The following is a 288358-nucleotide window of genomic DNA, read 5'->3' as shown; positions in this document are numbered from 1 at the left end:
AGCCACGCTCTGGAAATAACCTACCAATGGATAAATGGATAAAGAAAATGTGGCGGGGACACACACACACACACACACACACACACACGTGAAATATTGCTCAGCCTTGAAAACAAGAAAACCCTGTCATTTGTGACAACATGGATGAAGCCGGAAGGAATTATGCTAAACAAAACAAGCAAGACACAAAAAGACAAGTACTGCACAGATGATTTATACAGGAAATCTAAGTAATAGTCAAACTCATAGAAACAGAGAATACAATGCAGTTGCCAGGGCTGAAGAGTGGGAGAAATAGGGAGAGGCTGGTAAAAGGGTATAACCTTTCAGTTATGAGATGAATTAGAACTGAGGAGTTAATATACAATGTGGTGACTATAGTTGATAATACTGTATTTTATAACTGAAATTTACTAAGAGAGTTAGAACTTCGTGTTCTCACACACACACACACAAAGATAAATATGTGAGGTGATGGATGTGTTAATCAACTCAGTGGTGGCAATCCTTTTACAATGTGCACACAGATCAAATCATCACATTGTACACTTTGTATATATGACAATTTTATCTGCCAATTACACCTCAACGAAGCTGAAAAAAATTTTTAAATGAGATAATGCACATAAGCGTACTGAATAAAAAAGTACTATTTGGGATGCCTGGCTGGCTCAGTTGGTAAAACATGTGACTCTTGATCTCAGGGTTGTAAGTTCAAGTCCCATGTTGGGTGGGTGTAGAGATTACTTAAAAATAAAAATCTTAAACTTAAAAAAAAAGTGTTGTAAAAATCTAAAGGAGAAAATTTTTTTAAAGTTTCTCTTACGTATTCATTCTACTTCCCAAGACTTAAATGTCAGTGGCAAAAATATATATAAAGCTAATTCAATTTTTTCTTTTTCTTTTGATAAAATAATCAAAATAGAAAAAAATAAATTGCTTTTCACTTGGAGGAATAAAGGTACTTTGTATTGAATTTATTAATATGACCTTAAAAACATTTTTTATTTTTATAAATTTGTCTTCAGGTAAAGAAAAAAAAAGGTGTTCACCACTATTTTAGAACATTAAATTACCTAATCGTATCTACTTTTTACTCATATTTGGTGATTTAGTAAAATAGATACAATTGAGTCCCAAATATATATGCATTAATGTGTGAAAGTTTATAATATTCTAAAGTAGAATTTTCCCATGAGAAATAGCATTCTATCTTTATAATAAGATCCAAAGTGTCAGTCAGACCTAAAACCCAATAATTTCATTGCTGGCATATCAGAATATAGAAAAAGTTTGACATGAAAAGCAAAGGAATATTTTCCTTATTTTATTCAGATTACATGAGACCCAGCCATATTTACAACTGTGTAGTTAGGTAGCTTTTCAGGGTTATAGATATATAGAATAATGGTAGTGCTATCCCTCATTGAATACTCAAGCAATCCAAATATCTTAGCCAGTTCAATTTTCTATAGTATGTGATTAAAAAAATAAATAAATAAACAAAACTCTTGTTGCCATTGAAATGATACAGATATTTCTAGATTCTCCAACAGATAAAACTTGGTAAATTATTCAGAATAAGTCAAAATTTATCAAATACAAGCAGTTTTTCTCCGCCTATATGCTCAAATATACTGATAATTTTTTGTTCTGTTTTTTAAAGATTTTATTTTTAAGTAATCGCTACCCCCAGCATGGGGCTCAAACTCACAACCCCAAGATCAAGGGTCACATTCACCACCGACTGAGCCAGCCAGGTTTCCCTGTACTGATAGTTTTTTAGAACAAAATACAAACTACTAAAATTAACTTTAATAAACCCTGTTAAATATTGATTCAATTTTTTTAAGTTTCCCAGTTCAAAAGATACTAGTCATAGCTTCTTGTGAACTATCAAGAGATAAACTATGTCTTATAAAAACTACTCCACATTATTTAAAAAAAAAACAAAAAACTGGAACCTAATCAAATAATGTTGAGTCTAACATAACCTTGATACCTAGTAGAGTAAGAATAGTATTTTTAAAAAGACAGTTATTGAAAGTTATTAAGAAATCTCACTTAAGAGATAGGTATAAATTTTCTAAAACTTATTATTAGTATATCAAAATTATGATGGTGAAATACATCATACCAGAAATACATGATAATTCTGCATCAAGCAGGCTATTAATGTAATACAACACATTTTCAAATTAAAGATGAAAAACCATATAATCACCTCCATAAAAGCAAAAATCAAAAACTAAGTTAAGGTGAAGTCAAGAATGCCCTCTCTGACTCCTATTTTACAAGGTACTGCAGGTCTTAGCCAAAGCAAGAAGCCAAGAAAAAGAACTAAGCCATAAGAACAAAGGGATGAAAACTTTATTTATATACATAGAAAACCCAAGAGATGGGCCCCTGGGTGGCTCAGTCGGTTAAGCATCCAACTTCAGCCCAGGTCATGATCTCATGGTTTGTGGGTTCAAGTCCCGCATCAGGCTCTGTGCTGACAGCTCAGAGCCTGGAGCCTGCTTCTGATTCTGTGTGTGTGTGTGTGTGTGTGTGTGTGTGTGTGTGTGTGTGTGTCTGCCCTTCCCCTGCTCATGCTCTCTCTCTCTCTGTCTCTCAAAAAAAAATAATAATAATTAATTAAATAAATAAAAAAAAAAAAGAAAGAAAACCCAAGAGAATCTATAGGCAACAGGGTGAAGGGGTGTTAAAATAAGGAAATCAATAAGATTGCTTAATAAAACATCAATACACAAAAATCAGTAGCCTGCCTACACATCAGTACTAACTAAAATATGTAATAGAAAAATTAAATGTGCTATTTATGATATCAATAAAAACTCTAGAGTACCAAAAAATAAATTTGACAAAATTATATAAAACTTTTATGGAAAGAGTTGTAATGCAATACCAAAAAAGAAACCTAAATAAATGAGAAGAAAGGCCACATTAATGGATAGGAAGACTCTATTTTAAAGAAGTCTATTCTCCCCTGAATGAAGTTTCAATGCAGTTTCACTCCAAGTTGCAAGGAACATAAGTTTATCTAAAGCTCATATGATAATACCAAAATGCTAAGAATAGCAAGATGACTTTGGAACAGAACAAAGTCTGAGGAAGTTCTCAACTATGTATCAGAACTGTTACAAAGCTATACTAATAAAATAGGATGGGATTAAAATGGACATGGAAAAATAAACCAATGGGGTAAGATAAAGCATCCATAATGAGCAGACCTACTCATATATCAATGGTGACTTGATATATGACAGAAGTGCGGTTCATGACCTGAGCCGAAGTTGGTCGCCTAACCGACTGAGCCACTCAGGCACCCCTGAACCAAGAATTCTACTTCTAAGTAGACACCGTAGAAAAATAATCACAGAGGTACACAAAGATTCGTATTTTAAATTAATGATACACTATAATCAACATAAGTGTTTGTAACATAAGAATAGATCAATAAATTGTGATTTTTTTCATAAAATGAAATAATATTCATCAGGTAGAATAAATGAGCAACATGGATAAATCTCAGAAACAAAATGTTGAGTCAATCTCTCATAGATTGCTGGTTGAAATGAAAATAACACTTTCAGAAAATAATTTGGTAGCATAACAAGACTCTTAAACATATTCATGTTCTCTGACTTGGAAATTCTGCTTGGAATCTATCATAAATACATTACTAGAAATATGGAAAAACCATATTCACAAATATATTCATCATTTTGTTACATATAACTGCAAAAATAGTAGAAGGAACATAAATAAAACATGGAAAATTAGTGAGGTAAATTATGCATATCCAAATGGAAGAATACTATGTATCCATTTGAAACAACATGAAAAAGCTTATGATATAATATCATAGGAAAAAAACAGAATACAAAATTATATATACAAGGCAATTGCACTTTATGTTAAGGATGACTTCCTGAATACCACACATAATTTAAGACAACCATTCACACAGGAATAAATGTCAATGGAGTGATGGATTTACAGAATACATACATCTACAGTCATGATAGCATATTTTTAACATATGTTTGGGGTTTGTTTTTTTTTTTTTTATGTTTTCAGCCTTATCTCTCGTTTTTCTACGTGTTTTTTTTTTCCCAATATGACAGAACTGGGTATCATCATGATTGTTTGGCCTCCTTTACGGTGTTTTAGCCAGGTCAAATTCCATTCCGGTATTCCTGATTTTCAGGCCCATTTTTCAGCACCACCCACCATTTGAGAAACACTTGAAAGACAGTGTGATAAGATCCTAAAAATATTTTAAATTATAAAAATTGGATACAAAAAAAACCAGCTCAAGAGGTGACGAAACCATTTATAGAATTTCTGATGTATGAAAACCACAGCATGTCTCACGTGATGCTGGAAAAGATGGTGGGCATTTCTCTTTAGCAGCTGAAATGACACTCTATAAGAACACAGTAGAAACCCAGTATGTGCATGCCAGCTTTAAAATTGAAATAATAGATTTTTATATTTATTTCAACAGGTTATTTAAGTATATTACAACCAATCCTAAATGATACAAAAGCCAAAACGTAAGTTTTATGCAGTAATCAAAATTGACTTGAAAAAATACTTAATCAAGCCCCAAAACAATATTGTAATAAATCAGTAGGGGGTTGAATTACGACCCCAAAAAGACATGCTGATACCTGTGCCCCCAGCACATGTAAATGTGAACTTATTTGGAAAAATGGCTTCTGCAGACATAATAAAGTATCTCGAATGGAGATCATTCTGGATTATCCAGATAGGTTGGATAGATATCTATCCAATGATAGATATCCTTATAAAAGACACCAAAGAAGAGACACAGAGAAGAGGAAAAGATAACATGAAAACAGGGGCAGAGATTGGAATGTTGTGACTACCAAAAACACCTAGGAACACCTGGAGCTGAAGAGGCAAGGAAAAGAATATTCTCTAGAGCAACCAGAAGGAGCATGGGCTTGCTGACAACTGGATTTTGGACTTCTGGCCTCCAGAACTGTGAAAGAATAAGTTTTTGTTCTTTTAAGCTACCACAGTTGTATTAATTTGTTAAGGAAGCAACAAGAAACTAATACACCATCCTTTCGTTTCTCTTTTTTTTAATGAAATATTTTGATTTCTAGTAGCAAAAATATGCCTTCATAAATATGCACTAACCTTTGAGGGTCAGAAGGGAAAACACTGGAAAACAAACAAACACACACACAAACAAAATATATAGCAAAGGACTACGAAATCGATACGTATTTACACTTTCAATTATTTTGACAAGAGTAATTTGTCCTTCATCATAATGCTTTAAAATAAGCTGATTCCTGGTTCTCAAAAGAATTTTGGCTTTAAAACCATGAACACCCCTCAATACATCTCATTATTAAATCATCTCTAAAAATTACTTGATTATATTGAATTCCTACAAGAATTATAGTGTTTATTTTGACAAAATTTATCATTGTACATCTAATAAAACCCAGCAACTTCAAGAAGAGAGATCATAGAATTCTATATAAATGTGTACTAGAAAAACATAATAAATTCTGCCTTTTAACTTTATTCATTTACTAAAAAGAGATGAGTAACAGAGATACACTTGCTGGTTGGTGGCAGGACAAATCTCTAAAATATGGACATTCCATTTGCAACTCATCACATACCTCTATTTAGACTCCCCCTGACATCTGACGTCCTTGGCATCTCTAAATAATAATTAAACTCCCCAAATCCCATCAAGGATCAAAATTATGAAAATTATTTCATGGACCAGACCACCCAATGAGGGAGTATGCCTGATAATAAAATAAACAAAGTTTTTTCTATTTTGCATATGTATTACTTTTTTTTAAAGAATAAAAATCATAGACAAAATAGACACACGAGTTGAGACTGTTTCCTCAAAGATGTCTGCACCAACGTTGTTCCCTCCAAACCGGGGCGGGGCTGGGGGGGGGGAGATTTCTTCAGAGGTGCCCCAACAACTTTCTACCAACATCCTATTTGTAGAGTGGGTAAGGGGATACATGGCCAAAGCAGTCTGCAGTTCTAGAGGCTCAATCATTCAACACTACGCAAACCCACTTAAAGTCTCAGCCTACATCTATATTGGAATGATTTACAACCAAACTCCATTTACAACCCTGAGTCCAGCAAATTCTGCATAGTTCTCATTAAGTAACTCTTTCCTCTCTTCACCTTTCCCAGGCTGAAATATAAAGAAGGTCAAGAAGGGTGGGGGATAAGAATGAATGTGTGTAGAAATAGCAGGACACAAATGCAGCTAATTCAGGCAAAAGATGACGCTAGTGTAGACCATGTGGATGGCAGTAAAGGTAGAGAGCTATACCTAAGAAAAAATGTAAACAGAATAACATTATTTCACATACAAGCAACAAACTAATAAAAAGGAACGGAAAATGAAGGGAAAGGAAGGAAAAGAGGAAGTGAGAAGGGAAGTGAAGAAGAGACCTTTCTAAAATTAGCATCCTCATGTAACTCTTTCCAAGCATAAGTAAAGTTCTCAAAAATTTACACCATCACACTAGGCTCATCAGTAACCTCCTAGTTGCTAAATCCAACACACTCTTTGTAAATGTTTCCTTTCGTGGCCTCACTCCAATGTTTGGTTACTTCATCTTAAAACATCTATCCTTTGTTCTCTACAACCACTGGCTGACTTTATTGCACTATTTCAAACAATCCTTTTAAAGGACATAAGAACATTCTAATAAAATATTGTTAAGTAGAAGGAAACTGAGTATATATAATTTTAGCTATGTAAATATACAATGCCTAACACCTAGTAAAAGATTTTAAGAAAACATTAAATGTGACTGTTGTCCCTAAGTGATAGATAATACTTTTCTTATTTTTTCTTGATTTTCCAAAACAACTTAATAAAGGTCATGTTATACGCACATGAAGCAACAATTAAAATACATGTACAGATGGAGAGAGATCTCTTTACACAGACCTCCCTTCCTTTCATTCATACCAAATTAGGGTGACTTTTCCAAATATGCTGGACAATTTCACTCTTAGGTATTTACTCAACAGAACTGTATACATATATCTATCAAAATATATGCATAAGAGTGTTAATGGCACTATCGTATGTGATAACCCTAAATTGGAAACTACCAAAATTCCATCAAGAATAGAAAACACAATCCACAACCATGTGGTCAACTATCTTTGACAAAGCAGGAAAGATTATCCAATGGAAAAAAAAGACAGTCTTTTCAATAAATGGTGTTGGGAAAACTGGACAATGACATGCAGAAGAATGAAACTGGACCACTTTCTTACACCAGACACAAAAATAAATTCAAAATGGATGAAAGACCTAAATATGAGACAGGAAACCATCAAAATCCTAGAGGAGAACACAGGCAGCAACCTCTTTGACCTCAGCCATAGCAACTTCTTACTAGACATGTCTCCAGAGGCAAGGGAAACAAAAGCAAAAATGAACTATTAGGACTTCATCAAGATAAAAAGCCTCTGCACATCGAAGAAAACAATCAACAAAACTAAAAGGCAGCCTACAGAATGAGAGAAGATATTTGCAAATGACATATCTGATAAAGGGTTAGTATCTAAAGCCTATAAAGAACTTATCAAACTCAACACCCAAGAAGCAAATAATCCGTTAAGAAATGGGCAAAAGACATAAAATAGATATTTTCCAAAGAAGACATCCAGATGGCTAACAGACACATGAAAAGATGCTCAACATCACTCATCATCAGGAAATACAGATCAAAACCACAATGAGATACCACCTCACACCTGTCAGAATGGCTAAAATTAACAACACAAGAAACAACAGGTGTTGGCAAGGATGCACAGACACTCTTGCACTTTTGGTCAGAATGCAAACTGGTGCAGCCACTCTGGAAAACAGTATGGAATTACTCAAAAAGTTAAAAAAAAAAAGAACTACTCTACCATCCAGCAATTGCACTACTAGGTATTCAGAGGATATAAAAGTATATATTCAAAGGGGTAAATGCACCCTGATGTTTATAGCGGCACTATCAACAATAGCCAAACTATGGCAAGGGCCCAAATGCCTATTGACTGATGAATAGCTAAAGGAAATGTGGTATATATACAATGGAGTATTACTCAGCCATCAAAAAGAATGAAACCTTGCAATTTGCAACAACATGGATGGAGCTAGAGTGTATTACAAAATAAGACAGAGAAAGACAAATATACCATATGATTTCACTCATATGTGGAATTTAAGAAACAAAACAGGTAAACATATGGAACGGGGAAAAAAGAGAAGAGAGGGAAACAAACCACAAGAGACTCTTTGCGATAGAGAACAAACAGGGTTGATGGAAGGAAGTGGGTGGGGGATGAACCAGATGGGTGACGGGCACTCAGGAGGGCACTTGTTGGGATGCTCACTGGGTGTTTCACGTAAGTGACAAACTACTGAATTCTACTCCTGAAGCCAATACTGCACTGTATGCTAACTAACGAAAATTTGAATAAAAAATTTGAAGAAAAAAAAGATCAGAATATATAAATAAATTGTGATATAGTCATTCAATACGATACTGCAGAGCAATGAAAATGCACAGACTCCAACCACATAACAAAAATGAAAACAATCTCACAACGATAATGCTAAATGTAAACACCATACACATGCATGCTGTAGATTCCACTTATGTGAAATTAGGAACCAGGCAACTCTGATCTCTGGTGTCAAGACGGTGATTATCCTTGGGAGACACGAGACTGGAAGAGGCCACAACAGAGGATTCTTGGGTGCTGCTTTTCTCATTTGAGAGCTGCTTACAAGAGGTGTGTTCAGTTTGTAAAAAGGCAGGTTGCACACTTGTAATTTGTGCATTTTCTCTGTATGTGTGTTATCTTTCAAGAACTGAGAAGTATTGCCATCTTTGATGTGAGGAAGTGTCACTACCACATTTCCACGTGGGTCATGTTGTTCCCCTTCAAAAACGTCTGGATCCTATTAAAGATAGTTGCACCACCTCCAGAAAATTGTGAAAAGAGTAAGATCAATTCAAAGGCAAGCTTTTGCAGGCAGCTTTTTTGTTTGTTTGTTTGTTTGTTTGTTTTAAGACCTAACTCTTTTGAATACGTTTCCTCTGCAGAACCTGTCAGTGTCTATGTGTGCGTGCACATTGGTAGAGTTCCACTCCTGAACCACGGATCTTTGTCCTATTACCTAACTTAATGCTGATGCACAAAAAAACTGAAAAGCACTTTTGAAACCCAAACGAGGTCAGGACAACAGGGAAGGCAGAAATCAGAGGATAATGGAAGAATAAATGAAACTCATGGGTAGTCTAGTCGGAAAATCACACACTGAAAGGCCGACCCATCCCCTCATTAGTGGTGTGGCTTTAGAGAAGTGACTTTACCTTTCTCAGCCTCAGCTCTGTCACCTGAGCAGACTATTTAGTGAATTTGTTTATGGGACAGAAGCAGAAAATAACTTTGGGCAGAGGAAATGTTCCTCAAAATCAGTATAGAATATTGCAAACATGCTTCACTTAATAATACTGCAATATAATAAAACACCTGTGTTTTATGGAAAGTTAGTTCAAGACCATATTTGCATCGCTTGCTTTTGTTTTGTTATTTACGTACATGCGGATGGTTGCTTGTAAGTCTGTACCCATTCATATATTAAATGAGGAAATTTTGAGAGTACTGTTTATTCATTTCTGACATTGTATTTAAGAAAAAGGAGATTATTAGTGGAATAAGCAACGTTTTAGCTCATACTGATAAAAATGATACCTTACTGAATCTGGCCATCTTAGAAGGAACTCCCAATGTTCAATGAAATGTTCAAGAATGGAATTCTCATTAACCTTGAACATCCTCCAGATGCTCCTTTGATAATATTAACTACCTCAAACACCATGTGGTTTCAGCCCACTGACCCATACAATACGTGGTGTGAATGCACATGTGAAAGTTGAAATCAAAGTTTGAGAAAGGTGGCTTGCCCAATGTCAGATGAACCTCTACAGACTCAATATTTTTGTTAGCCCTTATTGAGTAAAGTTCACAACGTGTTTTTTTTTTTTCCTTTAGTTACTTATCCAGATGATGGAATCATGTGTTCTCGGTTGTCTTTAATTTTAAAGGCAGCTAAAATGTCTGTAGAGCGGGACTCTAAAGCCCCACATAAGGAGTTTCCGCAACATTTTTATAGCCAGTGATGGTCATAACTAAAATATTACTAGGATTTTTAGTTCTAAAATTAAAATGAAGGGTAGCAAACTACTCTTAACATTTAAATTTTAAGAAGTGAAAAACCAATTGAGGGCTCTATGAAGATAGGAATTTTTGTATGTTTTTTTTTTCACTTCTACCCCTACAGCACTCAGGACAATGCTTGGCATATAGTGGTGCTCAATAAGTGTTCAGTGAATGAATGAATGAATGAATGAATGCATGAACACAGGTTCCTCACTAGTAGAAAGAAAATTATATTGCTCAAACTTGATTTGCCTACCAGATAACTCTAGGAAAGTTTAGATTTATGTCTTTTCCTTTAAAAATTTAAATTTTCTTGAGTTTATTTATCTTTTCCTTTTCATACCTTGCTCTCTTTTCTCCCATAACTTCTCGTATTTATCATTAGAAATAATTTTCAGACATTTATTATACTGATTGCCTTTTTCTTATAAAATGCAATGCTCAGGGGCACCTGGGTGGCTCAGTCGGTTACGCATCCAACTCTTGATTTCAGCTCAGGTCACGATCTCACAGTTCCTGGGTTCGAGCCCCCATCGGGCTCCACACTGGCAACATGCAGCCTGCTTGGAATTCTTGGTCTCCCTCTCTCTGCCCCTTCCCAACTCATGCGTACATTCTCTCTCTCTCTTTCTCACAAAAATAAATAAACACTAAAAGTAAGTTAAAATAAATGAATAAAAATAAAAATACACTGATGGTTTTATGAGGACCCAAATAACAGGCTTTATACTGATTCCCATGATTTTTAAACCTCAGGCTTGTCATTCCTAACTATTAAAGTTTTTATAAATTATCTGGTAAAGATATTATCCCTCACTGTGGAGCAGTACTTCTGAGCCTTCAGGTAAGTCCCTTCTTTATAGCTGCGTTGTACTTGCTCAAAGCAATCTGTCCTCTTAGAAACAATGGAAAGTTTGGCAGGCCCTGCATCACCCAAGACGCTACAATCAGTCCCTAAATACCTTTCGCTGAGGTTAGCCAGGACCTTGGGTGCCAGGCACAGTGTCTGCACAGTGATCGTCCAGTTCAGGAGGTGCACGATCACAAAGAGGAGCAAAAGAGACATTGCTGAAATAGGAAAAGGGCAACATTCAAAAGGTCCTCCCTGCTGTCACTAAAGCTAGAAAGAGAAGCCTTGTTCACCAATGCTTAACCTTCTCATAGGAATTCCTTGCAGCCGTGGTCTCTTTCATTCGTGTGTTCCTAGAGCCTCGGAAATAATGGCGCACAGGGCATATACTCCTGTTGATGACCACGGGGGTCTTCTTTATTCAAATAAGTTCTTCCTTATTCCACGAACTAGTGAAATCATAGGAAATCTCATACTAACCAAAAGATTGTTCCCAAACTCCTTTCTAAACGTAAATTCTCCCAACACACCGCTTATCACTTTACATATACATTTAACCTTTGGTTTCTAACCTCTGTATTATAGATACAGACGTATTATAGATTATAGGTTATAGATTATAGATTATAGGTATTATAGATCGAGGTATTGTAGATGTATCTGTATGATAGATTGACCTGCACGTTTAGGGGGATTCTTAACGTCTTTATGTTTTTCCGCTTTCTTTGAAACAATGAGAATTTTGAGGTTAAGAACTGCATCCAATACCATCAGGCAGCTACTTAATGCATTGTGATGATGATGACAGTAGTGGTGGCAACTATGAAATATGAATTAATTGACAATATGCTCACAAAAATTCCTCATAAAGTAATACTTTAAGGGGGCGCCTGGGTGGCTCAGTCGGTTGGGCGGCCGACTTCGGCTCAGATCACGATCTTGCGGTCTGTGAGTTCGAGTCCCACATCGGGCTCTGTGCTGACAGCTCGGAGCCTGGAGCCTGCTTCGGATTCTGTGTCTCCCTCTCTCTCTGCCCCTTTCCCATTCTCACTCTGTCTCTCTCTGTCTTTCAAAAATGAATACATGTTAAAAAAAAAGTTTTTTTTAAAGTAATACTTTACTTAAAGTAAAGGAAAAGTGCCATGCATTGAGTATTGTTTGGAATATTAATCACAATTGTCACAAATGGGAAATAGCTAAATAATTTTTTAAATCATTTAACAAATATTTACTGAGCACAGTCTAGGTGCTAGAGATATGGGAGTAAACACGACTTCATAGAACTTCCATTTCTTTCTTTCTTCTAGCTCTTTTCTCCCCAACCCCCTCATAAATGTTTTCCACTTCCAACAGGACGAGTGTTTCTTATTATCGCTTAAAAAAATCACTACAGGGGCGCCCGGGTGGCTCAGTCGGTTAAGCGTCCGACTTCAGCTCAGGTCACGATCTCACGGTCCATGAGTTCGAGCCCCGCGTCGGGCTCTGGGCTGACAGCTCAGAGCCTGGAGCCTGTTTCAGATTCTGTGTCTCCCTCTCTCTGCCCCTCCCCTGTTCATGCTCTGTCTCTCTCTGTCTCAAAAATAAATAAACGTTAAAAAAAAATTTAAAAAACCACTACAGAAAAACAGTGCAAGTTCAGTAGTCCACAAAATACAAGAATAATCATAAGTGAATATGTGCTATGTTCTTAACTATGACACCTTGGACAACCCATTTGACCACATTGAGCTGGTTTTCTCACCTAGTAAGTTGAGGATAACAATATCTATCTTTAATGTTAAATACACAGAACAAACTGGTGGCTGCTAGAGAGGTGAGGGTGGGGGGATTGGCAAAACAGATAAAGAGGATTAAGACATACAGACTTGCAGTTATAAAATAAATAAGTCACGGAGACGAAAAGTACGGCATAGAGAATATAGTCAATAATATTGCAGTAACGTTGTACGGTGACAGGTGTTGACGACACTCATCCTGGTGAACGTCGAGTAACGTAGAGAATCGTGGAATCACTAGGCTGTACATCTGAAACTAATATAATGTGGTATGCTGATTATACTTCAATATAAAAAGAGTATTTTTTAGTCATCTGTGGAGATAATGTATATAAAGCTCTTAATACGTCACATTGTACATAACATGCAGTAAGTGATCAGTGTACTTATCACCTTTTAGCAGAATACACTTTCAAAACATAGCCACAGCTATATCTCCAACCACAGGCATTCTGCAGTAAGGCCTTGTGACCTGCCCCCATCAAGAGAAATCGAGTTTTTTCACACACACACCCTCTCCATGAATCTAGGCAGCCCATGACAGCAAAAGTTACCCTGTATCAGATATAGGTGTAGTCCTTCCCTAGGCCTGGCAGTTTCTTCTTTCTTTGTCTTAGAGCCCTGAACTGCCATACAGGCTGCTCTGCTGGAGAGAGTTCCCATGGAGGAGCATCGAGGCCCCAGACATGTGAGCGAAGAAGCTGCCTTGGGCATCCTAACCGACTGAGCCTTCAGCAGCTGTGAGCAGCTCAGTCCAATCCACCCCAAAACCATGAAAGATAATGCTAAATTACTGCTTTAAGCCACTAAGTTCCACAGTGGTTGGTTACAATGGATGACTGGAAGAGAACTATCTGTATATTAAGTAACATGAAATCTTTTCAATCCTCATTTATGTGACTTTTCTGAGTATTCGCTATAGCTGAGCATTCTCTTCTCCTCCAAAACATCTTTCTCTTTCTGTTCCTCTGTTCTTTTCTTGCTCTCTGCTGGCTCTCCCTTCTTCAATGTTGTCTTTCCTTGGGGCTCCATACTATATAGTGATGACTCCAAGCATATAGGTCCAGCCCAAATCACTCTGTGATATCAAGATCCAATTAACCACCTACTTGGTATTACTACTTGGAAGTCTCACATCTCAGGTAAGGAATGTGTCACTCTTTTTTTTTTCCATTACCCCCATCTTTTTCCAAACTTGATCCTCTCTCTAGCTTCCTTCTCTTGTCAATGCATAACGGTCACCATCTAGCCAAAGGACTAGGTCTCATGCTTTTCTCCTTCCTCTCACTTCCCCCCCCTCCAAAGTATGTGAGTAGTTGACAAGCCTTGTCATTTATGGCTCTTAATTTCCCTCAGATCCATCCACTTCTCTCCACCTCCGTTTGCCTAAAAGTTTCCTACTTTGGCTTTTTACTTAAAAAAACTCTTTTTAAAAATTTAAAAAAATTACTTAGAAAAGCATTTCTTTTCTCTAACACCTTCCATCTAGATTAGGTCTTGGCATATACTATTTACATCTCTTCTTGTATTAATTGCACTTGAAATTACCTGTCCCACATCTGTCCTCTCTACCAGACAGCAAGTTTCAGGAAAGAGAAACCATGCATGTCTTCTTCAGTTCTATTTCCATTCCCATTGTAAGCATTCAAAGAGTATTTGTTGAGTGAATAAATAAATGATTGCAAACACCAATTATAGAGATGCCAGAGTTCTTCACTTTGCTATAAATGACTGGCCAGGGCCAATAGGCAATCAAAACCTAGAAGTGGTCGTGGGCCCAATCTCTGAATTCCAATCTAAAATCTAGTATTTTGTTTTATTAACACATAGAATAAGCATGCATTGTCCCAGTTAGTAATCAGAGTGCAAAGGAGACCACTAAATACAAACCACGAAGAGTGTTCATTGGTTTCCAAACTTAGCATGTGCTACCTAGCAATTTCTGTGGTATCTTTTGTTTACTGCATAATGTTTATATTGTTTTAAATCTCTTCTTATATTTTGGCTTTATCTTCCCAACTAGATGTCAAATGGAGCAAAGGCTATGACATGCATATTTTTAAATTTTTTTTTCAACGTTTTTTATTTATTTTTTTGGGGACAGAGAGAGACAGACAGAGCATGAACGGGGGAGGGGCAGAGAGAGGGAGACACAGAATCGGAGACATGCATATTTTTATATCCCTCTGCAATTACCTCAGATCTTTACCCATTATAGGTATTAAAAAAGGATATGGGTTTGAAGTTTCAAATAACACAAAGTTGATGAAATAAGAAGCAAAAGAAAATGAAATTGTCAGTTGACCTCAGATAATGGGGTTTTTTTGTTTGTTTTTGTTTTTTGGGTTTTGTTTTTGTTTTTTGGGTTTTTTTTCCCCCATGTTCCTGAGAATCTCTCAAAGGATACAGACTGGGGTTATATCAGCTTCATTCCAAATTACGTGGCCTTTTAGTACTTGGGACACAATTCCCCTTTTTTCCAACTCAGGAGCACTCCAAACCTATTCCACTATACCAAGTTAAACTCATCTGCTTCCCCAGATCTTTCAAACAAAAGAAACAGACAGTCCTCTTGGGCCTTTTGTATCACCATCCAACCCCTAAAAGCCCAACACCCATCACGGTTCCCAGAGTGATATTAGATTACAAGGTCCATACACCTTTAAGGACAAATGTCAAATTCAGTCTAATTTAGAGCTAAGTCCATGGTTTTATTCCTGCATCCAAATGTACAGTCCTGTTCCTTTCCCTTTTCTTACTTACTAAGACATAAGTAATAAATTTCCATATTCATGCAACCCCGGAATTGTACCTTCTCCAAATTTAAGCACTGGTCTCATATGGTAGAGTAGACTCCCCTGGGAACCTAAGAGCTGGTGTCTCCTGGATGCCACATGCAGGGCCAGTCTAACTGCAAAGTGAGCAATGTGTCTCATGTGCTCTGAAGTGGGTTTCAGGAGCATCCTCTCCCTGGATGCCTCCTTTCTGTTCGCACCTCGCACTGGTATGGCTGTCCCATCCCCTCACCTTTGTTACACCAAGCCATTGACCTCCCAAGTTCATTTTTGGATCGTTATATCAGAATTCCATGTTGTCAAATGACTGGCTTAAGAAGCAGAAGATTTTGGCTTTTGCATGTGAGTGAGAGTTTTTCGCAAACACAAGTCAGCTGGGGTTTCCCAGTAACCGTATAAAGGCTTCATATCAAATACTAGTTCGTGGGTGTGACATGTTCATGTGTGACATGATCATGTGTGTGACATGGGTCAGACAGAGTCTTCTGTTCCATAAATGTCTTATTAAAGCATAAAATTTAGGAAAGCATGCCTTTCTTATATTTGAGATATTTACAGGATTATGGGAAGAAGGTACATGACATTCCAAATTATTCCATAAAACAAATTCCCTAGGAAACTAAGTGAAAAATTAGAGGAGGAAGGTTTTGTTACAAAGTGTAACAAGTCCAGAGAGGAAAAGTTTTTTACTCCCTCATCCAGATCACCTGCAATGATTTTTCTACACCAGCCCCTGCATAAAGTGTGTTATAAATGACATGTGAAAGACTTCATTTGCTCAGCCCAACAAATTCTTTTCTGTCGCATATTTAAAACAATTTTTGTGTGCAAATATGGCCAAGAACATATGTGATGGGAAAACTCTTTTACTGTTTCAAAGCTTACAAAACTAAGGTCCGATGTGCTTTCAGCACATATATTAACTACACATAGTAACTGAATTTGAAATGAAACATCACAGATCAACTAGAAATATTTTATCACTGGGAATTTTCATTGTTCACTACGTGAATGTGTTTAAGAGTCAAACTCTGAGAGCAACTTAAAAACACATTCAAATCACTTGCAAACCCAAGAGCAAATTGATCAAGTGAGGGTTGAGAACAATGTGTGTCAGCCAAGCGTATTTTAGCGGAAGTAGATTGTTTGGACGGGAGAGTAGCCTCATGTGGACACTCCTTAGCGCCTGTTTTGTTGAACTACATCTGGCAGTTCACCGTTTCTTTTTCTGCGTGGCATCTCGTTCGTTTCCTGCATTTTTCCATTTCCTGATTTCAGTATCAATTTTCCTTGGATTACATTCCTTTGTGAGAAAGAGAATAGTATCTCTTTGTTTTGTAAGACGTAAAGAGCTCTGGCAGTTTTTCTAGAGTCTATGGAAATTAATTATATTCTGAGACAGTTATAATGAAAGCCAGAAATAAACGTTCTTGAAATGTACATTTTAAAATCCAAGAGTAACCAAAACGGAATTTCAGTGTGGAAAGAAAAATCTAATATACACTTTCAAGAATTTTCTCCCTTCAGATTCTAGTGTCTACACAGTATTGAATAAAAAATACATTTCTAACGCATGATTGTCAGAAAAGCTGTTTACATTTATTTATTTGTATTTTAAGAGACAAAATTTCTAATGTAAATATATTCAGTAAAACATCATTTTGATTATATTAACTTCAATGGTAGAAGTATCAACATTATATTTTTTTATAATCTGAATTATAGATTTAGCTTATAAACCATTTTTATTACAGTGCTAATATTCCCCACCAATAGACTTAAGTAAGCTCTATAAAGATAAACCAGGTAGGATATATGATTGTGGAGTTAAGTAATCTAGTATTTCTTACTTCATTTAATCAAGTGAAATTCAAGGTAAAAAATACCATAAAATGAATTAATAACCACACTGATGTTAATAGTTTTATAAACATTTATTTTTTTATGTCCCAATTTCTGCTGGACACTGCAGCAATAATAAGCTAATAGAACATTTATTCAGATGTCTTGAATTCTCTGTTTTCAATGCTTATTTATTTTTGAGAGAGAGAGGGAGAGAGAGACAGAGGGAGAGGGAGACAGAGAATCCCAAGCAGGCTCTACACGATCGGTGCAGAGCCCAATGCAGGGCTCAAACTCACAAGTCAAGAGATCATGACCTGAGCACAAAATCTAGAGTTGGACGCTTAACCCACTGAGCCACTCAGGCACCCCTTGGATTCACTTTAAAGACATTTTGTAAACTTCTAGTAGCTGTCACATACATCCATGAAGGAACTTACCTTCCTTGGACATATATGCAGGCTGTCACATTTTTATTATTGATTGGATGTTTAACAATTAAATCTGAGTGAACTAGTAAAGCATGTTCAAAAAACACCCCATTTTTGTTGCAACCATAATGTAGATCATGACAAAGTAAAAAAAAAAAAAAAAAAAACACAATAAAATAGGGAATATGGGGATTTATTGATTTTAAGTTCTGTTGCCTAAAGATTCCATAACCAGGCCCTTATTATTGACAAACATTATATCAAGGAGATATGAGTAAATAAGACATCTGCCTAATCCCCTGAAGCAGCATACAAATATTCATAACATCTGCCCATACCAAAGAGAATGGAAAGATGGTTAGCAGTTAGTGAAGACTCATTGGTGTTGGTCATTGAGGAAAGCTTGTGACTTAGTTTGGGAGAGAGAAAATGAGAGACATTCTCAAACACACTGAGCACAATGAAAAGAGTTAAGAATGAGAAGGACATATAAAGAGTAGCCCAGACAAGGATCAGAGTACCATAGTTATTGTAAAATTTGAACAAACTTGATGGATGCAGAATTTGAGGTTTCTTAGCATAAAGAACCAAGAAGTATATGCGTGAGTGCAGCAAATCACTGAATTAAAATGTGCCGTTTTTAAATTTAAGTGAGACAAATATTTAAATTAAAAATAAAAAGGTACTTATGTGTTAAATTTATCTTTCTATGTATCGAAAATATACACATTCCTTATTAATAAAAACCAAGGGATTACATCACATATTTCATGGATTTCCTCTGTTGTTAGAATCAATGAGATAGCGAGTGAATTAAGGAATCTAAATTCATTTGGCATTGCAAATTGATTTCCTGCTTCAAAGCATAACTACAGTGCAAGAAGCCAAAGTAGTGGAACCTTGGTCACCATCTTTCTTAGAAGAATATATCACCACAATAACTTACTCCTCCAAAATCTCTAACCTACACTTAAAAATTTTCTGTTGTTATAAGTCACCAGCCAAGAAGCTAAATAAGCCTATAGAACATTCTTACTACTATTCCTAATAAGATGGGCTTGCTTTCAGATTTCTATACTTTGATCAGATACATAAAGGTTAAAATCATTTTTGAAGATAATGTTTTCTTCAATAGTTATATAAACAAAGCAATGAAATTAGGAAGCATAGAAGAATATGTTATTAAACTACTATTATACTTTTAAATCCATGAACTTTGTAATGGGAAATAAATCATATTTTGATGGCAAAAAAACAAAACATTAAAAGCTTAGACGCAAAAATGTGGTAATTTAATTCCTCAAATTGTTGGCTCATATTTGCCTCAAAACTTAATCCTAATACCTAATTAAAATAATAATTTTATTTAAACACAAGCCTGTATACTATGTCTTAGTTTATCTCTGCAATATATATGTTCTATGATTTTTCTACTCAAGACGAATAAAACATACACACACACACACACACACACACACACATATATATATATATATATATATATATATATATTACATATAGGAGGAAGCGTTTCCTGGTTCCCATTGAAATATTTCATTGAATTTTTGAAATATGATTTTATGTATCATAAAATCCATTTTAGTTTTTACTTCAGTATAATATCATATTTGTAAATACATTCAAAAGGTAATAGCAACATGATGTTAAAGTCAGATGAGAGGTTATATCACCATCGTTTCTACTTTGCGCTTTGACCTATTTAGACAACATACAGTGTCAACCCTTGGAAAGTTTCAGAAGTTTGAAGACAGCTTTATTAAAAATAAATCCACAGTTTGTTAAATAGTCTCTATTACCTGTATCATTTTTAAATAATAAAGCACTTTGCTTTTTTCTTAGTGTTTTACCCTCATACATCTATACGTTCAAAATGCTAAATATATATACATTTATATATCCATATATTTTACATATGCATCTACATATAATAGAGATAGATACAGGTGCTGATATAGATAGTGAATCTCTGGTTAAGACTTTTCTCCATTAGTAAGTACAAATCGTCATTGATTTGTTTTAAAGAACATCTACCAAAAAATTACTTTTTTATCTCGGTAACAATATTTTTATTGCTTCATTTCTAGGACAGCAAAACTATTTCAAAAACTAAAACTTTCCTGAAAGTTTACAAAATTCTCAAATTGTGTAAGCCCTTGAGCCTCTTTTCAACAATCTGCAGTGTTCACCCGGTGTCCTGACTAAAAATACAATGCCAATTTCTAAAAGGGGAAGCTTTCTGAAACTCATTCGACATTCTTTATTCTTAATTAGTCTAACTTCCAACAGAGATCTAATGGCAAATTGAATCATTATTTCGCTCTCTTCTATCCTCTTTTTACTGTCATATTTAATCTCTTTTCTAAGTTGGTTTTAATATTTCTAAGTGAAATTTAGGAATTTTTGATATATTAGCATTCAAATAGGATCAATGTAAACACCGTAAGCAAATTTGAAAGCCTGATGAAATGTTATAAAAAGAAAAAATCAAAGCAGCAACATCTGGAATTTTAAAGAGGGATAAATACATGTCCTTTCAAGGTATCATTGTAGGCTTGAGTCACTAAATGGATGATTCCCATTCAGGATAGATTCTTTTTATATTATTTGTTCAATATACACGAATGACTTGCTCTTCTAAACTTGTTGGAACTCTTATTTATAATATAAAGTTTCATTCAAAGTTCACATTTCATGGTATTACATTAACTAGTTTGGAATACTGTGCCATACTTGTACTGAACATTAATAACATATTCCCAGAAACTCGGGTTCCAGGAATATAACTAATATTGACTATTATAGTACTTAACATGCTTAATTAAATAAATCTCTATTTGTAATATAAAGGAAAATATGCGTGACTCATACTGCAAATTTCAGTTTTAAGGGAAAATGGATGTATTTTCTAGTAACTCAGAGATACAAGGGAAAAATTTATCTTGTGTATTATCTAATAGGCCTTCCAGAACTAAAGACCACAGGAGGTAAGGCTAACAAAATTAATATGCAAAGAAGCTCAACACTAGGGACCTATAATTTTCTTGCAAATGGTTTCGCTTTAAGGATGAAACAACACAAGACAATACCAATTTCTTTCTTTTTTTGCAAATAGATGAAGCTTTAAAAAAAATTAACGCATGACAGCAGGTGGGAAGAATCTAGACAAGTGGATATTCAAAGTAGAGGGAATCCAAATTTGATTTGTCTAACATTTCACAAACTAATTTGAATTCATTGGTATGTCTTTAAAAAACCAACTTGGGTAGATATATTTAATTAATGAAGGACTGGTTATCTGTCAGACATGAAGTAAACAGCAGACTTGGTGAGCCATTACAGATTTACGAACATGAAAGGGTCTACAAAAATGAAGTTCATGGAATTTGACTCAATAAAAATATTTGTGAGCATTTTATCTGTAATTTCTTTACTTAACGATTCTTTTACTTGACATAATATTAATAAGCTATTGATCACAAATAACCTAGGTAAATTAGAAGATAAGCAATCTTCAAATCCATTTTAAATATTCACTCTCCTCAGATTCTTAGAAGGTCAAGCAGAAAATGACACATTAACATTTTAAATAAACAATGTAATTTTCCTCAATCTTCAAATGCAGTAAGTTAAAATTAAGTAATTTGCTTCTAGTTATGGAACTAGTGCATCTTTAAACGCTATTTCCATATTTGTTCTTAATCAGCTGACAATATATAGGTATTATCTGTCTTGTGGTAAAGAGCCCACTGTATTAAAATTTTTTAATGTATTCTTGCACCCCAGGAATAGTTTGGTGCTGTACTATTCCTATCAATTTAAAATATGTTAGTGTCAGACAAGCTTTGAAACTAACAAATCAGTTCAGTTTAATTTGAAATTTTAAAATCTGGGTTTTCAAGAGAAAAGAACCTTGTGTCAGACTGAATAACTCATTTCAACTTTTTCTTATAATTTGATTTCCTGATGTGTCCAAAAATGATCTGTTATAACACTAAGACAGAATAGTTTACATCCTAACAACACTAAGAATAGGGAACAAAGTCGTATGCATTTTGATAGTGAATTCTTGTGTGCATAGTAGATTAAATTTAATTGGCTAATGATCTATATATTAAAGCCAATTTAATGGAGCAAATTTGGTAGTTGTATTACTTTAATAATTGGCTTTAAAAGAATTGATACAGTTAATGTTGAAATAATGATATTTTTCTAGGTATAACAGAAAAAAAATAGTAATTTTGCTACCTAGTGTAGTAGTTTTTAACTTCTTTATTAAACATGTCAGACACACTTTTACCTCTTAATGGTGAATTTATAATCAAAGATATTAATATACTAGATTAATGTAGTATAATGTAATGTTGTCCTTTACAACAGTATACTAGAAAAGTCTAAATGATTCATACCCCAGGGAAGGGTTGGTGCTATCAATTTAAAGTGTTTAATATACATTTATTTAAATGTGAAGTTGCACTTTGCCTGAGGAATGAGTATTTAAATTGACAGCCTAATAAAATTCCTAAGTAATGTAGTCTTTCCCCCCATTTACTTATTAGTCATATTTTAAAATCATTCATTTAGAGACACGAGAAAAGCATGTGAGCTAATTGTTTAGGGATACAATAATTGTTTAGGGAATTAAATGTTAAGTCTATAGGTATCTTCTTTTTTATCATAAATATAGAGTTTTGATTTTCAGTCTGCTGGAGAGCAAGCAAGTTCCTGAATTAATGACTTTAAGTGAATGGCTCAATGGATCGTCAGAACATTTTCAATAAATAACATATGTTATTAACATTATGTAGAATTGTCCAAAGGTAATCTCCAAATATCAATTTTTAAACTAAGAACCAATACGGTTTATTATGAAATTATAAAATGTTTCAATGAGTTAATATATAAAAATGAATCCTTTTTATAGAAACATTTTAGATAGTTTGAAATTTCACATTATTATGCTTTATTCTATTCTCATAATTTATGTGCGTTGATAAATTTAATTGTTGTAGACATCATAAAATTGAATTACTTTTCGTGCAATCAGATTAGTTCCATTAATTATTTGCTGGAGTTATAAATATGGAAATCCACAAAGAAACAGTTTTTAGCTCTTCAAAGTAAATAGTTAAAATCCATTTTCCTTCTATTTTGTACCAAATAGAAATTGTCCTAATAAGTAGGTGGAAATTTTAAATAATTCAGTAATTTATCATTCATATGCTTCATTTTGCCCCCACCAAGAGTTACCTATTACTGAGCCAAAATTACTCAAAGTATCCACAACCTACATGTGGTAGATGTCTATGCTATTTGTAACACGTCAGTCTCCCTGAATATCTAATGTGATTGCCAGTGTGAAAGGTTGCAGTATGGAATGGTGCCCCTTCCTCCTTTTCACAACACACACACACACACACACACACACACACACACACACACACAGACATTTACACGCACCAAGTAATGCTAAACTATCAGGGTTTACTAAATGGTAACCCCATTGGGTAAGTTCATCCTTCAGAAGGGTTGGCTTTGGTCTCACAGTGGCTTTAAAATCTCTCAATTTGCTTGTACCTAAGCAGGCATGCCCTTGCTGATTGGTTCATCACAAGTCTACCATTTCCTGTGGGCTTATATTTGCCAGGATTTACACAGTGACAGGGAAATGTAGATACTTGGTTTTGTTACCCCCGCTCTGGCCTGGCAACAGTCATGTTCTCACAGAAAGATTGGATTCTACTGACTTAGAGATAGGCACATTGTCCTCACTCTACCCTTTCTAGCTACTTCTTTTTGGATCCTAAAATTATCGCCTGCTTCTTCCTAACCCTGAGAGTTGACACAGTATGAAGTTAACTTTACTCTTATTATTCTGTGATGTAGTTACCATAGCCTGTTCAAAAGTATCAGCCATAGTGAAGAGAAGAAACCAAAGAAGATACTTCCATGTGGAAATGTCACTTATTGCTGCCTAAGAGTTCAAAAATTAAACTTAAAAAGATGTTTTATATGTCCATTGTTTGTCAAGTACAACAATAAATTGTTTTTCCTTCAACAGACAAACATTAATGGCCATTTTGTCTTTGTGCTGGAAGCAGTCAAATATTTCTCTTAATAGAGAAGCTTTTTCATTATGAAATGCTGTACCATCATGTGCCACCCCAAATTTCATGATGCACTTAATAAAATAAGCTCGGGAATGTCTCAAAGTGTCTTTTTTAAAAATACTTTTTCCTAAGGACTTATTAGAGTCACACAGAATAAATCACTGTAACACACAAATGAAAAATGATAGCATCATATCTTTGCATATGCATGCATATCTTATAGTGATTCAGATATTACTAATCTTTTCAAGTCTTTAAAAAGAATAACCTATATCTGTATATTATCGAGCTTAAATTTACTTATCTATTTAATAATTCTTCCTAAATTATGAAATATCTTTTAATTTTGTCTGAGGTCCATCAGACGTCCATGATATAAACATATATCCACATTACAGGATACTTTTGTGAAGAAACTATGAGAGTCTTAAAAAGTCAGAAGTATATTTTATTAAAAGTATACTTTCATAAATTTCATCATTTTCTCTCACTTTGAAAGAGGAAATTGCCAGGTTAAAACCACATTCATTTGTAGTCGAGGAAGGCAGCACCCAAATGTATTCCTGGAATCATTTAGTATAAATGTGTTAATTCATTAAAAAACGGCAGTAATAAATAAATAATAAATGTGTTAATTCATAACAATATTCGGTTAAATAAATATTGCTGTTGGTATAGTACAATTTTCTTTTGTGATAAATGTCATTGATTTGCTATTTACTTTTCAATTGATTTTATTTGCCAAATTATATACCAAACAGTCCCATGGGCTTACTGAATATATGAGGGCTAACAATGAAAAATGTACATAGTTTTAACACTAACTTTGTAAATTGCCTTAATAATCGCTGGTATAATGTAATAGTATTTTCAACCAGTACTTTTAATTTCTAGCTCATAAAGCCTTTTCATTGAACCCCAAGGGTGTAGCCATAAAAGTAAGATTTAATTTTGTATATAATGTGGCCTAAATTAGCATTAAAGCAATAGGAGAAACATGCAGTTACAAAGGATAAGCTGAAATTATTATAACTTGATATGAATTTCTGCAACAACATTATTATTTGTATTCTAACATAATTTGTAGTGAAAATTTAAGGCTGTTCAAAATACACATTTTAAATCCTATTATTTTTTAAACTATGACAAGTGTATGGAAAACTTTTACGGGTATATAAGAAGACACCATTAGCCAAACGTATTTTTCTCATACTTTCAAGCACCTAGGTAGTCATAAAGGCCAGGGACACTTGCATGATGTTTATGTTCTGAGAATATCTCTTTGCTATGCTAATTCCCTGCTAATTATTTGCCCACTGAGACAAAACAAGGAAAATTCAACTTTGTCCTTTGGTTCCTGATGTTTGTATATAAGAAATATCATACTCCCTTACGTTTATATGGTGATTTACAATGGACAATAAGTTCCAATTTGTGATTTCATTTTGCCCCTCTGTGAATGTTTATGGCGAGTATTACTATCTGTATCTCATGGGTGAATAAGCTTAGGACTTTGTCCAAGATTAATGCAGTAATATGACTAATTCATATGCCAGGTACACAGTATAATCTTTGAGGTATGTAATAAAGGGATAATATTTTAGGAAAAATTCACATGCATTTATAGAATTAGATGATCAGTTTTAATCCACTATGGTTCTTAGGTCACCAACAAATTCACACCAATCACTGACAGTATTTCAAGTCCTTTTTAAGTGACCTATAACTTCCTTCCTTTTTTACATTTTTAAAAGAAAAAAAAGGAAAAAAAATTCTTGATAAGGTATGGCCATTCCTGTTAGAGTGAATAATAGCTATACAAATAGCTACACAATACAAGTGCTTGACATTTGTTGACCTATATTTTTATATTCAAGACACACGTTTAGGTAGAGTTCTCTTCTAAATAAATTTTGACTTAAAAATAAATGAAGAAAAATGGTATGAGATATAGATTCCTATTTTAAAATGGCATTACAGTTCTATTTCTTTCAAAAGAATAAATTGTGGAGATACGTGCTTCACTTGCATTTTGAAGTCTTACCATATTTCATCACAAGAAATAGGCAGAAATATTATATGAGAAAGTACTGCAGAATCTGGGTCCAGTTTCTGAGTCAGCTAACAAACTAGACTGATGAACTTACACAAGTCATTTCATTCTGCAGGGTTTTGACTTCTGCAACAATGACACAAAATAATTGGGATGTATAAATTCTACGGGCCATAGCCAGCTCCAAAATTTGTACAAATGTATAAAAAAAGGCTTACTTTTTTTCTCCACCTTGGCTGCTTTTCAGTCTTTGTTGGTCCAAATTCATTCTCCCCCACAAAGGAAATTGTCACATTATTTAACCTAATCAAATGTTGACATTTAGTACACACACACACACACACACACACACATAAATAGATACTGGGTAAAAAGATAGGAAAGGATGTTTTTAAATGTTAGCATTTAACATGTGGGAGAGGGAATTTCCACAATTAAAATGTTTAATCTAATTCACTAAATATGCAAAATATTGAAAGCTTATATAAGGTAACAAAATATTGTGTCATGCTGTTTATCCTGCTATCACAAAAAATGAGACGTACTTTAAGTATGAAATGAGAATAATCCAAAATTATTCTTTTAAAGATAGCCATTATTGCTGCATATAGTAAATAAAGCAAAATTCGTGACCAGAACCTGCATGTGCCATGCAGTCCTATCCTGTAGGAGACAAAATTCTCCCTACGTCATCGCATGGCATGATAAGAGCACTTTAAAGGCCTGGCTGTGAGCTCACTGACTAAAAAGCCTGACGTGGCATTAATTTATTACCAATCTGGGGGCTTTCTTTCCCTTCCTCATTTTTTGGGGGAGCTTGTCTTTAACCGAACATTTAATTTGTTTAGTCGCTGTGATTATGCTTTGGTCACATTTGGCAACGGGAACGATCTGGAAAGCTTAAAGGGAATACATTATGGTGCCATAAATTTGAGATGGAAGTATGTTTTTGTATTTCTGCCAGGAATATCAGACAGCAAGTTACTGTTCAAAAATCTGCTTTTTCAGTCTGCTCTGCTAATACAAGGGTGGGTGGTCCTGAGGTCATCTCATTTCATCCTCAAAAAGACAATCACTATTCCTGATGTGTCCGGTGTGCTTCCTGACAGACAAGGATGGGGGGATTTTCCTTCTATCATAAACTGATTTCATAAATAAACTTGAGGGGTGTTTTGTTTTGTTTCATTTGAGTTTCTCCTGCACCAGCGTGGATTTCTCATAGCTGTCGCCGTTCATGTTTATAAACCCCTCTGCAGAACTTGCACGTTCGCACCTAAGGTGGGATGCCTGCACTCTCCCAGCCCTAGACCGTGAAGAATGTGTTCCTGATCTGCATGTTCATCCTGGCTGCCTGCGAGATAAAGAGGAATTCAGACATAAAGACTGGGAATTCCCATGAAGAGACGAAAACAAATGGTGTGGTTCAAAGAAGAAGTTGTTACAAGAAGAGATGCATTCCTGATGTTGTGCAAAGAATTGTGAGCATTCTCTGCCCTGCAGAAGTTGCCTGAGAGCAGTTACATTTGCCAATTCAGTGTCTCCATGAGTTATCTGACTCACAAGAGTTTATTGTGAAAAGATATGTTGCCTGGCAACAGCTTTAACATGGTGCAACTGACTTTTCTGCACTTCTGAAAAGATGTTTTATTCATTACTTGCCTTCCTTTGCTTATTTGTGCGGGTACACCCCCCGTTCCGTATCGAACGCCACTTCTGGTTGTGAACATCTCCTTTTGCTTCTAGGCTAAATGTGCCATTGTTCACCATTCATATATATCCACATTCGTACATCGAAAAAGAAACAATGGTCGAGAGGGCCACTTCCTGTTACGTGGAGAACAAGCAGCCAGCGTTGAGAACTATATTAGGTTGTACCAAAAGTGTCCTTGGTATTTAAAAGTGTTTTCTAAAAATCAGGCGATTTATGGGTTGAGAGAGAGGGAAACAGACACTGTTGGTGTGACCAGTTCATTACTGGATCGTATTCCAAATTTCTATCCATACAATGAGCTTCGCCTATATGAACAAAATATATCTAGCAAAGTGCGTTTTAGACTTCAGGTTGCCACAAGCCTTATTTAACCCAGATTTGACTGGGTAAAATATTGGTAGTGTTATAGCTAACCCCTTTGTGTCTTCTCCCTGCCCCGAACTGACAAAAGCAAGCCTGTCACTACACCCATAGGACGTAGAGTCTGAAAGAGAGACTGAGCCTCCAGGTAATTAATGACTCAGGCATTTGAGCTGCAATCATAAAATTTCCATCCTGACATTATTCTGTTCAAGCATTTTTTAAAGCCAACTAGAAACCTGGAAGGATTATATTACTCTGCTAATGGCACACGACTGCTTAGAAACTCAGGTCATAAAAGCACAGTCCCATGTTTCATTTTCAACTTCATGAGGCTTTCCTACTTAGGCCTTACAATGAGATACAAAAATACCATTTCTGAAGAAGAAGATTTGGCCACAATGACTACCTGATGTTGCAGTCACTCTGACAGGTAATAGAGATCCTAAGGCCAGTAGTATTTATTACACAAAACCAAAAGAGGCTAACATATGTCTAGTATTTATCACATGTAAACCTTATATACCTTATTCCACTTTTGCTTCACCACATTAGAAGTACAACACTATTACCCCCATCTTACCAGAGAAAACTTCCAAAGTTTAAGTTACTTGCTCAAATTCACGCAGCTAGCAAATGACAAATGTAGCATTTGCACCTGACCATTTAACGGTGTCCCCTAAGAGCTCAGAGTGAGCATGTAAATATAAACACATATAATTACATTTGTACACGAGAGTACGCATTACACAAAATAGTTTGAATTTTAGAGCTGGAAAAAACTTGGAAACAATATATTCACATAATAACAATCTATTCGGTATATGATTTTTCCAAGCATCCATTGTGCTAAATGCTAGGGGATTCATTCATTCGTTCGTTCGACAAGTATTTACCGTCTTGGGCTACATGCAGGATACTGCACCCAGCGGTGGGACATAGCCATTCTCCACTACACTCACATTCCTACAAGGGAAGGAGACCGTTATGATGAGAGCCATGCGGGAGTGGAAATGAATCTTATACTGGGATCTGATTAGGATGAGTAAGAGTTAGCTACAGCTCTGAGACAGAAAGAAGTAGATTTGTGTTTCAGGAGCTGAAGAAGATCATCGTGGCCGGACTGCTGTCAGTGCGAGGGAGGACAGGAGAGGAGGCTGCTGAGGGAGAGAAGATCCCAGGCATGCAGGGCTGGGTGGGCCATAGTAAGGACGTCCCTACATTCACGGAGACTGCAGTCCAGCAAAAGCAAAAATGTACTGACAATCATATATCTTACAGGTGACACTAAATAAATTAGTTTAAAGATCAACTTTGCAAAATATCCCATCACAAACATGGCTTCGTTCCCTTTTTAGCATAGACCAGCCTTCTAAAACATTGACAAACATTTCCAAGGGACTCAGTTTCCAAGCCAATCTTGTTTGTCAAATACACATTAGTTTATCCCTAAATTTATTTCTGTAAAATAAATGTGGCCCATTTAAATTCATACAGTCCTTTCTCTAATTTTACTGTTTTAAACTATAAATTATTTTAGTGGAAATATATAATTGATGGAAAAATTATAAAATGTGAAATGCAATTTAAATTATGCCCAACTAATAATTGCCTTACACCTAACGGCTATTTCAAAAATAAATTTGTTCCCATATACTTAGATAATAACACAGTGGAATGAGTACCCACCAAATTTACAGAAAGATAGTCACGAAGATGAGCAATCAGTTGTGGCAAACCCTCTAAGTATTACACTAAAATAAGAAGACTTAGAATGGCACGTGCGTGCAGTATTATATCTGCTTCTCGGTCGGTACTCTGTAATGGTTCTAACTTGGCTGAAGAATTGCTTATTTGAGAACAAAAAATAAACCAACTAACAAAAAACCTGGGTTATTGTTTAGTTTTTGTGCTGTACAAAGGATACCGATGTAGTCTTTATAAGGAAAATTGATTACCAAATGGACTGTCTTCTAAAGTCTTGAGGTAAGACTCATTCAGAAGTAAACAAGTCCACGTTTGCAAAGACCACTAAAAGTTGTTTACAAACTACTCTATGGTGTTTGCATTTGTAGTGGGCTATTTGGACTATTCAAAAGTCAAAACTGGAGTCAATAGATTTTATAGCATCTGACTTGAATATACCAGATTAAATACTTAAATGTGATTGTACACTTCTGAATTTTGAAATTAACAATGGCCGCACATCTTCTATGAAAAGGATAGTCCTCATTTGCTCTTCTAAAACATCTAGCATGTTTTGGACATATGTTTTATCATGTTTTTTATCTTTTCATAATTCAATGCAGAGCAACTACTTCATTGGCTATATTTTTCACTACACAATTGCAGTGAAGGGTAAATTAAAAAATAATAATAAATAATTAAATCATCTTGTATAGGCCCTACCTTGTGTGTGTGTGTATGTGTGTGTGTGTGTGTGTGTATATATATGTATATATATATATATATATATATGCAATGACGTACATGTCACAGCAAAAGTCAATGGACCAGATAATTGCCCCAGATTCATAGATTGTGCCTCTGCTGACATTTAAGTTTTGAACCTAATGGTTTCACTATTTAACTGACCTTTGCTCTACCAATTATGGATGTTTCTAACATTAATACATTAATATTAAGATAGTAATATAATTTAATCTGCACTATTTGATAAGTAAATATAGAATACTGACAACAATCCTCAGTTTAAGCCTACAAAGCACTAGGCAGGAAAGAACAATGTCAATACCAGTCCAACTTACTAATTTGTTAATCATTTATAGATATTAATCAGTATGTAGTCATAATGTGTATATATGTCTATGCTTTCAAGGACATTTTTGAAGAATCTGCACAAACGATGCTGTCTCTCTCTCTTTTTTTAGTTTATTTATGTATTTATTTTGAGAGAGAACAAGTAGATGGGGGTGCAGAGGGAGAGGGAGACAGAGAATCCCAAGCAGGCTCCCGCACTGTCTGTGCAGAACCCTACGTGGCGCTTGAATATACCAACCGAGAGATCATGATCTGAGCGGAAATCAAGAGTCTGACGGTTAAGTGACAGAACCACCCCGGGGCACTGCAATGCTACCACAGGCTGCACAAGTAGAGCGAAGTCTGAGACGGGGTGAGAGCAGGTACAAAGAACAGCTGACGTTAATTTCACGCTCCTGCGGCAGACGCTCTTCTCAGCACTTTTCTCGAACTTCCTCATTTATCACAGCCTCACAGTTCTAGAAAGGTAGGTTTTAATATCACTATTGTAATGTCCATTTTACAGATGAAGAGACTTAGGCTGAGAGAAGTCAAAATTCCAAAGCAGAACTTTCCAGGACACCACTGGTACTGCCTCTTTGCCTGTAAGACAGAAATTTTCAGCCCCATCTATCTTTTATTTTCTGAAGGCCCACCCTGAAATAGCATTAGATTGATTTTTCAAAATCCTTTTCCCAGCTAATTGACAGGGGTATCATTCTTCGATGCCCAGTCCTCTTTGCAATGCCATTCCTGCAAATGTAAGCTTTGGACACCACGCATCGGGCCCCTGTCTTTGCTGTTGTGTCACTTGTTGGATATGTTGCTAAGTCAGAAAGAGTTGCACAGAATTTCAGTAGGAAAAAAATGGTCCTGGAAATTTCTTGTCTGGTAGCCAACTAATCAAAATCTAATGGAAACGTGATTCCGTATTCAAAGCTCCCACAAACTTGATGACAAAATCAATAAATGTCCTCAGCAGCCCTTTCCATAGCCACAGAGCCATCTACACTGAGCATGTATCTTGTGAGCACTAAAGGGATTCCTACTGCAGCTGAAGGCAGTTGTGGGGACTCCCTGGACCCCCTGTTAGAGGTAACTGACCACCTACACAGCAAATCCCCCTGGCAGATGTGTGTTGTGGGTTTTTTTCAAATATTTATGAGCACTTAGAAATCAGAGGATTTCACAGCAAATCTGGTTTTATAATCTTCTTTTAAAAAATATAAAGGTCAGGGATGCCAGGCTGCCTCAGTCAGTAGAGAATGCAACTCTTGATCTCAGGGTCATGAGTTCAAGCCCCACATTGGGCATGTAGCCTACATAAATATATTATACACACACACACACACACACACACACATAAAGGTCAGTCAAATTTGGGCAAATTCTCACTGACAACAATTAGCTATGAGCCACTACTTATCCTAGACTGGGTATTGTATCTCCAGTGGATCGCAGCCCTCATCACATTCTATAGCGTGACATCAGGCCCATTTCACAGGTCACCTATGGCTGCTCAGTCGAGACACTTGAGTCTAAGGCTTTTGTTCTCATCCAAGATTTCTTCCATCTCTGAAATTCTATGTGTTATAACAGAAGGAAAACTAAAATATCACTGAACTGAGTTCAATGACTCACTCAAGGTCACCAGGCTAGGACTAGTTAAGAGCATGGACAAAATTAGAATTTAAATCTCAAGTCCAGGCTTTTGTTTTTTCCAGCTCACCTACTGCCTCTTATTGGGACAGGAAGTAATATGATTCAGGAATGGTGAAACTGGGAATATTGTCTTGGCAGCTATAAGGAGAGTTAACTTAGCCTCTTTAAGGGGTAGAGAAACCTGGGAGGTGAATTAGGATTCTGCCAGTACACAAGTGTTCCCGTAAATCCTATTTAACAAAAAGAAAAAAAGAAAAAAAGATTTCAAGATCTGACAGTGTGTGACATGAATAGGAAAAGGTAAAGAGAAGGCACATGAATATAATTTGGGCTACTTCTGTGATACCTTCGGATCCCTGGAAATTTCCTGGGAAATTCCAGTGTGGCCTGAAGTCACTTACATGCAGATGCGGCATCGAGACTCTCTCTACCCCAGGGTGGGACTATGGCTTCCCACAGTCCTCTAAGAAGTTCACATATGCACATCTTAACTTAAGGCAAAAGCCAAGATAGGCCTAGAGGTCATCTCAAAGCTTAAGAGTAAAACCTTGTCCAAATTCTTATAATAAATTGCTGAGCAAAATATGTCATTCCTCTGGGGGAATCGCACACAACAATTTACAAATGACTAGGGTATGTAAAATAATCTGGTAATTCTTTTCCCAGAAATCCTATCATTCAAAGAGGATTTCACACTAATTAGTCATTATTTTTATTCAGAAGCACCAGTCAAGCCAGAAAATATGGGGAAGAAATTCAAACAGTTCTTGAAACAAAACTCTTTTTGTCTAAAAGCTAACAGATTTATTCCAGGAATAAAAATTTCTACACTCAAATGCATGGATGTATTATTACATCCGCATTAATTCAAAGTAAGCTCGTATATACATGTGGCTCTATAGCTTTCTAACCAATAGAATGTTAAGTTTTAATTTCTATAGAGGCCAGATAAATGAAAATTTTAAAAAAACCCTTATTGTTATTTATTCAATTAGTATTTTTCTCAATGCAGAACAAGAACTTAGACTTTTAATCCCTAAGTGATTGATTATTAAATCAGTTTTGACACAGGAGACACAAAGCTCTCAAATATTCCAAAGATGCATAGAGAGCACGACTCCAGCAAGCTCACACTGTTGCCTAGTCTGTTTGCTCTGGCTGGGGTGGGAGTGAAATTATGTTTACCTCCAACTTTTATAAATCATCTGAGTCTGCTCAGAGGAATGGCACCGTATCATTATTATTATTATTAAGTTGTAACCTAAAGTTTCTGAAAACCAGTTGCTTTCTCCACCATAGTCCTTTGTCACAAACATATTCTGTGTTATAAATCTTTAAAACATTCTCAAGGAAAACAAAGAGAAAAAGTTGTGCCTTTTTTTTTCCCTCCAAATGATATCTCACTGAAGAAAAATGTGGAGGGAAATGAGTCTTCCAGTCGACATTTGGTCATGTACTTCAAACATCTGTTTCTCATAAGCTAAAGTTCCATATTTCACCTATCCTGATACCATTTAGTTAATAAGTAGGAAAAAACGTAGACTTTCAAATAAAACAAAACTGAGGCAATAAGCCTACTGGTTATAGATGTGGACTTTGGAGTTAGACATGGGTTCAAATTTGAATGCCCCTTCCAAGACCACCACTAAGTTTTCAACTTCTGTAAAACCTAGATTTCTCATTTGTAAAGAGGAGAGAACTATATCTACCATATGGACTTATGTGCATAAAATGAGATAATGGTATAAAGTGTTTGGCATGTTACCAGGCATAGAGTCATGCACTCGATGAGGTTCTATTGTTGTTTCTACACAACAATCATACTATGCAGAGTGCTGGCAAGACTTTTACTAACTAATTTCTCATCCCATACAGTTCTGGAAGGGAATGAACAGAGGCAAATCAAGAAGGGTCACACCCTCCTTTGTTATGTAGTGCACTAACCTCCTAACAATTTACTCTCTAATAAAACAAGTGACAATGATTGGAAGCAGGAAACATGCAAAGTTGAACCCCCCCTCACCAAAGAAAGGAGTGACTAAAATGAAAGAATAGGAGGAAAGTGAAAAAGAGACAACGGAAAGGGGAAAAGGAGGAAAAACAGCACAAAGGGGAGGAAGCATGAAGCACCTCTGAGTTCATTCTGCCTGGCCACTCACCCCAGTTGAATGAAGGCAGAGCTCACAAAAAGCCATGCATTGCTCATTAGGCAGAAGAGTTACTATCAGCAACACTGGCATGGGGGTGGGGGGAAAAGTTGAAATAAAATTGCTCACACACACACACAGTACCTGATTCTGTAAAAAACATGGATATATATCAATAAGGATTTTAAAGCATATATATAGATATCTATAATTATATGATCTAGATCTGTATTAATAGACACAAAGGTATAGATGCCTACATGTATAGACACATATCTCAGTCATATATGGAGAATAGTCCAGATATCTATAGACCTGGATTTTTTTTAATGTATTTATTTTTGAGAGAGAGAGAGAGAGAGAGGCAGAGAGAGAGGGAGACACAGAATCTGAAGCAGGCTCCAGGCTCTGAGCTGTCAGCACAGAGCCTGGTGCAGGGCCTGAACCCACGAAGCATAAGATCATGACCTGAACAGAAGTCAGACATTTAACCGACTGAGCCACCCAGGTGCCCCTATAGACTTGATTTTAAAGAATATATATAAATATATGATATATATATATGTATATACATATACATATATACGATATATATATCGTATATATATATACGCACACACACTTTTATGATATATATAAACCCAGATAAATATATATATATATATATATATATATATATCAAGATCATATAATAGATATATGACATAAATAGATAATATGTCCAGATATTCCATATATATGATCAACATATTCTTTAAAATCTAAATATATAGCTGTAAAGATATAGAGATGGATTATTCTTTAAAACTGGCATGTACCTGTTTTTAAAATTTCTGTACTCACCGGAGCCAGTGCTGTTATATACACATCTAAAGACTGAAATGCTTCCTCTACGGTAATGAAGAGCCCACTATGCTGATTATTGATAGGCCAATTCCAATTTCACAAGAACTCTAATAGGAAGCAAAGAATTCTTACAGAGAAGGCAATCTTACTCAAGTATATAAGTTAGTGTTAAAAAAAACTTCCATTTTTGTTGTACTATAAATGTCTCTCCTTTTTAAATGGTTTGCCTTTTTTGAATGCTGAATTGTTTACTCATAACTAAAAATATATATAATCATATATTTATACATATACATATATCACTAAAAATATATAGTGCTGGTGTAAAAAGTTTTTGGAAAAAAATGTTTAATTTCAGAGCCTTATTGTGGAATTATTTTCAACTTGGATTTCTTTTCCCTATATTCTGATAAATTATGTTTAACTCATAAATGTTTATTAAATAATACAAGTTTTCAGGGATTATATCTACAATAAAAATGTGACTCAGTCTATTTAACATGACCTTTATACTACTTTGAAACTAGCTTTATTTTTCATATTACTTTATTAACATTTTTTTACCATTAATTTTATTAAATTTTTTAATGTTTACTTTTTTGAGAGAGAGAGTGAGCAAGCACAAGTGGGAGAGGGACAGAGAGAGAGGTTGAGAGAGAGAACCCCAATCTGACAGTGCAGAGCCCAGTGCAGGGCTCAATCCCACGAACCGTGAGATCATGGACCTGAGCAGAAATCAAGAGTCAGATGCTTAACCGACTGAGTCACCCGGGCACCCTGCTACCTGGAGCCTGCTTCAAATTCTGTGTCTCCCTCTCTCTCTGCCCCTCCCCTGCTCCTGCTCTGTCTCTCTCTCTTTCAAAAATAAAGATTAAATATTCTTTTTAATAAATAAATAAAACCAGCCAAAAAGTATTATAATTATTAATGCTATATATTTGTATATGAAGCATGTTTCTTCCCTCCCGCCATTTTGTTCCAGCTTCTGGGGAAACAAAATAAATGGTTGCATAGCTCACTATTGTGCTATAACGAGTTATGGTTATTAAATCGTTAAATTACTGCCACATCTGCTTTTCACGGTATCTAAAAGTTAAATGGAGAAACATTTACTTTTATATATTATGACCAGAAAAACTTTCTAAATTTATATTTCAAAATACCTTGTCTATATTCATCAGCATCATATAGAAAGTAAAAAGGTTGTTCAACCTGAAGGGACCAGCATATAATATAGTATGCCTTCATTATTTGTCAACTCTAAGAGTTTTCTGTAAAAGCATTTACTGTTTGAAAGCTATATATCCAATGAAGCATGTTAAACAACTTTCATATCTGGAAGAGACATTTTTGCTAGAAGTTTTCCTGGAGTATTTCTAAAAAATATTAATAGTTTCCAAAATAATGTATATATCACTCTTGTTATGTCACATCTATACATTTAATTTTTAAAATATACTCAAGTTACAACATGCTTAATTTTATATATTAGGTATTACCTAATATATAATATATATAATAGATATATTTTTGCAATAAATTTTATTTATTCTCTAGAGGTTTTTAAATATCATACAAATTTAAATTTTTCTGTATTTAAGAAATTAAATAACTGTGAAAGTCCAAATCACTAATGAATTTGTAGGAGATATTGATTTCATTTTTTTAACATTAGTCAATTTAACATTTAATATTTCCAGCATGTAACAAAATAGCTTTGTTATGGCCAAGAAAATAATTGCTCTGTTTCTTTCTCATATATGTGCATGCTAATGTATGAAGAAAATAAATAACTGATGGTTTTTATGACCAATATAATCTTTATCAGTAAAATTTTTACAGATAACACTGAACAGCAAACAAGGAAAGTTATAAAGACTCAGGAACACTACCTAATTAATATCATTTTTGACAACATAAAAGGTTTGACTGCATGATCATTATGCATACCCATACAGAATAAAATGAGAAAGTTTGGGGGGGAAGGAAAATGCATTTAGTGTTGGCCAAATGCCTCAAAATATGTATGTATATGTATGAATACATATGTATGTATACATGCATGTATACCTGTATGTACATTTACATAGTCTTATATATACTTACTCATATATGTGTGTATATATATTCTTATGGCTATGTTTTATGTATATATTCTCATGGTTTAATAATAATTAATTTCAAACTTTATTATCTGTAATCTATAAAATTTATCATGTATTTTTATGTCTCTTTATTGTAGTTCCTGCCACCTTGATTTTCCTCCTGATGAAGTTCTGTGCCCCCATCTAGCCCTACCTTAGTTGCCATCACTGGCTGCAGTGAGTCCCCCTGTGCACTTCCTGAGTATTTTACTCCACCTGTCTCGCAGCTTCTCTTGATGTAGCTTGATATCTCATTGTACACATGTCAGTTTCTCCCCTCTCTTTAAGGAGAGGGTATCACTGTTGATAGCACTGCACCTGACACATTCACTACTTTAACTAACGGACATGAGGTATAATTATCTTCAAAAAGATGGCCTTCATTTAGATCAAGGAATTTCTCTTATACACATAAATTGTTACCTGTGGTTGAGGGTGAGGGGTTGGAGGATAAATCAATATTATTAAAAACCAACTTTCTAATTTTAAAGATTTAGATGGACATTTCCATCATTCATTTACTGACCAAAATTAAGAACTCTCTGACCAAAATTAAACAGATAAGGAATATGTTGAATTCATTCCAGATATCAAGATTACAAACAAGCCTTTCCTGAAGTTCTCTGAATAGAGCCTAGCAGATTTTTCTAGGCTGATTCTGACCAGATTTGGCACAAGAAATACAAACTGAGTCTCCTTTGTTACCTAATCCATTCATTGTCTTTTTTTTTTTTTTTTCCATTCATTGTCTTAAAGTAAAATATTCAAGAAGAGAGTCTGGACAGAGGACGCTTTTAAAGATGACAGGGGAACAGATCAGCTGGTAAGAACCTGAGTACCTGGAAAGAAGTTTGTTAACCAAGTTGTAAGAGGGAATGTGGTTAGTGTTGCCAGGTCAGACCAGCAGCAAAACTCTGAGTTACTCTCTAAACTGACCATGTGAGGAAAATCTGTGGGTCACATTGAACGGTTGCAAGGATTAACAATTGCCCAAATTATTAGTCAACTCCAGGAATTGTGAATTAAGTCTAGACTGAGCTCAAATGACCTTTGCTTCAATACAGAGCCTCCAAAATCAGTTATTTGAAGTGGAATCCACTTTTGACCAATAAAATACTAAAAATATTTCTCTTTACTTATGAACAAAAGAAGAAAGGCTGTAATCAGTTTAGTGATATCACAAATATAACATTCAATATTGTTTAAAATAAGTGTAACTCTTTTTGCAATGTTTGTTAATATGGAATTTTTATAAAAGACATTTGTTTTCTGAATTATTATTAAGTGGGATTTTTCTCAAAGCTTTCATAAAACTAACATCTAAAATTTTCATTCTGTTGTGCTGTTGCTATATAATTGTGATCACACATTAGAGGTATACATATAAGTATGCATATACTATTGTCACATTTCTTAATATTACTATTGGTTAATTATTTCTTTAAATGAGGTCCTGTATGAGTAAGGAAAATTTATCATCAAATATAAGTGAAAATAAATTATTCAGCCAATATTTCTGTAGGCTAGTCACCTTAAGCAAAGTGCAGAACCTTATCTAAATGAGCAAATTACTGATCTTACCAATATTAGGAAAAATAAATCATCTACCATATATTTACCAGTTATTGAAACAATGTAAGGGACATATAACAAAGGAAAAATTAGAGTAAAATTCAAGAATGTTTTTGACTAGGACTTGGGGCTTTCAATCAAATTCATAGTCCATCTGTGTTTGTTTCTCACATTTATTGTCTAAGACGTAATAAAGTGACAATCGCTGCCTTCACTGTGTCAAGGCAGATATGAGTAATATCTGTAGACTTCGCCCACTGTAAATATTGTAGGGTTTGCACTGTACCCAAGTGGATATCTTCATACTTGAATGGACCAGAGAATACTCACTTTTTTCCCAAATGTATTTTTTGTATTAGAGATAATGATACTATGCAAATTAGCAAGGCTTAATGTTCCTACCAATATTTGATGATTTGAAATCAGCCCCTGGTTAACAGATGGCCTCATCATTCTGGAACATAATTGATATCCTCTTTGCAAACAGACAGGCCAATGGACATGTATTCCACCTGGTCCCATGGGAACTGTCATTTTCAGATAGGAAACTTTCCTAGAGTTTATTAGCAAATTCCTAAATTTTGTACCCACCAAAAGCCAACGGACCTTTCCAAATTTCTCGCAGCGTTCTGATTTTTCATCTTGTACAATTATATTTTTTAAGATCTTATAATAGTGCTGTTTGTTGAATTTTTGTTAAGATTCCTTAAACACACATTTATCATAATTGCTCATCCAAAGGTGAATTTCCTGACAAAAGACCATGAACTTACTGATATGCACAGGAAAAAAAAATGTTTAGTCAAACCCGGTATGTCCCCAGACAAAATTGAGACAAAAGAAGTTGAGCTTGAGCGTGGCGTGCACGAAACAAGTCATATCACAAGAATTGATATGGCTGCAAGAGCATGTGTGGGGTGATTGTAGATACACATACCTGTCCACTAGCAACACAATTTCACATTCAATGGTTGGCTACCATACAGAAATAGCTTGTGTTTGCCATTGACGCCACTTGTCGAGACGAACTTTGTACCAGCACAGATAACATCCCAAAGGTTTGCTCTAACCATCAAGCATCACCCAGACTTCGTGAAAAAAGAAAGGTCATCTTTGGGATCTCAGCAAAGTTTAAGCCTTCCAGAGGAAGCATGGCTCAGACCAGGTGTGATTGATGAGCCCTCTCATTTATACAATGAGATTCAAATCCAGGCTGAAATAACTAATGTAATGAAAGGAAAAAGATTGGTAAAGATTAATGAGTTTTCAGAGTTGTACCCTCTGTTCTGAAACAAATGTGTTAGCAAAATAGTTACTACTTCAAAAAGAAAGTCTTTTTTTCTGCTTTTAATCTCTGAAATTTCTAATCCCTTTGAAGATTCAACTGCGATGTTTTAAATTCAGTAGTCAAGATTTTGTTAAAGAAAAATGGGCATATTGGAAAAGAAACACAATAATGATAGGAAAAGGTATACCTCTTTTACCAGGAGAAAGTCACACCTTAATATCTTAGGCCACAACCACCACTATGCACATAACTTTTAGTTAGGATGCTGAGGTGCAGATAATAAATTCTCAAACATTTGGCAGTTTATTGAAGAGAAATACTCACAACATGAGCTACATAAACTCATTCTCTAAATGAGAATATTTTAAAAGATATTGACTACAGATGTTTCAAAGTAGAATTTAAGGTCTCACTGGGTGTCCCCAACTGGTGATCACTCTATTATAAACTTAACTCTTTAGCAAGGTCGTTCAAATTCTTGTTTTCCCTTCTCAACTTTTCACCCAGCAAGCAGTCATTGTTACATTTCAACACTTCTTTACATCAAGCACCTAATATAAAATGGGAACAGCTGCAATTTCACTGCCCAGCCCTTTCTTCCACCCTTACAACATTTGTTCTGTTAATGTAGGTTAATTCTGCAAATAACACTTCTGTAAATTGTTCTTGCAAACTGCTACATCATTTATGTAAGGACTTCTGTGAACTTTGAAAAATTAATGCCTTTAATTTTGGTTGATGGCAACATCAGCAGAGCTCTGTAAATTGCACTTTAATGAGATTTTGCTACAGGGGATAATCTGCTACTGACAGAGGAACATCTTGAAAACATCTGTAGACCTATAATTTCTCTATGACGATTAGAGCCCACCACAAGACTCCAAATACAAACCCAAAATAAAGGGGGAAAATGTAAAGTTCTAAATGAGAATACAACCTGTTCTTTAAAAGCAAAAGGCCCAGTATGAAAAGTTTCGTGCACTAAAAATAAATCAATTTTTTGGACTAATTAACATTTAGCTTTATTTAATTAAGAAAGACTATTACTGTCTCCACTGCTGTGCATCTGTATATAATGAAGCAAACAGCAGTAGGTATAAGATACCACTGAGGGATATGCCCAAGTAACCCAGCACTATAGGTGCAAAGGAACGTCTATTATTGTTAAGTAACTGACATCAGAGTCTTACTTTAATGTTGTCATAAATAAAAGGAAGATTTCCACAGATGCCTTCACATATGGTTTCTTATTTGTCTCTGATGGAGACTAGGAGTTGGATTAGATGCCAAAATTAAATGATTTAAATAGACAGCTGCATACTGGAAACTACTAAATAACACCTTTTAAACAGTTTCTATTTATAGCATGTCTAAATCACAGAAGGATGACAAATTTTATTTTGCGAAAGCTAACATTGCTTGTTGATCTAATGCCATTACTTCTAAAGTCCCAGCGTTATCTGAACTTCACTCTAGCTATTTGTGAACATGCCATCTTTAGAAGGGTAACTTTTGAAATCACATCTCATTTTCCAGTCAAACCCTATTCTTGAAGTCCAATCTGCTTGGAAAATATACCATATTCATTACATTGGACAGGTTGAAATAAGCAGAACGCCCATAAGGCGTTATATATAAGGCGTTACATATATATATATATATATATATATATATATATATATATATATATATGAAATACTATATTCTTCACCTTCTGGGCCATGAAATTAATAACTACGTGTTAGATTGCCAACATCCAGATAGTAATATCCTGTCCATAATGCTTACGTCTTTGTCATTTTTCATAGAAAGGAAATTAAGTAAAACTTACAGAATTAAATGAGTACTTAATGAGACACAAACTGTTATTTCTGGAAAACTTAAATACATCAACAGGTCTAGTGGCTTGATCCTTCGAGGGCTAAATGGCATGTGTATCCTAAACAAGTGAGAAATAAGAACGATAGATGATCAAAACTGAATCTGTACAGCTTCATTGTGTAATAAAAGAAGGAAGCTTATTATTACCTCATTAGTAGAGCCTTTTAAAAAAAATTCTTAAGTGTGTCTGCCTGAGCTGGATACTATCAACTACCCCATATAGTCCGTGATTGTTCCACTTCCAGCAATGGTCAGTGACTACAGAGCTTCTAGTCTTGTGCAGTATATAAAATTGCAACTGGAAGGGAGAAGAGATAAGACACACTGAGGTGGAGGTCTCCAAAGGGGAAAAAGAATACATAAGGGGATGACCAGCAGTGATGTTTCCCTATAACATCTGAGTAACCCACAAGGAGTGACGCTACATGTACTGGGCATTAGGCATAAGCATCTATCTCCTGCTTCAGCACCTCTCATGACCAGAATTTGTGGGCGTGACTGTAGGGTCTCCCTATTTCCATGGGTTAGTTCCTGAGCCACTGTCTGAACTTGAATTGGGGACCATCATGTTCTTTTCTCTCTCTTCTTCCCCTCTGAGCTTTTCTTAGTGGTCTTGCACCTGAATACGTTCATCAAAGGCCACATCCCTACCTCCACTCATAAGTATACCAAACAAGTCACTTGTACACAACTAAACAGTTCACTCCTTTCAAACGCTGCAAGTACAAATAAATGTTTGGTATTGTGAGTATCGTTTACAAGTAATCAACAGTTCCAGAAAAACATATTTGGAGAAATAATTCAGAAAATTAGGGACTATACCCCTTAGATATTTCTAGGGGCTCTTCAACCTAAGAAAAAAATCTACAATCATGAAATTGATCATTATCTTTTCTTCTCAGGATTAAACTTTGTCAAAATGTGACTTCTGAAGATTATGAACAATATCTTTTGTATTCAGTAAATATTGTCACTGAAATATGTTCATTATTTACTGCAAAGAAGCTATAATCTTTTAAACTAATCCTGGAAAAGCAAGTATTGTCAATTGTTTGCCCAATACTGTGTATCATGGTTGATTCACAAACTTTGCTGCCCTTTTCTCCCTGCCATTGCAATGATTGGCCAGCTTGTCACACACAGAGGTTTAGCCCTTGCACGAGTTTAGAAAAACAATCCTCCCTCTAGACAAGAAGCATTTAAGTTCTATCAACCCTCGGCCACTGTGCATTGTGTGTTAATGAAGTGAATTCTGGAATCAACAAACTATTGTTGGAATGTCATCTCAGTCACTTCTGAGAATTGGGACTTCTGAAGACTGATCTCGGGCTCACTTCCCCAGCACATATACTGAAAACTATTTAATCTCTCTACGTCTTGGTTCCTTCATCCACAAAATGAGGGTAAAAATATCTGCTCCTGGGTTGTTTGTGAGGATTAAATATGATTATGTATGTAAAGCAGAGACCCATACATGTAGAAGAGTCTCGGTGTATATTAGTTATTTTTATTAGTTCTTTCTTCTGTCATCTTTTCCATTTTCCTGGACAGTTGTTATTAGTAGCTGCTGGTGTCATACATTCTGCTATCTCAAATGTTTCAAACAAGTGGCCAGGTCTGGTCACAAATAATTTTCAGGACCACGGAGAGATCTCATGTGCCCTTTACCACAAAATGTATTCGTTCTACTGTGCCAAGAGGGCAGTTCATTGATTCAGTCAGTAAATATACTCTGAGTATATTACTCAGTAAATATACTATGTAAGTTACTGGAGAAACAGCATTCAACAAAACAGACAAGTCCCCAAACTTGAGATGCTCGTATTTCAATGGGGAAGTAGACTTGAAACAAATCACTGGTCTCTATCACTGCACACCTCCCACCCAAGTCACAAATACTAGCTACATAACTATCATAAACAAAAAGTTCAAAAACTTAAGAGACGAATCCTTACCAAATCTTAGGGCATTGAGGGGTTGTTAGGAATAATTTTCCTGAGAGGTGATATTTTTGCTGAGATCTCAGGTATATAAGAGATAACCACACAGAAAGGATGATTGAAGAGCACTACTGAAGCAGAATCATTTGAAGAACTTCAGAAAGGCAAGTGCTAGTGTGGAATGATGAAGGAGTAGCATAGTGAGAGATGAGGAGAAGCAGAGGCCTTATGGGTCATGTTAAGAACATAGAGCATAAGTATGGAAGACTTGGAGATCTGGCCTATTAATTTTTTGACCTACTTTCTGGTTTTCTCGTGTACATTAATTACAACACGTAAAATTCAGGATAATGAAATTTTGATGTCTCTTTCAAAATTATAAGATCTGGCCATGCTGGGCCTGCCTTTCCACATGAAGACAGTTGGTAACCACTTCACCAGCTACACAAGGCTTAAGCTCTCGAGTCGCCTCAGTCTCCACTGGCAGAGTTCATTCATATGCCTTTTTCTGTTCAACCTCTGCAGTTTGGGAAGTCTGCACGTCCAGATGTTGGTTTCCACCTTATCCCTCACCTTATCCTTGATTCTTGTGGTTACATCTTGATATCCAGCCAGTCTGGAATATTTTCCAAGATACGTGTCAACCTCCCACATTTGTAGCAAAAGGAAGGATCTCGGAACATGGCCTACTTCCCAAGGTGCTATTTTCCACTCAACTATTGGGAGTTCCTGGCTATGTTTATTTGTTCTACCAGATGTTTTCTCTGGTCATATTGTTCAGATACTTGTTTACACCCAGTATATTTACAGTTCAGTAGTAGTTCAGTAGTATCGCAATCCCAGTCAACAGATAGAATCACAAATTTCAGTCTCTTCCCATTGGTCTTTCTCATCTTTCATTCATTAGGCATTGAAAAGTCACTTCACAAATTACATCAGGTAGATTCATTTCAAAAAGCGCTCTTTTTCAAAAAAGAACCAAGGGGTGCCTGGGTGGCTCAGTCGGTTAGGTGTTCGACTTCAGCTCAGGTCATGATCTCACAGTTGGTGAGTTTGAGCCCCACATCAGACTCTGTGCTGACAGATTGGAACCGGGAGTCTGCTTCAGATTCTGTGTCTCCCTCTCTCTCTGTCCCTCCCTCACTCATGCTCTCTCTCTCTCTCAAAAACAAATAAACGTTAAAAAAAAATTTAATAATAACCAAAAACATATAGAAAGGATGAGTTTGTGATAAGCACTCAATTATTTGGAACTCAACTTCCCTCAATTAATCAAAATATCCAGCTTTCTCAATTAATCAAATTTTTCTTAGCACTTTACTTCTAAGAAAACGTAGCAATTAAAAGGGAATAGTTTCAAACACAAAGGTATATATTTCTAGAGTAGTCATGGAGCTCAGTGCAGTCTCCTTCACCTTTGACATCCATTTCTGAACTGATTTTCAATGAGAAAAAATTTTCAGAATGGAGATTACAGGAGGCACTACAAGATCCCCGGTCATCAAAGAAATGCACAATTATATTCAATACATTTCTCACATAGTAAGAGAGAAAAGCTCCTGGCCTAGTGTCTCGTGCATAGTAATGGCCTAATTTTTGATGAAGAGAATCAAGCGCAGACTAGTGTATTTTACAGAGTTGTAACATTAAAGTGAACCATAAAATTCATTTACCTACGATATCCTAACATTTCTAGAGAAATAGAGATTTTATTAACATCGAACAGTTCCTATTAGATATATTAATAAGCAAGTAGATATCGCATAAATAGTATAATTTCTAGGCATTTGTTAAGGAAAGATGGTCCGAAGCATTTCCCTTAGAGATTGGTTGATATCACTTCCTGCTCTGGCAGAGTCCCCTCCCTTGCTATACTTGTTAGTATCCTACTCACAGCCCTTTTTCCTGTTTGCCAATGTTAATGGCCCTTTTCCTAACAGTGTCCTAAGAGAGGCCCAAACCCTGTCAGCTTTGTGTCCCCTGGCCATTGTGATGCCAATTTGTATCACTGTAGTCTTTATCAATTCACCCAGCAATCCTGAGGTAACTATGCATTTTGAGATTCTGCTAACATTTGTCTCTTGCTACAAAGAGCTTTAGGGGGAAAAAAAAATTATTCCAAATGGCATAACGGATGTTTTAGTCACGAAATTTCTTGGAAGCTTAAATTAAAATAAAAATGATATGCTTTGTACATGGATTTTCTTGTACTTAAGCCTTTAATACCGGCTAAATAACAAAGGGGGCCATTAATGTAAAATTCAGCCTAAAGTCAATTGTATTACAAGCACTCTTAATGCTTGTACATTCTTAATGTAACAAGAAGTCTGAAAGGCACTTAACTGGATACAGCTGTATGCAAATTTGCTTTAAACTACTGAAGGTTAGAAACAGACATTATTTTAATCTTGAAAAATAAACCACTGAGTGTCTACCATTTGGGTCTGTTAAACTCATCTACTAATGATTCCCCCATTAAACCATAATAAAGTGTTTGAAAGTTGATCCGGTCTTTTGCACATGGTAAACAAAGAGACTGGAACTACAGCAGGCTGTGCCAAAAACCAGCAAGAGGATTCTGGAATATATACATCCTCATGCAGCCGTCACTCACCCCCGCTGCATTATATATTCTGAGATCATTAAACAAAACTACGTGACATTTATCTAAAACTCACAAATTGGCCTTTTGGGGATGTAGCCCAATCCATAATCTGATTCGGAAATCTATTACCCAGTAGAAAGGAAATCAAGTTTTTAAAGATGAAAGAATAAAATGGTCATAAATTAAAATGTGGGCGGAGATACAAAAACATTTGCCTTCTCCATTGTAAGTGTGGTCCCTTAAGAAAGCACACAAAATAACACAATCATTATCATTTTCAAGCATACTACATTCTGCTCTCTATAGTTCTGAAGTAGAATGCTGAGGTACACCTACATGCATCTATAAACAAATTCTTTATTAAGTCATGAGTTAAAAGATGGTTTTCTAAATTAAACTGAGGAAAAATCTCATTAGGAAATAGGGAGTATGAATTAAAGGATCATTCCTTGCTGAAGTTACTCTCTTTAAGCAAAATAACTGGAATACCTTGAAATTTTTAAATGCTGCCAAGTTAAAGTTCATAATACCTTTAATTTCTTTTCCTTTTTTAAAATTTTTTTTGTTTATTTTTGAGAGAGAGAGAGAGAGAGAGAGAATGGAGGAGGGGCAGAAAGACAGGAAAACATAGAATCTGAAGCAGGCTCCAGGCTCTGAGCTGTCAGCACAGAGGCCGGCAAGGGGCTCGAACTCACAGACTGTGAGATCATGATCTGAGTTAAAGTCAGACACTTAGCCGACTGAACCATCCAGGAGCCCCCCACCCTTAATTTCTTGTTTTAATGAACTTAATATATTTTGGAATGTTAACCTCTAAATAAGTATACTTCAAAATTAAACATTGTTATTACAATGTCTATTGCAATTATAACCATTTTTATTAGCTGCAAATTCAAAGAGATTTTTAAATATTTTATTTAAAATATATTGTATTTATAATAAATATATGTGTAAATAATTACTTTATTGATCTTGCCTGGCTTGTTTTCTTGATTAATCCAAATAAAATCAGGTTATTTATCATTCATGGCCACCTCCCCAAAAAAGAGCAAGAATTAAAGAAAAAGGAAGGAAGGAAGGAAGGAAGGAAGGAAGGAAGGAGGAAGGAAGGACCTAGAGACATAGGTCACACAAGGTCTGGGAGGCTTTGCTCAAGGTCTTTGTCTTTATCCATTGGGATAAATTTCACTAATGGGAATGCAATGAAGACTAATTTTAAGTAGGAATTTGACATTACCAGATATACATTTCCAAAGGACCTATCCAGGTACAATGAAGAGAACAGAATGAAAGAGCACAAGAGTGTTTATAAAAAGATCAGTTCGGAAATTTGGGTCAGGGAGTGAAATGGAATGGGGTCCTGGAATAATTTGCCAGAGATAAGAGGAAGAGGGATGGAGATATTAAAGAAATACATCAGAAGACACACTGAGGAGAATTAATGACAAATTACATATGAGGGTTATGTTTCCAACAAGTATAATTAGATAAATGGTAGTAGCATTCATTGAGAATGAGAAAACAAGGAGTGGAGCAGGAAGAAAAGGAGTTCTATTTTGGGCATACTGAATTTGAGGTGCTTTTCACTACATTACCTAACAAATAAATTTAAAAGGAGGGGTGCCCAGGTGGCTCAGTCGGTTGAACATCCGACTTCGGCTCAGGTCATGATCTCACGGCTCTCGTGGATTCAAGCTCTGCTGACAGCTCAGAGCCTAGAACCTGCTTTGGATTCTGTGTCTTGCTCTCTCTCTCTACCCCTCCCCTGCTGGTGCTCTATCTCTCTCTGTCTCTCAAAAATAAATAAAAATGTTTTTAAAATATTTTAAAAATAAAGTAATAAGTTGCACATTGTGAAATTTTATATTAGTAATAATATTAAGATTTCAATAAGGTTTGTTTTTTGTTTGTTGTTTGTTTTTTGTTTTTGAGAGAGAGAGAGAGAGAGAGAGACACCAGGAAAGGGACAGTGGGAGAGGGAGAGAGATCATCTTAAGCAGGCTCCACGCTAGTGTGGAGCCTGACACAGAGCTCAATCTCATGACTGTGAGATCGTGACCTGAGCAAAAATCAAGAGTCAGACACTTACCCGACTAAGCCACCCAGGCGGCCTTCCAAATAAGTTTTTAAAAAAAAATAAAAGTCACAATCAATTTAGAGTATGGACAGTATCAAAAGATTTCCAAATAGAGTCCCGCACCCAGTCTAACTAATGATAAGTTATGAGAATAGAATAAAAGTATTTGCACACATGCAAATTTCCAAATATAATTATTCCTTTGGACCTTTTTACTCAAGAAACTAATGGAGACTGTATTCTAACAAAATGGGGGTGTGAATCAAGACTGAGGTAATTATGAAAATCAAAAACAGACAACCCAAACAGAAAAGAGAAGTTACCTAATGGGAAGTATTTTTACAGAGCATGGGAAGACTTGGCTGGAGGTGCTAAGAAATTAAGCAAGTAAAAAAGTAAGCCCATTATTAACTCCGGGGGAAAAGTTACATAATAAAAGAAATGCAATCATAGGACACTACTTGGTTTAAGAGTGAACAATATTTACATAGTAAAAATAATAACGAAAACATGAAATTATGATAAATTGAAAGATGAGTACTAAGACACTATTGTGTCAGGGTATCTGGGTGGCTCTGTCCATTAAGCATCTGACTCTTGATTCCAGCTCAGGTCATGATCTCAAGGTTTGGGAGTTCCAGCCCCACATCGGGGTCTGTCCCACAGTGGAGAGCCTGCTTGGGAGTTTCTCTCTCTCTTTGCCCCTCCCCCACTCATGCTGCCTCTTTCTCTCAAAATAAATAAATAAACTTAAAAAAAAAAAAAAAAAGACACCATTGTGTCTCCTCTGGCCAGGTGAGCAAGGACCTATTTTGGGGGAAACTGTGTGGCCACCAGAGCAATGCCTCACACACACAGACACCCCTTCCTCTGGGTTATAAACCCTGCATGGAGTGCTGAGAAACCATGACCCTTCACCTTTCTTCCTAGAAATCAGGAGTCTCCCCTCTCCTCTCTTGGGTGATGAGTCCATTCATTAAGGCTTGCCTTATCTACATTCAGCGAGAATATCTCTACTTTTGGGTGAAAGTGCACTCACATAGGGAGCGTGGCTTCACCACTGAACTTGACTACAGTACACGGTTAAAGAAAAATTTGTTGTTAAACAGACCAATAAGAAATAAATTAACCTTTTGCTGACCCTATTGGGGCAGAAGTGGACCAACCTTCACAGGGGGAAGAGGGGCAATGTGAGGGAAAATCAAAGATGCTCAAGGATCAAGAAGTGGAAGAGCTTGAGGAAAAAGATCAGAGGGAGGATGTGGACCACGCACCCCTGCAGACTAGAATTAACGATCCTGTTAATAAACAATAGCAAAATCCTAACACCCTCAAACTATGTGTGGAGTGGATTATACCACTGAAACCTAAAGGAAAGAACTGGTAAAAAAAAAAAAATTCTGGATTGTGTTTGTTCAACTCCTTTTTGTTGCTTGCCATGCTCTTCCTTGCTCTACAGTATGAGACCACTGTCTGGGTTTGACTACCCATTTCTCAGGTCCCTAATTAAGTTCCACCTCTTCCAAGATACGTTCCCTACTATTTACAGACATCACAGAGCTATTGATCTGCCCTCATACTTTAACAAGTCATTTTGTAGTCATCACTACATTAACATTTTCATATATATGTATTATGAAGACCTAAAGTTTAAAAAAAGCATACTTTTTATTTCTGCATTTCCTACAACCATCAGCACAAAGCTAAGTGCCTTGAAGGCACTTTATACTTTATAGTTTGATGCTAATATACATACACCACAACCTACCACATCTTCATGTATGTAAGTTGCGTTCAATCCTTTATAAAAATACTGTCTATAAGCCTATCTATTGTCTTGAGAAAATTCTAATTTTTAATTTCTGATTATAATTTTTACATTAATTGTTTAAATTTTAAATTTTCAGAAGCACCTGGGTGGCTCCATCCGTTAAGCATCTGATGCTTGATTTTGGCTCAGGTCATGATCTCATGGCCATGGGATGGAGCCCCGAGTCAGGCTCTGCACTGACAGCACAGAGCCTGCTTAGGATTCTCTCTCTCCCTCTCTCTGCCCTTCCCCAGCTCACACACTCTCTCTCAATAAATAAATAAAAATTTAAACAAATATAAATCAAACATAAATGTTACATTTTCAGGAATTTTATGAGTCAGTCGTTAAACATAACCATTATTAAAAATTAAGTTATGGTTTAGGGGCACCTGGTGGGCTCAGTCAGTGGAGTGCACAACTCTTGATCTCAGGGTTGTGAGTTCGAGTCCCATATTGGGTATAGAGATTCCTTAAAATAATAAAATCTTTAAAAATCTTTTAAATTATATTTTAAAATATAAGTTATCTTAAATATATTTAAAGTATATAAATAAAATATCTGAAAAATAAAGGTAACACTAAAATTTATCACTTCATAATTATTTACCATATTTTACTATTGAACTGCTTTTCAGGTCACTTACATCTATCATATTGATGATAGAAATATATTATATAGTATTGGGCATCCCTTTCCAACCTTGCTTCAAGAACATCACATTGGTAGCTTGAAATTGGCAAGGCGGGAGTGAAATGTGAAAAATGCCACAAAACAGGCCTTATATTTCGTTGGTTGTGTTGTCTATTCTGTGTAATGCAGATTAAACTTAGAAGTGCATCATGTCCAAGGTTGCCTGGGTGGCTCCGTCAGTCAAGTGTCTGACTCTTGATCTCAGTTCAGGTCTGAATCTCAGGGTTGTGAGTTCAAGCCTCACAATGGGCTCTGTGGCAGGTGTGAAGCCTGCTTAGAATTCAAAAATAAAAAGTATGTCACATCTATAACTATTACATTGTGAATAATGAAAAAAATTGAAGAAACATTCTTTCAACGTTTGAAAACTCTTACCTTGTTCAGCAAAGAAGTTACTGACACCATTGACTAATATTAAAGTGAGTTCCAATATAATCTTCATTGGTTTATTTTTGTCTTACCATAAACAAAATTATCCACCAACATTTGTGTTGGAACCATATTCATTCATCAGTTACAACCTTAATTTGGCTACAGATAAAACAGTTCAGCAAAAATCAAAAACATCATTATGTGGGAATCGATTGACTACATGGAATTTACAAAAAAGAGTATTGTATATTTTATAATTTTTATGTGGTACAGTGTATATTCTCTGCATCAGCAAAGTTTATAATACACTATTTTTCATGAGCAAGTTGTTACATATTTGCCAATGCAGCACTGCTCAGGATAATTGTTTACAGTGCAAATTCCCAGGTCTCAATGCCTCAGATTCTAAATCTGTGGATCTGGGCTAAGGCCCAGCAATCTCTCTTTTAAACAATCTTTTTCTACAGTGGAAGAAAGAAAAGTACACAAAATGAAATACGTTGTTTGAGCTGAGAAAAGCACCAGCAGATGTTTCCTTTAAGAAGAAACCTACAGATATTCCTTTTGAGTATCACATTCTCTCTTTCAGGAGGGAAAACTATCTATGGTCATGATTCTGCATGGGGTATTATACAAAGAAAATCTATTTTGTAAATTAAAACTATAACCTTCTCTTCAAAAACTACTTACTATTCCTAAATTCCTAAATTATTCATTTAACATTATCACGTAGTCAAAACCAGTATGGAAATAAGAAGCCATTTCAGAATTATCCATGAAATATGGAGGTCAGTTATAGTTTTTCTTTATTCTAGAAAACTAATACTATTGAAAATTGTCTTCAACCATAAGGTGAATATTTGGCTCATGAAATGTTGCACTTAAGCGTTTCCTACTCAGAATACCAAACTATAACTTGCACCACTAAAATGTATAAAGTCTATCTTTCTGACACCCCCTTTAATATTTTATAAAAATTTCCAGCCCATACTAAACAAACACTTTGAAACTCTTTCTCCTGGGTTGATGACATAACATTTATCATATGACCATCTAAATGTCTTTATCCATAGACATGGGTTTTGAAAACAGTTTTAAGCCAAACAACTAGGTATTGCTGGTGAGAAGCCATTAGACCTTCAGTTACTGATTCTATTCAACTCTATTAATCACTTTTAGTGTATTCACACCCAGCCCATTGTGATACTCTGTTTTTATTGTTCAATAGTTACCTTCATATAAACCTTAAGAGAAGAATAGCAAGCCTGCCCAGAAAGGCCAGCTGAAACATGAAAATGAATCAAGAAAAGTATTCAATTATCGGAATTCTTAGTACAAAGAAATGTACTGTAACTCATTATTTGAGTGAATACAAACTTATCTCCTCACCTCCCCCCAAAGTAAACAATACTATCGATGACACTTCCATAACCAATTTTGTATATTCAGTGTCCCCAAGCGTTGTGTATTGGGACATACCCAAGTTATTTCGTTGGGCTATGACATAGTGGCCTCGATATGATTCGCTGTAGCTACCTTTAAAAGGCCATATTTTCACATTTTGTAGCATATTTAAAAGTGAAAAGAAAATTTCTGTATCAATTGCAAGAGAGAAATGACTGATTTCAGACAACATTAAGCAGATCCTATTTCCTAGACATCTTCACTTCTGGGAGCCTGTGGAAATCAAAATATGATGAATCTTCATATAGTGGAAGCCAAGCAGGTTCATCACTTTATCTGTCCTTAATATCTAATTCAAAAGTAACCAGCTACATTCACAGCAGGACTTACAAGATAAATTAATTCAAAGCCCTTAGCAACCTTACAATAACTAGAATTAAACTTTCCTTGTCAGGAGCTTAACTATGGTAAAAATTTAAATTAAAAATGTCTTTCTGAAAGTTTTGAAATTAATAAACCCAATTCATTTGTGACACTAGAGACAATTTAAGTTTCGCAATTAAATAAGCAAAGGAAAAATCATTTGAAATATTTTTTGAACGTCTTAAAAGTTAAAACATCATGTTTAAAATGAAAACTCTTGGGCTTTCCACTTTTGATGAGTTGTGAGCATCTCGGTCATAATATTACTATACTTCCCATCTTTAAATTTTTACTATAATGAAAATAATGCTTCCTATATTTGTTTAGCCACAAATTATTTAAGACACAATTAAGCATGAAGTATAGCTAAACATTTTCAAGCGGATGATTATTTGGAGCTTTAAATTACACATATTTAGAAAGCAAGATTGTTTTCTTTACTCCTAGAAATTGATGGGTCACTTCTCCTAATTACTTACAGTATAAGTACAAAGAAAAATCATCAAAATAATTTGCTAATGTGAACTTTCCTTTGGTTTTATTCTCTGATTTACAAAAGAAAGGACCCTTTACTGGAAATCCAGGCATACAGAAAGCTCATCATGTATTACAACTGATTAAAACACAATTTTTGAATGTACATTATCCAGTGTTATATTTTTCACCTGATAAGAGATGTAAGTTTTTTTCAAGTCATTGTTTGCCTAATGTTCAGGACATATTTTCAGAATTTTGTTTAAAATATTTTTTGGATCAAATGAAGGTGTCTTTCCTATTCTTACTACTGCCAAGCCTATGATTTACACACAGTTTAATTATTCAGATGTTTATTATGTTCTACATAATGAAATTTGGACCCTCATATTTTCTTCCTACATGCTCGATGCAGGCTGCAATTATAGCCACAGATATCTGTTTATTTGATGAATTTTGCTTCTTCTGCATAGTTTGATAAATATGGAAATAAGTCAAAACCTACTTTATATACAGTAATTAAAGTGAAAAATCTAGTCATGATGCAAATCCTTAATTGGACTCCAGGAGAGATATGCAGAATTTCTCTTTAATAATATGGGATGACTAGGGACAGAAAAACAAAGCACACTAAAATATGGTTTAGAAGCACAATTAATCACAAAACAGAAAACAACCAATTTAGCATAGCTCATTCAGTGACTCTCATGGCTCAGGTAATGTTCTTTTAATCATCTGGCTCTAATATTAAGGTTGTGTCATGTGCATCTGAAGTAAAATACAATATATAGGCTGATCTTCAGTGTGAAACGTGTTCTCTGGTCTAATTTGTAAACAGAGCCCTTTCATAATAAAATGCTTACACTACTTAATGACATGTAAGTGAATGATCAAAGCAGTACAAAATGGTTTCAACTGTATTCTTTAAATATATTAATTCTTAGGCAAAAATAAATAAATAAATAAGCCTCCAGAGCTCATGATAATTTGTTAGTTCTTGTGGAGATTTTGTTTGGTCCTAATAAAGTAGAAACAACTAGCCAAGAGATGTTTTAGGCTTATGACAACATAAAGGATATACTTGTTAAACAAAATTAAATTAATGTACCCTGAGATAGTGCAGATGAGGCTGGAAAACAAATCGTAAAAACATCTAAGTAATCTAAGACCATAAGTGTTTTCATGTGCAATACATGCATTTTTATAATCAGCTAAAAATTAGCCATCGCTGTCCCCTAATTTGATTGGAAAGATATTATTCTCTATATAGGATTTTGTAATATCTCATTAAGGAAATAATTATATGAGTAGGCTTAACCAGAAAAAAAAAAACTGGATTTATTGTGCTACTTTGTTTAAACAGAAATCCCATTATTCTGTTCTTCTGTAGAAATTATCTTAGTACCATACTAAGCAAATGAGAGTAGTGCTTTCAAATTTGGAAATGGTCCCTTTCCAAAGTTCTACTGAATTGCCTATGTATACCACAAATGCCCTGATGTTTGTGTCCTGAGAAGCGCCAAAAAAGAGGCTTCATAGGCACTCAATGATATTATCACAAGGATCATTTTTCTGTTCCCCAGATGTGTCCATCAGGAGAGACCATGACTGCAGCCTTCATGCTGAGAGCAGCTGAAATCAGAGAGGCTTGATGTCCAATATTCAAATTACTGCAAAACTCTTTCTAACCCAGAATGGCTACCTTCCCAAACAGATGAAAGAGACCAAAGACAATTGAGTTTAGATGGAGTCTTCTTCTGGTTTCTTGAGATGACCTGACATTCTCTATGAGGCACCTGCCGTAAAACTTAAAGACTTCAGGGAGGCTGCCCTTTGATGTCTTTTAATGACAGCTGGCCAGCCTTTTATGTTGTACTGGGGCACACGTTTTAGTTTGCAAACTGAAGCACAGTTTAATAGCAAACAATTTCTACACCCAATCAAGGAAAAATTGATGATGCATCAGAACACATATGTACAATCAAAAAGTGGAAAGTGTATTTTGCTTTTACAAAATTAAACTTACAATTAAATGTGGAATTTAATTGTAATTGACCTGATATTATAAATGGATTTATTGTGTAAATTTCACATTGGCCAGTATTTTTTTCTTATACTATAATAATATCTTAATCCTGTCATATAAATACATCAGATTTAGAAGTAAATGTACTATATTTAACTACTATGTACTCAATACATTTTCAGAAATATTGAAAAGGTGGAAATGCGTTTCCTTATGTACTGAATCTTTGGTCCTCCACTTTCCATTATAATTAAACCTTTACCTCTGACTAAAAGATTGTTTACACTCTTTAATTTCTCTTTAATTTCCCATTTCTAATGTTCCTAAGCTCAAGTTCTGGGAATACTAGTTGTAGAACAAATGCAATCAATCCTTCCCCACACCCTCAGACAAAATAATGACTTATTCTTTTCTGAGTTCAAATTAAATGTCATTGTGTACCTGGACTTTTCCTATGGTTCTCATAAGAAGAAAAAGACCAGGAAATAATACCTTTTCAGTAGCCCCAGAAGGCAAATTTCTAGCTACGTTAGATAGATGATTTTAGATTACCTCAATCTATTTTCTATTTTCATTTTATCAGGTAAAAATAAAACTCCCATCCATTTGAAACTTGTATCTACATTATTTAGGTAGTAATCAAATAATACAGGGTAATTACTTGGTCATTAGTCCTTTAATTCATTTTCTATTTCAAACCAAAATTATTTTATTGGTCTCATGTTATAGAAATTGCTTCATTACTAAGAAAATCTAACATAGGTTTAATTTTAAACTGTGTCATGTGGAATTGATTTTTTATTCCATAATATTTGCAATATGATAGCTTTTTTTTATCACGACAAAATCATGTCCCCTAAAGCTAAAAAAAAAAAAAAAATCCTGAAAATTTTAGCTTACAGTGGTGTACTCTTATAGAGAGATATTTATTTGGGAGACTATTACAAATATTTATAGATTTACATTTCACTAGCAGCTTTTTTTTCATCTATCATAAAAATCCTGAATGTTCCACTCTATCTACCAGAGTGGTTTGTGTTATTGGTTGTTATGCAACAGCTATTTCCTAAGTGCCTATGTGATGCACAGACCCATGCTAGTTGTAGGATTTTAAATTTTTTAAAAGCTAAAATCATACCCCCCTTTTAAACGTTTAACAGATTATTGCCATCATTGTAAAACAAGAAGGAGGAGGAGGAGAAAAAGAAGGAGGAGGAAAAGAAGGAGAAGAAGAAGGGAGGGAGGGAAGGAAGGAAGGAAGGAAGGAAGGAAGGAAGGAAGGAAAGAAGGAAGGAAAGGGAAGGAAATGAAGGGAGAAAAGGAGGCAGAGAGGAAGAAAAGGAAAGAAATTAATAAAACAAGGTTTCCTGTTGTTTGAAAACAATACTGACACTACAATGTAGAAACAACCTCAGCTTTCCCATTGGAAATACATAGACTTAATTGCATGTTATAAAGCCATTTTTGATCCTGTGAGGCCTCAAAAAAAAATGCCTGTAACTTTTTTTTCTCTCTAAATAATTTATGGAAAGATGAACACACCAAGTATCTTCAATTCTACATGTGTCATTTTTAAGAAAAAAATGTAGATGGTTTATCTCATATTCCTTTATCGTTTAAAATATCTTAGAGCTTTTAAATTTCTAAAAGGGAATAAGAAAACAATATAACATATAGTTAACATATAAAACTTATAGCTCAACTTATTACCTGTCAATCATAACCAACAAAATAGCTTTCACTTCTCTAACAAGTTAGAAATGCATATGAGAACACCAACTTTTAAAAAACACAAATACACACACTCCACAAAATGTGATATCATAGGATTCTCATAGTTTCATGATCTGACAATAAAAATTACTCTTTTTCTCTGAAAGCATGTGTTTGCAAAAAGCAAATCATGTGTGTGGTTCTACATTCTTCCCTACCATCCCCCCACCACCCACAATTTGTGTACTTAGGAAGAAACCTGTTAATCATTTCATCAATTTCAAAAGCTGTGCTGTGGGCAAAACTGAATTCCACTGTCACTTCTCTTCAAAATGTTTCATGTTTTGAAAGTGAAGTCCAATTCATATAGTACCAAAAACCTGGGTTAATACTTTTCAACATTTCTATTTTTCATATTTTATCATATGAGCATATGAGTTAGAGGGGGAAAAAAAGTCAATTCATTTGTTCATCACAGGATTGCAGTTCTACTGTGAGGGATGATTCCCTTTTGAAGAGATGCACTGTTGAAACTGGCAATATCTGTTAAGAATCCTAAATCTTGTGCAGGCTGTTTTCTGAAATGTTCACCACCCAAGTATGATAATCGAGGCAGTGTGTCCCCTCCTCAAAAAAAAAAAAAAAAAAAAAAAAAAAGTTAAGTCTATCGTTCTGAGAGAAGAATAAATTCAAGCCACATTATTTCAATTGTTATTTCAGGGAGGAAAAAAAAAGCATATTTCACAGGCTAAAGATGTCCTTATAAAATATGTTGCTATGCAACTAATTTAAGTTTATTATTTGAAGATATAATGTACATGTTATATGAAATGATTAAGATGTCTTCCTCTGGACCTACAACCCAACAAGGATATGTGTCCTCCTGTACTCATAAATCTGCTCTTGAGGGAATAATGATAAAACTAGCAAACCTCCCGCAGCACTTGCTGTGTGCCAAACACTGTGCTAAGAGAGTAAAACATTTCATCCTTGCTGATTCTCACACAGCTCATTTTAACTTTGCACAATAAGTGGAAATAATTACCCATGTATTACAGAAGCATCGGCCATATATTCCAAATATGCCCATATATTAGGTACCTTACCCTAGGTCACACAATCAGTATGCAAAAGCACCTCCATGGTAGCTCTTACTTGGCTTCCTGGGTGACAGAAACAGACATAACCTTCTAAGTAGCCCTGCAGGCAACTAGACTTTTCTAGCTTCAACATCCTAAGGAAGGGATACAGGATACAGACCTTGCCATGAAAGAGAGGGGGAGAGTTAGAAAGAGGTGGCCAGTGAAATCAGAATGAGGAACAACTAGTTCCCCAGTCAGTCAGATGGCCTGGGAATGAGAGCCACCTTTTTTTAAACATTTTTTTCAGCTATACTCTACCCCCCAAGGTGGAGCTTGAACTCACGACCTGGAGATCAAGAGCGGCATGCTCTACAGGCTGCGCCAGCCAGGCACCCCAGAGAACCGCCCTTCCTAAAGGGAAATGATCATAGAGTTTGCAACTCTTCCTGCATGATTTAAGAACCTCACTTCTCCAACCATGAGGAAATGCCGAGTAAAGAGAGTACACGACATGGGTCACCAAACAGAGATGAACACTGAAAGTTTGGCCCAAGTTGGTGTGAAATCCAAAGGCGGGGGGGGGGGGGGGGGGGAAGGGGGGCCATAGGAGAAGCTGGAGCAGCATGGACAAGCAGCAGGAGAGTAGTGGACGCCCAGAGTGACAACTGCACGGCAGGCATTCTGTAAGGGGAACAAACCCATTCAACAAAGGAAAGGAGAGGCCACCAAACTTGTCGTGATTTTCACTGAGAGCAACAAAGCCTGGCTCACTGAACATTAGTCTAAAGGGGTGCAAGTCTATAATACCTGTCCTCAAAAACCATAGGTGAGCAGATGAGGACCAAAGGAACCAGAGGGATATGACTACAGCTGATTTGAGAGAGCAGAAGGCCACAGCTTAGTCACCATCAGAAACGTTTAGCCACTCTCCATGCAAGAACCGGTCATGTGGTCAAAGAAAGGGTTGCCCTGGCCCAGTCTACAGTGAATTGCAACATTTGATTTCATATTTAGTAAATGGAGTCAAGAGTTTTTCCACAGAGCACTTAGAGTGTTCTCCAGACAATCTGGTTTTAATTACAAGTTTAAGACTCTTAATAGGAGTGTGTCATGTTCTAAGAGCTAAACACAACTGGATCCTAACAAGACACTGGACAGATGTGCAGAGATAATATGACCCAGTTTGCCTATTTCTCTCAGACTGATGGGGAAGGGTGAAAGAGGCCAAACAGTGCTAAGACCCTTATAGATGTCTTGTAGATTAATTGCCAAGTTGATTCTTTCAGTTTATCCTCCGCTAAGGATCAGAGTACTTGCGTATGTGCTGTAAGATACAGCTGTAACAGGGAGAGGGGTGCTTATACCAACTAAGGCAACGATTTGCGCAGTATTGACTGAGCTTGATATTTTTTGAGCACTTTCCTTTTCCCATCTCCGTCCTGTCTTTTTTCTTCTTCTTCACTTTTCCCTTTGTCAGGCCCTTTTGTTTTTCTTACTTACCCCTAAGGATCTCTCTCCTCTTGACATAGCTCATGTTAGCCTGACACCCTCCCTCCCTGCTCACCTGTGTCGATCAAAATCTAAGATTTTAAAATTGAGTGATGCCACGTAGCCCGTTAAAGTAAAATATATGTTTTTCTCTTTCTTCTCCTCTGAAATGCTTTTAAGCTACTTTTTTGTTGTATAATTTATATATTTTTAAAAACTCTACGTGTATGTGGGAAAGGATTTCATCTTTTCTTTCCAGTTCAAATGTACATATAGAGGTATTTAGTATATGCCCTGAACAGAAGTTAGCTCATTTGAAAATCTATTTGAACCCTATCTAATTATAGCATAAGATATTACAATATAAAGTATCTTTCCCTCTATACACAGCCTTCTGTTTTAGAAAAAGCTAAATGATCGAAGTTAATACAAATAAAAAGCATCATCACTTTAAAATCCATTGTATTTTCATTCGCCTCCCATGTAGTCCTCATTATCTCCTTTTAGTTGGTGCCTGTAGCCCTGTACTCAATTTTCCAATTTTCATGAAGGAATTTTTATTTCTTTCAATTACATATGTTCCTAATATTTCAGTTGCCCCCAACTTTTTTCCAACAAAGGGCCAAAAGTCATAGTTTTGCTTTGTTATTTTTGCCACAATCAACATTATACCTAATGTCCTTTGTCTAAATGGTTCTTCATTATCCCCCATGTCTTTGTGGTTGTGGTTTTTTGCATTATATTTTTCCTAGTATTGCAACTCTAGTTTCTTGAATATCTAATGTGTTGATATTATTTTCTGAGACGCTTATTATTTCTGGCACTCTACCCAGAGTAAACAATGTATATTCCATTATTTTCTTAATTGCCTTTACACTATTTTTAGGAAGGTTTGAATAATCAGATGACTATAATGCATGACTCTGAACTTCTTTTTTGACTGACCAGGGCAGATCAGTATAAATATAGAAACTGTATATGGGAAACTGTATTTCCCATTAGTGGGAAAAAAATATTTCAGATTGTTTTTAAGTTCAAGAAAAATGAGTCAAAATATATGTTTAGATACAACCCCAAAAAGTCATGATTTATCCTAGTCAATGAAATAGCATATTTTAAATATAAAACTTGGAGAATTTGGAATTCTTATGAAATGAATCTTAAATTCTGGTCCTCGTCATTATTTTATTTTGTTGTACTGCCTTCAGAGTAGAAATAGCCAACCAGGAAATGAAATTTATAAAAGGTTATCATTTGTGGTTCTTATTTTGATTTTTCCCTAGGTGGGCCAGAAAAAAGAAATGGAAAATATTTTAGGAACTAAATGAAGCCTATATATACCATTTGAAAAACAAAAACATGTATCAAGCACATATAATACTCCTTCTGTATGTTTAAAATTTTTTACATGTAACATCTGGTATTTTAACATGGCCTTGAAATTCAGAAAGTAAAAACTTTAAGTGATTTCCGCCCATTTCTAGAAGGGAAGGTGGGTTGAAAGGAGAAATCATAATCACGAATAAAGGAGAAAGTTTATGCAAGATGGTTTGTAATTATCTAACCTGGAATCAGGACAAAATCGTAAAGTGTAACACCTTATTCTTGTCAAAAAGTTCATGGAAATGTACTCATTAATAAAAAAGTATTGGTTTATATACAATTTGAATGTCAGACTGGAAATTAAATTCCAGATTTCATCCAAGAGGAAAACCTATGCAAAAAAAGAAAAAAAAAAAATATATATATATATATATAATTACAGCCACAAGGATTTAAGAAAAGACGGTGCTCCATCTGATTGTATTAAACATGTATTTTTCTGCTCCAGCTCCTGAAACAGCACAGCCAGTGTCCTCCAGCAGCCTCAGGTGTGCTCTTTGAATTATGGCAAAAGTCACATTTCCAACACACCCAGACGGCAGTTCCAAAACCCAAACCTGAAGGCAATCACAGCTGACTACAGTAAATTCAAAGGTGACGAGGACAGAGGGTGAGAGATCCATGTTACAAAATAAGAGCAACTTCCCTCAACCAGAACCAGCGTCTCGACAACAGCCTGGCTTTCAAAACTGTAGATATTATTAGATTGAAGGTATTGATTCCCAGGGCAAACATGTCCACCATCAGGAGGCTAATGTTTCACTGAGAAACAGTAGTTTATTTTCTCCATGAAGTTGTTTTTGACAAATGCCATGATATAATGGATTATCTTAACACATTGATGCTTACTTATTTGGGCGGAGGAGGCCCTGAAACACAGCTAGTTAGATACCGTAATATGTAATATTTTAAATACTCGGCTAATGTTAGAAGTAATTAAGATAGCTCCATGTCTCTAGAGGAGATTTTAGAGAAACAATCTTTCCAGGCAAGCTTAAGGAGTCAGGAATCTGTTTTGAACAGGCATTGTTAGGTGTTCTGAATACAGAGACGTCACCCTCCTGCTGTTTGAAACTGCATCAACTGGAAAACCTGCGAAAGAAGTTGCCAATGCTACCCAAAGTGGCCAGCATACTGGTGAAAGGCTGGCCTTGAGCCAAAAACTTTTAAAGTCACACACACCCAATTTCTGATGGTACGGTTTTGTTTGAATTATTATGGGAAGCTTAACGTATAAATAATTATGAGAACCATTTCCATAAACTCCATGCACAGCATTTTCATTCCTGGGATTGGAAATAGATATGACTAGAAGCTCTTCCCTCTGTCTTTAAAATTCAGATTCTTAGGGTGGTTGCCAAATCCCATGGTTAGGTTTACATAATGAGAAATAAAATATACACACTGAAAATAATCAATGAGAGAAAGGTGCCTTTTAGACTTTGGTTTAACATGACTATGGGTGAATTCTCATTTTTCATATTATTTTAAATGAAGACCTCACAAGAACACTGTCTCCACCTGCTTCTTTTTACTTCGTAGGAAATGATAACAAAACCAAGATATGTAAGTGACATCTCTCTATCTCTTAAATGTATCTCTATATAAAATGGTATCTCAGGATGCCTGAGTGGCTCAGTTGGTTGAGTGTCTGACTTCGGCTCAGGTCATGATCTCAGGGTTCCCGAGTTCGAGCCTCACGTTGGGCTTGCTGCTGTCAGCATGAGGGGTCTGCTTCGGGTCCTCTGACCCCCTCTCTCTGCCCCTCCCCTGCTTGTGCGCTCTTTCAAAAAAAAATAATAAATATTTAAATGAATAAATAAATAAATATTTTTTTATTTAAAAAATAGTATCTCTATGATTTAATGATTTTTGTTTAAAACATTCGTGAGCTGTTTACAAAGATTGGAATCTAAATGAAGACTTGCTGTTGAGACTATAAAAACCAAACCTAAATGTTTGTAAGATTTTAAGTTGATAAAGGTATAAATTCATACATTAGCCTTCTGTAGCAGGGATGCTCAAAAGAGGAATGAATTTGAAAATGTTAAAAAAGGATGAAAAAGGGGTAAGATTCATGATGCCATGAAGGAAACCCAAAAGGGCAATTCGTAGTTCACTCCCAGTACAGGGAGATGAAATAGACAAGGAGATTTTCTTTTTTTCAAATTTTTAAATTCTAGTTAGTTAACATGGAGAGTTCTTGATAGAAGTGAGAAATAAAATTTAAAAAAAAGAGGGCAGTAAAGGCTTTATTTACTTTACCGCAATTACCCATTACCATAAAATATTGCCCATGCCACCAATACAAAGATACATTTACCAAAGTCCACAAAACATTTCATATTCTGCAGGTATTAGAATTATCTACAAACTCCAATATTCTCAAAAGCATTATTTTTTAAAAAGAAAAGTTTCAACCATAATTGATAAGCCTTTATATTCACCTTCCCCCCCCCCCCCAATTTACATCTTTTTGCCAGACATACTAAATCTCTTTTCCAGGCTTATTAAATCTCTTTCGTGCTAATGTACTCACTTCCTACAATTTGCACTACATTACCCCAAATTTGTCCTCACTCTGCAGAAGTGCTTTATGAAGACTCTCATTGTTTGCCAAGAAATTAACTCTCAAGAACAGGCAGAGGTTCCTATACAAGTGCTAATGAGCACTTGGCTCCCCCACAGCAGCCACGGCAGCCCCCCACAATAGTGTTAAGTATTTAACACCTTTAGGGAAGCCTCCAGGGTTGAGGACAAAGCCTCAGAGGAGGATGTTCTAACCCCCAGCTCCAACGGTTCTCAAACTCTGCCATGTTTGGCAGATTTCAGAATTGTGCCAGGCACCTCCTACAATATAGATGTGGGAGCCTCTCTACCAAAGATACTGATGCTCCGGAGGCCCAGGAATCTGCATTTTTGTGAGACCATCCTCCATCTGCAGTTCTAATGCCGCTAGTTCATGGATAAGGTTTACTGTGCAAGTTTCTGCTTGCAGTGCTGACACGAGTATTAACGGGATCCCCCTTTTATTCTCTATTCTTGTTTGAACAGAGAACAGACCATCACCGACACTGGACCCAGCACGATAGTCACTCACGTGGACCCACATTTTGAAGCAGCCCTATGCTACACTATCTTTAAGGACAGAAAGTGGTCTTTACCGATCTTCAGATCACTCTGTCACAATTGTGCCCATTCATTTGACAACTATTTTTGAATGCCTACTACCTGCCAGGTGTTGACCTAGGTGCTGGGACACAGTAGCAAACAAGACATGCAGATTATATGCTGTAAGAGTGGGGAGAGTCGGATAACAAACAGGGGAGCAGTACATGCACAAAGAGAACGTCAGAAAATGCTAGGACAAAACTGAGACAGGAACTGATCCGGAGAGTACCTGTGGGTGGAGAGAAAACAGACGGGGTGGTCAGGGAAGGCCTGGCTGAAGAGATGACCTCGAGGGCAAAGAACCAGAAGCATAGGCTCTTGATGCACATGAAAAACAGAATGTAAGTCAGGGTGGCTGATGGTAGGATGGGATAAGATGAGGTCAGAAAAATAATCTTTGTCATAATGACATAATGAACTGGGTACAGCTGTAAACCCTTTACATACATTCGTTCATTTCATGTTTATATCATTTCATGAAGAAAGTACTATTCTACCCATTTTGCAGATGAGGAAACAGAAATCTGGAGATTTCAGTAACTCGGCCAAAGACCCACAGGTAGCAAGCGACGGAGCGAGGGTACCAAGCCAGGCAATCTGGTTCCAAAGTCCGTGCTCTCGAAACATCTCTCAATGATGGCTATAATGACTGTAGTAGTGATCATCATAATAATCAATATCAGCTCATATGAGTGTTCATTATGACACTCTTTTCAAATTATGTTTCAGGTGTACTCTCATCTCATCCTCACGAAGACCTTTGGAGATAGACCCTAGTATTTTCCCTATTTTACTTATGAGAAAACCTGAGTCACAAAGAGGGGCTTATCACTTGCACATGGTTACAAGTCAGCAAGAGTTAGAGCAGGAATAGATTTCACTGACTCTTGCAGATCATGAAAGGCCCTACTGAATTACAAAATTTTGGCCTTTTCTACAAACATTTTTTTGCTCTTAAAGAGTCCAAAGGATTTTCCAACAGTTTTCTGGGCTTTAATATATCTTTAAAATGGACTTTTAATATTAACTTTGGAACTTCTTGTTTTTAATGTTTACTTATATATTTTGAGAGCGAGATAGAGAGAAGGGGAGGGGAGGGGCAGAGAGAGGGAGAGAGAGACTCCCAAGCAGGCTGCACATCTAGCACAGAGCCTGACAAGAGGCTCTATCTCATGACCATGAGATCATGACCTGAGCTGAAGCCAAGAGTACCACACTTAACCAACTGAACCACCCAGGCACCCCAACTTTGGAATCTCTTCAATACCACTCGAGTCTTTTTTCAACATCTAAATTCCTTTCTCCTAAATTATCACACGTTATGGGCTTCTTATATTTCCCTGACACATTTCTACATTTCTGTGCCTTCTAATTTTGCTTTTGCTTTCACTTTGTCACTTAACTATGCATGGTTTGTGTCACTTCCTTTTCATTTACAAAGACCAGATATTTAGGATTCTATGTCTTATTATTTTTTAACATCTACTTATTTATTTTTATTTTTTTAAGTTGTATTTATTTATTTTTAGAGAGAGAGAGAGCATGAACAGGGGAGGAGCAGAGAGACGGAGAGAGAATCCCAGGCAGGCTCCGCACTGTCAGTGCAGAGCCCAACGCAGGGCTTGAACTCACAAACCGTGAGATCATGACATGAGCCAAAATCAAGAGTTGGAGCCTTAACCGACTGAGCCACCCAGGCACACCAAATGTTTATTTTTGAGAGAACGAGAGAGAGAGAGAGAGAGAGAGAGAGAGAGAGAACACATGTGCGTGTGAGCAGGGGAGGGGCAGAGAGAGAGAAAAAAAAATGATCCGAAGTGGGCTCTGGGCTGACAGCAGAGAGCCTGATGCGGGGCTCCAGCTCACCAACCATGAGATTATGACCTGAGCTGAACTCGTATGCCCAACCAACTGAGACACCCAGGCACCCCAGGATTCTACGTTTTAAATTAAATATTTATTGAAACCCTGCCTTCTAAAGTCTCCAAGTACACAGCCGCAGAGGGACACATAGCTGTGTTTCTCTAAATACAAGGCATGATGCAAAAAGTGTCCCTAGACTTACGTGCATTATTTTATCAGCCTACAAAGCTCATCCCCACACTCCCACACCATCATCACAAAGAACACCACTTTCACCACACAAAAACCACGGTACTTATTTCTCCCTTTTGAAGTTATTCTTAAAATCGTTCTAAAATGAACATCATCTACGTAAAATGCTGGGGCTGAGAGCCACAGTAGTGAGCCCCCCACTCTTGAAGGAAGAGCTTCAAAAATGGTTGGAAAGCACAGTAAATAGAATTGGTCTGTGTGTGCTAATTCCAGAATTCTTGCAGAGCTGATGATTTTCCAAAGCTATTTGCTCAGAAAACACATCTCATTGTCTCTTTAGCTTTCTCATTACTGTTGCACAAATAATAATCAATTTGAAGCTCAGAGAGGTTAAGTGCCTTGCTCTAAGTCACACAAATCAAATGGTAAATACTAGAAATAATCAAAGAAATGGAAGAGAAGAACAGGACATCATCTTCATAAGGCAGAGATGGCCATCTGGAAATCTATCAGATCACACCAACGTCGGAGGAAATACAACCAGAGAACAATTCCAAAAAACAAAGTGGAAGCAGACCACACTTAATCTAATCAAAATCTAGCAAGGGTGCTGGAGAAATCATTCAGCTTAGGCTTCCAAAGATCGTTAGTTGTCAAATTAGATAGAAAATGAAAGAAGAAATTGCCTTTTGCTGAGACCAACTGCTAAATTTGGTCAATTTTGTTGTTTATCAGTGCATAAAGTCCTTGCGCTTCCCATGTGACAAATCTGAAGAAGAAGGAAAAAAAAAAACACTTGCTGCAATCAGGTGAAGTAGGTTATTAATGGTTCTGAACAGATACACAGGATTGCCTCATCCTGAGGCAATTAAGGCTGGGAAGAAAGCGTGTTTAAAATCTCTGAGGATAGACTATCATGGAACAGGTGGTCTTCCTACAATTGTCATTGTATAATTCTGAATTGTTTGGTATATTTCTTCTTTTTAACAAATCACTCATGAATTCAGAGGTCTTCCTTTCTTTTTAATCCCAGCTGAATGACAAAAAAATCACCCGAAGAAAGCTGGAAATTTTAGAAAGGCAAAATCGAAGCAAAAAATAAAGCATCATAACACTTAATACTATCATGCATAAGGGGCGCCTGGGTGGCGCAGTCGGTTAAGCGTCCGACTTCAGCCAGGTCGCGATCTCGCGGTCCGTGAGTTCGAGCCCCGCGTCGGGCTCTGGGCTGATGGCTCAGAGCCTGGAGCCTGCTTCTGATTCTGTGTCTCCCTCTCTCTCTGACCCTCCCCCGTTCATGCTCTGTCTCTCTCTGTCCCAAAAATAAATAAAAAACGTTGAAAAAAAATTTTTAAATAAAAAATACTATCAGGCATAGTATGAATTGCATGAATATTGATACAAACCAATTAAAGGGAAAACATAAATCAGATAAAACCAAAACTTGCAGGTGACTTTTGCCAGTTGGATCCCTGAATCACCTTGACCCTAGCAACTCAGTCTAATATTACTTGCCTGTCAAAACTGCAAAGTACAGAACGTGCAAATTACTGAGGTCATAGTTCTTGGGAGGGAAAACCTACTTTTCCAAATACAAAGATATAGGTAAACAAAATTCGATTCAATGCCCAAGTTACTATTCAAATGACTTTTCTTCCAGGAATCTAGCATTAACTATCTCCCTTCCATACACACATACACACTAGCACAAGATTAGATCAGATAGCCCTAAGTGCTCTCATAAAGTGTCCTACACTCCCCTTAGCCTAGTAGAAGTCACACATTGTCATTGCTTGTACAACTTACTGTCTTTCCTTGTATCAACGTGGATTCAGCCTCAAGTAATTGAAAACCACATAAAATGACTTAAACAATAAAGATACTTATTCTCTCCTTAACATGAAGATAGGAGATGGAGTGGATCAACATGGCCATCAAAGGACCAACTTCTTTTTCTCCTTACTCCCTGTCACCCCCAGCTCATCAGCTACTCCCCTCATGGTCACCAGATGGCTACAGCATTTCTCCAGATATACCTAGGGTGGACTCTGGTTGAGTCAGCTACGTACTGAGTGGATAACTTACGTCCTGGTTTGTCTGTGGAAATTCCTTCCTACACCTGCTGTCTGGGCATAACCACTTCTAGTATCCCCTTTCATGTTCAAAAGTGTCTCTGTGTGGATGAGAAATTAGATCACTCTCTCGGATGTTCTGGGGCAAGTTTCTTCAATTCATTGAGCCTCCTTTTCTTTATAAATGAAGATGAGTGGTGTCAGGGTGGCTCAGTGGATTGAGTGTCCGACTGGCTCAGGTCATGATTTCACAGATGGTGAGTTCGAGCCCTGCATCAGGCTCTCTGCTGTCAGCACAGAGCCCGCTTAGGATCCTCTGTCCCTCTGTCTCTCTGCTCCTCCCCCGCTTGAGCTCTAGCTTACTCAAAAGTAAATCAATAAGCTTTAAATAAAAGATAAATAAATAGAAATAAATGAAGATGACACCTCTTGAATGAGGTACATGTGAGTGAGCATTAAATGAGATAGTTTATGTAAAGTGCCCAACATCTGGTTGATCCTGAGTGGATAACAGCTCTTTAGATAAGCTGCCTTGATGTTGAAGATGAACTGGGAGGTGGGAAGTTAGGTAGTTAGAGAATACTAAAATGATTCAAGTGACAAGAAACAAAGGAGTAAAAAGGAAGAAAGAAACTAGGAGCAAGCTTCAATGGGAGGACTTAAAGACAAATTGGACATGGGCCTAAAAGGGGAAGAAATATGAAAAGAAAACTCCTTGACTGGGAACCTGAAAACTGGTGGTCCTATTAAACAAAATATGAAATAGACTTGAAGGAGGGGGAAGAGGACAGATAGAGGAGATCTGAAGCTCCACTTTGGACCTGTCCAATATGACAAGCCATGTTTTAAGAAATACACATCTTGAGAGGTGGGTGGGAGTTACGGGAAATGCCTATGAGGATTAAGGGGGGCACTTGTGATGATCACTGGGTGACATATGGAAGTGTTGAATCACTATATTGCACACATGAAACTAATATTATACTGTATGCTAACTGGAATTTGAGTAAAAACACTAGATACTGCTCTTACTTCCATCAAAAGATATAATATTAATAAGTTAATAATATTAAGCAGAATAATACTAAGTTCAACTTTATTATTTAATCTTTAATTTTCCTTATTATTTGTACACTTGTGCAGTAATGTAAGTGTTTAATGTTTTAATGATGCTTCCATTAATTTGAAATAGAGTCAGGTGTTTACTAGTTCGTTTTTTTCACATACATAACAATCTTTGTTTTTTCACTGGTTTTAATAACCTATAATTCAATTCACCAAACAATCTTTCCTCATTTTCTGAATATTATCCAAACATAACATTCTCTGGAAGAGCTCACTGCTTATCATAGAATGAAATAATCCCTTCCTGTCTTTTGATGCTTTTTCCCCACATCCAAATAAAATAAAGTCAATCTTCTGCCACATGGAAAACTCCAAAATACTGCCTCTGTGTGGCAGTATCTTGTGGTACTGATATCTTCCACTGATTTTATGACCCCTACTTAATTCCGTAGTTCTCAGGAAAAAGAAAAAAAAATCCCAATTAAAGTGTGCCAACAATAATAAAGACATCTTCTCCCAGTAATGAAAAAAATACCTTGGAAAAGAATTTTAACAGCATCTAGATTGTGGCACTATCATACCATCAATTAGAAAGATTTTTTTTGCAGTGGAGTAGAATCAAAGAGGGGAAAAAGGGGGTGAAGCAAGCTGGGGACCCAGGAGCACCCAAGCAGGATAAGTGATATGCTCAATCCCCAAAAGATCATGTGAGCCCCAAAACAGGTGTTAACGTAAATATCCCCATTCTTGGATGCCTATTAAGAAAGCTCTGCTAGGGGCACCTAGATGACTCTCATGGTTAAGTGTAGGACTTTTGATTTTCGTTTGGGTCACGATCGTGGGGTTTGGGGATCAAGCCCCACATTGGGCTCTGAGCTAGCATTGTGGAGTCTGCTTGGGATTCTCTGTCCTCTCTCCACCCTTCCCCATATTTGTACTCTCTCTCTCAGAAATAACTAAACATGTAAAAAGAATGTTTGGGGGAAAAAAAAGGGAGGAAGAAAGAAAGCCACACTAAATCTCAAGCTAATAAAGAGGACAGTCTCGAGCAGCAAAGCAATTATCTTCCCAAATTTCCAGCCTCCAGAATGCAGCAACAGGGGCATCTGGGTGGCTCAGTTGGTTAAGCGTGGGACTTCCTCTCAGGTCATGATCTTGTAGTTCAGGGGCTTGAGCCCCACGTGGGGCTCTATACTGACAGCTCAGAGCCTGGAGACTATTTTTGCGCTCTCCCCTGCCCCTCTCCTGCTTGCACTCCGTCTCAAAAATCAATAAATATTAAAAAAAAATTTTAAAGGGATGCAGCAACAACTTTATTTTTTCTTAAGTTTATTTATTTTGGGAGAGAAACAATGGGAAGGGTGGGGAGAAGCAGAGAGAGAGGGAGAGAGTCCCAAGCAGGCCCCATGCTGGCAGCAATCCCACAAACCATGACGTCATGCCTGAGCTGAAACCAAAAGTCAGACGTTTAGCTGACTGAGCAGTCCAGGCACCCCAAACGCAGCAACAAATTTAGATCATGTAAGGCAGATGTTGGCAAATGCCTGACTGCCTGATAGGCAAGAAGAACATCATTTTCCCAACTCAAACTATATACTCCAGACATACTTGATGGTTCATGAAAGCATGACTCGACTTTCAAAACATCAATATTATCAGCATTTACTTATTTCAGATAATAAATCATTTGCCCAGAGCTATTATAAATCTTGCAATATTTAAAGCCTTTTGTGTAATCATTAATTGATCAAACACTGTTTTCTTCCCATATTTTCCTGGGGAGATGACTTGATTTGGAACCATTCACCTTTTTCAGTTTAAAAAGTTGTAATATAACTCATATATCATTTTTAAGCTTATTTATTTTTTTTTCAACGGTTTTTGGGTTTTTTTTTTGGTTTTTTTTTTTTTTTTTTTTTTGGGACAGAGAGAGACAGAGCATGAACGGGGGAGGGGCAGAGAGAGAGGGAGACACAGAATCGGAAACAGGCTCCAGGCTCCGAGCCATCAGCCCAGAGCCTGATGCGGGGCTCGAACTCACGGACCGCGAGATCGTGACCTGGCTGAAGTCGGACGCTCAACCGACTGCGCCACCCAGGCGCCCCTACTTATTTATTTATTTTAAGAGAAACAGAGAGAGTGTGCTCAGGGATGGGGCAGAGAGAGAGGGAGAATCCCAAGCAGGCTGTGCACAGACAGCACAGAGCCCGACACGGAGCCTGAAATGAAACTTTGAGATCATGCCCTGAGCTAAAATCAAGAATCGGACACTTGACCAACTGAGCCACCCAGGTGCCCTCCAATATATCATTTTTTCATGTTTATTTATTTTGAGAGAGACAGCGAGAGAGTGCAAGCAGGGGAGGGGCAGAGGGAGGGAGGGAGGGAGAATCCCAAACAGGCTCTGCATTGTCAGCTCAGAGCCCAACACTGGGCTGGAACCCACAAACTGCAAGATCATGACCTAAGCCAAAATCAAGAGTCAGACACTTAACTGACTGAGCCACCCAGGCGTCCCCCAATGTATCATTTTTAAAGGCAAAATTTTACTAATTTGTCCCATTATTACAAAATGAGTTAAAATAAAATGCAAGGCAATCAACATAGCTTTTCTAGACGACTAAAGAGCACTGTGCTCCCTAAATGATACACAGAAAAATAAAGTAATAATAAAGCACATATTTTAAGTTATATACTACTAAGCAGATATTATTTGGATGATTTGTTCTATTCTAAATTGCTTTTTTTTTTTTTTAAGATTTCTACCTCCTGTTTATGCTGTTCTTGTGCAAGTCCTATCCACACACATATTCTGGCACTAATCTTGGTTCTTATAGCTTCTAAAAGTGTTTCATGTATACGTCTTTTTACAGCACTTATTTCAGCCTTGAAACACAACTTTCAATGGACCAAGGACTGAGGGCCCCCTTTTCTCTCAAATAAAAGTCCACTAAAATAAGATATTCCCATGCCATACCTACTGCACTGTTTTTCCAAGTTTTTCAGAATAGGTTTCTAGCGAGTGATTTGGTCTTGCCATCCTTAAGAAATGCAATCCACCCTCAGAACTTTAATTTCTTTGTTTTCGGTGAAAGCTTCGAGAGCTTTTTGTTCCAAAGCATGCACAGGTACCACAACGTCGTGAGAAGCACAGATTTGCCTTTCAAAACAATTATAATCTCTGTAATGTGCCCATTCCCATTAATAGAAGCTGGATGAAGACCAGAAGACCTAAGTCTGGTCCCAGACTATGTTCTTTGGAATCAGTTCTTTTCCATAAGCCTCATTTTTTTTTCATCTGTAAAATGAAGGATTCAGTGATACTTGAATCTCCACCAAAGATAAGCCTCTCTAATAGTATATTCTACACCCAAAGTTGTCTAAATGATAAAAATGATAAAAAATCCTCTAGACTTTCATATTTTGTTTTAGACAGGTTTCATGCTTACCTTTCTCCCACTATATCCCTAAAGGTAGAGGTATCCCTTCAAATTCTTTCAGGCAATGTTAGTTTTATAAAAGGTCTCTAAATGCTTATTTCAATATAAAAAGGATAAAACCATGAAAATGACTAATTCTCCAACTGTGATTCTCTCTGGGAATGTAAAAACATTCTTTTGAGGGTGTGTATGTATGTGTGTATAACAGATTTGTTCATATATGTTTATACACACACACACACACACACACACACACTCATACGAACAAAGCTTGTCAGAATAATTCCATGTTTGGTGTGGAATTTAACAAACAAAACAAATGAAGAAAAAAAGAGACAACCCAAAAAATAGACTCTTAAATATAAAGAACAAACTTGTGATTGACAAAGGGGAGGTGGAGGGGACGGGTGAAACAGGTGACGGGGATTAAGACTACACTTGTGATGAGCACAGAGTAATGTAGACAATTGTTGAATCATATTTTTCACCTGAATCTTTAAAAATAAAGGAAAAAAAAGAATTCCATATATGAAATCACCATGTTTTGTTTTTGTTTTGTTCTGTTTTTTACCTCTCAACATTATAGAAAATTAGGAAAGTATTTGCTCTTTTAGAACTAAAAGGGCCCGAGTGTTCCTTCAAAGACTATATACAAAGAATGTATAGCCCATCAAGTTCATATGACCAAGTCAAATCTCCACTTTAAAAACAAACGGGCAAACAGAATAAACTGAGGCTTGATGGCGGGCAGGGGGGGGGAGAGAGGGGAGGATGGGTGATGGGCATTGAGGAGGGCACTTGTTGGGATGAGCACTGGATGTCGTACGGAAACCAATTTGACAATAAATTTCATATTAAAAAAATAAAAAATAAAAAATAAAACGGGCAGCTAATGAAAGTCTCCCTGCTACCAGGAATGCAGTCAGGCGGGCTACACCCTTGGTTTCTCAGCAGAGCATTTCCATGCAGGTTGGCACAACCTTCTGGGATATCAGCTCCAACTCCAAAATATAATGTGTCCAATGTGAAGTAAATACCACTGCAGCCAATGTGAATAAACTACTTTTCTATTTTTTATTTTATAGTTGTGTTATACCAAAAATCATGCTGTTTTAAAGATATAATGAGTTGATTTAAGAACTTGCTATAAAGATGTAATTGTGAATGTTTTCCACACTTACAAACGCATATGCATATAAAAACTATTCTTAGGCAGCTGCTATGTAATATTATGTTTTTTAATAAATGCCAACATATTAAACGTGTGACTCAACCAATATCTAAACTAAAGCTCTCTTGCAGAAGCCTATTTAATAAGATGGCAGAATATCTAAAATTTGAAGTAGAACATGATCATTAGAGAAGATGGCATATTATATCAATCTTACTCTTTAGAAAACAGTTGATTTTATCATTTGTTACTTCGGCTAAAAACAAGTTTCTAAAGAATATCTAATTATAGGTATCTTTATTCTTGTATAAATGAACAATATTTTTAAAGCATCTTAAACTTTTACAAATTTGTATCAATCTGTATACGTGGGTGTATACATATGTGTATGTATAAATATACAGATACATATATAAAGCTAATATTTTAAAATATATATTGACTAGTTGAATAATTATCTTAATTTAATTCACATTTATACTTCATGATATAATCTATATTCTTGCACCTTAGTCGATTAAGGTCACATAACCATGTTTTCAATATAAGGTTTGTTGATATTGAAAAACACAAATATTACAGAGAAAATTTTCTGTTGGGAAAGAAATTACAATTAATTCCCATCCTTACTCCCAAGCATACCAGATACTAAAACTTAACTGAAATATTTTCTTGGTCCACCAATAAGCTTAAATGATTATGTGCACGTTCTTACAATCTGACCAATCACAGATCAAACTCCATGCATATTTAGGAAACTTTATTTTCCCTATCATCTTCCACTCCAATGGCTATGCTATGATTTTGCCTTGAAATCTTCATAGGAGAGAGAAGATATCTAAGCTAAAAGAAAAGGTATATTGGGTCATTTCAAGCAAAATATTTTTCAAGAGATAGGAAAAAATAGATCTAATGGATATTTTAATTATTGGATATCATCTCTATTAACAACCAAATAATGGTTTTACTCACTTGCCTGAATATATGACAAGAACAATATGACCCTGAGTCTCTGACTGTAATTGTGGGCCAGAACTTTGTGAAATTTTAGGGGCTACAGATATTTATAGTGTTCGGAAAACAGCTTCACAACTAACATTGAGAATAATAACTTCTAGTCAAAGAACTATTCTACAAATATATTTATAAGTAACTAAAAATTAGCCTTATATTAAACCAGAGTTGTGGAGAGGGAAATTCAGAGGTATTCAACTAACGGCAATAGAAAAAAATATTTAAATCATTGTATAATTCTAGGAATTAGATCATTTATTTGAGATGAACGTATCTTAGTTCTTAAGTGATGATCAAGAAGTGGGGTATAAAAGCTTCAGGGTTTATGTAGATTATCAGAGATTTCTCATAAAAATTTAAAGGAGTTTGAGGCAAACAGGAAACTGTATACAGAGAAGTTGAGGAAGAGTAATGGCCACTCAATGCAAATATTTAATTCTATACACTCAAAATAAACAGCTCCTGCCAAGTCTTCTAAAATCCTAAGTGTTCATGAAATGTGAGATGAGAACCATATTCTTACTCTAGAGAGAAAGCTCGTATTAATTATAAAGTCTTGTGCTCACTTCCTGGGTACCTTGTGGGGGCCGGGGGAGGGGCCCACCCAAGGATGTCTGTGCCTTCGGCCAGGTGGAATTTCACAAATTAGCACTTTCTAAAATCACAGACTCAGTTGATAATCTATACAGCCCTTATCTCCTCTAATTCTATTTTGCCCACTCTGACTCTGCCCCCACCACCTTCTGTTCTGATATCTGTATTTATGACTCATCTTTCTGGGTATTTTTTTTTTGTTTGTCTTTATGTCTGTACATACACAGACGTGTATCTGTGTTTGTGTATAGTAACATGGTTACTGAAAAAGGCAGAGTACAGTTAATTGTGGGATTCATAACCCATCAACTAAAGGCATCTTCTCAATTTTCGCTGAAACATTTATGTGCTGATAAATAACTTTCCTAAAGAAAGAACACCATTCAGGAACTTGCTTCTCAGGAACTCACTTCAGAAGCATTTTACCTCCTCCAGCCCCTCATCCTATCGCTTCCCTGCTTATAAAACTCCGGTTGCCTTGGGCTCCATGAATAAATAAATATACATAAGCCCTTTGGGAAAATGTTTGCGTACACCTTTCGCTAGAGTCCTGCGGAGTTTCTAAAGCTGGAGGGGATGGACTAATTGAATAGCAAAGCATCTATATTTATTAAAAGAGAATCTTTCCAACAATCTACAATGACTCTTAGTTTTCTGTTCTAATGCTTATTCAGCCCTCAGCTTCTGTAAATTTCAAAGTCTGTATACCTTCTTCCAAAATTACCTTCACAGAAATCTAGTATATTGTGAATGTCACTAAGTATTTAAGAAGACTTGATAAGCTAAATAGTGTGTTATTCAATCAACTTAGTAGAGTTTCCATATGAACTCATGAGGTCTGGAGGTCAACACAGACAGATTTCTTTTTTCGAAAACATGATCCACATAGGAGACTCCTCATCCTGAAAATACAATTGCAGTTCTAGCCAAATTAGAGTTAATGGGAAATTGATAAGTAGAATATCATAACTGAAGCTTCCTGCTCAGCCGAGTAATCCTCACCGAGCTTTTAGGAGAGTATACTCTTTCTGAGTTAAAATCCCTAATTTTTTGCTACTTGGGAAATTATATCACAGATTAATTGAATTCTCATTTAGAAAATTAAGTATTCATCTAGCGAGTATGGGGATGTTCACATTTTCCCCATTTATTCTCCAATTGTGAGAGCCTTTTCTGAGGGCAGTGATTTACTGAATCACTACTGAAACACAGAAGGCGTTCATTTTCCAAAACCTTCCATCTCTTCACGGCTCCCCCAATAGTCCCAAAAGCTTTTTTCAATTAATTCCCTGTACATCTCAAGTCTTTTGCCTTAAGAGCAAAGGCTTTCAAGGAATCAACAAAACTTGGCCAAGTAACTTTGCTTCGTCTCCAGGGAGGTGGGGGGAGGGGGAAACCCTGGTTGCCCCTCTTTTTCCCTACCCCAACCTTTTTTCTAAAATCTTGACATCCACCGGGTGGAGAAGTAGGTTAATTAGGCAAGAGTCTCTGGCTTGGCCCCCGGCTGCGGATTTCAGGGGGCTGCGAGCCCCGCTGCCTTTCGAGCGCGGAGTGATGAAAACCCGAGAGAGACCGCGCGGGGCGGCCGCCGCGCACAATGGCGCAATTATTTGTCTAAAGTTCCATCCTCTGCGGAGCTCCTTGCATAATTCAAGCGTAATTAAGCCGACGGTGGTAGCTTTAAAGACATGACTTTGAGAAGGGAGGGGGGTGTTTATTTACTTTGGGGCTTCGCTTAGAGAGCAGCTTCCGGATGGGCTGAAAAATGATTACAGGAGGATTTGCACCATCTGCATGGAGAGTTCAAAAAGTTTGTCCTCTTGCAAATCGAAGCTTTTCAAACTTTCCTCTCCCCTGCTCCCCTCCTCACCCGCAACCTGGTGTCACAGTCTCGCATTCAACAACAGCTGGCTCTAAAAAACTCCACCTAGGAACTGTGCTCACATGCCTAACACTCCAAAGGCTGGCTCTCACCCTGAAATTTGTTCTTCCCATTCAACTAGGGCTGAGTCGTGCCTTTTTCTCGATCTCCTTGCCCTGGGTCTCAGAACCTCCGCTGACTCAGTTTGACCCTGGAAGGTCGCCACGCGTGGGCAAAGTTCCCTACGATGAACCATACTCAACCCCCTCGCCCAAAGAAACTAGCTTTGAGGCGAATGGGGCACACTTGGCCAGGCAGGGATAAGGCTGGAGTGTTTTGTTTACATATTATTTCCTTATTTACATCAAGATAAAGGATAGGACACAGAAGTACTGATCAAGAGCAGAGGTTAGAAATGGCGCTAGTAAAAAGAAGGCGCTTATTTTTTTTTCTCGGCCAGCCAGCGTTGGTTCCTGCTAGAGCTCAAAAGATTCCACTCTGCATTGCCCAAAATTGTAAATACGCAATCTAAAATAAATAACATATATATCTCCAGCCTCGTATATACAACCTAATATATAATAATATGCTTCCGTTTAGATAATATTGGCCCTTAAACGCTATTTTACTGCCGTCCCTTAATATGCAATTCCAAAATGGCAATGCACACCTAACATATTTATCACCATATCTACATATATATCCTAATATAAAACATATACCACCTAATACAACTACGCATATCAATTAGTCCTGTGATATATGAAAATAAAATGAAAGCATATGTCCATATTCGTCAAATACAGTGGTACATACTAGGTGGGAGAAATACAGATATATCTATGTATAATGCGAGTGTGTGTGTGTGTTTGCGCGTGTGTAGTTACGTTACACCTATGGACATGTGTTGAACGAAGCACACTGGATACTAGAATCTGCTTTGAGCCGCATTCCATTCCCTTTTACCTGTGGTTGAAAAGCCTGTGGCTGCCGTAAGCAGGAACCTAGCACCCAAAATCGTTTCTCTTTCTTCCCCAAGGGCTCAAGCACTACCTATCAACTCCCAAGGTAATGGAAAGAAGTCCTTGTTCAAACAGCAGACGTGCAGGGTCCCAGCCAACAGACGGAACTCCTATTCCGAGGAGGCCAGAGCAGCTCAGGCTACGGAAAACTCCGTAGAAGTTGAACTTCAACAGCTCTCCGGAGAGAGTCCCGAGCTCCCAGGAAATCAAGGAAATTTAAGTCTTACATGTGCTCAGGACGATCATGTGGCACCAAGGCGGGCAGAACTGTTGGAGTTAGGTTATTGGGGGAGTCCTCCACACTTCCCTCTCTCTGCGCCTCTCTCCCCTCCCCCGCCCACCCCGTGCAGATCTGGGCCCCTTGGAAACACGTCTCTCCTGGCCTCCGCAGGAGATTCTGGGGAAAGTGCAAAAGGAGAACTAATATTATTTTTCTATTATTCGATTTCCATTCTCAGGGTTCTTACTTCTGGCCTTTTTTAGGTGCTATCTCATGCCAGGAAGAGTTATATTTTGCCAAACGCGCCCACACCCAGAGATCTTGGCCACTGGGAGGGACTTAACGGAAAATGCGTTAATTTTGAGCGACTGTTTGGGAAAGAAGTTGGGCGGGAAAGGGACTGGTGCCACACTAGAAAACTCCAACGTGAACTCTCAGGTCCCCACGCAATCAGCCTTCCGCGATGCGATGGAGGGAGTGCTTTTCCTTAACTCGGGTCCGGGCGCCTCCCACATGTGACCTGCGCTGGGCGACGGTGAGTATGCGACTTTCTGCGCTGTGCTGAGAACATAACATAAATGTCTATAAAAACTTCGTGGAAAGAATTTGATGAATGTGTCTAATTGGTTTAACCCGCCATCTATTCACGAGAAGAAAAGCTCCATCATTAGTCTTAATTAAGTTTTTTTTTTTTTAAGTCGCTGCCTTTAATGATCATAGAAACCGAGAAATCCAACACCAGCATCTGCGTCATTTTAATTACCCTGTTTATTCGTTGGGGATGTGGCAAATTTACCCAATATTTTCCCACGTGCTCTCCGACTCCTAGGGGAGCCCCCAGGAGCAGGGCAGGCTCGCGTCCAACGCGGAGGAAAAGCGCAGCGTTTGCAAAGTTGAGGCTGAGCCGCTTGGCGCGGCTTCCAGTTTCTTCTGCCACGCGCGCCCCCGAGCGCCAGCTATTTGAGGCATTTGGACAACCGCCTGAGGAACGATTTGCCATCGGATTTGTCCTCGGCAAATGTCTCACCAAATAAAAACAAAACAAAAACAAGCCCCCGCAATCTGCAGATAAATGTTCTAGAAAAATAGCGGCTGAAAAGACTTCTACACTCCTGACCGTATTGGCAGGCTCGTGGTCCCCATGTAATCTGCCCGCGGGAATCTGCACTAACAAAAACAAAAAACAAAACAAACAAACATAAAAGAAAAAAAAAAAAAAAAAGCTCGCTTGTCACATCCCATTCCCAGGGGGCCAGAACCAGAAGCTCATTCAAAAGTTTCCTTTGAATTCCTTCAGTGTTTCTGGTGAGGGAAACCAGGAGACAGACTTCCTGGAATCTGGTGGTTGGTTTGAGGTCCCCACCACCGCACCCCACAGCAAATGACACACACAAGCACAGGACCAGAGCCTACGTCAGAATGCTTCAAACTCCTCCATTCTTCCTGTTAATTCAGTTTTGACAATTAACCTTAGATGAGCTAGGACCTCAACGATTTCTCTCCCATTTGTACATCAGGAATTTCGTAGCTTCTGCTACTCAGGACTTTGGCGGTCACTTAATTAACCTTCAGCTATTCTCTCGGCCATTAAAAAAAAAATTAACAATAATCCAACTTCTTAACCATTGATGGAGAGGTGGCAGAAACCAGAGTCCTCTGAAACCCTGGAGTCTGAGTCAAAGGCTTTTCATTCAGTCAGGCTCTAGGATTTTTTTCAGCAGCAACATCCTAACTGCATTTTAAAATTTTGTTAGGAGTTTTACCTCCAACTTTCTAAATTTAGGATTTCAAGAAGTCAAGGGAATAAGAGACAAGCCAGTTAAACCAGATAAAAGGTCTTTTCTCCAATGTCTGGCAGGCAGTTGTTAATCAAAATGGAATTTAAGATTTTTTTTTTTCTCTACTAGAGAATGAGGATAATGAGGGAATTAGCACCAAGAGCAGAACAACTTTTTTTTTTTTTTTCTTTCCCAGTACTAGGAGGCAAGTGGCTATTTGGCAAGTACCATTAGCCACAGCTCTGAACTTGGGCAGGGCTCTGCTTTGAGGCTGCTCAGGCTTGGCTCTCTGAGGATCTGAACCACTCTGTTGACATTGGACTCAGTGAGGGCCTGAAAGGCAGACTGGAGGCAGCTGGACAAGTCTTGGACTTGGCTGCTCAGGCCATAATTCAGGGAAATGTGTCCCTCACATTGCTCTGCAGAGTTTGTTTGGGTGGAGATGGGTCTGGAAGCCTCAGGAGGCCTCATCTCAGGGGTCACTCCTGTTACTTCTTCATCTGCTAGTTGCTTTGCGAATTTCCCCTTGGCCTGTACACGTCATGCAGCTTTGGGGCTGCAGGGGTGAAGTCATTTCACCCCGGTGAGCTCTCACTCGGCAGAACAGCTTGAAGTCACAGGGTACTTCTCGGAGAGTCTGAGTCCAACAAAACTAGTCTAAAAAACTCAGTGACCCCTCGTCCCCCATTACATCTCCCTAGTGCTGGGGTGAGGGGTGGCGCTGAGGGAGAGGGAGGGTGTTGGAATTTAGAGTTTCATCCTTAGGAGAAACTCAGTCACAAGGAGCCACCCAGGTGGCTGAACCCTTGGGGCATTTCTGTCAGGGCCCCTGAGTGAGCCATCACGACTCAAGACCACCCCCTACAGACCCCCCCACCCCAGCTCAGGAATTTTTACTGCCCTGTCCCCGGTTACCCATCTTCTCTATCAGACACACCAATTTCTCCAAGATAGATGACTTGGGATAGACAAAGAATTCCTGTTTAACAAGATCACTCTTGATTTCAATTTTGTGATTTCCAACCTCCTATTCTTTTGTTCTGTGATGATGTTCTTCCCATCCCCATCCTTCCCACCCTTCCCCAGATTCTGGGCTTTTTTGCATCTCTGCTGTTAAGGAGGAAAAAAAACCAAAATGCCTGCAGAGGCCAGGCTGCTGAAGGGAAGATAGAGGAAAAAGCCTGGTGGCCTGGGGCCCTGGTCGGGATGCGTGCAGCCTGCCCTGGTCTATGTGCACGGGGTTGGCGCACGGGCAGCAATGGAGTCTCCAGCCCTGGCCAGACAATGGGCAGCTGGACATTTGCGGCTGTCACAAAGGAGACCCTCAGCCGAGGCGCTGTTTACTTAGTGTTGGGCCTGACCCCAGGTCCGCTGGAGGCCCGTACAGATGCCGATCCCACCCTGGGAACCGGCTTTCACCCCTCCGTGGTCCACGCTGGCCCGCTTGTGTTTGCAAACAACTTAATTGACTTCTCTAATGTTCATGTGCTGGCTTTAGCTTTGGAGAAACTGAAGGAGAGACTCCTGGGGCAAAGGGCTGAGGCCTCTGGAGGGTTGGCTCCCCACACATGTCCAGACCTCCTAACTCTCTTGGCTTCTTTCCGGGGAAAGCAGAGAGTCTCTGGCTTTTAAAAATTTACTGGTTTAGTTTTCCAGCCTCGATGTCCAGAAGTAGCCACCCTGCAGATGGGAACAGCCCTTCCCAAAGCCTGCCCACACCAACATGGACACATACAACACGTTGCCTGCCAAGGCAGAGAATTCTCTTTGTGCACATGGAGAAGACATTCATCTAGGACTGCTGCTGGCCCACTCCTTTCCATGATCTTCTACTGATACATACACCCAGCAATCACCATCCCTGACTTCTCAACTTGCCTTAGGTTTAAAAAGAAAAGTGGCAGTCAGCTGGTCTTTCTTGCCAGAAGAACCTAAAAAGCATTTAGAATTTGCTTCTTAGGTGTGAAAATTGAGAGGCCAGCAAGCAAGAGAATGCCTCACTTAACTGGCCTCCCCTCCCAATGTCTTCCCCTTTGGGGGCCACTCTCTTGGAAGAACTTCCAGGAACCCACATCTGCAAAGACAGCTGTGGGGGCTGCCCCAAGATCTGCCAGTCCAGGGTGCCCTATATCCCACCCCAGTCTATATCTAGCCCTAAAGACATTGCTGTCTCCTCCCTATACCAAAACTGCCACGCTTTTCCTTTGATAATGTCCTGAGCTTAATTTCTTGAGCCAGCCTAATACCACTGATTTCAGCAGACTTCCCCTGATTTCAGCAGACTTCTTTTTTCCTAAGTGCCCCTGTAGGATTGAGGGTGGGGTGGGTTTTTCCAGGAGCTCCTTCTCTGAGGAGGGCTGAGCTAACGCCTACTCGGACACTTGCTGGAGAAGATACCTGGAAACCCGGCTGGGGCAGGGTTCCTAGTGCCCCCAGCTCATCTTTTTATTTCCCTTTATAACATTGTTCAAAATGATGGTCTAGTTCAGATATGACGAAGCCAGCGCCTCCCCTTGAAATGGAAACAGAGGACTGAATAAAGAAGAAAAAGTACTTTGTAGTCTGCATCGTCCATCTTTAATTCAGAGACGCATCTATACTCCGGGGAGCTCTGCCTTTGATCTCTTTGATTTTTTTTATACCAGATCTGTTATGGACTAAAATTCCTAGGTTTTCCATAGAAACATCTCCATTCCTTCGGGATATTGATGTTTTCTTCTTCCTGGGGGTTATGATATGGTAAATCAGATTCAGAAAAGAGGGGACAATGCCAGCATTCATGGGCCTGGGGTGGGGTTTTTCTAGGCCTTCCCCCTCACGCCCTCCCTCCCTCTATATTCTCTCTTCTCTTTCCCTCCCTCTCTCATTCATTCATATTCATTCATATTCATTCTCATTCTCCTCCTTTCCCTCTCCGTGTCTCTCTCTCTCTCTCCTCCCTCCCCCTCTCCCTCCCATCGCCTCCCTCTCCCTCCCTTCTCCTCCTCTCCTTCCTTTCTTCCTCTTTTCTTTCTCTGCTTCATTTTCTCCCCGTTGTTCTCGGGGAACCGAAATAGGGTTGTGATTCTGGTCTCTTCAAGCCCTTTCAAGCGCCTTCAACTTTGGCGGTGGCAGCAGCAGGTTGCGTTGCCATGGAGACTGTACTGTATGGCGGAGGCTGGGGCGGCCGCAGCTCGAATCCCCCAAACAATGCCGCGCCAAGTGCAGGTTTCTCGCCCTTTTCCGTGCACTTTTCCCTTCTAATGGGGCTAGTGGCCTCAAATGGGCGCTGTATCTTGACACGACAACAATCCCTACCCCCTTTCCCCCCTCCCCTGCTTTTCCTTCCTCCCTCCATGTCTTTGATCTATTAAAAATCAAAAGAACAAAGTCACAGAGGAAAGTTGGGTTTTGTTGTGGCTGCCACTGCACAAAATGGGACTCTTCAAACAGAATGTGGTGGAACCCAGGTCTGACAATGCTGATCCAAGACTGGTTGCAACTACAGGTCAAACTGGACAGCTCTATACAAGAGGACGCAAATTATAACCAGGCCTGCCAAGGAGTAGCCAGCTTCTCCATCCAAAATTGGCTGTAGGAGCTTCTGGTGGCCAGAGATGCCTCCAGTCAGGCTCCAAGTGCAACATGAGTGAGGTCAGGGTTCTGAAGGGGCCCCCAGGTAAGGAGCCCACAAGGACTTGAGGCTACAGTATCTGTTCAGTCTTAAATCATCTTACAAAGCCCTTTGTAGCATTGGACTGTGCCCAAATCTGGACACGCTTCGGCTTCCTCCACAGTGCTTGGCACGCAGCAGGTGATCAATAAATAATTGCTGGTTGTCCTAGCTGCTGGTGCACTGCCAAACCCTCCACTAGGGGGCAGGAGTGGGGGTTTACCCGAAGGGAAGGAGTGGTGAGACCATACCAACCAAGAAACAACCAACAATATTGCATTCCATATTTGTGATTCGCTAAGAGTAAATCTTAAAAATTCTCATTACAAGAAAAAAACATTTGTGTATCTTTGTATAGTGACAGATGGTAACTAGACTTATCGCAGTGATCATCTCACAGCATATACAAATATCAAATCATTGTGTTGTACCTCTGAAACTAACATGTGTCAATTATGCCTCAAAAAAAAAAAAAAAAAAAAAAAGACCCAATACCATATTTTTCCATAAAGTATGATTAGATGGTTGGGGGAAATGCCAAACCACCTGTAAACAGATGAAATTCGGGGTGGTTGTTTTTTTTCCAGAGTGAGAGTAACATTAAGATTATCATTATGGTTAGATGTCATTTGCCACAATTATTTCTGGTAAGACCATCTCTGAGACTAAAAGTATGTGGACCATTTTCCCAAAACCAAGACCATTGTAAAATCATCAACCTTGAGATACTTGGAGCATTTATTTAGATAATATATTCATCACTCACAACAAATATAGTAGCAATATTAATTGAACTGGTTACATCAGGGTCTAACATGCAGACAACAGGTTTATAGATTGGTTTTGTCCCACTGAAGCTTCTATTTTGATAGCAGAAAACATAAAGAGACTCACACTACATTATCTCAATTTCAAGTTAATATGTGGATTTTATATACTTCAAAAATATACTCAGTTTAGACTCAACATCCAATTCCTTTGGCAACCTCTGGCTTTCCCATATTATAAAGCTCCAATTTGAAATAAAATTGGGTAGGGGCGCCTGGGTGGCTCAGTCGGTTAAGCGGCTGACTTCGGCTCAGGTCATGATCTCGCGGTCGGTGAGTTCGAGCCCCGCGTCGGGCTCTGTGCTGACAGCTCAGAGCCTGGAGCCTGTTTCAGATTCTGTGTCTCCCTCTCCCTGACCCTCCCCCGTTCATGCTTTGTCTCTCTCTGTCTGAAAAATAAATAAACGTTAAAAAAAATTAAAAAAAAAAAATGAAATAAAATTGGGTAAAACTCCAACTTGAAGAAGAGAATAATCCAGAGATCATAAAGTGGGAGAAAGGAAATTGGGACCAACTTGAAACCATTAAAATCTGACAACTGGATTGTTTGGTCAGTGTGATGTCTGTCCTAACACTTCTCAAGCAGCTCGTATGCTGATGATCTCTTGGAACATTTTAGCAATGTCTGTAATTTTTTGGCTAGGAAAAAAAACAGAAAACGTACTATCAAATGGACACTTGACAAAATTAAAAAAATTTTAAACCAGGAAAAAAGCTACGAATTAACAAAATTTTGGCTTTTTAAGTCTATTTTTAATAGCAAGATAATAAGAGAAACATGCTAATGCAGTTATGTTTTTTCTAATGCATATTAGAACAGCATAATTATTTGTAATGTGAGGAGAAAAGAGAGGGAAAGTTGGGGTATTGGACTGTTGCTAAGAATTCGTAAACGTGAAAGTATTGTGCACACTCTGGCTAAGATCTCAAAGCTCTAATCCCTAGATCCAATTCTTAGAAATCAGACTAGAAATTTCTGCCTTGGTCATTAAACCTAGAGAAAATGGGATTGAAAACTGTTGGCAAAACCAGCTGGGAGACAAATGTATAGACATTCTTGGCCCAAGTGACTAGGATTTAGGATTTATACTGTTATGTAAACTCAAATACAAAATAAACTGCTGTTCAGGATCATGACTGATTACGGTATGTGTTCTCTAACTGGTTAAGCATATCACATAGAAACACACAAGATACATTTAAAGGATTTAGTTTTTCTTTTTTATGTTTTTCCTCCTTGATACACATATCTTTGCAGTTCCAAATTAATTAAGAAAACCATTTCCTAGATAATAGAAAAGGCAGAATATGAATTGGCCAAAAGTTTCTGGACCACTTTCCAGCCCTCAAGAAGGACTGAAGGGAGAAATCTGTGAAGGCTTTACAAGCAGATGGGAGAGGGAAAAAGGAAGTAACCAGGGGAACCCCTACCCAGGTCGAAAAGGTGTTTTTGAGCCCTCTTCTTGTCCTGAAGAGGACAAGAGCCTCAGAGTCCTGAGCCCTCTTCTTGTCCATTTAGAAGGAAGCCTGACCACAAAGGTAGTCAGCAAACCCTCTAACACAGACACACACATACTCACACACACAATTCATAAACAATAAATCTACCCCAGAGAGACTAGCACTTTCAGTGACCCAAGACTCAATTACTCCCAATTCTAATCACTAGTAGCTTCATTGAAAATGGCCAGTGAGGTCTTCGGAAAAGACATGTCCTGGACACAACTTCTTTTTTTTCCCTTCTGCTCATGGAAGGAACCCTAACCATGAAGATAATTTGGTCATTTTCTGAGAAACTAAACATTCATCAGAATAAGTCCACACTTCCACAGTGTCTTCTGGCTTGGAAAATTTGGGCTGCACCATTCCCAGCCAGCCAGCATCACTCCCCTCTTGAACTTGTATGTTCTTTGGACCTCCCTCTGTCTTATAACTATACAATAAGATCACTTCATTCTGCTGAGATGTCATTTACATTCCCTCAAAATACGGTCCCAGAGCAGCAGCCTCAGCATCACCTAGAAACTTGTTAGAAATGCAAATGATCTGGTCTTACCTCAAGCCTACTGAATCAGAAACTCTGGGGGTGGGCCCCCACAATCTACGGTTGTTTTGTTTTGTTTTACTAACAGACTCTAGGTGATTCTGAGGCTTGATCAAGTTGAAAAACTGCCAGGTTAAAGAACCTACCACCCACCCCGCTGATGGAAATTTTACGCTTATGAGTTTGTGTTCCTGAAGTCTGGAGACAAACTGGAAGGAGAGTCAAGGAAAAGCTGTCTGAAGCCGAGAACAGAGACGTCAGATCAGAGGTTCTGGTTCTGATCTCCTGCAGACCCAGCTCAGGGCCCTGGGGAGTAACTTCTCCAGTTCCCAGCCCAAGGTGGCTGAGCCCTTAGGGGTGAAAAAGGTGAAGGGGGGGGGGCAGCCATCCATGATCCCTCCCTCAGAGAGAAGTCCAGATGGGGGGATATAGAAATGCTGACCCTCAGGTATAGAAGGAAGCAGTGAAGGGAGGAGGGGTCTGAAGGGAAGAGGCTGGAGGTTAGGTTCTCCAAAACAGAGAGAGGGGCTCAAATACCACTGGACAAAAAAAAAAAAAAAAAAAGGCAGTTTGAGGGGGTGACTTGTGTGCATGGGTGAAAGTAGGAGTCTGAGTGTGAGGGCTGTGGGAGATGTGAATATGGTGGGCATAAAAAGTGGGGGGATGCCATGGGCAAGTGCAGAGTGTGGAGGATGAGGAGAGAGTGGCTGATGTGAAAGGATGTGGGTGGGGACAGAGATGTCACAGGGCTGTGAGAGGGTGCACGGGATACAAGGGAGTGTGGGCTGAAGAGGACTGAGGTGGTAAGGGGTCTGAGCAAAGTGAGAGAACTAAGGAGGGTTGAGGAGATCTGAGGGCTTGTGGATTTGTGTGGGAGTGGAAGGAGAGGAGAGGGGGGAAGGGCTAGGAGGGACTGTGAAGAAGTGTGAGGAGAAGGTTTGGAAAGTGCTGAAGGCGTGTGAGAGGGTGTCAGGCACCAGGGGAGGTGGGAGAAGGTGAATGGGGAGAGTGGAGTGGGTAAGGTGCACCATAGCGGCTCAGACCGTCTCCCAAGCCGCTATGGGAAGGCAGGGAATACAAATGAGTAGTGACCAGATCAGTGTAAGAGACAGAGTTAGGAGCGGAAGAAACCTTACTCCTGACCCCTTGCTACCACACCAGCCTGCTTTCAAATAAGTCAGAGGATGAGACCCCAGCCCTCCCAACGTTCTGAGTACCTGCCACGCTGGCGCTCCCTATGGGAATCGGCTTCTCTGAGTGACTGATTAACAACTGGCGCTTGGCTCCCCATGTTATCACATTAAGGGACTCCTGGAAGTCTGGTGAGAACGTGGTTGCCACACGTCTCAGGTGTGGGCACTTGCCAGGGGCCCTGCACTCCCCTCTAATGTCTTCACAGCTCCCTTCTCCTTTAATTCTGAATTCACAATTTTACAAAAAAGAGGACGGGGACCCCTTCTCGAAGTCCATAATGTTTACCTGACTATCTATAGGAACGATTTCTCTGCCCATAGGAACAGGTCTTAAATCTCACTTCCTGAGTAAAGCTTGGCTTGGCCCCTTCCAAAAGCCCTCTGGAACCCAAGCCCTGCTCAGTATCCCCTACAATCTCCATTGTCTGTGCCAGGAGTAGGTAATTAGGGCCTAATGTCAGAGGCAATAGGCATTGGAAATCAGAGCACAATTTATCTGATCAGAGATTGTGAATCAAAATGGAGGTAAGAAGGACCCTTTCTTTCTCTATGCCAAGAAAGCCTCGACTTCTCATCAACTAGGGAATGTCTGCTCTTTGAACCTCAACTCTAGCAAGGCCTAGCCATTCATATGAACAAATTTGATCTATTCCAACTCAAGTTTGGTAATTAATAGTTAAATTCACATGCATACAAGCCATCTGTAACTTTTCATAGGCAGAGTAGAATGGAATTTAATAGCAAACAACTGTTGAGGATTTTTTAAACAATATAAGCTGTGTCTACATAAATTAGGGGGAAAGAATTAACTTCCAGGAGAGAGAATGGGTGGGGGAGGTCTGGGGTGCTCTCTCCAGCACCTGAAACCTGAATTTACTTCTTCACCTTAATTTCAAGGCAGAGTAAAATATAAAGTTTCACCGATCCTGGCAGATGGCATTTCATAATCAAGCCAGTAAGAAAATTATTAACATATAGGTTAACCTATACTACAGAGTCATCTAAAAGAATTTACAGTTTCAGTGTCAGGTAACACATTTTACCTTTAATGAATGTTAATGTCATATGCAAATGATTTTCAGCCGAGATTTTTCGCAAATACTCATAAGAATAAATCAGTTACCTTAATTTTTCAAATACACTTATAAACTAAGGTTTTTTTACACCTTTACTACTATTAAATTTCTTTTTGCTCTAAGAGAAATAACATTGCTGTAAAAGCTTATTTCCAACAATAATAAAAGAAATTTCCTCCTTTCTTCTCCATTAAAAGTTGTGATACTCACTTGAATAAGAATAGTTTTGGCAATATGCTACGTCTTTATTGGCATCAATTAATTACTATATGTCCTCTTGAGCACAGCTAGATAAAACCACCTACAGATTTCACAATATAAATATTTAATGGTATATCAGCTCTGGCCCGAAATATGCACAATTTCTAGATGTCTATCATAAATTAATCAAACTGATCATCCCTTATCTTCAATTTGATTCATTATAATTGAATAACTAAATGAGTATGTGAACTAAATACCTGAATAGTTGACATCTAGGATACATGTGAAATATATTTTATCTAAGATATTGATTTTTTTCTAGCTTAATGTGTTTTATTAAATATACATCCATTTCAAACCACACAAATTTGGAAATTTCTTGAGCTCCCAAACTGATTTTTACAACTAGTTTGAACCTGTGATGCTTATATCTATCATCATGGATTAAAAATTCGAGGTCCCAACTCACCCATAAGCCTGAATAAACGTCATCTACCACAAGCACACCTACAAGATAGCTAGGAACATATTGCTAAAGGCTAGAAATCTATTATTGCCTTGCTTTCTCCATGTCACTGTAGAGGATCTCAGAGAAGAGAACTCTAAAGTGTGCATTTCTACATCTTTAACTTCTAAATACTTTAAAAGATTGGATGAGAAGGGCAGAGAGAGAGAGAAGCGACCACCCAGAGTCATTTCATCTTTAAATGAAACAATTCTTTAAAAATAGTTAAGGTGATAACAAGTCTGAGAAAATGAGCAAATATCCTCTGAGAACTGAAATATGATTTCTGTGCACATCCAGTTGCCTGCATTTCTAAACTTAAAGCCAAACTACATAGGTTACCATCCACATTGTCTGCCAAGCTTGCAGAACTGTTTTTGAAATGGTTCCTATCTGACACATTATTAATTAAATAATGAGGGTAAACTAACAAATCTGATCTGTTAATTAAGAAATTCTTAGGAGGGAATTATTGAAAAACAGAGGAAGTCTCCTTAATTATTTTCTAGATCACTTATGTTTACTCTTGTTGCAAGTCTCTCCAAATGACAGTTCTCTGCAAGGTGCTTGTTCTTAAGTTTTATCTTTTCGCTCTTGCCTTCTGGTGCTGTTGTTTATGCCTTTCTGCTACTTTTGTGCAACGTCAAAATTCAGAGTTTTTGTTTTGTTTTTTTGTTAACAAACTTCTCCCTGCTCTGACCCGTAGCCCACCAGAAGGGAGGCAAATTCTGCCCAGAGAACAAGAGAAAGGGCTTCCAAGGGAGAGCTGGTGACCCACCACCTGCAGATGGTTAGAGGAAGCCTGAAAGAACCTGGCCAATGTTTGGAGAAACCACTATGGCTTTCAGACGTTCAAATCTGTGGCTTGAGTTGGTGCTGTCCTGGTCCACTGCTTCCTCTTGGAACGAAGGAAGTAAATACTCCTCTCTCCCAAAGGAATGACACTCCCTAAAAGGAATACTGCAAATGTCCCTGTTTTTCTTAATTTGTCCTCCCTGTCTCTGCAATCTTATCTGCCCCAGAAATTAAGCCCTGGAAACCAGTGAGGTTTTGCCATCTTGCTGGTAATGAAAGGAATGTGGAAAATTCTGAACCCAGCTAGAAACCACAGCTAAGGGAAATTCATTTTTTTTTTCCGATGTCAAAGTTCAGGGAAAGGCAGCTAAGCTCTCTAAATCATTTCAAACTTACAATGTGCAGGTTAAAAATAAGGTTTAAACCAATTTTAGTTTTTTAACAAGATGTTTTCTCCTCCTGCTAAAGTGTTTAGTTTTATTATTGGGGGAAATATTCAGAACCATAAAGCTGAGGAATGGGGAAAACTTGCCCCGTCCCACGGGGTTCCCGGAGCCCTGAGAGCCTCTTGACTCTCATGGCCCCTCCAGGAACAATACATCCTCCAGGATCTTCAGGTTCATTTTCCAAAACTCCCCATTACTAATTGTCCTGAGCACCAGCGCCTCAGTTTTCCCCACTGCTCCTCTCTCTTGTTTCATTCACTCCCCATCTTTGTGGAAAAGTCATTCGTAAGGGAACTGCATTCTTGTGCCCATTTTATCGGCAAGAATCTGTTGCCTCCCCCCAAACATAAACTTTCCTCCAGTACCAGCTGTGTTTCCTGGTCATCTTACCGACTTTTTGGAAAGAAAGGAAAAAAGAAAAAAGAAAAAGACTAAAGAGGGATGTGTATCCCACGTCTAAATTGTCTTCTATTTAACTAGCAACTAGCAATCATCCGACATTAATTTATACGGTTTGTACAAATACCTAAGCTATTTAAAAGGCTGCTCTGGGTCGTGTGTGGCAGGGAACATCTATCTGGTGAATAGGCGGTGTCACACGGTAGCATGCTCCCTTGTCAAGGCCGATTGTGTTTTAGGCAAACATTTGCGCAAACATAAAGGCAAAGGTCAAGGACTGTTCAGTCCCAGTATGCGCTAATTCACCTAGCGAACCAATGGGGCAAAAGTTGCATTTTATATGCTCGCCCCGCCAGACCCAGGCGCAGAAGTCGCGCCTGCTAATGAACAAAATCGCCTCCGATCCACCATCAACTCCCTTGTCAATTTCTCTCTCTCGGCTCTCTCAGAAATAACTGGCAAGGTCGCATTTGCCAACATCTGGATCGGCTCTGCCCAATCTTTGGCGCAGCACGTATTTATTCCACGTTCCTGAGTAGGGAAGAACTAATAATAAATAAAATCTGGCTCACGGCGGACGTTTGCAGGTCGCTGTTTGCCGCTTAAATGAACGACCACTCGGCGCAGGCGCCCATATATCCATGCCATGAAATACACAGCGCACCATCAACAGTATTCATACCACTGAACCGAATCCCAGAGCCTCAGGTTAGTGACAGGGAAGTGTATATAACTACGCATTCGTAACACACGTCTGTGGAAACGTATGCGCGCGCACGGAACCGCCTTTCGAGTTTCTTTGGGGCCACTTTCCTGCAGTTCAGCGAACACAGGGCATTGCTTTCCGGGGAAATAGGCTTCCCACACTAATATGTCTACATCATCTCCCACAGATCACTCCTAGTTCTTTTCCTAGCCCCTGGAAAGAAAAAATACAAAACGATTTCAAGTGGATGTCAACTTGAGCAACTCCGAAGTGGAATACTTTTAGGGTTAAACAAACGCGCGCGCGCTCCAGCCCTAGGGTTTACTTTGCATCAATAATCATCTGGCGAGAACCAATGGCTGGGTTTTTCCAAACCGTCCATTTAAGGGAAGAGTTTTTTCCCCTGATAAACCCGAGGGTCGCAGCTGTGCGCGTCCACAAGCCAGTAGTTTACACGTGCGATATTCATTCCTGAGATTCTGGCGAGCCACTGGCCCAGCTGCGGAGCGGCGCGGCGCTTGCCCGGAGCCAGAGTCCGTGACTTGTTGCCTCTGTGGCTGGAGCGTGGCTCTCCAAAACCCCAGCACTCAGGGCTCGCGGGCCTCTGGGACTGTGATGACAGGGCTCGGGAAGAAAGCACCTCCCTGTAAAACACTCGCAAAACCAGAGCAAAGTCGCTGGAGGCGGCCACACTTTCTCTCCCCTACAAACAACAGGAAAACTCTACTCGAAGTGCATTTTTACTGTGTTCCAAAACCAAAGAGAAAACAGGGGGGGATAAAAAAAAGGGACTTACCCCGACCTGCCACAATACTACATTTTGAGCGTCCTTTAACACTTTGATTCTTCCTTTAGTGCTTCAGCCTTTTCTTGCCTCTTGCCAGAAACCAACTTTCAAACTAGCTGCGGCTAAAAAAAAAAAAAACAAAAAACAAAAAACAAAAAAACAAAACAAAACAAAAACAAAACAAAAAACAAACAAAAAATACCAAAACAAAAAAAAATCTAAAACTAAATAAATCCGGGTTTTACCCTTCTCACCTCTTGCCAGCTAGAAATCTGCCTCAAATACATCTTCCTTCCTTCTTTCTTTACCAAAATTTCCAAAACACGCTTCACAAGGCTTAAAGTTTGTGTAGTTTGTGTGAGCAAGTGTGCTGGTGTGTGTGTGTGTGTGTGCGCGCGCGCGCGCGCGCGTGTGTGAGTGTGGGAGTTAGTTGCTTTTAAAAAGACGTCGTTGTCATTCAGAGTAATAAAAGTGTGGCCCCATCTTTGGGTGTGGGTTTTTACATGCACCTCTCATTTCAGTTAACTTTTTTAGAGCTGAGAAAAGCTGCTAGCTTACTTTCGGGAGACTTTGCTCGTTATTCATCTGTTTAGTCGCCTCAGAGGCACAAAAGCGGATCCGCGGCGTTATGAAAAATGGCCTGGGCGCGGAGAATGTCACAGTGGTCGGCGTATTATTTTAGCCGTCTTAAAAAAAAAAAAAAAAAAAAAAACTCAGGGAAAGTTTGCTTTTGATGAATTCAATAAAAGAGAAGCTGCAACGGAAGAGATTTTCAGCTAAAATCATACAGCATGGGGCAGAGCTTAAAACAGCCAGATGGCCAAAGGTAGAGGGACCCTCTTGGTTTCAAAACCCAGATCTAGAATTCGCCGGCTGAGCTTCTTAGTTTATTTAATCCCGCGTGTATCTTTTTTTTTTTTTTTCTTTCCCCAATTGATTTCCCCGCTCTTTTTTTCACCTCCCTTTTGGTCCCCCACATTTCTCCCCACCCCAGAAGTTGTTGGTGAGACCCCATCTTGGGATTTCCAGAAGTCACTTTTCAATTTCCCCTTTGATAAAAGAGTTAAACTTTTGAGCGCAGAGCAAAGCAAACTGTGAAGGCGGTAGGCCCCGCTCATTGCGGGCCTTCGTCAGGTTCTTGGTTCAAATGCCACCGGCCTTTGACGTCTCGGGACAACTAAAGCTTTGGAATAGAAGTGCAGATATGTTCATCCCACCCCACCTCATTCTCCACCCCTACCTCGCTGCCACCGCGGAAAATCAGAAGAGTTTGGCTCACTACTCCGCCTTGTACCCTTGTAGATAGATCCCTCCTTTGCATTCCCAACCCACAGAGCAATGTATTCTCGGTAAATTTCTTAGGGGTTCCCGGTAACATTCTTCGGGGTCAGAGAGCCACAGATTGGTGTGGCCACAGAGATTCCGTGGGAACTGTGAAATTAATGTGCATCCTTCTTGAGCTGCATTCTTGGAGTCAGATGTTTGTTAAACAAACAAATAGGGCGTGGGGGGTGGGGAGGTGGAGGAGTAATAAACGATTACAGCACCTGGAGCTCTTCCTTTCCAGATAGAAGGAAGGGCCTGAAGCTACTGAGGATACTACTCCTTAACATCGGCCCTGAAAAGATTTAGTCGGGTCAACGAGTTTGGCCACCACCTCCGGGAAGTCCTCCGGATGGTCTCCACCCTAGCCTGACTGACGCACTACTGGCCGGAGAACTGGGTGTGGTGAAGGGGCGGGTTTTCAGACGGATTGAAGATTTGGATCCTGCCAACGCACGTCCAAACCTGGAAGATACCACCCCTACCCCCGATTGCAGGGGATTTGGGGACCTGTGTGGGGAAAAGGGCCGGATCCTGGGGAGCAAAGATTAACACTAGAGTTGTATCGACTTCGGGGAGCCTGCCGCGCCAAGGGCAGACAGTACCTTGGCTACCCCAGCTTTCTCAAAGGGGCAGAGGCAAACCAGGGAAGAACAGTGGGCCCTTTGACCGCAATCTGCTCCAAATACCGGCTCTGTCATTTCCCGGCTGAGGGACCCTGAACACTGTCTTTCAAACTACAACTCTGTTTCCTCATCTCTAAAATGGGCACAGAAATAGAACCTGTTTCAAATGGTGGCGGTTTTTGTTTGTTTGTTTTTTGTTCGTTTGCTTGAAATAGGACTGTGAGTACAAAACGGGCATAAAAAGTGCTCGATAAATACTTAAGCTGATGTGTTGTTGTTACTACTGCTCTTGTCTTTTGCTGTAAATGCTGACATAGGCTTTGCCCTTGAGGGTACCTCATAGCATAAGCTCACAATAAGTGATTCTCCAGACCCACGTCCTCACTGTCTTGGCTCTGAAGATCCAGATGCATCCAGTCTGGGATCCTTGGAGCTGGCAGAGATCTGGACTATTCAGGAATGGGACCAGCTCTCCCCGTTCGCGCCAGCCCAGTTCCACTGAGTGCCTGGCTGCTCCTTTCCTTTTCCTGGGCAGGTTGCAGAACCCCAGGTATCTCGGGGAAGACGTGAAGTATCCTCAACTCTGGTCCCTTAAAGGCGCATTGACCCTGAAAACAAGCCTCCAAAGCTGAGTTGGAGAAGCCCTTCTGGAAAAGACGAGACGCTGCTTTTCTACCTTTTGGAAGTGAAGGAAAAACACCCCAGAGAAAGAACGGGAGAAAGATGCCAGGGAGACTGAGAGGGTCAGCCCAGGACACCCCAAGTTCACACCTCGGGTTTTCCCGCTCACTTATTTTTATTTTTCGCAGAGGATGCCGGGAGAAGACATCTTCCTCCTTAAAAGCTGACCTGCAAAGGTTTGGGGGCCGGGGGAATGGGGCGCGGTCCCTGAATGCAAGTCGCAGCCCCCGTTGCTCCCGGACCCTGGAGGAAGGAGGCATAGCAGTAGCTGGGAATTCAAGATAACACCTCTGAAATCTGCTATCAAAGTCAATGGCCCCATCTTTGGGGGCAACCGTGCTAAAACCTCACAAGATGTGGGGCTAGCCTGCTTCAACCAGCGTTTAGTGGCACATCTATGAGAAGCCCTTTGACGGCCGCTTTGGAGTCCTCCATTTATTTGTGACGTTTTAAGTGTGGAAAGGTCGATTTCTGGTCTCCACCGGGTCTGAGGGGCCCATGAGGACTAGACTTCCTGTCAATGTTTGTCTCCTTTGGGTATCTCACTCCTCAGATTCAAATTAGGGCACTGCCTGGTATCCTGGTATAAGGAGTTCAGGTTCCCCACGACCTCAGTGGGTGGGTACCAAAGTCTACCTCCGACTGCTCTCAGAGTTTCGCACCTTTGGAGGCAGCTGGACCCTCTGTCAAGTTGCCTCCCCCTCTCTGTCCACTCCTTGCTGTCGCCAAGGCTCCTTCCAGAGCCCGTGACAGCATTTCCAGCGGCTCTTCACCTTGAATATTTTTACACCTCCCAAAAAGGAAATGGGAAAGAGGAATTTCCTGTCGGAAGTTTGGGTCTTGGTCATTTGTACATAGTGGTATGGTGCTTTGGTTTAACCCGAAGGTTTCTGTAGTCGGAACTCAAACAAACTGCTTGTAGCCAATTGATGTTTGTGGGGTCAGGTGGATTTAAGTAACTGTTCTAACAGATCCCTTCCCCTCTGGGCTGAAGATTTCTTAAGACTAATAGGCTTTGCTTTGTACTTTACAATTATAATAAAACTATTGGGGACTCCCCTTGCTTATAGTGACCAGCTCAGACATGATGAATCATGGTGTGTCCAAAGCACTCGTTTTTGCCTCCGCTTTTATGACCCCCCCCCCATTCCAACAGCTCCGGTGAGCCAAAGTTTGCTCACAAATCCCACCCCACCCCCCATCCGACATCTTTCTCTTTCTCTCTTAATTCTCTCTTGTCCTTGGCTTTCTGGATGGGTTCTGGCTTTCTGCACAAGTATCAATCGAAAGGAACTTGGGCACAGGGTGGATGGCGTACCCGCCCGAGGTGGAGCTTCGCATTAATTGTCCCAATAAATTGAGATATAGTGTGCATAAAGCAACGGAGCAATATGGTTATAGTCCACGTGTATGACTTAATTAAGCTATTTGCAGCTTGATGCTGCAAGTCAACGGGTGTGCAAGTGGATTAACAATTGCCCGCTCCCTTATCCTCAGGATGGCGCATAATTACTTTACTAGCGGTACATATCAATTTTTGATGATTGCGGAAGTCAGGCTCGCTTCACCAAGAAGCCGCTTAATAACTCTCCGTTGTGTATTAAAATAGTAGTGTTTGGAAATATTTCGAAGTCGCTCCCAACATTTTTATAGGTTCTGATCGTGGCCTTTAATAGGCCGCCGTTTTATTCCTGATATATATTTTATAAAGGGGCAAAGGCTAAACTACAAGTCCGTGCTCTGAGAGGGAACTGGAGTCCGCCTCCTGCTTTCCACAGCGAATGCCTCGCGTGTATGCTCAAAGCCGAGGTGGCAGAAGAGGACGTAATGGACTTGTACAAAGGCTTGCAGGGGGGCAGCCACCTCTAAAATTGCTAAAATTGTCTCTTTGGCACCTCGCGCGCGCGCGCGTGCGTGCGCGCGCTCGCTCTCGCGTCCCTCTCTCTCTCCTCTTACACACACACACACACACACACACACACACACACCTCTTTCTACTTAAAGATAACTCTGGGAGATTGTGAGTCCTACCTCATTCTAGCACCCCCTTCTCACTTCCACAAATGACACTGTGTCCCAAAGGATGCATGCCCCTCATGGGCAAGGCTAAGGGAAGTAGGGCGTCTGGTGGCGCCGCGGGGTAGTGTGTACTAACACGGGTTGATAAAATTTGCAAGAGAGCTAATAAAATTACCCAACCTGATGACAGAGACATTGACATTCTGACTTCCTGGGCTCCTTGCCCTTTGTTTAGAGTAAGATGGCGCCAAAGCCCCAGCTCACTTCCACCGAGGCTGGGATGGGTGGTGATGATGTGCATTTGTTCTCTGTGCTTTACTATTTGAATCTTAAGTCAAGGCTGATCCTTTGACCTCTCTGAATTGAATTAAATTCATCACCTATAATTTTATTAAAAAGCCCTGTGGCCATCAATCATAATGAGAGCATAGGGAGTCAACATTTTCCAGGAAAATGTGTCAACTTCACGGACACATGGCGCTTACACCATCCCTTTCCTGTCCTAGGCTGAGCAGGCACACACCTGCTGTTCCCTCTGAGCATAAAGGGTCAGTGAAGCCCTCAATGGGCATGGCATTTGGGAGAAACCAAAGCTGGGTGAGATGGTGCCCACCGGCTGCTTTAGGCCAGGTTGTAAATGTAGTTCCTCCCTGTGAATTCAAGGGAAGGTTTACAAACGGTGCACCCTCCCTCAATATGAAGGAAATTTCATAAAATTCCAAAAGATGAAAACCAAGATCAGAGCTGTTTTTCCTCATTCCTGATACTGCTACTGTAAATCACTTTGAAATCATAGTATATATATCTCAGCCACTCTTGCATCTGAGTTTCCATGTTATTGCTTGCTAGTGAAATAAATGTAACAGCAGTCTCCAAAAAAATTTCACTGTAAAAATGTCTAGTGGTCTTTGAGACTGACGTCAATATTTATTCTTAAGCTAAGGTTGCAGAGTCCCTGTTTTGAAGGTTTCCTGGTCGAAGTTGATTTGTTCTTATACCTGAAGCAGGTGATGTTTCTGCAGAGACATCTGAATGACAGCGGGAGTGAAGGACAAATCTAATAAAGCCTAATAAAGCGTGAGCGTCAAAATGTCATTAAACTTACAAAGATGAGACTCAAAATCACCAAAAAGGTAAATGTCTTCATTAGTCTGATCTCTGAAGACTGTCGAACATTTCATTAATTTATAATTTATGATTGTTTGACAAATATTGAAAAGTATGTAAATATGAGCGGGATAATGTCTTTTCTGCGGGAGATGAGGAAATGACCCAAACTGTACGTGCCTGCAAGATTACACACAGGACCCAGCTCTCTGTTATCAAACTGTGCCGCCCCTTTAGCCAACATATTGTGCAAGTGACAAGTGAAATAGTGCAGATAAACCAATGGTTTAAAACGTAATAAAGACAACAGCCATTTGCATTTTTTACATTTTATTACAAAGGTAATTTACTATGACACATTTCTGAATGTAATTTATGAAAACATGTTAAAGCAATTACATCGTGTATACAGCCCTCAGAGCTACAAAATTCAGATAAATAATAATATTATAGATCTTTAGAGACTCTCTATTGAAAACATATCATAAAGGGAATCTTTTATTTCAAAAATGCGTTGTACAGAAGAAAATAATGGCATTAAAATTTAAAATTAAGAATAAAATCTTGAAGAACAATAGAAAGTAAATGAATAATATGCTTTGCTGGAGCTGCAGAATTAAATCTTCATGATGACAATTTGCTTACTTCACAGAGCTTATTATCAATATATTTTTTTCCTTCCTGGAGTCAATATTAGGTGCAAAGTGTTAAAGGTTTCTGGGGAGGGAGGTACAAGACAAATGCACGCTCCCTCTTTCAAACTTCTGAGCTCTTTCCTTCTCTCCATTTCTCTTTCCCAAAGCACAGAATTGTACCAGCTTTGAAAAGTAAAAGAGAAATCCATTCCCTGAAGGTCAATATGTCTGAACTGATCCTTCAAGCAGACATTCTACACCAGCCTGTCATAAGCTATCAAAATGGGAGAAGAATCCATGGGGGGAAAGGGAAGAAAAGTTTATGTAATAGAGCATGAAATAAAAATGAGGGATGTTTCATTTCTCTCCCAACTCCCTAGACATTAATTTATTTTGTAATAACTCCATAATATATTTTAAAATTGGGAATGCATGGTTAGATACTTTAGATTCAGCCTCTTAACTATTCTTACCAACTTTTCTTTGTTGGTGGAGGGGTTGGGGCAGGAATCATCCTTCCTCCTGTATGTGCACGTACAACACTTTGTAAATGCATTAGCTTTAAAAGCGAACCATAAACTAAATCTGAAATGGGCCCTTCTCCTGCCTATGGAGGGCATGCCCTGGGTTTATTCCACAATCTTAAGACTATCTGCAAGGCCTGCTGTATGTTTGCTTGAAAGATCCCTTGGGGAATGTTACCTGCTATGACAGGCTTACAGACATCACTTCCCTCCCAGCCTTATTAAAATCTCTCCAACCTAAAGAAAAAGGACTTTGACACCACTCAAAGCCGAATTTGTGGGTCACTGGGTGCATGTAACAATTGTGCCCTGGTCTTCTCTTTCAGTTAGGGAGTCCCAGCAGCCCACAGTAACTGGCCCCCAAAGCTTCCCCCTCCTTCCCAGCTCAAACGCCCAACACCCCACAAATGGATGCAGAGGGGCTGCGGCCCTTCAAGAGTGCCTATAGAGACCCTTCCAGCTATTAGAGGTGGGCATGGCCTAACGTGTCCTCATCGCCTCGACAGCAGCAGGCAGGTGAGTCCCCGCCTACGAACTTTTGCTCTACCCAGCTTCCTGCTAGACATTTGGCTTCAGAACTGACAATTAACGTTTCCACCACCTTCAGGTGAAGCTAGTGCTGCCGCCGTCCCACCAAAGATCCCTCAGGTCCGTATTGCTGAGGGGACAGTTCCGCAGCCCAGGGGTCCTAAGTTTTCGGGACTGATCCCCGACCGCCACACCACCATTTTGGTAGCGTGGGTCGCCCTTGAACCCTGCTTTAGAACAGATTCTGACTCTAATACTGGGATTCGCGCCCCTCACCGCAAACACCGATCCCTACCCCAGCCAAGGCCGGTGCCTAAATCTGATAGCCCCTGACCCTAGCAGAGTCCCAGCCCCTCTCCCTTGCCTCCAGATCTGCACTGGACCAAGGAGGTGGGCTGTGGGTTAGTTTTAGCCAGGGTGAAGTCAGTCCTCAGCTCCAGCCTTTGTCTCTCTTGGAATGTTTAGGGGCTGCATATGCTTTTGTGTTGCAAACAGCAAGCGGGGTCCCCAGGAGTCCCTGACCCCATGCCTTGGCAGGAGCACGGTTTCCCCGGACAACTGTGGCTGGGCGGGCTCCGGGCGGTAGTCTAGCGCAGGCACACTGCCACGCACACCAGCGCCAGCGCAGACTTGCAGAGCCCCGCGCGCGCGCACACACACACACACACACACACACACACACAAAGAAAAGTTCCTAAACAAACAAACAAACAAACAACAAACAAACATGCTGATGGTGAGCTACCTGAATGAGTGGACTAGATGAGGGGAGAAATATAATGAACAAGGGGATCAATAAAGAGAGGGGAGGAGAGAAAAAAAAACCTGCTGTTGTGTCAACTTCAGTGGGCAAATAATTTCCTAATAACAAATGAAACAATGAAAGGGCTACACTGTTTTCTATTACTCTCTCTCTATATGACCTTGTTTATATCTGCATGGCCATGTTTTAATGACTTAGAGTGTATGCAAAAACAAACTTTCCCCGCAGTGTTCCCCCCCCCCTTCTCCTCTGCTTGTCAAGCTTTTCTTTCCAAACAGTCAGATGATTTTAAAAAGAAGGCAAAGGAGAAGAAGAAAAAACCTCCACCACCATCACCACCCAAGAAATGATAAATAGCATCGCATAGCTAATCGCTGGAGGGCGCATTTACCAATTCATAATCATTTATTCTTGGTGATGTATGGCTCTTACACTTAAATCTGAAAAGCTTCTATTTGAAGGTGTAAATAGCTTTTTTTTTTCTTTCCTGCAGTAAACCTTCCTGCATTAGCAGTGATTGATCTCGTGTACAATTCGTCCCAGAGTGCTATTTTACAGGGGGAACACTAGCTTTTGGAGATTAACTGGGGAGTCTGTTACATATTAATGAAGCCGGGAGATATACTAACGTTTTGGTAATTTAGTTATTTGTGTCTATAGCTATCGTCGTTATTTTCTTTTAGACCCCTGCGGTTGTTATCCATCGAATTAAAAAGTGGTCCTTAGAATTATTTTTTCTTCCAATGGCAACTAAACGCCATTTAATGTGAAAAACAAATGTTGACTTCTCTCTTGAAGAAACTGTGTCTCTTGGCAAGACATCAAAGTGTTTTAAACTGTATTAGTGGGTTATGTTAGTTTTCTTACCCTGAGTCTGCGCTAAAATAATGACTAACAGGGAGAGAAAAGGGGGGGGGGGGAGTCTGCCTGCCTCTAAGAAAAATTATTTAATCTGGGAGAAAGGGATACAGTTAAAACTCTAGGATAAAAGTATTCCTGGCAAAAAGCTTCCGTAAAACACTTGGAAATCCAAACTTAATGTTGGGAGTAGGGTTGGGGGAGGAGAAGCAGAGGTTTCCCATTGATTTGCAACTTGATAATTAATATCCCGCCAAATGAGACATCAGCTTCATTAATGCCTGTGGGTTCACAGATAGAGACTTCTGAGTCAATTGCAAATAAAATCCACATTCCGCAAAGAACTTGCTTCATGGCCCTGGATAAAATGGCACCGATTCTGTTTTCTTGTAGGATTTTTATGGGGAGAGAGTGTATCTAAAATGCTTTGGCTTCCCACACTAGACCTAGGGGAGTGTCTGCAGGCAGGTAGCCTCCCCAGTTCCCAGGTTCTGTGGAGGATTCAGAACCACTGCCAATTGCAGGAGTAACAGGATGAGAGGGGAGAAGCTGTTGAGAAATGCTGTGCTTAGAGTGCTGTGAGCACCTACGTGTGCCTCGCGTAATAAAAGGTGGATAACTCATTTCCACTTCCACGGAGTCGGGGAACTGCCTGCTGAGTTCAGGAGAGGCCAGGAAGTGGCATAACCTCCCCTAGGGACACATCTGCTTCTGGGTCTTGATCACATGAATCTTAGCTCCAAGGCCCTTCTGACGCCTACCCTAGGCCTCATCCTTCTCCCCTCCCCCCCAAATAAAGCCTTCTCTACATTCCCCTCCCTCAGCCAGTTATCACTCTCCTCCCAGAAACCGGGATCTGGAGCTCTAGACTGTGGGGGCCTTCCAGCCAGGGTTTGCCATGAGGGCAGCTTCAAGAAGCAACAAACTTTCCAGGGCCACAAAACACTGAAGCGTGATGGCGCCAGTTGGCCGGGGCGCGCCCCTTTTGTTTTGGGGGGCGATTTATGTTCTTTATAAAAATGTGGATCGGAAAAAATAGAAAGGGCCTGGAAAACGTTGTTACAATGAAAAAGGGACAAATTAGAAGACATTTTCCGTGATCAAAGGCGGGAGGGAGAGCGCGCATGGGCATTCACAAAGCTTGACTTATTCACTCCCCTCCTTTGCAAGCCGGGGCAACAAGCGTGTCCCCCATTGACAAGGCGCCCTATTCAGACTGCAGGTGCGAAGTGGGCCGGCGCGCCCGGCCACATTATGTCAAGGTTGTTGGAGATTAGTGTTCGGCCTTAATAACTAAAGCGCTTGATTTACATTGGAAAAAAGCCCCCTCAGCCGTGAAAACAAAATCGTTGAACGCGTGATCATTGCGAGGGCGGCTGATATCCTAATACTCGCATTGTCCTAGGCTGGGCCCTGGCGAGACAGGCCTCCTCAGAAAGGGCAAGGCCTGGGTTGCTGGTCGTGGACCAGGTCCCCAGTCACATACCCTGTTCGAATTCAGAAAGAAAAGAAAAGAAAAGAAAAAGTGATGGGTGGAGTTTTACAGGAGCCTAAGGAGAATAGAGTGAGGGCTTCCCTGAGAGTTCAGATCTGGGATAGGAGAGTCATGGGAGTTCCCCCGCCCAAGAATAGGCCCATGGTCCATGGTCTTGTGGCAAGTTTGCTGGGCCTCCAACATTACTTTGGGGGCGAGCTGGGGACATGTGTTGAAGTGTCACGGGCAAGAACAACTTTACTCAAAGATGATGACCATCTAGGGGTGACTGGAGAGCTGGAGGAACTTACAAAGGACTAAGACACATGCACTGACAGGCTGCCTTCAAGAAGAGCTTTGCTTTCAAGCTAAATCCTCCAAGAAGAGCCCATTTCAGAGAAGTGCAGAACAGCGGGCAGCCCCTGCCAATCTTTCTAGTTTTGTCTTCCCAATAACTGAGAGGGGCATCTACCTTGGCCTTGGTCCTGCTTCTCCCTATACCCTATATGGGTATTTCAGGGAAGATTCCATTCCCCCATACACTATCTGTGTCTCCCATACACCCCTCTTCCTCCACTCATGAGAAAAGATCCAGAGAATAAGACATCTGTAGTTAGAACCTAGGAACAGGCATTTCAATATGGATATGTATCTATTCTAACTGCAATATTTGTGTGTGTGTGTGGAAGTCAAGCAACTTAAAGCGATTTCCATAAGGTCTGTCCTAAAAGAAAAGGTTTGGTGGGGACAAGGTGAGAAAGCTATTAACTATTGTCTGGCCCTGAAAAGGTCGTAAGTCAGTGCCTTGGTAGCTGACCTGTCAGGGGAAGGTATAAAGGCTTTATTCATGCAGTCGTTTCAATGTTCTCAGCTCTCACAAAAGTGTTTTTATGATTCAATTTTCTTACCTCTTTTCTTAATTAAAAAAGCTGAACCATTAGAATAGCACCTGCATCGTGTCCTGACGGTGCCTGCATACTAATTCCAGAGTCTTTACAACCAGTAATTATAACATAAAATCAGAGATTGAATAAAACAGAAGGATTTTGCTCCCAAAGCCCCGCTAATCCCCTTTTAAAAGGGTCTGGTGAAATAATTCAGAACAGTATCCGGAAGTTGGATTACCGCTCCTTTTTTTAACTTTTTACAATGAAATGATATTTCACACTTAAAGAAAGCTCTGTTTTTCTACAACAGTTTTTTTTTTTAATTGGCAGGGTTTTTTTGAATGATAGAAAGCATTTGACTATGGATTCCTTGCTTACTAAATGCACCAGCAGAAAATGTAGGGGAAATTTTTATAGCGCATTTGAAACACTTAAACGTTCTCAGGTGAAAGTGGCTGCAGTGTGATTGAGAATTGTTTCTGTGCATCATGCATTAGGCAACTTTCCTTGTTTCCCTCAGAGGAAATAAATAAGCAAATCTTTCAGGGGCAGATACCTATTATTCATGACTTAGAAATATGCACATTTCAGGCAGAACATTTTTGAGAATATGCTGGGTACATTTTTAAACACTTACTGAATACATTGATGAGTGCAAAAGCTAGAGACCTCCATTAACCCTGCCCTCCCCCAGAGCAAGACCTTGCAGTGGCTTAAGCCAAGGAGTTTGAGCTGTCTGCATTTTCTCCCCTGTTCTGGCAAGAAACACTATCTTCATCTGGCTAATCTGATCTTGCTTGGGCCAGCCGTCAGCCACAAACAAGGAAAAACTGGGTCATCCTTCTGATATTCTATATAAATCATCCAACAATATTACTAGTGTTTTTTTAACCCTTCTTTTTGCCATTATCCTACAACTGCATGGTACAGCCAAACCCATAGAAGTTTACCCAATTTTGCTTTCTTCCCTCTGCAAACATTTCCCAAGTCTGCCCATTCATTATGAGATTCAGAACTATGCACAGCCCTGCCTGACTTGTTTTGAATTGATCAATATTCTTGCCCTGCATGTTGGCTCATACAGAGTCTCACTGGATCTAAAGAAGCCAAAAATGCAAGACAAGTTTCAAATCCATCTCCCTCCTCATATTTACATTTGATTAACTTGCATCCTAAGATGATTTTTTTTCTTTCTCTTTTTTTCTATGCAGCTGTTGTATATGTTTGCAAGACTACTGGAAGATTCAGAAGCAACCCCCAAGACCACTCCTAATTGTCTAATGAGTTTCCTTTTCCTGAATGATTTGGGGATCTGAACTTGATAAGATTCCTAGAAAACTGTCAAGCATTTTCCTCACTGAAGATATTTGAGCAAAAAAGTGGTGCTGTCCTGGTGCCCAAACAGGAAGTTGGTGACAAAGTGAACATGCTATCATGGGATCTTTGGTCACTTAATGATCAAGACATAATTAATTTCCCCACAATAAACATCAGTATGAGAAAACTATAATTATAGAAAAAGGCTTTGGCGCGCTAGGGGAGACTCAGTAGAACATGCGACTCTTGATCTTGGGGTTGAGTCTGAGCCCCAGGTTGAGTGTTGAGATTACTTAAAAATAAAAAATCTTAAAAACAAAAGTTCTGATGCCTTCCTGGGAAAAATATGCTTTTCTGTGACTTTTGCTCAAACGCTCTGTCCTCCGTTGCCCACCCTGGCACTCCCCCCTCCCCCCCAATCGCATATTCCCTCTCTTCTCACCCAGATCTTGAAAAACCCAACCGACCTAAGACAAAAATAAATCAACCTCTGGGCCGGGCAGGCCGTAGAGTTCACTGCAGTGCCAGTGTCTTAACAAGTCATGGGGGTGACATTAAGACGATTGGGTTTCTCCAGCTTCATCTCGCACCGAAATAAACTCGATTCCCTTTAATTTTTCTTGGACCTTTTAAAAAATAAATGTCTCTGCCTTAGCGCCCTGCTGCACCAGGCTCTGGAACTCTCAGAGAACGTTACCTCACCTGGTTTCAGAACCCTCCTCTAGCCTCGGGGCTGTCTGGAGAGGTACACCCAGCTATGGAGCTTGAGGCCCCTGGCGGTACATTTTCCGGTCAGGTCTGGACATCTGATTCTGGGAGGAACTAGGGGACATGTCTGAAAGTCGCAGTCGGAGTCATATAAAGTAACGAGAGTAACATTAACAAGCACTTAACATGTCAACGTTAAATGTTTCAAGGATTATCTTATTTAACGCTCAAAAAAAAAAAAAAAAAACCAACAAAGTGAAGGAGAGTCTTTCAAACTATTTTACCAGATGAGGAAACTGAAGCACAGGATAGTGGAGGAAAAGCTCAGTTGAAACCTCTAGCAGGCTAAGATACCCCCAAACTGCCCTTGGTGCTGCCATTGCGCGATGGGAGGTGGGTAATCCCCAGAGGACACGTGAGTTCGTCTCCTAGGGTGAGGCTAGCCAAGGGCACTAGGGCACCGGTGACTGCAACCTCCCCCAGAGGCTACCCCATTCAACTTTCTGCCAAAAATTAGTGGTTTCCGGAAGGAAGTCTGAGCTCTCCTGGCGTCAGGGGCTGCTGAGGTGTTTCGCAGCACGACCAGCACGAGTTGCCAAGGGCAGCCATCCCTCCTCACACTCTCTTCTCCCTCCATTCCCAGGAATGGCTCGAGCCCTAACCTCCCGACCCTCCGACCCTCCCCCCCCCCCCCCCCCCCGGGGCCCTCGCGGCAGGCACATTGCTGTCCCGAGACGGATGCAGAGGGCAGGGGAAAGGCCTGGCTCTGGGCTCTCTCCAGGCGCGCACCGAGCGAAGCGCTGAGCCCGAGATTCCTTCCCAACCCCCATGCCCCCCAGCGCAGCGATTCTGTCGGTGAAACGGCTTTAACGAGCGCTCTCTCCAGGAGGCCGGGTCGGGGAGACGGAAGCGGCAGTGGAGGCAGGCCCCTCTAACCTGTCCCTGAGCCGGAGGAGGGGGACCTTTCCTCCAGAGGGACGGGAGGGGGCGCTAATCCCAGTACTAACATCCTATGGCCCTCCTCCCTCGCGGTTCCCAGCGACTCGGACGGGTCTTGGCGGCCCCAGGGGCCTTCCCCTTGTGGCCGCTCTTTTCCCACGCGCGCGTCCCCCTATCGCCTTTGCGAGCCGGGGCCCTTCCCCCAACCTTCTCTTCGGTACTGCAGCCTTTGCCCCAAGAGCTGCTTCTCTAAGGTGTTCTCGATGGAGCCCTAGCACCCCAACCCCAACAGCTGTGACCCTTCCACGGAGCGCAGCCCCCGGTCCCCGCCAGACCCACAGGAACCAGTTGAAAGAGGCCAGGCGGAGCGTGTGCGGACGCGGCGCCTGCGCAGTAGGGGGGGCAGGGCGAGGGGTTCGCAGGAGCCCTCCAGGCTCTGCGAGCGCGGTGAAGGTGGGAGCAAGGCTCTGACGATTCAGGGGGTTCTGACACATCTGAAATCTCTAGTGGCAGGACCAAATAGGGCTTCCGCACTCGAAGCTACAGCCCACTGAAGATCCCGGTCAGGACCCAGGAAAGAGTCGCTGTGGGCTCTAGCCAGTCTAACGGCTTGGCCTTTCGCAGCTCTCTGAAGGGAGTCGTGAGGTCTGAGCTCCCGCCACTCCGGGAGGGAGTGGGATCCAGCTAGGAAGACTCCTGCGGGCAACTGTGCCCGAGGTACCCCATCAGGACGTAGGCAGGGCTTGAAGCCAGCTCACTCTCGCTTGTTCTTTGCCTGTTTTTATTCCCGATGACTACTGGGCTCTTGTCTGGGAAGTGAAAAGTGGTTTGTGAAAGGGTGCGACTTGTCCCAGCGGTGGGAAGGCTACCTTTCCAGGAAGCCATTGAGAGCATCGTTTTACCTTTCCGTCTTCTGTGACGGAAATTGGTTGGGGAGTGCCAGTGTCAGTGGGATGAAATTGGGGACGGAGAAGGCCTCCTTCACAAAGGCCGCTTTGGTGGGGCCCTTCCGTTTTGCTGTCCTGAACCACTAGGCTTCCGAGGTGTTTCTGTAAAGCCCTGAGGGAGAGGCAGGGAAAAGGAGTGGAGGCTTCAGGAGGGCCCCAATTCTCTCCCTGGATGATGAAGTAATAACAGGACACTCGAATTCAAAAGAGGAAGGGAAACGTCACAACATTTATTACCAAAGAAAGTAGCAAAATGGAGCTGCATGTACACAACGCTCTTTGGAGGGAAAGAGAATCACAGATTTTAATCCATTTTTACATATTTACAGCAAGATGAAGCCACAGCTTTCGACTATGTTTTTTCATTCAACAATCACTTTCAATCAAATACATAACAACTTTTATTTTTCTTTCAGGTTAGTTCATAATTTAAGGATCTAAGGGGGAGAGATGATAAATCACAAACAGTGTGGGTAGAGATGTACCAAATAGTATAAGGTCTCAGTCAGGCTTCTTGTGTGTGTGTGCGTGTGTGTGTGTGTGTGTGTGTGTGTGTGTGTGAATTTATGATTACAAAACATTTGCCTGTCTGTATAATTCACATTCATTGCAATCATTACATTTCCCATAAATTAGTGATATAAACAAACATATGGGGACTTCCAGTAAACAAATAAAAATCAATATAAGAGACAACATTTTGCAGCAACTATAATAACAGCATGGGTTACAGCTTGGGGAAACTTCTTTACAAATCATTTATTCAGCACACACAGAGTAGGGAGGCCAGTACATCCTTATGTATGTAAACCACCTTTAAAACCACATCGGGAGGTTTGGGGAAAGCTGGACAGGGTGAAATTTTCTTTCCTGGGCACAATATTAAATGAAGAACTGCATATGTGGATGGGAGGAGGGTATTTGCATGCACTTTGGGGACACTATCTTGTAAACTGAACTTTCTGAACTCCAATTGCCAAGACTCTGAAGAAAACAGGAAATGATAAAAATGTCTCTCCTTCAAGCCACTCTACTTTCTATTAATGGCAAAAAGGGCTTGCTGATTGCTGCTAGTGGGAAGAAACACACAATGGGTCTATTTTTAGAAGAGATTGTCTTTGAAGGAGCAGAAAATATTAACAATTGCTTGGCTGCAGTCAAAGGTTCCAAGCATCCTTGGCAAGAATATTGGGAGTTTGAGGGGTCCCCAAAGGAGGTTCATCCAAGTGACCTGACTGGGACTGATGAGTGCAGGCCAGTACAGAGAGAAGTGGACACACAGTTGGTGCTTGGGGTATGTACCCTCTGCCTACACCTCCTCTGCATTCTTTCCCCCATGTCCCAGAGCCTCTGCAAAAGGCCCCTCAACATCTGTGTGCCTCCACAGACCTTGGGCCTGATGTCTCTGTGTTGCTTTTGTTTTTTCCTTAGCAGGACTGAGTCCTAAAGTTATCAGTTAGTGTACTGTGCATGTATTTTTTTTTTAAGAAGTTTGATTTTATCTCTTTAGAAACGGTTTGAAACTAACGGGGCAGAGGGAGTTTGACAGAGAGGAGAACAAATCGCTGACAAAGAACCTTTTACGTTTCATCAGCGTTGTTAGGACGACAAGCAGGAATGTCTCAGATAATAACTCCCACTTCAAAGATTTCTCAGCTCAATGGAAAGCGGACCATCCTTTTTATTCAACCACAAGGACTGGCACTAAAGAAGACTCTACTGTTTGATTTTTTTTTTCACCGTGTTTATTTTTCCCCTATTCACTGGGGTACTTGGATAAAATAAACAACAAGACAATTAAGGGAACATGGACTTCTAACTTTCCTGCCATCTTCCCTATCCCCTTGGCCTTGGGCTCTTGAGTTCATGCCCAGGGCCAGCCTAGGCCTGATGGGTATCCTATGCCCCACACTAGGGAGAAACAATATGGGGGCCTGCAAGAGACCTCTGGGATAGAGGGGGCAGAATGGGTTGATCTGGGGACCAGAGTGGTAATGTCCCAAAGGCACAGTTTGAACTCCTTAGATTCATCCAGTGTGTCCCCTCTACAAGTCCCTTTCAAATTCAGGCCTGTACCCTGCTCAAGTGGCAGAGAGGCGTTTTGCACAAAATCGAGCTGGGGATGCTCATTTGTTAAGCTTCTGAGGTTGCCCTAAAGTTATTTACTCTTGACCCTGGAGCTTCTTTGGGGGCGCAGTCAAGGTGCACGGAGTCCGGCTCCTCCTTTCCTGAATGCGTCCCTGGCATCAAAATGCTCCCTCCCCACAGGAGTGTAGGGTGAACCCCTAAACGCGGGCGACGCTGGTTCCAAAGAGGAAGTATATACTGGAGAACGTAGTGACAGTATTAAATGGCGTGAAAGCAAAGGTCAGCGCAAATGTATCTTAATAGAGTGTCTGCAGTGAAGTGTGCCGCCTTTGAAGCGGCCGCTCCCCGCGCGCATTTCCATGGCGAGCCTAACGCGGCATGCTGATGCACCGTCAAACTCACACTTTCAACCCCAAAACCCGACTCTTTGAACAACCCGAGCTTGATTAGACCTTTCTCCTTTTCTTTCCCCTCTTACAAACCATTTCCTCGCCTTTAGAAACTCGCCATCAAACCCAAATGCGCCCTCTGATCACCGCAGAAAGCAGAAACAAAGGGGGCTGAGCGGCGATTCAAGCGGCCCTTTTCTTCCCTCACATTATTATCCATTTTTATTATGATCGGGAACAAGTGCCCATTCGCGTGGGTTTTGTTTACCGGAAATTAAATGAAAATGATTTAGTCCGCGTCAAACAAAAATATATACTTGTATACACAAGAAAAAAGGCCTGTTAGACGTAAATATTATGTCCTTAATGAAAAGCCTGGACGGGCTCCAGGCTCGGCCTTTCAGGATTTCAGTGCAACTTGCCCATTGCCATAGAAATCCTAACTTACCATGAAGATGCACCGTGGCGAAGAAACATTGCTTTGTGCGCGGACCCTTTGATGTCGCAGGCGCTAGATGCGGGCGCTCAGCTGCGTTGGGCGAGATTACCTTGCGAGCAACGCGGTGGACATCTGTAACAAGCAAATGAAAAATTAAAGGCTATTAGGGGCCGACCAAGCATTTTTATTTTATTTCACTATTTTGGATGGGAGTGGAAGGCAAACAGGGGCCTAGAAACAGAAGAGAAAGGAATGAGTCCGATTTGTAGAGGGAAGAATTTTTAAACGTCAGAAGAAGCAAGTTCTGCAGATGCCCTCTCCACCTTGGCGGTGGGGCGGGTGTTTCCCCGATGGGAACGAGTCGTTTGCTGCAGGCCGCCGGCCCTTGGCCAGGCGGCCTCTGGACTCCATTGTACGGGTGAGAGGAGTGGGGGGAGGGGATTGCGGGGCCACTTCCACAAGAATAGATTCACTAAGTGTGTGTTTGGAAGATTCTGGTTTTTTTTGAGAGGTACTGAAAACACTCCCATTCCAGTTAGGACATTGTTTATCTGATGAAATTGTGAGGCTGCAGGGCAGGAGTGAGAATTGTCTAATAGTGTCTGAAGGGGAGACTGTAGAAGAAAACCCAGCAGAGTTGCAGGGCCAGGACTTGTTGGGCAGTCTAGCGGGCTCCCCCTAGGTGGGACTACCAGAGCGTCCATCTTCCAATTCTTAGGGGATTGGGATAGGTCTACCAAAGCTTTTTCACCCTTCTTTTTTCTTTCTAACCCCCTCCCTCATGTTAGCAAGGATTTGGGGGCAGCCCCATCCTTCCTGCAGAGGGTGGGAGACTGGGCAACAGGCCTTGATTCCTCCCCTCCTTGGCAACAATTGCAGACTTTCCTCTCCTCTGCCCCCAACATCTGGTTCTTTATCTGGGGACCAAGTCCCCAGAATATCGAATACTCATTCGATCTAGGCCCATTGGGTATTTGCCTTTAAAACATTTATTATTGAAGTTAATCTCTCTTGTCCTCCCCCCCCCCCCCACACCTTTTAAAAAATAAGACGAACAATTGTATGATTTTTTACAAAGATTATCCCAGAATTGATGAGATTCATCCAGGCACTGTTCCCTAGGCCAGATCCCTTCACTGTGGAGGCCTTGGCCTAGTGACGTCATTGGCCCACCCTGCACCCCCAATGCCAAAGCACCCACAAGACTTCAAAGGTAGCTCTTCTACAAGGGTAGTGAGGTGGGGAGAGGGTGATTGTTCCCAGGAGGCTTCAGAGCATTGAATCCTAAAGCCCCTCTAGCACTCCTATGTCTGCATTTTCGGTTGTTAGGACTCACACCTTATCCCAGAGGTAGAAGTATAGGGAGCAGATATTTCTGGGTGCTTGGGCCTTGGGAGCTCTTGGGAGAATGGCATGTGATCCACAGGGGTAGGTGCTTAAACTTCTCTCCCTTTTAACTCCTTTGTATAAGTAGTTGGAAATTTTGGGACCTGGGACTTGTGCATTTTTGTTTGAGAGGATAGCTGAAGGAGGAGAGAATGTAGGGAGGCAGAAGTAGAAGGAAATAGGCACGATAATGGCTCAGGGATTCCCTCTGCCACCTTCTGCTATTGGAACTTTCGAGGAGGCTCCCAATGGAAGCTGGGAAGGGAGTCCCGGTGGCAGTCCCAGCAGCCCAGGCCTCGAGGAAAACATTTCACATTCTGTGAACCACGAGAGGACTTTGTGGTCTTAATTTCACCGCCTGCAGCTGCCAAGTTCGCACATAAACTCTCCTAATGTGTATTTTTTTTTCTTTCGTCTGTCTCTTTCTGTACTTTCTCCACCCAAACACTGGTGTCACGCTACTCAGTCGTGAAGGCGTCGATGGGGGTGGGTGGAGGGTGCTGGGTGTGATTGCGGAATAAATATGGGAACCATATTTATATTTTAAAATAATGGATATTATATTAGCATATTCAATGAGCTCTAACAACTTTTAGCGGTTACCTTCCTCCCTCTCTCCCTCCTTCCCTTCCATCCTTTCTTCCTTCCTCGCCCTCTCTTCAAGACTCAGTAACCCCGCCTAGACAAGCAGTCAGTGTACCGGAAGCGGCAACCAGAGCAGCAGCGCTAAAACCGGAGGCGGTGGCGGCAGCGGCAGCGGCGGGACCAGGTGGTGGCTGGGGCTTTGGGGGTGCGGCGGGGGCGGTTGCGGAGGGGCCCGCGCCTTGACACACGTACCATTCACTCAGGTCGGCGCCACGCGCCGCCACCGCCGCCGAGGAGGCCACCGGCGGGTCGCGGCCGAAGTCCGATGAGGGCGACACCAGGGCAGACGGCGTGGCTGAGTCGTAGCCAGAGCTAGGCGGCGGCGGCGAGCGCCCATGCACCTTCATGTGCTTACGCAGAGAACTGGGGTGCGTGTAGCACTTGTCGCAGCCGCGCACTTTGCACGTGTATGGCTTGTCGCTCGTGTGCACGTGCGAGTGCTTCTTGCGGTCGCTGCTGTTGGCGAAGCGCCGCTCGCAGCCCTCGAACTCGCACCTGAAGGGCTTCTCCCCTGGTGGAGGCAACGCAGAGACATTAGTGCGCGTGGGTCGTGGCCCCAGTTTGGCCTCACCACCCTTCTCAATTTCTCTGTCATTTTTAGAAAAAGACCCACAGAAGATTTTCATAAACCTTCTTTCCTTTTGGCCTCTCAGGACTAGCACCCCCTTCGCCCGCTCAGAGCGCGCCCCGAGCTTCCTCCAGCACGCCGTCACCCCTCCCCCTCTCCCGCCCAGGCCGGAGCGGGGGGCGGGGGAGGGTACGGAGGAGGAGCGATGAAGACTCCATCTTTGTCGAGTTTCCATCCTGATCCACTCTGGTTGTTTTCCTCCAAATTTTCTCCACTCGGAACCAGAAGTATCTTTGCCCGAGAATAGAGTTGACCGAGGAGCTAGCGTCCGTTTGCTTTAAAATTGCGGTTCTAGCCAAACGTTTGTATTCCTCCCACCACCCCCACACACACCCCCACACCACCCCCCCACACACAGTAGTCAACCCCGCACGCACCCTACCATGGCCCAAATTATTTACTAGAGTAGATTTTGTGCAAACGCCAAGGTGATGGAATAATTTAAAGATGCGCAGCCGTTGCACACGATATGTGCATAATGTGGATTCGTGCTGCAGGAAAAGGTATTCTGAGCAATGATTCACTTCAGACGCGATTTTTACGGGAAATGGAGCCCCCTCCCCCTTCCCTTCTACCCCCTGAGGGCAAACATTTAGCAGCATTCTTCAAATCTTGCCTAAACCGTCCGGGATCCCTCCAGATACGCGCGCCGGCAATAATATTTTATTACGCTGCTCCAGCAGCCTCCCGGAGACGCTGCCGCTGGCAGCCTGCTCTCCCAGTCCGAACTGACTTGAGAGGTCGAAAAGCCTCCCCAGACCACCCACGCCCGGCTCTCGGGCCTTGCAGGCCTGAGCTGAGAGGCGGGCGCTGCAGGGTTTGCCCGCGCCAGGCGGGATCCGAGGCCTCTCGCGTAATCGCACCCTTGAGCTCGGCGGCTTCGGGATGAGCGCAGCTGCTGAGATCAGACCAGGCCAGGACAAGCGGGCAGCCGGGGTAGACCCGCGAGGGGTTCGGATTCGTGGTGCGATGCCCTATAGAGCCGCGGGAAGGCGCGAGCGCGCGTTAGGGTGGAAGTATTCGCCGAAGACCGAGCCCCAATCCTGGAGCTCACTGGCGGCTGGATTCGCTGGAATGTGGGGGTGGAAAGGACCCCAAGAACCCGGAAGCCCAGGTTCCTACTGGAGCTGCAGATGCTGTGGCAAGGTGGAGAGGAAGTGTCTAGGCGCTTTAAACAATGGATGCCACCGGGCGCCCAGGGTTGAGAGAAAGGCTACCAAGCGTCTGGCTAAGAAAGAGATGCATGGCTGGAGGACTGTTGCCTTTGTGGTCGCTTCTCCGCCGCTTCCAGGAAGGCTGGGTGCTTTGGGGCAGGTTTGAACACACAAAGCCCCTATTCCTGAGCCGGGCTGAAGCTCAGGCGGAGTCAGAGGTTTGCGCACAACCCTTGCCTCCGTGCGGCTGCGGATAGTGAGCCCAGGGTTCTGGCAGGGCCGGGTCGTTGCGTTCTGACCCTGCAGGAGTACTGCTAATACAGTGGAACACTGGGCGGTGCTGGCATCTGCCATTTCTCGGCACACTGGCACCATTTTATTAAAACAAAAACAAAAACGAGAAAGATGCAGAATACATCAGTGTCCCTATTTGCCCCTTGTTTTCTCCTCTCTGATCCCTGTTGGCATCTGCAAAACTAAAACTTTTCTTCCTCCCTTCCTTCTTTTCTTTCTAAGATTACTTACAAGAACCATGCAATTCAGGGCCTGCAAAAGAAAACAAGATTTGCTGAAAACACAGAGGAGGAAAAGAATTTGAGGTTGACCGCCCCCCTTCCCCAATATTCCCCTGCACACCTATCCCATCTTGCCAGCACCTCGTTGGACATTCACGTAAAACAGAAACAATGATTTCATCCCAGACGAGGAGCAGAGGGGAAAAAGCATGGCACTTCGAGCAGTCTGGAAGTTCTGAGGCCCCAGGGATGCCAGGTGAGGCCGCGCCCACTCGCGCCCTCCCGGCCTTTCCCCAGCTGCAGGAGGCCCCCTGGACTTCACGCTTAACACTGCGCCCCCACCCCCACCCCCATACACTGCTTCCCGCCCTCTCCCTTCCCACAGTGTCCGGGCGCTGCGCCCTGGGTCGGTGGGTGGGTGGATGTGCCGAGGCAGGGTAGGGCCAGGACCCTGCAGCCGGTCCGGAGCGGCCGGGGCCTGAGGCTTAAGTCAAGAGGGGCCGGGAGTCTCCTCCCAGAGGCTCAGCACCCGGGAGCGGCCTCCTCCGCGGCCCTGCGCCAGGCCCGCCGGACAAAGTTCGGAAGCCGCGGGGCAGTTCGGCTAGCGCCATTTTCTCGCACTTGTGGCTGGACCAGGTTACCGAGCATCTCTGTAGCGGCGCGGTCACTTCTCTACCTGGGACCCCCCGCCTTGTCTCTCTCTAACGACTGGCGGGGAAGGTGGGGCGAGCCCGCAGCTGAGGGGTCCCGAGAAGGGGGGGTTGGGGGACAGGCGGCCGGGTCAGGCCGGAGCTCGGCGGCTGCCCCGCATCTCCCTCGCGGCGGCACCATTGTTCCGGGATTGCTGTGACCGCCACAAAGTGAAACCTTTCGGCATGGGGCTTGGGGCAGCTGCCTCCCAAGCCGGGCCCGGGCTTCAGATCCGGGAGAATCTCAACTCCTGAGAAATCAGCTCCTGTTCGCCGCTTCCGCGACTCGAGGAAATGAAACGCCATTAATATTTGAAAAGGCAATTATTTTCCTGTTGAATCGAGAACTGTCTTCATGAATAATTTGTAGTGAGGTCTATTGCCATTTGAGAAACATTTTGTTGTTTTTTTTCCCCCCCTCTCTCTGTCTTTTCATTACTTAGGAGGGGGGGTTTGAGAGAAACGCTGGAGCAGGAGATCTCAGTAGGGTTTTTTTTTTTTTCTTTTTTCTTTCTCTCTCCCTTCCTTCCTTCCTTCCTTCCTTCCTTCCTTCCTTCCTTCCTTCCTTTCTTTTCTTTCTTTTTTAACTCCAGAGATAATGAGTCAGGACTGCCAGTGGAAAGGACGCACTTAAAATTCTGTCCTGAATGGACGCAAACCTGAGCCAGCCCAGGCGCACTGAACTTGCTTCTCTGCTGTAGGTCGATTGCACTAAGAATTTAACCATTTTCTGCTTCATGGACTTCAAACAGTAGGCCGGCAAAGAGCAGTAAAAGTTTGTTTGTTAAAAAAAACAAAAAAAAAAACCCCGTCATTAAAAATGAGTTCCTTCTCTGGCTCAGGACTGCGCATCTACCTTCTCAGTACGGGCCATCAACTCCTGGAGTCAGCGGGCCTGTGGGAGGTGATGGGGCCTCACTTCTCCTCCCCTCCTCTGGGATGAAACTCGGAGAGCGCTAAAGGGGAACAACTGCTTGCAGAAGGGGTGGGAAAGATACTGGAAACAGTGGGGGGGAAATTGTACATTTCTAGATATACTATGGAAATAAAGGAAACTAAGAGTGGACTTTGGTCTGGACTCCACCTGTGCCAGCGTCCTGGCCAAGGACCTTCCCCAAGATTGCAGGGCTTGGGGGAGAAATCAGGATTTGCAAGTTTCTTTCCCCAGCAGTAACAGCCTGGGGGAGTCCTTTGACTTCAATCCTTGCTGATATTTCCACCAAGAAGAGAGGTGAGTAAGGTACAGCCCCAAGAGAGTAAGAGAAGCGGGGGGCACCAAGCTGGAACTTATTTTATCTTCTCCTCTCCCCACCAGTCCCCCTCTCCAGCCCCCAAAATAGAGGAGAGGAGATGTTTCCTTCTTAAACTTCTAGGGTGTTTGGGTGAGAAAACCCTAGCTAGAGAGAATACAAACATCGGCTGCTAAACTAATTAATGTAACTTCACAGGCTGTTCTGGGAAGTGTGAAAACTTTCTCCTTGCAATTGCATTAATTAGAGATGCTTCTGGCCAGAGGAGTTCAACTTTGCATGCTCTTCAGCAGGCTCCTGTTCTTTCTGTTAACTAGAACTAACAGATGTGGTTGACACATGTCCCCATTTCACTTAACAGCTCAGTAAACGACATATAAGGCAGATGAGTCTCCTTGGTCTCTGCTAAAGCAAAGGAGTTTGTCAAACATCCCAAGTGTCAGGTCACCAAGGCTCCAAAACCTGGGCAAAGTCAGCCCATGAGACCCCCAAATCCTCAAGAAGACACCAAGGGCCCGATGATCCCTCAGTGCAGGTGCTAGTCAGGTTGTCAAGTCCACCAGGGGAAGAGCACTTGCCTCAGGATTCCAAAAGGACCAAGAAAATGAAATTGGTACTATGTCTTATGACTTTGGGGAATAGTGCTGTTTTAAAACCTGCAAATCAAGCTCGATCAGTGAACACACATTTGCACACACAGAGACCCAAGTATGTTCACACTCGCCCCCTCTCACAGAGCAGAAATCACTTGCTTTCCTCCACACACAGGCTCAGGAAACTTCTGTGATTCTAATAGAAGGGCATAATTAGTATTTTATGGACTTGGGTCATGGAAATACCAAGATAGCCTCCCTCCACCCAGATGGAACTTGAGGAAATCCAGCCCCGAGGTCCCAGAAGAGGCCGCCTGCTCCCCCAGAGGGTCCGCACGAGACAGACAGTGCCGAATACTGACCTGTGTGAGTTCTTTTGTGTATTTTGAGATTTTCTGATCTAGCAAACACCTTCCCACACCCCGGGAAAGGACAGGGGAAGGGCTTCTCGCCCGTGTGCACGCGGATGTGATTTACAAGTTTGTATTTGGCTTTAAAGGGCTTGCCCTGGCGCGGACACTCCTCCCAAAAGCAGATGTGGTTGGCCTGCTCCGGGCCGCCGACGTGTTCCACGGTGACGTGCGTGACCAGCTCGTGCATGGTGCTGAAAGTTTTGGAGCAGAGGCGCGGGGGCGCGGGGCTATCGGCTGCCAGCCACTTGCAGATGAGCTCCTGTTTGATCGGCTGGCGCATGTAGCGGAAGAAGGCACCGGGACCGTGGGGCGCCGTGAGGTTCACGGTCAGGTTCATGCCCCCGTAGCCGTGCAGGGCCGCGGCAGCTGCCAGGGCGTCGCTGCGGGCCACCGGTCCCGGCGTAAAGGGTTCGGGCCGCGCGTACATGTCTCCAGGGAGCCCCAGACGCAGGAGTCCGTTCAAAGTGCCGCTGGGGGAGGCCTGCGGTGGCTGCTCTTGAAGGCCCGGGAACACCGAGGGGCTGGAGGCGGCAGCAAGCTGGGGGCCATGGTGTCCGGAGCTGCTACCTGTTGTGGAGACAAATAGCGCGCGTGAGAACGGGCGGCGTGGGCCGAGCATTCCACCGGGCCCCGGGGGGCAGGCCCAGCCCAGCCACACCACGGCCTCTGCCGTCAGCGCCGGGACCGCGAGCCAGACAGAGGCAGCAGCGAAAGGAGTGGACAGCGAGAGGCCAAGCACCTCCACTGCGGACCGGCTGGGCAGCAGTTCGGTAGAGCCCCCTGCCGCTCCATGAGCGGGAGAAGGAGAGAGACTGCAGGGCAGGTGGAAAGGGCAGTGGGGTGCGCAGTGCTGAGTCTGTGGGTTGCTCGGGGACCCCGGGATGTGCTCCAGAGGGGCCCGACCTGCGCCCCCAGAGCGCTCTGGCAGCCAATCCCCTGGAGCACTCAGGGGTCTCGGAGCCCTGCGGGGAAATGGCAGTGAGGGAAGCGGTGATGTTTTAGGTGGTGGTGGTGCGGAAGCGCCCCAGCCATTTTTTTTTAATTTCAGTGCCCAGCTCTGCTGAAAGAGGGCGGCCTGCTGGATCCTGGCCGGGGCTCCCCAGAGCTCCCTAGGTCAGGTCGCTCAGGCCAGTCACCTGACAGCAGGGAGGGCAAAGAACAACCACAAAAAACTTATGCAAAGTTTTTTTTTTCCCCTTCAAGTTTCGGGGTGTGTTCCCCCCTCCCTCAGTCTTTAATGCCTACTTGAAATCCCGTACACTACAGAGGTAGCAGCGGGGCGCGTGAGGAAGTGAATAGAGATTCGGGGCCATGGCCGGGGCCCGCGGAGAGGAACAATCGCCTAGGTCGCCTATTGGCCCGCAGCCGGGCCCGACGTCAGCAATGACAGGTCCCGCCACACGCAGATACACACACACACACACACACACACACACACACACACACACTCCTGCTCCAGCGCCTCTCCACCCCACCCCACCCTACCCCCAACATATCTTGCTTCTACTGCTCATGCGCTCTGACCCGGGCACGGATTCTTTTCTCTCCTCTTGAGCCCCCTCCCCCTCCTCTCTGGACAGCTGAGTAGATCTGCTCTGCCTCACTGCTCCAGGAAGTGAGAGGGGTTGGGTTATGCCTTCTTTCACCACGACTTTGGGGAGGGGGTGTTGCGCCTTACGTAAAGTACTCGGGTTATTAGACGGGCAGATCCAGCCCTGCGGACGGGGCAGCACCGGGCGCGAGGGGATGGCGGCCTGCTTGGTGGGTTTGTCCCCGGAGCCAGAGGCGGGGGGAGGGGGGGGGAGGGGGCTGCTGTACCAGGGACTGCAAACTACGCGTCTGGGAGCGGAGGAAACTCTCAGGCTAGCAGCCCTTGAGCTTTATTATTATTTTTCTCGCTTTTGCCGAAATTTCTCGTGTCCCTCATGTCTCTCTCATTTCCTTGGACTCCCCGACCCTTTCCCTTCTCCCCACTCTATCCTTCCCACCTAGCCTTGCCAGACCCTCCTTTCAAGTGGCGCTCGGAGACCCCTAAACCCAAGATTCCGGCCCTGACCAGACCCAGAACGACCTGGGAGAGACTGGCCTCGAACCCACGCCACTCTCCCGAGAGGGGCTAAGAATCCTCTCCGCCACAAACCCCTTCGCCCCGCGGGCCGGCTGGCCAAAGAAACAGAGGCGAGGGGCACGCTGCAAGGAGAAACAGGTCCTCATCCCCGGGTCTCCCCGTGTCAATTTGCAGTCTTGAGCTCTGTACCCTGACGCCAAACAGAGCCTCTGGGAAAGGGGACCGCGATCACTTCCACTTTCAGCTCCCTCCACTTGTTGCCAGTGGCCGGAGTCTCTGCGTCTATGCTCGCTAGCCCTTAGGGCTCTGAGAAGAGTGGACACCAAGTTTCCCAGCCCAGGCTGTGAAAGGGACTGCGGGCCCACGGCCTCCTTTCGCCGGACGCCCTCCCAGGCTGAGGCTCCACCGTCTTGGGGTGGGGGTCGGCGGGCGGAAATAAACCTTTCAGTTTCGGCCTAGCCTAGTACCGCCTGAACAGGGGGGGAGTGTCCTTTGTCTGCGCCGCCGACCGGCTAGGGCTGGCTGCACAGCTTGGCGATTTAAAGGGCTGCTCGCCCTAACGCCTGCCCTGCTCTCTGAAGCCAAAAATGCCAACTTAGGTACTTGGGCCTCCCTAGCGGCCATAGAAAGGGCCTCCAAAGCAGAGGAAAGCTTGGATTTTTAAGAGAAGTTGTAAGGATTGAGTAAAAGATCCCGTATCCCTAGCCGAGGTGAGAAGTTTGGACAGATTGCAAGGAACTCTGACTTGGAGTTGATTGAGCTGCCCCACCCACCCCCAGCACGGAGAACTATTCTTATACATTTCCTGGTCAGTAAAAAGGGTTTCTTTTAAATTTTTTTAAAAAAATAATTAACTTACTTATAATGGTTGGCAGATTCTTTGAGACGTTCTTCATTTAATACATTGTTCCCCGCTCGGGCCGCATTTTAGCGAGGGATTAATTTACACAATTTCCCTCGGCTTTGACAAGTCCAGGTCTTTTGCTCCTCTGACCGGCCGGAAGAGCTTAAGCAATGCGACCAATAGATGCTGCGTTAGAGAAAGAAAGAAAGAAAAAGAAAGAAAGAAAGAAAGAAAGAAAGAAAGAAAGAAAGAAAGAAAGAAAGAAAGAAAAAGAAAGAAAGAAAGAAAGAAAGACAGGAAGAGAGAGAGAGAGAGAGAGAGAGAGAGAGAAAGAAAGAAAGAAAATGAAAGAAAGAAAGGAAAAGAAAAAAAGAAGAGGAGAGACAAAAGAGAAGAGAGGGAAAGGAAGGGAAAGGGAAAGGAAAAGGAAAAGGAAAAGGAAAAAGAAAAAGAAAAGGAAAAGAAAGGTTGAAGGAGAGCTTTTGACAGTCGAATCCCTTCTGCTCTGGAAACCAAGGATGTGTACATAGTGTTGAGACTAGACTTTGAGGATTTGTCTCCTTCCTGGCTTTTACCTCCTCCCATACTCTCTCTTTCTGGGATTTACCCTTCTGCCACAGAAGCCTCCTCTCCTGTCTCTCACTCTGTTTTCCCTTCCCCCTTGTGATGGCCAGGCCTAGTCTTAGTGGTTTCAAGGCTCCTCACTGCTCAGGTGTCTGTTGAATGCGCAGTTGTCTAGGCAAGTGTGGGCCAAACCCATGAAGGGCTTCTAAAGACAAACAAACAAACAAACAAACAAACAAAAAGCCCCCACACACAAAAAAACCCAAACCCAAAATGAATGTGTTCCTCCCTGGGACCCCTTGCCTAGCTGTTTCTCCTAACCAACTCTGAACATAGAGCTTAGTCAACTCCTCCTGTAGCTTTCAGGCCTAAGTGCAGGGATACTTCTGCAGTGGTCCAGCAATAAAAATATCTTCTTTTCCACCTGAACCTACATGATCGACAACCTACCGTTCAGGATGTTTGTCAAACTCATCATCCACTTTTGCTCCCATTAAATCTCTGATTTGCACAAAAATGGGTCCCTCAATATATAACTGTGACCTCACCTACATCAAAAGCTTTGAATAACAGCAGAGAACAGGGGTATTAAAATTGTTTTAGTCTATGGACCCTTTTGGAAGCTTTGTGAAGCCAGTGGACTCTAATAGTCTTGTTTTTGTTAACACATATAGTAGAAGAAACATGTAACTTTCCATTAGAAAGTGGTGAAAATAAAGATGCAATTTTTCCCTTTCAAGTTTGTGGACCCCCTAAGTTCGAAGCCCTGACTCTGTAGACTCTAGGGATAAGAAGCAGAGGTTTTATACTTGTAGACTGTTAGTACGCTATATACTCTTACTAACTTTACCCTTGAAAAACTTTGAACATGTGCGTGGCTTTTTGTGCCAACAGCGAAAGGGCAGATATGTCTGATTCAGCCAAATTCACCGATAGTAACCTGGCCCCATGGAGCTCCTTCCCAGATGCAGCATTCTCTTGAAGTACTGAAAACATATGGACCCATCCCGGGTAGATGCTTCTTGAGTAGCCAGGGATTACTTGACCTGCAGGTCAGTAAGGCTGTCTGATCCTTGCAAGTTCGTTGGAGCCACATGGTTCACACGTTGGCTAAACACAGAAATGGGACAAGGAATTCTCCTAGAGGGACATTTTCCCAGGGACAGAGACAGGGAGGGAAAAAAATCCATTTAGCCACTAATATAGACAGGGAACTCTAGGTGATTACATGAGGGTCTTTAAGGCATATCTCCGAAATAAGACCCAAAGCAGTATCCAGGTAACCACAGATGACAGGTGGAACGCCGATGGCAGGGAGGTATATTTTAGTTTTCGGGGTGGTTTCTTTGAGTCTTCCAGTGCCAAGTATCAAAGAGTCCTGACTTCATTGACTTGACAGGGCAGGCTGAGGAGTGGTGTTCCTCAGTGGTGCTCACAATTTTTCTTTCAGAAAGTTATCTCACCACACTGACTCCCAATACCAAATGCTTGGCTGGAGCATTCTCTTTCTAACCATGCTGGGAGTTACAGCCCTGTTGAGTTCACTTTCCTACTTGATTTGCAGGAGAAAAACCACCACATTCTGCAGCCCAGAGATCTTCAGCAGAATTCAAAGAAGCACTGTAGGCTTTTGTAGGGGCCTGTGTGGAGCAAGCTCCACTACCAGATGCCAAACATCCATCCAGTGCCCAGAATCCTGCCCTAAGAACCTTTGTTCACCTCAGCCTGGCCAAAGCAACAGCATACACTAAAGTGATTTTTTAGCCCTGTTGTATAGAAATATGACATTTGGTGGCCCTGCCATCTGCCAGAGCTCCTCACATCACTGGTTCAAATAGGGGAATGTCTGACCTCTCTCCTTTGGAAAAGAAAGAAATGGGGGAGGTTTCAGATCAATAGCTAGGCTATTTTTCCACTTTGATCTTTTAAGCAATGCTAACTGATGATTATCTGTTGCAGGTTATGCCCAGAGCAGGGTCTCAGGAGCTGAGGGCCACCACACAGAGCCTAGATGAGAATAAGCCTTCTTGTCTGAATATTTGCATCTAGATCTGCAGTCACTTGTTCAATCCTTTCTTCCCTGTTTCTAGCCAGGTTACCACCCCAAACAAGAAACATACCTCTTTATAGGCTATTCACAGACAGACTTTAGATTCCTGCAGTGAGAGGTTGTCTCTAGTCTTATGAAAAAAAATAATAACTTCAGCCCCAGGAGCCCACTGTATGTCCCAGCCCAAATTGTACAAAGGAGATGAGATCTAGGATTTTGGAGATAAAGGAAGAGATTTCCCTCCTCTGCTATGGAAGTTTGGGCTTTAGTCATCATTAATGGAACTGAGTATGAAAGAAAATATACTTGGGTAAAATTTAATTTCCAAGCAAGGGTTCTGCTAAACATCTTTTGACAAAAGATTAAGAAACATGGTCAAAGACCTTCCAGAACAGCACTGAGGGATTAAAACAAGTGAATTTACATAATAAGCACATCTCTCTTGAGAATTCTACCATCGAATTATCCCAAAATAATAGAAGAAAGCCATTTCCTGAGTTGTCCATTTAACTTTTGTTAAGAAGGTTGATTTTCCTTCCACCAAGGGAATACCTTGGAGGCAAGCATCGTCAGTTGGTGGTATAGTTGAAATGAGGAAAACTAGAAGCGCCTGGAAGGGAAAACACCCAACCCTAAATCATATGCTTATTCTAAATGGAATATTAAATTAAATTCTTCACAATGAAGGTATTCCTGACAGAGTGGCTGTCAGTCACTCCCTGTTCAGGCACCACATTGTGGGAACGTAGTTGCCGCCACATTGCAGAAGGCTGGTGTCCCTGGTAAAGATGATGCATATCATGTAAACCCCATCACCAAGATCAAAGTCTGCTCCTTTCATGGAAGCCAATACATGTCAAACCTCATTCCAATCAAATCGTCTGGAAATGAATTCAAGATGAATATGTCATAGAATAATGTGACAGTGGAACTGCAGAAGGTCAGGGGTGGTTGTTTCAATGAGAGAGTCGTCAAATATTAATTCTGGAATGTCCAGATGAGTAGGCATTGAGGGGGATTAGCTGGCTGCTGGTGGGATGTTGTGTCACTGATCTGTGTGCAAATGCATCAAACGCCAAGGTGTTCTCAGTTTCATTGGAACTCAAGAAATATCTCCAAGCTCACAACTCAACATAACCAGAAGACCAAACAAAACTTCCCACTATAAAAGAATAACTTCAGCAAACCAATATTCAAGAGAGGATTTTAACTTACTAGACTCTTTTAGGGAGTTTCGGTAAAGCCGTAATCTTTTCCTCATCACCAAGGAAGTCTTGTATCTCATTTTCTGACTTTGAGCCTGTTTGAGAAGAAAAGAGAGATGGTCACTGGTTAAACAATTTCATACATGTTTGTATGGCAAGATTGTGTGGCCTTAATATATGAGTGAAAAACAGTGTGGTCTGAAGAGTCTTTCAGTCTTTCTTAAACCATTTTCAAATTTTAAAGTGAGATAAAGCACTCTGCTGGGAACTACCGTTGCAAAACAATATATCCTTCGTGATACAAAATATTAAAAATCATTTTCCTCCTAGACATTTTTTTGTGAAATTCATTTGTTGATTTCCCTTGTAAATAGGATTTAAGCACCAGCCAGTGTTCAAATACCTCTAACTTCTTGAATTTGAATTTAATGCATGAGAAGTTCCCATTTTTTTCTTTAAGTTTACTGAGTTTAGTAAAATGTGATGAGGAGGGCGAGGTGTCCTCTGGGAGGTGGACAGGTTAAAAATTGAGGTACAAATATTGAAATTGAGAAGAGAGAAATTTCTTTGTGGATTTGTAGATCTTGCCCATAGTGGTGTGGGATCCCTTATCCTTACATGGCTTCCACCCTCAAACCCATTTGGAAATCATCATCGGTTGATTTTTAAAAGTTAGTATAAAATTCACCAGAATGGGGGGGGAAAAAGTATCATTTCTGTCATCTGGTCCTGGTTGGCTGCAGTTCTTAGTTAAGAATGTCAGAACTGCAACCCCTCCCCCCTCCCGTAATACTTGCATCCCTTATCAAATTCACTTTGTGGATAATGCTACCAAACCTTTGGCCATCTTAAAGTCTGAAACCCATCCTGGGGACCTTTGCATCTGTCAGGCAACACTAAAGACAGTGGAACAACCAAAGAGAGACGATCCACCCAGCCCCAACCCTCAATTTGGCCTAGAAAGACAAACAGTCATTGAAAAGGTCTCAGGCTGGACAAACACAGCACGCCCTCTGTCAATGAGGACGTCTGCCTGTCTTGACACTCCAGCCCACAGAACAAGCGATTGTTTAACTTGTTGAACCACAGGCCAAATCCAAATGGGGCTCTGCTATCTCAAAGGCTTTCCAATTCTCTATGCTCAAAGATCTCTTTCTCTCTCCCTCAACCCTCAACCTGGGCTTGAACTAGCTTGTGTGTTTTTGCCCTTTCCTCTATCTTTTCTAGGTCCAAGCCTGAGGGGTGTGTGTGTGTGTGGGGGGGTAGACTCACCTTTTCCCAGAGGGTTTTATTTATTTTCAATTTTTTTTCTAAACAAAAGGCTTCTATCTCCAAAAGTAATAAGCTCTTCCCTGCACAAATCAGGAAAGAACGGCGGGGGGGGGGGGGCAACGTTACATTCCTACTGAAGTTTGGCACGGGAGGCATCATCGCTCTAAATTTCCTCATGGCAGGATATCTGGCACTGGAAACATCCTGGTTGGTTGGGATTAGTAGAATTTACCTTTTTGCTTCAGAGGAAAATGGGTGTGTTTCCCTAGAGAGCCCCATCCACCCACAATGCTGCCCAAGTCCCTCCCTGCTTAAGAGGCCTGGGTCGCTTCTACCCCTAGATCCTGGCAGTCTTTTGTGCATTACAAACCCACAGGCATGCAAACAAATGCTGCAGAGGCTGGGCTTTGGGCTGGCAGCCTGGCAGCTGAGAGCTTATGCTGCTCTGTAGCAGCTCCATCACCAGGCTGGTGTAGAGAACCAGGGTAAATATCTCCTCCTTTGGTTCAAACTCTGGTCCCACTTAGCAAGCCAGTTATCTCACTGAAGGAGGGGTGAAAGAATATGGGAACAATCCCTGGGCCCCTAGACATGAGTTCCCCACTAAGGCAGGGATATAAAAGCTCTGAAAATGCTTGGCTAAGTTCTCAAATTACTGCTCCTGGTTTGTCTCCGCACACTCCCATGGCAACTTAATCAGGAGTCAGGAGCACAACCTGGAGACATCAGAACTTACCTTCCTCCTCACACTTTGAGAAGAGGAAAAGGTGCCAGCCAGCCGCCCTAATTAATTGGTTTGGGGGAGAGCCAAGCAGGTGGGCCGGTGGGTACACGCAAAAGACACTTTTTCTTTGGGGGAACACCGAGGCTGAACGTTGTAGGATCACCCTGGACTGCTCAAGCCTGCTCAAGGTCAGAGGTCACCTACAGCCTGCTTTCCAAGCCAGAGATTTTAGTCCGGGAGCCATGAACGCTGCTCTGCACTGATTAACCGGCAGGCACTCAGGCAAAGGCATGCCGGCCTCTCGGCCACGGCTCAGCTGGGACGGTGCAGAACAGGGGCCCTTCAGCCTGCCAGGGAGCTCTGAAGCCAAAACCAAAAAAAGCTCCTGGCTTCTACCCGCAGTCTGCTATTGCCAGCTGTACCGACATCTCCCCGACTCCCCTCCATCAGGCCCTTTAGCACAGAGACAAGGCTGGACTGTGTGACGGCCTTCTCGCCTTTTTCTCCTCCCTTGAGGAAAGAGTTCCGGGGTTTCCCGGCTGCGGGCTGAAGGCTGGGTGACCTCCGTGGGCTCAAAGAAGAGTATGCATTAGTGGGTTGCCAGCAGGACAAGCCGGGACATTTAACCGTCTCTTTGAACACCCCCGACCCCCACCTGCCGGCAGCTAGATAGAGGAAAGGAAGTTGGTGCCTCGCCTTGGGTCGCTCTGAGGCCAATGCTGTTCGAAAGTGGGTAGAAATATGGCCTTGGAATCCATAGGGAGCCTCCTGCAGACAGTGCCGGCCAAAGTACAGCCCTTCAATACCCCTTCTCCATTCCTAAGACCTCGCTGGCTTCCAGCTGTCCCCATGGACCGCCAACCTCATTCATCAACCCAAAACTTTCCGGTCGAGCCTTTGAGGCAGTCCTAGCTTTCTCTCACATCTCGACTCAGTTCCCGCCTTACTTGCCCCAAATTTTCTGTGTCCCTAAATGTCTAAGATACTGATCAGAATTCTAGGCGGCTGCGGCCTGCTCCCCAGAGAACTAGTCGTAGCCCTCGTTCGAATCTGGGAGAAGGAAAGCCAAGTCCCGAACCCGTGGCCCGCTACGCGCAGAGAGCGGATCCCAGCGGTCAACTTCCTGAAGCAGGACCAGGATACGCGAGGGCGAGGATCCGGGCCCCGCGGCTGACCCAGCCAGCATCTCCCCTCCGGTTGGGGCGGAGAAGTTCCATCATCTTGCTGCCAGCAAGGCTGACTTAGCTCCTTTGACCCTGGAAAGGGGAAGCCGGGTCCCTCCCTGCCATCCTCGCAGGCACGGGGCGAGAAGCTGCCTGGAGGGGGGGGGGGGGGGTCCTCCTCCTGGAGAGGGTCCCGCTCACTTGGAGAAAAGAAAGCTCTCCGCCACGACTCCCCTCCTTGTGCCTATGGTGGGGCACCCAGGCAGTTTACAAGGAGGGGAGGAAAGGCGGGTGGGTAAGAAGCTGGTCTTGGTCCCGGTGCCAGTGGGAACCCATTCGTCCTCCTTGCCCCCCCCCCCCCATCCCTGGGAAGAAAAGATGGACTCATCCCCAGCGCTGCCCTTGGCGGAAGGGCCCCCTCCTCCCCTCAATGTCAATGGGGTGGGGCCTATGCCCACGGTTGGGGGGCTAATGAGGGAGGGGATGGGGAGAAAGTCTAGCTGGGCCTCTTTCCCCAGTGGGGTTTGGGTGCCAGTGGCCCCGCGAAGGGCGCTTGCTACCCGGCAGCTGGCTGTACAGGTCCCATCTATCTGCCCCCTGGACTCACACACTTACCCCGCTCCACCTGTTGCCGGGATCGCCTCATTTCTGCACATCACTTTGGGGTGGCCGAGGGGGAACCACAAACCCCTCCAAGCCTCTCTTTTGTGGTTCCAGCGAGGCGGTCATCCTTCATTTCTCCTTTTCCAGCTTTCGGGAAGCAGTTAGGGAATGTATGATGAAGCAGAAATGAGCCGTCAGGATGATATTTTAATGGCTTATATGTCACGTTGGTGCATGTGGCTTTGAACTGGAGCCGCTTGCGTTTCCTGCAGAGAGCGCCGCAAATCCCACTTGATAACTTCTACAACCCACAACTTTTTTTTTTTTCCTCACATTCACTCTTACCCTGTATATTTGGAAGCGTTTCCTAAAAATACCCTCTTGTCAACGTCCCCCTTGGATTTTCCACGGACTGGAGAGAGAGGACTGACTTTTCTTTTTTGAAGAATTATTTTCCCTCTCCCCCTCCCAACGGCTACCATTCCCCCTCAGGTCCCCTCCCTTGTGTTTTTTTTTTTTTTTTTTTTTTGAACGGCAGGCGAGGTGGGTTCAATATTTGTTCTCCCTAGTGAGAACACTATTACAGCCTCTAGAGAAAACTTCTCCTTGCAAATAAGGTTTTTACAACTGAAATGAAGGCAAGATCCAACTTCCCCTTGAGCAGTTCTGATACATCTTTTGAACGAACTAATTGTTTTGTTTTGTTTTTGAAAAACCACCCCTCTAGCCATAGCCCTTTTCCCTCCATTCCCCAACCTGGTTCCACTCAAAGTTGGTGGGGAATACTGGGCTGCTATACTGACTTGTTGCTGGGGACAGGACATATGATTTTTTTTTTTTTTTCCTTTCTCAAATTTCTGTTTCCCAGCACAATAAGCGCAAATGCTGGCCAGGTCCCTTCAGACACCGGGAAACCATCCCAGATACACAAGCGGAGTTTTGAGCCGGGAGAGCCCAGGGAAAGGGCAACTCATCTTGCCAACACCAAGCGATAATCTAGTCGATGAAAAGACCAGAAAATTAGAAAGGCGAGGAGAGGCTGCCGCTGACCCTGCCTTCCTCCCACCGGTGCGGCCCGCGAGGGCGACTGGACAAAAAAATATTCATTTTCATTTTTTCCTCTCGCCGGGGCACTGGTGAGTTTCCTAACGGGGCCGCCAGTGAAAGGATGAGTTGAGGTTTCTTTGTCTGAGAAGAGTTTAGGGCTCTGATTCAGCTGCAAAGAAGCCAAATGAAGTTAGAAACAAAGGGCAAATTGAAGGATTCCGACTCTTGGCTTTTTGTGTTTTCCTTACTAGAAAATAATTAGACCTAATGAATATGCAGACGCTACAGCTAAACCCTCGGCCGGCCGGCCGGAGCTGTTGGGTTTTAAACAGAGCTTCCAGAAATGCAACCTTCATCCCCCAACCCCCCGCATCTGCGTGCATTTTTTGAAATGCATAAATGTTGCTCGCCTTAATTGATTGAGTCACAGGGATTTTTTTTTTCCTGCTTTTAAGTGCCATACTCCTCTACCTTTCAACAATCATTTTAATATATAGTCAATGGCTCTTTGTGGACGGGACAAAAAGCAACTACGCGCAGTTGTTGAATAGACTTTGCGCTGGGCAAAGACAGGTTAATCGAGGGCCGCATCGCGAAAACAAGCGAGTGTTGTATGTTTGCACTGAATCCAAATGTCTGCATTTTCCTAACTAAATCAAAGGGAGTGTTATTTCTTTTTCTGCTCACTCATCTGAAGGTAAGTAAATTTTCTCTGGCGATCAAAAGCCTGGTCGGCAACAAAGACCGCGCCCGCTTTTTCCACCGTCCTGGTGTGGCGAGTTGCGGAATTTCAATAACTGTGACAAGGGTGACTGATTTGTGAACCAGAAAAGGTTTGAATGTCACAAAATTTACATTGGTCCTATCTATCGGGGATTTAAATACCAAAAAAGTATTCGGGGATTTCTAGGGAGCTTTGGGCAGTATTGAAGAACAATGGCGCGTTGGGAAATTTACAGTTTTACCTGAATGAAAGGGGCCTCGGTTGGGAACAGGAGTGCAGAGGGAGGGGGTTAGCGGGGGCAAACCAGGGAGACTAAGGAAAAGGAAGAAAAAAGAAGAATAACCCAGGAGAAGGAAAAAAAAAAAAACCCAACTCGGCAACAATGTTTCCAATTTGCCACACACAAAAATATGTCACCTTAACAATCTGGAAGGTTAAGAGAGCTCATCCACCTGTGCTTATTGGGGGGGGGGGGGGAGGGAAGCGCAGGAAGCCTGGTTTATTTGATAAAAGTGAGAAAATCGAGGCAGCCGATTACCCTCAGAAATCACATTTCTTGTAAATTCATAGTGGAGTGCCCGTGTGCTACCGAGATCTTAAATTATGAACAGGAGGGGGACGAGGCAAGAGGGAAGCAAACTTCAAAAGGAGCAAATAACAAAAGCCTCCTTTGCTGCCCTTGAAGGGGTGGGGGTAGAGGGGAGAAGAAAGAAAAGAAAGTTGCTGAATCGGGACATTCTGGAAGTGCCTTAGCTGTGTTTACCAGCCCCATCCCCACCTCCTACTCTCGGAGACGCCCGGAGTAGCTAATCGCTCAGCTAAGAGCAGGTCTGAAGAAGGACTAGATAGAGAAAAAGAGAGAGAGAGATGATAGAGATAGAAATAAGAGTGAGAGGGAGTGGAAGAGGGAGAGGGAATGGGAGACAGAGAGGCATCAGAAGAGAGAAGGAGTGTATATCACTGCGAGAAGGAAAAGGAATCGTGGCAAAACAATTTTTCCATGAGAAGAGGGAAAAATTTGGCTAAAAAAAAAAAAAAAGTTGCTACTCCTGGCAGCCCTGTTTGTCAAAAGGGGATGTCAAGCGCTTTACAATACCTGGGATTGATGAGGCGGGCGGGCCAATGAACGGCGCGCGGCGCCTCGGCGCGCCCTCCGTTGGCGCGGCGGCTACAGGAGGGGGGAGTGTGGGCACACCAATGGGCGCCCGCGTCAGCAGCACGTGACACCTCCCCCTGCTCCCATTCATCAAGGGGGGGACGGTGTCGTCCTTTCAATTCATTTATCTGCAGGAATGATTGCTGCTATCAGTCTCGCGCTCACCGCCCGGCTGAGGAGGTGAAAGTTTCTCCCCAGGAAGATAAACCGCAAAAGACAATATTGTGCATGATTTGCGCCTTTTCTTTGGTTTTTTCTTTCTTTCTTTTTTCTCCCCCCCCCCTTTTTTTTCGCAAAAAGCAGAGGGGGAAAAAGGAGAGTGAAGGAGCGAGAAGGCGAGCCTGAGAGAAAGGAGAGAGAGAGAGAGAGAGAGAGAAAAGAAAGGGCGAGGGGCTAGTGGAGAAGTAAGGAGGGGCATACGGCGCGAGGCGGAGAAAGGGCGAGCAGTCGCGGCTCCGGCGCTCACATTCCTCTATGCTACAAATCCGGGAGGAAGTTTTTTTTGGGGGGCTGAGATGCTCCATGCCTTTCCCTGGGCAGCCTTGACGCAAGGTCCTCTCGGCAGAGACTGAGCGGCGAGAAAGTGCGAGCCGGGCCGGCAAGGTCTGTTTGGCGGGAGCCGGAGCCCGCCTTGCTTGCGGCCCGGAGCCGTCCGGCTTCCCCGAGCTTGGTCAGGCGGGCGTCCCGGCGCGTCGCGCCGCTGCCTGCGGGCTAGGACTTCGCGAGGTGGGTCGACTCCTCCTCCCTCCTCTTCTTCTTCTTCCTCTTCCTCCGCCTCCCGTTCCTCCTCCTCCTCCTCCTCCTCCTCCTCCTCCTCCTCCTGATTTTCCCTCCTCGGCGGGCGAGGGTGGGGGGGGCGGGGGAGGCCGGGGCTCGCCCCGAGCAGCCACGATGCTCCTGGACGCCGGCCCCCAGTACCCCGCGATCGGCGTGACCACCTTTGGCGCGTCCCGCCACCACTCGGCAGGCGACGTGGCCGAGCGCGACGTGGGCCTGGGCATCAACCCGTTCGCCGACGGCATGGGCGCCTTCAAGCTCAACCCCAGCTCGCACGAGCTGGCCTCCGCCGGCCAGACGGCCTTCACGTCTCAAGCGCCCGGCTACGCGGCTGCCGCGGCCCTGGGCCATCACCACCACCCGGGCCACGTCGGCTCCTATTCGAGCGCAGCCTTCAACTCCACGCGGGACTTTCTGTTCCGCAACCGGGGCTTTGGCGACGCGGCAGCGGCAGCCAGCGCTCAGCACAGTCTGTTCGCTGCTTCAGCTGGAGGCTTCGGGGGCCCACACGGTCACACGGACGCCGCGGGCCACCTCCTCTTCCCTGGCCTTCACGAGCAGGCGGCGGGCCACGCGTCGCCCAACGTGGTCAACGGGCAGATGAGGCTTGGCTTCTCCGGGGACATGTACCCGCGGCCCGAGCAGTACGGCCAGGTGACCAGCCCGCGTTCGGAGCATTATGCAGCACCGCAGCTGCACGGCTATGGGCCCATGAACGTGAACATGGCCGCGCATCACGGCGCCGGCGCCTTCTTCCGTTACATGCGCCAACCCATCAAGCAGGAGCTCATCTGCAAGTGGATCGAGCCAGAGCAGCTGGCCAACCCGAAAAAGTCGTGCAACAAAACTTTCAGCACCATGCACGAGCTGGTCACGCACGTCACTGTGGAGCACGTCGGCGGACCTGAGCAGAGTAACCACATCTGCTTTTGGGAGGAGTGTCCGCGCGAGGGCAAGCCCTTCAAAGCCAAATACAAACTGGTCAACCACATCCGCGTGCACACGGGCGAGAAGCCCTTCCCCTGCCCCTTTCCTGGCTGTGGCAAGGTCTTCGCGCGTTCTGAGAACTTAAAGATCCACAAAAGGACGCACACAGGTACGAAAACGCTGTTCTTGAATCCTCACCCCTCATCCCGGGTCTGGGACCCGAAATCCAAAAGTCAGCGGCCGGGGCGCACAAACCCGGCCGCGATTGGGTCTGGGCGTCATTTTCCAGTAGGCAGGCAGTGAAAAGTGTGTGCTGGTTTTTTTGTTGTTGTTGTTGTTGTTGTTGTTTTCAGTTTGAGGCTTGAAATTATGCAGAGGCATAGAAAGGATCGGACAAGATGTATCTAGGAATATAGATTTTAAAATGAGGACTAAAAAGCCTGGGAGAGCAGAGAGACAAGCCCAGCTTTGCGGAGACCTTGGTGCGCGCGAAGCCGAGAGAGGTGGCAGGCTCTCGGCGGCGGAGGCGCCAGCCGCTCCAGCTGCAGACAAATCTAAACGTTTGCTTCCAGCCAACATCTCTCTCCACGCACCTTAGTAAGGACTTTGTCAAAGGAAGGAACTGAGAAAATTGGAAGAGATAGGATGAAGGCGCAGAGAAAGAAACAAAAACCGAAAGGGGGGGCGGAGGATTGAAAGCAAGTTGGGCCTGAGGAGGCTTTTGGAGACTTCTGCATAAAGAGCCCAATTTTAGCAGTGACTTGATTTTGAGTAGGCTTGAAGAGTTGGGATAGTCGGCGGAAGGCGAAGTCTTTTTTTGTCAATTAGATTCTATGAGGTAGTTTTCAAAACACCGAATATTCTGCATTGGCCTTTAAAAATAAAGAGACCGGTCGGGAACAGTTAAAAGAAAAGTTCGCGGCGAGCTCAAGGCTGTGGTCTGAGTCCCAGGCCATTCCAGGCCTCTAGCGCCAACAAGGCCGGGAATCCTGTCTGCTTTCCCATTCTGGTTTGCCGGGGTGATTTCTGTGAACCGCGTTTGGAACTTGGGGTTTAATGCCGGAGTGAGGGAAGAATTTGCGGCGCCGAGCTCTCGGCCCCGATTACCTTATAAAATGTGAGTGTGTGTAGGGGGTGGGGTGGGGTGGAGGAGGCGACCAGGGGGGTGCGGAGCATCGGGGAGGGGTTAGGGGGTGGAGAGAAGAGCAAAACAGCAGGAGAAGCAGCTCGCGATGCGAAAATTAGAAACCAAGAGCTAGGTAGAAGCCGCCGGAAATCGTCTGTATAGCCTCAGGCAGAAAAACCAGCAGTCAGACCTGCTGCTGCTCTGGGATCTAGAAAAACTACCACTACTTATAATAATACTAAAAAATTAAATCCGGATCTGATTGGATTAGGAGTTAAAATGGTTCAGATACCAATAATTCCGCTGAAGATATAAGACTTTATTGAAGACCCAGGTTTTTGAACTTGCAAAGTATTAACACTGGGCTGCTTTGTTTTGTTTTTTCTTTCTTCCATGGTTTATATTTTTAAAAACAGTTGCAGGATTTGTTCTAATCAGACTTCTTCCTTGCCTTTCGCACCAGGGGAGAAGCCCTTCAAATGCGAGTTCGAAGGCTGCGACCGACGCTTTGCCAATAGCAGCGACCGCAAGAAGCACATGCACGTGCACACGAGCGACAAGCCCTATCTTTGCAAGATGTGCGACAAGTCCTACACGCACCCCAGCTCGCTGCGCAAACACATGAAGGTAATCGCCGCGTTCTCGCTGCCCGCCTTCGAGCCGGGGCCTGCCCTGCTCTTCGGCCACGGTCGGGCGGCGAGTGGCAGCCGGGCGGGAGGAGCAGGGGCGCAGGCAGACAGGAACCGGTCCCACTTTGCTGAGTGGGGCCGCGCGGAGAGGGCAGGGGCTCGAAAGGGGGGGGGGGTGGGGGCACCCCAGGGCGTTCTAAGTTTACCGCCGAAGAGAAAAGTAAAAAGAAGTGTGCACTGGAGCAGAAACCGCGGCAGTTTGGCCCAGGTAGGGAGCTAGGGCTGTACCGGCGGGCTGGCTCTGCCGAAGCTGCCGCCATTGGAGCCGCCGGCGTCGGCAGAAGAGTTGGGCTCTTGCGCGCAGGCCTGAGCGTTTGCTTACCTAACTCTGAGCAAGCAAAGTCCAGCGGCTGCGGGAGGGACCATCGCGGGCTCTGGCCTCCAGTCCAGCCTCTGTCTTCCCAGTTCTATTTTTCTTTTGTGAGTCCCGGGGGCGCTGTGCCTCTCTGGAGCGCTGCCTTCGCAGGGCGGAGGCGGGCAAGCCTCCCTCCGGCCCGCCAGGCCTCCCGCGAGCTGCACGGGATTCAGCGCGGCGTGGGGAGGCGGCCCGCGGCCTTCACCCCTGCTGGGCGGCCGCCGCGCGCGCTCGGTATCTCCGTAAAAACGCGACTTTATTCCCGCAGGTCCACGAATCCTCCTCGCAGGGCTCGCAGCCTTCGCCCGCCGCCAGCTCCGGCTACGAGTCCTCCACGCCGCCCACCATCGTGTCTCCCTCCACAGACAACCCGACCACCAGCTCCCTGTCGCCCTCCTCCTCCGCAGTCCACCACACAGCCGGCCACAGCGCGCTCTCTTCCAATTTTAATGAATGGTACGTTTAAACTCAGAAACAAAACACCGAGCAAAACCCTATTTAAGAGACTGAACACACACGTACACAAAATATTACTGAATGAACCCTGCGAATCAACACAGCCCCCCCACCCCCTCGCCCCAGACCCCGCAGTCCTATTTTTTTTTAACCTGCCAAAAGACCCAGGACCGAGTAAGAGAAAGAATACCCCAAACCTTTATTTTTTTTCCCTTTTCTTTCTTTCTTTTTCTTTGATTTATCTTTCTTTTTCTTTTCCTTTCTTTCTTTCTTTTTTTTTTTTTTTTTTTTGGCAAAGGTTTGGTAGCCGAGGGGCGGGAGGGTGGTCGAGGAGAAGGCGGCCGCCTGACCAAGTGCCGCCAACCCCGACCGAGGGCCAGTTTCTCGTCGGAATCGAACAGGCTCTCTGGGCTTCCGTTTTTGTTTTTTGTTTGTTTGTTTGTTTGTTTTTGTTTTTCTTTGCATTCTTGTAAATACAGAATTACTAGCTTAAAAAATGTACTGTTGGATTCTGTAAATAGTTATATCTCGGTTGGAGCGGGCGGGTGGGTTCGTGGCGTTGTGGTCTTTGCATTGGGGGAGGGGGGAGGGGCTGGGTGGGTGGGGGAGGGGAGGGAGGGTGGGCGGCCGAAAGCCAACTGTTTGTACTGAATGGCAAGAATGTTCTAGTAAATGTGTACCAAAATGTGAATTACTTTGTACGATTTCAGTCTCCACGTCGACCTAACAGAATATTATTGGTATTAATGTGCTTTTTTTTTTTTTTTTTTTTTTTTGTATAAAGTGCAAACATTTCGTCCCAAAGTCTAAGTACTTTAGTGCAGTAAAATGTTGTTTCACGTCCTGTCAAGAATTCGTATAGTACGAGCCTGGATCTGCGTGTCAAACTGTTCCATTTGTTTATGTAAAGTGATATTAAAAAAGATATAAACTATAACTGTCCGTTGCTTTTGGCAAAAGATACAACCACATAATGTATATAATTCCTAGTTTCCATATTTATCCGCATGTAAAGGGCCGGTTTATTCATGTTACAGCTATTCAATATTTATGGCTAGAAAAACTCGTATGTACACTTTAGTTTCCAGAACTGTTTGGTAACCTTTCGTACCTTATTAAAGATTCTTAAATCTCAGTGATTGTGGTAGGAATTTCTTCTTCACCCCCAGCAACCTGCTGCCTCTTCGGCCAGCTTTAGTGGGTCTTGAGAAAAGCTTTCCAGTCTCCCTCGCCTTTCTTTTCTGTCATCGCAGGTCGTATAAACGTGATAAATGAACGCTACCCTGCTGGCTCTCCGAGAGGGTGTAATTAGTATTTATATCAAAATTTATGAAACAAATTTTCGGCCGCTGTATAATTTAAATGACCTTTGCAGACGTAGAATAACAACCATAAAAATAACAGAAATAGATTGCACAGGCGACATCAATATTAATGTAGGTGAATTGTCAGAAGCTCAGGGGCTCACTCTGCAGTGTTGCAAATGAACTTGAAGCAGAGGGTTCCGCTGCCCCCCAAATTAAATTCCCCGGGCTGAAACCGACTTGCAGATTTACAATATCATATTTTAAATTGCTGTCTTCAATTAAACCATTTACGGCTATAACTAATTTTCAGGATGTTGACGCATGCTTTTACAGACCTTCCTTCTTTGTACAAAAGTAAACGTCCATAAAGCGTCTTACTTATATTTCTTCAAACGTGATGCTAATTTAAATTAATTACTTCCTATGATATGTTATTATTCCTATAATTTTGCCACTGTTATTAGTTCTTTCAAAAATACATCTAGGGAAGAGAATTATTTTATGTAATTTGATTATCTTTCTATCTCTTTTATTTATTTCTCATTTACTTAAGAAATTCGTTCCATTGGCTGGCGTTGATACAGTAAATTTGTAAATGAGGAGACAATATAAAAAATCTAAATTACTTGTGCTTAATGACTGTAGCAGAACGCCTTTTCTCTAAATCAGATTGTCTTTCTTGCAGTTTAGTTTGATAGATTTGCAAGCTATGCTGCTCCTTCGAAGTTAGCTGCGCTGGTAGGAACGCGAGCTTCTTTGTCTCTGGTTGTAGCTTGCATGATCGCCCCATTAAGCAGACAACGTAGGAGAGATCACAAATCAGGGCCTTGGCTGTAGCTGCAAGGGTGTGGATGTGTCAGAGCAGGAGGCAGAAACTGACCTCACTGTGGGCAAGGACGAACCTGGACCTGCTTTTTTTAATATACTCTGTGTTTCAGGGAATCACAGGCCATATTGACTCAGTGAAGCAAAGTAAGAGGGGGAAACCCTACAAAAGTGTAAGAACCCCTTAAGATACTCACATCTATTTTAAAGTGACATTAATTTTTCAGAGTATGCCATTGACCAATTACAAAATCAAAATGTTAAATTCTCTTTAAAATTTCTTTGTTGACGTGGCTTTTCATTTACTGCCATTTGTATTTGTCACTTTTAGCCGACAAAGTTTTATTGGTGGAAGGGATTGCTGCACTTTATTTAGCACGTGGAAAACTGGAGATGGTGGCGTTTAACTTTTTAAAAAATACTATTGTGATTCTAAGAGTAAATACCAACCTTCCATGAAAAGAGCGCCACCTTGCAAGGTTTGGTGATATTTAAGGAAGTTGAACACCCACATAAGAATTGCTTCTAACTCCTAAGATTTGTGAGACCAAAAGCTGGCCCCAATTGGCTTTGGAGGCTCCAGATTGATTAACAGTGTAGTACTTGAAGTGACACCAGACATTAGGCCCAATAATTTTTTTAAACATGGAAAGAAGAATAAAGATAGCTCCATCTCTCTAGGAAAGTCAGATAAACACCTCAATTAATAATCCTTTCTCTTCCCATTAGGAATCAGAATGTCTGGGAGCCTGACATGAGTATTTATGACAGTGATCATAATCACAATAATAACAATACTTTTTAACTTTTTTAGTATATTTGAGAAGATAGTAAATGAGTGCATTTTTTCTTTTGACCATTCATAAAAGCAGTTGACTTCAAATTTGGAAATATAAATGTGTCATTATTTGTTATGTTCCTGGTTATTACTTTAATATTATTGTATAATAATTATACTACGATACATGATTTAAGTAGGATATTTTAAATATCAATTTTAGGGGTCAATATTTACTCTAAAAAACATTTGAGGAATACTGTGTGTGTCTGTGAATAACACTCACAGGAAAGGAACTTTTACAGCAGAAGCCAATATTTATGCCAAAGCCCCTTATGCTTTCTTCTCTACAACACCCACCACAAAGAAAAAGTCATTAATGATGTAGGATGCTTAACAAAAATGCTTCAAACTTAAATGTAGCCTATTATTTTGCTGGTACCTTTAATGTCTGCTTCTTGAGATGTATTCTTCATACTTTTCTTCATGGGCTATTAGGTTTTGAAATACATGAATGTGAACAGCGAGATATATTGTTAGACCCTATTTAGCAGGAGCACAGGATGCTGCAAATGGCTGGTTTCTGTGTGTAGCTGTAGATTTTGGTTTAGGTAGAAAGCCATCCTGATTCATATTTCAACTGCATTGTAATCTGGATACCACCAAATGATTGGAACAGCTGACAAGGTATTAAAAAGTTATATTGTGTCAACAAAAAAATGCCTAAGTACAAGCAATCATATTTGAGAAATGAAGAGAAATGAGTTGTGGTTTGTGTGTGTGTACATTTACAGAATAAGCATATAAATATACAAGCACCATTTATATGGGGGCTAAGTAATTTTCAACCATTTCAGATCCTTTGTTTTCTTCTTCAAAAGCTACCCCCAACTGCTTTAAGCATTTGCAGCTGATGATTTTGATTTTTTAAAGTCAAGCATTCAAGTTAACCTTTAAGAAGCAAACCACCTCCAAAAGAAAGATGTAACCTTTCAATTGGCCCATATGCTTATCATTTTTTTTCTTTTTCTTTCTTTTTTTTTTTTTCTTTTGCTTTAGCTGACAATGAAAATAGCACTAACCTTCTTTGGTGATGGGCCTGGCATTTAGATGTTTCTATTTGTTGATTGTGAAGTTTTCTCAGAACTTTTAAGGGCTGGCAACAGAACTGTACTCCCCAGCTCTGAAGCCTTCCAGACAGCCCATTTTTGAGGCCAAGATGTAACCAGTGTGCTGGATCCCTTGTGAATCAGTGCTGGTGTAGTTAGTACCTAAACATACTGCTTTCCAGGAAGAAGCTTGGAGAAGGCCCTGGTCCCTAAAGAACAGCATCAGTTTAACATGGGTTGGGGAGAACTATATATAGTCTGGCAAACTCAAAAGGAAAGCCCTGAGCTTGGGCTTTTGATTATTTGTGAACTAGATATGAAACCATCAGATTTCAGAGATTCCCAATTCACATTTCTTTCTTTTTTTTTAATGTGAAATACTAATTAGAAATTTATCTCCTCTCTAGGTATAGAGTTCTCACTTCCTCCTAGCACCAAGTGTAGTTCTTAGAACCTTGTGTTATTATTGGCTAAAAAAAAAAAAAAAAAAAAAAAAAAGTCTTGCTTTCATAAAGATGGTTACAGTTGACAGCACTCTCTGGTTTTAGAATTTTTGAAAATAGAGTGTCAATGAAAAGATATATCCCATCTATGCCAGTTAAGCCACTAAAGGTTCACATTATCTATGGTACTCTCTCTTTCAGCTTTTACCACCTCATTCACCATCAGTAATATGTATCCATTCAAACTGGTTGGGTATAGAAAGTAATACTTTATAAGGATACCTATTTATATTTTTTCAAGTGACAATTACTAGTTTGGGGCTAGAAATAAGAAAAAATGTTAACAACTTCCTATGACATGTCACATTTGAGCCTTTTCTTCAAAGTTTATTGCAAATATAATGGTGTAATATACACAGAGAATGGGCAATATTCTCCATTAATCTATGCAAGACTGGTTGCTCCAGAGTCTCTGCCTGAGCAAGAGGCAACAAGACCAGGCCAAACCAGGGACTATTTATACCATGCAAGCTGAATTCTGGCATTAGTTCCTAACGTTTATTTCCACTTTAGAGGAGGAGCTAGAACAATATAAAGTTTCCAATTGATGTGAAATTGGAGGTGGGTTTCTCAAGAATGAGAAATAAGAGTTAGCTATCCAGTATGGAAATAACATTGTTTGGCAGCGAAGATGCTACAGACTTAAAACTGTCAACTGTCCACAATATTTTGGCTGCCTCTAATGGTTGCAGGGCATCTCTAGTAAATGCAGGGAAATTCACTGGTTGTGAAACTTACACAGTGATATTTTCACCTACAGCACCTACAGCCTACTCTTAAGCGTGGATATAAACATATGGGAATCGTATCTTTAAAAAAAAAAAAAAAAAAAAGCCTCCAGACGTTTGAAGGCGAGATACCTTAGCAAATCTATCCTTTGTGTAACAATTTTCATTAAGCTACAGAAAATATAAGGACGTAAAGACAGTGAGAGAAGCTCACATCTTGATTCCTTTTTAAAAATCATCTGTCCACTCGGAAAAACCCTAGCTTCTCGCAAAGCAAACTGAGTTGTGGAGGAAGGTAAAACCAAGAGAATGGCGTGGGTGAGTCTATGTGTCAAGGGAGATTTTTGTCCTAGAGAATTTCCTGAAAATATATAAACACAAGGGGTTGGGGGTGGACGTGTGCGTCGCGGGTGGAGGGTGCGGAACAGCAAGACTTCCCCACAGCACCACCACCAAAGGCCAGGCGGTCAGCTTTTGAGGGGCCCTTTGCGCCACCCTGCAGGCCAGCGGGGCGCTTTCCAAGTCGCTGCCGCGGGCTGGGGCTGCGTCTGGGAACGCAGTGCGCATGCGCGGCCCGCGGCCCGCGGTTCCACGTGCTGATGAATATGCAGCAGGCGCCTTTGCCCACGCGGGCTGCGGAGGGAACCTCTCAGAGGCTCAGGCCTGTGAAAGCCGCCGGCCGGGCTGCCAAAATAGTGCGGCGAGGAAGCTGAACGTGTTTGTTTTCAAGCCGCGCTGGTTTAAGTGAGTTCACAAAGCCAGGCAGACAGAGTAGATTCGAGCCTAAGCTCGCAGAACTTAGAAAGAACCGAAAGCTGAGCCGGCCAGGCAGTCTCCCTTACCCCGAGGGCCTGCGAGGTGCGAGAGCCCCAGCCGAGAGCCAAGTCCGCTGAGGATTCCTCCACCTCCCGTCCCCGCCCAAACCGGAAGCTGGCATCCTGGCTCTTCTCATCCCTTAACTCCTAGACGAGGCACTCTCCCCTCTGCTCATAGACAGAACCCAAGCCTGAGATGGCGGGAGGGGGGAGCAGGCAGTAGGGGTTTCCTAGTGCCCACTTCTTTGCCCAGATATAGGCCTGAATGTCCCCCTGTCTGTCTCTCTCCCCCTTTCCTTTCTCTCTCCTGGTCCCTCTTCCTCCTTCTGTGCCCTAGCCCTAGTTACCCATTTAGGGGCTTAGCAGCAGCTCGCTCTAAGGTTTTCACTTGACCCTTCCCAAATAATGCTCGTCAGCTCGCTTGCCTACGAGCTGATGTAGTTCTGTTAAGCTCAAACGTGCTTATGTGATGACTAGTGGAGGAACTGCCCTGGCTGAGAGACCTGGAAAGTGTAGGGTTTGCTGAGAGGCATCCGGAGTTCAGGCGCTGGTGACATTCTTGGGGTTCTGCACGGTGCATGACATTTTGTGGCCAATGTGCTGACAGTTCCAGAGCGAGTGAATAACCTGTCTGGTGGAGTGACCAACGCTTTTAAACAAAGGGGAGGGGTGGTGGAAGGCCCTTGGATCATTCTATTCTCAGACGCCTATAGAGTCCTGTCTTTGAGTGTGTTGGTCAAAATCCTAGGTCCCATGGCATCAGATAATGGCTGCCACAGGTTCTAATCCTCTTCTGGATTTTACTTTTAACTGAACGGGTGGACCCATTCCATGACACCCATCCCTCTTGCTTGCTCCACTGCCAACAGGAGAGGCCTTGTGCCACTGCAGTCTTACTGAGGGCCAGCTTCACCCTACCAGTTCTGATGGGGGGCCGTAGCATCATTCCATCTGATAGTCACCAGTCGCCAAGTCTTCCGCTGAAGGGTGCAGCCGAGAGGGGTTTTGGAAACGTTCCTGCCAGGACGAGGCCTTTTCTCTTTGCCAGTCTTTAGGTCACAGAGTTCGATAATACAAAGATGGTTTGAGAAGAGCCGCACGGACCTGGATCCACAGAAGCCTGGCAGAAGCCCCTCACTCCCACACCCAGGGACTTGGAACGGGCTGGAGCAAGGGGTTCTCTTGTCTGAGGTCCCCGGAGGCCAGAGCGTCCGTCCAACGTTTAGTCCCGGGTGCAAAATCCCTTGATCCACTGAACCCCTGCCACAAGAGCCACCTCACAGGAAACCCTTCGCGATTTGGGTCCTTTTGTGTTTAAACGTGTTATGGGGAGGGCGATTCCACGGACTCCATGCTAATGATGAAGACCTGTGTCGGGCACACTCTGAGCAGAAAGCTCAAACCCAGCGTGGGTTCCTGCGTTCCTCCCCAAAAGGCCAAAGCCCAAAGAACCCTTTTCATTTGGCGAGGGGCTTGACGAAAGGGAGGGGCGTAGGCGGGAGCGGGCCGGGGTCTGCAAGCCAGCGGCCGGACGCGACGGACTTGCCCGGCTGCTCAGCTTGGCCGCCAGCATCCGTGCCTGGGACTTGGTTGCTTCCTCCCCGGCCAGAGAGTGGGGACGCTTCTCTCCCCCCCCCCCCCCCCCCACGGCGCCTCGGGGTCGGCGCCAGAGGCCCAGAGGCTCTGGCCTGATGGAGGCGAGGCAGGCTCTGTGGCCTCCCCGGGTCAGTCCGAGTTTAGTCTGCGGAGGCGACGGCGGGGGAGCTGGCCGGGGCCAAGATGGACCCCAAACCAGACAGGCGCTTTCCTCCCCCCCCCACCCCCCCACTCGCGCCTTAGTCCCTGCCCATATTGCCCGTCTCCGGTAGGACTATCTGCCCGGCTTCTGTCTGCTGCCAACCTTGCCCGAAACCTAGACCCCAGACTTGGTAAGTCGCGTTCTTCCCCCACCCCGCCCTGCCACCTTCCTAGCGGACTGGGCCCGCGACTTCGTGCACGCGCGTGGCCCGAGGCGCGCGCTGAGAAGTTGGGCTGGTTTGGAGCAGCCGCGCGAATCCGGCCTCTGCGGCTGGTGTGTATGAACGCCTAGGACCTCAAGGTAGTGAGAAATGTCGCGGGGCTCCCCAGTGAGGCGGGAGCGAAAAGGGTCCAGCCTCGCTCCCCTGGATCCTCTTTGTCCCTCTGGACACCAAAAGCTACCTTTTAAGAATAAGCTTTCTGCTGGTCTCTAAAGAGAGAGAGCGAGAGCGAGAGGAGAGAGAGAGAGAGAGAGAGAGAGAGAGAGAGAGTGAGTGAGTGTGTTGGGGGAGTATGGGGGAGGGAAACTGTCCCTTCCCTAAAGCAGTTTCTAATCCCTAAGGTCTCCAACAAAGTTTACTCAGAGGTTTCATTCGAATGCTGTGAAGTCCTTGTCGTTGTTGTTGTTACTATTTTAAGTGAAGATTTCTAAGTCACGCTTCTCAAATATACGTGCCTCTTGAGGACATTTCGACAATTACCTTGTCCACTAACTCCACTCCCTTCCCCTGGAAAAAAAAAATAAACTTAATTTTTCAGTAGTTGCCCTAGGACCCATCGTTTACATGTCACTAATGTGAAGAAAGAAGGAAAGAAAGAAAAGCAGCCTTGGTGTTTCTCGCTGGAACTCCGTGTGCTCTATTATTGAAACGTGAAAGATGGATTTTGGGGGGGAGGGGTAGGCAGGGCTCTGGAAGAGTGCTTTTGAACCGTGCTGCCCTGTTGCACGGGACTGACCTTTGGCTGACACGGCCACGGAGCGGGCCGTTCGTTAACGAGGATTTGATACATTAGACATTCGAGCTGGGCGTGTAAACCCACACTCTGAATCCAGATTTTGCTCAAATTAGTGTACGAGGAAATGATCTTTTTAAGTCCCGAGGCTTAACCAAATGTCAGGAGGGCCAATCGCTGCCTGAAAAGGGCAGTGGAGGACACCGGGTAAAAGACACATTCCTCGCTCCTTAAAAAATAAACAAAACAAAACCAAAAAGCCTTCTCTGAATAATTCCTGAAATCTCCCAAGTCACCACTTGGACGAAATGCTTATAAATAAAGCTAATCATTCGTTCTAATAAATTCTGTTGTGTTAAATACTAATACTAAGCAAGACTGTGAAGGCAGCGGCGCAGTTAGGGCAATAATCCTTTTTTGAGATTCGTATATTTTGAGATGCTGTTTTACTCGGTGGAGATACTTGAGTATGACAATTTATATCCGCCAGGCAGTGGGGCACACACAGAGGAGGGAGTCACAGATTTTAAAGCCGTTTCAAAGTTGACGCGTCCCTCAATTTGATTTGGTTCGATTTGTCTCCAGACGTTGGAGCCCGGAAAGGGAAGGCAGGCTGGCCACCAGCACCCTGGCCTGGAGCGCAGCGGCCGCACGGATGGGGCAGAGGTTGGGGACTTTGCTGCGGCCACTTGCAGGGTGCGGCGGCTCCCGCGGTATTTATTGACTGATTCGGGAAGGTGTCATTATATCTAAGTTCACATTAAAGCTCGAACTTAAAAAAAAAAAAAAAAAAAAGTACCGCCAGAAAGTGCTTTTCTTTTCTTTCCCCCAATAGCAGAGCCCGCTGTTGTCAGTTGGAAAGGGGGGAGAAATTCTCTCCTGTCGAAGTTTCCAGCCACTCTAAGAGTGGAAGGGGGAGGGCGAAGCGAAACGGTGTTCTGGCTCTGTACCTGGCAACCCTCTAACCGCTGGCTTTTTCACGTTGCTGTCCTGGGGAGAGTATCGCAGAGGCAGACGCATACGTTTTATGCACCTGAGTGCTGGGTTCTGCCGTTGGGTTTTGCTGGGTCTACGCAGGGGCGGTTCCTGGGATGCGGATTTAATCCAGGGGAAAACGTACACGAAACAGTTTTTGGCCTCCTATCTTTGCTTAGAGAGGCTCTGTCTCCATTCCTCGGTGTCCTCTGAGTGTAGATGAAAAGATGGAAAATTAAACGAGAAAGGCACTTACTATCATGGGGAAAAAAGATAGGTTAAAAATAAGGAATCTAGGGGAGAGAGGTCATTCTCCAAGAGCCTACGTTGAAGAAATACAGACAGGGCCTATGAGAGCTACAGGACTTGCTCCACAATGGGTTTTGTAGATAGCGTCCCCACGCACAGGCCGACGGCTCGCCAAATTCTGGTTCCCGACCCTTAGGACAAGGGCAACTGAGCCGGTTGAACACTTTTGGAGACGATAGACGTCCTGGCCCCCTTTGGAAAAATCACACCTTTCCAGAATCTTGAGAACCCCGCAGGCTTGAGAAGGTTGCAGAAATGGTCTAAGAGTTAAGAAGAGAATGGAGAAAGAAGGGAAAGGTTGGTAGAGGATGGAGAAAGGAAAGATTGTGGCCAATTAACTGAGAGATCGAGTTCATTTTCCCCCAGTGCCGGGTCCCAGCACCCTCCTACCCAGTCTGCGATCACCAGTTACTGGTGCAAGGGCGAGACACTGCCCGGGACCACCAACTTCCGAGTTGTGTCAAGTTGAGGTGGAAACGGTGGATCTATTTCATTTTAAGGTCCGCTTTTGGGAGTCGGTGGGATTACTACAATTCTGATGCTTGTAAGAGTGGAAGGAAGGAAGCACTTGCCGCTTACAGACTTGCTCCGAGTTTCTTTGGCCCCCTTCTCTACAGCCTCCACCCTCGTCTAGCCCCGGGAGCCTACACCTGGGTTTGGGCCTCCGGACCCGGTCGCAACTCTGGGGTACCTGCGAGTACCCCGGAGCCGTGAATCCTGAAGTTCTAAATGCGACGTGACTTACTGGCTGGCTTGAGGAAAGCCTCTTTCGCCCCTTCTGGGATATCATCCAGCCCTGCCCGGGGCTCCCTCCCCGAAGCCCCCAAGGCCTCGGTAGGTCGGTCGGGGCCACCTTCGGGGCTGCTCGGGGGACCTGACGCAGGCCGCGCTGCCGCTGACGTCAGGGGCTCCCGGTGGCCCGAACCCCAGTCCTGGCAACAAGGCGCCCGGCGTGGGCGTCATTAATTATTAGATGGTAAATATTGCAAAGAAAGCTCAAGCTATAATTCAGGCTATATTTCGGTTTCTCAAAGCATAGTTACCAACTTCGCACCTTCTTGTGGTCCCGTCTGCCCTCTGGGTCCACATTTTTGTAGGTTTGAGCTCTTCACTTTGTAACTGGTTTTGGGGATTCTTGGTGGAAGCGCCAATATTTGTTCATGTGGGAACTGCATGGTTACAACTTCCCTGTAGATTCAAGCTTGAGGAGCTTAATCATCTCTATCAACCAAGGGGGTGAGATGTGTGTGGGCATTGCTTCATAAAGCTGGATCTAGGATGCTCACATCCCCTTTTCTGTTTGTCAGATTCTTAGTCCGAGATCTGATACTATTATTGTTGTTGTTGAGTGAAAAGGAGGGGAAAAAACCCTATCACACACCGACAGGGCCAAGGTAAATGAATAATGCCATTCGGTATCAGGAACAAAACCTTCCATTTGTAAAATCAAACACAGCTCTCCTTTTTTCTTTTGTTTTAAAAGGAATCACACCTATAGTATCTACTTAAAATAGAATGTTAAGGAGCAGTAACTTCTTCAAAATAACACTCGTTCTCGGTGCTAGCTCTAATACATTTTCAAAATCCTTTCCCCGAGGATTACTGCCGAATAAACATAGGGCACAGCAGGGTCACTGTGGCACGAATTCTCTCTTGGGCTCTTCTCTACAAAAGGAAAAAAGAAATCATGCCATATATGATGGAATTCCACAGGTGATGCTGAGGTGATTTTCTGGAAAAAGAATGAAATTATGTAAGAATTAAACTAACCCATTTGAATCAAGACAACTTTTATAGGAGTGGAAACAATAATCCACAAATTTAAGCATCTTGCATATTATCTTACTTGTCATAAATAATTTCTCTGCAATTCTCTTGTTATATTAGCTGTTTGAAAGATCCTGTATATAAAAATAAAGTTCACATGTATCACTGCATAAGACCAATAAGTAGCAGCTCTCAATAATATAAAATTATCTTCATACATATGAATATAAAATGTATTTGTCAGGATCCACAGGGCCAGAATGAAAAGCCTCTCTAGTTATATCTATAGGAGGTAGAAATATCCTGAAAAGTATTTTGAAAGGCAGGTAATTTGTTTAGTGTTTCACAGACAGAAAAACAACTGACCGAACTTTAATTTTTCTTTTGGAAGTTTTAGAGCCCTGCAGGCAGCTTTTGACTCAGAACTGTGATGGTGACCATTTTATTCTCAAGTTTATAATTTATTTTTAACCAATAGTTATGTGGTAAATATTTAACAAATATATACAATCTCTCAGAAGTGTGCAATAATTATTTTGTAAAATATGAGTAAAAATGGAGCTCACTCTTATACATCAGATACATATATTTGCAGTATTGAAAGCTTTGTGAAGGAGAATTTTAAAAAGTGTAAACAGTCACATTAGTAAATGTACAAAATTCCACAAGCATTCATCAATAAAAATTTCCAAGAATTGTATATTAAATGTATTAGAAAAGAGATAACTGCACACAAAAAGAAAAATGAAAAGAAACCTCATTTAGGGAAATAAAAACAAACAAAGGTCCAGGGTCCATCATTTACTTTTTCTGCTATGATTATTATGTATTTCTATGGCTTGTTATACCTAGACTTTTCTTTAAAATTCCAAAAATGTGTGTTAGCTGGAATAAAAAATATTTGGAGTTGCGGACAACAGTTAATTGGCATTCAACAACTTCGGTGCTGTTTTCTATTTTACGTACTACTACTTTTATGTACTACAAATCTTTCCAGAGAATTCTGCTATTTTTGGTACAGCATGCTGAAATTTATAGGCCTAAGATATATTCCAGACTATGTTTATAACACCCTGGCTGAGAAAAACCCTAGGATATTCATTAGATTTTTTTTAAGTCAGCTAATATTATTACAGTTCCTGAATCAATAAATATTTACAGATTTAAGGCAATAATTGAATTGAAGGGCCACATTTGAAAGTCATTATGTGCGTGTGTGTATATCTTCAAATAAGTGATTTGTACAATTTAGACAATATCCTATGGAGGTTATGTGATTTTTCTGCTGCTTCAAACATGATTTCACTTGCTGACCTCGTGAAGTCAGTTGATATTCTTGGCTCTTAGATTTGCACTTGTGAAATCAGTGTCCTAGACAAGATGCTCACTAAATTTTTATGTAGTCCTCAAAGTAGTGATTTCACTTAGTCTTGCTTATGGATTAAAAAAAGCAACAACAAAGCTTTTAACTTTTTATTTGTGAAAAAAAATAAATCAGGGAAATCTTAACAGATTTGGGATATAAATGAAATGAACTAGCAATTCCTATTGTAAAACCTCATTGTTAAGTTTTTTTTTTTTTTTTTCCCCTGAGAGTCTTGTTTCAGAAATGTGTTCTACTAAACAAGGAAGGCTACAGGAAACCTCTTTTTCTCCTTCTTAGTTTGAAAAGGAAATAAAATACATTTCCAGTGTTTTGTTTATGTGAATTACAAGGAGTATTTTCGTAAACAGGGGCAGAGGATGCTTAAGAGATGGAAACACTATTAAATTCAAATGTTTAAGAGCATGAATTTAGGAAGTGTAAACTAAGTTCTGGTCATATACAAATAGATGTATATTTGAAGGCGATACAAATCCCACCATGTAAGTGACAAGAATAAGAGGAAAACACAATGCTCCTGCACACTCTCCTCGCTAGATCAGTGTGAAGAGCTAAATATATTGAGTATATTATCCAATCCACAGGTTCTGCAGCTGTTGCTTGTTACTTACCTGTCAGCTAACTGCACTTGACTAGACCAATTAATTGATTAATTAATTACCCCGACAAACATTAGAGATAAGTATAGTTATTGTTAATAGAGACTATGTCATTTCAAAATTAAATTTCAAATGCTTTCTTCCTTCCAGGCATATAACAGGAGAAATATACACAGTTATTCAAAATATAAGGTAAAATATGGTACTTGTCATAAGAGAGGCATACACAAAATTGGGGAATGTTTTACTTTTTGATTCTCTTTAGAAGATATTGGATGTCACTTGCTGCTTTAGAAAATCAGAACAAAATGTCATATCACGGCTTTTCCTTTCTCTTTCCTTCATGCTCTCTTTTGCTCCTTTTCCTTCTCTTTAGCTCCTCCTTCTTCTCTTCTTCTTTTCCTTGCTCTAGAACCTAAGGTAAAATGAAATTTTCAGAAGACCTTTCTCAGGATGGTGGCAGTGGTGTTGTGAGCTCACTGCCTGAATCCTTGCCAGGCCTTTGTCTTTTGGGGGAAGTTTTGTCCAAGTGCCCATCTGTAGTCAGCTAGCCTGGGCTCCCATGGATGGGCTTAAACTCTGGGAATGCTGGGATCTGGGGCTGGTCAGAGCTTTTCAGCAACCAGGGTGTCCATTTTAATGGTCGAAGTGGGTCAGACCGAGCAGAGACCAAGTTCTGACAACTCTAGGTAAATATCTGAAAAGAGAACACTGATTGGTCACCAGGACATTTACACTTTATAGAATTGAGCAGGGTTTCTCTCTTTTCTATTATTTGTTTGATCTAAATACAGATTCCTTTGTCACTAACAAATAAAACTTTTGTTTGTTTTCATTATGGTTCTTTTGTTCATTTTAATTCAGTTTTTAAAATATTCACTATAAAAGTGTCAGCATAGGACTAATTTTTCAAGACTATTTTTTGTTCTGAAATATTAAGCCATGTTTTCCCTTCCCCTAAGGCTGATGTGATTCTCTGGCAGTATTTTCCAAGGACATTTTATGTCTACTTTATAACATTTGATAGTCACCCTATGAAACTAAGAAATAATTCATGTTTTCTGAAAAGGGTTCCAATCAGGTTCTTTAGAAGCTCAAAGTAGGACTAACCTGTAACCAATCAAAGAATTAGAGGTAACTGGTCCAATTACATATTATTCACATTCCTTTTTTTTCCCTTTGTGCTGTTTTTGGGTCATTTGGAAAGTGGCGCAACTCAGATCAGTTTGATTTGTATTTTCTAGCTGTTTGGATGAGTTGATTGAAGCAGGAAGGGTCACAAAGTGTGTTTGAGGACTTTGTTGTGTCATTGTCATGTGATTCTAATCCTTTTTGTAACAAGTTTTAATATTGAGCAATTTCAAATACATACAAAAGTAGAGAGAATAATGTAATAAATCTTTATCACCCAACTTCAGCGTCTGTCAACAAATAGCCCAGTTTATATTTCCATCCACCGTTCTCCCCCAGAATTATTTTGAAGCACACCCTAGACATCCTATTATTTAATATGTAAATATTTATTATTTAATAAGTTCTTAATGTTTGCTACAAAGCAGAGTGGCTTTTTCAAGTCAACTAGTATGTTTTTCTGAAACACTGCCTGGTCTGAGCTTTGAGCTGCTGTTCTCGATCCTTTTAACAGTTTTGCTTCCAATACCAGAGCCTTTATTAGCCACTGGAATCAAGGAGCTCTGTAGTTATCAAGAGCAAAAGAATAATTCACTTGATTATCATCATAATCAATGAAGATGGAAGCTTCAAGTGGGAAATCTCATAATCTCCAGAGTCTAGTAGTCATAATGGAGTGAGAATAATTCACTCAAAAGTTTCTGATTTGGGGAAAAGTGATGACTAGGAATCTTTTAATGAAAAAAAAAATCCTATGAACTTGTACTGGTATGGAAAAATCATTGTACTTGAAAAACTATCACTTAAATGCATTCATTGGGTTTCAGCTTTATTTCACCCAAGGTAATCCCCCAATTATTGATATAATAATAAATATGAATTTATGCACTGTGATTTAAATGTATTGTTTCCTTATCTCATTAAGTCACATGAAGCCATATGTTGTTGATTTTTCAAAAGAGAGTACTGATATTTTAGAGCTCTATGCCAAACTATTTATGTATGAAATTATGTGATGTCTGGAATTTGCTTCAAATAATCTTGGGTGAGGGGTGGGAATGAGTGAGTGTAAGAACCAAGACTTTTATTGCAGGGAGATGGGTACCTGGGATTATGGTAATATTCTCTACTTCTGTATATATTTATTTTTTCTTAATAAACTAGCAAAAATGAAAAAGATAAAATGTCAAGAAGAACTCCACTAAAGTGTTTTTCTATCTATCAGTAGAGAAGTCAAAAGAAGGAATGAAATTATATTAAAAATTAAAAAGATAAAAGTTTACTTGCATCATCCTGGACTACGACCCAAGCATGTCCTTGGAGAAGCCAGTGAATCTCTTTCAACTTCAGTTTTTACATACATGAAAATACTCCCTCTGGTTTAAATAAATGCTAATATTTTTTCCATATACCCCTATGTATTAGATATGAATTCATAACACCTTGCCAGCAAAAATGTTGCTTGATAATTTAAACTTGTAGTTACTTGAATGTTTGTCATCTAAATGTTTCAAGATCTATGGAAAGGTCTAGTTGTCACTTTCTACTTGTGGTCGTTTTGTGCATTGATTATGGTAGAACATTTCTCAGTATGTGGAGAAAATAATGACAGTTATAGATTTTAAAATGAGATTCTTGCTATAGCATAATGCTTTTCTTTTTCTACTTTTCTTATGGGAAATACAGACTCTTGAAGTTCAGGGTTAACTCCTGCCTCTTGTTTCTCCTTCCATAACACATCTGCCCTTCAGACTTCATTTCTGGGCCATTCCTTATGGAAGTAGAAAACACAGCATCCTCATAACGTAATTCATTATGGAACTTGGAATTGAATTATGATTTTCAGGTTTGAGTTTTTACAGTGGGCCTCCAGTTTTGACTTATGTTGCCCTTCCCCATTTCCTAACCAGTTCTAGAATATCAGGGATAGGAATAAGTACATCCTTCAAAGTGCCAAGTTATCTTCCTCTCAACCTATCCTGCCCAGATTGGCATTCCGTCTCAGTTTTCTTCCATGTTCTCACTATGCTGGATTTTCCTGTCTGCAACCCAAATCTCCCCAAGGATGCAAACCAGCCTAGACAGTACCATGAGACTAGAGCATTTGAAGCATTCTAGTTCTTTCCTCCATGGGACTAGATCCTGGTCCTACATCTCTAGCAGTAGTGGTTCTTGTAACAGCATTCAGAAATGATGGCTCTTCTTATCACTTTGTTATGTCTGCTGTGATGTATGTATGTATGTCTCTCATATCAAGCCATATCTGACCATGCCAAGCTGTGGAAGCCATTCATTTAACTAACTAACCATCCCCAGCCCAGCCTTTGCAGTCAGGTAAGCTCTCTCTGGACCAGTATTTCTCAGGGGGCTTGCATCAGATGTTTATACAAATTCATATTCCTGGCCTTCAGTTCTAAGTGAATGAGAATGAGAATGTCTGGGTTAGGCTGTTATTGGGAATCTTCATTTTAACAACGTGAAGTTTAAAACTCATTTGATTGAAGTCCTAGACTGTGCCCTTGGGTGTGACTTTTTCTCTGGGCCTTGCTTCTATTGTTGTGATTTTAAACTTCCTGGTGCCTGCACTTTCTAGAGTCTGAACTTCCATCGAGATTCATAAAACAAAAAGCCAACAACAGTAATGATGTTGGACAGGTTCTTAGCAAACAAAGCTGGTGGTCTCAAACATACTATTTGTGTTACCACCATTACCCTTACTATAATCGCTGTCTTCTTCTTGATCTAGCGTTAGAGGAAGAATATGTGTGTGATATTAATAACGATAATGTGCATCAAAGCGCCTTTTAAAAAGTTAAAAAGCACCGGATAAATGCAATGTATTATTCAACAAACACTCAGTTAATGAACTCATAGTCTGTTTGGGGGCACTGTACAACTTGCCCCCTGAACAGAGTATGAAGAAAATGAAGAACATGTTTTCTGCTCAGGGGAAGCCCATAATGAGGATAACATGCACACATAATGTTATAGGAAAACAATTGGAAAGCAGCATACTTGATTTATATCCCAAACATACTCTTTAGTGATATAATTCTGAGTGCCCTGGGAAATACAGGATAACTATGTGCTTATGTACCAACCATTGTATCTGTTGATGTATCTGTGACTCTGTGTGTTCATCTCTATCAAACATCTGCTGTCATCATCTCTACTTTTAAATATCTTTAAAGTAAATGTGATGCGGTTAGAATATAAGCTCCATGAGGGTAAGCATTTTTATGTTTTGTTTGCCGATATATTTTCACTGCGCAAACGGTGCCAGCTACATGATAGACATTCAATAAGTGCTTGTTGTCTGACTGACCGTCCTAATGGTTGACTGAATGAAGTTAGTTAGAAAAGATTTCCGAAGAGCGATGAGTGTAAAGGAGATCTCGCAGTGCCCGCCTATTGGCTGACAATGGTTGTGTAGAGAAAGGGCCATAGGACATAAGATAGAATTGGCTTAGTGGTGAAAATCTCCATATTTGACAATTCCAGTCTGCCCACTATGGATCATTTCAGTAACCCATGACTTGGGGTGATTGTAATTGTGATTTTCTGGCTCAGAGGAGGAACTTCCTACCTCCCTTTTATTTATTTATGTATTTATGTATTTATTTATTTATTTTTACTTTTTTTTTTTTTGAAGTTTATTTATTTTGAGAGACAGAGAACGTGAGCGGGGGAGGGGCAACGAGAGAGGGACAGACAGAATTCCCTCCGATGGTGGAGCTTGAACTCAGCAACCATGAGATCACGACCTGAGTGGAAACCAAGAGTCAGAGGTTCAACTGACCGAGCCACCCAGTCGCCCCCACCCCCTTTTAGATCTGTGTTATGAGGTGTAACTGAATTCTGTTTGTGGAGATAAACATGTGAGGTTTTGTGTTTGCTTGTTTGTTTGTTTTTGGAACGTGGCATTTCCTTCCTTTAGGAATTGTGTCTGTTTGTATACACAGATACATCGGGCACTGACATATATTTGCCAAATGTCAATAGTTGTAGTTTAATTGTAGTGAAGTCTTCTCCTTTGCAACTTCATTTTCTAGTCTATCTGAGGAAAGATAGAACATTTTCTCTTGGAAACTAATGAGTGAGGATAGTCGAAATTGAACAGGCCACTGATTATAAGCAAGTAGCAGCCAACCAGGATTCTAAATAGAGCTGGAAACATAATTTGACAATCTTTTCATCTAGATGCCGTGTGAAATTTTAATTGTTCAAAGATTATTTGCACATATAGCAATTTAGTTTGTTGCCTGTTTCCAAATACTGAAGAGCAGCGATACCATGTGTGGGTGTATATTTTAAAACTGCAATTTCCAACCTTTCATTCACTCATTTAACAAATATTTATCGAAGGCCTCCTAAATCCCAGGCCCATTCTGGAGATGCAGTGGTAAGTCAAATTTCCTCATGGGGTTTACATTCCAGTGGGGAGAGCAGTGACAACAATTAACATGAAAGGAATGCATATAAAAGGGAATTTCACATAGTCGTCAGTGTTGTGCTTAAACTCAACCAGTGTGGTGGGACAGGGAGGGCCTTGCAGGGTGGAGAGGCTAGCGTAATCAGTGGCCTTTCTGCGGAGCTGACATTTGACCTAAGACCTAAATGATGTGAAGGAACAAGGAGAAGGGGGTTCTGGCTAAGGAAAGACAAAATCTAAAGGTGCTGGAGTGGTAATTAGTTTGGCATGTTAATTAATCCATTCCTTTATTCTTCTCCACAAATATTTGCTAAGTGCCTGTTTTGTATCAGATGCAATGTATTCTAAGGTGCTGGGGAAATGGTGACGAACAAGACAGATATCTTGAATACCAGCTCCCATGGAACCATATTCTAGTGAAACAGAAAGACAAACAAAGCAAACAGAAAAAAATATCAGAAAATAATAAATGAGATCATGCTAAGTGGGATGGAACAGTGCGATAGATACTTTTTTGGTGGATATCCTAGCTTGAGGGACTAGAAAAGGCCTTTCTGAGTAAGTGACTGGTATGATAGGAAGCTCACATTTGTGTCACATCCTACCTTTGGATATTTCGAATTATGTTTTGGGATATAGTAAAACAGGCTGATGATAATGTGTGGCTCTTGTTGGTCTACCTGTAACCCCACCATTTTCTCTTCCCCTAATGAATGCATATGGGAATGCAAGGAACTGTAAATTTTCAAGTTTATAAAACAGGAAAAAAATTCATAAATTTATGTACTTTATTAGTAGTAGCAAATTACATGAAACTTTCCCCACTGGGGGTTTGGGATATTCAGGCTTAAAACAGCTGTTTTAATTATTGGGAACGTATGGCAGAATTAAGGAATTTTTGCTGAATAAATATTAAAGAAAAGCTTTAACAATGATGAAACTTAAAACTAAATAATAAGAGTATGCAAATTAATACAGATTTGAGCAATCCTGCAAAGGCAAGAATCAGCCTTGGTCTTAGCCTTGTTATACTTTTTAATGAAAAGCAGCAAATTCACCATTGAGCACATTTTCTTATATTTTATAATTTTTCCCATGTTGGGATATTGTCTTAGTTTTTACTATCAAAAAGATATTGGTATTTAAGTCAAGATTCAACATCACAGGGAATAGAACTCTATTTAAAGTAGTTCATGTTGAAGGGTGTTTATTGATAGGAAAGAACATGGACAGGAAACAAAGTGTAATGTCTGCATGTGGATGACACTGAAAACATCTCTTTATCTACATTATCTGCTCCACTAGTTTCCTGTTTCTCTTTTTGCATACACTTTTTTTAAAAGATTTTATTTTTATTATTTGTTATTTATTATTTTTGTTATTTCTTAAAAATTTTTAAAAATGTTTATTTATTTTTGACAGAGAGAGAGAGAGAGAGAGAGAGAGAGAGACAGAGCATGAGTGGGGGAAGGGCAGAGAGAGAGAGAGGGAGACACGGAATCCGAAGCAGGCTCCAGGCTCTGAGCTGTCAGCACAGAGCCCAACGTGGGGCTCAAACTCACAGACCGTGAGATCGTGACCTGAGCCGAAGTCGGATGCTCAACCGACTGAGCCACCCAGGTGCCGCTAAAGATTTTATTTTTAAGTAATCTCTACACACAACGTGGGGCTCAAACTCACCACCCTGAGATCAAGAGGTGTGTGCTCCACCAACTGAGCCAGCCAGGTACCCCCATAATCTTTCTTGTCTTACGTATGTTTCTCTGTTTCTCCAGAAATTCACTTTACATGTGGTATTGTTTGACATTGGTCTCAAATTCCATGTAGCCTCTAGTTCCAATTTTCACAGCTCTCTGACTGCCTTAGTCTTACAATGACCAGTTTCAAATTCCTGGGAGACATACTTTGATTTTCCCAGTTTAAATTAGGTATATACACTGGTCCAATCAGCTGTAGCTGGAGGAGGGGAGCAGGAGATAGGAGCTATACAGTATGTTCTTGTGATGTGTTATGTTATTAACAAATAATCGATCTTCCATAATATAAAAATAATGACTATCTCACATTTAAAAACTTGAAATAATACTTAATAAGGATAAAGTACCATTTTGATATCCTCTTCCTCCCACACCAATCCTGATACCATTTACCCTCTCCCTACTCAGTACTCTCCCTAGAGCTAAATGTGCTTTAGAGATATACACACATACACACATTCTATAGAAAATAGTATAATATCATATAAATTTATTTCTCTATTTAGCAAATAGTAATTGAATGCACTGGAAATTTAGCATTGCATAAAATGAACAATAATTGTTGCCCTCATGGAGTTTACCTGCCAGAGGAGACAGACAGACATAAAACTCGCTAAATAAATATGTTACATGGTACTTGGGAAGATCATGAGTGCTATGCAGAAAAATAAATTCTGAAGATAATAGGAAAGAAGTGGCCAGAGAACAGACCAATCTGAAGGTGACATTTGAGCCAAGACTTGTAAGAGGCCATCTAGAGAAAAGACATTATAAGCATACGGAACAGCAGGTGACTGCATGTTCAAAGAACATGAAGAAGTTCTGTCAGTCTGAAGCAGAATGAACAAGGGGGAGAAGAGTAGGAGAGGTCAGAGTAACTATGGGATTCTGGGAGCTGGGGAGGAGTTGGGACTACTCACTGAGGTTCTTGTTAACAAGTTTAAGGCCTTTACTTTAATTCTCTGTGAGGTAGAAGACACTGTAATATTTTGAGCAAAGTAACTTGATCTGACTTATTTTGAGTGGATCATCATGATTTCTGAGTTGAGACTAGACAGAAAGAGGCTGGCAGCAGTCAGATGTTAGGCTATTGCTATGATTCAGGCAAGAGATCATAGTGATCTGGACAAGAGAGTAGCAGAGAAAGTGATGAGTAGTCAAGATTCTGGATTGATTCTGATGGTAGAGCAAACAAAGGTTTCTTCTGGGTTAGATGCAGATGTGAGAAAAAAAAGAGAAATCAGTGTTGACGACAAGGATGGCCTTGAATAATTGGAAAGATGCAGTTTTCATTAACTGAGATAAAGAAGATTGTGGAAGGGGAAGTTTTTAGGGCATGTGTGTTAGGGAGTGGAAATCAGGAACTCAGTTTTGGAAATGGTAGGTTAGATATGCCTTTAGACATTTGTGTGGAATAGTTGAGCAGGCAGTTGGATTGGAGTCATCAGCATAGTGATAGTATTTAAAGCTTTGAGATTGAATGAGACCACCAAAAAACAAATATAAAGAAAGAAGAGGTATAAGGCTCAGGTCTTGGCCTCTCCAAAATTTAGAAGTCATAGAGATATGGAAGGACTAGAAAAGGAGAGAAGCAGTGAGTGAGAGAGGAAGAAATCTAGGAGAGGTGGTGTCATGACAGCTATGTGAAGAAAGTGTTTCAAGAAGGCAGGAGTGATCAGCTGTGTCAAATGTGATGGCAGGCCAAGTCAGAGTAGGAGAGAGAAGTGATCATTTAATTCAGTAACAGAGGGTAGCAGTGATTTGACATGAACAGTCAGGGGGTTGTAATGGTAGAGATAATGATCTCTTTGGAGTAGGTTTGAAGGAGACAAAAGGGGGAGAGGAATTGGAGATAATGAGTATATAGGATAAATAAAATGGTAATATTATTTTTTGGGAACTTTTTAATGAAGCGATATGTGCTAGGGATTTATGCTATTCTTTATAGCTCTAGCTCATTTCTCCTAATGATCATGTGATTTTTAATTATACGGATGACCACAAAGTGTTTAAGACAGTTCTCTAAATAGACCTTAACTCTTTTGTTTTAGTACCAAGAATATCAATCATCCCTCCCCTGAAACAAAAATATAGATGATATGTTCAGTGGGAATCCATAGATAATAGGAGAGGCCAAACCATGTGGAGAAAAGAGTTGAGATTAAGTCTGGCTATAGTGGGGATTTCATAGTGGAAACCAGTTGGAAATAAACTCCCCCAAACTTTTCTCTGATAACTCTTCCTTGGTTTAGTGCCAACACTAAGCAGGCAAACGCAGTTCTCTGTCTCACAAGAGACACAAGCGTAGGTCATAGATAATTTTACCAGTTGTATTTTTTTCAAAACATTTAAGTTTGTGTAAGTTGATTATGAAACCAACTATAGTTCTCCATTATCCTTTGTGATCGAGTGGAAGGTTTTTTAGTTGTTGTTTCGGTACCAATCTTCAGGATGAACATTCTTGCTTTCTTATGTTATTCTGTCTACTCTCAAAACAACTCAACCTATTTTGGAATGCTTTGTAGCTAGAAACCCCTTTTAGTTCCAAGTCTCTCTTATGAAGACAGGAGCTGTTTCTCCCCAACCTCCCACATTGCACAGCTGTTTATGAGGCTTGTAATTAATGAAGAGTTGCTAATAATCACACACCCAGTGATGTTCCGGGCTTGTTGAAAGAAATAGGGTGGGCAACAGTCATTGGGCTGGGGCCTGTAACTGTGCCTTTTGCCAATGGGCTGTAGATTGGCTATTGTCTTTTTTGGTAAGAGAATTTCTGGGAGCTCTACTCACATAATTCATGCTAAATTACTTTGGTAAACAGGAAATGATCTGAAATGTGGAAAAAAGTAGAAAAAGAGGAATTTTCTAAATGGAATTAGCTTCTTTCTGTTGGACTTATTTAAAAGTCTACAGATCTTCAGGAAATTCCAGATTAATTGTCTGGGTTTATTGATTTCTATTTTCAATTGCTTTATTAAATGGCAGCTTCTGCAGGCAACCTCATTTTCATTGTTCTAATGAAGAGAGCTTGATCTAGTCCAAAAGTTGAGAAGTCAAGTATCTGTAGGAGCCAAGGAAAGAACTAAGCAAAGCAGCCCAGAATTAGAACTCACTGGAGAGAAGCGAGGACTGGAGTGGATTTGTTGACACATGAGAATGTCTGCCTTGTCTTAAAACTCCTCAAGGTTTTCAAAAGAAGATAGAAATCTGGATTTTAACATGACATCTTTCAGCTTGGAAATATTGGCAATGAGCTCAAAGTTTTAAGAAAAGCAATCTGTAACCAAATACATTTCAGGCCAAAGCAAACACATCTGCAGGCTGGATCCAACCCCAGGCCACCAGTTGGCAACTTCTGGTCCAGAAGGATCGGTGGTTAGGCAGTGCTTTGGGACCAGTTCTTCACAAAGACTTAAAAAACAAGTGGTTGCTAATTATCTAAATGTTCATCGTTACAAGTCGTTCTCTCTTTTTGTTTTGGTAGCAAATTTTAAATCACTATTAGCCTGATGTTTGAAACCTGCTGGTGGAAAGTAGAGTGATCATATATCATGGACTGCCCAGGACAGCACTGGCTTAGGCCTGTAGCAGTTAAAATTAATAATGCTACCCCTTTTCATTTCCAACATTATATGGACACTTTAAGTGTCTCTTTTGTCCCCGCTTCCCATTTTTCACTTATTTCTTCCCCTCCTCCTTCTCCTCCTTCTTCTTTAAGTAAGCTCTACACCCAACCTGGGGCTTGAACTCATGACCCTGAGATCAAGAGTCTCCTACTCTTCCGACTGAGCCAGCCAGGTGCCCTTCACTTATTTTTTAATTCATTTCTTTTTATAAAAGCTATCATGATGCATTTTAAATATATAAAAAAAACTAGACAAATATCATAAACCTCCATGTAGCCATCATTCAGTTTCAGTACCTATCAACTAATGGCCACATGTTTCTTCCGTACCCTCACCCACTCCCTCATCCTGTATTATTTTGAAGAGAAGTCCCGATTTCATATCACTTCATCCATAATTTCTTATGCACCTTAAGTCAGTATTGTCTAAGTACCAGTCTAACACTAAACATTTAGATTATAACTCATTTTGTTTTAAGTTGTCCTTACTTTTTTCCTTGACTTCTTTATAGCTTTTCTTTCTCCACTGTGCACCATGAGTCAGTCCTTTTGTTCCTGAGTACTAGTACTGAGACACTTCATCAGCATTTCTCAATAAGTTTTCAAGAGTCATTGAATATTTGTCGCTGCTTTATTTGTGTCTAAAAATAAATTATTCTTATATGTATTATTAGAAATAAAAGATAATTTTGAAATTTATTTTTTCTAGTCCTTCAACTTCATCCATCTTTTCAACTACTGATTTGCCCACCCTTGAGTGATTCTTGGTGAAATTATCTCATTGCCTTGTTATAAAGTGGCAAGATGCTTGCCAGATTCCAGTTCTATGATCTCTTATCTATTGTAGGCTAATCCTGGGCCCTAATTTCAAGGTTTGTTTGACACTTTTTGGTGGAAAATGCGAATTCTGGTAACTATGTCCTTTGAAAAATTTTATGAGTTGCAAATAGTAAGAGAGACAGCACACATGGTTGTTAGAGAGGAATGGACTTTGGAGTCAAACAAACTCATCTGTGTGCATGTATTTCCTCCCTCCCTTCCTTCCTTTCTCCCTCCCTTCCTTCTTTGAGAACTTCATTAAAGACTCAAAATACTTTTCTTACATCAGAATTTTGTTCATAGTTCAAATTTTTTGGATTAGTATTTATGAAGGCACGTTATATAATACACACATATAATTTGATAATAAAAATGATTGACTCCTCAGATAAACTACTTCTGTTAACTTCCATTTCATCTATTTAGAAACCTTGAATAAAGATGTATTATATTTTTACTCTCTTTTCATTTCCTTCTGTGTTGTATTTATATTTTTCTTTTCTATGATTATTTATTTACTTACTTAGTTGTCAAATGATCCTTTATTGAATTATTTTCTGTTATAGCTCTTAACCAGCTGAGCATTCCACTGTACCTCTATTGGTGTCATCTGTAATGTCATGAGGGTGGTGGCCATCAGCATTGCAGCTCACAGATTGGGCACTCCCCAGGATCTCTTTAATGGCTCCAGAGAGTTCTCTGGCTAAAGATCTGTGTGGCATCTGTCAGGCAATGTTGACAATCTCATCAAAAGGGCTATTTCTGGTGCCTCTGGGTGGTTCGGTTGGTTAAGCATCAGATTTCACTCAGATCATGATCTCACAGTTTGTGGGTTTGAGCCCCACATCTGGCTCTGTGCTGGACAGCTTGGAGCCTGCTTTGGATTCTGCGTCTCCCTCTCTCTCTGCCCCTTCCCCACTCATGCTCTGTTTCTCTCTCTCAAAAAAAAAAATAAACATCAAAAAATTAAAAAAAAAGTCAATTCTTTCCCTTCCCTTTAAAAATAAAAGTGATATTTCTGCTTCTTTCTGTCTCTTGGCAGTTCCTTTAGGGCTTTGATAATCAGGGCAGAGGCAGAAGGTACTGCTTCAATCTGGGCCTATGTGTTCTGAAGGATCAATTTCACTGTAATCCTCAGACCTATCCAGTCGCCAGTTGCCTTGGCAATGTCATCACTAACCTGTTTTGGAGACAGACTCAGGGGGCCAGTCTTTGATCTTAGGGGCCAGGACAGATAGGCACCCGCTTCCTCACTGGTACACCTCAGGTATACGACTCTGATCTCGTTGAAGTCAAACTTAGGCGGCCTGGTGGAGACTGCTGGTGATGGATGAACCCAGATTTGGGATGACCAAAGACAGTTGCACCTTTGTCTCCTCTGAGCCAAAAGCCAAAAGCCAAATTTTTAAATAACATATTAAAATTTTCTCTTTAATTGATTTTACGTTTTTTTTCCTCTTTTTTTGTGTGTTGGTAATCCTGATCTGCATTTTTCCCCAATATTCAATTTTCATGTGGAGGGTACCAATTGCTCTATGTTCTCATATGGCACATAATTATCTTATTTTCTTATTTAATATAATTTTGAAATTCTTTGTGATCTTCATAGTTATATACATATATATGTGTGTGTGTGTGTGTGTATATATATATATATATATATATATATATATATATGTATATGAATGAATGAAAAAGGAGATGTTAGAAGGTAAAGGAATTATTCTTTTTCTAGTTATTTATACAAGTAGTCTCACTGTCCCCACAAATTTTCTGGTTAGAACTGTGCTTGGGTTAAACTTAGAAACAAGTGAAGATTTTGCTTAAAATCTCCTCTCTCCTCTTGAAGTTCATCTCTTCTTCCTGTGCCTCATCATTCAAAGGTGTCTTGTCATTATATAAGTCATACCTCTACCTCAGTTTTTCATCATGTTGAGACAAGAGTTTTTTAGACCTTAGATTCCTGATTTTGTATTTAATGTGGTGTGCCTTCAGTGACCGAAATTTCCAGTCGAATATATAAATGCTCCTTAATCATGCCTTGTTTGAAGACTTATCCCTTCCACTGATAGAGTTAGCTCTGATAATATATTTTGTTATTTCTAGGTTTACTTTTGCAGGTATCTAATTCTGCAAAGAATGCATGAGAGGACAAAGCATGATGTTGGTATGTGTGTGTATGTATATGTGTCTGTGGGTATGGGTGTACCAACATGTGTCTTCTTGTCCGGAAAGAACGGGTGTCTTTCTCCAATATCTTCGTAGTGTTCTGGTATAGGATGAGTTGGGGAGGAGTTTTCAACTTTTCGAACTTTTCTAAGTTCTGCCGTCCTTGTATATTCCCTTCCTTGCCTGGCTGGGTAGACAAAGTGTAAGCTTGAAGTGCTTCATTGCCAGAGTGACCTTTCATTCTCCCAGGTGGCTGGGATTAGATACTGCAGTCCTCAAACACTCACTCACAGTTCTTAGTCAGAGACTAGGTCACAGCCAAGCAGTCAGCCTCAGGGGATGGCCATGTTCAAGTTCAGCTCATTAGTATCAACTCAGGCCGTGTCTTCTGTTTCTGTTCTCATGGTTATGTCAAGAACATGCAGAATTTAGGCTGCTTTAAAAAATTTAATCATGTCTTCTCAAGTTTTGACTGCAGAACACCTAGAGAGGACTGGATTTTGGAGTCAAACAGACTCATCTGTGTGCATATATTCTCTTTCTCCCTTCCTTCTTACCTTCCTCCCTCTCTTCCTTCCTTCTTTCATTTTTTTCTCTTTTTTCATTTGTTTATTTATTATAGGAATGGATATAAAACAGCATGATAAAATTTCAAAAAATTTAAGAGAGTATGCAATGGACAGTAAGTAGTCCCTCCCTTTCAGGTCTCTAGACTCCTCTCCCAATTTTAGTATATGAGCTGCCCAAGCCAACATTAGACTCCTTTCCCAAAGGCAGCCAAAGCTAGCATTTTAGGTATCCCTCCATAAATTTTCTATTACTAATCAAACATCTATTTATATTTATACCCCTTAATTTAAGTTCTTTTAAAAAGCTCAAATGTTTCTGGCTTATTTTCACTTAAAATGTGTCTTGAATGTTATTCCAAAATAGCATATACAGATCTACCTCATCCTTTTTCAGGTCTATATTTGGTTACATAGTGTTCTATTGTATGGGTGTAAATGTTTTATTGAACTCGCCCATATGGAGGGAACTTATTTCCAGTTCAAAAATAATTTAAAAAATTAAAGATGGTATACAGTGAACATTCAAAGAGATATTGGAGTATAATTATTGGAAACATTCTTAAAGTGGATTGCTATATTTAAGCATTTAAATTTTGATAGTTATTGTCAAATAGTCCTTCAATGAAGTTGTATCAACTTATTACCTTCCATTAACATTTAAAAGGTCCTAGTGTCAGACTATATACTTTAAGTTTTTAATTTTTATTTTTTACAATTTTTAAGTTCATTTATGTATTTTGAGATAGAGCATGTGCGCAAGTGGGGGAGGGGCAGAGAGAGAGAGAGAGGGAGAGAGAATTCCAAGCAGGATCCATCTGTAAGTGTGGAGCCCCCAGTGGGGCTCAATCTCACAAAATCATGAGATCGTGACCTGAGCCAAAACCAAGAGTCTGATGCTTAACCAACTGAGCCACCTAGGTGCCCCACCTATTTTTTTTTAATTTAAATTTTAGTTAGTTAACAAAAAATTTATTTTTTATTAAATTTAAATTTTAGTTACTTAATACAGTGCAATATTGGTTTCAGGAGTAGAATTTAGTGATTCATCACTTACATACAACCCCCAGTGCTCATCACAACAAATGCCCTCCTTAATCCCCATCACCCATCTAGCTCATCTCCCACCTCCCTCCCTCCATCAACCCTCAGTTTGTTCTCTATCAGGCTATATACTATTAAACTTTTAGATCTTTGCCTACAAATTCAATTTTCTTCAATAAAAAGGAAGCAAACAAACCCTCTTTCTTTCTCCATTTCTCTGCCGCCTTTAATTTTCTTGTTTTTATCACAAAATTGGATATTGAAGGTCATAACTTATTAGGGTTAATCATAAATTTCAAATGTTGATTATGTAATCACTCCTTATAAGGGAGAAAGAGGTGTTTCTCTGGGCCGACATTCAATTTCCATGCTTCAATCCCTCTTTGCTTTAACTCTGCCCACATGCTGATATGTGGCAGTGTTAATTGGGCATTCTGCTTTTTGAATCTCACGTAGAATGTACATCCAACTAATTTACCACAAAATTAAAAAAAAAATGAAGAGAGCGAATACAGCCATTAGAGTTGTTGTGAATAATTTGAGTTAAATGTAAATGCAGAAAGAAAATAGGAAAGCTACTATTAAGTTACACCTTACCCTCCTCAATAGAATACAATACAGATTTACAATGTTAATTATTTCCACCATCTATCTATTTAAAAGCCCTGAGATTGAAATATGAATATGTCAGGTATTTAAATACTAACTTATTAAAAAAAACTACTTTATTAAAATATCATTATGCATATTTTAAAGCTATAACTCTGCACTCTGTAGACGTAGAGGTAAAATTCCCATTTATTGTCCGCTGAATGTGAGGGAAATTGGATTTGTCAGGAAGCTGATTGATATCTCGAAGTGTTTTGTTTTCAGTGACTGGCACTGCCTAGTTACAACCATCTATCATCTAACAGGTAATTAGTCAGATTTCTCATCATGAGCCTTCAATCCTGCTGTTTTATTATTGAAATACCACAAACCAGTAGGCAATTTGAATGCAGATAAAGTTCTCTGTCATGGTCCTAAGGACAAAGACAACATTTTGCAATTCAGCAGTAGTGAGTTTGAATAAAAGTCCCTGAAATGTAAGTTTGGGTCTTATGAGAAAATAAATATAAAACATTTAATTTAATACCACATTTGTCCTCTAACGTGACAACTGAGACATTTGCGATTTACAAAGCAATCTATTGTTCTAATATGAACTTACTTTATTATAACACGTTACGAGTAGAAAGTTAGGTGAAATAACATTGATAGCATGAGAAATAAAGTTAGATAAAATAAATGAACTAAGTCTTGAGTAGCTTTCATCTGTTTTCCAAACTATTTTAAGATGCCGGATGGAAGTAATCTGTAATTAGTAGTAGCTAATCATATAAAAAGTTTACCATTTTTCAATTATTTTTCATAAGACAGTTTAGAAATTAAAATAATTGGAAATTTTAAAGATGAATTATTTTATCACTCTTACACAATGAATAAACAAATTTGCTTCTGAAGTTGTTGCTAAGACACTTTTGGGGCCTTCTATGGTTTATAGATTCAGGCAATTGATTTACATAACTGATATTCCAACAAGATTGGTTACTTCATAACATTTAATATTATTTTCTTGACTTAATTAAAAATCATTTGGGGGCACCTGTCGGGCTTAGTCAGTAGACCATGCAACCTTGATCTCAGGGTAGTAAGTTCGAGCATAGAGCTTACTTAAAAAAAGAAGGGGGTGCCTGGATGGCTCAGTTGGTTGAGCAACTGACTATTGATTTTGACTTGGGGTCATAATCCCAAGGTTGTGGAATGGAGATCTACATCCAGCTCCATGGTAAGCATGGAACCTGCTTAGGATTCTCTCTCTCTCCCTCTGCCCCTCTCCTCCCACCTCTCCCACCTGCTCGCGGGCTCGCGTGCCTGCTATTTCTCTCTAAGAAAAAAAAAAAAAAAAAGAAAAAGGAAAGAAAAAAAGGGGAAAAATCATGTGTTATTTTTTGGAAAAATGAGTCTCAATATACATCCACTTTCCAAAAAATTCACAGGACACTATAGTCATTACTTCTTAATAAAATGTAAATATAACCTCTCTTCCCTTCAACTTTTTGTGTGGGAATGAATATGCCTACATGCTTTCTCAAACCTTAGTTAAATAACAATTTCCTTTGCTCTACAAAGTATTGTATATACAGCACATATAGATTAAAATTAACCGGATCAAACGATGTTTTAATTCAGTTACATAGTCATGCCTTCTGATGTGTAATAGATTTTACCAGAAAGAACATTTTTCATAATTAATTTCAATGTTAAAATATAAACTAGGGGCACCTGGATAGCTCAGTTGGTTAAGCATTGAACTTCATCTCAGGTCGTGAGCTCACAGTTTGTGAGCTGGAGCCCTGTAACGGGTTCTTTGCTGTCAGTTCAGAGCCTGCTTCGGGTCCTCTGTCTTCCTTTCTCTCTGCTCCTCCCCCCGTGGCTCAGTCTCTCATCAAAAATAAATAAACCTTTAAAGATAAATAAATAACTACATAAAATACAAACTAAACATTAGTTTTGTATGAGGATTGCACACATACTTCACAAACATAATGTATAATAATGGCATTCAACAATTCCTATGTAAAATGTAGAATATAATATCAAATATTACAAAATTGCTTACACTTGTTTAAAATATGGCGTTATAAACTTTTCTTGTACTGCACTTCAGCTCATGTCATAATCCCACCATGGGTGAGTTTGAACTCTGTGTTGGGCTATGTGCTGACAGCTCAGAGCCTGGAGCCTGCTTCAGATTCTGAGTCTCCTTAGGTCACCCAATTGTTTTGTCACAAACAAAATGGTAACAAATGTTTTGATTAAAAAAAAAAAAAAAAAAGATTCCCTGCCTCCCTCGTTCACTGCCCCTCCCCCACTCGTGCTGTCTCTCTCTCAAAAAATAAACATTAAAAAAAAAACTAAAAAGTTATATTAAGGTACGCAAATATCTTTGTTGTTTCTTTAAATAGCATAAGCTTTGTTTCTACCATGAACATTTCATAAGGACTTTTCGGATGAAAACAAATACCAATTTATTATAAGCCATGATTGCTTACATGTCTTTAAATTTTTTTAATTTTTAATTTATTTTTTCAAAGATTTTATTTTTAAGTAATCTCTACACCCAACTTGGGGCTTGAACTCACAACCCTAAGATCAAGAGTGTCATGCTCCACCGACTGAGTCAGCCAGGCGCCTGGCTTACATTATCTTAATGCACTAATGTAAAAAAATATTCTTTTAGCTTTTATCACATGGAGAATAAAAAAATGAAGAAAATAATTATAATATTAAATAAGTGATCTTGTTAAGTAGATAAATAGAATATTGCATACATTGTTGCTCAGTGTAGATAATGTGATAAGGTTTCCAGACCTGGATAAGAAGGTCACAATCTCTATTAGCACATAAAATGCAAAGTAGCCAGTTCCCTGAGAATTTTATTTAGGTGATATTTAGGCAACGCTGAACCAACACAAACTGAAACCTTAAGTCAAACTTCTAGGCTCTTATAGCCATCAACATGGAGCACACACTCTCTGCTAACCCCTGGTACCTAAGCATACTGGATTTTCTTTCTGGTTGTAAGAGAATGGAAATTTTAGATGTCTACATTGACTACTTGATTATACTGTTGTATAATAAAAATAGTGACAACTGAGATTTGGTTTGTGGCAGCTTCTCTTGCTCATTCACTCCTGTTTTGAAAAAGATACTGCGATCCCCATTTGGTGGATGGGCTCCTGAGGCTGAGAGAGATTAAATATTTTGTCAGATTTCAAATAGCCAGTGAAGTGGGGGGGCTGGGATTTGGAAGTAGGTACTTCAATATGGGTCTTAGGCACTTTGTCTCCACTTGTTAGGACCAAAACATAACATGGCTGTCACCCTAAGCACTGCTCTGTTCACTCATTCTAGGCATGCAACGTCCATGATAGTCTTCAGCTATGGGCACTGTAGAGTGGACATGGAGTCACCATGTTTGGAATCTCCCGACAGCTCCTCTGTGCTGGTCTTGCTCCTATAGACTTCCTTTGGTCAGCACTATTGTTTTTTTCATCCATTACCCAAAGAGATGAAAGGACCAGTAGAAGATTACACAGCTGTTAAATGATAGTGTTCGGTAACTCATCACAAGAAGCACAAATCATTTTGTTACACACTCAACAATATTTTCTTTGGAGTATATGGGAGAAATGTGGTATAATGGAAAAAAGCATCAATTTTGGAGCCAGAAAGACCTGGTTTAAAATCTAAATTCTATCAGTTACTAGGAAGTGTGTACTTGAGTGAATCACTCGACCGCTCTAAACCTTGGTTTTCATCTCTATAAAAGATTGATAAGAATATCTGTTCTAGTTATTCTGTTTGTCTGGTATGTGCAGAACAGCATCCTCTCCTCCCATATACTCCTGTTTCCTCCCATTTGAAAGCTACAATAACTCTGCTGACTCATATTTCAGTAAGTTGAAGCATAGAACTAAAACAACAAGATTTATTTTGCATTCTTTGATTTAGTTTAATTGGACTGAATTGTAGCCAGTAAATTCTTTATTCTCATGTGCAGTTCACTGAATCAATTGACTGATATTCATGAGCTTTCGGGAAGATATCAGTTGGCTGATATTCATGAGCTTTGGGGAAGATACCTAATAATACCGAGGTTTTAAACAACAAAATAGGGCTGGAGGAAACATTTGGAGGTGATGGATGTTTATGGCATTGATTGTGGTGACAGTTTGACGGGTGTATACTTATCTCAAAACTTATCAAGTTGTATACATTAAATGTGTGCAGTTTTTTGTTGTCAATCATAGCCTAATAAAGTGGCTAAAAAATGATTTTTTAACAAACACACCTGTAAGAATGGTGAGCGGTACATCAGGATATAATTCTACAATGCTTGATCCTAGTACACTGCCCTTAGTATTTCTTAGTAATTGTATCCCTCAAGGCATGCTTGGTGGAAGGATTAAGTTAGAATCACTGGAGATGCTGAATAAATATTCAGATACCTGGGTCTTCCTTAGGAGCTATTGAATCAGAATCTCTGGAGGAGACAACAAAGAATCAACATCATTCAAAGAAATATATTATTGTATGGATTGATTGACTTCTCTCTGCCTACATTCCACCAGATCTAAAGGTAGACTAATATTCTAGCTCCTGGGAGCTCATTGTGTAGTGCAAAATCCAGAAACACAAATTACAAAACAACACGATAAAGATTAAAACAGAGGTATATAAAAGTGTGCTGTAAAAGCATAGAGGAGGAAGTGGCTAATTGCCCCAACCAGGTAAATCAGAGGGGATTGCTTGCCTCTCAGTCATGACAGTTGAGTTGGGTTTTAAAGGATGAGTAGAGTTTCACTAGGGAGAGAATGGGAGTTAAAGACAGGGTACTCTAAACAAAAAGAGCTATAGATTAAAAGACACAAGTGTTTGAGGTGGATTTTGAAGGAGTACTTTTACATACTGTTCTTGGATATATAAGTTATTATAGATGTTTTGGAGGTCAGGTGGTCAGTAAATTTTAAGCTGAATTTGTACAAATATTTGACCCTGCATTTCCCCTGTTTAATATTTACTCTAGGAAGACATGCACAGATATTCACATTACAGAAGACAATTTAAATGTCACTCATCAGGGAAATAAGTCAAGTCATAGTGCCTTAACTTATTTATTTGCCAAATATTTTCTGACACTCAGTATTATTGACATTTATGAATAGTTACCCTGTGCCGGGCACTATCCTAGGCACTGGAGATAAAAGCATTGAACAAAGAGACAAAAATATATACCTTCAGGGAGCTTGTGTTATAGTAGACAGAGATAGGCAAACAACACAAATTTAAAAACTAAAGTATTGGGAAGTTGCAATACTTATGGAGAAAAGAAAGCAGGTCATGAGATAGAAAGTGTGGGGCCAGAGTTGGGACATGGGAAGGATGGTTTGTAATTTTAAATACTGTGATCAGAGAGCCTTCAGTGAAAAGGTCATATTTGAACCGGTACCTGAAAGTATATGAGGGAGGGAAACATGTGGATGTTTGGAGCATCTAGTTAGGGTTCTAATAAGTGCAACAATCCTTCAGTGAAAGCATGCCTGATGGTTCATGGAATAGCAAGGAGGCCATATAACTCTCTTGGAAGAGAATGATTGAGAATAGACTAGTATGAAGTGAGGTCAGAAGTAGGGGTGATTTTGTAGGTAGGTCTGGTGGCTGTAGTGAGGACTCTGCCTTCGACTCTGAATGAGAGGAGCCATTGTGCCATTGCAGGGTTTCAAATAGAAGAGTGAGAAGGTCTGCTTTGTATTTGATAAGGATCTTGCTAATGCTGTGTGGAGAACAGACTAAGGGAGGCAAGGGTGGAAGCAGGGAAATCAGTTTGGAGGCTATTACAATCATCTAAATGAGAATGATTGTATCTGTGACCAGAGCTGGAGTTGTTGATGTAGTGAGAGTTGTTTGGATGTGTATGTAGGGAAGATACGGTCACCAGAATTTCCTGATCGATAGGATATGGGGTGAGAGATACAGAAAGGAGTCAGACTCTATGGCCATACCACCCTGAATGCGCCCTATGTCGTGTGATCTCGGAAGCTAAGCAGGGTCGGGCCTGGTTAGTACTTGGATGGGAGAAAGGAGTCCAAGAGGATTCGAAGGGCTTTAGCCTTATCAGCTAGAAGGAGAGTAGGACGAGTGGCTGTGCTGGGGGAAGGCCAAGAGTATAGGTTTTGACACGCTAGCTCTGAGGTATCTCCTAGACATCCAGCTAGGGACGGAGAGTACACAGTTCTATATGCGAGTCAGAATTTGGTGGTGAGGTACAGCTCAGAGACAGAAACGTGAGAGCTGCATGTGAATGGTATTTAAAGGCATGAGATGGAGGAGATCCCTACACATTTCAGAATTTGGAATAATATTCAGAAATTAAGAAAAATAAGGAAAACAATAGCACTGATAATAGTAAGCCAACACACATAGAGTTTATGCCATGTATCAAGCACTGTTCTAAAGGATTTGCGTTTAAACCTCACAAAACCCTATGAGGGAGGTAATATTATTATCTCCATCTGCCAGATGGGAAAACTGAGGCAGGGAGGAGGTTAAATAACTTGTCTGAAGTCACACAAGTGATAAAGGGGCAGAGTTGGGATTTGACTCTATGCTGTTCTTAACCACAAACAAGATTAAGTAAAAACACCTTTCGGAATAATGTTATCAGCATGATATAAATATGAAGGCCTCAAATGCCATCATTTATCTCTCCATATGAATATCTATGAAAATAATTGCAGAGGAAATATCTGGATGTGTACCCATAAAACAGGAATTAAAGATTTGGGAGGCCAAGGAGACCTCAAATTCATTAGCAGTAATAGTTACATCTTTGGGGAAATAAAGAACCAGTTAGATATGCCTCAGTTTCTTGATACATAAATAGGATTTGTTCCTACCTTCTTTATCACTCTTGAACCTAAGTAAATTCTTACCTCAATAGGCTTTTTGGATGTAATTTAGAAAAATAATGCTGAAGGATACTGATGGAGGTCAGTAACTATCAAACCAATAAGTCTCATGTCTCGTATATAATTTTACTACAAGAAAATTCCATGAAAGCAAATTTGTGTAAGGGTGTCATCACTCGCTACCTACTCACCTGCATAAGGTATAAAGAATTTTCACAAATGGATTTTTGGATGTCACTCCAATATGCTCTATTGTGCTAATATTTAAAATATCTTTTGAAGGGAAATACTAATTCAATCAAAGGATACTCTACGGCTTAAAAACCTTGCCCATGCAAATATCCTTGATTATTAATTCATTGAAGCATAAATAAAATATAAGTTAAATTAATTTTGACTTTGCATTCAGTTTCATCTTAAGGCCACATTCTGCCCTTTTGCATCCCAGCTGATGTCCCTGGGAAAGGTTTGCAGCTGTTTCCATAACCAGTGCTATAATGACTCACCTGCCAGTCCAGCACTGCACTCCTTGTGAGAGCCCAATGGCAGGATATTGATTTCTTTAAAGGCTATTAGCATTCTCAATGATGAGGGTGTGAAGGATAAAGCAAAGGGAGATGGGAAGAAAAAACGTTAGAAACGTTCAGATAAGTCTTCCAAATGGAAGTGCATAGCGAAGTTAATCGGCTAGTTATCTGACCTCTACACCTTTGCAGAATACAAGCCCCTCTGAAAATTTGCTTTGGAACAAAGTTTCTGTGAAATTTGGCACCTTCTGCTCCAGGTTAGAAATACTAGGTACCGTTTTCCACCCCTGTTTTCCTTCTAGAGAGAGTTTGGTAGTAAAATGCTTCATGAATATCCTTATGTTTGGAAAGAAAGATGATTAAAGCTTGTTTCAGCACGTGGATCTGACACTGTATGATTATGATCCAGCCATTTCTAAATCGACGAATTTATTTATTTATTTAACATGGATGCTAAGCACTAGGATAGATGCTGGGTATGTGAAGGTTAGTAAGTCCAGATCCTTGCCATCAAGGCACACATAATCGTGGCTGAGTAGGGAGAAACACAACATACATGGCTATCCATTCTCAATGGGATAAATGTTGCTCTAGCATAAACTGCAATGGAAAACTCTGAAGGTGGTGATGACTAACTCTCCTTTGTGCAGGGAGCACAGTTGGGAAAAGGAGCTGACAGTTGAGCTAAGCTTTGAGACCATAAAGATTTTAAGCATGGGTATGATCAGAGCTGTGTAGGATATCTAAAGAGTTGGCCATCTGTGTCAGCAAGATGGCTGTGGTTGATGTGTTGAGGAGAAATAAAACCGTTGAGAGATTGAAGCATGTGACTGTTATAAAGCTATAGTTAAGAGGTGACACAGTGCCGGACTTGGGCAGCGTAGGGAAAGGAAGGCACGGAGAGGTATGAATAGGTAAGAGATTTTGGAGATACATTTCGTGGGACATGGCAAACAGTTGATAGTGGTAGTTGAGGGAGAAAGGAAGGTGGAGAAGGAAGAAACAAGATTTACTCTCAAGTACCTAGTAGAGATTACCAGAAGGGTTTTTTTTTTTTTTGCAAGGAGCTATTGAGGGGAGTGATTATAGGTTCAGTTTTGTGCATATAGAATTTGGGTTTTCAGCAGATTATTCAAGTGGAAATGTCGTGTAGGGGGTTCAAAGGATATGTTTGCAACTCAGGAGAGGAGAGACAGTTCTGGAATTAGTTATATTCGAAATCATTAGTACACAGGTGATGGCTGAGGCCTCTTTGGCTGACATTCTTCAGAGAGTGGCTCTTTTTGATTCCCTCTGTGAGTCTCATTTTCTGAAGTTCAATTACTCATGTTCACTAAGTCTGCTTTTCAATCAATAAAAGTGGAACAGTAGTAGTACCTACACTATGAGTTTTTGGTGACAAGATTGATAAGACAGAGCATGCAAAGCCTCGTGCCTAGAACCTGTAAGACTTCAATCCATGTTAGCTGTTATTGTGGTGGTTGTTTTTATTTGCTTAAGAGCAGACACGTTTAACCGACTGAGCCACCACCCAGGTGCCCTATGGTAAAAATTGGCAGAGATAGGGAGGGAGAATGAAGATACAAGAAACAGATGGAAGAAATAGGAGACAGGGCCAGGAGGCTTAGTGGACATGTCCCTAGATTATCACCGGGAGTGTAGGACACATGGTTGGGGGCTTCAAGGACATGGTAAAGATTTACAGATTCAGTGGGGATTGAGAAAAGAGGCTATCCTGGTGTCTTTCTTTGTTGATCAGTCTTTAAGGTCCTACTGATTTTACCAGAACCTGGATTTACTTCTTTGTTAATATCTTTTCAGTCAGATACTCTATTCATGCTCTGTATCCCAGTCTAGTTTCTAAAACCCCAACCACTGGTACCTTTAAAAGATACATATTCTGATACATGCCCAGTTAAATATTTCTGATGTCTCTTCATTGCCTACAAGATGAAAAAAATCTTGATCCCTTAATACGCTCCTTAATTCTTATTCATTGTTCTTAATATGCCTAAGGTTGCAGTAATTCTGAACTGAGACCTGCTCGTCCATGAGGTTGACCACGTGCTGTAGTGTGCAAAAATAGCACTTTTGAGAGTATAAGTGGGTGCTACTAAATTATGTCAGGACAATAGATAAAAACTGGATCGTAGTGTCTATCATCCCCTTGATTTCTCACATTTGTGTCTTACTTGTGTCTACAGTTCACTTTTCTTGGAACGTCCTGCCATCAGTTTCATTCTCTCCCTAGTGAAATCCTACCCATCTCACAAAACCCAACATAACCACCAGGTGCCGGACGTAATCAATCCCCTCTGGTTTCTCTGGCTGGCTCAATTAGCCATTTTCTCCTCTATGCATTCATAGAATAGAACATTTTATGTACCCCTGCTTTAGCCTTTATCATGTTGTTTTGTAACCTGTTTGCTTGTCTATCTGCCCTTTCCAATATACGGTGAGCTCCCAGAATCCAGAATATTGGTGTATACTTTGCACTTGGTACGATGTGTCAGGCCCTTAGAAGTCATTCAATAATAAAATCATGTATTCTCTTTAAATGTCATTATCATATGTATCAATTTCCCTATTATATGATAAACTCATGGAGACTTTGCTTTCGGTTTATCTTTTTATCCTTTTCAGTACTATCACATTTTCTCGTAAGGAAAGGTCCCAAGCTGTATTTGATGAATGAAAGAATAAAAAGGCACTGAAAAATACACTTAAGTTTCAGGCTATTAGTATATAATTCTGCAAACCTGTCCTTGAAAGAATATAGTATTTTATACAATTCTTTCTTGTTAAATAATTTCAACATAAGTTTGCAGCCTTGGGTTAATTTCCAAAGAGATTATTTTGTGGGCAATGGTGATTTGAATCTCATAATATGTTTAATGCTTGGACAAGCAAATCCTTTAGCATCAGTCAAATTTAAATATGCAATTTCCTCTTATTTCATTCTCTGAATATGAAGTGCAGCAACCTTTATCATAGGACTGATCCAGGTTCCTGTGCTGGGCTTTATTGTTTGTGTATGGAGAGGTCATGGAGAGCTTTCTGTGAAAAAAATTGCATAATTATAATATTCCTAAAGGAAGAACAGATGATGTTTTGTAAACAACAGGCATATTAGTTCCTTTCCACAAATTGTCTTCCAGGCAGAAGCCCCTGCCTTCTGATGGGAGAGAGAAATTGCTTGGGTATCTGCCTGAATGTTTGGGAGCTTCCAAATGTTTTCTGATGGTGTTTGTGGGGTTAGCCTTTTAGCTAAGCTGCTCTTTTACTAGTTGTGGTATTGAGATAAGAGAAAAAAACCCACACGCACAAGGCAGGGTTTTTATATTGAGGCAGGTCCTGTCAGAATCTTCAAACTATTTAAATTGGTTGTTAAGTGACACTTTATTACTTGAAGTAATTGAGGCTGGCAAAGACTGTAGCTGTCCCACCTGTAAGCAGGTACCACTCTGAGGTGTCAGAGACCAAGGGAATTGGGATTCTTATTATTGGTTTTATTTTTAGCTTGTGTCAGTCAGTCATGCTGACCGAGGGCTGACACCAGAGCCAGCATGTAATGAGATGTCATGATTCGTTACTTTTATGCATTCACCTTGGGGCAGTCATTATACCAAGTGAACATCTCATAGCATCTCTTCCTGTGGCTCCTATTGCCACCACTGGCTCCTGCGGTTGCTGCGGTCATCTCTCTCCCTCTCCTGCCAGTGCCTTCTCTACCCAGGGCTTTGCACCTCACTCTCCCCTGCTATTGCTGATAGCTCTTGGCTCCTGGTGGCTCAACGAATGTCTGAAGCTAAAGGCTGCTCTCCCGTTGAAGTGCTGTTTCCCAGAGCGTGCAGGAAACACTGGGAAGAGACAAACGGCCTTGTGTGTTGGCACGCTTCTGCCTCTACTTGCAGACCGTAGAGATGCGGCCCATTACAGCTGGTGAAGTGGGCGGTCGGTGAACCGCGGTGTCCTGCTGTAGAGCCATCTTTTAAGTATCATGATACTTGTAAGACTTTCCAAACAGTTATCTATAATTATTCTATGTGAGTCCCAATTGGAATGACCTCTAGTTCCTTATTCGGTGCTTTGAAGGTTAGCAATAAAACACTTCCAATGAAAATAACCCTGGGAAGAAAATAAATGCCATGGTGCTGGAGGACAATTCTCTTGTCCATCCAGAGTGGAGTGAATACATAAATGGTTTTTGGTAATCCCAAATGGTGTTGCCATGAAAATTCTTGTCCTCGTCTTTTAGTGAGTACATATGTCCACATTTTTGGTTGGAATTTCCCTGGAGTGGAATTGTTGCACCAGACGGGATACGTGTGTTCAGCTTTAGCGGATACTTCATTTCTCATTTAACTTCCTACCGTTAAATATTTTTATTTATTACTGCATAGTTTTCCAAACTAATTTTTAATAGTTACACAATATTTCAGCAAAGTGGTTATAATTCGGTTTACTTAATCCTTTCCTTACCGGTTTCAATGTTTTGCTGGTTTACAATCTCAGAAATCCTTAAAAAAAGAGTTTATAAATCTTTATTAATTTTGGTTATAAGTCTTTTTGCTTTATATGTGGAATGCCTAAATGACATCTTAGAGATGATAGTCACAGCATACATATGCCCTTACCATCTCATTTGAACCAGGCATTGAAACAGATGCTGTATTTATGGGGATAAAGCAAACGTGTTCTTAAGCGCTCAGAAAAACTCATCACCTTGTGGCTGGATTAGAATCATTCTTCCTCTCACTATCCCCCCACCCTCTCCTCCCTACTGCCCCATCCCTCTTTTTCTCAATTTTTTAAAAAACACAACTCATAGAATACTCTACACTTGGCATTATACCTTGCTATTTTTAATTTAGCGATAGATTTGTCTATTTTTCCTGTCAGTACATACAGATTTGCCTCAGTTTTCTTAATGACTTACGCCACTTTAATTCGTTGAATTACCAATTAGCATAGTACTCAAATAAAGATACCAAAATTGAGCTTGATAAATCAATAATCAGAAACAAGCCATAATCTATAGATTTTGGTAGAATTTTCCCCTGTAGAAGAAGCTTTTTAGGCAGCAAGCTCTATTTTCAGCAAACATGACTTTACATATATAATTCATCCTTACAAAAAGGCACAAAATTAACCATTTAATTTATTCAATTTTTCAGTGACTGGTAGCTTCACTGTTTATTTCTTTCAACAAATGGGGGAACTAAAAATTCTGGTGTATTATTCAATTAAACCAAAGAAACACAGCAAGTGGTATCCAAGCTGGGATTACAGTTCAGGGGCTCTCCTGGTTTCATGGACTGCTTATTAAGTCATGTTTCAATTAGTGCATCATTTCATATTCCCTGGTGTCTCATGCAAATGCAAAATGTTTAAGTTAAGGAGATAATGTTTTTAAGAACTCCAAATTGCATTTGAGCATAAATTCCAGGAAGCAGCCTCACCTTCAAAATAAAAAAGGATTTTATAATAGGGTCATGCAGTTAGATGTTTAGGGTCTGAATGACTGCATTTTTTTCCCTCTTTCCTCAGGGCATTTGGAAGTGGCCCCGAAGCACAGATGCATAGCTCATTGTATGAAAAACTAAGCTATGATCAAACTGGCTTGGAGTGTGTCTCAGATTTAGAAGCAATATGTTTTCCTTTCCCTCTGTCATTCTTTGTTGGGCTTATTAGGTAAACCTTTCTATAGTCCTAGAATCTAAGTCAATGCCATGTACATCGTAGGTACCTTGTAAATACTTTATCAAATTGGCTTTTGCTTCACTTATTTCTGTTTACATTTTTTTGTTTCTAAGTTTTTATCCCTTCAACATCCATTGGCATATTTTTCAAAATCAGTTATAAAAAGCATAATATTTCAAGACAAATAAGATACTTAACATTTAAATCAATAGAAAAATGTGTTCAATACTTAAATGTTGACATGACTGGATAGGGAAACATTGGTATGACCTCAGTATAATTTGTGTAGCTATTGATTTAAATAAGCAAAAAATAGGAACATGTGGAAGTAAAGATTTTCTGATACATCCACAAGCAATATATATACACATGATATACAATGTAGTCTGGTAATCTGAAATGTACATAGTATGCTGATGCGCAATTTTATAATTTCTGTTATAAATGATTATATCCTGCTGCTAAGAGCAAAAGCATACTAAAATCAGTTTTCTATGCTTTCCTAATCATGGGATGCATAGCAGCATACTCACATCCCCAATACTTACATTATGTTAGAGGATAAGACAGTGTTCAGATACCAGACACACACACACACGCACGCACACACACACACACACACACACACACACACACACTTCTTTTAAAAACAATGACAACAGCCAAGTAGCTTTATTATTTCATTTGTCAACCAGTGGAATGTTTTTATTAAAAACAAATTACTTTTTGATAAAATAAGTGATAAATTTGCTACTATGAGCTCTCTAAGGATCTGCTTTGCTTTTCCCGTGGGAAAAAGAAGCTTAAGCCACTGAATGAACTCTGGAAATACGCTACATGACAAAAAAACCACATCCTTATCATATTAATAGCATCATAGAATTTTCATGTCATTACAACAGTTAATTTCAGTATATTAAAGAGCATCTTGACTAAATTGAGACTCAGTCCTGCCAAATAAATATTTCCTTATCAGAATTAACTACTGTATATTTTTCTTTTTTTAAAAAAAAATTTTTTTTTTTAATGTTTATTTATCTTTGAGACAGAGACAGACAGAGCATGAACGAGGGAGGATCAGAGAGAGAGGGAGACACAGAACCGGAAGCAGGCTCCAGGCTCTGAGCTGTCAGCACAGAGTCCGACGCGGGGCTCGAACTCACAGACTGTGAGATCATGACCTGAGCGAAGTCGGAGGCTCAACCGACTGAGCCACCCAGGCGCCCCTAACTACTGTATATTTTTCTAATTAATCAAGAAAAATATTTTGGAAACATCAAAATGGATACATACATTATACTTATTCTCTTAACACTGATACTCTCTACCGAACAAGATTTAAATAAATAGGATCCCTCTTTTGTTTAGAGTACAGAAGGACATGGGGTGTGATAATAATGTGATGAATTTTAATATTTCAAGATTTTGAAAGGAAAGATATATGTTACTGTGTTTGTGTACCTACACATGCTCTTCATTAACAAAGTACAGCATGATAATTTTTTCCAAACTGGTATAGTTAGAACAAATATTTGTCAGGGTTAGTTTCCGAGAACAGAACCCAGTGAGCTAGTGTCAGCAGAACAAGATTTATTACAGAGCGTTAAATGGCTTGCTGAATCTTTGGGAGGGCTCAAGAACCAGATTCTAGGTTGAGTTTCCAGGGACACCTCTAAGAGCCACACTCCTGAAATGGGCTGCCAAGAGAGCTGCTGGTGTTGCCATGACTGTGTTTACCTGGGACGCTGCCACGAAAGCTCCTGGCTCCATGCTGTCTCTGCCCCAATTTCCACTAACAAAATGGATGTCTCTTGTCACTTCTCTCCCATTTACTTCAGATCCAAATTCTAGTCTTGCATAAATGCACTTGATGGCAGAACATGATATCTGGAAAGCTAACTTCAAGGGAGTCTGAGAAGTTTAGTTTTTAACTCCCTAGCCTTTATTGCACATAAAAGCACATTAGAAGGTTGGAAAAGGTATTTAACAAAGCAATTTACAGGATATGCGATAGAAAGAATAATCATTCATAAGAATACACAAATTAAATAACTATCGAAGCCTCAAAAATGGCATGTGTAATTCATCGGTTTCGTGATTTTATTTCCAAGGTATTGATTTCTACTCACCATCTTCTTTGTCATTGCATAAAAATTCAAGTACTCAGTCCTCTTTTTGACATTCAAAGCTTCCAAAAGGTAACATTTCCATAACCATTCAATATCTTTGCCCTTATGACTCCTTAACACTACTTTATTTCACTCCCCCAAACCTGATATGTACAGCCATATCTCCCTACTTACCTGGTAATGTTTTGTTTGTTTGGAATTCTTTTTTTTTTTCTTTCCTCTTCTGAACTCATTTAATTTCTATTCAGCTTTCAAGGGTAAACACAAATTTTATTTCTTCAATGAAGACGTTGCCAAACATCCATTTCACGGTATTTTCTTTTCTTATAAGCATAAAATGATAAGAAAGTGACACATTTTTAATATTTGTTTTGTGAACAGATTTTGTAAGCATAATTGACTTAAAGTAAACTGCACATATTGATTTTTTAATTTTTTGAGAGGGAGAGAGCATGCGCATATGTTGGCTTATGCATGCAAGAGCAGGGAAAAGGCAGAGGGAGGCAGAGAGAGAGAGAGAGAGAGAGAGAGAGAGAGAGAGAAAGACGAATCTCAAGCAGGCTCCATGCTCAGCACGGAGCCCGACGAAGGGCTTGATCCAACAACCCTGTGATCATGACCTGAGCCTAAGTTAAGAGGTAGACGCTCAACTGACTGAGCCCCTCAGACACTCCTAAATTGCACATATTTAAATGTACATTTTGATGTTTACCTGCTTACATCATTGAAGCCAAGAGTTTCCCCCTGCCCTTTTTTCCTGTTTTTTTTTCAATTGTGATAAAATATATATAACAAAACTTACTATCATAACCTCTTTTAAGTGTATACTTCAGTGTTTTGTAAACGTTCATATTGTTGTATAGCAATGATATTTTCTTCTTTATTTACTTTACTTTTATTTTTATTTTGTTAAGTAGGTTTCTTGCCCAGCATGGAGCTCAATGCGGGGCTTGAACTCACAATCTTGAGGTCAAGACCTGAGCTGAGATCAAGAGTCCGAGGCTTAATCGACTGAGCCACCCAGAAAGCCCCAATGATATTTTCTTATTGTAATAATGTTAGTCCTTGGATGCCCCAAATTGCCCTGCCTTCTATCATTGACATTATAGACTTTTTGGTCAGTAGCAATAGAAATGGACTCTGGCCATCTAGATGAAAATCCAGGTATTCATGGAACCATGGAAAGCTGAAAACCAGGCTGGAAAATGAAAGAAAAACAAGGGTTAGGCAGCTTACACAACAGCAAATATCAAAGTGGAGGAGTAGTCCTTCCTATGTTCTCCCTATGTTCCAGGGAAATTTGAATTCCAGTGATGTACACATAGCAGGAGATTCCCCAGAAGGGGATTTCATCCATTGTTTATGTATCTTCTGGCTCTCTACTGTGATTAGAAGGCCTTGCCTTGTGTTTTTTTCATTTCTTCCACAATAACTAGAAAGTTTCTAGACATATTATAGCTGTCTATATGCATATGTTGAATTTATTTAAATGATAAGATATTATCCTTATCTTTTTCAGAACCTATGCTGACAAAATAGTCACTGGTTCATTCAGTAAAAAAAAAAAAAAAAAAAAAAAAATTAAAAAATAAGTAAGTAGGGGGAGAAGGAGTTATTCAAAATTGCTTCTATGTATGACCCGATTTATTGAAGAGTGGAGATTAAGTGATTAAGCTGTGTCTGGTCTCATTTATGTTTTCAACTCTTCCATTTTCATCCAGTTATCTTCTTTTCCTGCTACCCTGCAATGATTTCACATTTCACTCTGGACTGACAAGGACGTCTATAATCAAAGCCACCTCTTTATTTCCTGCCACCATCCCCTTGTTTATGTCTGTCCACTGATCAGACACATACATCTACTCAGGAGAATTCACCAAGATCCCTCAGCTTGGAACACTCAGTTTCTTCCAATAGCCTACTCTCTTGGTTTCTTCAGGTCTCTGTTTCAGCCAAGGAGGGGTCATCTGACAATCCTACATAAAATCATTGTTTTTGCCATCTTTCATTAGCCACCTTTGATTCCTCCCTCCCTGCTTTATTTGTCTTTATAGCATTTATCACCATGTGATGTATTATATTTGTTTATGGCCTATATAACTTATCCCTCCATGAGAATATAAGGATTTTTTTATGTTTGGTTCATTGATTGGCATACTACAGCCATTTCTGGCCTATCATTCTGGTATTGCCTGAGCTTAGGATGTACAGATGAACATTTGCAATGGATTTGATTATAGGAATACTAACTTTTAATCTAAATTAAGCAAAATGTTATCCTTTCTAGAGAAAGGATTTTATCCTTCTCATTGGGAGACCTGTATTACAAAAAACTTGTACTCATTTTTTATTAATATATTTTTAATTTCATTAATAAAAATTGAGGATATTTGTTTTCTCTTTTGTTTTGCAAGTACTACATTATTGATTTTGCCCCTTGGCCCACAAAGCCTAAAATATTTACTATCTGACCTTTTACAGTTTGCTGAGCTCTGGTTTAGTTCATAGCTGTCTTACCAGTATCTACAGCAGTGCCTGGCATAGAGAAAGTCCTCAACAAATTTGTTGAATTTATAAATAAATGAATTACTCCTGGAACTGTTAGAAGAAATAGATTATGGAGAACGGGTTGTGCAGCTATCTAAGCATAGCTTTGAATCATCTGTAAAAGCAGCTGTCAGAATCAGAGACAGGAGATGGGGATCAAAAGAGTGGGCCAAATTCAGGCAGAAGACAAAAGACCTAGAGAGCCCTGAGGCAGCAAGTGCTTTATGAAGCAAGCTTATCATTTATTTCCTTTTTCTATCATGGTGTCATAGTATGTGACAGAAACTAGGAGGTAGTGAACAAGAACATCTCTAAGCCTGGTTAACGTCTTAGCTTTACCACTACTAGCGCTAGGATTTGGGGTAAGTTAAACTCTCAAAATCTCTATTTCTTCATGGAGAAAATGAACATAAAATGAGTAACGACCTCATTATATTGTCGAGAGATTAAAAAAATAATGTAAAACAGAGAGCACACAATAAAAATTAGCTGTACATGTTTTATTGCTACATGTCTTTCCCCCTCTTCCCCCCTCTGCTGCTTGGGACTTGTTTTTTGTTACCTTCTTCATTAATTTATCTGTAACAATGGAACATGGAGTTTAAGTTGAGTAAAAGGGAACTGATGGCCTGGAGGAGGGGTGGTGTAAGATGGTAGCATCAATGGATGGAATGTCTTGGTGGTTTCAGTAATGATTGGAGTTGGGGTATTCGGTGGAAAGATAGTTTACGATCAAGGAGTGGGACCTTTGGAATTGATATTTCAGTGCTGTCAATGGTAATGGCAAGGTCTAGGGTAATACTGCCCAACAGAAATAGAATGCAAACCACAAATGTAATTTTCAGTGTTCTAGAAGCTACATAAAAGGTAAACAGGGGCGCGTGGGTGGCTCAGGCGGTTAAGCATCTGACTGCAGCTCAGGTCATGGTCTCACAGTTCGGAGATTCAAGCCCTGCATCTGGCTCTGCGCTGGCAGCGTGGAACCTGCTTGGGATTCTCTCTCTGCCCCTCCCTGACTCACGTTTTCTGTCTCTCTCGAAATACAGAAAGTTTAAAAAAGGTAAATAGATAAAATTAGTGTTGTTTTTTGTTTTAATGTTACTCATTTTTGAGAGAGAAAGCATGATCGGGGGAGGGACAGAGAGAGAAGCGGGGAGAGAGGTTCCAAAGCAGGCTCTGCTCTGGCAGCAGTGAGCCCCATGTGGGGCTTGAACTCACAAACCATGAAATCATTACCTGAGCTAAAGCCGGATGCTCAATTGACTGAGTCACTCAGGTGCCCCAACATAAAATTAATTTAATTTAATTTAATTTTTTTAACTTTATTTTTTATTTTTTAAAATTTACATCCAAACTAGTTAGTATATAGTGAAGCAATGATTTCAGTAGATTCCTTAATGCCCCTTACCCATTTAGCCCATCCCCCCCTCCCACAACCCATCCAGCAACCCTCAGTTTCTTCTCCATATTTATGAGTCTCTTCTGTTTTGTCCCCCTCCTTGTTTTTATATTATTTTTGTTTTCCTTCCCTTATGTTCATCTGTTTTCTCTCTTAAAGTCCTCATATCAGTGAAGTCATTTTTGTCTTTCTCTGACTGACTAATTTCACTTAGCATAATACCTTCCAGTTCCATCCACGTAGTTGCAAATGGCAAGATTTCATTCTTTTTCATTGCCGAGAAATACTCTGTTGTGTGTGTGTATATATATATAGATAGATATATCTATATATAGATAGATATATATATAGATATATCTATCTATCTATCTATCTATCTATCTATCTATATATATATCTATATATATCTATATATATATACATACCACCTCTTCTTTATCCATTCATCCATCAATGGACATTTGGGCTCTTTCCATACTTTAGCTATTGTTGATAGTACTGCTATAAACATTGGGGTGCATATGTCCCTTCGAAACAGTACACCTGTATCCCTTGGATAAATGCCTAGTAGTGCAATTGCTGCATCGTATGGTAGTTCTATTTTTACTTTTTTGAGGAACCTCCCTACTGTTTCCGAGAGTGGCTGCACCAGCTTGCGTTCCCACCCACAATGCAAAAGAGATACTCTTTCTCCACATCCTCGCCAACATCTGTTGTTGCCTGAGTTGTTAATGTTAGCTATTCTGACAGGGGTAAGGTGGTATCTCATTGTGGTTTTGATTTGTATTTCCCTGATGATGAGTGATGTTGAGCATTTTTTCATGTGTCGGTTGGCCATCTGGATGTCTTCTTTGGAGAAGTGTCTATTCATGTCTTTTGCCCATTTCTTCACTGGATTATTTGTGTTTTGGGTGTTGAGTTTGATAAGTTCTTTACAGATTTTGGATACTAACCCTTTATCTGATATGTCATTTGCAAATATCTTCTCCCATTCTCTCAGTTGCCTTTTAGTTTTGTTGATTGTTTCCTTCACTGTGCAGAAGCTTTTTATCTTGATGAGGTCCCAGTAGTTCATTTTTGCTTTTGTTTTCCTTGCCTCCGGAGACGTGTTGAGTAAGAAATTGTGGCAGGCAAGATCAAAGAGGTTTTTGCCTGCTTTCTCCTCGAGGATTTTCATGGCTTCCTGTCTTACATTGAAGTCTATCATCCACTTTGAGTTTATTTTTGTGTATGGTGTAAGAAAGTGGTCCAGGTTCATTCTTCTGCATGTCGCTGTCCAGTTTTCTCAACACCACTTGCTGAAGAGACTGTCTTTATTCCATTGGATATTCTTTCCTGCTTTGTTAAAGATTAGTTGCCCATATGTGTGTGGGTCCATTTCTGGGTTCTCTATTCTATTCCATTGATCTGAATGTCTGTTCTTGTGCCAGTACCATACTGTCTTGATGATTGCAGGTTTGTAGTATAGCTTGAAGTCTGGGATTGTGACGCCTCCTGCTTTGGTTTTCTTTTTCAAGATTGCTCTGGCTATTTAGGGTCTTTTCTGGTTCCATACAAATTTTAGGATTATTTGTTCTAGCTCTGTGAAGAATGCTGGTGTCACTTTAATAGGGATCACATTGAATATGTAGATTGCTTTGGGTAGTATTGACATTTTAACAATATTTTTCTTCCTATCCAGGAACATGGAATCTTTTTCCATTTCTTTGTGTCCTCTTCAATTTCTTTCATAAGTGTTCTATAGTTTTCAGTGTATAGATTTTTCACCTCTTTGGTTAGATTTATTCCTAGGTATTTTATGGTTTTTGGTGCAACTGTAAATGGGATTGATTCCTTGATTTCTCTTTCTGTCGCTTCATTGTTGGTGTAATGGAATGCAACCAATTTCTGTGCATTGATTTTATATCCTGCAACTTTGCTGAATTCATGAATCAGTTCTAGCAGTTTTTTGGTGGAATCTTTGGTGGAATTCCATATAGAGTATCATGTCATCTGCGAAGAGTGAAAGTTTGACCTCCTTCTGGCCAATTTGGATGCCTTTTATTTCTTTGTGTTGTCTGATTGCAGAGGCTAAGATTTCCAATATTATGTTGAATAACAGTGGTAAGAGTGGACATCCCTGTCTTGTTCCTGACCTTAGGGGGAAAGCTCTCAATTTTTCCCCAATGAGGATGATATTAGCGTTGGGTCGCTCGTATATGGCTTTTATTTTATCATTTATTTATTTATTTATTTATTCACTTATTTATTTATTTTTAATGTTTATTTATTTTTGACAGAGAGAGAAAGAGAGAGAGAGAGAGTGCACATGAGTGGGGGAGGGGCAGAGAGAGAGGGAGACACAGAATGCCAGGCAGGCTCCAGGCTCTGAGCTGTCAGCACAGAGCCCCACGCAGAGCTTGAACTCACACACTGTGAGATCATGACCTGAGGTGAAGTTGGACGCTCAACCAACTGAGCCACCCAGGCACGCCTCGTATATGGCTTTTATCATCTCGAGGCATGATCCTTCTATCCCTACTTTCTTGAGGGTTTTTAATCATGACAGGATGCTGTATTTTGTCAAATGCTTTCTCTGCATCTATTGAGAGGATCATATGGTTCTTGTCCTTTCTTTTATCGATGTGATGGATCACGTTAATTGTTTTGCAGATATTGAATCAGCCCTACATCCCAGGTATAAATCCCACTTGTTCGTGGTGAATAATTTTTTTTAATGTATTGTTGGATCCGGTTGGCTAATATCTTGTTGAGGATTTTTGCATCCATGTTCATCAGGGAAATTGGTCTATAGTTCTCCTTTTTTAGTGGGGTCTCTGGTTTTGGAATCAGGGTAATGCTGGCTTCATAGAAAGAGTTTGGTAGTTTTCCTTCCATTTCTATTTTTTGGAACAGTTTCAAGAGAATAGGTGTCAACTCTTCCTTAAATGTTTGGTAGAATTCCCTTGGAAAGCCATCTGGCCCTGGACTCTTGTTTTTTGGCAGATTTTTAATTATTAATTCGATTTCCTTACTGGTTATGGGTCTGTTCAAATTTTCTATTTCTTCCTGTTTCAGTTTTGGTAGTGTATATATTTCTAGGAATTTGTCCATTTCTTCCAGATTGCCCATTTTATTGCCATATAATTGCTCATAATAGTCTCTTATTATTGTTTTTATTTCTGTTGTGTTGGTTGTGATCGCTCCTCTTTCATTCTTGATTTTACTTATTTGTGTCCTTTCCTTTTTCTTCTTGATCAAACTAGCTAGTGGTTTATCCATTTTGTTAATTCTTTCAAAGAACCAGCTTCTGGTTTCATTGATCTGTTCTGTTTTTTTTGGTTTCGATAGCAATAATTTCTGCTCTAATCTTTATTATTTCCTGTCTTTTGCCATTTTGGGGTTTTATTTGCTGTTCTTTTTCCAGCTCCTTAAGGTGTAAGGTTAGATTGTGTATCTGAGATCTTTCTTCCTTCTTTAGGAAGGCCTGGATTGCTATATACTTTCCTCTTATGACCACCTTTGTGGCATCCCAGTGGTTTTGGGTTGTGGTGCTATCATTTTCATTCACTTCCATATACTTTTTAATTTCTTCTTTAACTGGTTGGTTAGCCCATTCATTCTTTAGTAGGATGTTCTTCAATCTCCAAGTATTTGTTACCTTCCCAAATTTTTTCTTGTGGGTGATTTCGAGTGTCATAGCATTGTGGTCTGAAAATATGCACTGTATGATGTCGATCTTTTTGTACTTACTTAGTGCTGATTTGTGTCCCAGTATATGGTCTATTCTGGAGAAAGTTCCATGTGCACTGGAAAAGAATGTATATTCTGCTGCTTTAGGATGAAATGTTCTGAATGTATCTGTTAAGTCCATCTGGTCCAATGTGTCATTCAAAGCCATTGTTTCCTTGTTGATTTTTTGATTAGATGATCTGTCCATTGCTGTGAGTGGGGTGTTGAAGTCTCCTACTATTACGGTATTACTATCGATGAGTTTCTTGATGTTTGTGATTAATTGATGTATGTATTTGGGTGTTTCCACATTTGGCACATAAATGTTTACAATTGTTAGGTCTTCTTGGTCTATAGACCCCTGATTATGATATAATGCCCTGCTGCATCTCTTGGATACAGTCTTTATTTTAAAGTCTAGATTGTCTGCTATAAGTATGGCTACTCTGGCTTTCTTTTGTTGACCATTAGCATGATAGATGGTTCTCCATCCCCTTATTTTCAATCTGTAGGTGTCTTTAGGTCTAAAGTGGGTCTCTTGTAAACAGCATACAGATGGATCTTGTTTCCTTATCCATTCTGTTACCCTATGTCTTTTGATTGGAGCATTGAGTCCATTGACGTTTAGAGTGAGTACTGAAAGATATGAATTTATTGCCATTATGATGCTTGTAGAGTTGGAGTTTTTTGTGGTGTTCTCTGGCCCTTTCTAATCTTTGTTGCTTTTGGTATTTATTTATTTACATATATATTTTTTCATCTTTTCTCCCCTCAGAGAGTCCCCCTTAAAATTTCTTGCAGGGCTGATTTAGTGGTCACAAACTCCTTTAATTTTTGTTTGTCTGGGAAACTTTTTGTCTCTCTTCTATTTTGAATGACAGCCTTGCTGGATAAAGAATTCTTGGCTGCATATTTTTCTGATTCAGCACACTGAATATATCCCGCCACTCCTTTCTGGCCTTCCAAGTTTCTGTGGATAGGTCTGCAGCAAACCTGATCTGTCTTCTCCTGTAGGTTAGGGATTTTTTTTCCCTTGATGCTTTCGTGATTCTCTCCTTGCCTGAGTATTTTGTGAATTTGACTATGATATGCCTTGTTGATGGTCAGTTTTTGTTGAATCTAATGGGAGTCGTCTGTGCTTCCTGGATTTTGATGTCTGTGTGTTTCCCCAGGTTGGAAAGTTTTCCACTATGATTTTCTCACATAACCCTTCTACCCCTATTTCTCTCTCTTCCTCCTCTGGGACCCCTATGATTCTGATGTTGTTCCTTTTTAGTGAGTCACTGATTTTCCTAATTCTTAAATCATGCTCTTTTGCCTTAATCTCCCTCTTTTTTTCTGCTTCGCTATTCTCTATAAGTTTGTCCTCTGTATCGCTGATTCTCTGTTCTTCCTCGTCCATCCTTGCCGCCGCTGCATCCATCCGTGATTGCAGCTCAGTTATAACATTTTAAATTTCATTCTGGCTATTTTTTACTTCTTTTATCTGCAGAAAGGGATTCTAATCTATTTTCGACTCCAGCTAGTATTCTTATTATCATGATTCTAAATTCTGGTTCAGACATCTTGCTTGTGTCTGTGTTGGTTAAATCCCTGGCTGTTGTTTCTTCATGCTCTTTCTTTTGGGGTGAAGTCCTTCGTTTTGTCATTTTGAAGGGAGAAAAGGAATTAATGAGGTAGAAAAATTGAAATTAAAATTAAAAAAATATTAGAATTAAAAATTAAAAACACACACACAGAAAAATCAAATAGATGATGTAGATCTTAGGTGTGTTTTGGTCTGGGAGTAGAAAGTGGTTTGACAGATTAGAGAAACAAACAAACAAACAAAAAAAGGGGGTGGAGAGAAGAGAAAAAAAAGGAAATCGGTTGAGAATTTGAAAAAATGAATACACTACAGTAGACTAAAATACACAAAATTAGAGAATATAGTAGGAAAAAATTATAGAAAAATATTTTTAATAAAAATTAAAAAGAAATGTAGATTGTTTTGTTTTCTGTATTTAAGAAGAAAGAAAAGAAATGAAAAAGAGAAAAAAGATAAAGAAAAGAAAAAAGAAAAGACAAAAAAATAAATCATTTGAAAATTTGAAAAAGTGAATACACTGTAGTAGACTGAAATAAAATGATGGGAGTAAGATAGAATTTGAAAAGAGTTACATAAAAGCAAAAATATAGTAATAAAAATTAAATAAAATATTTTTAAAAGAAATTGAGAGTAAAAATTAAGTTTTTCCCTTTCTGCATTCAAGAAAAAGAAAAGAAGAAGAGGAAAAAAAGAAAAAGAAAGAAAAAAAGGAAATTGTTTGAAAATTTGACAAGGTGAGTACACTGAAGTAGACTAAAATAAAATGATGGAAGTAGAATTTCAAAAAATTTACACAAGAGTAAAAAATATAGTAATAAAAATTAGACATATTTTTAATAAAAATTGAAAATAAAAATGAGTTTTTTCTCTTTCTGTATTCAAGAAAAAGAAAAGAATTGTAAAAGAGAAAAAGAAAAAAGGGAGGAAAAAAAATTGAATAGGTGAACCTGCTAACAGATTGAAGTAGGACTGAAATTGCTTTATTTTCCCCTGGAGGTCAGTCCATGTAGCTCTTTATAGTCCATAAATTAAGCCCACGGTGAGGTTTGTGTTCTTGAAGAGCGAAGCTGGCCCAGTTGGGCAGGGCTCTGTGTAACAGCTCCGCTCTCCCCTAGATGGCGCTGGTAGCCTACTGGGGTAGATTGTTGAGGTGCTCGTCAGTGTGCATGCGCGGGAGGGGTGAAAAATGGCGCCACCCAGCCACCCAGGCTGTTCTCCTGGATCAGCAATTGCGCACCGGTCCTCCGTCTTCAGCTCTCGTCCACTCCCCGCTTTTTCACTCTCCGTGACCAGGCCCCAGGCAGTACCTCTCTCCCAAGTTTTGTCTGAGATGCGGCTGTTTTCCCTGGCCCCTTACTTCCGAAGGACTGCGGCTTTGACCCGTTCTGCCCCTCTGCAGGAGGGTCTCACCAAGCAATAGCCGAATGAGCAATGGCCAAATGTCGGCTGCACCCAGGAACGCCCACTGGACCCTGCTGTTGCCGGTGCCCTGAGACTGTGGCCAGGTGCCAGCCCGCCCCCAAAAAAGATCGAGAGATAGTGTAGCCTCAGCGTTTCAGGGATTATGGAAAATTGCAACCCACAACTGGCACCAAGCTTCACCCTCAACAACCTTGCCCCAGCACCAGCGAATGTGGCTGCCTTCCAGGGTCTGCTGGGACCAGGTGGCTTCAACAGTCTCCACCAAATGTCCTTCCAGCAGTGGAACCGCTTTTCCCTGTGTGGCCCGAGAACCTCCCGGACCCCATTGTGTTCCTGGGGATTTGCCCTACCTACCAGAGCACCGCCAGGTGTTGGGCTGCAGAGTTGCAGCCTTTGCACTCCCCTTGTTTACAGTCTTAATGGAATTTAAACCCTCTTCTTTCTCCTTTCTCCCTTTTTAGTTTAGTCCCTATGGCTGTTTCCAATTTTCCACTTTCTCTCCAGCTGCTTTTGGGGAGGGGTGCTTTTCCCATATGCTCCCCCCTCCCCAGTCTCTGTCCTCTCTCTGCCCACAAATGGGGTTTCCTACGTTTTGGGGTTTCTTGCTCCCCAAGTTCAGCTCTTCGTGTTGCATACCTGTTGAATTCTGTGGTTCAGGTTGTGCAGATTGTTGTGTTAATCTTCCAATCAGTTTTCTAGGTGTGTAGGATGGTTTAGTGTTGGTCTGGCTGTATTTCATGGATGTGAGACACACAAAAACCTTCCATGCTGTTTTGCCATCTTGACTCCTCCTCCAGAGGAAAAAATTAATTTTAATAATATATTTTATTTAACCAGACATAGAAAAATATTACTTTATTATTATTTATTATTTTATTTTATATTATTAATATTATAAAATATTATTAAACAGGAAATCAATATAAAAACTATTAACAAAATGTATTGCATTCTCTTTTTCTCATCCTAAATCTTAGGAATCTGAGATATATTTTATACTTATCGTACATCTCAATTAAGTAGTTAAAATTTTAGGGGCGCTTGGGAGGATCAGTCAGTTAAGTGTCCTACTTTGGCTCAGGTCGTGATTTCTCACTCCGTGAGTTCCAGCCCCATGTCGGGTGCTGACATTCAGAACCTGGAGCCTGCTTTGGATTCTGTGTCTCCCCCCCTCTCTCTACTCCTCCCCCACTCACTCTCTGTCTCTCTCTCTCTCTCAAAAATAAATAAACATAAAAAAAAGAAGTTAAATTTTTATCAGAGATGTTTGATAGGTATTTAGATTTCAGAAACATTACAGTTGGAAAAAGTCAATTTATATACTCAAATTGAAATCAATCCAAACATTCTTAAAAGTTTTTCAATAACTAAATCACACATCATTTGAAAATTCTAAATTAAATTAAATAATATTAAATAAAATTTAAAGTTCAGTCTGTCAGTCACACTAGTATTTCAAGAGTTCAAGAGCACATGTGGCTGGTGCCTACTGTATTAGATAATGCCCTAGGTGTGCCCTAGGGTGTGATTGAGGAGTTACTGGCAGAAACAAAGTAGTTGGCAGGATCCTTAAGAAGATCATGTAAGAACATGCTATCTGTGAATAGAGATACTTTTAGGTCTTCCTTTCCAATTTGGATGCCTTTTATTTCTTTCTCTTGCCTAATTGCTCTGACTAGAATTTCCAGAACTACGTTGAATAGAAACGGTGAAAGCAAGCATCCTTGTCTTCTCCTTAATCTTAGGGAAAAGCTTTTAATCTTTTACCATATGTTAGCTACACAAGATTTTTTGCACTTTAGAATGTTCCATCCACTTCCACCTCCTTCCCCACCATTTTGAACTATTTTTTTGGTTCTATTTTCTGTGGTCTCTTTTTAGACATTCAAGTTATTCATGTATTAGGTGTCTGTTCTGTGCTTTCCACAACCGTAGTCTTCATTTCTATCATTTTCATCTCTCTGTATCCTGTTTATTGTAGGAGGGATTTCTTAATTTTGTTCCACATATTACCGATATTACTTTCTCCATGTTGGTTTGGTTTTGTTCTCTCTCCAGTATGGATTTTTATTTTGACATTATATCTTTTATTTCCTTTCATTTGGTCCTATTGTGCATATTGCCCTTTTTTTTTTTTTTCTGAATTGTTCTCTTATAATCTTCTGTTTCTTTTCCATAGAGGCTACATTATTTTTTACATCACACTTATATTTGTATTACATTAAAATACATAAATACAAAATATAAAATTTACATACATTGTCATATATGAGAATGTCAAGAAATTTTATAAAATTTGTTTTGAATACTGTAATATAGCTTTCTATGTCCTTCCATACCTTTCTTTATAACAGCATCAAAATATGTGTGTAATTTTTTAATTGATATCTGCCTTGCCTATTTGACTTTAAACTTAGTGTAGAGTGTTCATATATGATTTATTTTCCCTTCTATGTCTAGTGCCTCTGATAGTACTAATTATATAGAATTAGAATTATATAGGTTCAAAGATATTTGTTGAATAAATGAGTAAATAAATAGTTTATAGATTTATCTCTACCTTTCCCTTAGCCTATATTTTTTCAGAGATATCAGGTTGAATTCTTACATGTATTTGTCTACGAATGAGGCAAGATCCAGCCACACCTAAGACTTTTTTTTACTGTCTTTTGTTTAATTTCATTTTTTAAAATTTACATCCAAATTAGTTAGCATATAGTGCAAACAATGATTTCAGGAGTAGATTCCTTAATGCCCCTTACCCATTTAGCCCACCCCCTCTCCCACACCCCCTCCAGTAATCCTCTGTTTGTTTTCCATATTTAAGAGTCTCTTATGTTTTGTTCCCCTCCTTGTTTTTATATTATTTTTATTTCCCTTCTCTTATGTTCATCTGTTTTGTCTCTTAAAGTCCTCATATGAGTGAAGTCATATATTTGTCTTTCTCTGACTGACTAATTTCACTTAGCATAATACCCTCCAGTCCTATCCACATAGTTGCAAATGGCAAGATTTCATTCTTTTTAAAAAAAAAAATTTTTTTAATGTTTATTTATTTCTGAGACCGAGAGAGACAGAGCATGAGTGGGGGAGGGACAGAGAGAGAGGGAGACACAGAATCAGAAGCAGGCTCCAGGCTCTGAGCTGTCAGCACAGAGCCCGGCACAGGGCTAAAACTCACAAACCGTGAGATCATGACCTGAGCCGAAGTTGGTCACTGAACAGACTGAGCCACCCAGGTGCCCCAAGATTTCATTCTTTTTGATTGCCGAGTAATACTCCATTGTATATATATATACCACATCTTCTTTATCCATTCATCCATCGATGGACATTTGGGCTCTTTCCATACTTTAGCTACTGTTGATAGTGCTGCTATAAACATGGGGGTGCATGTGTCCCTTCGAAATAGCACACCTGTATCCCTTGGATAAATGCCAAGTAGTGCAATTGCTGGGTCGTAGGGTAGTTCTATTTTTACTTTTTTGAGGAAACTCCCTACTGTTTTGCAGAGTGGCTGCACCAGCTTGATTCCCACCAACAATGTAAAAGAGATCCTCTTTTTCCACATCCTCACCAACACCTGTTGTTGCCTGAGTTGTTAATGTTAGCCATTCTGACAGGGGTAAGGTGGTATCTCATTGTGGTTTTGATTTGTATTTCCTTGATGATGAGTGATGTGGAGCATTTTTTCATGTGTCGGTTGGCCATCTGGATGTCTTCTTTGGAGAAGTGTCTATTCATGTCTTTTGCCCATTTCTTCACTGGATTATTTGTTTTTTGGGTATTGAGTGTGATAAGTTCTTTATAGATTTTGGATACTAACCCTTTAACTGATATGTCATTTGCAAATATCTTCTCCCATTCTGTCAGCTGCCTTTTAGTTTGTTGATTGTTTCCTTTGCTGTGCAGAAGCTTATTATTTTGATGAGGTCCCAGTAGTTTACTTTTGCACACCTAAGATTTTTTAACAAGGATAGCCCTAGTTATCTCTTGTCTATGAGAATAGTAGTTGACTTTTTATTCAGATCTGAAATCACAAAGCAAGTTGGTGTTCTATTCAAATTTCTAGCAGGAATTTTCTGTATACAATTCTTTTTTCCTTAGGGCGCTTACCTATCCTTCTCCCATTTGATTTTAATAACCTGAACTAATGAAAGTTAAAAAAAAGACTACAAATCCCAGCATGCACTACTACCTGGTTTAGGCTTGCAGACATGGCAGGATGCAACTTGCCATTGTCCATCTTTCCACATGGTCTATATATGGATACAATGTGCAGATTTGGGGGAGTGGGGTTGGAAAGGAATGTGTGTGTGTGTGTGTGTGTGTGTGTGTGTGTTTGTGTGTGTGTGTGTGTTTAAAATCGTTTTCTGGCTATTTGGAAATGCAGCATCTTAGACTTCTACAATAAGTAGGTCAATCCTTGGCTTCCAGGATGCTATAAATTGTGAGTGCCTTGAACTAAATAGTCAATATCTTACCCCCTTTTTTTGAAGTAGTCTATGTTTATTGGGAGGAAGTCTATATTATTAAAAAATCAATGCAGCTATATTCCTTTCATACTTCATAGATTTTTCAGCCTAGTTTTGCATATTAAGTATTTTTTATTCAGTCTCAATTTTTAGTTGTGATATGATATTTGTTTTTCTTTTTCCCTGTACATTTTAGTGGGAAGTAGGGAAAGTCTGTATTGGTGACTCCTTTCTAGATATCATTGCAAATTGGAAATTCCTGAATTCTGCTTTCATATTGATAGGTGGGTACCACCTGAAAGAACTATAAATTCAGAGTCCTCTAAATCTTATTTGCAAACTAAATGTGGTAATTTCACTAGGTGATGATCAATGAGAAATCTGGAGTCTCTCAGGAATTAAAATGTAGATCCATGGGCCAAGATATGAAGGAAAAAATTATAAACATGCACCATACTGAGAGACTGGGCAACTGTCAACATGACACCATTCTACCAAAAGTTGCTGAAAGGTATCTGCTAATTATGGATCAACATATCTTACTTTCTTAATGGAAAGAATTAATAATTAACATCATCTTAATAACAGTGGCATTATTGCTATAGCACAGGGGATATAGCCCCCTAAGTTACGTCAAGCTTAGTCTTAGCATTAAAGAACTATTTCTCTGCCAGGGTTCTGCCATTCTTGGGCTCTGCCACTGTCATTGTCTACCCTGCCATCAACCAGCACTGATATGACATGCCTGATACCCATCAGAAGGGTATCAATTTCTAATCACTGCCATCTCATTCATTTTGAGGCAAGCAGCAGCTATGGTTGCCCTATATGACTTTCTGGAATTTTGGATATTTGACCTTCAATGTCAGAGTTTGATGTTTGGGAGAAACTTCTTACTACTGCCTAAAATGGATATATGAATTTCAACCTGGCATAAGGGGTGATATAGCATGTTGATTGATCCTAAAATTTCAATTTAAGATCTCTCAGTTTGGGCTATATTAATTTATTTAAGCTTCAAATAAAGTTTTGTTAGACATGCAGTCGGTGGTATGGAACATGTGAAATAAAGCTCCTCACCTCCAAGCTAAGATACTTCATTTTCTTGGGGTATGAGCTATTTTTCATTTTCCTCAAGTCTTAACAGGTTTAGGGGATAGGGAGGTAAGGTCAGCTAGTTGTAACTGTTGTTAGGAATGCATGTGGGTTTATAACTACTGCCAAATCCCTGTGGGATATGGAGAGTGGTGTGAAAATGAGTCAAACAATCTTGGAATCTTTCCTAATGAAAACCAAATGATAATGTGATACTGATCAACTTGTTTGTCAGCCTGAAAGGGTGGCTATTTGATATGTTTACATGTTTGCATGACCAGCTCTGAGTGGGAGAATATGATCTCCGCTAGGAACTATTGTGAACAACCAATACAGGGCTTGATTATATATACAATGTTTGCTCAGAAACCAGGCAAAGTCAGAGTGAAGAGTAACTGTGAATGCCACCATTTTACAAGCCAAGTAGGAGAGGCACAAACTGGCTTAGAAATTCCTTAGGGTACGTCACAAATTAGGGACAGAATTAGAATGAAATTCAGAGGCACTGAGGTTCCAGTCTGTTGCTTAGTCACCGAATCTTTCCTCTATTCAGCCTTCAGTCATGGTTCTCCTTTAGATTGAAAGACAGATTTACTTATGAAAGTTGGTGCATACAGTGTGACGGGGGAATGAGCAGGAGTGAGAATCCAAGTGACGTTTCTAAATATAGCATTGGTGGACACGGCCAAATTTAGGCAGTAAATATTTTATTCATTACTTCAGCTTTATTTTTCACTTTAAAGATGAAACATACTTTCAAAAAATTTGGCATTATAATAAAGTGATAAAAAACCAACTAAAACTAATTGTCTTATCATCAAAATAAAAAGATATTCAACATTTTGCTGAATTTGCTTTTTAAACACACATACACAATTTTTATTATATGCATTATATTGTAATTTTACCAATATTTAAACAATGTTTTGAAATTCAAAGAGAAAGTAATTGTAGAAGAATATTTAGATAATAATTATTGTAAAGATCAGAATTCAGTGGTTAGAGTTCAAAAGCACTGGATATTACTGTGAAATTGAACATACAAATATAGCAAAAATTCATGGTTGCCATGTAGTTCTATAGGAGTTTACTAAATACTTGCTAAACAAATAAACATGTATATATGTACACAGATAATGCTTTATATTTATTTATATATTGTGAAAACCCATAATTGGATCAATTGGCTAGAAAGAGACCAGAAAAAAATATCACAGTCTTTAATGACATATCTTTATCTCATAATGTTACGTAATAATAACAACAATCATTTATTATATACCTATTATTATACACAGTGCCATACAGATGTAAATTCTCTTTACGGCAACAACCAAGATGAACAATTGAGGCTTAGAAAGTCCAAGTGATTTGTACAGGTTCACACAGTTAGTCAACACTGAATTTAAATAATTTTATATTTAATTCCAATGGATCAATGCGAACAGGTGATGACAAACTGGTTTCTGAATCTCAATAGTTTCACAAAAGGTTAGATGCAATTAAAAGAATGTAATGGGTGAAATTAAGTCTCTTACTAGCCAAACTCAGTGCCCTATCATAATAAAGTCTGTAGATTTATTCCTTTATGTAACATGCCACAAATATCTTGTGTAGCAGGAAGCTGTTTTTTGTATAAATTACTAATAAAGTAAGTTTGTAGTGTTCTGGATGTTGTGGGTTGGAAATTTACTCTGCTAGACTATTCTGGCCTGCTTATCACTTTAAAAGACAGTTTTATCGATTGAGGTATACTTGAAATACAATAAACTGAACATTTAAAAAATGTGCAATTGATAAACTTGACATTTGTATATACACATGACACCCACATGTCCATCATGTCACAGTTTTCATGCCTTTAGGTTATAGTCCCTCTCACCCTATCCCCTCTTTCTCCTGCCCCCTAGGCAACCACTGATCTGTATTTGTCATTATAGATTAGATGAGTCTGTATTTTCCACAGTTTTATATAAATGAAATTGTGTGGTATATATTCTTTTTTTTTTTAGTCTTGGTTCTTTTAGCATAATTATTTAAAATTCATTCTTTGTTTTGTGTGTATCCAAAGGCTATTCCTTTTTATTGCTGAGCGATGTTTCATTGTATGTGTGTGCCACATTTTGCTTATCTATTCTCTAGAACAGGTTGCTCTAATGTTGGCTATAAAAAGAAAGCTACAATGAACATGCATGTATAATTTGCTGTATGTACATACACTTCCTTTTCTCTTGGGCAAATATCTAGGAGTGAAATGGCTGGATCACATGACAGTGTAAATTTAACGTTTTAAGAAATTACCAGACAACCCAATACTTCATGAGAGTTCCAGTTTTTTCATATTCTCCCATACATGTGGAAAGCTCAGTCTTTTAAATTTGAGTAATTCTGATATACCTGCCATCTTCAAATGATATTAACATCTAAACAATCATTTAGTTTTTTGGTGGTGTCAGAATTCAAACTAAGGAAATGTTAGGCAAAAATGTCAAAAGGATAAAGTCTTCCTCGGTCACATTATATAACATTGTCATTTTATTTATATTTGATAATGTTGTGAACACTTACATTTCAGGGTTTTACAATTAAAATGACAACTTTTGAGGTATAGAAAATGTTATCTATGGGTCTTCTTTTTATAGCTTTAATGAAGTTTTACAATTTTCATATGCAACTCTTGTATATTTTTGTTACTCTAGTTTTGGCTATTTTAAGTTTTTGTTGTGAAAATGATTTAAAAATAATATTTTCATATATATTTATGTATTTTTAAAAAGTTGTTGATTTTTTATAGGAACATTGTCTCATCCAGCCACTTTGATAAACTCATTTCTTTCAATGGCTTATCTATAAATTAATTTACATTTTCTATGTAGGCAATCATTTTGTCTGTAAATAATGATTTTTTTCTTCCTTTTAAATTCTATAGCTCTTATTTCTTATTTTATATTTTATTGCATTGAAAGTAAATACTTTTTGGAAGTGACAAATTATTAAGGTTCTCTCTTTAGTGTTCATCTTGGATCAAAATGATATCCTTTGAAGACATGAATTCTAGTCTCTGATACTAATTTATATAACCTTGAGCAAGTAACTTATTTAACTAAGCCTCAGTTTCCTTATCTGAGAATAAGGGTAAGAAAAATGTTTGCAAACCCAATTTACAGGGATGCTGTCAGGATCAAATAAATTAAAATGTATGAAAGCAATTTTTCAACTGTGAATTGACATGCAGGGATTAAATTATATGCCCATTATGGAGGGGCTATTGTGTCTGTTTCTTTGGAGTTGTTTTAAAGGGTTATATTATCCCTAAGTAAGTTTATAAATAGATATTAGCTTGTTAAGAACTTCACTTTTTATTTAGTGATTAGTTCAGAGACAACTATAAGAAAGTTTAGCATGAGAAATTAATATAAATAATAAGAAAGTCATATCAGTTTGGTGTTTTAGCAAAAAGGTGAACATTTGAGAAAAAGTAAACCACATTAATAAAGGTATTACTTTACGTGGGAATGCTTTTGAGAGTAAGACATTTCCTTAGTTTGGAAATTAGGTCATATAAACACCTGAAATATGATATCTGGTCACTCTGGATGACATATAGTGAACGCAATGATCATAATTGCACCAACGTTTTGATAGTCTGTAAGAGGTCTACTCATAGCTGCATAGATGAGTATTTTAAAGTAATTTTTTTCATAAGAAAAAATATATACATGAAGTATATATAGCCACATGCTCTAGCTAAACATACCAGTTGATACTTAGTTACTCATAAGGCTGGCCATCAAGAAATTGTTCTGATCTTTGAAGTAAGACTTGTGTTCTGATCATTGAACATTCACTCTTGTTGATCAAAGGCAAACTAGTTATCAAAAGAAGAAAGAAAAACTAGGTCAAAGGTGAAAAACAAAATGGGGAATAAACTAAAAGAAAGTATTTCTCATTTCTAGCTCATTAGTTAGTCATGTATTTTAAAAAAATTGTTTTAAATGTTTTATTCATTGTAAGATACCATTTGTTGTTTAGTTTTCATCAATTTAGACCCAAGAACAGAATTCATGGTGATCTATGATTTTGACAGCTGATAGTCAAATGGAAAGAATATTTCATAATAGTGGAAATGAAGTAAACTTGCAACTCGAAATTCACCCAGAATTTATACATTATGATATTTACCAATTACTGTTATATATTCATGCAACATGGATAAATGACTGGACACTAACTTTAAAGCTGTGTGCATGTACTCAATGCCATAGTAGACACTGATCTAGTAATTTGCACATGGTTCGGACCTTGAGGGCTAGAAATCCTAAATTTTCTCTGAGTTTGAACTATTTCTGACTTACTCAAAGATGATATGTGCAGGGTGCCTGGCTGGCTCAGTTAGTGGAGCCAGCGATTCCTGATCTCCAGGTCATGAGTTCGAGCCCCATGTTGGGTATAGAGATTACTTTAAAAAAAAAAAAAAAAGGAAGAAAGAAAAGAAAAGTGCATATGTGAGTGTGTGTTGTGGGAAGGAGGAGAGGAGAAAGGGGATATTGGAAGGTGTCTCAACAGGGAAGTCATTGATCACAGGTAAAGGTATGGCTTCTAACTGCACTGTTCTGAGTCTGAGGTACAGAGAATGCCATGTAGTCATCACTTGGATGTTGACCTTTAACAATTGTAGATTCATGAGGAGATTGGAGCTACTTGCTGAAGAATGTTAGTTAGGAGAATCCTAAACAAAACATCACTATAAGCAAACTATGGAGTTTTGCATATCTTCAGTCTTTTCTATTATTTCTTACAATTCATTTTAAGGTAACTTTTCTCAGTTCTTCATCTGTCTCATTTTTACCTTTTCTTTTCTTTTCTTTTCTTTTTCTTTCTTTCTTTTTTTTTTTTTTGACTTTCATCCCCAGGTCTCACCACTGTGATGAGTTCCACACAGGGTTCAGAGTTTTCTTTTCCATTCTGCATTCTCATCTCTCTCTTTGTGCTCAACTCATACAAAAATGGACTAAAATTTCCTGAATCACTTCAATTTTGTTGAGTTCAAATCTTCAGTTCATTTCAGCCATGGATCAACCACCATCCTCCTTTAGACCATGTCAGCATTTTGAACAACTGAGTATCTTGAACTAACAGGCCCCTTCCTCATCATTTCCTTGATGCTATATGTTTCACTCCTTCATTTCTTCCGTCATCTTTTACTTTCCAGAGATAGTCCTTTCCCTCATTATGATCCTTTCTTTTTTTTTTTTTAGTTCTCATGTTTCCTGCTCTTTGCCTTAGATTATACCATTCTTTCTGTTCAAAATATTATACATCTGTCAAGATATCCTTCATCGTCCAAAGATCATTCTGAATGGCACTAACTTGAAGCATTTTCTGATCTCTTTACTTACAATAAAAACAAAACCAAAAACACCAACTTTACATTTACAACGTGATTTCTCCTACAGTATTTTGTTTTGCTATCCTACAGAGAGCTGTTACTTTGTTTATCATACAGACAGCTGTTATTTTATTTATCGTACAGAGAGCTAGGTGGCAGAACTGGATCTACAGATGAGGTTTTACCCCTTGTTCAGTGCTTTTTCTGCTAACTCAGCCTGCCAGAAGGAAATTTTTAGAATTTGTTTAGTGTATTATCTGTATCATTCAATGACACTTAACATGCAGTAGTTTATTATGTAGTTATTTTCATACACGTAAGAGCTCCTGCTTCTATTTTTTAAGCTCCAGATAATGTCTTAATTTCCTTTAGAGTCCCAAAGCAACTGCCCCCGTGCCTTAAACATGGAAGATGCTCAATATATATTTGTTGAATAGATGAACAAATTAATTAAAGGACACTACAAAAGATAGAGTGTTGGAAGCCAGAGCCAGGATGCGGAGCAACATGCTTTCACAATACTATTTTGTAAGTAAAACAATTGAGGCTTAAAGAGGGCAAAAGGTTTCTTGGGGTCACATCACAAATTAGGAACAGAATTAAAAAGAAAACGCAGAGGCCCTGAGGTTCCACTCTGCTGCTTAGTCACTGAATCTTTCTTCTTTTCAGCTTTCAGTCATGGCTCTCTGTCTAGATTGGAAAAAAAAAAAAAAAAGATTCGTTTATGGAAAATGGTGCATATAGTGTGACGGGGAATGAGAGTCTGGCCCCGCAACATTTCCATATACCCGTAACAAGATCAATTGTGTTTAGCATCTTTCTTTATCAATTTTGCCCACTTCATGATCTTTCAGGTTAAAATATGGTCCTTACTTCAATAGATTCCCATAAACACGGGATATTATGAAGATTAGTGATGCAAGACACATAATATCCTGTAAGTTCCACAGAAGAAACGTATTACTACATAGATATAAAGCATGATTATTTTTGCCACTAGCAACAGGACTAAGCTTACCAACACATAGTTCACAGGCTGCTGAGCCACCAGCAGGTGATATACATTTTTTTCCTCTACATGGATTAAAGTGGCAAAGATTTCCCTTGGGATATTTGGACCATTTACTCCACTTAAGTTTTTATTTTTTTTTCCCCTGAGGGTGGGGTGGATGGTGGTGGTGGTGATAGGAGAGGGTTAGAAGTGAGATTAATTTCAGATTAAAACATGCATAGAAGGCATAGAAGGCCAAACAGGAAAACCAGTATAAAGAAATAAGTACAAAACTAGTATTAACGTCTAAAAAATGTGGCGTTTGTCCCTTACTTGCATTTCTTGTGATGTTGGACTTATTCTGAAACAGACTGTTATCAAACACATTGGATTCAGGTGGTCTTTAATAGGAGAACAACGTGAGGTCTTTTAGGAGAATCCTCTTTATTAACAGAGAAATGATAGAATTTAGAGTTGGTTACAAGAAAGGTTATTTTATGAAAATAGTTTTGTATGAAATCAGTGATATCACTTGATTTGTTGTGACTCACACTTCACATGTCTGGAAGCAACGTAATTCCATGACGTAAAGGTGAGATAATAATATCAAGTGGTGAAAAAGTTGATCTTTTTTTGTTTCACTTTTGTTTAATGTGTATGCAAATACATGCTTTTTAAAGTTTATTTATTTATCTTGAAAGAGCATGCACAGGCATGGTAGGGTCTGAGAGTGGGGGGAAAGAGAGAATCCCAAGCAGGTTCTACACTGTCAGTGCGCAGCCTCATGGAGTGCTCAATCTCACCAAACATGAGATCTTGACCTGAGCCAAAATCAAGAATCAGAGGCTCAACTGACTAAGTCTCCCAGGCACCCCTATATGCAAGTATTGTTATATGAACTAACTTCATATCTCATCTACAATGTTGTTCAAATTGAACAACAGTCAGATGACCTAGTTTGATGGCTCCATGAAGTGAATAACTATAGAATTTATTGCTGGCAAGATTAACTCAACATTAACTAGGAAAAGTGAGACTCATTATCTGACAAAGACATGCTCCTGAAATTAGGGTAGTGAATACTAAATGTCTTTATGAATCTAGCTCATGTGTTCAGTGATCTGGGCATGCATTTGCAGCTAACTAACTCTGGCATGCTCATGGAAAAGCTGAGTTCAGAATCATCCAACCCTTGGAAGTGGTACCGAGTTTATTCTCTTTGGACAATAGGAAGAGTCTGATTCATATAGTTCCCAGGATGATATTAGACAATGCTATAGTGTGAAAATCTGGGATCTCACTTGAAAACTTGTCAAATTCCTGAAGGTGAATGCCAGATGTTCCCTGAGGGGAGATCTGGTTTGGCTTCTTTCATGAGTTGGTAGGTGGGCCTTCCATGGAATGACCATCTTGGATAGCTTTTCAGGCCTCATAAAAATTGGAACAGTTTTACCTGCTCATCTAGAATCCAAGGTCTCTCCTTATTTTTCTGGAGCAAGTAATGCCTTTTCCCAAGGCATGTGTCAGATTTTTATTTCTCACCTGTACATTTCCACTAATGAAACTGAGGCTCAGGGAAATGAAATAAATTGTCCAAGAGGAAATAGATTGTCAAATCTGGATCTTCTTGATTCCAAAGTCTGTGATCTTTCCCATGTGTGACCCTTCATCTAAAGTTGAGTCTAAGAAGTGATTTTTTTAAGAGACGTTAGTCCAAAGGCTTGTCCTCTATCAACTTCTGTGGATACTCAGATATTATCACTGGATCCAATTTGAAGACAGAATGGCAATAAGATCCATTTATATTAACTTAGACCTGGTAGAATTACTCTTCCTGCCTCTAGCTTTTATTGGAAGAGATCACAAAAAGCAGCAACATTCAGTGTATTTCTTTCTCAGAGGTTTCAGATTAAACCGCACAGGACAATGCGGGATAGAATTTTCTTGTGTGAGGAATTAGCATGCTTTCTACTTTTGATTAATAAGAACTATACACCTTTATAAGTTTCTTTTCTGAGCTGGCTATTACAAAGCTCAGAGTTAAATCAGATATTTTGACACATGAACCATATAATGTTTTTAGTTAGAATATTTATTTTTTCTCCTCTTCTTTATGCTCACTTTCTAATTTAGGTGTATTTTGCATCTTATTCATTTCAACCATCTGAATTCTTGTCAATAAATAAAAGTAAATACCTTTATAAAGAGAACAGAATTTAATCCTTCTTCTACCTTTTATCTTCTTATGCTCTCTTCAAGAGACATTATATGCCTTACAATGTGTCCTTTGAGAGAAGAGCGTCTGAAGTCTAGGTAAAGATACTAGGGAGAATGACCATGTTGCAGATAAAGAATCTAATTAAACTCATCCAGTGCCTTTTGAGTACAGACTATGTGTTAGGCACCGTGGGGTATTACAAGCATTAATATACATGTAAACACAGCCTCTGACTTTTCCAGCTCACAGACTAGAAAACAACAAATAATGGCACAGTATATAGTTAATTTTATAAAAAGATGAAAAAGGCTCAAGGAAAGTGAAAAATATCTAGGATATTTTATATTATGACAGTGCCATCTTAAACATGAAACCATCCAAGTCAGTAATTCAAAGCTTTTATTCTTGAACCTATACAGGAATCTATTCTAATGTGTGATTAACCTTGTGTTCCATTAGCTACATACTATGCACACAAGATTCTACTAACATCTATGGACTTGTGAGCTTTCATTCTACATTAAACACATGGATTGTTTATACATTCAACTTATTAGAATCCACAGCTTGTTTCACTTGTTTTTATTGATAGTAAGGAAATTAGGATTGTTATCCATGAAATATATTATTCTGTGAGTTTGACGAGACCTTTAACCCTCTTGTGCTCCTCAGGATTTTTGATATCTCTGAAATTTCTTAGTTATAGGATAACTAATACATAAGTTTAGCCTAACACATAACAATTTCTAATTATATGTATTTGGCTATGGTAACAAGTAGATGATTTTGGTTGAGCTTTTGGAAAATTTTTGCCATCCTGATACAACACAAGAATAATCTACTGTTATTAGTCAGGATAGATTAGGTTAGGCTACAGTAACAAATAACCTCTAAATCTCAATAGTTTAAAACAAAAGATTTGTATCTCTACAGTGCAGATTGCTGAGGTTGGTATATGCTGAGAATCACTCAGAGACCTAGGCTGACAGAGTCTTTATTATTTTATACTTCCATTTCAACATAAGCCTTCACGGTTTACCATTGTAACCATGGAGAATCATTTCCTGCTTTTAAATGGCTCCACCTAGAAGTGACCTATCACTTTGGCCCATATTTCATTTGTTGAATCAAGCCACATGGTTATGAGACAAACTTAAAGGGACAATGAAGCTTAATTCGCCTTCAAGACCAGGAAAGAGAAGAGCACTAGTTAAGATCTATCACACTTAATGGAGTTTGACTGTGGCATCTATTGTGGGGAGACATGAAAGAAAAAAAATTGAAAGCTGTGTTTAAATAATTTATGTGCATTTTAAAGTATTCTTATAAATCTATCAATATCACATCACAGAAAAAAATAAAAAGTATAATACTACATAACCTACTACTACCTGTTGGACATTTGTGTATCTTCCTTGGGAAAATGTCTATTCAATTTCTTTGCCCCACTCCCCTTTTTAATGTTTATTTATTTTTTGAGAGAGGGGAGGGGAAGAGAGAGAGGCAGACAGAATCTGAAGCAGGCTCCAGGCTCCGAGCTGTCAGCACAGAGCATGACATGGGGCTCAAACTCACAGACTGAAATCATGACCTGAGCTGTAGTTGGACGCTTAACTGCCTGAGCCACCCAGGCACCCCTCTTTGCCCCTTTTTAAATTAGATTATTTATTTATGTTTTGCTGTTGAGTTTTTGGAGATTCTTATTTGTTTTGGATATTAACCTCTTATCAGACATATGGCTTGGAAATATTTTCTCCCATTCCATAGGTTGCCTTTTCATTTTGTTGATTGCTTCCTTTCTTGTGCAGGAAATTTTTAGTTTGATGAAGTCTCACTTGTTTATTTTTCTTTTGTGGCCTGTTCCTTTGGTGTAATATCCCAAAAACCCTTACCAACACCAATGTCAGGGAGCTTTTTCCCTTTATTCTATTCTAGGAGCTTTATTGTTTCAGGTCTCACATTTAAGTCTTTAATCCATTTTTATTTGATTTCTATATGTGATATACAATAAAGGTCAAATTTTACTCTTTTGTATGTGGATATTCAGTTTTCTCAACACCATTTATTGAGCAGACAGTACTTTCTATTGTGAATTCTTGGAACCCTTGCTGTAGATTAATTTATAGTATATGTGTGGATTTTTTTGGACTCTTAATTCTGTTCCATTTAGATGTGTGTCGGTTTTTATGCTAGTATAACACTGTTTCAATAACTATAGCTTTGTGATCTAGTTTGAAATGAGGAAGTATGATGTCTCCAGCTTTGTTCTTCTTCCTTTTTTTTAAATTTTATTTTTTTAATTTACATCCAAATTAGTTAGCATATAGTGCAAACAATGATTTCAGGAGTAGATTCCTTAATGCCCCTTACCCATTTAGCCCACGCCCCCCCCCCCACTACCCCTCCAGTAGCCCTCTGTTTGTTCTCCATATTTAAGAGTCTCTTCTGTTTTGTCCCTCTCCCTGTTTTTATATTATTTTTGCTTCCCTTCTCTTATGTTCATCTGTTCTGTGTCTTAAAGTCCTCATACAAGTGAAGTCATATTCTATTTTTTTCTTTCTCTGACTCACTAATTTCGCTTAGCATAATACCCTCCAGTTCCATCCATATAGTTGCAAATGGCAAGATTTCATTCTTTTTGATTGCCGAGTAATACTCCATTGTATATATATATACCACATCTTCTTTATCAATTCATCCATCAATGGACATTTGGGCTCTTTCCATACTTTGGCTATTGTTGATAGTGCTACTATAAACATTGGGGTGCCTGTGTCCCTTTGAAACAGCATACCTGTATCCCTTGGATAAACACCTCGTAGTGCAATTGCTGGGTCATAGGGTAGTTCTATTTTTAATTTTTTGAGGAACCTCCATACTGTTTTCCAGAGTGGCTGCACCAGATTGTTCTTCTTTCTTATGATTGCTTTGGTTAGTCAGTATCTTTTGTGGTTCCTTATGAATTTTAGGATTTTTTCCCCTATTTTTATAGAAAATGCCATTGGAATTTGATAGAAGTTGCATTGAATTTGTAGATAGCTTTGAGTAATATGGACATTTTCAAAGTATTAATTATTTCAATCAAACAACATGCATTATCTTTCCATTTGTTTCTATCTTCTTCGATTTCTTTCAGATCTTATAGTTTTCAGCATACAGATATTTCACCTTCTTGGTTAAATTTATTCCTAAATATTTTATTCTTTTTAATGCTATTGTAAATGAATTATTTTCTTAATTTCTCTTTTGAATAGTTCATTTTTAATGTACAGAAAAACAATTGATTTTTGTATGCTGATTTTGTATCCTGCAATTTTATTGAACTTGTTTGTTAGATCTGGTGGAGTATTTAGGGTTCCTTATATGTAAGACATGTTGTTGGTAAACAGAGACAACTTTACTACTTCTTTTCCAATTTGAATGCCTTTATTTATTTATTTATTTTCTTGTCTAATTGCTGTGGCTAGGACTTCCAGTATTATGTTGACTAGAAGGGGTGAGAGTTCTATACCTAATTTGTTGAGAGTTTTTATCATGAAAGAATGTTGAATTTTGTCAAATGCCTTTTTGCATATGTTGAGATGATCGTATGATTTTACCTTTCATTCTGTTAATGTGGTGCATCACATTTATTGATTTACATATGTTGGACCATCTTTGCATCCCAGCGATAAATGCCATTTGATCATGGTGAATGATCTCTGTTTATGCACCACTGAATTTAGTTTGCTAGTATTTTGTTGAGCATTTTTACATGTGGGTCAGTCAGGGATATTGACTTGTTTTTTTTGTTTTTCCTTATTTGGATTTGGTGTGGGAGTAATGATGGCTTGTTAAATGAATTTAAAAGTATTCCCTCCTCTTCAATTTTCTGGAAGAGTTTAAGAAGGATTGCTATTAATTCTCCTTTAAATGTTTGACAGAATTCATCTGGGAACCCATATATCTGGTCCTGGGCTTTTGTTGTTATTGTTGTTGTTGGGAGGTTTTTGTCATTGTTTACCATTGCTATCCATTGTGAATGCTGAAAGTTATAAAATCACCAACAGTTACAGCTCCTAAATCTGTAAAACAAGGATAATAATTTCTACTTCAAAGGTTTTTTGTGAGATATATTAGATCTTATATACACAGAATCTAACAGTGCCTGAAACAAATGTTTGTTTCCTTGTCCTTGAATTGTTTAATAAATTATGTCTACTCTTTATTCTTCATTCTGATTGTTGATATCACAACTTTGGTGGATTTGGTCTACCATTTCAAGACACTTCCCACTCTCAGTCTGGCTCTAACCCAGTGGTTCTTAATTGGGGCTGAATTTGCCTGCCAGGTAATATTTGGCAATGCCTGGAGACATTTTTAATTCTCCTAGCTGAGAAGTGGAGGGCTTGTTACTGGCATCTAGTAGGTAGAGGTCAGGATGCTGCTATACATTCTATAATGCACAAGACAGCCACCAGCAACAAAGAATTTTCTGATCCCAAGTGCCAAAACTGCCCTGTGGAGAAACCCTGCTTAGCCTAATTACCTGGTTTTAGCTCTGACTTCTCTGATATGTTGGCAGGTAGTTTTGAACTCTCTCTCCACTTCACCTCTTTATTCTCCTTTGATAATCCTTGGGGTTTTCCCTCCTTTTCTACCTTGAGGAGAAAAAACAAGTCTTGTCTTAATATTTGCCAGAGCAGATGCAGGTTTTAAGAAGTTCTGAGTTGGTATTTACTTAATTAATACATGATTCTGGGCATTATTAGTATATGAGAATAAAGTTATTGCATAAGTAATTGTATTTTTTTCAGGATACTTAGTGTTGAGATTTGGGGGGTTGGAGAACTGCTGTAATACTAAAAACGAGGGTGTATATCTACACATGTCTTTCTTCAGACAGGAAAAATAGTTTTTTTAAGTGAATTTGACACACATGAGAGAAATAAAGTGTGATTAAATAATCAAAGAAAAAGAACGTGTTCCCTTTACATAACTATAGATGAAAATAAATAGAATGTGTATCTATGCCTTTATTAAGTAATGATTTTGTTTAGGCATTTTTGTAAAGTTAATATATAATATTCTTTTATTGATATATAATAATGTTGTCATTTGAATTTTATATTTCATAAGCTATTCTGTGACTTTTGCCTTTTGTTAAGCTACTCTGCACCTACTTTGTATTTTAGTAATTATAAGATCATAAGCTTTTAGCAGGTAAACATGTGTAGTACTTTTTTTTTTTCCAACTAGGAGTCAATATTTTCACTAGCTTCTTTCTTAGTTCTAGTTTGTCTTATATTTTGCTCCAGTGACATTTCCTCTTTCTTTCAAATAGGAGATAAGAAACTTTCAAAGTGATATTCTACAATTAGAACATTGAGAATGGAAAATCTTTTTTTTTTCAATGTTTTATTTATTTTTGAGAGACAGAGACAGCATGAGTGGGGAAGGGTCAGAGAGAGAGGGAGACACAGAATCCAAAGCAGGCTCCAGGCTCTGAGCTGTTGGCACAGAGCCCGATGCGGGGCTCGAATCCATGAACCATGAGATCATGACCTGAGCCGAAGTCAGACGCTTAACCAATTGAGCCACCCAGGCGCCCCGAGAATGGAAAATCTTATGAAAGCAATTTCTATGTGATGACGTGTGTGGAAACCAGATAGTTGAGAAGTGAGGGGGAAATGAGGTAATGGAGACATCAATAGTAGATGATTCTATTGATAAATTTGACCATGAAGGAGAAGAGAGAGAGCCTGGGAATAGCTAAGGGGCAGAGGAGTGGAAGGAGAATTTATTTTTCATTGGAGGGAATTTGCTATGTTTCAATCTACCAGGGTCCATATTTTTGAGTCATTTCACTCCCATTATGCCATCTGGAAACTTTTTCAGTTTAAAATTCGCACACATTCTTCAACATTCCACTAAAATTTTAATGCAAATTATATGTACCCCTCAAACTCAGCAATTAAAATTGTTGCTAATATAGCACAAATAAGATACACAAATGTATCTTAACTGGTTCTAATAAATAGCAGCACTGATTTTTATTGCTATATAACTTTTGGTTCATCCATTAAGTTTGATTTTCCCAATTTATAAGTTATTCTATGTGCGTTTCCTTACATTTAATAGTATATTTAGTTGTGTTCACTGAAGAAATATTGTTGAAGACATAGTCTCTTACATGGTATTATGGAATCTTCTTAATGAAGCCAGGCCAAAAAAAAATTTTGTCACATATCAGTTTCACAGAAAGCTTTATTCAAGTAAACTGCCTATAAACTTTGCATCTGATTGTATTTTCCTCTTGGCCCTGGCTGTTGGAAAGGTCAGCCTCAGATCCAAATATTGGTCCACCTACAGCATCGTATGAATTCTTTTAATACTGGATCTTATAACTGGCCTTATCTTTGTTTTCTGCCTTATTTCACTTCAATCCCATTTCTACACTAATTTTGTTCCTTATTTTATTGTATGTCTTCCAAATAATCTGTTGGAATTTTTTGTAGTACAATAATAAATTATAAAGTGAAATTATAATATGAAGGATAAATTTCTTTGTATGCTTATAGGTCTTAATAACTTGTATACAGCAGCCCATACAATTAATATTTATTCCTGTTGATGATGATAATGATAACTCTTAATTTGACAAAAGTTCTACTGATAGTTGAGTCAAATATATAAAAGACAAACCAAAATCAAAACCAAAGCCAAAACCAAAACAAATGAACAACAAAACATACCCCAATCTGGTTTCCTTTTTTAATTTTCTAAAGCAAATGAACATTTTTAGTTCTAGTCGTTGTCTTCGTATGGGGAGGTAGGTATTACACATGCTGACAAGCTAAATTTCCTTCAGTCACACCTTTCTCCTAAATTGCATAAAAAGTTTTGGATCAGGAAATGTATCTGGTTTTTTTTTTTTACCCTTGTTGCCATTGGTTAGGGCCTTACTAATGGAAAGTTGTTTCATGGACTATTATGCTGACGGTGATGGGGATGGTGATGATGATGATGATGGTAATGATGATTATCTGATAACTGGTTAGAAATGAATATTCTTGGGCCCCACCATTCATTTACTAAATCAGTTTTCAGTTTAACAATATTCGTAAGTTGCTTGTATACACAGTAAAATTTGAGAACCATTTATTCAGACCATTCTTAGTAGACTGATACTGACTGGCTTTAGGAGTAGGATAGCTTTAGAAATACAGAATAGTGCCTGTAATTAATATTTAGATCTACTGGTTCTCTAATTTTATTTCTCCAGAATTTTCTCAACCAAACAGGCCAAAGTTGCAAACTGTGCTTTTAAAAACACTTAATTTTGCTAAATCCAAATATGCCTTGTAATTAGCTTTAGAAATGTAGCAACTAAAAATCTATATAAATACATGAACACAATCTTCCTATGTATTTGCAGGCAAAAAGGCAATTGAGTAGATAGTTTCAGTGGCTAATTTGCATTTGTTCTCTCCATGAATACATTTTAGATACATGTCTGCTGATAACTTCATGGAATTAGTTTGATTAAAAAGGTTCTGTGTTATGACATATATTTAGACCTATCAATTTATCTATATAGTTAACCCATAAGTAACATGCAGGTTAAGTGTACTGACCCCCTTGTAGTCGAAAGTAGTTAAGTAGAAACTTAATAGCCTACTGTTGACAGGAAACTTTACCAATAACATAAACAATCAACACATATTTTGTATGTTACATTTATTATATACTTACAATGAAGTAATCTTGAAGTAAGAAATGTTATTAAATAAATCATAAGGAAGAGAAAATACATTTACGGTGCTGTACTGTATTTTATCAATGTGGTAGGTTTATGTCATCTGTTTACAAGATGAATCATGTCAGTACCTACATCAATATTGTCTTATATGATACAAAACACTGTAGATATTATATATATTATTATCACTAGATCTAAAAAATGAGAAGATAATGTGAAAAAGAAATTCATATTTTTTAATGGGTATAATGATTCTTGTATGGATAATGAAGAAGCAGCAATAGGATTGCTTTATGGTAGCTTAGTGTAGTCAATACAATTGCTTTATGGTGGTTTAGCCTATAAACTAATGAATGAATCATTATAAGGTTTTTATGGCATATAGTAGTATAGTCATACTCATAATACAGTATTGGAAATATTAACATTCAATATTTCTAGTCTGTGGGGTTTGTCTATGATTTTTTTTCAAAAACTTTACAATATATTTGTGGAAAAAATCCACTTCTAAGTGGACCCATACAGTTCAAGCCTGCGTGTTTAAGGGTCACCTGTACCTGTTTATGTATCTATCTATTTTTGGATCTGTCACCAGAAATTTTCACTTCTGATATCTAGGTCTATGCCAGTATTTATGTTTATATCTACATCTAAATGTTTCTATATCAAATAAATGAATTTGTGGTTTTTTAGTCACTTCATAGATCATAGAACATTAAAACTGGAAGAAAGTATATCACACACATCAATTCAGTCCCTTGTTTCCATTGTGGATCTAAATCTGTTATTCCAAAACTTTCAGATTATAAGATCCATCTGAACCACTGTGTCCTGGAATAAGTATTTTAATAAGATCCTAAGGTAATTCTTGTGAATCAGGTATGTTTGGGAAGCATTGAAATCAATGAGTTACTGAAGGGATAAACTATTCTCCTTTTATTAAAAAAAAGCTCACATAATATTGAAGTTAATATTTATATTTTTTTTATTCATGTTTTTAATATGAATTTAGGGTTAACTCTAAATTTAGTATTTGGAAACCCTGTATTCAACATTTTATAATTCAGAATAATCCAACCCCTATGAAGAGTTATAAAAATCAATCTTTGGGGTGCCTGGGTGGCTCAGTTGGTTGAGCGACTGAATGTTGATTTTGGCTTAGGTCATGATCCCAGGGTTGTGGGATCTAGCCCCTCAATGGGGCCCCATGCTGAGCGTGGAGCCTGCTTAAGATTCTCTCCCTCTCTCTCTCTCTCTCTCTCTCTCTCCTCCCTTCTCCTCCTGCCCCTCTCCCCAACTCATGCTCTCTCTCTCTCAAATATAAAAAAGAAAAACAGAAACAAAAAAACCCCAAAACATTTAAAAATTAATCATTTGTGGCACACTTTTAGTTTTTTTTAATATATAATTTAAAAGATACAGTCCATGTCATTTGTGAAAGTGGATATTTTTGATTATGAAAGATTGAATTAAGAAAGGATATATTCTTTTTTAAAAGTTTTTATTTATTTATTTACACACACACACACACACACACACACACACACACACACACGAGTGCCCTGAGAACAGGGGAGGAGCAGAGAAAGAGAATCCCACGCAGGCTCTGTGCCGCCAGACTTGGGGTTCGATCCCACCAACCATGAGATTCTGATCTGAGCCAAGATCAAGACTCAATTGGCCCAACTTACTTAGCCACCCGAGTGCCCCAAGACAGGATATATTCTTTTTTTTTTCTTAATTTTTAACGTTTATTTATTATTGAGAGACAGAGAGAGACAGAGCACGAGCATGGGAGAGACAGAGAGAGGGGGAGACACAGAATCCGAAGCAGGCTCCAAGCTCTGAGCCATCAGCACAGAGCCTGACTCCGGGCTCAAACTCACAAACCGGAAGATCATGACCCCAGCTGAAGTTGGACGCCTAACTAAGCCACCCAGGCGCCCGGAGAAAGGATATATTCTTAACACAAACATTGGTGTAAAATATATTATTAGCTTGTTTGTGGTTGCCTTGATTTTGACTTCTGTGTGTTTAGACTTTGGGGTCCGTATTTGGTCTTTGTCTATACATCTTGCAAGGAGACTTCAACTCAGCTGCTGAAAACAATAAATGCAAAACAAGGAAGAGATTACAGTTGAGCTGGCTACTTAAAATAAACAACAGGTATAGTAATTATCTCTGTCTATAGCTTAGGGGTGCACAAAATGTTTACAATAACTTGCTTGGCAAACTGGTTTTTCTCATGTTCCTCATGATGTAGGTGTCAAAACCGTGTGCTACCTATAATAATGGACTTTTCTAGGGCACAAAGCTATTCATATTCATGTCACAGGATATGTTTACATGGGAGCAAAATGCTCTAACATCAGAATAAATCAGTAACATCTTAGAGTTCAAATTTCCATATGCTTCCTTGGCATAATAAAGAAGAAAAATTCTGATGTTGTGTAATACACTTTAATTAAAAACAGAACTTTTCTACAAATCATGGAAGTTCCCATATAGTGCAGACAAACATATCATTTTGTCATATCATAAACATTTATCATCATTAAGTGGAAATAAGGATAGAAGCTATAATACAGATATTATGTGCCGTTTTTGATCTCCGAAAATATCCATTTCTTTTAATCAATTAAAATAGGATTTGACTTGGATTAGGTTTTAGAGTTGTGGCACGTCAAACTGCATCAGGAGGAATTGAACTATGTTGTCTAGGTGATGCAGAGGTATCTAAAGCATTTCATTCTTTTGATAATTATGAGTCGAGGTTTAGTCCTTAGAAAAACATGTAATCATTTTTATGTTCACAAACTTAGGCTCTTTTGGTTTCCTCTTATCATAAATATATTACAGTTTATATCAATAGTTGATGATGTTACTATTATTTAAAAACTATTTCAGTTATTTTGTTACCTTTCAGTGAAGAAAGGTCAGCAGTAGTGTATATAACTGAGAAACTTTCAAAACAAGATCCTGATTATGATAGGGAAATATTAGCCTATTGATATTTATTTGAAAATAAATTATGAATAATTTATACAAAAATAAATTAATTATGAAATGTAAGCTTGTAAAACAGAATTCCATCTTATGTGATGAGTGCTTTAATGTACATGTTGATTCTCTTTGGGAAAAAAAAATGTCATTTGAATTATTGAGAGGTACCCCGAACAAGCAAGGTGTTTATAATTATTTTGGCAAAATATTCTCTAGCACAAAGGTAGAAGACGTAATAAAATCAGTGTGGTTTTTTTAAAAACTGAAGTTTCAGCCTTACGTTACTAAAGGGACTATGAAAGGAGTGACCTTTGGAATACTTCCTTTCTATACTGCATGATTGAATTACATCACCTGAACCTAGGATTTAGTATTGTCATCAAACAGGTCCCTAGTTTTGATTAACATGCTCTTGGATTTCCCCTCACTCTGAAAAAGTAAGTAGTAGAGCTATGAATTTCATGTAAAAATAAGAAGAAGAACCTCTATTTAGATACTCATTTTGAATAGTAATTGCAAATAAATAATAAAAATTAATACTTCAGATCTTCCCCCCAATAATATTACATATTTTCAAATAGAAAAGGCAGGATTTTGTACTAGACCTCCAAAGGGTAAACTAAGGAAAGATGGGAATTGCAAAGCACACTGCTTCCAGTTGCTTGGGTCTCATATTTCGAACCCATTAGCAGTAAAATTTCATTTTCACCACTGATGGGGCACTTCGCGCTTGAATGCGTTTTCTGAGCTAGCCAGGACCAAACATAATATAAAGTTATGCACATGTGTATATATCTATATATATTTTTTGTGCTACACTTTGAGTTGCACCTGGAAGTAAATAGCTAACTGGAATAGACTAATGACATGCTCAGTGTCGCCAACAGCCGTGGAGTAAGCATCTCTCCCTGCCTGGGTTCTCCGGTGAGCTCTTAAACCATTGGCTTTTAATTCAGGAACACACTCGGAGGAGCATGTCCCCTGCTCTTTATTACATTCCAGGGGCAGTTCCATCAAACTGCATCACTGCTGCTTAGCACAGCACTCACTCTCTCTAAAAAAAAAAAACACTCCAGGTGCTATATTGAATGGGTTATTATCAACAGAGGAGTCCAAAATTTGGTTTATGCCCTACTCTTTCAAGATTCAGGGCAGACTGAGGTCCCAGATGTTTTATGAGTGCCAACATGACAAGCGAAAAAGATCTGCCTGATGCATAAAGGTGGTCGGGAGAGAGCTGTGTTCTGACCCAACGTTCCATGTTGTTGGCTTAGGAAACAATGTCAGGAGATGGTTACTAAGCCTCTTTGTGGAAATGGCATTGAAGGCAAAACTATTGATAAAGAAAAAAAGAGAAACAACGGCAGTGAGAGAGAAAGCAAGGGCAGAGCGACAAAACACCAACAGGACCAACAGGATCAAGGAGAGAATCCTTTAGCTACACCAGTTCCCTTTAGAAAGGATCTAAGAAGAGCCTATTTCTTTCAAGAAAGAAAACCAGGGATTTAAGAGAAGATCTAAATGATGGGATCCATATTCCCTTCCAGGATTATCTAAGAAAAGTATTTTAATATTAGGCATAAAACAATCAAATCCTAATAGACTAGACAGTATATACATTTTTAATGATAAATCTTTGTGTCAAAAAGAGATTTTTGTGGGGCACATGGGTGGCTCGGTTGGTTGAGCATCTGATTTCAGTTCAGGTCATGATCTCAAGGTTCAGTTTGTGAGTTCGAGCCCCACATCAGGCTCGCTGCTGCCAGTGCAGAACCCACTTTGCTTCGAATCCTCTGTCCCCCTCTCTTTTTCCCTCCCCTGCTTTCACTCTCTCAAAAATAAATACTTAAAAGAGATTTTTGTGTACATAATAATTCTTTGAGGTCACAGACTAAACTCTAACATGGTGTATAGTCATCCCTTGCCTGCTGCCTCCTTTCCTCCCTTGTCTCCTCTCTTAAGTCTTTCTGTGTACATATTTTTATGTTCCATTAGTATTGAAGATCTTATTATTTGCCACACATACTGTTTTTTTTTCTTTCATCTCTGTAGCTTTGTATATCATCTCTTCTGTACTTGGAACTTCACCCCCCGCCCCCGCTTTGTTTTGTGTACCTAACAAGCTCTTTATGAAGGCTCCGATCAAGGGTTACCTCCTCTAGGAAGCCTACCTTGATGTCCTCACTTCCACTCAGTACATCTCTGAGTGACCCCTTAATGCTACCTGCATCTCTCCACTGCATTAGAGTTGTAGTCTTCTGTTGTGTTTTGTCTTTCTTCCTAACTAGTCTCCGACTTGTTCGACTGTAGAAACTGGATTGGATGCATCATTTAAACCCATGTCTCTACAACTCAGTGGATGTTCAGTAAACAATTTCAGAAAGAATGAATGACTGAAGTATCTTTAGCGAGTTAGACACCTACCCCTGGGAAAAATTGACTTAGGAGATTTTATAAAGGCAAATAGTTTTAGTCTCAGCTTTGCAATAATTATGGGCTTCCACTAAAAGCCTTTAATTGCTGGAGTAAGGCAAAGCTGGCAAAGCTGGGGTAAGAAAGAAGTTCTTGGGAGTTAGGGACACACTGAAATGACTATTTTAGCAGAACTAGAGAAGTTGAGATCTACTGCACCGAGTCATTCAGAAACTGTGGATTTCACTTTATTTCATATATCTTTAAAAATAGTGTAGTTTCTGCTCTTCATTTATGTATTTATTTTTGCCAACTTACAATGAGCCCAGCATTATGTTACTATCTGGGGTAATCAAGCTGGATATGGCACATGTTTTGTCTCTGAGGGTTCATAGTCTGGTCAAAGAAAATGTTATGGCTTGCAGACCATCCTACGGGGATGCAAGATTTTGAGTGATGAGAGTTCAGCCCAGCAAATGTAGAAAAATCTTTGAAGAGAAACAGACAGTTTAAGTCAGTCTGCGCACCGAACTGGTACAGATGTGATAAAGCAGGATGAGGGAAGTTCTCAGGAGGCATCTCCATGGACGAGAACTCAGATTTGTGTGATTTCTTTCACTAGGGTGGACCTCAGTCCACAAAGAGAAGGCAAACAGTGACACAGACTGCCTGACATGGATTATGGTGGTGGAGGTGAAAGGGTTACATCTTTGTTCTCTAAAAGCCCTTGACACTGACCTCAACTAGGATTCAGTTTGCTCCTCTGTGAAGTGGGTATGAGGCTCAGTCAAGTGTAAGAGCCTTGTGCAAAGGCAGAGTATGAGCCAGACAAAGTGCGGTGTTTTGTTTTGAGTTTTACAGATCAAGACGGGTTTTAGTGTGTTTTTATGCCCAGACTATACATGCTCTGAAACACCGAAATGGGCGTTGTTTGACTCTTGCCCAGCCACCCAGCCCAGGCAGAGCTGCTTGAGCAAGGCTCACTGAGCTCCAGAGCACAGCATGGCCTTCTCTCCTCTGCATTTATAGCTCGAGGCCTTAACCTTTTATCATTATTTTAACGATGTTTTTATGTTTAATTTAACTGTAAATCACATTAACAGAGTTTTGGCAGCTATGTCAGAGGGCTTGAAAACTGAGTTCAAGTCGTTCTAAGAGCTAAATTTGTCAGGTCTGACATATTTCGTCAAGACGATCTAGTCAAGTGTAGAGATGTCTGAGAGTTGGTGCGAGATGGTATTTAATTTGTTCAGGACTTGAGGGGTGGAAATGGACTTGTAGTAGAGCTTGCTCCATATTAGCAACAGTTAAGAGGATAATTTATGGCTTTTGTTAAGGACATTCACCAAGGCAAAAATGCCCCTATAAAGCTACTAATTATAAATTATGCTTCAATTATTTTCTGAAGAATATGATTTCTATATTTGGAAATCATACCTTTAGGGATCCAAAATCCCATTTGTGAGGTTTTTACTACTGAAGATTTCCTTTCCAAGAAAATTTGTATTACAGGGGTGCGGGGTGGATCAGTCAGTTAAGCATCCGACTCTTGATTTCAGCTCAGGTCATGATCTCAGGGTCATGAGATCCACTGGGCTCTGAGCTGGGTGTGCAGCTTACTTGAGATTCTCTCTCCCCCTCCTCTCTGCCCCCCCTCCACTCTCAAAAAATTTTTATTGCCAAATAGGTGTTCAAGCAAGAAAAATAGAAGATGTAAAAAACGAATCACCATTACTATTAAGTCTTTCTATGAATAATATTGGGATATTGCAACTGCTGACATAGATATGCCTCTAAAATATCAGTGGCTGAACACAATCGTTTATTTCTTACTCTGGAGGGGGTTGCCAGCAGTGGCGGGGGGGGGGTGGGGGCTGAGGCTGGAGGATGGGGGAAGGGCCGTGGTCCCTCATGCTCTGCTCCATACAGTCACTCAGGGCAGTGTCATCATTAACCTTGCTACTGAAGATTCCTGGCCATCAGCCTCCAGTCAGAGGGAAGATAGGACGGCCAGTGGGATGTTTATAAGTTTTAGGCCATAGGATAGCAAACCATCATTTCTGTTTACACTAAGAAATTCTGGGGGTGGGGAAGCAAGTTCAACATTACATTGTCTTCTTTGCCATCACAAATACGTAGGACAACAGTCTCATGTTCTATATATTCTGCTGTGTGGTATTGTCTATTTTCCTAGCAATATATCTCACACTCCTTTCCTTGTAATTTATAGTATCGTTATTTGATTTTACTATAATTTTCTACTTTTAAAGTCAATTTCTTGTTACACGTTTTTGTTACTACCAGTTTTCATAAATGTTTGCAACAGTCTGATAACATTCCTGTGACCTAAAGTTTACTTAAACTTGTATTTGACTTTAAAGGTTAATTCCTTAAAAAAAATTCCCAGAAGTAGAATTGTTGGGTTATGTACTTTACTTTTTTTTAATTTTTAAAAAAAAAATTTTTTTAACGTTTATTTATTTTTGAGACAGAGAGAGACAGAGCATGAACGGGGGAGGGGCAGAGAGAGAGGGAGACACAGTACTGGAAGCAGGCTCCAGGCTCTGAGCCATCAGCCCAGAGCCCGACGCGGGGCTCGAACTCACGGTCGGTGAGATCGTGACCTGAGCTGAAATCGGACGCTCAACCGACTGAGCCACCCAGGCGCCCCATAGAGGGTATGTACTTTAAACAACAACAACGACAACAACAATAACAACAACAGACGACTTTTGACACTTTGCTAAATTGCCTACAGAAATTTATATTCCCACCAGGAACGAATGTGCCAACTGATGACATCTTTCTCTTGACTAATGGGGTCTGTAGATGGAAGCTGAAAATTGCACTTCCAGTATCCTTTTTATTTTAGTGTGAATTAAAGAACCAGTCATCAAGTGCTTGTTGAGCTTCTGCTAAGTGACTGGCTTGTGCTATAGGGGATTAAAAAAAAATAATTAAAGGTTGTTTTTATTGGGAACAAGCACTCTATTCTACCTGTTTAACACTAGAAGGGAGTTCCAATATCCTGTCCCTCTCCAATGCAGTAAATGAAGCTTTGATTTTTACTGTGGCTATAGTAAGGAGTAAGAAGAGGTTAGGGTGTTTCTTAAAATTCTATAAATAATTCAAATGAAAAAACTAAGGCATGTTAAATGTATTCTGAAAAATACTGTGATAATGAGTTAAAAATAATTTCTGGGAACTGGTGACCACAAGTCCCATTAGGTAAAGGCGGGACAAATCTGGGAGATGAATGAAGAGGCAGAATCATGCCTCAGTGTTGGCTTCATGAATTTCTTGAAAAAAAAAAGTATATATAATTAGATGAGTGTTGTCATTGCAAGGTATGAATTCCCATGGCCAGTAGGAGCCGAAGTCAAATGGATTTTTTTGTTTATTTATTTATTTTGAGAGAGAGAGGGAGCACACATGAGCAGGGAATTGGCGGGAGAGAGGGAGAGAGAGGATCCCAAGTAGGCTCTGAGCTGTCAGAGCTCAGAGGGGCTTGAACTCACAAATTGTGAGATCATAACTCGGGCTGAAACCAAGAGGTGGTCAGTCATGTAACTGAGCCACCCTCCTGCCCCTCAAACTTAAATTTTAAGTTTACTTTTACACAATAGGAATACTTTTGAAGAGGTATAAATTTTGAGGCCTCTTGTGAGCTTTCTTTTTCTCATTATTTTGACAATCATTTTCCAAGTTGCTAATGATCATTATACACTCATTTAAAAATATAATGTTTGAAAAAAATGTGTAATGTCTGGATATACTCTGACACCATGTAGATTGGTTTTATTTCAATGATAAGTATTATCTTTCCTTCTCTTACTTAAAATATATTTGGGTTTAATTGTTATTTAAAAGTTATGAATTTCTTAGATTTAGATTTGTTGCCATGTTTGTTTATGTGTGTTAAAGGGAAATAATTTATTGCAGAATTCGTTAATTAGATTCTTGTTTGCTTTTCTATTGTAAGATAAATGAATTTTTAGTGAAAGTAAGAACTTGTGTCCTCCTGAGATGTAGTGTCTATAGAAATGTTGTTTCCACAAAGTAGAAATATAATCTTTGTTATTAGATACCTGAGTTGTTAGTATGTATATGTACACCATGATATATAAGAACTGCTATAAACAGATAAATTTATGTAAGTCGTGTAGAAATCTGAAACTTTTCAGGTAGATACTCTACTCTCTAAAGACTCAGAATGGCCCTGTCAAAGTTAAAAGAATACTACAGTAGTTTTTAAAACTGATAGACACATATACTTAGAATTGAGATTATAATTATAAACAACAAACCCAATAAATCACATGAAAAATGAATCCACATTCTTTTTAAAGTATCCAGAAATTCTTAAAGTCTAACCTTGTCTCATAACTACTTTGTTACCTTCAAAAACTTTTTTTTTTAATACCTGAGGCCATTTACTCAATTAACTCATCTACATACATACGTTGTATATGACATACATAGTCCACTTTCCTTAAGACTTTTTAGTCCACTGGGGGAGACAGGCGAACAAACAGAGAACTACAATTCAAAATAATAAGTATTCTTATAGAGGGAAGTCATGGGGTCTTTGGGAATATAAGAAAGAGTTCTGAAAGAGAAGATCAGAGGTCAGATGGTTTTATATTTGCATTGGTGACGGCTGTATTTTGAAACACTTGATAATTTGTTAGTTTTGAAAGCTTCTGAGTTATCACCATTGCTGAAAGACTCTTCAGATCATTCAAAGAGAAACACATCTAGCTGTTCAAGTTTGTGAATAAGTACCATAAAGAGTGCTGGAAGGCAGTCTATCATGAACCGTGGTGGTCTATTCAGCTTGCTATCTTTTGACTTCAATTATTATTGGTGTTACTCTTCCAGACGACACTACTTGCAAATCTTATTAAAGTATACACTTAGGAAAATGTTTTACTGCTTAAGTATTAATGGTTATGATGTTGTGTGAGAAGTTTTCATTGTTCGTCGTTGATCCTGTAATTTTAGAAACGGTTGCAATCAAGTTCAAATCGACTTGAGGTAGCCTAGGTCAAGGGGGAATCGAAGGACTTGAACCAGCCTGAAAGAGGTCAGAAAGAACTAGGGAATCAGCAGTGGAGGGTTGGAGTTGCCTGAGGTCAGGAAGAGGAGGTCTCTGTAAAAGGCTCCCAACAGCTGGGCTGTAAAAGGTACAGCTGGAGCAGTTGGAAGGGAGATTGGAAAGGCCTGCAACTGCGGAAGAATGAGGGTGAAATGAGATGTGCCTTGCTCAGGACAATAAAAGAAAGGCAGGAACAGCTGCGGGGTTTGGATCTGTGATACAAGGCAAACCCAGTTGCAGGGAAGGTCTAAATGAGCAGCAATGGGAAACATATATAGGTAATATCCGAAGATGCACAAAACAAATGCTTAGGAAAGACTAACATTCTTAGCGATGAACTGGAAAACGAAGATTAAAAGCCAAAGAGAATCGAATGGGCAGATATCTTGATTACGCTTTTCAGTTAGAACACACTATCCATGCCATGCTAAGAAATACTTGGAACTCTACACTGGACACCAAAACCAATTAGGATCTAAGTGAGTTTGGTATATTGTTAAGTTCTTAATTAGAGCCTTTAAAACATTCCCCAGTCTATTTATACACGGGCTAATAGGAAATCAATTTAACTTGCTCTACGATAGTTTAAAAATATTAAAACATTTACATAATTTTGTGATATTTCTCATTGTAATAGGACACAGTAGTCAATTAGTTTTTCCCTCCATTATTAACAGTGAGCTTTTATGAAATTGCTGCTTGGTGCAAGAGCTGGTTTCTATCTTTGGGTCATTAGATTTGCTGATTTGAATTTAAAGGGGAAATAATATTAATTCCTCCAAATATCTTTTCTTCAAACTATATAGCAGTGTCTTCCCCCCCCCCCTTCTTTTTGCACTGCATAATATAATCTGGCAAAAAGTAAGTGTGATCTTAATTGTTAGACTTGTTTATTCCAGGGAGGAGCCAATGGAGCACTTACAGTAATTAACATATTTTCTCGGTCTTCTCATTTTGTTAATGATATCTTATTGAAGGCTGTGCAGTAATTACTGCCCACTGAGGTACATACGCTGAAACAAATTAATGGCCAATGACCAATAATGATTACACTTGTAATTATCTATTGTAAAGTATAAGCAGAAAAAAAAATTGAAATTAAAAACAATGTTCTTTGAAGCTAAAATTAAACTGTATTGTTAAACTGTGCTAAAAATCATATTAACAATTCAGTGGAGAAGTGATATTCTCTGTTTTATAATCTCCATCGGTTTTACATAAGTTACAAGAGACTTATTTTGTTTGCTATGTTGCACAGTTCTACCCAGTGGGGATACAGAGGTAAAAGTGTGAAGAATAGGATATGTATCATGTCTGCTTTTAGATATGACTTTTAGATATTTGTAGCACATTTACCTTAACATGGGCAACATAATTTTCAGTGACTTCAAGAAGTTAAAGTCATGTTTTAAAGAGCTCATTGTCTTTATTAAGAGATTCCTGAATTGGGCAGTATCCCATCCAGCAAGTAGAGAGATGCCTCCATGAAAGTAATTTTCTACATCAGATGACAATATTTCCTTCTTCCTTCTCTAGAGACTTTTTCCCCCAGTTGCTTCTTGCTACCTGTCCTTCGTTTAAGAAATTCTGGGTCACGTGCCATGTTTAACATTTTCAATACTCTTTAATACTCAAACTTCACTTGTCTCATGGGTTTATCAGGATAAAGAGTAATTTGCCTAAAACACAGTCCACTACAACTTGGGCCAGAGGGTGGGGGTAGATGTTCATACAATTTTCACACAAAACAACTTGATTTTGTAAAGTTGAGCAGTTTGAAACTCCTCTTTGTTTATACAACCACCAACTTCAGTGCATGTATTTTACACATGGAAAAATAATAATAAACTTTAGCTGCAGATCAGCATAGTACGATGTTGGGGTTCTCCAGACTGGAATACAAGAGACTTGCGTCCTAAGTCTGTGTCACAATGACTCGAGTCACAAGTCACTCATTGTCTCTGGGACTTGGTTTTCTGACCTGAGAAGTGGAAGCATTGTACCAGCTCATCTCCAACGTCACTCATAAGCTTTAATGTTCTAGAATAAGTTTTGTAATAAGGATCCCAGGAGACTGGGAATTGTTTCTCCTATCTCTGGTTACATTCTTGTGTGAAAACATATTATTAAGAATTTTTGGGTGATTTTAATTATTTGGAGTTCACTTTATGAGTCAAGTTTTCTCATGTTTGATTCTCAGGCTTCATCAGATATTTAGAATATGAAATAGAATCATAAATTTTTGTTGGCCTGAGTAAAAAAAACGGCACTAGTATCTAAACTTAGGTAGCCTCATTTAAATACACAATCTATTTTCAAATAAACTTAAAAAATAATATGTAGACAAATGATTTTTTGTTAAAATATTTAACGAAATGTAATGTTTTTCTTTATAATAGTGTTTTGTTCCTTATGAAAATTTGGGTGCCTAAAAGATCAGACTTAAGTTTTTATGTATTTTTGTACCTTGACTCTTAGTATTGATTAATGTTAAAGAAAGTATTGATTAATGTTTCTTCTTGTTGAAAGAAGAAAAAATGATTGTCAACATATCTTTCTTTGCTTTTGAACACTCTGCATGTTGCTATGTTGTTTTAAATTGTTCTCAGTGTAGAATACCTTCTCTCCCTCAAATAGGAAGTTGGCTTTCTATCTGACAACTTAAATTTTGTTTTACAATGAAGCAATTAAAGCTTGATTCTTTGAGGTAAGGTTTATTATTTGGATAGGGATACCATGGTGGAATTATAATCTTGCTGTTTTAAGTGGAATATCACATCCAATCTTTTCTTTTTTTTTACATAAGAGAAAAATTGGCGTAATGAGGATATAAATTGCTAGATTATTATCCAAAATTATCTAAAATCTCTGCCCTGGAGATTTCATTGTATCAAATCTTCTTTTAGTATCCACTAGCAAAAGAGGAGAAAAGTTGTTATCTAGCTTTAAGATTTTTTAGGACATCTGACTGCTTTTAATTTTTTCTTTCAGTTCATGGGAACTGGTCTTATACGCCTGGCTGAACTTGTTTTAGATTTTGACAGTTTTTTATTTGCGTCCCATTTGGATGTTTTTCAAAATGTCCAGACTATTCACATTACATCTGAATAAGCACTATCTAATGGTTTAATTCAAATCGTCTGGCTTACCTCTAATTAGTATTGTTAATGTTTACATATTATTCTGAAAAAAATAGTTTTATGGCTTTATTTTAAAATAAAAATAATGTGGACATTATCAGAAGTTTTAAAGAAAAAAATTCCTTAAAAAAACTGGTAGAAAACTCTTGGTTGGGGTAAAATTGGAAATGACAGAGTGGCCAAAATAACTATCTCTTATGATATAATTCCCAATCTGGAATAATCTGGGTAGTCATCTGTTAACAGATTTAGATTTAGCAACACTGGAAAACTGAAGGTTATAGAGACCCGCATACTCACCTGCTGGTCTTACTATACTAATAATTAGCACTAAATTTTAAATACATCCAAATCTAGTGCATGTCTGCACATGTGTATTTTAGTAATTTTAAAAAGGCAGTTTGCTACAATATTAAGTTAGAAATTGTTTCCCATCTAACTTAGCAATTAGTGAAAAGACAAACAACAGATTCTGAGAAAACTATTATCTAGAAGTATGCTGGAAAAATAAAATACTCATTACTTGGCTATTTATTTCTGGCCCTGAAAACACGAAAGGCTTTTGTTTATGTTGCTCAATATAATTTAACGAAAGTTATTTAAAAAGTTAATAAGGCAAGAGCCTGAATTTATTTAATTAAAAAAAATCATGAATTTTAAAAAGGGAGGTTATGGGCAATTATACTATAGTCTTTTCTCTACATAAGCTGCTCCATGAACGTGGGCAAGCATATTTATCTTTCAGAGGCTTATTTTCCTCATCTGACATTCCACACTTTTCTCGTCTAGAGCATCACTAAAGTTCTGTCAGAAACTATTTGCAATGTGTATATTGGTGTTAATGGTTTTAATTTTTATATATACACTGTATGCATATATATATAACATATAGTTATAGTTATAACTTATCTTAAAACCTATATGAACATTTATAATTTTAAAGGTATATATGCTTTGTATATGAAAAAAATAATCCGAAGGAATAAATTACTTTTCTTATTTTGTTCACATATGTAAAATAATTCCTACCATGTCATTTTCTTCAATGGTGTATACACTGGAATTATGGTCATAAGAATATCACATTCTTTTTTTCTTTTTTGGAAACATTTCAACATCTGTATTCAAGGACTGACTGGATCATGTTTACAGAGGCTTTTCAAGGCATCTGTTCTTAGCCACAGCTGAGAATGGGGCCCACCGTGCAGACTGGAAGGATCCACCTAGAATTTGTTGAATTAAGTCCTTGCACCTGGATATAATTGTCGTGCCGCTGTGCTGGGGGTTTTCTTAAGCTACTGGTAAAACAAATTAGCTCAATTTAAACTGGCATCCAGTAGAGAAGCCACAACTCACCTCATATAATGTTTTTCAAATAATTATTTTTGTATTGCCAGTTTTGCCTCATGAATATTTTCCTGGGGGCTGGGTGAGAAAAAAATGTAGCTAAACCAGAGACGTGATAAAAATTCTACATATGTTATAGGCTTTGATATTGTTGCAGTATAATTAAGATATGGGTAAATATGTGATGATAGTCAGTGCAACTGGATTTTTTTCCACCACTAAACAAAACATAAATTCAGATATTTAGTGGAGTTTAAGAAATGTGGAGTTTAAGAAATATTCTCATCTCCATGTGCAAGTTTCATAAACCATTGATATATTTGCTGTAGCTTTAATAACACAACTATTTTTTTTACAAATAGAAAAAAATGCATGTGAGAATCATGATAAACAGGAGGCAAGATTCATTTATGTTTGTCGGTAGAATTAATGAAATTCATGTGGTTATGTATTTTTGAGTCATTTATACTTGGCAACCGAATTCCCAAGCTTTCTGGAAACTCAATAAACTCAAAGGTTTAATGGCTGGTAAGAATGAGACTAGTGCTTTTGGGATTATGGGGCTAATACATGTATGGATTTCTGTGTGCATTCATTACTTATCCACTTAGTACAAATTTCTTGGTTACCAATTACGTGCCAGGCAGGATTCTCAGCATCGAGGACACAGCAGGGAAGCATGAGAAATTCCTGGCTTCCTAAAGTTTACATTCTAGTTTGAGAAACACACACAGAAAGAAGGAAAGAGAGAAAGGAAGGAAAGGAGAGAGGGAGGAAGAAAATCTAAGAATCTAATTATATAATTTCAGTTTAATGTTGAGTTCTATGAAGAACATAGCGTGAACTTGTTCCGAGAGTAGTCAAAGGTACAGTTAGATTGCTTAGGAAGGCTTCTCTGAGAAAGTTATCATGTTGATATATGGATTATAGGCACATAAGGTAGCTGTATTAATATACCCACGTGTTTCTTAACATGCCTTAGCCCGCTTGCATGAGATTGGAGAGAAATCTTCCCCACTTGTATGGAAGGCACCCAGCGTTTAGAAGGGTCTGTGCACATGTGTAGGATATATATAGGATATATGTTTTCCCCCAAATATAACATACAGAACACAATAAATCAACATTAGAAAATGACTTATTATAAAGGTTTGGTCATAAAGTCCTATAGAGCCTTTCCCAACCATTTTTCTTCTGACGTTGTCACTTCTTCCTTGGTCGTAATAACTTGTACATATTTCTCTTATAGTACGCTTTGCCTTGCATTGTCATCAGTTGCCTACCAATGTATTTTCCTTTCGAGATTTTACTCTGACAGAGGCCTTTGTTTAATGTCTCTTTGTATTTCCAGGGCCTTACAACAAGTCTAGAAGGAAATCGAATGCGTTTTAATGTGTGTACGATGAAAGGATTCTACTGTAGTTCAATTAAAATGTTCAGAACTGTTACATAGGACAATTTCACTTCTACACGGAAGTTCTGAGAGTGAAATGTTGTGGTCAGGTGGCAGAGCTGAATTCGGAATTCAAGCCACCCAGCTGGCCGACTTGTGCCTATTGTTGGCAACAAACACTGTGGCAGAGTTTGATTAGCAATGACACCACCACTGCTGCTGGTGGAAATAACTACCATTTATTCAGCTCTAAAGTCAGCTAGTGGCCACTACCTACACTGTCCTAGCAAATCCTGATAATTACCCTATGAGGCAGGTGTTATACACCCACTCTACAGATAAGTAATTGAAACTCAGAATGAAAAAGTGCCTGAAGTCAGCAAGCCGGTCATAGTTTAAAGTAATGTGTGTACTGAGGTATACTTATGAACTGTATCATGTGTAATAAAAATACTATAAAATTCCAAGTTAACAATTCATAAAGTGGCTGCTTTATATACATAACGTGTATGTGTTGTTAAATGGCAGTGGGATAGTCTTTTGAATGTTTGGTGAGGGAAGGATGCAAAATGTCAGGGATGTGTATTTTGGCAAAGTTTGGAATAGTATATGTGTGTGTGTGTGTGTGTGTGTGTGTGTGTATACACACACTCTATAAACTGTGTGTGTATACACACACACACACACACACATACTCATCATTGTGTGCAGAGTTTTGCAAAGTTATTTGATATTATTAGTTTTGAACCAATTTATAGTCATTATGGTATAATGTCTCCTTACTGAAAAATGAACTTTTGTTTGGAGGACAGGGCCATTTCATGTTTGTCTATATTCCCAATGCTTAACACAGTGTGTGGTACAATGTAGACACCCACTAAATAAAAAATTAACATAAATTAAAATAAAAAATTAACCAAGTAATTTTGTCAGTAAGGTGATCCATAGCGCAGGAGGGCCTAAGGTTTTTCATTTCCATCGGCTTTAAAAATCAATGTCAAGAACAGGGGAAAACAGTAAACACTGGTTATTATCATTTTTTATTCCAAAAGCTCAGTGGAGTTTTATTTTTATTACAAAAATTAATCTATTTCAGTAGTTCTGAGTTAGACAATATGGTATGGAAATGTGAAACTTGAGAAAATCACATATATGTGCAAAATCTAGAAATAGTTTTTCTTGTAAAGTCTAAAATAGGCCTGTAATCAACAAAATAAGCAGCTAAATAAATATTTTATGAATTTGATGCTATCACTGATATTCACACATTCATATTTGTTCACACAGAAGATCATAATATTGACTGATTTTATATATATATATATATATATATATATATATATATGCATGTTCTAATACATCATTCACACACAGACAGACACTCTGTAACTGAAAATGAGGCTGCCACCCTGTGAAGCTATGAAGGCTCACCAAATATCATCACGTGATTTTCAATTTATGGATTCTTTTGTTATTATAGAAAAAGGCAGAAAAGAGGTATGGACAAAAAAAAATCTCTAACCTGAAAATCAGGAGAAATATGAATCTTTAGAATTAAGCCTTTTCAAAAATATAAAAATAGAAATATAAAAATAGGTTCAAAATTAAGTAAAAGGATATTTTTATCTCCCCGTGGGATGATGGAGGCAAAGGTCGGTCCTCACTGCTGGTAATTTATTTTATGTTTATATGTCTCCAGGTACAGAGAAAGTAGAACTCACCCCAAATGCTTTCTAAGAGTTTAAGCACACAGACTCTATTATACACAGCAAAAAATGAAGAGTTGGTTTATATATAAATGTAGGTGACTTGAGGAAATGATATCACTTTTACATGGTTATATGTATCGAATATTCAAAAACCAAAATGTGGGTTCAACCTCTGTAATTACCGAGGACAGAGTAAAAACAATCCAGTCCATAAACTCTATTAATTAGAAGTAGAGGATTTGGGGTAGAAGCCCCTCTATAAACTGTGAAGGACAAGTGTACAATTCTCCAAGTTTAAAGGAGGCACTTTATAAGGATGTGTTTACCTCTGATTTTTTTTCCAGGGGGACTCAGTTCATTCTATGGAATTGGAACAACCTTGGAAATAATCTCAGGATGACGTGCTGCCCAGTGTAAGCGAGGCTCTCACAGTTCTAATATTTTTCTTAAATCAGTATTTACAGCAAGAATGGGAGTGTGACAGGCTTTAAAATTCCCCAAATTATCTAATCTTAGTGTTCCACGCGTAATTCTGAAAATAACTTAAATTGTGTTGTGTTGAAAGACAGTGTTGTAGAGACTCAGTACAGGATTCTAGAAATTACCTGCCTGTCACAGAAGATTTGCTTTTGTGGACTGGATGATAGACGGTCGATTTCATAGAAAATTCTATATTTTCAAATTTTTTGTCCCAAATTTAATTTTACTAACTGATACCCATGGAGTTGTTATGCTCATGTGGTATGTAGATAGGTAACTGGAAATGAGGAGTGTGCAGTAATCTAGTTGCGTCAGACAAAAACTAAGGAAATATCTTTGATTTTCCCCACTTTTTCATTACTGCAAATGCTCTACACTGTGCTTTCAATGTAAGTATTGTGATTCTATTGATTTCTCTGTATCTTCACTTGAGCATGTACCTTCTTCTGTCACCTGGACTGCTGTGCTGGTTTCCCTGCCTCTGGCCTCCCACTAAAATGTATTCTTTATATGGGAGCCGGAAGGATTTTTTTTTGAAGTTTATGCCAGATCATGTCACTCCTTCTTTAAAAGCTTCTATAGCTTTATTCGTAATGGCCCAAACTGGAAACAACGCAAATGTTCATCAACCAGTGAAGGGATAAACAAATAGTGCATTCACACAATGGAATTCTTTCAGCCATAATGAACAATTGATACACTTAACAACGTGGATGCGTCTCAAAGGCATTACGCTAAGTGAAAGAAGCAAGACACAAAAGGCTACATGATTCCCTTAAATGACATCCTGGAAAAACTATGGGGACAAAGATGTGATCAGTGGTTGCTAGGGGGTGGAGGACATGAGGGAACTCTTTGGGGTGACAGAATGATCTATTTCTTGATTGTGGTAGTTACACAACTTATATATTTGTCTATAATCATCAAACCATTATGTACATGAAAAGGGTTAATTTCATAACATGCATATATATGATGATTTTATATATAGAGAATATATACAGGATATATAGGATATATAACCATCACATATATGAATATAATAAAAGTTATTATATATACATTTATTGTTTAGAATAATTATATACATATGTATCTATTTTTCAGAGAGAAAGGGAGAGCCAGTTCCATAGAACGCTTTAAGTGTCCTTTAGAAAAAAAATAAGAGAATAAATCCATCCTCATAAAGCACCTTCCTTTAACTCTGACAATTGTACACGTGTTCTAGAAAGTCTGTGAGGAGCTTCTATCCCAAATTATCTCTACATGAGATAAATTATATCTCAATGAACATGACTTAAAACAAATGAAAACCATTCTATGGTCTCTTCCTGTATTTAGTATAAAAATCCACACTCCTGACTCTGACCTGTCAGGCCCTTTGTGAACTCACTTCTGCCTGCCCTTTACATTTTTGTCCCAGGTTCACACTGTTCAGGTCTACTTAGGGTGTTTTCTTAGATGTTTGCTATTTAACACTAAAAACAAATAAGTTATTAGCCTTTAAGGTAACATTTAACTTTTATTAATGAGGATTTAAAGTATAAAATTATGTATTGATAATTCTTCAGCATAATCCCTTCATTTTCTCATAAAAATTAAAAGCCCGCTCTACAAAAACTCTGTTTTCATCATAATAGGCTCCTGATTCTCTCTTAGTTCATGGAAAGAGAAGAGAGAGGCAATAATTTTAAGTATCTGAGATCACATTCAACTTAGTGACCAGGTATTTTCTGTCAGTTAAACATGGTGTAAGAAAAGATGAATTTATGCCATATTAATTAATTAAACAAATGATATTTTATACCTATTATGTAACAGGATACTCAAGGGAGGCATTTTTTAATTTATAAAGATATAAAAATTAAATCTGATTAAATAATAATCCCTCCTATTTTATTTATAAATATAAATTTAACATACAAACATTTGAATTACATGTATTTCAGATATACACCTTGAATATGGGTCAACACACAAACTTATAGAGTTTTATAACATATAAAAGTATAGAAACTGCGTGTAGAAAACACACACATCTAAAGCCCCACATACATTTTATTCAGTTATAAGAAAAATAATACTTTTCTAATAGTGGCATCATATAAAAGTAAAAATTCAGTTCACATATCTAAATCAGATTTATAAAGCTTCTATAAATGCATTAAAACAGATACACATAAATCACTAAAATGTCATCTTAAAAAAACAAGTCACATTTATTATCTGATAGTGTACCTCATCTCATGGATCAAATTTACATATTATGCACGCCAGGAATATGTCAGGGCTAGACAAAATTTCCAGCTCATGTGAGAAATAAGACAAATACTAGCTAATTCTATAGTAGGATTATGGGACTTGAATTTTTAAAGTTTTTCAAATGACTATTTCCTTCCTCTCCCTTTTTTTCCCTCCCTCCCTTTTTTTCCCTTCTCTCCCTCTGTTCCTTCCTTCCTTCCTTCCTTTCTTCCTTCCTTCCTTCCTTCTTTCCTTCCTTCCACTTCTCATTCTTCTTTAGCCTTCCTTTTCTTGTTATGCTCACTGAAAAGATATGGTCATTGAAGAAAGTTTCCAGTATATGACTTCAGGATATATATTCAATTCACCTAAACTTTTGCTGTTCAGCACGAATATAGTTAATAGATTGCTTGCTAGCCTGAGTCCCAGAATTTGTTTTAAGGTATCCAAGAACAGGATGACAGTACTCAGGAAACATCTTGTGCAATGATGCCACATCCATCACTTGACTAAGAGCTTGTTTTCAACTTTATAAACCAGTGGGGTGACCTTCTGTTCCCAAGAGAGGGCCTAAAACGTACTGGGCAAATCTTTGGCTCTTGAAATGGCTGTTCAATGTTACAGATGTTCAGGTGACTGACTAATGGTTTCCTTCCCCCATAAGACAGCTCCTGGGAAGCTCTAGGATGTGGCTTTAAACTGGAAAAACTCTTGGGAGCTGGGTTTGATATGGCATGGTCTCTGAGGCATCCCTAGTCTGAAGTTCTTCCAGGAAGTCTGGTGAGTTCTAAAACTTCCCTGGCAAACCAATCTGCTTGACAACACACAGGGAAATGTAAATGAGGGAAGTGCCAAGGTCAAGGCCTTGCTTGGTACTTCCTGGATATAGTATAACATAGTGGTTATAAACTCTACAAGGTTGAGATGCTTGGCTATAATTCCTAGTTTCATTTCTACTGGCTACATGACTGGAGCCTCAGCTTCCTCACTAATAGTAATAGTAATAGTAATAGTGATAGTGATAGTGATAGTGATAGTAATAATAATACATTTTCCAATGGAATTGTGAGGCTTGAACAAAATTAACAAAGTGCCTAGCACAAAGTAAACATTAGCTAAAAGGTCATCTATTAGTATTGTTGTTGTCACCCTAAGCCTCAGAAAATAATTTAGCCATAATTGAGAGACTACTAGGGATTTTCTCACTGCATCAGTGATAAGAATAATTTATACAACAGTTGTGATTCATATATATGCAGGGAGCTAAGCACTTTGACAAGTAGAGGGCAGAATGCAAGTGGGTGCTGGAATTTAAAATATTCATAACTAGTTTATATAGAGATAGGAACATTTTGTGCTTTGAGTCAGTTTACGTTCTTCGCTTTAGGCATAAACATCTGATTTTCTACGTTTTATAATTTGATATAATATTTAAGGCCACCAAAATATTACTTTCAGGAGGAGGCAGCTTAAGAAGTAAACCAATATGTGTTATATATTTCTAGTCTAACATTTCTGTGAGAAATTAGATTAAGGTAAGAAAAATAAGATCTCTTGTTGGAGTTCTTTTGGCATTTTGTAATGCTTCTTACACAAAATGCTAAAACTGAAAAAAAAAAAAAAAATCACATTTATTTCATTTCATTTCACCTGTACCAGGTCTAGGAAGCTAATTACTAAAAACACATCTTCCAGAAGTTAAATAGCCAAATATTGTTATTGTTTTAATATAAAATCAATGGAAAATATTTAACACTTTTATATCTATTTCTTTATCTCCTTTTTTCCTCATTATTCTTTTTAATACCATCATCATTATTATTAGAGCTGCACAGAAGTGACACATTACTAAATACCAGTGAACACTGGAAGAAGGTTAAGCAAAGTTAATTTATGCAAGAAAATTCCCGCTAGAAATGTGGGAAGACCTTATTCTATTTAATAAATACATTATTTGTGCAGGTCATTTTTACCTGCTGAGTATTTCCAGGCATCCCAATAATTGTTATTCTCCACTGTCTCTTTTCATGTCTTAGCCAAGCTAAACCACAAAGGATGAGCAGCTCAGAGCTTAGCGAGTGCTTCCTAGCTGCCCCCCAGGAGTGCTGGGAGCGAGCCTGGAGAGCTTCCCAGAAGACCTGAAAGGCCGCAGCAGCATCGCTTACAGAAACGGCCCTGGATAACGTTCATTTTGGATTCATCTTCTGGCTTTGTGATCTTGGGCGAGTTACTTCTTTTCCTCCATTTCTCCATATGGAAAACTAGAGGAGTAATACCTACCTTACAAATATTGCTTTTATGAGAAACAAAGGAGATGATGTTTGTAAAGTGTTTGCTAAGTGTAAAATGCTTATCCCACTTAAATCTATCATAGTAGTTAAAAGTGTGCCATTAGCTTGAATCTTGGCTCTCAACTGGGAATAATAATTGTGCTTACTGCTCATTCAGTGTTGTTGGGAGGGAACTACTACGTATAAAACAGGTGGGCCAATTCCGGATGCATTTACATGCTTTTTGTTATTATTACTCTACGCACCCTTATTTTCACTCAGAAGCAGACCAAATGGACATACTTAATATATATTGTAAGAATGATAGAGAAATGAGATTAATTTTTAAAAATGAAATGAAAAGAATAAATACATATTGTTTTGAATATGCAATATTTAAGTTATACATGTTACGAGGTGATAAAAATCATTTCATTTATAGCAATATTAACTGAAAGAAACAATTTTGATCATTTCAGTGTGTATGTTCCTTGGTCAGGCTCATGTGAGCCCAAAATGAGATGGCCTTTGAAAGTCTTTCTGGCTTTGGCTGGAGATAATGTTTTTAATGGGAGAGTGTTTTGTATTACCTGACGGGTTTTAACTTCTTGAACATCTTTAGTAATTACCATGTGCAGCATTAGCTAGATAGCTTTCAAACTTTCATAGTTATTCTTTATTAATCTTTTAAAAAGATTGTGTTTTATGCTGTATGTAAATATGCGAGCTTATATGCTCTTTAAGATGAGATGAAAGGGAATGATTTCATTCTATATTAGAAAAACTAGGTTAGTGCTTCCCGAATGTTAGTTAACAGGTACAATGAAGATCAAAACCAAACACAATGAAAATATTCCTCTGGTCAAGTTTGAGAAAAAACACTAGATTAATTAAAACTCCAAAATACAGCTTTTATTGTATCACTTCTCAAAATCTTTAACATATTAATGTGTAAGGAGAATCTCTAAAGATGGCAGTAGTATGTTTGCTAAATATTATTTGACCACTAAGACCTTTTCCTGAGGAGCTATTGTTAAGGAATATATTTTGGTAAGTGTGAGGCTGGAAGATTATTGTGTTTTTCGTCTTTGTTTTTAAATGAGAGAAAACACAGTTCATATGAGTTTAGAATTTTCTACCATATTTGCATCTAGTTTGCTCAATTCTATTGGGGACATCCTTGCAAAGCTACTTTACCAGACAATTTCCAGGGATAAGGGACTGTGGTTCCTGGCCTCTCCCTTTCTTCCTTCTCCTATTTTAAAAGTACAAATGATTCCATAGACTAGGCCAAGGAAACTTCCAGTTTTGCCCCTAAGAGGGTCTGATCCTGAAGATGGAGGAAAAAAGCAGCATCTGAGATTTAAAGATGAGCAGGAGGCAGTATTCGAAACAAAAGTGGTATCCACAAGAACAGCCTTGGAACTCCGAAAAATCATTTTAAGGGGAAAATTAGAGGCGTCAGTAAACTCAAGAAGGAGATAATGATGACAATCATTTTATCATGTGAAGGAGAGAAACAATAGAAAAAGAAAAGCTCAATTGACGATCCTTTTGTTTTGTCTTGTTTTTGTTTTTGTTTTGTTTCATTCTTCCTACCTTGACACTATTGACATTTGGGGCCAGAGAATTCTACCTTGTAGAGGACTGCCCTGTGTACTATAGTGTCTCTGGCCTCTACACACCAGATTCCAGTAGCACCTCATCCCCCACAATGGGATCCCCCAAAGTGTCTCCAGACACTGCTGAATGTCTTCTGGCGGGGGGGGCAAAATTGACCTCAGTTGAGAACCATTGGTCTTTCCCTTTCCCACAGTATTTTCTCCTTTGGTGCTAGAAGGTGAATACAGAAAATGGAAGGGCATCATGCTGTAAATGTTCATGTGAATAATACAATACAACCGCAAATACGTTCAAGAGAGATAACACTTCTTTAATAGGTTTTCTGTCATTTCTCTAAGTCGCACTCTGGAAGTATGGGATCACTTTTTAATCTCGCATTAGCTGAGTTATTTTTTTATTCTTTTACCAGACTGATTGCTATTTTCACGTAAAAGACAATTAGTAAAACATTCACTTCTTTTTCTTTTTTTTTTTTTTTTTTGGTCTTAAAGCATTTAAGATGGAATCACTAAAACTGTGGCTTAAAATATCTCCTGGTTGGTGTAATCTTTCTGGAATTAACAAACATTAGTCATTCAGATAAAATAAGTGGTTGCCAAATATGTTGGTTAAAGCTATAAACCTAATGAAATAAAATGGAATACGGTACCTTGCCTATTTATATTTTTACATTCTTTTGGGCTATAAATTCACACCTATTTTTCTGTCTCTCAATGGTTTCCACCTTTTATATTGGTGTTTGGGACTCTAAGACTAGAAATGAAGCTGTCCATGATAGGTTAGAAAAGAGAGAATCTGAAAATAAACTTGTAGTTTCCTAGCACAATTGAGGCTAAAAATGTGCATTACAGTATTGTTTTAATTACTGTGTGTGTTTTCTTTTTGTCTTGGGTCTCCAGGACTGAACATTCACTTCTGGAAAGGAGCACGTTAAATTTATGTCAACCTGTACTGGATTTGAGAAATTCCCTAAATAAAGGAGGAAAAAGGAGAAATACCCAAAAAGAAAAAGAAGGCAGGTATATCCTGATAACTAGATAGATTCTCAAAGCTTGTATCTGTGGTGTAGTCATGAAATAATTTAACATTGTGATATAATATTTTCTGCTTAATTAGCATTTGATTATATGCTTTCCAGTTTTGAACAATATAATTTTAGTATAGGTAGAAAGATGAAGCCTGAAGGAATCTAGATCTCAACCTAGTAGAAGGAATATTATTTTCCTTTTGCTTTCCAAAGTTTCTTTTGAGTACAGAGTTTTAAAATGAAATGTAATACATTCACCACCCAGTTATTCTTAGTGCTTATATCAGCCTTAAATAATAAAAAGCTTAAGGTCCATTTTTCCATTTTTAAAATTTACATATGATTACATTTAAGTTAATCTTCTTTATTTGTTTTCCTTTTGTAAAAAGGTACTCTGTTACCTCTGTCAGATTACGTTAGAGGATTTGGTGACATTCTTGTACTAGAGAAACTATGAACACTTCTACAGGCTATATTTATGCAGCCACAATGGGTATAATCCTATTTTTATGAAGAATGAGTAGAATTGACTTAAAAATAGAAATAGCTTCCTGAAATCACCTACATTCTATTTAGCCCAATTTAAAAAAATAACTTAAAAGCTTGTTGCAAACATTTAAATCAGATAAGTCGGCACAATCCCTTGCCAAAGGTCAAAAAGATTGCAGTAAAAATCCAAACAGAATATCAATTGGGACCTGACAAGGCAAAGCAAGTGGACGATTCAAATAAATTTCTTTCTGAATACACATTTGCTCATCTTTGCTCAAGGGTCAAAACAGAATTATTCTGGAATAGAAATGGTGACTATATGACCTGTTGTTTAACGAGTGTTTCTAAACTGGTTTATAATTACCAAATTAATCTCAGAATATATTAAAAACCTATTTGCACAAGCTATGTACAAGTAAAAAAAAAAAAAAAAGAGCAGAGCACTTTACCTGCATCGATACAAAGCATTGCATAACAAGTATTTGTTTTTGTAGTTATTGTGGCTTTGGGAACAAGCAAATATAAACAGCAGGAAACAAAAATACAGCAGCAGTGCAACTGGAGGTTGTCAGGGAGCAGTATGGTGGCTTTAGGAGCTGAATTCGGCTTGAAATAAGCTTTGTTTCAGTATGCGTAAGAGGCTTTGGTGCTGTATCAGACCTCTGGGGCAACCACTCAGCAGGATGGGGATTATCCAGCGGTTTACTATAGTCTGTGCTTCCCAATTCATAGAAAATTTGCCTCCTTGTCGTACTCTTACATTAACTCACTTTTCCATCTCCTCCCCCGCCTTCTGGGATTTTAGGTCTTTTGGCTAAAAAGAGTAGCGGATGTTAATTCAGAATCTAAAAAGTATTTAATGAACTTAATTGAAAAGATACCAAACGTTTGACATCTATAGATAGTGAGTGAACATAAGCATGGGTAATTTTGCAAACTGAGTAAATCCATTTTCTGAAATTGACGTTTCTTTGTCATTGGTGGCCCTACCAAAAATGTCCTATGCACAAATTGACTGTATTTTAATACAACTGCTATTCATTCACAATAAATTTCCAAATGTATTTCTTTCTAACAATGAAATGCTTTCTTTCTTTCTTTCTTTCTTTCTTTCTTTCTTTCTTTCTTTCTTCTTTTAAGGCTTGACAGGGTTAATTCCATTTAGCTGTGAGAAGACTATGCTATGGTGGAAACCCCATGGTTCTTCCAAACGCATGACCATCAAAGAACCAGATTAGCTGAGTGAGGAGGGAAAAGGAAACTGTGCCCTTCCTGTCTCTTAATAAAGCTAAGATTACAGAAGTATTTAATAACCATTGTGGGTTTTAATAGGAAATTGTATGAACACTTTTGGTAATTCACTCAATCTATGGTTACCGTTGAAGATTGTTTTTGTTTAAGCTAGCTTAGATATCTAGAAAATGTTGTAAAACCAGGATCCTATTACGCATAGCACTGCTAAGTAATCAACTATAAAGACATTAAAAGTTCTTTTTGGATATCTCATTTGCACTGAGAACAGTGAGTTGCACCACGGCTAAAGGAACAACAGCAATTGTTTTATACACACTGAGAAGGCAATAAAATGTGGATTCCTTATGTAGGTCCAAATGTAGCAGCTGGATTTGGCTTTATGAACCATGAAAAATAGTTCCCATCTGGAAGTTGATGTTGAATAAAGATGCAACAGTAAGAGAGCATTTTACATGAAACATTTTTTACATGTCTAACACAATCGTTGCTAATTTCTAGTTATAATTGGAAAATAATAATGGGGGGTCAATGAGTTTGGTATCAAATACCCAAAACTTTTAAAATCTTGGTGTGATTGTTTTGTTCATTAAAAACAAAATAGGCAACAGCAATATTAATTTTAAATTTTCTGAATAAATAATTAGTACTTTAATAGTTATACAATTATAAACAGTCACATTCTCAAATTTAAAATGTCATTAACAATAATGGTGGATTTTTTGTTATTGAAAAATGTATGGTGATGTGTACAATCCACTCCTTCATCCTACAACATATTCTAAAATGTTAGTTCTGTCTTTGAATAAATTCTTATCAAACACTCCCTGTAACTCGTATTTGAAGTTACATATAAGAACTGGACCTTCTGAGGTTATTGTACTATCCTTTTGCTTTCGAGGAGGAATATTCTCAAATAAAAAATAAACCATAAATCCAAGTTTATAAGATTGGATAATGCTTGTCAGCATATTCCAATCTCCCCCTGAATTTATTATGTAAATTGAACAAAATTATTGCTTACTGCCAACTCTTTTTAGTACATGTTTTGCATTTAGCAAGGACACACATAATTTGCCCCCTTTTGGCAGTTGTTTTTGCCATATTAAAATTGAGAGACTGAGCAGATAATAAGACTGTTGACAATATTTACAGGCTATAATGCATCATTTTATTTATGTTAATCCAACTACATAAGATTTAAATTTGAAGATACCGTTGTTTCAGTTTTTAGCTATTGGTTCTTTAAAACAGATAAAATTTTTAAATTACGAAAGTCTCAGTCTTTTTTTTTCTTTTTTTTCAAAATGAACTTTTGAATTACTTAATTATTCCAGATAAAACAAAGCTTGCTTTAATGTATAGTATATCTGCAAATTAAAAAAAATACTGTAGCATATTTTAAAGTTCATTGAAAATGCAATACAGCAAGGAAGGACAGGGACACAAATAGAAGGTGTAAATCTAATAAAATTTATTAAAACTTGAGAAAATTTACTAGATGATAATTTTCCTAAACTTCCTGTTTTTTCTTAAGTGCTTGTTTCTAAATTCATCTACCAGCACAGAGAAAGATCAATACATTTTAGGAAGCTATTGTTTTTCCAAAGTAACTTTTCTTCATGTAGATGTCTGCATATTAGGTTCACTTGATTTAAAAATGTCATGTCTTTACACTTGTTACGTATAAAAATAGAAGATGTACAAAATGATTGTGAGGCCCTTAGTATAGTGCCTAGACTTAAGGACTCAATTAATGGTAGCTATTAAGGACAAATGATGGAAACTCTTTCTCTTAGAGTTTATTCACTTTTGTTTGGGATGTTAATTGTTGGTGTTTATTTATTATTTAATATAAAGTTGAGAACAGTACTTCAGAATTCAGAATTCAGTAATTTCAGAAATTCTGAAAAATCAAAACAGATTAAGAATTGATGTGTGTAGGGGTGCCTGGGGCTCAGTTGGTAGAGTGTGAGACTCTTTGATCTTGGGATCATGTGTGTGAGCTCCACATCAGGTGTAGAGCTTAAAAAAAAGAATTGATGTGTGGAATATAAGTTCTAGCTATGTGAAATAAAAACCAAACTACCAGAGACTTTACGCTATGTTCTATCTTGATAACTATTCAGTATATTGATTTGTTAGCCTGCTTTCTGCTAAGCCCCCAAATCTACAGCTTAAAGTTTATGAACTACAAAATATTATTTTAGACTCTTTAAACATTGTATGATTAAAATTTGCAAGAGAAATGAATGTCAGTAATTATAGAGAAATATTTTTTTTATTTCCCAAATAAATTAAGCATAAATTCTTTTTAAAAAATGGAAAGACAATTCTTTTTTCCAGTTATTTTTAAACAATCCTCCTTCCTTTCTAGAGTCACATTACTTGTGCCTTTACAGAGATGGGCCAAATGTTTTTTTACCCAGTGTTTTCTCTCCAAACCCAACCTTGAAGATGCAACTGAAATTGAACTATTCCATAAAGCCTTTCTTGATTCATCTAATGCAGTTCCTTTCATTTTTAGACTTGTAGAACTGGGGGTGGGGGATGCCTGAGTAGCTCAGTCAGTTAAGTGTCAGACTCTTGGTTTTGGCTCAGGTCATAATCTCACCATTCGTGGGTTTGAGCCCTGCATTAGGCTCTGCACTGGCAGCACAGAGCCTGCTTGGGATTCTCTCTCTGCCCCTGCTTTCTCTCAATAAATAAATAAATAAATAAATAAATAAATAAATAAACAAACAAACAAACATTAAAAAAAATAAAATTACAGAACTGGGATCATCTCAGTAATTTCTTGGAGGACTATATATATGTATGTGTATGTGTGGCGTTACACATATATGTAATATATGCATATATATGATATTATATATGTAGCTTTGACTTTATATTTATAATCTTCTACTCTTTAGATTGTAATGCAAGTAAATTTTGGAACTCCACGTGCATCGTAACTTCCTTAAAAGCAAGCACAACATTTCACAATTTGATAGCTCATGTTTGACAGTTTTGTATATGACAGACACACAGTAAATATTTGTTGCTCTATCCTGGACAAAACATTGCATCAGTGATTCCCAACTAGGGGTGGTTTTGCCCCTCAGTAGACATTTGGCAATGTTGGGAGACATTTTGCTTCTTACAATGGGTGGGTGGGGCGGGGAGTGGGGTGTGTGGAGGAATGAGGGGTGCTACTAACACCAAGGGGAAGAGGCCAGGGATGCCACTCAACATCCTACAGTGTACAGGACCACCCACTTGCCTTCCTGTCACACGTACATAAACTCACTAGGTTTTCCTTTCCATCTATTTTTTTTCCCCTTCTGGGATTTTAGGTCATTTGGCAAAAAAAAAAAAAAAAAAAAAAGTGGACCTTAAGACAAAAAGTTATACAGCCCAAAGTTTCAATATTGTCAAAGCTGAGAAACTCTGCATTACATCAAATCCCATAGGCACACAGTTAAACAAAAATCCAAAGAGATTCTTTGGTAAGGAAACAAAATCTTTTTAAAAATTTAAATATTGTATATAATTTGTTCTTTGAGAAAAATTTTACTAAGTTTCACATGGAATGTGAAGTATTAGGCATTTCTTTTCATACAGAAATTGCAATTTTTTTCCTGAGTATTTATGTAATGAGAATATATTTTATTATATAGATTTTACCATTTTGCCAAGTAATTTGTTTCTGGTTGGAAAGCAGAGACCTAGGGAGGAAAAAAATACAAAAATCATGGAAATCACGTGTTTCAGCAGGCAAATAAAAATTGAAGCAGCGTTTTAATTTTTCATATTTGAGAAACATGACTGATTTCAGTATTTTGTGTGGAGATATTTTACCTGCTTCTTCTTTCCCCAGCTTGAACTCTATACCTATCTTTACTTTATTCTATCTTATCTCTCTTGTAGATATGTGGCAAATATTCCATTAAATTCAGTTGTTTGGGCCAGGTACAAGTTTCAGAAAGACAGGTCCTCTGGGATATTTTTCTCTGAAGGATATTTTTCTCTTCATGGGAAGAGAGCATTCCCTCCATCTAAGGACAGTGGTTAGTTGAGACTGTAAAGTGTAGTTTTGAATGTAGAAGGTTCTTCCTCATTTTGTTCCATTCCCTTCCTCACACCCTGAGATTCCTGCTAGAGCCCTGGAGTTAGGACCTGTCATGATAGCCTGTGTCCCTCCAGCATAGGAAAGTGTGTTTGTTGTTGTTGTGCTGTTGTTGTTGATCTTAAAATTTATTTATTTATTTGAGAGAGACAGAGAGAGAGAGAGAGTGCAAGTGGGGGAGGGGCAGAGAGAGAGGGGGACTGAGGATATGAAGGAGGCTCTGCTCTAAAAGCAGAGAGCTCGACGGGGGGCTCGAACCCACGAACCTCCAGACCATGACCTGAGTGGAAGTCCAACGTTCAACAGATTGACCGCCTACGTGCCCCTGCTTGTTGTTTTGGAACACAGTACAAGAAGTGAGGGAGGGAAGGGGTCATAACAGTATTCACTTCTTTGTGAATATTGGAGTACTATATATTTTCTTTTCAATATTTGGAGGTCTCTTCTAATTTGAGAAGTCAAATATCAAGATTCGGTTTCTAAGTTTATCACTTAACTACCTTTCTATCTTAGTTTTTGGAATACCTTTCATGCTTCCATAAATGTAGTCATAGAGAAATTTTAGTAATGGCAATTTCTTACCAAAAGCCAAGTAAAAATTCTAGCCAGTGTTAACATTTAAAAATATCCTCAGATTTTGTTGTTGTTGTTGTTGTTACTTACAAAGTAAATTGTGAAAGGTGTGGTTTAGTCAACTAAGTATGTAATTTGCATTATACAGTAGTTTTAAATTCCTGGATCTATTTTGCTCTCTAGAAACATCAATATGTACTTTGTTAGAGCCAAACTCTGTTATAAACATATTTTTAAATTTCAAAGCAATAGACTTACTCTATATTGAGGCATGTCTTGGTTATTAAGATAACTGTTGACAAAAAAACCTGTATGTATCCTGTTCCACAATACCATGGTTTCAAAAAATAACTTTTCATTTTCTGAGGAGCAATCTCAATAGCCACCATGCAAAAGACACATTTATTTAGACCCCGAACTTTTATAACAAATGTCCACATCTATTTCTAAAATCGTGTTCAATGTTCTTAAGCTAGTTGTCATCAATTTTCTCTTTTTAGTTTTTCTTTCTTTTCTTTCTAGAATGTTTCTCTGGAATTCTTTATTCCTACAAACACCCACTCATACTTGGGAAAATAAAATATTTTTGCAAAATTCTTTCAAATAATTTATTTGTCCCCTTCTCCAGTTATAATTTGATATATTCTACAAATGCACATTACGTTGTCTTTAAAAATATTTGTCTCCATTTTGAGCTTACTTTAAAAGGGAATTACCAATGAATAACTGAAGTGGGTCTTTGAAGTATGGTTGCTATCATTTATCATTTTAGTTGGAGAAAGAGACTACTGTTGAATTATAAAAAGTAATCCCTTATTGCTCATACACATGGAAATGACTCACTATTTTGCAAATCATCTGTCTTGCTCCTAGTGAGTCTGGCTTGGCCTAGTCAAACAAAAATGTGAGTGCAGAAAAAATAATGTGAACATCCTGAATGCCATTGGTACCAGACTTTCAAAAGGGGTCCATAATTAGGTTGTAGATACAAAAAGAGGGAGAGAGTATTTAAAATTATGGGGTTAGATTGAAGGGAGAGATAATAGATATATATTTTTCCTGTAAAGACAAGTAAAGAAAAGATATAGGTAATACATATATGAAGCTAACTCCTAAGTTTCTTTTTGTTTTTATTACCTGTGGGAACTTCTTGCTACATAATTGTCTTTTTTAATTTTCTTTACACGTATAACTCTTTAACCACACTGTTAATTTCTGAGGGCAGGGATTGAATTTCATTCTTTACGCTCCCTGGACTGTATTACCTGAAGTAGCAAGTACATTCATTGGAATAAATAGAATGTATTAAAAAACTGAAATATATTGGCTTTAGAAAGTCATCACTGAACTTTAAAAAATATTGTTTTTTCAAAGTTACAGAACTGTATGGAAATAGTATAACAAACATGCATGTAGCCAACATGTGCATATAACAGAGGTTGACAATTTGGCATGTGCTTCAAATCATTATTTTATTTAATTTAGAGAGAGAGTAAGCAGGACAGAGTGGCAGAGGGAGAGAGAGAGAGAATCTCAGCCTGGAGCCCAAGGCTGGGCTCCATTCCATCACCCTGGGATCATGACCTGAGGCAAAATCAAGAGTTGGTCACTCAACTGACTGAGCCACCCGGGCACCCCTGCTTCAAAGCATTTTTAAAACTAGTTAAAATTCTTGGGGCAGCTGGCTGGCTCAGGAGTGCATGTGACTTTTGATCTCGGGGTTGTGAGTTCAAATCCCACCCTGGGTATACAGATTACTTAAAAATAAAATCTTAAATTAGTATAAAATAAAATAAAATAAAATAAAATAAAATAAAATAAAGTAAAGTAAAGTAATTCAAATTCCTTTTTTACATTCTCCAATCTCTTTTGCCTCCTTTCCTCCCCATAGGCAATCACTGTTCTGATATTGGTGTATATACTTTCTTTTCATGTTTTTAAATATATTTCAAGATATAATCTATAAATAAAATAGTGTATTATTTTCATGCTTAAAATTTACAGAAATATATTGTACTCTGTGTGTGTCCTACATCAAATACTATCTCATTGTTATTTTAATTTATATTTGCATTTCTCTGATTTCTAGTGAGATTGAGCAAAGAAACACTTTGCCAATATCCTCTTCCTAATTTATTTCTCTGTAAATGTTTATACTGCCTTTACTGTACCCATTTTTTATTTTATTATCTTATTTTATTTTATTTTATTTTACTTTATTTTTTATTTTATTTTATTTTATTTTATTTTATTTTATATATTATTTATGTTTTGAGAGAGAGAAAGAAAGAGAGAGTGCTCATGAGCAGGGAGAAGGACAGAGGAAGAGGGAGAGAAACTTAAGCAGGCTCCAAGCCTAGTCCAGAGCCTGACAGTGATCTGATCTCACAACCCTGACATCAAGAGCTGAGCTGAGGTCAAGAGTCTGGGTGTCTCAGTCGGTTAAGCCGGTTAAGCACCTGGTTAAGCAAGCCGGTTAAGCAATTCTTGATTTTGGCTCAGGTAATGATCTCATGATTCAAGAGACTGAGCCTGCATCGGGAGACTGCTTGGGAGTCTCTCTCTCCCTTTCTCAGCCCTTCCTCTGCTGGTGCTCTTCCAAAAACAAATAAGTAAACATTTTTAAAAAAGAGTCAGATGCTTAACCAAGTGAGCCACCCAGGCACCTCCAGATATTTTAAGTTTAAAGCAGACAAATGTATCAATTTTTTTCTGATATGAGATATTTTTGTTTTATTCATTTGTTTATTTGTTTGTTTACTTTTAAAGTAGACTTCGTGCCCAGCACAGAGCCCAGTGCTGGGCTTGAACCCACAACCCTGAGATCAAGACCTGAGCTGAGATCAAGAGTCAGACACAACCAACTGAGTCAACCAGGCACCCCTGTTTTTATTTTATTTAAGCAAACTTTACATATCATATGGTAATAAAATCTTCTGCCATGTATTCTTTTCTCATGCAAGAGGTGCATTTAAGTCTTTTCCATGAGGAATTTATTTTGGTGTATGGAGTGTGTTAGCGATCTTATTTTATCATATATGGATAATCAATTTTCCTGGCCTTTTTCCCTGAGTAGAACATTCTTTATTCATTGCACTGTAACATGACATGCCAAATTCCCATATATGTGTGGGGCTGTTTCTGGCTGCTCAATCCTATTTATCATCTACTGATCATTTATACAGAAATGCCATATCATTTTAATTAATGTTATTATATTATGACTCAATACATACTAGAGCACAGTCTATAGTTTTGTATTGGCCGTTATTGGCTATTTTCTCTTTCTCATGAATTTTAAGATAAGCCTATCAAATTAAAACTTGTTAGTATTTTGATTGCATTTGCATTGAATCTATAACTCAGTTATTGAGAAAACGGCACCCTTATGGTATTGGGTCCTTTAACTCTGAACATTGTATATGTATCCAGTGTTTAAAGGCTTTCTTATGCCCTTCCTTAAAATTTGATGATTTTTTTGTTTACTGGCCTCACTTTCTTTTTGATGCATTTATTTCTAACAATCTTATTGATTACACTGATATTGTTAGTGGGATTTTTCCTAATGTGGAATAGATAGGGGTTAAAAAGTCTGGGTTCTAGATCCGAGGGCTTGAGTTCAAATCCTAGCTCTACCACGTACTAGGTGTATCTCAATTTACTTATTTACTTAGCTACTTTAGCATGTTTGTCGTGAAGAGTAATTGAGATAACACATGCCTAGAATATAGTACTTAATATACTTGACTTATTAGCACTACTCCTTCCTTGACTTATTAGCACTACTTAGTTTTTGCTGCTATAAAGGATATTATTCATTTTTGTATGTTGGTCTGTAGTTACTCTTGGATGTTCTTGATAGAGAATCATATCATACATGAATAATGACTTGTTTTTAAAATTCTTCCACCTCTTATTTCTTCTTGTCTTCTTGTGTTAGGACTTCTAATATAATGCTGCACATAAGCACATTGTATATTTTTACTGAAACAAACTAGACTTTTAGAGAACATTTATGTGAGTTTCCCCTTTTGCCAATGTTCAATTACATGAAAGTTGTAACCTACTCTTTCTATTTTGGGAATTTGCAAACAAAACAAGTAAAGTAAAACAGGGAGACGCACATTAACCTTTCACTCTGCCTATTACGTTATTCCTCTGTCATATTCATCTCCTTAAATCATATTCATCTCCTTAAATCATACCCCTCTTCAAGACCAAGTCTAAACGCTCATTTCTCCATGAAACCTATGGCTTTTTTTAGCTGGAGGTAGCATCTCCAGTCCCTTACCCCTTAGTGTTTCATTAGCATCTCTCTTATTTGTACTCTAGCTTACGTTATGTTATGAATTTTTTTACTGTTCTTATTCAGATCTTAAGATTTTTGAGGTCAGAATCAGCATCTGTTTTGTTTTGAAGTTTCTTTCCTGCCACTACTAGCAAAATTCATACTCAACAAATGGCAAATAAATAAATGAAAAAATAAATAATATCTGGAACTAACTATCAAATACATCTAAAGCTTATTAGGGAAGAAACACAAAACCAGAAACACATCTTTATTCTTTTGTGAGAGTTTGCTTTATTATTATTTATTTAAAAAGTGTGTGGCCATGAGTATACAGACATATAATTAATACTCTGAAACAAAGTAAGAATTTGACTACCACTGTGATTTTTGATTAATTAATTCTACTAGAACAAGTGACAGCATAGAAAGGCAGTAGAAAAGCACCCTCATGGGGACAACCAGGATGCACAAATAAATGCCGTTCATCTCTATTTAACAGAAAATTTAATAATCTATTCAGCTTTATTCTCTCCAGCTTAATCCAAGCCATTTCAGGAGTAGTCTTTGGAGAAATATTTTTTAAGAAGTAAGCTGACTCAGATGTTTGTAAAAATGACATGTGGGTCCTTCCTTCTGTTTTTTTGAACAGTATTCTTTTTAAACCGAAAGGAGCAAGTCCCTAATGGAGAATACATCGTAGAGCTCCCTATCACTGTTCCAGTCTTTAAGTTTGCCACAGTTGCTTCTTTTCATGTGTGTTTTGTCCCTTTGGAATCTAAGTTCTTAGCATCCGGACCAGTTTGTCATAGCAAATAGAAAATGTCTGGCGTGTGTGGCAGACTGTTTCCTCTTCGAGGAGAAATAGAACCAGAGGTGTTTATTCATGAATCACACAGAAGCTTAATACCCCAAAAAAGTACTAAATATGTAAATATAAAATGTCCTGAAGGTAATTCCCCAAGTTCTTAATTTATGCCATCCCTGTTTTTTAGAACTGGATCTTAACTTTATTTCTCAAAATATATCTGCAGAGGTCTGCAGAAACCTGCAGGCCCGCATCTGCTCCTGGAGGCCAGGCTTCCAGCTTGCATTGACTTTCAGGATCTTCCTTCAGGCAAACACCTGGAGGCAATCATCTGCAGATGCCAGTCTGCAAGCAGATGTATATGGGTAGGACAGCAGCACTTTTTGCCATTAGAACAGCTGGGAGGAAAGGAAAATAAATGTGTTCTGCCTTCCTTTGTGTCATATAAAACTCCCTTAGAGCATTCTCACCTGGAACCCATTTTCCTTCTCTTCTGGTCTTGGCTTTTTTGATGGGGAAAGAAACTTGCCTCACTTATCCTTCCAGGTTAAGAGGAATTTTGTTCTTCCTTGACATCAGTCACCTTGTTTGAGAATGTTGCTCAGCAAGGATTCTTGTATTTGCCTAAAATATTCGTTTGCCCAAAAAGTGAGTTCCTTGAAGGGATTACCTCTGACTCAATAATTACCCCACTGTATGGTGCCTAGTACAAGTTTAAATACATAGATGCACTCATAAATAATTGTGATATCTAATTCATATCTCAGGTGAAGCTGAAAACTAAATGTGTATAATTTTATTTATCATTTTAAAAGTATCTCCTTGGGGCGCCTGGCTGGCTCAGTGGGTGGAGTTCATCTCAGAGTTGTGAGTTTGAGTCCCACTTTGGGTGTAGTGATTACTTAAAAATAAATCTTTTATATATGTAAGGATATATATATACTCTCAAAGTTGGTTTACTGATGAGATTCAGTTTGGGAAAAGTAATATACACCTAGATATTACTTTTGAGAAACATTAAATTTTCTTGATTTTAATATTCTTAATCAAAATAATATATTGACTGGATAAAAAATACTCAAATAATAACGAACACATAATTTAAAAAAATACCTGTTTTCTGTCCCACCCTTCTCTGCCTTCAATCTCAGCCCCCAGGGGCAATAGTTTTAAATGCTTCTGTTTAAGTTTTCTGTTATTTGGCTCCATTAATACCAAATAATATGCAGATACCTCTAATTTCTTAAAAAAACTTTTTTTTAACGTTTATTTATTTTTGAGACAGAGAAAGACAGAGCACAAGCAGAGGAGGGGCAGAGAGAGAGAGGGAGACACAGAATCCAAAGCAGGTTCCAGGCTCTGAGCTGTCAGCACATAGCCGGAAATGGGGCTTGAACTTACAGACTGCGAGATGATGACCCGAGCCAAAGTTGGATGCTCAACCGAAGGAGCCCAGGCGCCCCTCTAATTTCTCTAAGTTTATTTATTTATTTTGGGATAGCATGAGCAGGGGAGGGGCAGAGAGAGGTTGAGAGAGAGAATCCTAGTGCAGAGCCCAATATGGGGCTTGAACTCACAAACTATAAGATCATGACCTGAACTGAAATCAAGAGTCAGATGCTTAACCCAGTGAGCCACCTAAGTGCCCCCACTTTCTTTATTTAACAACTTAAGACATCATTTGTCTTCCCATTATGACAGATGAGAATTAGCTCACACCAACCCTATCTCCTTCTCTCTCTGGCCCAATTTTATTATTTAATTCTTCTAAATATTCCTTATAATGGTGTGTTGAGGACATATACATTAATTTTTTTCTTGGGTAAATACCTAGAAGTGGAATTGCTAGGTCTTATGGTATTATTAATTATTATTATTTATTTATAATAAGTAAATAGAATATTATTAAATCTTGAAAAGAAAGGAAATTCTTCCGAAGAAGACATACAGCTGGCCAACAGGCATACGAGAAGGTGCTCAACATCACTAATCATCAGGTAAACACAAAACCACAATGAGGTATTACCTCACATCCATTGGGATGACTTATCAAAAAGATAAGAGTTAAATGTTGGCAAAGGTGTGAAGAAAAGGAAACCCTTGCACACTGTTGGCAGGAATGTACATTGGTATAGGTATTATTAAAAATAGTATAGAGGTTAGGGGCACCTGGATGGCTCAGTGAGTTAAGTGTCTGACTTTGGCTCAGGTCATGATCTCACAGTTTGTGGATTCTGGCCCCACATCAGGCTCTGTGCTGACAGCTCAGAGCCCGGAGCCTGCTTTGAAATCTGTGTCTCCCTCTCTCTCTGCCCCTTGCCCGCTCACACTGTCTCTCTCTCTCTCTCTCAAAAATATACATTAAAAAATTAAAAAAAAATAGTATAGAGGTTCATCAAAACTACAAATAGAATTATCATATAATCCCACAACTCCTTTTTTGGGTAGATACTTAGTGGAAATGAAATCAGTGCCTTGAAGAGATACCTGTGCTCTCATGTTTCCTACAGCATGAGTCACAATAGTCAAGCTATAGAAACAACTGAAGTTTGTCAACAGATGAAGGGATAAATAAATATATATATAATATATATATTCTGTATAGACACACATATGTAATTTTGTATATAATGGATATCATTCAGTCTTGGAAAAGAAGGAGATTTTGTCATTTGCAGCAATATGCATGAACCTGGGGAATATTGTTCTTAGTGAAATAAGCAGACACAGAAAGAAAACAAATGCCTAGTTTCATTAATATGTAGAATCTAAAGTAGTCAAATATATAGATGCCGAGAGTAGAATGGTGATTACCAGTGGTAGGAGTGTTTGGGAAATGGAGAGGTTGGTCAAAGGATACAGAGTTGCAGTTATGTAAGATGAATAAGTCTAGAGATCTAATGTATAGCCTGATGTCTGTAGTTAATAATACTGTATTGAGCAGCACCTGGGTGGCTCAGTTATTTAAAGGTCCAACTCTTGATTTTGACTCAGGTCATGATCTCCAGATTTGTGGGTTCGATCCCTGCATCAGGCTCTGCTCTGACAGCTCAGAGCCTGTTTGCAATTTTCTCTCTCTACCCCTTGCTGCTCATACTGTCTCTCTCTCTCTCTCTCAAAATAAATAAATAAACTTAAAAAATAATAATAATACTGTATTAAATACTGGAAATTTGCTGAGAGTAGATTTCAGGTACCTTCACCACACACACACACACACACACACACACACACACACACAAAATGGTAACTATGAGGAGAAGATATGTTAATTAGCTTGCCTATAGTAATTATTTTCCTATATACATATATATGTATATTAAATCATGTTGTACACCTTAAGTATATACAAATTTTTTAACATTTATTCATTTTTAAGAGACAGAGAAAGAGTGCAAGCTGGGGAGGGGCAGAGAGAGAGAGAGAGAAAGAGAGAGAGACAGAATCCAAAGTAGGCTCCAGGCTCTGAGCTGTCAGCACAGAGCCTGACACGGGGCTCGAACCCATGAACCATGAGATTATGACCTGAAGTCAGATGCTTAACTGACTGAGCCACTCAGGCACCCCAAGTGTATATATTTTTCCTTAAAAAATTAAAAATTAAAAATTAAAAGAAAAGATTATTTCTATTAAAAAAGATGGAAGAAAATTCTGACACATGCTATGTGGATGAACCTTTAGGACATGCTAAGTAAAATAAACCAGTTACAAAAAGACAAATACTATGTGATTTTGCTTATATGAGATATTCAGAGTAGTCAAGTTTGTAGAAACAAAAAATAGAATGGTGGTTGCCAAGGAATGGGGGAGGGGGATGTGGGGAGTTGTTTCATGAGTGCAGAGTTTCAGTTTTGCAAATGAAGGTGTCCAGGAGGTAGGTTGTAGAACAATGAGAATATACTTAACACTTGAACTGTACAGTTAAAAACGATTAAGCTGGGGGTGCCTGGTGGCTCAGCTCTTAAGCATCCCACTCTTGATATATGCTCAGCTCACGATCTCATGGTAGTGAAATTGAGCCCCGTGTGGGGGTCTATGCTGGGCATGGAGGCTGCTTGAGATTCTCTCTCTGTGCCTCACTCCTGCTGGCACATATGCTCTCACTCTCTCTCTCTCTCCTAAAAAGATTAAGATGGTAAATTTTGTACTATTCATATTTTACCATAATTAAAAAAAAAAGTATAATGATAACGTATTTGTTACCAAAAAGTCAAGAATATTAAGTATATAAAGTGTAAAGTTAAATTCTTCACTGTTCCTACACCTGAGAGGTAACCAGATCAAACAGTTTGAAATTTTTTTCTCTCAGGCTAAATTAATGAAGCATAAAAGGGTTTTCAGCGGTAAAGAAGGCAAATCTGTCCTTTAAAGAACCACTGTTTGTAATGGCTAAACTACCACATGAACTTGGACACAATCAATATTTGATATGTAGTGCCATTTTTTTTCTAGGTAACACTATATAGCTTTAAAAAAGATGAATATTTCTTGGTATCTAGTATTACTAGGCATTGTGCTAGTTTCTCTATAAAAAATATTTAACTTAATTTCTCCACAATGTTATGAGTTGATCCTTTCAAATCTTCTTTTTAAAAAAAGTTTATTTATTTATTTTGAGAGAGAGAGAGAACCAGCTGGGGTGGGGGGTGGGGGGCTGGCAAAGAGAGAGGGTGATAAAGGATTGAAGCGGGCTCCATGCTGACAGCAGAGGGCCCAATGTAGGCTTGAACACACAAACCACGAGATCATGACCCGAGTCAAAGTCAGATGCCCAACTGACTGAGCCACCCAGGTGCCCCTAAAATGCTTCTGTAATAACTAGCTCTTGTCTTCATCATGGCACCTAACACAATCTGCCTCCCATCCATGTTCTTGAGGAATGGATTATGTTGTGTTTACTGTTTACCTCCATGCCTACCTCAGGAATTGGAACACAACATAGGCAATATTTGTTGAAAGAATATTACTAATTTCATTTTAAAACTTGTGACACTGAGTTTCAAAAAGGTTAGGCAAGATCAGAGAGCTGACAGATCTTGATTTAATGACAAGAGCTATGATTTAAATTAAATATACGGTTTTCCTTTTTTAAAGTCTGTCTTGTCTTTCTGATTTTCTGCTAAATAGAAGGTTCCTACATTGAGAAGCTAGGGAAGAACCGTGGACCATTGCCATACTAAATAAAGTAGTAAATATAGAATTAGGTACTCAGCTCAGTGGATTCAGAAGCAAAATTAAGTCTGACATGTATGATGATAACAGTTGGCATTTGCAATAACTTTACGTGGCATTATATACTCATTAATTAGTCTACATAATACTTCATTATGTGAGTCTTCATTACTGAATTTTAAGTACCTCAGAAACAACACTGAATTAGCAATTAAGCTAAGCCACATGAATAAACAGGCACGGTATAGCATTCTATGAAGTCAAAATGAACATTCATGTTCTTAGAAGAACTCAGAAATCAGGCTTTTCTTTATGTTATGAAGAAACTATTTTCCTCATTCCCTAGAGCAGCATTTCTCATGAAATAGCTAGACAATTCAATGAAAAATCCAAGCTATTGGATTTTTATATTTAAGTTAATTTTAGTTAAGTAATTATTTTTTAAAAAGTTTATTTCTGATGAGAAGGAAAGTAGTTATTCACAATTTTGTTATCCAACTTTTTTCCACGCAGAATTTCCATTCCCTAGCTTTGAGAAAAAAGGTAGAATAAAATTTTGGAATATATATTCCTTAATTGTACTGAAATTGAATTTCAGGTGGAAAATAAATACATCCAACCAAGATAGATATTTACCTCAATATAAATAAGTAGAGAAAAGGAAAAAGAGACTTGAAGTAGAAACTGCACTTTAAATACCAAATTTTAACAGAATGTATATGATGCAATAAATCTTTTTACTTCACTTTTCACAGGGGAAGTGAATGGGAGGCAAACCTTGGAATAGATATTTACTTTGTTTCAGAAAAAGATGTCTGCTAAAACCTGCATCTTCTAGTTAAATGAGATTTTTGCAAAGTGAGTAGACCCTTCTACATGCTTCCCCCCCACCCCCTTATAACAAAGGAGCCCCAGGAGGCAATTAAGCCCAGGGTTAGAGCCTTAAGGTAATGACCAAACAACAATGGCAAGTGAATGGGATTTTCCTCTATGAATTCTGATTTTCTTAGGGCTTTCTAGAAGTAATATCTTTGGAAATCTGGGGAAGAAACTGTCTTGCTTCTGTCTGGGAGGAAAAGAGAGAGACTAATAACAGAAGTTGTTCAGGGCTCTGCCCCTGTAAGGATGCTCTCTTTTTGTTCCCTTCCTTAGATGGAGGCAGAATTATTTTTAAATGGTGGAAACTAAAATAGACGAGGTTGGTGGTTCAAAATCCCTAACTGTGTTGCTACCCTCTAAAAGATATAAATATTCTAGCTATTGGCTAAGTAGGAGGCATCCAGGACCAATCAGTACCTTTTCTGGAGTGTGGCTTGTACAGTGTCATTTCAGGTCTTAAAGCAAGAGAACATTTGCCCTGTGGAGGAAATAAATTCAATGGCAGTTCCTAGAAGTTCACATCGATAGGTGAGGGTGAGCAGTGGTAAAGATCACCCAGATGACGTGGAAATAATACGTCTCTTCTTGGTGTCTCTGACTCCAGCTTGAGATAGATGGAAAGATGTAACTCTGGCTTTAGGGGCTCATTAGTGTCAATTTGGCTATTAATGTTATTCAGGAAGCGGGAAGCCTAGATAAGAGAGAGTTCTATGAACATCGTAAAGGGAAATGTAGTAAAAAACCTTTATAGAAATACTGAGAGGGATGCCTTCCATTGTGAAATACTTAAAAAAAAAAAGGTTGAAAATAGAGTCACACATTTCTTCTCTTTAAAAATTGCCTGTCAAGTTAGTGGTGAAGAAGTGTGAATGAAATAAGCTAATTTGTAAGTAACTGATTCAAAACAGAGTTTATAGGGCAATCAGGTGCAACTATGGTCTAGGCATCTGTTTCACTGGTATGTAGCTGCTCTTCTGTTGAAGCCAGATTTGTGTATCACTTCTGTAGGACTTTTTATTTTATTTTATTTTTATTTATTTATTTTTAAATATCTATGGTAAGTTTTCTTTTTTATTTTAATTTTTTTTAACGTTTATTTATTTTTGAGACAGAGAGAGACAGAGCGTGAATGGGGGAGGGTCAGAGAGAGGGAGACACAGAATCCGAAACAGACTCCAGGCTCCAAGGTGTCAGCACAGAGCCTGACGCGGGGCTTGAACTCACGGACCGTGAGATCATGACCTGAGCCGAAGTCGGCTGCTCAACCGACTGAGCCACCCAGGCGCCCCTGTAGGACTTTTTAAAGTAAATTTCAGAATTGCCTAGGCAAAATTTGCATCAAGGATTCATTGTAAGACTTCAGGAGAAGAAACGCAAATAGGCAATATATGTATGAGAAGTTTTTCAACCTTTCTATAAAATAAAACAATCAAATTAATGAAACATTTCTGACTGTTAGTTTAGGAAAAAAAATTAAGATAGATTTTTTTAAAACCTGGTATCAGCAAAGATAAAGCAAAATGAGTAATCTCCGGAGCTGCAGAGCATGTAAATGAGTGCAACTTCTTTGACAAACTAAATCAATATTTAACTTTTGTCCACCTGTGTTCCAACAAATTTACTTGTTGAAATTTATTCCTAGGAAGTGACTGACAAGTGTACTAAGATAATTTAAATATTGGAAAAGAAATATTGTAATTGCTGGCAAATAAATAATCATGTTGGTCAAATGAATTGTAGTGTGCTCATATAATAGAAAACTCTGATTACTAAAAATGATACTGGATATTTGTATTTATTGACCAAAAAAAGTTCTTTATAAAATCCTTTTGAGTGAATTATGTAGATAAAAATGTAGATTTATATTAAGCCCATTAAAAATTACATTTGTATGCATGGAGAGATGTTAGAATCATGTTCCCCTAAATTTTGAGTAAATCTTCCTCGGTAGTGGGAGTACAGGTGATGTTTAATGTTCTTTGTTATATTCTTCTCTTTGAACTGGACAATGAACATATGTTTAAAAATCCACAAAACACACCCAATTTTAATTTTGTAAAACAAGTCCTTCTTAAATGTTGGGGCTTTATAAACTTTACTTTCTACATTAAATAAAAGTTTCACCAGAATTAAGATACTTGCTCATTTGCTCTCAGTACCCTCCCCCACCCTCAGTGTTTCCATGGAGATACTGATGAGGCAAGCTATTTTATTTGTAAAATTTCTATCAGGTTTATTTATTTATTTTTTCATTTTTTTTTTTTTTAGTTTTCAATATATGAAATTTATTGTCAAGTTGGTTTCCATACAACACCCAGTGCTCATCCCAAAAGGTGCCCTCCTCAATACCCATCACCCACCCTCCCCTCCCTCCCACCCCCCATCAACCCTCAGTTTGTTCTCAGTTTTTAAGAGTCTCTTATGCTTTTCAGGTTTAAAACTTAATTTCATATCCCAACTGATTCAAAAGGCAAACTAAATTGAAAGATTGCTACTCGTGTGGCATTTGTTCAGGTAATGATTTAAACACAGGTGGTGTTGCATTATGGGAAACCAGTAGACCATAAGCAGGGTTGTTTTTTTTTTTTTTTAATTTAGTTTCTATGAAATGTAGTTTATTGTTTTGTCTCATTTCCTAAAGTAACATTGATACATTATTCTTTTCATTACTGTAATGTCCCCAGTAAAAGTCCCCATAATTAAGGTAAATAACTATATTTTATTGTCAAATGTATTTACTCATTCTCTTATCTTGGGAATTTATTTTTGATAAATAAAAGGGTCAACTTTTCATGTTGTGGAAGTATTGAATTTAGCTTTGGAGGGTGTTTATGTGCTAAAGAAAATTATAAGTAGAGCTTGTTTCTGATCAACTGCCCCTAACAAAAGTCTAGTTTTAATACCAAGGCTGATAATAATAATATATACAGCTTGCAGCAAAATGGAAGTTGTGGTAGATTTCCCTGTTTTCACTCAGGATCTTTCAGCTGATACATCTTTGCAAACCTCAAAATTAAACACTCATTATCTTGTAAAAAAATAAAAACAGCAGAAAGTAGAATCAGAATTTCCAAAAACTTGTCTTAAACAATTTCTTATTATTTATAAATGAAACCTACAATGCAGCATAACAGTAGTTTTCATTCAATATGAAGAAATTCACTCCAATGTTGTGAACTACAGAATTCTCCTGAATAAACAAGTAGTTCTGTTTTTAACTATGCTGGATAAATAACTACTGTTCAAATTTTTAGGAAAAGAGAAATATTTAGTAAACTCTAGATCTTGTGTCACTTTTTTTGAATAGTAATTCCATTGAAGAGAAATTCTACTTCAAAATGAAAAATGAATCAATTTAGGTAAATGGCTACACAAGAGGTATGAAAATATTGAGTAATCTACATTTTAATATTCTGTACTATATGGAAAATTTCTCATATTTTATTGATAAAATTATTCTCCAAGTTTTTTCCACTTGGGTTTTTTACTAATTTTTCCTGTGTTGATAATATATCTTATTCTAATTATGCCAGAGTACTTCTTTCCAAAGAGGTTCGAATGTTTACTCTGGATCCTTGGTGAAGAGGTTGACTACTGGTTTTGGATGACAATAGGGTGACATAGATTCTTTGATAATAAGACTAAAACAACAGGCCATTACAAACAGACTTTTGAGTTGGAAGGAATTGAATTGTCATATGAGTGGAATGATATCAGGAATTTAAGGACTTAAGGCGTCTATAAATCAGTGATTTTTTTGATTGGCATTTGTTAGTTAACTAGAAAAAAATCAATGATTTAAAAACTGAGTTCATTAGTTGACATGGAATTTGAATGGTTGAATTAACACAAGGTTAATTAAGCTGAATTAACAGAAGATGAAATTCTGTCTGGAAGTCTTGGATGATATTTTTTATGATATTTGTAGACACTCAAGCTACCAGCAAGACTTATGATCTGCTTTTTTGCTTTTTTTCCTGTTGAATTTTACTTTTAGTTATAGAAATGACAAGAATAATAGTTACACCTACTAGATAGTTCTATGTCTTCACATGTATCTGGTTATCTTCAATTTTATATTGGTCATTGTATTGAAAAACTATAGGCATACCTGGTTTGATTGCACTTCACTTTATTGTGCTTTTCACATGTTGCTTTTTTTTTTTTTTTTTTTTTTGCAAATTGAAGGTTTGTGGTAACCTTTTATTAAGCAAGTCCATTGGAACCATTTTTCCAATAGCATTTGCATGTTTTGTATCTCTGTGTCAGATTTTGATAATTCTCACAAACTTTTCAAACTTTCAAAGTTTTTAATATTGCAAAATTTTAGTTATTATTTTATTTGTCATAGTGATCTGTGATCAGTGATTGCAACTCGCTGAAACCTCAGATAACGGTTAGCCTTATTTTCAGCAAGAAAGTATTTAAAAAAATTTTTTTTATTAACGTTTATTTATTTTTGAGATAGAGAGAGACAGAGCATGAACGGGGGAGGGTCAGAGAGAGGGAGACACAGAATCCGAAACAGGCTCCAGGCTCTGAGCTGTCAGCACGGAGCCCGATGCGGAGCTCGAACTCACAGACTGTGAGATCATGACCTGAGCCGAAGTCGGACGCTCAACCGACTGAGCCACCCAGGCACCCCTAAAGTATTTTTTAATTAAGGTATTATGTTTGTCTTTAGACATAATGTTATTGTACACTTACTAGAATATAATATAAACACAACTTTTATATGCACGGGGCAATCAAAAAATTGACTCATTTTATTGCAATATTTGCTTTATTACAATGATCTGGAACCAGACCCAAAATATCTCTGAGGTATGGTTGCATTTGTAGAATAGCTTTGCTGTTGATGTCTTCCTCCAAAGAGGATTTTCTTTGCCTTTTTCTGGCACATGGGAGCACTACTCATTAATGTGCTTTAATCCAAATCCAGAGTCTGATATTTTCTGTGATGCAGAAATAACTTGAAGATAGGTAGCCATCCATTGTAGAACTGGCTTACTTCAGATATAACTTCTAGGGTCCAGCTGTTTGATGTCCAGTCTAAGTGGAAATTAGTTTCTCAAAATGTTCAGCCTTTGTGAGCCCTGGACTCTAGGTATTGTGTCTTCTCCTAAGTGTCATCAAAAGAGTAGCTCAACTGATTTCCTACCTCTTCAGGATTGGCAAGTACTTTATATGGTGAAGACAACCAGGGCCAGGACTTCCTCTTTGAATCTTACTTACAAAGTACTGTTTGTTCTTTAGTATTTTAAAAGATACTAAAGATTTTGGAGTGCCTGAGTGCCTCAGTCAGTTGAGCATCCGACTCTTGATTTCAACTCAGGTCATGATCCCAGGGTTGTGGGATTGAGCCCACGCTCAGCGTGGAGTCTGCTAAAGGTTCTCTCTCTCTCTCTCTCTCTCTCTCTCTGTTTGTCTCTCTCTCTCTCCTCTGCCCCTTCTCCTCCACTTGCACACTCTCGCTCACTCTCTCAAAAAAAAGATGTTAAAGATTTAAAATATGTTTAAGATATGAAATCTAGTTTCTTAGTTATTTTTAGTGGCAAAGCATTTCCAAATTACTCTATAATTAACTGAAGTAGAAGTCCCATGTTCCTTTTAATTATAAATATTCCATCATGTAATTTCTTCTTGGGTGTTTTTCCTTGTGAAATTGTTATTGTGCATGCGTGTGTGCGTGTGTGTGTGTACCAATGTTTTGTCAGTTATTATTTAGCCTTAATAGAATAAAAATTAATGAGGTGTTAGTTACACAGCTTCATTTCCTGACTCATATGCATGTGTGTGAACTCTGGTGTCAGACAGACTTGTGTTTAACTCTTGTGTTCACCATTTACTAGCTATGTTACCTTGGGCTAGATAGTATAATTAATCTCTCTGAACTTAGGTTTTCTTGTGTCTAAAATAACAACTGCCTTACAGTTACTGAGATGCTGTATGTTACATGCAAGAAATAGTATTCACATACAGTGAGAGTATGGAGAATTTCCTATTCTCTATCCCTCACCTTTACCCTACTTCATGAGACTGAAGAGTTAAGTCTTCAAGAGATAGGAATTTTCCGGGCATCTTTTTCCCTCCCACAATCTTTTGAGTTATTATCGACGATCCCAAAATATCCCCCTTTTAAAATATATCATTATTGTTATTATTTTTCTTGCCCATTTCCTCTTATAGACCATAAAGTTCTTAAGGACAGGGCTTATGCTTTGCTTCTGTGCATCCCCAGAATCTAGTACAATTCCTCACATGGTATTAAGTGCTCAACATCTATCTGAATCAATAAATATTTATATTTGGTTGTTTCAGGGATTCATAAAATATCCTTTAGAGTTTTGTATCTGCTTGAATGGCAAAAGAAATCTAAATATTTGTCTGCAATACATATTGAAAAGTAAATATTTGTAAGTGTATATAGCTCCTAAAATTGCATTTTGAACTATTACCTTTATAAGGGTACTGGAATATTTTTCTATGTACCTTATAAACTTTATTATTCTGCACATAGGAATTATTGACTCTAATTTCTTCACATTTCCTCTTTTTTCCATCCTCTTTCTCTTCTTTTCCTCCTCCCTCTCTCCCTTCTCTTCTAATATTTTTTATTACAAAATATAACAGACTTTTCAGAAAAGTCTTCATTCAATAGTTATATTTACTGAATAATTATTAAGCAAACATGTAACTACAACCTCTGTCAAAATAAAAAGAACCCTTGTATTTTATTTCTTTTGCTCAATATTATGTTTATAGATTCATCATGTTGTGCTGAATTGTTCTGGTTCATTCATTTTTATTGCTATAGGGTATTTCATAAAACATTTTTCTGAACCATTATACTATTGAGAGATATTTACTTCTAGTATTTGGCTATTGAGAATATTGCTAATGTGAACATTCTTGTATATGCCTCTGGTTGCTTTAGCTTCTGTAATGGGTAGAGAGTAGGAGTAAAAAATTTCTAGATCATGTGATATAGAATCTTTAACTTGAGTAGATAATAGTAAACTGCTTTCCAATGTATATAGTATTTTATACTCCCATCATAGTGTATGAGTGTTCCCAGATATTGCAAATTCTTTTAGTGTTAAAGATTTTACAATTTGGTCAGTGGGGTGGAGTGGTTGTACCTCATTGAAGTTTTCATTGGCATTTCCAAAAATTTCAATTTTATTGAACTCCTTTGCATATTTTTATTGTATATTAGGACTTTTCTCTTTTGAAGTGACTGTTGTTTTGTACTCATTTTTAAAAATTATGTTATTTGTTTCTTCTATATTGATATGTAGAATTCTAGACTTTTGTCTCAATTGTGTTTGCAAGTATCGATTCCCACTCTGAAGTTTTTTTTCACTATCTTGAAGTTTTTGGATAAGAAGAAGAAATTCATTTTAATGAAGTCAAATTTATTAATTTTATGCATTATATCTAAGACTTTCCATATTTTAAGAGATTATTTCCTACCCTAAGGTCATAAAGATATTTCTTTATATTATGCTTTAAATATCTTCTAATTTTATTGTTCAACTTTATTTTTTTTAATGTTGCTTATTTATTTATTTTGAGAGAGAGAGAGAGAGAGAGAGAGAGAGAGAGAGAGAGAGACAGCATGAGCAGAGGAGGAGCAGAGAGAGAGAGAGAGGAAGAGAGAATCCCAAGCAGGCTCCATGCTGTCACAGGGCCAGACATGGAGCTTGATTTCGCAACTGATGAAATCATTACCTGAGCCAAAATCAAAGTTGGATGCTCAACTGACTGAATCACCCAGATGCCCCTTATTGTTCAACTTTAGATCTTTAAACCATTTGGAATTTATTTTTGTGTATAATGTGATTCGTGGTTTCAATTTTTTCTTCCAATATGGATGTCCAAGTTTTCCTATTGAGCAACTGTTAATGAAGTGTTTCATATATATTTAGATTTTCATCATAATTATTAATAGGGAAAGTTTATGGTATATCACTCTATTTAAGATTTCTTTATTGTTTCTCAAAAAGTTTGATAATTTTTTTTTTTTTTGGTGATTTTCCCCAGAGAGGTTTTTTAAAAAATTTTTTTTTAACGTTTATTTATTTTTGACACAGAGAGAGACAGAGCATGAACGGGGGAGGGTCAGAGAGAGGGAGACACAGAATCTGAAACAGTCTCCAGGCTCTGAGCTGTCAGCACAGAGCCTGATGTGGGGCTCGAACTCACGGGCCATGAGATCATGACCTGAGCCGAAGTCGGCCACTTAACCGACTGAGCCACCCAGGCGCCCCTCCCCATAGAGGTTTTTTACAACTTTCATTTGATTTAATTCTAGATACTTGATTATTTTTATTCTTTTTTTTTTTCTTTACCAGTGATTTTTTAAATTTAAATTGTAGTTAACATACACTGCAATATTGGTTTCGGGAGTAGAATTCAGTGATTCATCACTTACATACAAGCACCCACTGGTCATCACAAGTGCCCTCCTTAATACTTATCACCCATCTAGCCCATCCCCCACTCACCTCCCTCCATCCACTCTTAGTTTGTTCTCTATCATTAAAAGTCTCTTAGGGTTTGGTCCCCTTTCCTTTTATTTCCTCCCCCTTCCCAAATGCTCATCTGTTTTGTTTTTTAAATTCCATACAGGAGTGAAATCATATGGTATTTGTCTTTCTCTGATTGGTTTATTTTGTTTAGTAATACATTCTAGCATTCTAAACATTTCTCTGTTTAGCTTATTTTGTTTAGTAATACATTCTAGTTCCATCCACATCATTGCAAATGGCAAGATTTCATTCATTTTGATGGCTGCGCATCCATTCATCAGTATATATTCATCATCATATATATACGGATATACACATATATATATATCTCCATTCATCATATATATATATATATCCATTCATCAGTCAATGGACATTTGGGCTCTTTCCATAGTTTGGCTGTTGTTGATAAACACTGGGTGCATGTACTTCTTCGAATCTATATTTTTGTATCCCTCTGGGTAAATACATACCTAATAATGCAATTACTGGATCATAGGGCAGTTCTATTTTTAGTTTTTTGAGGAATCTATGCACTGTTCTCCTGAGTGGCTACAACAATTTGCATTCCCACCAACAGTGCAAAATGTTCCACTTTAAATGGAATGTTTATGTATTTTATATATATTTGTTGCTGGCATATAAAAATTAAATTGATTTATGTATATTGACTTAAATCTAACAACCTTGATAAATTTTTTAATTAACTCAAATAATTAACCTCTAGAATATTTTTGATTCTCTATACATTTTGTCATCTGTTAACAATGACAATTTGATTTTTTTCCTTTCAGGACTGAACCTCACTATTTCCTTTCCTTTTTATACTCCAGACTAGGATTTCCTTTAAAATATTGAATAGACATTCTGAGAGCAGACATTTTTACCTTTTTCTTTAACTAAAGAGAAAGCTTCCAAAGCTTTATGATTTAATACAGTGTTTGCTCTGGGTTATTTGTAAGTGTCCCTTATCAGGTTAAGAAAGTTCATTTTTGTTCCTAGAGTGGTACAAATTCTTATTCTCAGTGGATTTTGAATTTTATCAGTGCTTTCTCTGCATTTATTGAGCTAATAATATGTTTACCCCATTTTAAAACTTGACATAGTGGTGAATTACATTTATTGATTCCTTTAAAAAATGTTAAACCAATATTTCATTACTGGATAAAATAAAGTTAGTCATAATATATTATCCTCTTAGTATAGTAATGGATTTGGTTTGATAAGTTTTTTTTTAATTTTTTTTTAATGTTTGTTTATTTTTGAGACAGAGAGAGACAGAGCATGAATGGGGGAGGGTCAGAGAGAGGGGGACACAGAATCTGAAGCAGGCTCCAGGCTCTGAGCTGTCAGCACAGAGCCTGACACGGGGCTCGAACTCACGGACCGTGAGATCATGACCTGAGCCGAAGTTGGCCGCTTAACCGACTGAGCCACCCAAGCGCCCCTGGTTTGATAAGTTTTTAAAAAGATCATTGCTTTGGCAGTTGTTGATGTGCATTTAAATAGCATCTATCAAACAAATAGCAGGTCAGATCATTTGGCCATTAAGGGGAATACATTGTACCCAGGTTTGTCACCTCTTTTAACTTTTAATTTTTTTTAATGTTTATTCATTTTTGAGAGACAGAGACAGAGTGTGAATGGGGGAGGGGCAGAGAGAGAGGGGGACACAGAATCTGAAGCAGGCTCCAGGCTCTGAGATGTCAGCACAGAGCCCAATGTGGGGCTTGAACCCACAAATCCATGAACCATGAGATCATGACCTGAGCTGACGTTGGACACTTAACTGACTGAGCCACCCAGGAGCTCTAACACCTTTTTAAAAAGAATTTTTGTATTCAGAGTAAGACTTGAAGCTGACTTTTAATTTTCTTTTCTCATGCCATCCTTCAGATTTTGTATGAAATTGATTATAAAATGAGTTGAAGCATATAACACTTTCTTCTCTATTCTCTGAAAAAAAGTTGTGTAGGTCTTTGTCTTAGTCTGTTCTAGCTGCCATTAAAAAAAATAACAACAGAAATGTATTTTCTCACAATTCTTAAGGCTGGGCATCTGCAATCATGCTGCAGTATATTTGGCTTAGGGTGAGGATTCTCTTCCTAGCGTGTAGGTACTGTCTTCTCACTTTGTCCTCAAGAAAGAGAGGGAGGGAGAGATAATGCGAGGGAGGGTGGGGAAAAGGTGAGAGATATGTTCTTCTCTGGTGAGCAAATTCATCATAATTCAGAGCATATAATTTCATCGTTAGGTTCCCACTATCATAACCTCATCTAAACCTAATTACCTCTCAAAGGCTCCATCATCACACTGAGAAGTAGGGCTTCAACATATAAAATTTGGGGGGATGGGGTGCACAACTTAGTCCATAACAATCTGGAATTGTTTCTTCAGTGACTGCTTGGTAAATCCATTCATAAAGTTATCCAGGCATGTAGTTTTTCTTGTGTGAAGAGTTTTACACTTGATTCAATTTTTTAAAGGATTATTTAGGCTTTCCATTTCTTCTTGAGTCACATTTTGTTAAAGATGCACTTTTTCAGGGTGCCTGGGTGGCTCAGTCAGTTAAGTGTCTGACTTCAGCTCGGGTCATGATCTCACAGGTCGTGAGTTCAAGCCCCACATTGGGCTCTGTGCCGACAGCTCAGAGCCTGGAGCCTGCTTCAGATTCTGTGTCTCCCTCTCTCTCTGCCCCTCCCCCACTCACACTCTGTCTCTCTTTCTCTCAAAAATAAGTAAACATTAAAAATTACACACTTTCTCGAAATTTATAAATTTGTTCACAGTATCTCCTTTTTATCTCTTTCATGTCTGCAGCATTTGCCGTGATTTTTCCTATTCATCCCTAATATTCTTTCCCTCTCCCTCCCTTCCTCCTTTTCTCCCTCCCTCTTCCCCTCTCTCTTTTTGATCAATCTTACCATAGGATTTGTCTTTTCAAACATGTAGCTTTAGCTTTCTTGGTCTTCTCTATTTTATGCTTTTAAAATATTATTAATTTTATTGATTTTTGCATTTATCTTAATTTCCTTCTTCACATTTCTTTAGTTTTATTTTTTTGATAATTTTTGTAACTACTTTATATAGTGTTTAATGTACTTAGTTCATTCATTTTCAACATTTCTCTCTTCTATTATATGCATTTCTAGCTAGCAGTATTGTGTTACATGTTGCTTTAGATTCATCCTGGGAGTTTTGCTATATAACATTTATTATTACACAGTTCAATATATTTTCTAATTTCTTTTATGATATTTCTTCCGCCCATGTGATATTTAGAATATATTGTTTCATTTCAGAAGATATGGGAAATTTTCTAGCTACCAGTTTCTGATTGATTTTTGACACAAATGCACTGTGGTTGGAGAGCATATTTTGTATGGATCAGATCTACTTCAAAAATAGTGTGAAATATTAAGAACATACAAAAGTACATAAAACATAGTTATATAGCTTAATGAATTATTATAAAGTAACTGTTCATGTTACTACTACCCATAGTAAGCTACAAAACAATGTTAAAATCCCAGAAGCTACTTTGTGTCTCTCTCCAATTTTCTCTATGATTTCAATTCTTTATTTGTTGACATGTGGTTTGCAGCACAATATGTAGTCAATTTTCTAAATGTTTCATGTGTGCTTGAAAAACTTGTATTCTTCAATTATAGGGTATAATGTCCATAGGTCCATTTTGTTAATGATATGTTGAAATCTATGTCCTTAATTATTTGTTTCTTTATTCTACCAACTTATTTTCTCTCTTTGTTCTACCAACTAAAAGAGATATATCACACTCTCCCACTATATTTATAGATTTGTCCCTTCTTTTGGTACAACTGTCAATATTTGCTCTTTTTTTTTTGAGGCTATATAATTAGGTGCGTACACACTTAGAAATACTTCTTTCTGGAATTATTCACTAAATCCTTCTTGTATTTTCTATTCTCTTCTGTTTTCTCATGTCTTTATCTGTATTTGCATGTGTCTGGATATTTTCTCCTGACTTGCCTTCTTTTTCAACTTTTGACCACTTTACCACTATTCCTTGTTTGCTCCCAAACCATATTTTAAAATTTTTAATCTTTATCTTTTACACTGTATTGTGTGAAGTTTTATAATTATTTTATATTTTATGCTTTACTGTGTTATACTTCATTGTATTATTTATTCCTACAAACAATATTTGGTTGTTTTTCAAAACTGCTTTGTCAATTTTCCTACCTTCCTGTATTCTGCAGATATTTTTGTTGTATATTTCTTCATGCACAGTAAACATTGCATTGTTGTAATCTGTGATAATGTCAAGATGTAAACTCTTTTTCCTTCTGGTTCTTACAGTTTGTTTGTTTGTTTTCTTTTTCCACATATGTTTAGTTATCTTTGACTATCATTGCCCTTAAAAAATCATTTTTGAGATTCCCCAAAGCTTAGGGTTTGGAACCCTTTTTTTTTTTTTTTGCATGATATAATTTGCTTATATTTCAGTGATTAAACTGATTTTGGAGTTTAAAGTTACAAATTTGCACAAAAACCAGTGATGAGATTTTAGGATAGTAGACATCTTACTTACTATGACATAGTATGCCCTTAAAAAACAATTTTGATAGATTAAAGGAGGGATTGACAGTAATTTTTTAGTAAGTGGAATTTCTCCCCAACTGGGACTTTCATTTCCCAACAGGCAGAGGAGAAACAAAGCATTTCTATAATAGTGGTATTATTAATAATAGTAACAGTTCTATATATTGAATACTTACTTTATGTCAGGCACTGCTAAACAATTGATATAGAATATATTATTTAATCCTTAATGCATATTATCCTCACTCTACTGTTATAGAAACAGACTTCATGAGGTCAGGCAACTTGCCCTAGGTCACAATTGGCTGAAAATCATCCTCCAGTTCCTCAAAAAAATGATAGTATCACACTATATGATGGAATTTGTCTTCATTTCTGTGAGGCAAAGAGACTTATTCTACATGTTCATAGTGTAACTTTTTTTTTTTTTTTTGAGAAACATATGGGCAGAGGAAAAAAGTGGTCCATAGTCATCTTTGGCATTTTCCCAAAAAGTACATTAGTGTGTTAGTATAGAAACAGTTGTTGGCAAAGAAAATACCTAAGTTCTACCTTGCCTCACTGGCTTACTTAGACAGTTAATTCATTTTATCCACTCTTAAATAAATTCTCATGGTGCACTAAGCTACATTTATGGGTAAAAAAAGTTGTAAAATACCTTTGAATACTGACGGATTAAAAAAGTAAGATATTCTTTTCTATTTGATTGATGTTGTTGCTGCCTAAAGTACTACTGAATTGCATTTGAAATTGATACAAGTGTCATTTTTACATTTTGAAAGAAGAAATATGAAAAGAGAAATTGAGAAAGAAAAATATAATTATTCATTTTTTGTCGTCTTGTAAGTGAAGACCAAATAGTTGCTTCTCAGTTTTTTTTTTTTAATTTTTTTTAACGTTTTTATTTATTTTTTGAGACAGAGAGAGACAGAGCATGAATGGGGGAGGGGCAGAGAGAGAGGGAGACACAGAATTGGAAGCAGGCTCCAGGCTCTGAGCCATCGAACTCACAGACTGTGAGATCGTGACCTGAGCCGAAATCGGACGCTTAACCTACTGACCCACCCAGGCGCCCTGCTTCTCAGTTTTAAAGAAGGGGCATAAGGACAAATGGACAAGTAGATCAAAAAATATGAAAAATCAGGGAACATACATGATTTGTTAACACATACTGGCATTTTGTGAATCAGGGAGTCTCTCCCTCTCTCTTTTTTTGAGGGGCAGGAATACAATTGTTTTGAAATCTTGAAAACTCTTCCGTATGTTGCTTCATTTAATTGTATTGCTAACACCTCAGTACAATTTTTAATGTGCAAAATCAGCTGCAGAATTACATGCCTATGTGCTTGGAAACTCAACACTACGTTGCTCTGTTATATGTTATAACTTCTCATGAATTTTTTTATTGTTGTTTACCTGGATAATTTGTGACATTGCATTCAGATTTAACTTCCTGAATTGTGAAATTGATCACCAAGCTCTCTTGCAGAGAATCCTTTAGCAACTTTTCTTTGGCTGCAAGATAAAACAGAAATGCTACAGTTAGTCTACAATGTCTTTCGTTTTCAGCCTCTGGCTAACTCTCCAGTCTCACTTTAAACTCCCTCCAAACTTCCTCTGCCCTTCAGCTACTCTAAATTATTTGCTGTTCCTCAAATGAGCCATGTTGTCTCAGGTCTATCTGCTTTACACATGCTGTTCCACTCCTCTCTAGTGCCCTTTCTTCTTGACTTCTAGTTACCTTTCATTCTTTAGAGCTTCATTCATCTACCACTCCCCCTTTGGAGCTCCCCAGTCCAGCCCCAACAGAAAGCTGCTCTATTTTTCCATCCCTTAATCCTCCTGGTACCTTACCCTGGCCTCTGTATCAGTACCTCTCCATTGTATTGTAATTATACAGATGCTCAGTACTATTTCCCTGTTAGGTCTCAAGCCTGGCATAACAGTGAAAGCAAAATATATATTGTTGAATACAAAAGAGCATGGATAATACCTAATTCACAAAGTTATAAAACAGTGTGAAACAATAGATATGAAATCTTTTGTAAGCTATTAGACACACATAAATTGCTATTTATGTATTTATATATTTCTATCTAAATGCTGAGTGTGCAAGCCAGGCCAGACCACTCTATTAAGACATTTTGAGGAGGTCTGAAAATTACTCCTTTTCATGATTGAACTTGTAAGATGTGCAAAGACTATGAACATAATTAGGGATTTGAAGATCACTCTCTGACATCAGAAAGCCTATTATCTATATTATGAGACAAGACATAAAAAAATTAATCTTTGAATAGCAAATGATGCACGATTGCCTACGATGAGTGGGCATTTGGGGCCGTAGGAGTTACAAGTGAGTGTCGAGGGGGAAGGCCATTATGAGGAAGCTGATTTTGGACGAGGTCTTCGGGGAGACTTAGATAAGGAAAATCATAGCCTTTTAATTGAGAAGGGGGTATGCAAAGCCTAAGGAAGGAGCTGCCATGTTCCTTTTTGTTAAATTTGATATACTACAAATGGAACTTCTTTGAAATTTTCTCCTTCGTGGATTTCTCTGGCGCTGACCGCGTGATAAAAATCCTGTTCATTCTTCAAGATTTGGCTCAAATGCTACTAAAAACATGCAGAGAGTAGTTCACTCCCTCCCACTCTGAATTTCCAAGAGCATCATATTATTTAGGACCAGGTTCAACTTTATATAATAGAAATCTTCCTTCCCTTGCCAGTAACTCAAACAATATAGATATTAATTTTTTATGATTCCATAATTGTCAAAACTCAGACTCCTTTTATTTTTCTGCTCCTTCCTAGCTTTCATCTTAGATTCTCTCATTATCTATGGTGGTTGCTGGAGCTCTAAACATTTTGCTCATTTAGGCAGCAGAAAACAGGAAGGAAAGGACAAAAGGAATGTCTCCCCACCAAGAGCTTGCCAAGGCATTTAACTCAATAACTTTGACTTTCATTAACCAGAATGTTCAACAGCCACATCAGCTGCAAGTGAACTTAGTAACAAAGCCACACCTAACCACAAGGATGGCTGAGAACACTGTGGGCCGGTGTACAACTGGGGTCTGGTTTAAGAGGAAGGGGAGCATAGACATTACGTGGGTAGCTGTCTGTCTCTACCACAAACACATTCTTTGCATATTTCTTGAGACATTTTTCATTATCTTCCTCTCATGCCAGTTATTTGGAACAATGTTTGTTTCCTCCCACCAGACCCTACTTCTTTGAGGGCAAGGGTCATAGCTTATAAATGATTAAAGAGCATTGGTTAAGTTTGGGGAGAAAGAGTACTGGTTGGTATCAGAGAGTATGTGTGGTGGGCACTGGGAGATAAGAAAGGCAATGGAATGATGGCCAGGTTATAAGAGGAAGGACTACTGAAGTGAAGTAGTAATTTTCAAGGTTTTTGGACTCAGGATCCCTTTATACTCTTAAAAACAATTGAGGTCTCCGGGGCGCCTGAGTGGTTCAGTCAGTTAAGTGTCAGGATTTGGCTCAGGTCATGATCTCCCAGTTTGTGACTCTGAGTCCCATGTTAGGCTCTATGCTAACAGCTTACAGCTGGGAGTCTGCTTCAGATTCTGTGTCTCCCTCTTTCTCATCTCCTTCCCTGCTCACTATCTGTCTCTGTCTCTCTGTCTCTCCCAAATAAACATGAAACAAATAAAATAAAATAATGAGGACTCCAAAAACTTTTTTTTTCCCCTGCAGATCCAACCTATATCAATACTTATCCATCTAGAAATCAACACTAAGAAGTTTAAAACATATTTTTGTACTCATTTTATGTATTTATGTGTTTATTTATTTATTTATTTATTTATTTATTTAAGTATAGTTGACAAGCAATGTTATATTAGTTTCGGGTGTACAACATAGTGATTTAACGTCTCTGTACGTTATATATTCTCACCCCAACTGTAACGACCACCTGTCAGCATACAACACTATTACAATATCATTGACTATATTCTCTGCCCTGTCCCTTTTATTCCCAAGACATTCATTCCAAAATTGGAGACCTGTGTTTCCCTCTCCCCTTCACTCATTTTGCCCATTCTGCCAGCCCTCTTTCCTCAGGCAACCATCAGTTTGTTCTCTGATTCTGCTTTTTGTTTGTTTATTCTTTTGTTTCGTTTTTTTTTTAAATTAGTGGGAACACTATCGTTGTTTTATCTTTTTGCAATTTCTTTAATGTTTGTAAAACCTGAAGAAATAGGTTCACAAATCTGCTTCTGCATTCAGTCTGTTGAAGTATTTTGTTTAGGTGAAGTACATGAAGAAAATCTGGCTTTGCATGGCTATGTCATTCGGAAAAAGAGGACCTCTTGGACCGCTAAAAGGATCTTAGGGACCCCCTGGGGCTTTTGGGCCACACTTTGAGAATCATTGGGATGGTGTAATATGTAGCTACAAAGTGTTGAAAACTAACAAAGGAAACCAAATAGGATTTCTTTTATTGTAAAGGGAAACAAAAAAAATGCATAAATAAACACAAAGTTTGTTTTGAAGACTCAATTCCATCAGTTTATAGAGAACATATTTTGCTACAGTGGCACCTGCATGCTTCTGTTTCAAATGAGGGTTCAGGATGGAAGTCATGCTTATACAATTCTGAGAAAGAAGAGAGTTCTGTCCAGTATTATTCATAAAATCTGTGAAACGCCTACTGCATGCTTTGCTTTAGAAAAGCAAATGTCTTTACCTAAACTCATTTCATGCAAAAATGGGATAATGGATGTGAAGGTGCTTATCTTCCACACGGTCCATCTTCTCATAGCCTGTTGGGGGAAGGCTCTTCAGAAAGAAAAACAATTTTGTGAGGAAGGGTTTTTCCTATTATTAAAAATATGTGTAAATATATACACACACACATCCACATCCAAAAAATGTCTTAGGAAAAATAAATTTTCTGTTTAACTGACCTGGTAGTTTGTTTAAGGGAGATATGCAGGCTTGGGCCTGTTTTCACATTTAATTATGATTCGGTATAGTTTATTCAGTTGAAGGAAGCTCAGTGTGGCATAAAACAGAACCTGGCAGAGGACACAACGCTTCATGAATCCCTTGGAATACTCCCAGTGTTCTTGGATGCTGATGGTAGCCTCTTAATTCTATGGTTTGGCCACCAGGGCCGAACGGACATGTGCTTTGCTTAGATATGTCAAATTACATTCTATGCAGTAGGGATCAGGGAGTGTGGGACTCTTCCTTTCTCCTCTAACTGGTTTCTATCTTTCATAAAGACACCAATGCCACACCTAATTTATTAGTCACACTGCTGGTATATAACAAACTACAACAAAGCCATAATTTAGTGGCTGAAACAATACACAAAATTTATTATTTTATAGTGCTGTATATCAAAAGTCTAAGAGGAGTCTTGCTGGGGTAAAATCAAAGTGTCGGTGTGGCTGTCTTCCTTTATGGAGACAAGCTTTTCCATTCAAGAGGTTACCTGCATTCCTTGACTTGTGTTCCCTTACTTCATCTTCAAAGCCAGCAACGTAGCATGACTCTGACCCTTCTTCTGTCATCTTATCTCTTTCTGACCTCAGGTGGGAAAGGTTTTCTGCTTTTAGGGATTTATGGGATTAGAATGGGTTCACCCAAATAATCCAGGACAGTCCCTCCATCTCAATGTCTGTATCCTTAAGTATATCTGCAAAGTCCTTTTAGCTGTGTAAGGTAACACCTTCAAGGGTCCAGGAACTAGATGTGGGCATTTTGGGGACCACTATTTTGCCTAACACACCCAACTTAACTAAATCTCGACATTAGTTTTGCTCACCATCACTTTTAAACCATCAGAGCAAAAATGGAAGGCTAAAAATAGGTAAGAAATATACAGAAAAATAACTTTGATGTCATTAACCACAGTCTGGAAAATTCATATTTAGAAATCTATTATCCCACATATATTTAACTTAAAATGATGAAATTTCACAATCTATTGTATTTATTATATAATCAAATTACTGTAAGAAAGACAAATGTCGGTGCTTCACAGTCATCTTGTGTATTATTTGATCCACTGGTTGCTATGGAGATCACTCATTTTAAGTATATTAGACAGCATATGGATGATGTGATGTGAATGGGCATGTGTTCTGATGTCTATTTCTTATTACTTAAAATGCTGTCTGTTCCTTTTATTATTTTTTTTAGCTGAACTCTCACCCCATCTTCTTTTGCTTCATAGAAATTTTCAGGTTTCAGGCTGACATATCCATTTTATTTACACATTAAGATGGCTCTAAGTAAAGGGAAACTCCATTTCTTGCTTTTATACACATTGTTGAAATTAATATAAAAGCAGAGATTTTTAGACAAATTTTAGATAAGTTATCTTAAGTGAATTAACATTATTTAGAGACTGTGCTCAATCTGAAAAAGTGTGCATTTTTCCAGTCTCATTGAGGTATAATTGACAAATAACTCGTAATAATCTGAAGTATTCAACATAATGAGGATTTGGTACATATTGTGAAATGATTACCTTAGTCAAGTTACTGAAATCTTATATCACCTCATACAGTTACTTTATTTTTTTTTTTTAACAAGAATGCTTGAGATTTACTCTGGCAGCCAATTTTGAGTATACAGTACATTATTAACTATCGTCAGCAAGCCATACATTAGATCTTCAGAACTTAATCATCTTATAGCTTAAAGTTTGCACCCATGACCAACATTGCATTTCTTCTGTACCCCCCACCCTGGTAACCGTCATTCTACTCTGTTTCTATGAGTTTGACTTTAAAAACAAATTCTACATATAAGTGATACCAGGCAGTTTGTCTTTTTCCATCTAGCTTATTTCACTCAGCACAATACCCTCCAAGTATGTGCATGTTGTTGCAAATAGAAGCATTTACAGTTTTTAAAATGTATTTTAAATGTTACATATTTAATTTAATAGATCTCGGCATTATATGTAGGTCATCAATTTAAAAGCTATAATATTAATTTGCTGCACATATCAGGTATAAACCATGCAAACATTATTTTAAAAATCATTGTTTTCTAGTTTTATTATAGTAATTTACTGTTAGAGCAGAAATCTCCTGGTCATTGTCATTACTGAAGAAAGAATAAGAGTAGGAGCAGTTACCCAGATTCTCTAAGTAGGACAGTATTTATTCTATAAAAACACCAGTTAAACCACTTGTGGCTGAAATATAAAAATATGTTGATTTTAGGTATTAAGTTTTTATTCAACAAATTTACTAAATCTCTTATCATTTACAATAGTTTTTGTGCCAGTTCTGTTGGATTTCTGTATAAATAATCATGATATCTTAATACAGTGATAGTCTTCTTTCTTTTCAATCGTTGCACCATTACTTTTCTATTTTTATTTTCTTTGCATTACTGCAGTTGGTATAAAACAATTAACATGTTGACTAGAAACTTGGATAAGCATCATTGTCTCACTCTGCAATTCAATGTGAAAATCTGCAGTGTTTCACCACTTATGTTTGCTGTAGGCTTTTTGTAGATATTCTTTTCCAGTATTTGTAGATTTTGTAGATATTTGTAGATATTTGTAGAATTTGTAGATATTTCTTTTCCAGTATTTTAAAATTTTCTTCTATTTTGGTTGCCTTAAAGTTCTTTTTTCTTTATCATAACAGACGGTAAATTTTCTACATTTAGATGATTGCATAATTTTTATTCTTTAATCTTTTTATGTGGTAAATTACATTGAATATCTATTGTTAAATCAACCATGCATTCCTGATATATTATCACTTTTTTATAATTATGGTTTGAGTTTGCTAATATTTTGTTTAGGATTTTTCCAATTATGTATATGCATGAAATCAGAGTTTAATTTATCTTTTTTGTGCTGTCCTTGTCTAGGCTTTGCTAGGTTCATAAAATGAGTTAAGAAGTGTGCTTTTCTACCCTTGGAAGAGTTTTATAAGTTTAGAATTACTTCTGCCCTGAATATATGATGGAATTTACCAATAAAGTCATCTAGATCTGAATTTTCTTTGTGGGAATATTAAAGAACAAACTTGATTTCTTTTTTTTTTTTTCTTTTTAAGCTTTTTTCCCCTTTCTCATTATTTATTTATTTTTTAATTTGCATCCATGTAAGTTAGCATATAGTGCAACAATGATTTCAGGAGTAGATTCCTTAATGCCTCTTATCCATTTAGCCCATCCCTCCTCCCACAACTCCTCCAGTAACCCTCTGTTTGTTCTCCGTATTTAAGAGTCTCTTCTGTTTTGTCCCCCTCCCTGTTTTTATATTATTTTTGCTTCCCTTCCCTTATGTTCATCTGTTTTGTATCTTAAAGTCCTCATACAAGTGAAGTCATATGATATTTGTCTTTCTCTGACTGACTAATTTCATTTAACATAATACCTTCTAGTTCCATCCACCTAGTTGCAAATGACAAGATTTCATTCTTTATGAAGGCCAAGTAATATTTCATTGTGTATATGTACCACATCTTTATCCATTCATCTGTCGATGGACGTTTGGGCTCTTTCCATACTTTGGCTATTGTTGATAGAGTTGCTATAAAAACACTGGGGTGCCTGTGTCCCTTTGAAACAGCATACCTGTATCCCTTGGATAAATACCTAGTAGGGCAATTGCTGGGTTGGAGGGTATTTCTATTTTTAGTTTTTGAGGAACCTCCATACCGTTTTCCAGAGTGGCTGCACCAGTTTGCATTCCCACCAGCAATGCAAAAGAGACCCTCTTTCTCCGCATCCCTGCCAACATCTGTTGTTGCCTGAGTTGTTAATGTTAGCCATTCTGACAGGTGTGAGATGGTATCTCATTGTGGTTTTGGATTGTATTTCCCTGATGATGAGTGATGTTGAGCATTTTTTTCATGTGTCGGTTGGCTCTCTGGATGTCTTCTTTGGAGAAGTGTCTATGCATGTCTTTTGCCCAATTATTCACTGGATTATTTATTTTTTGGGTGTTGAGTTTGATAAGATCTTTACAGATTTTGGATACTAACCCTTTACTGATACGTCGTTTGCAAGGTACGTCATACCTTCTCCCATTCCACCTGTTGCCTTTTAGTTTTACTGATTGTTTCCTTCCCTGTGCAAAAGATTTTTATTTTGATGAGGTCCCAATAGCTCATTTAAAAAAAAAATTATGTTTATTATTTTTGAAAGACAGAGACAGAGCACAAGCAGGGGTGGGGCAGAGAGAGAGGGGGACACAGAATCTGAAGCAGGCTCCAGGCTCTGAGCTATCAGCACAGAGTCCGATGCGGGGGAACCACAAGATCATGACCTGAGCTGAAGTCAGACACTCAACTGACTGAGCCACCCAGGGGTTCCCCCAATAGCTCATTTTTGCTTTTGTTTCCCTTGCCTCTGTGCTGAGTAAGAAGTTGCTGTGGCAAAGAGGTCAAAGAGGTTTTTGCCTGCTTTTTCCTCGAGGATTTTGATGGCTTCCTGTCTTATGTTTAGGTCTTTCATCCATTTTGAGTTTATTTTTGTGTATGGTGTAAGAAAGTGGTCCAGGTTCATTTTTCTGCATGTTGGTGTCCAGTTTTCCCAGCACCACTTGCTGAAGAGACTCTCTTTATTCCACTGGACGTTCTTTCCTGTTTGTCAAAAATTAGTTGGCCATATGTTTGTGGATCTATTTCTGGGTTCTCTATTCTGTTCCATTGATCTGAGTGTCTGTTTTTGTGCCAGTACCATACTGTCTTGATGATTACAGCTTTGTAATACAGCTTGAAGTCTGGGATTGTGATGCCTTCTGCTTTGGTTTTCTTTTTCAAGATTGCTTTGGCATGTGGGGTCTTTTCTGGTTCCATACACATTTTAGGATGGTTTGTTCTAGCTCTGTGAAGAATGCTGATTTTATTTTGATAGGGATTGCATTGAATATGTAGATTGCTTTGGGTAGTATTGACATTTTAACAATATTTATTTTTCCTAGCCAGGAGCATGGAATATTTTTCCATTTTTTTGTGTGTGTCTTCTTCAATTTCTTTCATAAGCTTTTTATAGTTTCCAGTGTATAGATTTTTTACCTCTTTGGTTAGATTTATTCTTAGGTATTTTATGGTTTTTGGTGCAAATGTAATGGGACTCATTCCTTGATTTTTCTTTCTGTTGCTTCATTATTGGTGTATAGGAATGCAACTGATTTCTGTGCATTGATTTTATATCCTGCCACTTTGCTGAATTCATGGATCAGTTCTAGCAGTTTTTTGGTGGAATCTTTTGGGTTTTCTGTATAGAGTATCATGTCATCTGCAAAGAGTGAATGAAAGTTTGACTTCCTCCTGGCTGATGTGGATGCCTTTTATTTCTTTGTGTTGTCTGATTGCTGAGGCTAAGACTTCCAATACTATGTTGAATGACGGTGGTGAGAGTGGACATCCCTGTCTTATTCCCAACTTTAGGGGGAAAGCTCTCATTTTTTCCCCATTGAGGATGATATTAGTGTTGGGTCTTACATATATTGCTTTTATATCTCAAGGTATGATCCTTCTATCCCTTCTTGCCTGAGAGTTTTTATCACAAAAGGATGCTGTATTTTGTCAAATGCTTTCTCTGCATCTTTTGAGAGGATCATGTGGTTCTTGTCCTTTCTTTTATTGATGTGATGAATCACATTGATTGTTTTGCAGGTATTGAACCAGGCCTGCATCCCAGGTACAAATCCCACTTGGTCGTGGTAAATAATTTTTCTAATGTACTGTTGGATCCGGCTGGCTAATATCTTGTTGAGGATTTTTGCATCCATGTTCATCAGGGAAATTGGTCTATAGTTTACTTTTTAGTGGGGTCTCTGTCTGGTTTTGGAATCAAGGTAATGCTGGCCTCATAGAAAGAGTTTGGAAGTTTTCCTTCCATTTCTATTTTTACAGAATAGCTTCAAAATAATAGGTGTTAACTCTTCTTTAAATGTTTGGTAGAATTCCCCTGGAAAGCATCTGGCCCTGGAATCTTGTTTTTTGGCAGATTTTTTCATTACTAATTCAATTTCCTTACTGGTTATAGGTCTGTTCAAATTTTCTATTTCTTCCTTCCTGTTTTTAGTTTTGGTAGTGTATATGTTTCTAGGAATTTGTCCATTTCTTCCAGATTGCCCATTTTATTGGCATATAATTATGGTAATATTCTCTTACTATTGTTTGTATTTCTGCTGTGTTGGTTGTGATCTCTTGTCTTTTATTCCTGATTTTATTTATTTAGGTCCTTTCTTTTTCTTTTTGATCAAACTGGCTAGGAGTTTATCAATTTTGCTAATTCTTTCCAAGAACCAGCTTCTGGTTTCCTTGATCTGTTCTACTGTTTTGTTTTGTTTTTTGGTTTCAATAGTATTGATTTCTGCTCTAATCATTATTATTTCTTGTATTCTGCTGGTTTGGGGTTTTATTTGCTGTTCTTTTTCCAGCTCTTTAAGGTATAAGGTTAGGTTGTGTATTTGAGAATTTTCTTCCTTGTTTAGGAAGGCCTGGATTGCTATATACTTCCCTCTCATGACCGCCTTTACTGCATCACAGGGGTTTTGGGCTGTGGTGTTATCATTTTCATTGGCTTCCATGTACTTTTTAATTTCCTCTTTAACTTCTTGTTTACCTCATTCATTCTTTAGTAGGATGTTCTTCAGTCTCCAAGTATTTGTTACCTTTCCAAATTTTTTCTTGTGGTTGATTTCAAGTTTCATAGCATTGTGGTCTGAAAGTATGCACGGTATGATCTTGATCTTTTTGTGCTTGTTGAGGGCTGATTTGTGTCCCAGTATGTGATCTATTCTGGAGAACATTCTATGTGCACTGGAGAGGAATGTGTATTCCACTGCTTTAGGATGAAATGTTCTGGATATATCTATTAACTTCATCTGGTCCAGTGTGTCATTCAAAGCCATTGTTTCCTTGTTGATTTTCTGTTTAGATGATCTGTCCATTGTTGTAAATGGGGTGTTGAAGTCCCCTACTATTATGGTCATATTATCAATGAGTTTCTTTATGTTTGTGATTAATTGATGTATATATTTGGGTGTGCCACAGTTGGAGCATAAATGTTTACAATTGTTAGGTCTTCTTGGTGGATAGACCCCTTGATTATGATATAATGCCCTTCTTCATTTCTTGTTACAGTCTTTATTTTAAAGTCTAGATTGTCTGATATAAATTTGGCTACTCTGACTTTCTTTTGGTGACCATTATCATGGTAGATGGTTCTCCATTCCCTTGTTTTCAATCTGAAGGTGTCTTTAGGTCTAAAGTGGTTCTCTTATAAAGAGCATAGAGATGGATCTTGTTTTCTTATCCATTGTATTACCCTATGTCTTTTGATCAGAGTATTTAGTCCATTAATGTTTAGAGACAGTACTGAAAGATATGAATTTATTACCATTATGTTGCCTGTAGAGTTGGAGTTTCTGGTGGTGTTCTCTGGTCCTTTCTAATCTTCGTTGCTTTTTGGTCTTTTTTTTTTTTGTTTTCTCTCCCCTCAGAGAGTCCCCCTTAAAATTTCTTGCAAAGCTGGTTTAGTGGTCACGAACTCCTTTAATTTTTGTTTGTCTGCGAAACTTTTTATCTCTCCTTCTATTTTGAATGACAGCCTTGCTGGATAAAGAATTCTTGGCTGCATATTTTTCCAATTCAGCACATTGAATATATCCTGCCACTCGTTTCTGGCCTGCCATGTTTCTGCAGATAGGTCTGCTGCAAACCTGATCTGTCTTCCCTTGTAGATTAAGAACTGTTTTTCCCTTGCTGCTTTCCTGATTCTTTCCTTGCTTGAGTATTTTGTGAATCTGACTATGATATGCCTTGTTGGTGGTTGTTTTTTGTTGAATCTAATGGGAGTTGTCTGTGCTTCCTGGATTTTGATGTCTGTGTGTTTCCCCAGGTTGGAAAGTTTTCCACTATGATTTTCTCACATAACCCTTCTACCCCTTTTTCTCTCTCTTGATCTTCTGGGACCCCTATGATTCTGATGTTGTTCCTTCTTAATGAGTCACTGATTTCTCTAATTCTTAAATTGTGCTCTTTTGCCTTAGTCTCCCTCTTTTTTTCTGCTTCATTTTTCTCCATAAGTTTGTCCTCTATATCTCCGATTCATTGCTCTGTCTCATCCATGCTTGCTGCTGTGGCATTCATTCAAGACTGCAGCTCAGTTATAGCATTTTTTATTTCATCCTGATTAGCTTTTCCTTCTTTTATATCCACAGAAAGGGTTTCCAATCTATTTTCAACCCCAGCTAGTATTCATATTATTGTGATTCTAATTTCTGGTTCAGACATCTTGCTTGTATCTGTGTTGATTAAGTTCCTAACTGTCGTTTCTTTCTGCTCTTTCTTTTGGGGTGAATTCCTTCATTTTGTCATTTTGAAGGAAGAAAAGGAATTAATAAGGTAAAAAAAATTAAAATTAAAAAATTAAAACAACACACACACATACAAAATCAAATAAGTGAGGCTAGATCCTAGGTGTATTTTGGGATGGTTGTTGAAAGGAGCTTGATATATTAGAGAAAAAAGAGAAAGATAAGAAAAGAAGAAAAAAAAGAAAAAGTAAAAAAACGGAAAATGTTTGAAAATTTGAAAAAATGAAGACAATGAAATAGAACAAATGAAATGATGGAAATAAAATAGAATTTGAAAAATTTACCAAAAAGTAAAAATTATGGTAGAAAAAATTAAAGAAAAATATGTAAAAATTGACAATAAAATGAAAATATTCTCTTTCTGTATTCAAGAAAAAGAAAAAGAAATTGAATAGATGGAGAAGTGAACAGACTGAAATATGATTGAAATTACATTGTTTTCTCCTAGAAGTCAAACTATGAATCACTTTATATTCCGTAAACTAAGCGGGCAGAGAGACTTGTGTTCCTGAAGAGCCAGGTTGGCCCAGTTGGGCGGGGCTTAGAGTACTGGTTCCATTCTCCACTAGATGGCACTGCTTGATTACTGGGGTGGATTGTTGTGGCCTGTGTAGGTGTGTATGTGCATGAGCGGGAGGGGTGAAAATTGCATTACCCAGCTACCCTGTCTCTAGTATCGGAACTCTGTTCTCCCCAATCAGCAATCTTACACCCATCATTTGTCTCCAGCTTCTGTCCTCTTCCTGCTTTTACACTGTTTTGTGACCAAGCCGTCAGGTTGCCAGGCGTCACCTCCCTCCTGAGTTTCATCTCAGATGCCGCTGTGTTTCCCAACCCCTCACTTCTGAGGGACTGCAGTTTTGACCTGCTCAGACCTTCTGGGGGGGAGGGGTCTCAGTGAGCAATGGCCAGGTGCCAGCTGCAACCAGAAACATTCGTGGGACCATGCTGCTGCTGATGCCCAGAGACTGTGGCTGGGTGCCAGGCTGCCCAAGAGAAAGTTCACATGTAACAGCATTTCAGGGATATGGAAAATCACAAAACACATCTGACACCAGGCTTCACCCTTAACGGCCTTCTTCCAGCACTAGTGAATGTGGTTGTTCTCTGGGTTCTGCTGGGACATTTGCCTGTGGGGTGGCTTCACAGTCTCTACCAAATGTCCTCCCAGCAGGGGAATTGCCTTTCCCTGTTTGGCCCTCAGACCCCTCGAACCTCACTCTCTGCTCCTGGGATTTGCCCTTCCTACCAGAGCACCTCCAGGTATCGAGCTGCAGAGTATCAGATTCTGCGCTCCCTCTGTGTATAGAGTCTTAATGAAATATAAACCCTCTCTTTTCTCCTTTCTCCCTTTTTGTTCAGTCCCTGCAGCTGTTTCTCTTTCTCTCCAGCTGCTTTTTGGGAGGTTGCTTTTCCCATACTCTCACCCCATCTCCGTCCTCTCTTTGCAGGCAAAAACAGCTTCATGCCCTCTGTGGCTTCTCTCTCTGTACCACATACCTACTGAGTTCTGTGGTTCAGGTTGTGCAGATTGTTGTGTTAATCCTCAAATCAGTTTTCTAGGTGTGCAGGATGGTTTAGTGTTGATGTGGCTGTATTTCATGGACACGAGATGTAAAAAAGACTTCCATGCTGCTCCGCCATCTTGGCTCCTCCCTTAAGTTTTTGTTTTAATTCCATTTAGTTAACAGATAGTGTAGTATTGGTTTCAGGAGTAGCATTTAGTGATTCATTACCTACATACAATACCCAGTGCTATTCCAACAAGTATCCTCCTTAATACCCGTCACCTATTTAACCCTTCCCCCCATCTAACCTCCCAGGTTTTCCCCAAATTTTTTAGGAATTAACTGATTTCATTGGCATCTTTGCATTTATTGCTATTAAGCCACTTGTCATATTTTCCAGTAATACCCTTAATTACTTATGTAAATAATCTGTGGCCTAAGATTATTGTCTTATTCAAGAAAGGATTTTCCTTTTCTTTTTTTTTTTTTTTTTTTTTTTTTCAACGTTTATTTTATTTTTTGGGACAGAGAGAGACAGAGCATGAACGGGGGAGGGACAGAGAGAGAGGGAGACACAGAATCGGAAACAGGCTCCAGGCTCTGAGCCATCAGCCCAGAGCCTGACGCGGGGCTCGAACTCACGGACCGTGAGATCGTGACCTGGCTGAAGTCGGACGCTTAACCGACTGCGCCACCCAGGCGCCCCAGGATTTTCCTTTTCTAGATTTATACCTCTGGGCTCTCAAGGTCTCCAATAGTTTGGGCTGAAAATTCTTCACTCTCTACCTTGTTGTTAAGAACATGTTTTAAAATTTTATATTTACCCTTTTAGGTGTCATAAGCAAGAAAGTTAACCTGAATTGCCTCATCTACTTTAACTGATATTAAATATTCCAGTCCTTCAGATGTTTACATTTCAGCTCTTGTAATTTCATATCTTCCTTCTCTGCCTTATTTTATTTTCCTTACCTGCTATCATTATCTAACAAATGATATGTTTTACTTATTATGTATATTGTTTATCTTCCCTCTTCTCAACTTTCCTCCATGTTGTGAGGGATTTTTGGCTCTTCTGTTTACTACTGTTGCTTACTGTATTCCCAGTATCTAGAACATGTCTGGCCCATATTAGATGCCCAATAAATTTTTGTTGAATGAACAAGAACTGGTCTTTGCTTTTCAGGAGCTTTTAACCTAATGCTTTATACATGCTGATTCTGTGACAGAACCTTAGAGTTGTGCTTTGTGATTCACCATATCTTGGATCTAGAAAGAAATAAAAGATCATTCACTTTCTAGATTTTCTATGTAGGGAAATGGTCCAGAGATGAGAAGACATATTTATTTAAACTTTAAGAAGAAAGTTTCTAGGCAGCATGTTCTTCTTTAAACAGAGATTGACCTTTCATTTCATGTACAGAATCATGTAGTAATTGCTGAAAGACATTTTGCAGTCATTTATACGAGGGGTTTTTAAACATGGATGCATGCATGGAATTTAGAAACCATGACTCTCCTAAAATTAGTATAGATCTATTGTTCGAATGTGAGCTAATCATTTGGCTGTGAACCAGTCATTTGGCAGTTCTGGAGATTCATCTGCCTCTCAAAAGTGTTCTTGACTCCAAGGGAATAACTCAGGTTGTGTTTGTGTTGTTGATGAATGCTCCAGGCTTTCTGCCCCATGAGTATTTAAAAAAAATTATATCATATCAAGACTCTTGACCCTAAGGATCAGAAAACAGAGATCCATCTATGGGTAAACAGTGATCCAGATGAAGTTCTCTGTGCATTCTGTGCCTTTCCTTTTTGCTTAGCCCTCTCTTTTGGGAAGAAAGGACTTTCAAA

General features: G+C 38.9%; 2 protein-coding genes, 3 long non-coding RNA genes and 1 pseudogene across 10 annotated transcripts; 3 read left to right on the top strand and 3 right to left on the bottom strand.

Moving 5' to 3' along the window:
* The first annotated feature begins 108874 nt into the window (after window positions 1-108874).
* Window positions 108875-111244, top strand: LOC132683201 (uncharacterized). Its single transcript, XR_009612097.1, has 2 exons — window positions 108875-109854; window positions 110949-111244. It is a non-coding gene; the product is annotated as an uncharacterized LOC132683201 (long non-coding RNA).
* On the bottom strand, window positions 111114-137181 carry ZIC4 (Zic family zinc finger 4). Of its 4 annotated transcripts, none has more exons than XM_060638899.2 (6): window positions 136889-137181; window positions 130133-130386; window positions 126369-126453; window positions 119577-120194; window positions 114578-114896; window positions 111115-112486 (listed from the first exon to the last, which is right to left on the bottom strand). In XM_060638899.2, coding segments are annotated over exons 3-6 (1008 nt in total). In that variant the 5' UTR covers window positions 126439-126453; window positions 130133-130386; window positions 136889-137181; the 3' UTR covers window positions 111115-112485. The 4 variants fall into 4 exon arrangements, with proteins under 4 accessions (XP_060494879.1, XP_060494882.1, XP_060494881.1 ...); XM_060638898.2 differs by lacking the exon at window positions 136889-137181 and adding an exon at window positions 132988-133076; XM_060638896.3 differs by lacking the exons at window positions 130133-130386; window positions 136889-137181 and adding an exon at window positions 129433-130104 and having other exon boundaries at window positions 111114-112486.
* Window positions 133924-137949, top strand: ZIC1 (Zic family zinc finger 1). Its single transcript, XM_060638895.3, has 3 exons — window positions 133924-134920; window positions 136341-136504; window positions 137190-137949. Exons 1-3 carry the CDS (start codon window positions 133939-133941, stop codon window positions 137385-137387), a joined length of 1344 nt encoding a protein of 447 aa, XP_060494878.1. The 5' UTR covers window positions 133924-133938; the 3' UTR covers window positions 137388-137949.
* Window positions 137950-145191: 7242 nt separating this feature from the next.
* On the top strand, window positions 145192-240387 carry LOC144617375 (uncharacterized). Of its 2 annotated transcripts, none has more exons than XR_013557778.2 (4): window positions 145192-145370; window positions 233666-233734; window positions 236707-236822; window positions 238079-240387. It is a non-coding gene; the product is annotated as an uncharacterized LOC144617375 (long non-coding RNA). The 2 variants fall into 2 exon arrangements; XR_013557777.2 differs by having other exon boundaries at window positions 145196-145370; window positions 236711-236822.
* On the bottom strand, window positions 146623-169546 carry LOC132683202 (uncharacterized). 2 transcript variants are annotated; one of them, XR_013549827.2, is made up of 4 exons: window positions 169433-169546; window positions 151476-151642; window positions 148532-149209; window positions 146623-147737 (listed from the first exon to the last, which is right to left on the bottom strand). It is a non-coding gene; the product is annotated as an uncharacterized LOC132683202 (long non-coding RNA). The 2 variants fall into 2 exon arrangements; XR_013549828.2 differs by having other exon boundaries at window positions 146623-147377.
* Window positions 163561-167788, bottom strand: LOC132684236 (large ribosomal subunit protein uL11 pseudogene; annotated as a pseudogene).
* Window positions 240388-288358: the final 47971 nt, after the last annotated feature.

Source organism: Panthera onca, chromosome C2, assembly GCF_046562875.1.
Source record: "Panthera onca isolate mPanOnc1 chromosome C2, mPanOnc1 haplotype 2, whole genome shotgun sequence".
NCBI classification, from domain to species: domain Eukaryota; kingdom Metazoa; phylum Chordata; class Mammalia; order Carnivora; family Felidae; genus Panthera; species Panthera onca.
Note: the sequence above shows the minus strand (reverse complement) of the source record. Positions and strands in the feature narration are given on the sequence as shown.

Bases quoted from the DNA above. Each gene is read 5' to 3' on its own strand.
- ZIC4 (XM_060638896.3), bottom strand. From the start codon at position 129,540: ATGCTGGCTGGGTCAGCCGCGGGGCCCGGATCCTCGCCCTCGCGTATC. The intron at 126,454-129,432 runs GTTCGGGACTTG...CTTCTCAAACAG, and splicing joins CTGCGCGTAGCGGGCCACGG to GCTCAAAGTCAGAAAATGAG. The intron at 120,195-126,368 runs GTAAGTTAAAAT...TCTCCACAACAG, and splicing joins AAACTCCCTAAAAGAGTCTA to GTAGCAGCTCCGGACACCAT.
- ZIC1 (XM_060638895.3), top strand. From the start codon at position 133,939: ATGCTCCTGGACGCCGGCCCCCAGTACCCCGCGATCGGCGTGACCACC. The intron at 134,921-136,340 runs GTACGAAAACGC...CTTTCGCACCAG, and splicing joins CCACAAAAGGACGCACACAG to GGGAGAAGCCCTTCAAATGC. The intron at 136,505-137,189 runs GTAATCGCCGCG...TTATTCCCGCAG, and splicing joins CGCTGCGCAAACACATGAAG to GTCCACGAATCCTCCTCGCA.